Here is a 268,585-nt window from a genome sequence, read left to right on the forward strand (position 1 = left end):
AAAATGGACTAGCCTGACACTTTGATATCAGTGTCTTTGACACCTTGTGAATAAGGGAACAGCCAAAGAGAGCTTTTATTTACTGTTGCTGCTTTAGTTTTTTGCCACTAGAGGCAAACATAGTTTTACTCTGCATATACAGCAGAATTTACTACAGCAAATACACAAGCAAGAGAGAACATAAAAAAGAGAACATAAGACTATACGTATACACGAAGGACTCGTGAGAAGTAGAAGGGAAGGATGAAAATAATTAACGACAGACAAAAAGAATCAAGGAATCAGCGGACTATAGACAGGAAATCAAATTAAACAGAAAGCTACCCTTCAAAGTAAAACAGGAAACAACAAAAGGAATTAATGCAGACAGAAAAGGAAACAAACGGACCAGGGTATAAACACAGAAACGAGACAGAGGTAAGCACAAATGAAAACACTGGCAAAAGATGTCTACTGGTAATAATAATAATATTATTATTATTATTATTATTATTATTATTATTATTATTATTATTATTATTAACACCTAATATAAACTAAGACTCAGATATAATAACTGAGCAGTCAAAACAGGAATCAAAACAGAAAAAAGAGAAAGCCTTGTGAGCTTTTACATTATCTGGCCTATTTGTACTTGAGGACATAATTTATAGTTCCGGGAATTAAAACAGCAGAGGACGTGATTGTCATGATATTCCTGCTAAAGAAACATGATATGATGCTGCCCTCTCCTGTACACTTACAGAGTTTGTGATGAAGCCAAGATGTCATTCATAAATAATTAAAAAAAGAAAACTTTTTTTTCACTTTACCCTGTGTTTAGCTGTAACTATATTTTTTTTTCCCGCCGGTGTCATTCCTCTCTGTCAGCCTGGCTGATCTCCTGTGAGGATAAAGGCGGAGCTTAACCTGCTGTGACTTTGCTTGAAAAAAGTATTTTCAAAGTTGTTGTTTTTTATTTCACTTACTGTGGAAGTCACTCAAAAATAACGCGACAGCTGATGTGATCAGTTCTGAACTGCAGTCAGGCAACGAGATGGACCCGGTTAAATTTATAAGTGCGATTATCACCAGAGCGCTGTTTATCGTGGTTGCTCTCATCGGAGTGTTGAGGGTGATATCTGTGAAGAAAGACAATAATTACTGGTTGCTGACTTTGCTCTTGTTGCCGCTCGTTGTGGAAATGATAATAACACTGAAGAAGCGAAAAGGACAGGATTACAAATGGTAAGATGGGGAACATGCATGTAAGTGATGGTAAAGGTAATATTGTAATTATATTATCCTTAAGTATGCATTGGGTTACTTAACGCCTTAAGCTATTCATATTACTTTAAAACTCATCTCCGCTCTCTGACTTTTTTTTTTTTTTTGGCCTAATAGACAGTATAACAGTTTATGATGATTAAATTATGCATTTGTTATCTTCTCCTAGTCTTTATCTGGCTTTCACTTCCCCTGTGCATCTTATATGCATAAGCAAGTTTCTTGTTTCTCTGCTGCTATTTTTAAGCTGGGAAACTGATTGTTAAGCTGCTGGGGGTGGGGTTACCATTTACATCGGGTACCCTTTACCTCTTATTCCTCTCCAGTCTTCCTGCATGTTTGAAATAACATTGCAAACAATATTTTATATTTAATTTTCTTGGCATGCAAAGCTTTTGTTGGACTTGGCCTTTCATTTAACAAATCAGTGAAATCTAATATAATTTAGTATGTTAGACTCTGCATTTAGACACTCATCCACGCATTAACATCCTTTGTGCTCAGAGATGTGCAAAGCATTTTTATGGTGGATTAAATGGGAGTATTATGATGCATCGAACTGAAAGCAAAGTGATAATGAAATACCTAATTGTAGGGCTGCAACAAATTATCATTTTTTAGGCTGGTAGGACTCCAAAGAACACAGTAAAAAAACAAACAAAAAAAGCATCTCTTATCCAATTCGGGATCGCAGGGGGCTGAGGCAGGGTACACTCTGAACAGATCACCAGTCTGTCGTTGGGCTAACACAGAGAGACAACCATTTACACCCATGGTCAACTTTGAATTACCAGTTAATCTAGCCCCACTAACTGCATGTCTTTGGGCTGTGGGAGAACCCACACAACACTGTGCAAACTCTACACAGACAGGCAACAGTGCTAACCACAGCACCACCCTCTCTTTTAGTCCCATTTATCTTTATTTATCTAGCATATCAGGGTATAGTAATACATTTGCTAATCATTACTAAAAGAAGACTTAAAATTTGTATTACATCTGTTTGAATGCTTCTGGTTGTCTTGCAGGTTTTCCCCTCCTATCTTTTTGTTTCTCATCACTATTATTCCCTCCATCTGGATTCTGGAGTTGCAACACCAGCTGGACAAAGCCAGTGATCTTCAGGTACTCCATAACAGAAACAAAAATGCTTCCTCAGTGTGTAAACTGTTTAAGACAACAGCTGGAAGTTTGCAGATTCACACCTCACTAAAGCTGCAGCTCATTGTACATTTATTGACTGAACGTAAAGGTTTTTAAAAGCTTAACTACAATAAAATAATAAATAAAAAAAATTCAGTCTGTAAAAGCTTCTTTCAACTGTTTTCAGTGCAAAAAGCTTGATTCTTGGGACAGTCTGCAAAAACTGCTGAATCGAAGCACCGTCCAAGGAAATGTCACAAACCAGAATTTCCTGAAGGTAAGAGACTGGGAAAGAAAGAAAAAAAAACAAGCTCACTGCATCATATACAGGATGTGCAATGAGCAAATACGGACTTGTCAAGGAATTCTCAGGAAATCTTTTTATGGATGATCAGGAGGCATGCAGGTATTTTCACTTCCATTCTTACTTCCACTGGTTCTATCAATTTTGTGCTGTCCCCCTTTACTGCATTTGTTTACAGCTATGTCTTTGCTTTGAGACATAACCCACTACAAAAACCTTCAGGTCTTTTGCTAATTAGGCTTAACTTGTACCACTGTAGAAAGCAAGGCTAGCTAATTCTTTATGCTAAGCTACTTCACAACTCACTGTCTGAGCAACTCAAATAACATAAAACCCTTCCAAGTTGTCTTTAAAAATGATTAATAAAGATTTCATTATGTAGACTTTTCCTACAGATTAACTCAGGTACTCTCATTCACAGCAGGGTCTTATGAGCTATTACCTATACTATGACTTGGGTTACTTATGCTTGAATGCTTCTGTAGCACTGCTTTTAATTTTATCTGTGGATGGAGAATTTTATAACTAGAGAAGTTCTGAATGGCTGACATGTCAGTGAGTAATTTCAGAAATCTGGGCAAAAAAGAAAATTTTTCTTGTATTGCAATTTAATATTTGAAAGCTATGAGTAATCCAACAGCCAATGAATAGGCAAGACTTGACATGTCAGCCAGTTTCACAAAGAAAGTTGAATGTAACCAGCATACAAATGTTTGAAGATATATGATAGATGAGGGGGAAGGGATCCAAGAGACACTCTCATTGGGAGCCTTAATAGCCACAGAAGCCCAGTGAAACAACCTGCAAACAATACAGACAAATAGGTTTTATAAAAAGAAAAGCACTTTATCAGATTGCCTGGTGCATCACTTTCATAATGCAGCAATTTCAATCATTATGAAGCTGATGTTTTGCTTTGCAGAATAAATCTATGGCTAATTTAGGAGGTTGTTAAAATTAAAGGGCAAAAACTTCCCCTACAATAAGAACAAATAACTTGATGATAAATAATTTGCAACAGCAGCCTAGCCAAGCTCATTTCCGCCACTTGTGTCTGCAGTCTCATTCTTTCTGTCATTAGCCAAAATTGTGGACACAGGTGAGCATAGAAACATTAATGCTCAGTTTCTCTTCCTCACAACAGATAGTTGCAGAGCCATATCATATCATCTTGATACTTAAACTCCTCCACTTGGACCAGCACTCCACCCCTCTCTGGCTAAGAATTGTAGCTCCAAACTGCCTCAGAGCTGGAGGTCATTGCCTGATGGAGCAAAAAGCTCGTCTGCAAAAAAAAAAAACCCAGTGAGGTGATTCTGAGGCCACCGAAAATGGAGATCCTTCATCACTTGGCCTAGAAGTTCTGACCATAAAAGTTATGAACAGAATTGGTGAAAAAAACAGTGAGTGGAGCTCACACCATGAATGAGTCTTGAGTTACCGCTGGTAATGCAAACCATGCTCTCACTACAGTTTTTTAGGGACTGAATAATCAGGTCAGATGCCCCATACTCCTTCAGCTTGACAGCTCACGTCACCTCCAGTGTTTACCACCTGGGTAGGACGTTAACTTCATAACAGGCACCAACTACCTTAGTGCTGCAGCTCCATACAGCCACACCAGCAAGGGATATACAGAACATGGTCCATTCAGATATGATATCCCCAGCCTCCTCTGGAATCCTGTTGAAGTTCTGCTGGAAATGAGATTTGACTGGGACCTCTGCCAGATGCTCCCAGTATACCCAGTGATATCATGTGAATACCAAGTTTGGATTCTGATGTCAGTGCATAATGCAGCTTAATAGACTGCCACTGTTTTCAAAAAATATTGGAATAAAAAAACATAATTTAGCTAGATCATAGTCTCCATCTGTTTTAGGAAATTATACACTCACCGACCATGTGTGCAGTTTAACTGAATCCATTTCAACAGACATCTCCCACCAATTCTTCTTTTGCAAAGCTTCATCTGTTTTTAGTTTTTGTAATCAGAAAGTTAATAGTTCTATTTTTTATTGAGGCCATTGTTGGTGGGTGGGGGATGAAAAGTGATCCTAATATTTTGCCTGTTCCATTAACATTGTCTGTGCATCCAAATGTCCAATTTCATCAGAATCAGAATCAGAATCAGAAGGTTTTTATTGCCATATGGGTGAACAGGTTCACAGCATTAGGAAATTGCTGCGGTACTTCGTGCTTACAGAAAAAACAAATAAGTATAAAAACTATAAGACAATATACAAGTATACAAATTGCAAATATACAGAAATATTAGTACTATAACTATAACACAATATTACAAAATTACAAAATATACAGTGCAGAGACTAATTAAAAGATAAAAGAATGCAAACTATAGTCCAGTAATATGTACATCAATGCAATCAGACAGGTGCATAAACATAGGGTCATCAGCGTTTGTGGAGGGTGGTGGTAACAGTCTTAGGGTTATTGTTCATGAGTCCAACAGCAGAGGGGAAGAAACTGTTCTTATGGCGGGAGGTTCTGGTTGGACCGTAGCCTCCTGCATGAGGGGAGAGGGTCAAAAAGTCTGTGCCCAGGGTGAGAGTGGTCGGCTGTGATCCGACCTGCACGCCTCAGTGTCCTGGAGGTGTACAGGTCCTGGAGAGATGGGAGGTTACAGCCAATCACCTTCTCAGCAGAGTGCACAACGCGCTGTAGTCTCTGTTTGTCCCTAGTGGTGGCTCCAGCGTACCACACAGTGATGGAGGAGGTAAGGATGGACTCAATGATAGCAGTGTAGAACTGCACCATGGTCCTTGCTGGCAAGTTGAATTTCTTCAACTGCCGCAGGAAGTACATCCTCTGCTGGGCCTTTTTGACGACAGAGGTGATGGTGGGCTCCCACTTGAGGTCCTGGGTGATGGTAGTTCCCAGGAAGCAAAATGAAATCGCTTCCTATACAGTAGGATGCTCAATTTACGGCTTTAGCCCGCCTGCAGTTGTTGCTGCCCCTGCAAACCACTGTGTAAACCCACTCTGTTGCAGATCCTCCTCTTTATGCTGTATTAATCAGTTTCATGTCCCTTGCTTTTAATCTTTCTTTGAGATTTGAGAACTGAGCCATGAGCCAATTATAAATCACCTCAGAGGGATAACCTTCTTTTGACTAAAGAGGTCCTGATTGTTATTGGATAAAGACTAACATTCTTCCACTGTCTACATGCCACACACTTTGATAGTGGTTCTAACTGAAATATAAAAAGCTGAGAGCATCATTACTGGATAAAGACTTAACATTTGATAGACCAAATATTCTAGGGTCCAGCAACTGAGTGGGAGGTAATGTTTAGACAGCAAGCATCATAGGGCTATTTGCTGTTTACTGAAAGGATAGAAGGGAGATTAAATTCAAAACACGCAGATATTTTCCAGAAATCTGGTTTTAGGCAATAACATGATGCTTTCTCAGTGAAGTGATTCAGCCTTCTCAGAAAACCGAGTTGTGAACAAATAAATATCTTGCCATCTCTTGCCATTCCCTTTTCCCAAATATTGGCTAGATGTTGTCTACTGTCTGCGCAAATGACTGGATCCTGGCTCTTCATCAGATCGTGCTCATCCTCCTCATTGTGGGGAAGTGGCTCCTGCCTTTGGGAGGCGGGATCACAAGAGATGAGCTGTCTCAACTTCTTCTAATCTTTGTTGGCACAGCAGCGGACATCCTGGAATTTACTAGTGAGACGCTATCAGATGTAAAGTGAGTGGCTACTTGTGTTCCTTGTTCATTCTGAATGTGCTAAAATCTACATTGTTAAAAAAATAATCTCATGGAAATATTCCGGCAGCTACAGTAGGGTGCCAGAAAAATTCAATTTAAAAAGGAAATTTTCTGTTCGGTATAAAATAAAATGGAAAAAAAAAGAATTAATCCATCAGACTGGTGTTGGTAGGTCTCCCATCCAGTACTCACCAAGCCAAACTCTTTTTAGCTTCTAAGCTCAGATGTCATCAGGCGTGCGCACTCTATAAACTGTTTTGACTGTTGTGTAATCCATCCATCCATTTTCTTCCACTTATCCGGGGGCAGGTCATGGGGGCAGCAGCCTAAATAGAGAAGCCCAGACCTCTCTCTCCCCAGCCACCTCCTTCAGCTCATTTGGGGGGACACAGAAGCGTTCCCAGGCCAAACGAGAGTTTTAACCTCTCCCATCCATGATGGATGAATTGATGGATGACATTTTTTCCCCACACGTTCTCTGGGGAAAACTTCAATGATGGAACAACATATCTGTTATTTAATAAACAAATCCATGTGAAATGACAGACATGTTTTATCATTATGCACTCACTGCATCAGATTTTAGATATGTATTTACATCAATTAACTAGAATTTAACAGTTTTAACTTTTAAATAAACATGAAATAATTGTGAAATTATGTTACCCCAGTGACTGACTTTTTACAGTCTTTTTGTGATGAAAAATAATGGATTTCCAGTAAAAAAAAATCACATTTATTCACAGTCATTTTTTCTTGTTATTTTACGTTAGATATGTTAATTCACTGTTTATTTTTGTGATTTTTTTTACTGATATTTCACATATTTCAAAAGAACAGGAAAGTAGACTAAATTCTGGTAATTTTTTTTACAGTGTAGAGTGAGTCAATACATAAGTTTACATTTAACATACATAAAAATGTATACATTTCCTGACGTTATATCAATGACATAACTAAAAAAACTGAAAAACTGATGTCAAGAGTATTCTGTCCATTTGTTATTTGTAGGGAGAAAAATCCTGCTCTGGTCTACGTTATCTTAGGTGTATGGACCTGGAGTATGTTGCAGTTTCCACTACATCTAGCAGGTCAGTGACTCTTTGAATATCCTAAAAAAACAACCTTTGGTGCTTTTTGATGAGCTACAGAAGTGTAAGAAGGTTATGAAAAATACAAAAAGCCTAAACAGTGTGTTTAGAAATTGACCAAAAATTCAGTCAGTGCTATAAGTAAACAGTGAAGTAGATAAGTGGAGCAAATGAGTTGAAATCACAACCCCTGGTTCTCTAAAATTACAGGGAAGCTTCTTCCTGGCTGTGGCTAAAAGACTTCTTACCTGAGCAGCTAAAAAATGTTTTAGGCTACTTTTTAGACTTCCGGCAGAATCGTCTTTCTCCATTGCCTCGTCCTCCTACCTCAATGAAACTTCGAACCTTTGATTAATCCATCTACTTGGGACTTTAATTTGGGTCCTAACTCTCAACATAGCCTGACATAAATGGGTATTATCATGCTGGAGCAGAGGATTTAAAAAGTGAGATTAAAAGGGAACCTGTTATACTCATTTCCAGCTCCTTATTTTAATTTTTGGACTCTACTGGAATAGTTTCATGTGCTTCACGGTTAAAAAATAACTCTTATTTATTTTGTATTGGGCCTCAGTTTATCTACTTTCTGACAGGCTACAGTAAACCTTATAAAAAGAAGGTTTGAACATCAGATGGATGGGACTAATGTGCTCACAGGCAGAGATGTGTACTAAGATGACCATATTATAGGAATATATGCTCTCAAAAACTATGTGAAATTAAGTATATGGAGTGGTCTAAACCCAGAGCTTTTGACTCAGACCTCATTATTTGAAACTTTGGCCACATTTATAACAGTATTTATAACATAAGTATAATAGTTCAAAATTCAAAAATAGCGGCAGAAGTTGCTCTAAATAACAAAAGTGGCATCTATCAGACTACAGCCTGCTTCATTTTACTGTTAATCTTTTGTTTTTGCATCTCCTTATTTGGAATAGTGGTGAACGCCAAACCTGATGGAGAGGATGGAGGAGAGGATCAGGGTTCCCTGGAGGCCTCCCTCTTGACTAAATACAGCACTGATATTTGGAGTGTCTTAGAGGCCTTTTTTATCCAGGATGGGCCTTTTCTGGTGGTCCGGCTCACTGTTATTACCCACTTCACTGTCTTCCACCAGATGCTTGGTTTCTTTGCCATCAAGAACTCCCTCGTGGTTGCCCTGAACTTGTACAGGTTGGTTGTTATATGGCAGGAATACAGACGCTCGAGCAGCAACACTGCTGGGACCAGCCCCAACCCAGTGAGTCTAATTAGTCAGCCCTGAGAGGAGAGGGGAATCTGGGAGATGGATATGTATTACAATAAACATTTTTAAAGTTAAAATCAAAGGGTAAAAACTGTCGCTGGAGCAGGAGAAAAAGGAAGTCATTACTTTCTGTTTGTTTTCTTCTCACACTTCTATTGTATGAAATCTATAGGTTGTGATTAACTTATGCAGTTCCCACCCATCAGTGCAGAAGAAGCCAGACATGAAGATAGAAGAGTAGATAAGAAGTCTGGTGTCTGGCTGACATGAATTGAGGGCAACAAACCTGGAAAAGAGAACGATGATTGGATACTTGTGTATGATATACTCTGGATGTGTGAGAGAGTGAGATAATAATACACAGAAATGTTCCTGTTTTAACTCAGTCAGAAAGTTGAAACTGATGTATAAAAAAAAACCTCCAGTGGCTGGTAGCTTTTAGGTCCTTTATACCTTTTGGATGCTTATAAGTCAAAAAGTGTATGGGTGATAGGGTGATAATTACATCATTAAATGATAGTGACATCTGTGACTAAAACAGGTGAATCATCTTGCATTTGTACAAAGACTGTAGATAAATAAAACTGCACTCAGGTAATGAGCTCTGTTTGAGTTGTTCTGAATGCCTTTGAAACCTCAATTTATTACAGCTTTAAAATGATTTTATGTGAAGACCTTAATTTAGCTGGTCAAGGAATGAAAATACGTGTAATGTTTTGGTTATGTTAATTTTTGCACATTATTTTACCCAAATTACCACAAAATAACATGACAGCCTGTCAGTGTTATTTTATTTTTTCTGTATTAAGTAAACATCATTAAATGATACTGTGCCTCATTTTACTTTCTCTTTATTTAATTTATCTTGAAACCGCAAGCAGTGGCTTCAAATGGCTGTTCTGTGACACTGCAAGAATTTACAGTGGAATTTTTTTCAGTTGATTTGTGTCATTGCCAATACACACAAACACAAATTCAGTCTTATCATCTGAGCACGTTTCTTTTAATCTCATCTACTTCTATATTTCTAATGCTCACATGACACCTACAGTACAACACAGTCTCAGCCTAAAGAAAGAGTTGAATCAGTATTTAACCTAAAATACATCTTATAAGCATATTTATTTTGTAAATATTGGATCATTTTGTACAGTAAATCTAACCTACATACAGTCGACTGTCTCCCCTCTGTGGACATCAGTGGATTAACACTTTGAAGTTGCCATCTATGGACAGATTTTAATACTGAATCAGGGACTCTTCACTTTTTTTTTGTTTGTGATGCTGCATCAGAATATGTTTTGTGAAATTTGCTGTGGCTGCTGTCAAAGCGTCATGAGAGCTGATTTTTTTATTCACCGTCTATACAGCAGCCACAGACTGCCACAATGCTCAGAGATATCAGAAAATTGAACATAGATGTTTGCACCTGCATCGTGGCTCCACTGTTTGACAGATGTATTGAATTTCTTCTGACTGTACAGAAAGTGTGTTTCCATGGTAACTATAAAACAACAGTAAGACTGTTCCAAAGAGCAGCTTTTTCAGCTCTTCATTTTATCTGTATCATGATTACACTGAATGAAACTCAACAAGGTTGCATAAATCTGTAAATATGGATGCATGCAAAAGGCTGAAACAATGTTTTACTCAAAAAAGAAAAGGTTAGTGTTATTTCATTACAGAGGTCATCTCAGATATATATTTGCCCATTTAAAAGATAGAGGAGTAGGGATGTGTTGCAGAGCTGCATGGAGAAGATAACAGAATATATGACGATGCATAAGACTGCAACAAATAAATGTGATATACAGTACATGCCAGTTCTTCCCCCATTACACTGCAAGCATTTAAATGTGTTAATCTTTATTTTGGTGGCAATTACTTAGCTCTACTTGTAGCAGGTTTACCCAGTAACCACGGGGAGGAAGGTAGTTAGTGCACACAGTTCTTTATTAATCACTGCACAGGAAAATGCTCACCCCAGCAATTGCCAGTGACCCTGTGCTTCAGTCCTTTCCTCTGGCCTCACACCCACAATGAATAATTAGTGGATGCATGCCAAGTGTGGAACTCTCTCCGCTACTGCCGCTCCCTCAGCCAACCTGCCCCACCTCTCCCTCCTAACAGCTGAGCCACAAACCACACTCCTCTGCTACACTGTTCATTGACAAAAAAATAAATAAAATTTAGCATGACACATGTATGGCCCGTTGTGGAAAACATACCTTTAGAGCTCAGAACTTTCAAAAAAGAGTGGAGTGTGGTGGTTAGCATTGCTGCCGCACAACAAAATGGTCCTAGGTTCAAATCCACCATTTATCTGGGGCTTTTCTGTGTGGAGTTTGCTCTTTTCCCCTGTGTCTGCATGGGTTCTCTCCAGGTACTCCAGTTTCCTCCCACAATACAAAGACATGCATATATAGTGGAGTTAAATTAATGGTGATTCTAAATTGCCCGTGAGTGTGAACTTAAAACTTTGTGTATAAATTATCCAGTTATTAATCAGTTTCTGATTTACGCATTTGTAAAATGGTTTCATGTCTGTTGAAATCAATCAGTGTTTTTATGTGGTGCACACATTTGTGAGCACACTCATTGTACACATTTGTAAATCTTACTTTATGCTTGTGAATCATACTTTATGCATTTGCAAACCTTTTTGTTAATTTCACTCCATGGTAGGAGACCACTATGTCAATGTGAGGAAGCACAAGCGGCAAGAATGACAATTGGGAACCGGATACCTTTCAGTTTATGCCACACAGAAAGCATATCTTTGAACACACTGTTTAAAACACTAGAGTGAACAGCAATTCTCAGTCAGGTGGAATGAACTTTGGTGTCCACGAGGATTAACTCTTCTTTTATCACCTCCAGCCTGAGTGCTGCACAAACGTAGTTCAAAGAAAGGAGGTTTCATGCAGGTGGAGTATAATAATCCCTAGCAGCCTCTCCCTAAGGTCTACTTTTCTTCTCCAGCAATGAAAAGCACTCCTTGAAATGCTGTGTAGTGCCTGAGCACATCTACAGAGGTTCACACATTCACTGGTTCCAAGAAGGTAAAAGTTAAACATAAGTATAATACTTTAAGCCTCTACATAGATTATTAGAGAGCTGAATGATATCACTGTCAAGAATAAATGCCCCTACGTCTGATTAGTTTCACTTTCAAGCCACTGCGGGGAGCTACCATCCTTACCAAACTGAATTGGAGGAATGCCTACTATCTGTTTTACATCAGAGGACATAAATGGAAAACAGCATTTTGGACTCTGAGTATATGATCACGCCTTTTGGCACCAGCAAAATGTGAGGAAGGTTCTGCAAAGAGAGGCTCCCACTTCTAGGAAACTCTTGCAGTATTGTATTTATTTTAGGTTTGCAAAGGAGGTTCATATCATTAAAGCTTTAGTAAGATTGTTACACCACTCACCAGACTCACCTCACATATCAACATTTCACTGTACAGGCCTTTTTCTCCCAGTGTCCCAGCCCGGATGGTAAGCTATAGGTACCCATGTGCAAATCTGAGAGAAACTGCTGTTGACTAAAGAGAGCTATCAGCTATTATGCTAAACCTAAAGGAGTGATGACATTGGCTGGACCATAGGGGCATTATGTACATCCAGTGAGCCAAAATACAAAATTCACATCAGGGCAGGTGGTTACTTTTTTTCTTTTTTCTCATTTTTGGGTGGGTGGGGTGGGGTCCAGGTCTTGGAATGTCAAACCCTTTGATCGTTCTCTTCTGAAGAAGGTCTGCTTTTGTTTCGGATAAACTGGTGTGGGGAGGTGCATGCTCCTGTGTATGCTCTGTAGCCATCCACTTTGACCACAAGGGGAGGTAAGTCAGACAGTCTCTCATTAAACAAACGTCCTCGTGTCAAACCCTAGAAAACAATGTCAAGTCTCACATGTCTGCCTGCTCAGTTTGTGTCAGTAATAAGTCTAATTCACAACCACCATCAGGTCTTTTGCTTCCATTACTCACGCTGTGGGGTAACACTGTTGCACTGTCACACTTAGGGAAACACTGTTTTACTAACCATCATATACAGATTGTTTAAAGTCACCCATTTCTTTGCTCTCCCTAAATTGCATTCAGCTTTAGAAACTGGTAACCTTCTTGTATTCAATCTTTTCCTAATGATATAGTTTCTGATAGCGTGCCCCTCTGTCTTTAACGTTCTATATTTCAGATGCCAAGATTAGCTTAATATTTGGTTTCATCTGCAAAGCAATGGACAAACTGGGCAGGCAAACCAGGAACGTGTGTGTCCAGAGCAAGGCTGCTGCTTCTTCAGAAGATCGATGGAAGACACCTGTCCTCGTTCACCGACACCAGGTCAAAATGTTTGGCTCTCATCTAAAAATATCCCTTTAATGACTGACTCTAAGAAATTATCTCCTCATTTATTTGGAAGAAATCATCAACCCATTAGCTGTCTGTCAAAAATGGCCTAAATCTATGATAATTCATTGAGCATGTCATGACTTGCAGCTGAAACTTGTCTCCTCCAGTCGTCTGTTCTCTTACCTTCATGTTTTGTTTTGCTTCCAAGAGCTTAAGCTTTGTTTTCACCTCCTCTTCCAGGAAACCCTTGATGTGTTGCATTGTTGCTTGTGGCTTTTTGTGTGTGTTTTTGAAACTAACTGGATTATTTACCTGTCTGCCCACTCGACTGCTACCAGCACTGCTCCCTCTTCTTTCCATTGCAGAAGACCACCCCCCCCCCCCCCCCCCCCCCTAAATTATTTTTGCTACATTTTGGCTTTGTAAACAAACCTTTTGGACCGTTACTGTGGTCTGCATCTGTGCTTGTGTGCACCTGTTCTGGGTGAACTATGACACTTTGGACTGACCATGGATCAGGTATCAGGATCAGATATGACCAATTCACAGTGGATGCACAATTATGGCCACAAAAATATAAAGATTTTAGAAGAATACCAGTAAAATCTGCAGAAATCTGCCACTGAAATTAAAAAAACAGCAACAGAATGAATTATCTTAACTTTTTAAATTAGGGCTTTACCTGAGGTTGTTTTGTTTATCAAATGCCCACCACAACAACCTCACCATGCCAGAAATTAAACCAAAAATGTTTACACAAAGCACTGGAAAGCAGCTATATGATGTGTACTGATCCAGTTACTGATGGAATCATGGTGCAAAATTCAAAGTTAAGGCATAACATCCCTTACATGGTCTTTTCACTGACAGTGTTTGGGTTTTTAGTTTCTCGTCTCTATCTGATAGTCATCATTCTTTCCAGTTTGTAGGCTGTTATGAATAGCAATACTCCAAACACTGATCCACTGTGGAATCCATTTTATTTTATTCAACATGACTGACATGATTGTTCTTTGTGCCAAGACAGCAAACAGTGCCATTATACATGGAGCCACCCCCCCCCCCCCCCCCCCCCCCCCCCCTTAACCTTGTTATCATCTCTACACATCAAATAGCTGAATCTTGAATTTCACCCTTACATTAAACTGCAGGGTCAAAGCAGGCCTAAGGGGTAAGATGTTGGATGACCTTTGTGTCTGTCCACAGAAGACAGTTTGTTTCCATTTATGAGTGACTGCCTCACACAAAAAAGGCTGCTGTAGTCAAGAAGAAAGGCTGTTGATTGAAATTAGTTTAATTCACTTTCAGTGACACTTATTTTCTCATGGTTGACTCTAGATTTAAGATGACTGGAAAACAGGAAACTGGATTCATGATAAAGGTCATGACTAAATGGTTCTTGAGATACTTAACCCACAGTTTTTTTTTTCTCTTCATCTCTCTTTCTCTGTGCCTGAAATTCCCATTGTGATTTCATGTCATGCATTATCATGTGCCTGTTGTTTACATTTTGGCTCCCATCACTGGAGTGTGTGCATCTTTTGAGCCACAAAGGTAGCTCACTTATTATCAGGCTAAATCGTTATGGTAACTTACGCTGTCAACCTAATTTGCTCCAGAGCAGGTTAGATTAGTGATCACTGAAAATCCCTCCCTACTGACCAATCAGGTCTCCAGAATATAGCATCACCATTCCTAGAAGATTCCTCTGCGGGGAGAGTAGGAGGGTCAAAAGCATCTAAACTCACAGATTTTTTTTTTCTTTCTGTTGGCAGCAAACAATAAAATGAATTTTATAGTTCTGTAGGTGTTCATACATGATCCTGAAACAAGACACCTACACTGTGCATACAGACCTTATATCAAATTTGTACCAAGAATAAGCCTGTGAAATACCCATTTTAGATTGGTTAGATGGGTCCAGGATGGTTAGATGGGCTCACACAAGCACTCAGTACTACTAGCAGCTGGCTGGCTATTTGTTGGGTGTAGAGAAGACAAGGACAGGTTTTAGTTTAGTTTATTAAGATCCCCATTAGCTGCAGCAGTGCAAGAATGTGGCTGTCATCCAACTCCCAACTCAGGAACTTATTCAAACCGGCCAATCAGCAGTCTCCACACACACTAACACGCAAACAAACCAGTGGGAGGAGCCAAACATGTAAACAGGCACGTTGTCACTGATCATGTATGATGACAGACAGTTTGGAACAAAGACAGGAAAAGTCTGAATCTGTTCCAGGGTCACAGACCTTTCTACTGTTTCCTCTCTAATACACTGACCAGCCAGATTAATATGAATAGAAATAAACCAAGCATGCAGCCAAATAGGACAAAATGATGTTTAAACTTAGAAAGCCAGCGCAGGCTTATAGTTTGACAAGCTGTTTACTGCATGGCGAGATAATAAGATGTGTGATTAGATTACATAATTGTGGTCTTCTGTTGGAGAAATTCTAGTGGTACATGAGAAAAACTGAGTGAGCTATATACACTGGAGATCAAAATTAGAGAACACACAATTTCCTAAATGTAAAGGTCATTGTGTAGTCCTATGTGAAATCATCCTAGCAGGAGTGAAATAGCAGTATTTTAAGCTTATTTCATAAATTGTATATATTCTAAATCTAAGCATAAAAAACTTAAATGATATAATTGAAAAAGAGCACTGATCAAAATTAGAGAACACTTTCAGATACCTGCAAGTTATTGGTGTTAATCTGGCACCTGGTGCCATTTTCCTTAATTATCTGACAAAACCCTATTTAACTGGCAGCCCAACTTTCCAGTTTTCACTGACTTTGCAAAAATGGTGAGCCGTTCCAAAGTGACTGAAACCCTCCGGCAGCAGGTTGTCCAGATGAAGGCCAAAGGGGTGACCCTATCAGCCATAGCAAGAGAAGTTGGTCATTCCAAGCCTGTGATTTCTAGAATAGTGCATCTTTACAACATTACAAACTCATTCAAGTCCCCCAAGAAGGCTGGTCGCCTATGAAAGACTAATGCAAAAGAGGACAGGATAATGTGGAGAATCTCCATGGGTAATCGGTTCAACACTGCAGCTGGAATTGCTCGCCAGTTCAGCACTGAACAGGATAAGGATCTGTCTCGTCATACAGTTTCTCGACGTTTAAGAGCATTTGGACTGAAAGTCCACTCTGCAGTGACCAAACCTCTCTTTAGCAGAAAGAATCAAAACGCTAGATTCACCTTTGCTGAGGAGCATGTTGTGTGGACAGAAGAGAAGTGGTCCAGAGTTCATTTTGGTGATGAAAGCGAGTTTAATTTATTTGGGTCTGATGGGAAACATTATGTTCGTTGACAAACTGGGGAAAGACTGAACCCAAAGCGTGTAAAGAAGTCAGTGAAAGGTGGAGGAAGTGTCGAGGTTCGGGGAATGTTTTCGGCAACAGGAGTTGGACCTCTCATGCAGCTACAGGGCAGAGTGAATGCAAGTGTGTATCAGACCCTTCTTCAACAACATGTGGTTCCTTCCCTGCGTTCATCACTCAATCAGCCAGCAATTTTCATGCAGGACAATGCTCCCTGTCACACCACAAAACAGGTAAAGCAGTTCCTTTAAACTGAAAAAATTGAAGCAATGAAATGGCCAGCCCAGAGTCCTGATCTAAACACAATAGAAAACCTCTGGAAAATCCTTGGTGACAAAGTTATGGCAAGAAACCCACAACAGTCACAGAACTGTGGAAGAAGAGTGGACCAAAATCACACCAGAGCAGTGTGAGAGACTACTGATGTCCTGTGGCCACAGATGTGCTGAATTCACTCAAAGCAAAGGCCTGTACAATTCCTACTGATGACTGACTGTTGTAACCTTCAGAAAATGTAGTTGTAATCTTACTGTGTTACAATCATTGCTGTTCTCTAATTATGATCATCACGGTTTTTTTGCAACATAAAGGTTTTATGATGATATACTTTGGTTATTTTGTAAAACACTGCTCTAGTGGCATGGTGTACCCCTTACACAAAATCCTTCAAATGCTGATCAATGTAGATTACATCATTTCTGAAAAAATCAAGTGTTCATACATTGTTCTCTAATTTTGATCTCCAGTGTATATAGAAGCTATTTGATTGAAAATTGAAAAATTAGTTTTTTATTTTACACAGCTTTCATAGTGTTTATATATTTTATTTTGTGACAGAGACATAAAGAACTGTGCTTAGACAAGAAGAATGAAAAGTCAAATTAGGGTTTCATGACAAAACAAAAGACACTGAGACATCCTAAATCCACTAAAAAGCTGTGGCAAGTTCTCCAAGATAAGAAAACAACATTGTTTTGATCTACTTTTTTCTCCTAACTACATATTTTAAACTGATTTTAAAAACTTTATTATTATAGAAAGGATTCCAACTTTGCTTTTATTGCCTAAAATGCTGGATGTATTTAGTTTGTAAGTATAGTTACATAGCATTAAGAAATTACATATACAGTATAGTTATAGAAAGTTTTTTACAGGACTCTGAGCAGTCCTATGTAAAACTAAGTACACCCTTTCTGCTTTTTTAAAAAAAAATTTTATTAGTTTATTTGACAGGGACAGTGTACATTAATTAACATTACAGTAAATGCACCAGAATTAGCCAAAAGGCTATTTTTCATCTGTTGTCCCTGGACAGATCTTAAAATTGTCTACCTAAAAAACAACAATAAGAAGATTACAATGAACAAATATAAAAGAGCAATAAAACAGATTATAATTCTTCAAATCCTGTTGATAAAAACAGAATCCAAGTTAAGTATAATACAGACAAAAAAATTATACTACATAATAACATAAAGACACAAGTGGCAACAGGGTTGGGTTGAGGGGAGACACTGTCCATAATCCTATTAATACTGACATATCTGATGTGTTATGAACCAGTTTTTTAGATGCTTTTTGAACAGAGTGTATGTGGTCAGTTCTCTGATGTTTTGAGGGACACAGTTCCACTCCTGTGCTGCTGTAACTTCCATGGAGATTAAGAGCACAAGTAGCACCCAGGTGCTGATAATCAAATGCAGTTGATAAACTAATCATCAGCAAGCGTGACCCACCCATATAGAAGCAGACATTTTGGCAGTTTACTGGTGTGGCAGTATTCAGGTGTGTGTTACCATAATGCCACAATCTTCCCAGGAGTTGGTGTCAGTTGGTCTCGCCCTCTACATGTCATGACCCTGGGGTTTTGGCCCAGTATTTTGAGGTTATTATTCTTTGCATTTGTTAAGCAACCTTTCTTATTGAGAAGTTCTGTTTTGAAATGTCTGTTAAAGGTTAGCCTTGACAGGTTATGGTTATTATTTGAGTTCTGTTATTTCTATCTCTAGTGTTGGTGTTTTCTTCTTATTTCTGAAGTCTGGGTTATCCCTCCTTTGTAGAGTCGTAGTCCACGTGTGCATGTGCTTCCCCATGTTTTGTCAAGTCTGCGTGTGTGTCATGGTTGGTCACTTCCTGTTTTATTTTGACAGTCCCTTGTCCCGTGTCTTTTAAGTTTTGCTTCCCTTGTGTCATTAGTCTAATCTGGTTCACCTGTTGTCCCCTGCTGTATCCACTCTCCATTATCACCTTGTGTGTGTTCTAACCCTCGCGTCGTTGTCTGTGGTTCCTCGCCGGTGTGTTCATGCATCCATGGGTTTCTAAGTAATCCCAGAGTTTATGTTTTCCTGGCTCCCGGCCAGCCCAGAGTGTTTGTAATATGTATTCGGAGTTTCCCAGCAAATACAGCTGTGAAACTGCTAAGCTACGTCTCACCACACGAGTCCTGTATTGGGGTCCTAACCTGGTCACACAGCGCGCACTCCATGACCTTGACAGTACAATTAGAAAGATGATATAAAGATGAATCTACAAGCTACTAAATCATGACGTGTTCTTGTGTGAAGACTTTCTTTGTATATGTACATGAACACACTTTAGTGTAACTTTACCCAATAGAAAAACAAGTTTTATAAGATGTATAATTCAAAAGATATTATTATTATGCAGTGTACACTTGGAAAATTCTGTAAAGAAATGGTATCTGCATTCGGACATGGGTAATTAGAACTAAATATGCATTTATTTAAATTGTTTTCTTTTTGGTGTGTTGTTGAATGACCTTCTGCCTTGTCTGTGTATGTTTTCCTTTTTACCCCAGGAGAGGGCTAATGAGAATAATCATAAACAGAAACTTAAAGAATTTAAGATGCCATGCAATAATCATAAATAAAAGCTCTGTAAGACCTTGCCTGAGCTTGCATTGTATTTAATTGGAACCAGATTTATTCCGCCTTTTTCCTCTGTTGGCGTATCCGATCCCCTCTCAGTCAAAAGAAAAAAGTGGACATTGACTCTCTGTAGGTGGAGCTTAAAACTTTGGTGACTTAGCTTGAAAACCCATTTTTAGCAGGAGTTTTTCCCCCCTCACTGTTAGAGTGACCATTTCTCTCGGATGTGAACACGTAGAGATAACGGGACAGCTGCGGTGCCAACCAGACAATTACAGCCAACCAGCGACATGGGTCCGATTAAATTTATATGCGCGATCGTCACCAGAGCGCTTTTTATCCTGGTTGCTCTCTGCGGAGTGTTGAGAGTGACTCAAGTGAAAAAAGATCACCTTTGCTGGCTGCTGGCTTTTCTTTTGTTGCCGCTTGTTGTGGAAATGATAATAACCCTGAGGAGGCGAAAAGGACAGGATTACAAATGGTAAGATGTGGAGCATGGATGCAAGTGTTTGCTATAATATTATAATTATATTATCCGCGAGTGTGCATTAGGTTATTTAACGCCTGGAGTTTTTCGCGTTGGACTTTTCTCCTCTCTCCGGTTTGCACAATTTCTTTGCATATATAGATGCACAGTACATGATTCATTTAGATGCTTGCCATCTCCCCCTGAGACTTTACCCACCCCCACCCCCCACCTCCCCTGAGCATCCTACATCCTGCTTGTCCCTCTGCTGCTATTGTTAAACTGTCCTGGGACATTAAGGATGGGGAGGGACCGCTCGTCCCCCAGTTTTCCTGCATGCTGCTTAACAATATTGGTTTTCTGTTTTCTTGGCATGTAAAGCTATTGCTGGATATTACACTTAAATCAACAACTTCCCGAAGTCTAGAATAGTGTGGTAGGCTGTGCAATTAAAGAAGCATCCGGTAACTTCTGAAGAGGTTAATGGATCCTGCAGAGATGTGCTCTCCAGTGCTCAGAGATATGCAAAGCATCCGTTGTTTTAAACATCGTGTTCATATTGGATTGTGTGGGAGTATTTTGAGAAAGTAAACTGGAAACAAAATAAAGTTTAAATAATTTTGTTTTTTGGGTTTTTTTGTTTGTTTTTTACAGGTTTTCCCCCCCTATCTTCCTGTTTCTCATTAGTATCATTCCCTCCATGTGGTTTCTGGAGCTCCACCACCAGCAGAATAAAAACAACATGATTCAGGTAGTCCATGCCAGAAACAAAAAAACAGTTCCTCAGTGTGTAACTTGTTTAAACCAACAGCTGGAAATTTGCAGACTTACAGCTCTTTAAAGCTGCAGTTCATTGTAGATTTATTGACTGAATGGAAAAGGTTTTAAAGCTTTAACTGCAGTAAAATAATAAATAGTCTCTGAAAGCCAGTCCGTAAAAGATTCTTTCAACTATTTTCAGTGTAAAAAGCTTGATTCTTTGGGACTGTTGAATCGAAGCAATGCCCAGGGAAACATCACAATCCAGGATTTCCTGAAGGTAAGAGTCCCTGAATAAACTCATTTTACTTTATTTGCCACTCATAACAGAATATATTCTCCTGTGGTAGCACTGAATAAAAGTGAGAAACATTGCCAAAAAAGAAAAAGAAAAAACATATATATATATATATATATATATATATATATATATATATATATATATATATATATATATATATATATATATAGAGTCATATTATTCTTGTGAAATAGGCAAGAGCTCCAAAATGAAATAAGCAAAGGCAGACCTAAAATTCTCAGGAAACTTGCTTAGACGTGTCTCCTGGTACTCACTTCCTCACTTCCATTGGTTCTATCTATTCTGCATTGCTCCCTTTTCCAGTGTTCACAGCTGTGTCTCTGTCATGTCATCACTTTAAAGCTGCAACACAATCAATCCTGAGAAGGTCGCTGCACCCGGCCAGTAAATAGTCAAGCGCATAACCCACCATAAAACTACAACTTGGTCTTCAAGTTTTTAGTTAATAACCTCAAAGAGGGCTGTTTCTTGATGATAATCTAACTGCTTGCTGGCTGTTTTTCTTTGATAAAGCTTAAAAAGAATCCACGAAGTAGTTATTTTTGTGGTATATAAAAATTTGTCAAGTCTTCTTTAAAATGCTTTAAGATGATTTCATGACGTAGTTTTTGGAAACCAGACACAGCAGTCTGGTTTTAACGCAATAGTGAAACTTTAGGTTCGCTTTTTACGTCCCTGTATAACCAGACACACTGTCTGTGTTGTGTAAGTGTCAAGCCCTTCCCCCCTCCTCATTTTCTTTAAATGATGCATGAAGACAGAACAATTTGATTGGAAATTAGTAAAACAGTCTAACCAATGAATAATAGTCTAAACAATCAATGTATAACTTCCTGTAGGAAAAATTATTTTCTGTCACACCATATTCTCTTTTTAAGCACTAATTCCTTTTAACCACATATACAAATAGCAGCATCCATATCCATATGTCTTCTCTCAGCTCAGAGGTGAACTCATTGCTGCTGAGCTCTTCACAGGCAGCGAATGCAAGATCGTAGTTATCAGGATCCTAAATCTGTAATTATCTGATTACACAATAAAGGATCCCAGAAGAGATTGGGAAACTGGAAAGCTCCCTGCAGACACTGTGGTTGCCAGACGTTCCAAAAAATTTCAACATTGGAGAACGGGAAATCTAGATTTAGCATTAGGGGCTGAAAAATTTGGAAAGTACCTGCTAATAAGAGAAACTGCTTTTAATTTTATCTGTGGACTACAGAAGTTCTGAATAGCTGACATGTTGGTGATCAAGGGCAAAGAAAATATTCACTTTAGTTGTGTTTTAATGTAACAAAGCTATGAGTAATTCAGCAGACAATGAATAGGCAGGACTTGAGATGAAAATCACCAGGATACAAATGCTTATAGGTAGACAGTAAGTTGAGGGAGAAGGGATCCAACATTCAACCTCTGAGGAACATCACTGGTCACAGAATCCCAATCAAGCAACCTGTCAGCAAATACAACAAAGAGCTTTTTTAAGTCAGTACAAAACCACTCACTCTATCTGATTGCTGAGTCCATCACTATCAAAATGATTATCAAGAGCAGCATTTTAATAAATATAAAGTGGATGTGCAAGAATAAACATTTGATAATGGAAGCAATGTTTAATTCAGGAGGTCATTAAATTGAGAGGATGGAAACTTTCTGTGCAATCATGTACTAACGAGTAACGAGTGTTGCGAATGAACTTTGAGGAGCTCATGAATAGAGTCCCAAGAGAGGAACTGTGGCACTACATGAGGAAGTCTGGAGTGACAGAGAAGTATGTGAGGGTGGTGCAAGACATGTATGAGAACAGCGAGACAGTGATGAGGTGTGCGATAGGAATGACAGATGGGTTCAAAGTGGGGCTGGGATTACATCAGAGGTTGACTCTGAGCCCTTTCTTGTTTGCAGTGGTGATGGGCAGGCTGATAGATGAGTTCAGGCGGGAGTCTCCCTGGACTATGATGTTTACGGATGTCACTGCAATCTGTAGTGAGAGTAGGGAGCAGGTGGAAGAGAGACTGGTGTGGTGGACGGATGCTCTGGAGAGAAGAGGTATGAAAGTCAGTAGAAGCAAAGACAGAATACATGTGGGTGAATGAGAGGGAGACAGGAGGAACAGTGAAGCTGCAGAAACATAGCGACAATAGATGAGTTTAAATATGTGGGGTCAACCATCCAAAGCAACGATCAGTGCAGAAGAGAGGTGAAGAAGAGAGTGCAGGCAGGGTGGAGTGGATGGAGATGAGTGACAGAAATGATTTGTGACAGAAAGACAGCAGCAAGAGTGAAAAGGAAGATTTATAGACTGGTTTGGAGACAGTGGCACTGACAAAGAAACAGGTGGCAGAGCTGAAGCTGCTAAGATTTTCATTGGGAGGGACCAGAATGGACAGGATTAGAAATGAATGTGTCAGAGGGACAGCTCAGATTAAGTATTTTGGAGGCAAAGTTAAAGAGGCAAAGCTAAGATGGTTTGGACATGTGCAGAGGAGGGATGGGTGACATACTGGACAAAGGATACAGAATAAGGAACTGCCACGCAGGAGGAAAAAAGGAAAACCACAGAGAAGAGAGGACATGCAGAGGGTTGGTGTAAGAAAGGAGAATACTAGGGGCATGGTGAGATGGAAGAAAATGATCTGCTGTGGGAACCCCTAAAGGGAGCGAAAGAAGAAGAAGGAGCAACAAGATAGAAGACAGCCCTTTGAATACCTGCATATTTGTCTTAATAACAAGCAAAGTCACACTGGTGACTACTATTACAGATTTACAGTATGCATCAAAACCTTGTTCAGTATCTTTCAGTGTAAGCAATTAAGAACATGGACTAAGACAGCTGTATCTTAGACAGAAAGATCCAAATGAAACAGACATTTCTACACTGATTACAAAAACATGAGCCTCAGAACAACCATGACCAATAACAGTAAGACAAGTGATTTAAACTGATTTATATAAACAACTGCTAGACCTCCACCACACCTATTTAGCCCAGGAGACTTAAAAAAACATCCAAAAAATGACAACACGCCCCAGTCCATTACGGTGTTCCACTTATAAAAACAATGTACAATGCTGTGCACAATGATAAAATCACTGAAGTGTAATTCTGGCAATGTTCTCCATTTCTCTTACTGTCAACAAATCCCATTAAAATATCAAAACCTCCAATGATATGTGAATACCAACTTTGTCTCTATCGTCAAAGCATAATGTAGCTTATTCCCGTGAGCCAAGGCTGCCACTGTTGTCCAAATCTAGTAAAAAAAAAAAAATTCAGACATGTTTTTGCACTGAGTGACATATTTTAGTCAATCCCACATTGACCTTTATGTCACACTAAAAAGAAAAAGCTTAAATTATTTACTCCCGTTTTAGGGTTGTTTGCAACTTGGGCACTTTATTAGGAACATCAGTGTAATTTAATTGAATCAGTGTGTTGTACTCAGTTTTTATTGATAGCTACAGAAAAGATAGTTCTGCCAATAGTTTTTTTGTTGCCTCCTGAGAAACAGGGAGACATTTAGGGGTCACTTTTTCATCGTTTGTGTCATATCCTGGGCCGGTGGCCCAGTGTTTTATGTTTTCTTGGTATTGTTTCTGTGTCTCAAGTCATGTTTTGTTGTCTTTTGTATTTTTGCCCTCAGCTATTTCTGGTTCCTCGTGTCTCCTAGTGTTGTGACTAGTCTGCGTCTCTGTCCTAAGTCTGTGTGTCTGTTCCCCGTGTTAAGTCTGCATGTTCCTTGGTTAGTCACTTCCTGTTTATTTTGACAGTCTGGTTCCCCTGTGCTTTGTGTTTAGTTTTGCTTCCTCTGTGTTATTAGTATTATTTGCCTCACCTGCTGTGCCCTGCTGTTTCCTCTTCCCCTGATTACCCATTGTGTATTTAAGCCAGGCCCGGATTAAGGTGGGTCTGGGCCCCGGGGCAAGGAGATTGCAAGGGCCCCCCCTCCCCCCCTCCCGCTCCGAGCCCATACCAACCCCCCCCCGACACACACTCCCCTACAAAAGTCTCTTTCTGCTCTTCCTTCGTGCAAAATCATCTACCAACTCATCAAAGTTCAGCTGTTGCACAAACTGTGATTCAATTGCAAGAAGTGAGAGGGAGTTCAGACGATTTTGGGTCATTTTCATCCTGAGCTCATTTTTTATTCGAGCCATTCTGGAGAATGACCGTTCCCCTTCACAGTTCGTAATTGGCAGAGTCAAGAACAGTCGAAGTGCGATGTAAAGACTTGGAAAAGTGGACTGCAAATCCAAATTTACCACGGTCTTTAGCATTGTATTTGGGCATCTTTGTTCTTTTGGAATGAATGATTTGAATTGAACAAGTTCATCTGCCAGGCTCATGGTTAGATCAGTGGGATATGCTGCAGCAAGTGCTTCGGCCCTTGAAGTGAGCTCACTGATTGACATATTATCAGGCATGATAATCAGGCACGATGGTCAAGACAGGACACAAGCTTGTCAATTAGAACATTGAACGTTTCAATTCGAAACTTTTCTTTTCCACCTAATTTAACATCTGGCTCTGCACTTTCATCAGCCATATGTTTGCGCTTCTTTGTGCGCTGGAGATCATGTCTGTAGTCTTGGGAGACTGAATCAGTAACACTTAAGGCTGATCTTTCAAAATGGGCAAAATTGTCTCTCTGTGCTGCCACAAAATCACAAAGAGAACTGAGAAGCTGTGTTGCCGTATTTATGTTGATGTTAGGCTTCTGTAACTGCAGGCTTGTGGCTTGGAACCGCTGCAGTATTGTATCCCAAAAGTATGCCATGACAGCTATCTCTAGGGTGTCCAGCTTGCCACAAAGTGCAGAGGCCTCACTTCTAGTGTCACGTTTCTCCTGTGGATCTTTGGAAATATTGTTCAGTGAATCTCTCAGTTGTGCATAATATTTCCACAGAGCATTTGTTGATTCAGCTCTTGCACTCCAGCGAGTGCCTGACAAGGACTTCAGTGTGAGTTTCACATTTGTATTTCTGAAAACCTTTCCCCACCTGTGTGTTGAAGAGGCACAAAATGTGTACAAAGATTGCAGGAAGTCAAAGAAACGCCCAGCTTCTGGGCTACTGTCAACAGCATTGACACCAACTAAATTCAATGAATGCGCAGCACAGGGGACATAACAAATCAATGGGTTTATGCGTTTCAGATGAGCTTGAACTCCATTGTACTTTCCTGACATATTACTTGCATTGTCGTAAGACTGGCCACGACAGTTACTTATGTCTAGGCCCAGGTTCTCCACCATTGCAACAACACACTCAGCCAAATTGCTCCCGCTATGATTCTCAATAGGCTCGAAACCCAGAAACCGCTCAACAACGTCTCCCCCAGCTTCAACAAATCGAAAATAAAAGTGAGTTGGTCCACATGTGCAAGATCGGGAGTGGAGTCAACGATAACAGAAAAGTATTTGGCCTCTTTTATCTCACTGATAATCGCTTCCTTTGTTCTTTCTCCCATTAAGTGGATAAATTCCCCACAGATTGTGGATGAGAGATAGGACACAGAGCCTTTGCCCTTGCCTCCAAACCTTTGGAGATGGTCAGCTAGAAAAGGGTCAAATTTAGCCAACAGTTCGATAATGCCTAAGAAATTACCATTGTGAGGTGATCCAAACTGCTCGTCATCTCCCCTGAACGCAAGGCCCCTCTCTCCCAAAAACTGAATTACAGCAACAACTCTTCTCAAAACGTCCCGCCAGTATTGCCTTTCTGCATCAATTTGTTTCATAAGATCAGAATCAATTCTTCCTGTGTCTTTGGAACGACTGTGTAATGCTAACATGCAAGCCCTATGCTCCTCATTCCTCTCATGCTCACCGATACGCTCAGAATGTTTCCAATCAGAAAACCCATTGACAAATGCATTGCACTTACTTGAGAACAGTTTGCAAGCAAAACAATAAATGCAACCCGAGGAAGGTGAGTAAAGGAGCCACTGCCTTTCCACAGACTGACCATTAGGTAGACAGCATTTGACTAAGGAATTTGTGAAACTCCTAGTGCCACCCCCCATGGTCATATCTCTAATTGAGGCAGGGTACTTTTCACTCGATTTTGAAAAGCAACTGCTCCTCTACTAACCAGAATCGACTTAGCCTGTTCAGTAATGGCATTTGGCCACAAAGCAGGGTCATTAACGGTTTCACACCGGGAGTTTGAGGTCCTAGCTGCTAATGGGATACTGGTCTCAGTGTACTCCTCCTGGTCTGACAGTGAGTCTGCTGTTGTAAGAGTACACGAGTCTGGAATGGCTGTGGTATTTGAGCATGAAGCAGAAGATCCATGACTGGAGATGGTGTCCCCAGCTTCTGGGTGGAAACTGAGCTCTGTGTGTGGCCCTGAAGCCTGAGCCTGAGAGGCCAGGTCTACACCGGATTGGATCTGTGTGGGCTCCGGCATGATCAAATCAGTGGTGCTCTCTACACTGCTGCAACTCGGACCACTGATGACATTATCAACATTGGTATCAACATTGGAATCCTTTGGCTTATCAAAAAAGCCAGAAATCGAAGGCACATTTTTAAAGAAGTCAGCCTGTTTTGCCTCTCTGTTTTTTTTGGCTCTTCGCTTTGAAGCGCCACTTTTTTGTTTGCAATCCATAGGCCTACTATTAATGACAGTTGCAAAAAAAAACAAAAAAAAAAACAAGACAAACAAAAAACCAAGTCGCCACTGGCTCTGTGAAAAGTCACTTGATGACAACACGATATATGATTAAGGGCAGAAGCTAGATAAAGGTAATATCTCAACTGTGTAAGACTTCCTAAGACAGAACAGAATATGATGAAATGATTAAAATGGGAAAAAGTCGCTTATCAGCTTTTTAGTTATTAAAGATGGCCAAAAGTTGCAGTGTGAAGCTTAAAGGCAGAAAGTAGCTGTTGTTTACATATTAAAACTAATAGGCAATGTCGCTAAATTCACTAAATGAAGTTGCCAGAGAATGGCCAAATACAATACAACACTCCTTAAAGTTCGGAAGGTGTTATATTTAAACACGAAATACACTAGCCTTTTAAGGTAGGCTTTTAACCTTTAAAGGTGTAATGTGATATGCGTATAATGTGATATAGTATAATGTGATATAGTACACAATAATAAAATATAAATGTATACAAGCCTTTAAAAAGGCTGTTGAATATTAAACTACATATGATGATATAGTATGATATAATATAATACAATATAATATAAATGTATACAAGCCTTTAAAAAGGCTGTTGAATATTAAACTATACGTATAATGATATAGTATAGCTTAATATAATATGATACAAATGAATGCAAGCCTTTAAAAAGGCTGTTGATTATTACAACTAAACAAGTGATGTTGCACAGGTTGAATGCAAAGCAATTTGTCAAGCAGTAAGCCAAGGTCAAGTTCTGAGTGAACAGAAGTGATGCAGGGGGTTATATATATAGAGACAGAGCCAAAGTCTCCGCCCCTTCTTTTAGTCCACTACTTGTGGCCAATTCAGCGACTTTTGATGGTCCCTGGCGACTAAAAATGTCGTGTAGCGCCTTTGGCAACTTTTTGGTCAGCTGATGACTCAACTCATCTTTTCAGTGGCATTGTCCGTTGATTCTCGCTATCCCGACATGCCGCTATTCCGACAACTAATGTAATAAATATTTGCCTTTACTGACGGTTAGGGTTAGGAATAGTTTTAGGGTAAGGTATATGCCTTTATTGATGGTTAAGGTTAGGAATAGTTTTGGGTTAGGCACATTTAATTAAACAGTGTGTCAGTAATAAACAAAACCAAAACATACCGCTATGCCGACAATAAATCAATGGCAATAGCGACATGCACCCGGCATAGTCATTGTTTTTCAGCATAAATGTAACTCTGTGCTGCTATCAGAAGTGTTTCTCATGGTGAAATAGTGCTGCAGATTAGCTCTAATCTTTAAAAATTGCTAGCATTGCCCTTTTGCATTATGAACGCAGCCATGCATGCAGGTTTTCTAGAGATGAGCGTTGTGTATGACGCTTTGCCGTCATATGTCACGTCATGATGTCATCTGGCGATTTTTCAGAGAGCCAATAGTGACTTTCTGTGATTTCCACAGGAAAATCCATATTGGACATCCAAATTTGTTCATATGGACATATGCAAGCGAAATCTGCAAAGTTGAGAGGTACAAAACCTTGTGTTCTTAAGGTGAATATCTAATGGTGTATTACTCTCCCCGAAGAGAACTAATAGGTTATAATGACAAGTGAATCACCATGTCATTTTGTGTGCAAACAATATTGTGCAGGAGCGAAATCACTTCCCACAGAATATAGATACAAGTTCTGCTAGCTCTCTACTGGGGCCAGCGTTAGGCCCAGGATATGCGGTGGTCACAAAGCGACAGTGTTGCTAGGTCTAGTAACTTGTGCGCATCTCTAGCGATAAAAGAAACCATCTATTGACTTTGGCGATTTTATGGCGAATCTGGCTACTTGTCTTTTAAGTGACAAAAGCATTATTTTTCAACACAACTGTAGCCCTGCGCCACTGTCAGAAGCCATTCTAACGGAGAAATAGGGCAGCAGATTAGCTCTGATCTGTAAAAAGCTGCTAGCACTGCCTTGGTTAGCAATACCTATTCCGACATCCCGCTATGTCGACATGTCGCTATTCCGACACTTCTTCACTGATGGTTAAGGTTAGGAATAGTTTTGGGTTAGGCACATATCGCTATGCCGACAATAGACATCAATTGTCGGCATAGCAGCATGTCGCAATAGCGACATGAATCCCACTGCCTTCTTGTAGGATAGTCGTAACCGTGCACCCGTTATAACACTGTGACATTATACATAATGTCATAACTTTATCTGGCGACTTCTAGCGACTTTTGAGAGAGTCAATAACAACTTTCTGTGATTTTCTTAACAATACTGAGTCCACTGGAAAATCGACATTGGAAATCCAAATTTGTTCACTGAAAAAATACAGTTGCTCTTTCAATGACATAAGTCTTTAAGTACAATATAACTTATTCCAATACAGTTATAATATTATGTAAATGTCTATGAGCTTTTAAACAAATTGTTGGTGGCTAAATCTGATATGTGAGATATTAATAAAATAATATTGATAGAAGTTTCGATAAATGGATTTAAGAATATTAGATTCAATTTTCACTTAACTGTGGGACATATGGAAGCGTAATCTACAAAGTGAAGTGGTACAAAACCTGGTGTTCCGAAGGTGAATGTCTACTTGTCTATTACAAGTGAATCACCATCGAAATCACTTCCCACAGAAAATAGATACAAGTTCTACTAGCTCTCTACTGGGGCCAGTGTTAGGCCCAGGATACGTTGTGGTCACGAAGCAGGTGTTGTCAATTGAGAAACTTTGCCGTTAGATTTAGTGACTTGTGGGGGTTACACCTCTCCATTACGAAACCCCGCTACTCCGAAACCCGAAACCGGGGGTGCATATCCCTACCCCCTTACCCTAACCCTAACCCCGTTCGGAGTGGCGGGGTTTTGGAAAGGAAAAACGTCCGCACTTGTGGGCGTCCCTAGCGACAAAAAAACATTTAGCAACTTTCGCAACCTTTTGGTGAATCTGGCTGCTCGTCTTTAAAGTGACAAAAATCATTGTTCTCAACATAACTGTAGCTTTGCGCCGCTGTCAGAAGCATTTCTAACGGTGAATCAGTGCTGCAGATTAGCTCTGATCTGTAAAAATCCGCTAGCACTGTCTTCTTCTACTACAGACATAACCGTCCCCACACGTTTTCTAGAGATTGGCTTTGCGTGCATGGTGCTGTGACATCATACGTAATGTCATGATGTCATCTGGTGACTTTAAGCGACTTTTCAGAGAGCCAATTGCGACTTTCTGTGATTTTTAGCAGGACTGAGTCCACTGGAAAATCCATATTGGTTTTTCTCTTACAATGGCTGCCGTTCCTCATGGCCCAGGGATCCTCTGGTTGTCGTCCCCCATGCCCCAGGGGCCCTCTGGTTGCCATATTCTGTGGCCCAGGGGCCCTCTGGTTTTCGTACTGCATGGCCAGGGATCCTCTGGTTGCCATATCCTGTAGCCCAGGGGCCCTTTGATTGCTGTCCCCCTAGGCGCTCTAGTCGCCGTACCGCATAGCCCAGGGGCCCTTTGATTGCCGTTTCCTGTGGCCCAGGGGCCCTATGGTTGCCATATCCCGTGGCTCAGGGGCCCTTTGATAGCCGTCCCCCGTGGCCCAGGGGCCCTCTGATTGCCGTCCCCCGTGGCCCAGGGGCCCTCTGGTTGCCATATCCCATGGTTCAGGGGCCCTTTGCCATCCCCCGTGGACCAGGGGCCCTCTGATTGCCGTCCTCCGTGGCCTAGGGGCCCTCTGGTTGCTGTACGACATGGCCCAGGGGCCCTCTGGTTCCTATGTCCTGTGGCCGAGGGCCCTCTGACTGCTGTCACTCCCCCCAGCCCATTTCAGTTAACCCTTATAGACTAAAGAAGTACAACTAAAGAAGATCCTAGAATAGAGGGCTCTATCGCAATCAGCATCGACATCGGTATCTGGATTGTTGTTGGGCCCCCCCTGGGCCCCCTGGATCCATGGGCCCCGGGGCGCCAGCCCCACTCGCCCGGTCGGTAATACGGCCCTTATTTAAGCCCTCAGTTTCCATGTGTTCTTTGTCGCGTCGTTGACGTTGTGTGCCTGAATGTTCCTGTGCTCCCTGTGTCTCCCCTCATCTGCCTTCCAAGGGTTTTGTATTTGTTTTCTTTCCCTACCCAAATAAATACCCGTTTAAGTTATGCTGTTCTCGGGAGTCCTTCGTGTTTGCCCTTCCTCGCCCGTTTCCTCCCCGGCCATGACAGAACGACGCGACCATACTATGGACCCCGTGGACACAAGGGGCCCCCCTGAGCAAGAAGAGAAGATCCTGGAGCTCAAGGATTTGGCCAGGAAAATTATTCATGCCACAAACGAGCACCACCGGCTAATGCAGTTAGCTTTTTGCTGTGGACTGATCTCTTCCTCTACTTGGCTCCTCACCCATCCTGACACTGCCTCACTTGCTCATTCAGTAATCATGCTTCGAAAAAACCTGCAATATGACCTGCATAATATTGGCCGCCCAGTCCAGGGCAGGGATTCAAATTTTTTTCTTCAAGCCATCGCCAGTGCACCTCTCCTGCGGCCAGACCTCTCATCCCCATTGTCTCCTCCACTCCCCTGCAGCCCACCGCCACAGGCACTGCCTCGCTCCCAGGACCCGCCTTCGTCCATCCTACTCACCTCTCCCACCTTGTCTTCGTCTTTGTCACCGTTTCGCGCACAGCCCGCTGCCTACCCGGACCTCTCTTGGCTGCCGGCTGATGTGGAAATCGTCGATTCACCTCTGCTGGTCGACATCCTGGATGCCGAGAATCGTGCGTCCCACTCCAACAGAACGCGGAGGAAGCAGCGCACCCGGCATCGTCACGCTCCTCCCCGGTCGCTCTCGCCCCTGTCTGCTGTGATGCCAGCTCTTCTCCAGGAGCCCCCGGTTCCGCCAGCCTCTGTGAAGCTCCCTGCACCTGCTCCTGTTCCGCGGGTGGGGGCAGCCACGGACGGGCTGGTCTCTGCAACCGCTCCTGTTCCGCGGGTGGGGGCAGCCACGGACGGGCTGGCCTCTGCCCCCGTTCCTGTTCCGCAGGTTGGGGCAACCAAGCCCACGCCTTCGCATCCGTCGTCAGCGTCACCTGCAGTGCTTCCTCAGCTGTCTGCTGTGGTTCCAGTCTCTGCTCAGTCTCAGTCAGTCTCCACGCAGTCAGCTCTCCCTAGCTCTCAGTCAGTCTCCACGCAGTCAGCTCTCCCTAGCTCTCAGTCAGTCTCCACGCAGTCAGCTCTCCCTAGCTCTCAGTCAGTCTCCACGCAGTCAGCTCTCCCTAGCTCTCAGTCAGTCTCCACGCAGTCAGCTCTCCCTAGCTCACAGTCAGTCTCCGCGCAGTCAGATTCCACGCAGCCAGATCTCCCTAGCCCTCGGGCTGCTCCCACGCAGCCAGCAGCTCTCCCTCGCCCTCAGCCTTAGCTCCAGTCATTCCCCGGCCTACTTCCACGCAGTCGGTTGTGTCAGCCACACCCAAACTGCCCCCTACGCCGCCCCTGTGGCCCAGGAAGACAGCCACTCAGCCTGCTTTTCATCTGCCTTCATCACCTTCTTCGGACTCTCCCGGTCCATCAGCTGAGCAGCCCCAGTCGTTGGAGGAGACGGCTGTGCGCCCTGCACTGCAGCTGGGGAGTCCTGAACTTCAGTCCGAGCCGATGGGGGTCTCCGCTCAGTCCGAGCGCTCCGCGCCGCCCAAGGGTTCCCCACCAGAGCCCAGGGTCGCCCGTCTCCGCCGCCGCATGCCCCACGGCCGGCCCCACGGCCGTTTCTTCTCCACGTCGCCGCCGCCGCTGGGAGCGCGGTCGGCCTCCCTCGTTGGGACTTTGTTGCCCTTGGCCTCTGCGGCCTCTTGGACTGTGGTCTCTGTTTTTGACCTTCCCCTGAACTCTCCTGAACTGTGGACTGTTTTTTCCCCTTTGCCGGTTGCTGTTTTTGTTTTGTTATAGCTCCTGAGCTGTTCCTTGTGTTTGACCCCTGTATTTGACATTGGAGCTATCCGGCCTTGTGCCGTCGCTTTTTGTTTCGTCCTGTTTTTTCCTTCTCATCCCCGTGTTTTATTCTTGTTTTTGGACTGTTGTTCGGCCTTGTGCCATTGCTTTTGTTAATTCTGTTCCTTTTGCTTATTGTCTTTTTGCCCTCGTGCTCTAGCCTTGCCCCAGTGCTTCTTTGTGTTTTGGTTTTTTGTTCCAGGACTTTGTTGCCCCCTGCTCGGTTTTGTTTTTGTTTCGAGCTCTCCTTCCTGGTCCCCCGCCTCCCGCCCTGGTCTGGTTTTTTTTTTTTTTTTTTTTTTTCTTGTCTTGGCCGTCAGGAGCCGGCCTTTGAGGGGGGGTACTGTCATATCCTGGGCCGGTGGCCCAGTGTTTTATGTTTTCTTGGTATTGTTTCTGTGTCTCAAGTCATGTTTTGTTGTCTTTTGTATTTTTGCCCTCAGCTATTTCTGGTTCCTCGTGTCTCCTAGTGTTGTGACTAGTCTGCGTCTCTGTCCTAAGTCTGTGTGTCTGTTCTCCGTGTTAAGTCTGCATGTTCCTTGGTTAGTCACTTCCTGTTTGTTTTGACAGTCTGGTTCCCCTGTGCTTTGTTTAGTTTTGCTTCCTCTGTGTTATTATTTGCCTCACCTGCTGTGCCCTGCTGTTTCCTCTTCCCCTGATTACCCATTGTGTATTTAAGCCCTCAGTTTCCATGTGTTCTTTGTCGCGTCGTTGACGTTGTGTGCCTGAATGTTCCTGTGCTCCCTGTGTCTCCCCTCATCTGTCTTCCAAGGGTTTTGTATTTGTTTTCTTCCCCTACCCAAATAAATACCCGTTTAAGTTATGCTGTTCTCGGGAGTCCTTCGTGTTTGCCCTTCCTCGCCCGTTTCCTCCCCGGCCATGACAGTTTGTCTATCTGTCACACTTTCAGTAATCGTGCAACATACTGAGTTCAATCTTGGAGGATAGATATGTATTGAAGAGTACAGTACAACTGCAGAGCACAAGAACCATAACCCTGCCTCCTCTCATACAGGTTTAATCACTGTCATCAATCTTTCCATCATTCATAGAAAGCAAGATTTAAACATCAAGCATCATCAGCTCTAATAGAACTAATTCCTGCATCCTTAGAGGATAGAAGTTTAAATCCAAAATGCCAGGATGATATGTTCCAAAATCTGATAGCAGGTGATAAAATAACGCTGGAGTGATTTAGCGTTGCCATAAAATCGAGTTGTCAACAAATAAATATCTCAATCTTTTTTTCTTTTCTCAGAGTATTGATGAGGTGTGGTCTAACGTCTGCTTGAATGACTGGATCCTGGCTCTTCATCAGATCCTGCTCATCCTCCTCATTGTGGGGAAGTGGATTTTGCCCTTGGGAGGTGGGGTCACAAGAGATGAGCTGTCTCAACTTCTTCTAATCTTTGTTGGCACAGCAGCGGACATCCTGGAATTTACTAGTGAGACGCTGTTAGTTATCGAGTGGGTGGCTAATCCTTCCTTGTTCCTTCTGACTATAGTGAACCAACACAGATTTACATTTAATATAGATGAAGCTATAGACATGTGCTGGCATTATATCAATGTAACAACTGAAATAAGCACTGAAGCTCTAATGTAGGACTGACTCTCTCTTTACTGTCCTTGTGTTTTTATTTTTTACAGAAATAAAAATGATGTGCTAGTCTACGTCATCTTAGGTGTATGGACCTGGAGTATGTTGCAGTTTCCACTGCATCTATCAGGTCAGTGTGCATGTTAGTGTGTCAAAAAATACCGTTGGTGCTTATTAAGGACCTACATCACTGTAAAGAAGCTCATTCCCTATTTGCAGAATAGGGAATATAAGCAGTCTAAACAGCACATTTAGAAATTGGCCAAACATCCCAGCCAGTGCTGAAAGTAAACTGTGAAGCAGATAAGTGAAGTAAATATGTGGAAATCTCAGTCCCTGGTGCTGTCACATTATTGACCCAATATTTTTTCTTTTCACTTCCTGTGACAAACCCAAAGGACTTTGCCACAGACATGGAAATGTCACAACTTTCAGGCCTATATTTCTAAGATTGCTACAAAAAGAAGTCAGTGCTGGGTGCCCGGGTGGCTCAGTGGTGAAGCTGGCGACCACATACATATGCTGCGTTGCGGGGTGTGCAGGTTCGAGTCCCGGCCAATTTGCCTGCGTGTCTTCCCCTGTATCTTTCCCCCATTTCCTGTCTCCCTCCACTGCCAATAAAAAATTCTGTGGCCAAAAATGCAAAAAAAAAAAAAAAAAGGAAGTCAGTACTGGGATATGGGATAAATAATGAAAGTTGAATGGGCCAAGTCTCCAGTTCTCATTTTGGATGATAAGAGGAAGCCTTCATCAAGCAAAACCCAACTAGAAGAGTTTTCTTCTGAAACTTATGGAACTGGGGACAGAACAGAATGTATGCCAGCTTGGTGAAGTCCTGCTCTGTTCTTGAAGTGTTCTTGAAATGGCCAAACCCAAATAATGCTCTAAATTCTCCATAACTTTACCTCATAATTTATAAATGACCCTAATGGTGCTGTTATGTGCATCTTTACCATCACAGTGCATTTAAAGCACTTAGTGCTCTGTGTTTGCGCCCACTCGTGTGGGTGTGTCTTTTTTTGTGAGTGTGAGAGTGTTGATAGACAAATGCAATATGTTTACATGTTTGACGTTCAGAGTTGACTTTGGAAACAGTAATAAAAGAAATGCATCTTGTGGTCAATTTAGCAGCTATTCTGGAGTTTTTGATATATCTTACAGTCCTTATCCTGATAAGGACTGTAAGATTTAACAAGAGTATTCACTCTTATTTTTATTTTGTGTTAGAAGAAATTCTTGTCCATATTGTCTTAAAGGCTGAGGTTATTGAAAACAGTGTGTGATGCTAAAGATCATGAAGATCATCATCTACAACCATGTTAGCCCAAAAAAAATCTTGGTCTCATATACAGCTCAGCTGGGTGATATCTAGAAAGGTTTGGGGCATCTGGTTGAAGCAGAGTTACCACTCTACCCTGGGTCAGACTTATTTAAGGGTAAAACAACAGTTCCTGGATAGCCTTTGTTCTTGTTTTTAGGCATTTAAAGGGGACCTATTATGCTTTCTAACTCTAGGTGTTGAAACAAGCTGTTTAGCTAGCTTTAGCTAGCTCCCCTTTAGCTAACTTTCCTCTGATTGGCAACTTTCTTCTGGGTGGGACTTACGTCAAACACAGCCTGATGAGATGACCACAAAACTGTGAAATTAAGCACTTAGAGCAGTCTGAGGCCTGAGCTTTTGGGTCTGACCTCATTATTTGACCCTCTGGTCATGCTTATATGGAGTATATGCATATATACTGCAATTATATGTTATGCATATAAGGAAAAGCATAATAGGTGCCCCTTACATTTTTTTCATTACAGCATTCCTTTATAGCAGAAAGTGACAGGGAAAGCTGATCTAAATAACCAATGTGGCATCTGTCAGACTATACCCGGCTACCTGAATGAAAGCTTCATTTTACTGTCAATCTTTTGCTTTTTGTCTCCTTATTTGATATAGTGGTGAACACCAAACCTGACAGAGAGGCTGATCCAGGCGTGCGGGAGGACTCCCTCTTGACCAAACACAGCACTGACATATGGAACATTGTTCAGGCCTTGTTTATCCAGGATGGGCCTTTTCTGATCGTCAGGCTTTCAGTGATGACCTACTTAAAAGTCTTCCATCAGATGCTCGTCTTTTTCAGCATCAAGAACTTCCTAGTGGTTGTATTGAACTTGTACAGGTTTGTCATTATATGCCAGGACTTCAGAACCTCCATTGGCAATAATGCCAGGGGAATCCCATGAGTTTAATGAGTGAACACAAAACTCTGAGCAGCCTCGCTGGGCAGCAAGGTGATGCAAAGCTCACAGTACACATGTGACTTAACTGCCTAGCATCCAGCTCATTTCATTGATATTTCAGTCTATGAAAGTTTCATTTATGTAGTACTTATATCTGATTATAAATACATGACCAAGCTGATTTAAAATTTAATTTCAGCTATGTACTGTACAAACTGTTTGAATGAATAACTTATGTGGCCACCAGTTTACCAGAGACACAGCAAAACAAGGAAACAGAGCAGAACAGGAAAAATGTGTGAAGGTCACAGAAACAAATATCCCCATTTAGTGACCTGAAAATAGTTTAGATCCACAATACTAAGCCTGTCAGCACTATACAATACATGGCTGTACAGCTCCACTGCCTCTGCTTCTCAGTGCGGCATACAATAACTGAAGCCCGAGGCTGTTACAGTAGGTAAGAATTTAGTGGTGTGTATATGAGAGGGCGTGAGGCCACCAAGAACAGGAAGAGAGAAGGATGGGAGAGATACAATCACACAGAGGCTGTGAGGTGTTGACAGAAGCTGAGATTGAGGGACAGCATTTTTACTATTTTAACCCAGACAGGAAGTTACAGCTGATTAAAACAAACCCTGCGTGGCAGCTGGCAGTTTGAGAAAACAACTTTAGCAACAGTGGATAATTGTGCTGTACTTTGATTGATGGTGTATTGTACCTCTTGGATGGTTGTGATTTAAGGAATTACAGATTTTAAAAAAAGTCTTCATTTTCACCCAACTCATCTGATTGTTGTAACTTAATAACTGAAGTGGATGAATTTACTTGCCTTTTAAATACCTTTAAATTAAGGAGACCAAACACATCCAGGAAAACTGCACTCAGGTAATGAGCTCTGTCTGAGTTTATTCAAGGCCTTTAAAATGTCAACTCAGGGTTAAGATGCTAATAAATCAGTATTAATATTAATTAATACCAATTTATTAGTATTAGTATTAATATTAATTAACTCTGGTATATGTGAAGATGTGAAATTTACCTGGTAAAAGAAAAAACATGTGCATATTCTTTGGTTCTGTTATTTTTAGTGCATTATTTTCCAAACGACACCAAAATAGCATTTTATCATGTTGAGGTCTTATTTTTTCTGCATTGAATCAACATCATTAAATGACGAGGCTCTGCCTCACTTTACTTTCTCGTTATTTGTTCCCTTCAATTATTAGCTTTTAAACAGCCCGTGTCACTGTCAATACACACGAACACAAACCTCTGAGTGTCCTCTGAGTATGTATTTCATCTTACTTCTCATACAAAGAATGGATAATGAGGTTCACTGCTCACCCATACATCATAGCCTCACCTTAAAAAGCAAAAACTGAATCAGTTTCATATAAAATCCATCTTAAAAACGCATTTATGTTGTGTAAATTGTATCATGTTGTACAGTACATCTAACCTGCAAATTGTCTACTGTCTCCCCTTTGTGGACAATCAGTGTATTAACACTTTGATGCCATCTATGGACAGATTCTGATATTGAATCAGTGAATCTTCACACAGTTTTCGTTTGAGATTTTGCATCAGAACTGGTTTTGTTTGAGTTTAGACGGTTTTCAGCTCTCTATGAAATCCCTATGCTGTCAAACTGTCATGAGTTTTTTTTTTTAATTCGCTGTCTGTACAGCAGCCACAGACTGTCACAATGATCTGAAATGTCAGAAAATTGAAAATACACATTTTGCGCCTCCATCATGGCCCCACTGTTTGACAGGTGTGCTGAGGTGTAGTGTTTGCATGCTGAGTAAAACAGTTAAACAACATGTTTAAAGTCTGCTTCAGGATTCCCGCAGGAGTCCAGTTGCAGTTTTTCTCAGTCGTTTTGGTGCGATTCTCACATCAGAAGCACCAATCTCACTGCTTTTAATCTGCTTCAAGGTTGTGCTTTCAATTGCTGACCCATGATTGGCTGATATTTGCATTAATGAGCAGTTGCGCAGGTGTACCTTAAAAAAGTGTCTGCTGAATGAATGTAGCATGACCTTACTGGTCTATACTGTAGTTGGTACTATGCTCTCAGATTGTGCATATTTTCTTTGTCTGTTTTCTGATGCAGTTTCATGTGTATCATTTTACTTTTCTCCATTTCAGCAATTCAAATAAATGCTTGACATTTCATTTTTGTGTCTGAACACTTTTTTTCTCTGCATTACGCCCACATTTTTGCAGTGCTCTTTCCAAAGTCAGTAAGTTTTGATAAAAGTAAAAAAAAAAAAAAAGCCTTTGATGTCTAAATGTTGAAATGGTGGTGAAAGGTTTTTATTCATTCATCACAGAGTTGAAGTGATTGACTGGCTTGACGGTTTTGATTGTTGTAGTGTCTTTTGCACAGGTGAGTCTGTGTTAGGAAAAATGCTTTAACTGATCTGAGAACTGCAGAGTGGTGAGAATGACGTACCTGCTGTGAGAATTGCACCAAAGTGATTGAGAAAACCTGTAAGCTGTCAAGAAAAGTAGTTGTTTTTCATTTAATCTTAAGTCCACGTGTGGGGTTCTACTCAGAGATCTTAACACTGGTCTGGTCACTGATACTGCCTGGTAAGTGATGAAAAGATATTTTTTCTATCAGCAGAAAAGTTTTATTCCAAAAACCATATTAGTGTTGTGCACCATGAAGAAAACAACAGAACAAAAGAAGATGCAAAAGAGTGCACAGGATGGATTTGGGTCACATGTAAGTTCTTCCTCCATTACGCTGCAAGGGAAAGCATCAGGTGTGATGAGAATCTGTTGATAAATGGGGTTCTGTAATATATGTTTGCACATTTTGAGACTGATAGTCTACATATTTTTTTTTTTCTGTGCTGTGCTATGTAAATGTTAATGTTTTTTTTCCCCATGCTGCAGTAGTTCATTGTAATTGTCTAGCAAATGTAAGGGCTCTTTTTCTTTATAAAATACATCGTAAAACCTACGGACATTGAAATCAACTTCCAAAAAATATTCACTTTGATACATAATAGCACACAGTTACTGTGAGAAAACTACTAGCAAAGCAGACATTCAGTGTCACTGAAAACATCTGGGACAAGACTGGAAGGAAATTAGAAGATGAAGAGCACATTTCCACTGCCATTCTGGCAAAATATCTATTTATAGGTTTACTTATTGATCAATACAAAGCTTTCCATGATTTGTTTTCTTTGATAAGTGATAGGTACAGTCATTGTCATTTGACAAAATTACACACACCCTTACTGCTTCCAGTAAGGGTGTGTGAGGGTACGATCCAGTGCATTTGATTAACTGATCATTGGCAAATGTGACCACCTCTGTAAAAGCAGATGTTTTGGCATTTTTCTGGTCTGGAGCATTCAAGTGTATGTTAACACAATCTTCCCTGGAGTGGATGTCCCAGCAAAATCCACTACAGAGAAAGAGAAACTGCAACAAACCCAAGAGCCACATATCAGATTCTAAAGGCTTCATTTAGCATATTAAATGTTAAAGTTCATGACAGTAAAACACGCATGGCTTTTTTGGAAGGGTTGCCAGGAGGCAGCCTCTTCTCTCTAAAAAGAATATGGCAGCTTGGCTTAGGTTTGCAAAGTTGCATCTGAACAACATGCAAATGCACAGCGCCATGTTTGGTGAAAACAAACATTTCATACAAACTGCCAAGAATGGTGGTGGAGGAGTGATAATCTGGGGTTGTTTTGCAGCCATTTGACTTGAACACCTTGCAGTCATAGTGATTACATGAACTCCTCTGTATACCAAAGTATTCTAGAGTCAAATGTGAGGCCATCTATTCAACAGCTAATGCTTGGCCAAAATTGGGTCATGCAAAAGAACAATGATCCCAAGTGCAGCGGCAGATCTACAGCAGAATGGCTAAGAATTGGTTATACATGCCACTGAATCATGGGGTACACTTAGTTTTTCAAAGGAGTGCACAGAGTCCTGAGAAACTTTCTTTTTCGCATGAAGATAGATAGATAGATAGATAGATAGATAGATAGATAGATAGATAGATAGATAGATAGATAGATAGATAGATAGATAGATAGATAGATAGATAGATACCCTTGACTGATAAAATTCATACATACACCTTTAAAGAAATGGTTGCTAAAGTGAGCTGTGCTGCCATCTTATGGCATTGAAAATGTATTCCATCTTCTTGCAGCCTCTCTTCTTTTACTTTTTTGTACTACCTGTTGTAATTCTAATACAGAAACTACATCATGTTGCATTTAGTTCAACGTTATCATCTGTTAAACGAAATCCTTTCTGCGGATCAGGACTTGAGTTAGACAGTGGGTTGTTACAGGACGGTTGTTGGGTGTGTAATATGACACAGTGAGTGGGGCTGGGCTGTACTCTGCCTTTATGCCTAACAGCCCAGCCCTTCACGTCCCTAACCTGGCGGACGGCTGCGTTTCACTCTAGGGTGGGGCTGAGGCTTTTTATGTTGTATCCTCACTTTACTCACTGTCACAGTCTCTGCGCAAAGACGCACAAGACATTTATCGGACAGATTTCTGCTCGCTTGCGCGCTGTTTCCTTTCGTGCACCTCGGTGAACACTCGCTGGTCGTCGGTCATGTTTCGCTGTGGGATCGCCTACCCTCGATGCAGGTGGATCATCCCCCTGCTGCTGGTTTTCGCTATTATTTTTGACCTTATCGCCATCTGCGCACAATCGGGATGGGTAGAGGACGAGAACGCCAAGTCTCACTACGCCAGTATGTGGAAGCACTGCCGCGGCAGGAACGACAATTGGCAGTGTTGGTCGCTACAGGATAACTGTAAGTATCAGTTTACCTCACACGTAGACCATACATAATAGGCTGTTCAAAGATAATCCGGCCAGAGCGAACGCGATGACTTAATACGGGCAATAATACAGCCCGAGTCAGTGTGAAATTCAACATTCACATATTGTAACTTAAGGGAGTCGACCTCTGGAAAAAAAAAAAAAAAAGGTGCAGGCTGAGGGAGGAGGGAGGCCTGCAACAGTCAGGCAGGAAGAATGAACTTTGGTCTTCACGGGCATTAACTCTCCTTTTATCACTTTCAGCCGAACGAAACGCACTCAAAAGAACGGCGGTTTCATACAGGTGGAGTATAAGAAGTCCCACCAAGATTAACTTTTAACTTCTCCAACGGCAGGAGAAACATACTTTGAAAAAGCGTCCTCTTCTTTAGATTGTGTAAAAGATGTCAACATTATTGGTTCCAAGAAACCAAAACAACTCAAATGAATATTTAGATAAACAGCAGCAAAAAGATGAAGAAACCAATTTATAGAAACGACACCCCCCCCCCCCCCCCCCCCCTTACATAACAGGCTGTTCGGTGAGAAACACGGGCAGTGGCGGAGCCGGGGATTTTCCTGTACGGGTGGCCAGGTTGAGAGCGTTATTAAGGGTGGCAAAGAAACTCATGTTTCTTATTTTCAGGCCAAATTTCATGTTTTGGTCTTCTCTTCATCATTTACTTATATAGACATGACTGGCATGTAGAAGCGCACATTTAGGACTCGTAGAATAACCCTTTTGTGCGACATTAATCAGAAAATATGGATTGGGTAAAGTTTTTCTTTATAGGTGGTTGATTCGGATCAAAGCTAACATACTGTATAAGATGACTAATTTAAATAGGTGGGAAATATTGTAAAATAAAAATTAAAAAATTGAATTTTGATTTTCTTGATGAGGCACTATTGCAGTAGTTTTGATGACAGCCCATGTACATGGCTGTTTCTTTGCACAAGAGCAGGAAGCTATGGTCAGTAATATTTATTAGATATTAATGGCATAATGGAAAGCTAAAGGGTTAATCTTGAAAACACATTTCTAGAGTATCAGAAATAGGTAAGAATATCAGGCAGAATACATGACTATAAACCTGTTATTAAGTGTTAGTTGATGATCTGAAATCGGGGCATTTCCTGTGAAAATATCAATACTCTAAACATTAAGATAATTAGTAAATGTGTCTTTCATAACAGCCAGCGCAGAGCTGCTGTTTGACAGTGTTTGTGTAAATCGTGGTATACTTGTCATCAGATAGTCCTTGGTTTTGCCAGGAAATAACAGTGTATGAGGGTGTTATCATATAGAATGAAGTGACGACATAGTACCATCTGTGATAGCATATCAGTGTCTGTGGTAGCAGTTTTATTTTTGACATTTATCATGTAAACCTGGTTTTCCTTTGAATGCCCACTCGCTGGATGTTTTGGTTTTGGAGGCTCATATTTGACTTAATTTTGAAATCTAAGTTCATATTAGAAAACATGGATAGCTTATGTGCATTTTACAGCAAATAGAATGTATAAACCACTCTTTTATTAAAGCGGCGAGGATGCTGCCAAACTCATAGTGCCATCCCCATAGCAACCCATATGTGTAATGAACAAATGTGTCCATGTTGTTCGAACAACCATAGAGAAATGTTTCTCTAAAATAAGTTCTTCAGAAATAGAAGTTTAATTGTGAGAGAATTCGAACTGCCCCCTACGAGTTTTCCATTAGTGATCAGAGGGGTGATTATAGGCAGAAGAAACCAAAAAAAAAAAAAAGGGGGGGGGGGGGGGGGATTTACAGTTTACAAGTGAGATAACTGTAGTCATCATTTAATAGATTAAAAATCTTTTTACTCATCAGAAGGATTCAAATGAGTGCTGTATAAAAAATTAGGAACCAGAAATTCGAACTTCATTCCTGTTCATTTTCTGCCTTTTTTTTTTTAACAACTCCTACAACAACTTACGCATCACCCTGCTAACACACGGCAATTTTCACCAAACCAACTACTTCTAATAGAGCTAACAAATGAAAGCTCTCACCTCTGAGAATTCCTGTAAATGAGTCATTAAAGCAACACAGACGACAAAGTGGCTCCAAGCTTTAAACGAGATCTGTTCCTGTAAATCTGCACAAGTAAAGGAAATCATATCAGGAAAAATAAAAAGAACTTGTCCCAGCAGCCAAAAGGAAGCAGATTTTAATGTTCACACAGACATTGCTATTTTGGGACAAACTGTTAATGAGTTTATTCGTCAGTGAAAACGGCCAACCACAGACACGTAACTCATGAACACACAAGGAGACGCAGCATGTGGAACAATAACTGTGAACAGAACAGGCTTGTGTTCTCGGTCTCTCCTGCTCAGGCTGTATTTGTGTTGCTACAGGCTCGCAGTGGCCAACAGAAACACTATTATTGTTCTTATCAGACTCTTTGAAAGTCACCTAGCTCAGCCTAATGGCATGCAGCTCCAAATTAGGGTCTACAAAGCATACATGTAGCATCACTGATTTAGGTCATCATTCACAGTAGTAATTATTTTAGGAGCTGCTCTTAATAACTGCTAGAAACCTGCACTGTTTAATGATAATTCTACAAAGCTTAACCAGAGACCTAAGCATGAATTCCAACCCCAAGGCAAGGTCTGGTATAATATCATAAGCTTTCTGTGTAATAAATACAGAAAAATGTATCCTTAGTAGTATGTCAGTGGCATAAAATCTTAGAAAAAATTAAACCGGTGATGTAGAAGTCTCAAAAACTCATGCATCAAATATGATACGCTTGGTGTTAAATGGATAATGACCTCACGTCAACATGTTCATTGAGAATATAATTGTTAATGAGAATAATCAATAGCTGCAATGCTAATTAAGATAATAGTTTGATATAAATATGCTTGGCTCTGTGACAGCAGCAGCAGAGTCCTAGCAGGAACAGTGACCACTGTGCACTAAATACTGATTAGACTGAACCATTTCCTTTAGTTCTTGTATCACAGATCTAATTTATTGCCAGTATTTTTCTGGCATTTTTCTGATCTCTTGATGTTTTAGGCTAAGTAGTTTTGTTATTCGTCTGAACTGTGCTCTGCTACCGTTTTGGCTGGGTGTCCTTTAGTCTCAGCAGGACTGAAGCAGTTAAACAAAAAGAGAAGAATAACAAAGCTGCCTAAAGGCTGCTGGCTGGATAAAGGGTACTTTATGGCCCAGCGGTTCCTCTGGCCTAAATACTTGTAGGGATGTTCTGAAAACTAAGGAAACAAATGCGAGCAGCACAGATTGTGTATGTAAGATGTAGGACGTTGTGAATATTGGAAGTGGACCAAACTAATTTCCCCTGAGGATGTTTCGATCTCTGCCTGTAAAGATAAAGACACTGTATTCCCAGAACCTGCAGGGATAAGCAAGTTTCAGTGTTGTATGAGCGTGTGTGTGAGATCAAGTTATTATTTTAGCCCTCGATACAATCCATCACTTGGAGATTTTATCCTTATCACCTGCTCACTGTCACCCCTCGCTAGCAGAGCTCAAACTGTGAAAAACTTTACTGCGTAGATACAAAAAGAAGAAGAAGAACAGAAAAGTGGCGCTATCTTTAGTATGATTTACTGCGTTTCTAACACTACAGCTGCTGGTTGGGAAAGTGTCCCATTAAAATTCTTTCAGGGAAAGCACAGGGTGATCCCCGCTGCCTCTGTGAAAGCCTTATTCTAAGAGCTTGAATGAATGTTATCCTTGACTGTAAGACCACATCTGAAGGCTTAGAAATATCTCCCTAGTTGTAGACCTAAAATGTTTGTCAAATGTGGGAAAGTCAGTGTGTGTTTGCAGGTTGTTGAACTCATAGGAACCTTTTAGTAAATATGCAGTTAGGGACGGTTTCCTGCATGCATGTAGTGATTGTGCAAAAATTTAGAAGGGCTGCCAAATGTCTCTAATTTTGACTGAATGGAGAAAGCAGATGCTGAACAGCTGGGTAGCACTAAGTGTGAGGGATTGTTACAGGCAGGTCTAGTGCTCACTTGTTAAACACAGGCACAACCCTGGATATTTTCACAATGTACATTAAATACTGAACAGTTCCCCAGTGCACATGAAGTGAATCCAAGCTTAAGCTGCAGAGCTCCCTTTTTTTTTTATCGTTTTCTGAATAACGCAGCAGTGCACACACAGTTGCTTGGTTAATGGTCACTAATTTCTAGTTGTGACCATGTAATTCCTCATAAACTCAGTCAAGATACCATGCAAAGTACCTGAAGTGGCAGCATGTTTGTCTTTGACTGTGTCATCTTTGTCTCAGTGGGTGAGAGTTTATTCTATGGATTAGATGCACTCAGCCTTAAAGAGTTAGTTATAGCAGGTTTATCACATTGAATCTCGGGATCAGTGTGAATTCATCAAACTGTTGATGACCAGTCCAGTTTAGGGAAAGAGGAACATTGTGTTGTTGGTGACCTTGAAGCCTTTTTAATGTTGCAGTGAGTATAAAAGACTGAACCAGTTGGACTAGTCTGACGCTAAAGTGCCTGTGGCTGAGGCAGGTAGGGCCTTACCTGAACACATTCACACAAAATGCTGTGAATAATTTAGGGTGTGAACTGATCCAGTATTAGTGAATTGGGTGTAACACTGTGCTGAGCCACATGGTGAGCTTAGATGACGCCACGTTCTTAAAAAGTTTTGATGCCAGCAAAACCTATTCACAACATGAAGAATGAAGACTTGTTTGTGTTTCTCTGCACACAGCAGCAATTTTACATGCTAATTTGTTCAAAGAGTGATAATGCCCTGAGAATTTGTCAAAGAATTCATACCAGTTTTTGTCCAAGCGATCAAAAACCCTGCTGCAAGGTCAGTTCAGAGGCTGTGTCTGCAGATGTTACAGAGTTGCGGAGAATTCCAGTGCTTTTAAGGGTGTGGCGGGTTTGTGGAGTGAGAAAAGAAATTTGTCACAGCTTGAACCTCAGTAACCTTGTAAACTGTGCTCAGGCTGGGGGTGGGAAGCCATTTCTCAGAGAGCTGCAACAATGACTAAACACCGTGTAGGCCTTGAACAATAGATGACTCCTTTATTTCTACAAACAAAGGTGATAAGACCTGCGTGCCTGTATTTACCACTAATCTGCGTCCTGATCGTTCAGAAACCATTGATTTTGGACAAATGTCATAATTCAGTCATTCATAATTTACAGCAGTTACTGCTGTAAATTATAAGCTTCTGCGTTTTTAAGTAAATCAACTTGAAATTGGAAATGGGAGTTGCACCTTCTAAAGATCGAAACCCATGTTTACAAAAGTAGCATCTCTGTGGTGTGTAAGACATACGCTGCATACATGACGTAAGTATTCTTTATACACCATGGTTGAAAAGCTTACAACGGCTTCTTAGGAAAATGAACTTTTCAGGGTTTTGTTTCTGTTTCCCAGAATGTCACTAATCTGTTTGTTTATGTTTGATTTCAGCCTGGGCCCAGGCAGTCGCTGCTCTAATGATCATTGGCCTAATCCTCCTCATCATCGCCTTCATTCTCGCCATTGTGGCTATGTGTAACATCAACACTGGTCTTATGATTGCCGTAGCAGCATTCTTGATCCTTGTTGGTAAGTTTTACACACACACACACACACACACACACACACACACACACACACACACACACACACACACACACACACATACACACAAACAACTAATTTCTGCAGGTATAATTACTTCCACATCTAGATAATAAAAATATTTCAAACAAAGTCAGGTGGGGCTGGCATGATTTATTGAGAAGAAGAAAAAAATCCTCCATTTCCCTTTTTCTTTGTTGTAAAATGAAATTAACTGTAACTACACAAAGAGCAACGCTCAACCACAGATAAGATTTATTGAACTGCCTCCGGTCTTATCGGTGCAGTTCACGATGCTTTAATCTTCAAAGAATATATTAAAGCTTGCAAATATAACTCGGTTTTCAGACAGCAACTTCACAAATAGCAACACAGTATGCAAAAATAGTAAAAAAAAAAATAAGAATCTAAAAATATTATGTTATACTAAGACTACAAAAGAGAATCTGATTGTAAACATTTGATATGTTGAAAATTTTAGTAATTCACAGTAATTTTGTCATCCAAATCTTTATATTTTGATCATAAAATTTAAGTCAGATGAGCAGGAGTGAGGTTTTAATGCCAGCAGAGAGACAAAGGATAACAGTGGGATGACAGTAGATGGTAAAAATTTAAGCTTTCCTTGGAAGGGATGTACGTGGGAGGTACATGAGATCACAGAATGAAATTGGTGACTACGAAGGTGAGTGTGTTTTGACATTAAAGGGATGAGTGTAAGAAAAAGGTACGTTTTCTGCTGGGGCGTGACCCTGCTGTAGCAACAACTGGCATGTTTATCAGACTGACTCACCTCGCAGCAGCTGAGCACAGAGCCTGAAAGAGCTTGTAGTGCTCAAAGTGAGTAGAAAGGAGCTATATAACTACCAGCCCATTTACCATTTACCTGATACAGGCAGGTGCAGTTATAGGTGGTGGGATGTTTACTTTAAAAGTGCCAAAGCAATTTAATTTCTTTCTTTTGTTTTCCAATTTGCTTCACACTGTCGCAATCTCCATGAAGGTATCACAAAGGGTTCATGTACCAGCCAAAGAAAAAAATGGAAAAAGTGGTTTAATTATATCTACAGTAACAAAATCCCCCTTTAGTGGTTGCCTGAATGTCCCTGAATGACTAATCATAGATTGTTCTGCTCTCTCAAAATCTATTTCCTTCATTTTATTTGACGGCATCACAGCCACTGTTTTCTGTGCGGGCCTTTACGCTTCCTCACTGAAGCTACGATCCTAAGATTCAGAATTTATTTTATAGCTGCACTCTTCCATTAATGGTAAATATTGCAGGTAAATGTTATGCATTTTCCAGATTTCTACCCTGGTATAATAGATATGTTTGAAATTTCTGGAATTTTAAAATGAAGTTATGTGTGTTTGAACAAAGTACGTTTGTCACTTGGAAGTTCAGAAGAAGTTCAGCGTCAGTCTGGTAGAGACTTTTACAAAGAGAAGTGGTGGCTAAAAAAAAAAAAGGTGCGTCGAGCGAGTCAGCTTTTGACTTGAACTTTTGACTTAAACTGAAGTAAAAATGTGATTTTTCTGTTTCCATAGTTCATAAAGAGTACATTGATGCAGCCGTACCTTCAAAAAACACTATTTTCACTTGTTAAGTCTTTACTCTCGTGTCTGTATGATGTCAAAGAGAGCGGATATCCCTAATATGGTCGTACCTAATAGGGCTGGCTCTGCCTGTGAGCACAGCAGCCCAACCCACCTGCTGTTCAAAGCTTCTTTTAATGAGGGGAAACGACTCGGTAGAAAGTCGTCTTAACGTGACGGAACGGAAAGCGAGCTAAAACAGATTGTTTCAGTCAGCGGTTGAACTGAGGGAGTCCTCCTCTTTAATATGTTAAAGCAACATTCAGAAATTCAAGCGTACCCTTTTAATTATTGTGAAAGTTCATTTTCACTCCCTGCCCTTCCTGAGCAAAATGTTATTATTATTGTTATGGGAAAGTGCATTAAATCATGAATCAGAGTCACACCTTTCTCATGAATAAACGCCTGGTCTGCAGACACTCCTCTCCAGCTCCTAGATACATGCTGATGAAACTCTCACACATGCTTGTGAAGGTATTTTTCACACCCTGCTTTTACTGTCAGTGCAGTGTTTGTCCAGTTGGCTGCATGACTGACTAAGCATGTTCAGCCTGCTTGTTTTTCTCAAATGGTTTTAAAATGTTGCGTATCTATCTTATAGATTAAATACTTCTTTATTAGTAGATTTTACTTGCATGCTAAAAATGAACCTTTTTTTGAGAATGATTCTCAGCTACTCCCGCTACAGTTCGGTGTATCAACACGTTATCTGACCAATCTCATATATACCGTCTCCCTCTATTTCTTGCAGAATAAAAAAAAGATGTAATACATCATTTATCACTTTTTAAACAAGTTACCCACAAAATTAGATCTTGCATAAATTATGAAATGTAATAATAGCTTATCATTATTGCATTGTTTAATTTTCCGTGTAATTTAATGAACTGAACCTGAAGGCATTTTGCAGTTGTTAACACATATCTTCATATCAATCTTTAAATAAAACCTAAATATGCACTTTTCATAATCATGTGAGTAGAAGAAGCAGTTCTCACATTTAAATTTTAATTTCTGAATTAGCTTCTGACCATTTATTATAAGTTTAGATTTTTTTCTAGTACAGTAAGAACAAGTTTCAGTTGTTTCACAAGAGAAATCTGTCTGAGCTACTGCTGGATTTGGCAGGAAAAAATTATTTATTTATTTTTTTAAACACCAATCATGGTTGGCATTATTAAATTAAAGTTTTGATGTCAGTTGTGAAGTTGATTTATTTGTGTAAATTAGCAGCTCACACTGTAGGGTGTACTGAATCTTGTTTGTCTGACTGTCTTTGCAGTGATTCTCCAAGTCATTGCTCTCATCATCTACCCAGTCAAATTCAATGAGCTTATCTTTGAGGGTACCTATTACTACACCTGGGCCTACGGATTTGCCTGGGGTGCCACCATCATCTGCATCGGCTGTGCCATCATCTTCTGCTGCCTGCCAAATTATGAGGATGAACTCAGTGGCGCCGCAAAGGTCAAATACATCTATTCTTCCCAGTAAGGATAAATCCCGCACAGCCACCCAGTCATAGCCGTTTCCTGTTTTCACTCTGTGCTGCATCCGGACTGGCCACTGAACATTATTACACTGTACCATTTCACCAAAGATTTACACTGGCTCAGTTCAGCTAAATTTGGTCCAGCAATGGGGAAACCACTCCTCTACCATTCATTAGTGAAGTTAGAAGCAAGGAGTGATTCCTACTGGAAGTGGACTGTGATTGGAAACCGCATCTACTTTAATTCACAGATCGCTATTTTCAATTAAGTCAGAATTTTTTTTTATCAATTTACCTGTAATTTTTAGCTGTAAATCTCTAACACAGTCTCATGGCACTTTGTGAAGTAGTTGCAGAAGTGAATCAAAGGACCAAGACACAGAGGACCATCAATTTTACACTTCATTTAGATTTTTTGTTTACACTTTTGTTTTCATTTGCTGTTTGGATTTAGAAAAAGTGTATTGCTTGGGTTAAGCTACTATATTTACCGCATGTTTTTTGTGTGATTTATATATCCCTTCAAAGGACAGTTTTGAAAAGTAAAAAAAAGAAAAAGAAAAATTCATGACCATGTAGTCGACCCAATAGATCACATTTTGTGACTATTTCACAAATAGACTATGAGACTGTGCTGAATTGTCAATGCAAGATCACCCAAGTGCACTCAACTTAAAGGAGGTAAGGATTTGTCTGTATCTCCTAGAATCTTAATAGATAAGCAATCCAGACTCAAATATTTTGCACAGGATGTAAAATCAGTCAGTATCTTTTCTTGGTTTTGTCCAGTGTGCCATGATTAGTTTTTCTGTGACTTTTATTCTGTATGTTGCTGTGCATATACAATAAGAAGGAGGCCTAGCCTCTGGAATGGAATCTAGTTATACAGAAATGTTTATGTAGTTCAACTTTCCTGTTTGTACCTTTTTATGCATTTACATATCTATTTGTTGTTTGTCTTCATAATTGTGTGTTCTAATTTACATATTACCAAAGGGATGTAACTGTGGGAGTTTGCTGTGCTGGTTGTGTTATTAAGTAGAGCCATTGAAGGTAAAAGTAAAAATTAAAAGAAAGTATGTAGGGAAGGGTTTAATATTCTGAGAAATAGCTCAGAATTTCCTGTAGAGTCATAAAAAAAAAACAGCTTATTAAAATTAAAAAAAAAAAAAAAAAAAACCTTGTTTTATGCCTTTAGTCAGAAATCTAATGAAATTATAGCGTAAACTGCAATCACATTTAGCAACAAGAAAAATAATGAACAACAGTGCAGGAAAGACTGATACAGGCTTTTCTGCACTGAGATCATTTTCCCCTGATTTTAAGGACCTTAGTCTTTAAAATGTTGAGGTTTTTCTTAGATTAACCTGTTTGCCTACAACAAACCCTAACACCACTTCCCGAGTAGACCGGCAGTTTGATGATTGCTATGATACCAGGGGAAAGGAGCTGTATTCTTGTTTTCATGACTTGGCTTCTCTCTGTCACGCTAAACTGGAAGACAGAAAAGCCTTACTCATAATTTTTTTTTTTAGTTTTCTCTTATCAAACATAATAAAACAACTGATAATCGTGTTCATATTTTAGTTATTGTAGAACATTAGGGGAATTTTTTTTTTTTAAGATGGTCCAAGCCTCATTCCATAATGATGTCAAAATTTTGGTGTAAAGGGAATCAACACAAAAGAAGATTATTCAGTGTTTTTATTACTGACAGATTGCAGACAGATCACCAAACATGTATTTTAAAAGGCTGTCATAATTTCTCATAATGCCACTTTGGATGACATTTTCTTGTTTGATAAAATACTGAGACAAAGTTGTACAATCATCTGACTTCCTGTGTGGAAAACTTGTGCCTTAGCTTCTTCAGTGTTGTGTTTCTGAATGTTTGATCCAACAGGTAAGTCAGGTTTTACTGACTCATGACAACTCTGTTCATGCTGGGACAAAATTCATGCCCAGACAAAGTTATTCTGCTCGATTAAATAAGAGTTCTAAAGAAGCAATCATCAGTAACTGATCTTCAATTATTGGCCACAATCCAGTTTAAGCTTTTTTGCATATAATGTAGGTTCTTTGAAGATGTTGCTAAATAACAACTATCATTTTATATGCTGGTTGCAGTTCTAACATTTAATCAGGGCTGGTTTCCTCTTCCTAACTCTATTGCAACTGTTAAAAGTGAGCTAAAAACATGCTTTTACTTTAGGCATGAATCTCTGTTTTCAATGCCAGCTTTTAATATCATTAGTAAATGGATGGATGTGTGCTGTTCTATATGGAATGTCTCACTGGAAATCTCCCAGGTGGTTTTCTGCTGTAGTTTCAATTATTTTTCTGTGTATTTTTATGCAATAAAGAGTTTTTTGGAAAGATTTTCAGACTGTTTCTTGAAATGCAGTGACCGTGATTGTATTGCTCATACAGAGAAAATGATAAAGTGAAGTATATGTGCATAATTTATTTATATTTATTCCACTTTGGAGTAAAGTCAAATTAGGGGATATACATTTACTGGCCACTTCATTGGCTACAGAACTGCTAGTCAATGCAAATAAGTTACCAGCCAACCACATGGCAGCAACTCTTTGCATTTGGGTATGTGTCATTGAAAAGTGGACTGAAGTCAGTAAGGAGCGGGTGCAACTGAATTAGCAATGGTGTGACGTGAGTACTGGGAAGACTTAGTCAGAAGCCTCAGTGTGGTGTTCTGAGCAGCCTGCAGATGTTCCAAGGAAGCTTTAAGTCAAGGGAACAATTAATTACTATAATTCAGACACAATGAAATAAAGGCATGAGTAACTATTTCCAATTCAGAATGTGACGTAATGGAACTCAACTTGGCAGTATTTCTTAAAAGCAAGAGCGTAACATAGCTTCCAGAGTGAAAGCTCACACCAAGGGTTCTAGAGTTACCATTACATTAGATTACATTACATTATGTTTTTCCATTATTATTAAGTTGGAGTCATCCAATTTTTAATAGAGTCTAAGCACCTCTGCAAGATCTGTAACTAAGAAACATCTTGGGGCTTAAAAGAAATATACACCTGAGAACTGAATGTCATCTACAACGCAGTGACAACAAACAACCTTACATTTCATTCATAACATTTCTTAAATGCAAACCACGTTAAACCTAGAAGCAGAGGGGCTACAGCACCAGAGGACCACTCATGGTGGCACTTGTGTCAGCTAAAAACGGGAAACCGGGGCTACAATTTGCACAGACTCGCTAAAACTGGACAAAAGAAGAGTGGGAAAATGTTGCTTGGTCAAATGAGTCTCAGTTTCTGTTGTAACATTCATCTGACAGGGTCAGAATCTGGCATAAACAACACGAAAGCATGGATCCATCTTGCCTCGTATCAACAATCAGGCTGCTGGTGGTGGCGTAATGGTCTGGGGGATATTTTCCCCCAGACTTTGGGCACCTTAGTACCAATTATTTAAATGCCACAGTCTACTGGAATATTGCTGCTGACCATGTCCATACCTTTATGACCACAGTGTATTCCTCATCTGATGGCTGCTCCCAACAGGTTAATGCACTATGTCACAAAGCTCAAATTATCTCAAACTGGTTTCTTGAACATGACAGGGAGTTCACTGTACTCACATGGCCTCTGCAGTCACCCAATCTCAACCCAACAGAGCACCTTTGGGATGTGGTAGAACAGAAGATTCACATCGTGACTCACTGACAAATCTGCACTGTCTATACCACAAAGAATTAAGACAGTTCTGCAGGGGGTCCATCTAATAAAGTGGGTGTACCTAATAAAGTGAGTTTACATGACTGTTTCATAACTGTAACTGCAGATAGACATCAAAATAAATGCCTGATATTTACGATCAAAATTAAATGTATACAGTATGAAAACTTTTTTGAGTTAGGCATAACATTAATTTGCCACTTGTATGCAAATGATCCTGTTCAGTGTTTAGACTCATACACACAGTATTTGTCACGACAGACAAAACAAATGGAGACACACATAACTGATAAACAGCTCAGATCCAAACATGTGAGTCATAAATTTCTTATGGACACACCCAGAGAGCCCCTCCCTGACTGAGAATTAGACTTTGCTCAGCATGTTGTAACAGGTCTGGTTTCTCTGTAAAAGGGGTGGAGAGAAAGGAGTGTGGAGGTGGGGGAAGGAAAAGTTAAAAAAGCACTGAAGCAGGCACAGAAAGAAAGTGAAACAAATCTTATCAGACAATATGTGACATTTTAAAATGTATTGGAATTTTTTCCTCCACACCCTCGACCATAATTATTTTCCCTCAGTGTACATGTTTTTGTCATTTTATTTTACATTTAATCACAGTAGAAATTTGTTGCTTTCTGAATAGCCTGCTCCACGTGGCACCGCAGAGCAATGTTTCTATTCTTGAGACATGATTAACAACAAGAAACTAAACAAATGTGCTGCAAAACTAATTCAGTTCATGTAATTGATGATACTTAAACTTGGGTATTTACGGTGTATGTTGCTAGTAAATACATCTAAAATATGAAGAGATTATTGTGCATGCAATAAACAGACAATAAAGAAATAAATGGCTATTAATACTACAGAGTACTTTCATAATTATTCCTTGTGATTTGAAATTAGTGGCGCACATCACGTTCAAATGTTTTGTCATCTCTGACCAACAATACAAAACACTTGACAATTAATACATAGCAAAAACAAAGTATGTTATTATCAGTTGTGACACTGGGACCATTTTTTCTTTTTTCTTTTTTTTTTACAATAAAAAATAAAAGTTCACCCCTAAGAAAGATCAACACATTAAACGCTCCTCTGAGAGCTGAATGCGCTCTATGTTCTGCTGTTGTCTTTATCTGCACTTTGCTGACCCCTGCAGTTCTGAGAAGTTACATAATAAACACGCTGGTGATACGACATTAGCAGGGAACAGAAATAGGAAAGGCATGGTTGATATAAATAGAAAATTGTAACAGTGCCTACTAAAAAATTGCTCATATGCTGGTTTTCTTTCTATAAAGTTAGGTGAACTCAGCTGTGTTTTTTCTTTCTTTATTCAGAACATCATTTAAAATCAAAAGAAAACACATTTAAATGTTTATAATTTCTTTAATTTGAAAACAGATGACACTTTGTCATTTCAAAGATAACTAGACCTGTCAGATAAGTGTAGTAAAGTTAAAAAAATACACAATGAAATCCAAGCATGCCTTCATGCTTCATAGATTTAACAAGGTACTGGAAACATTCCTCAGAGATTTTGGTCCATGTTGATGTGAAATCATCACACAGTTGCTGCAGATTTGTTGGCTACACATCCATGATGTGACTATCCTGTTCTGCTGCATCCCAAAGGTGCTCTGTTGGAACAGGATCTGTCGACTGTGGAGACCATTTGAGTACAGGGGACTCATCGTCATGTTCGGGAAACCAGTCTGAGATGATCTGATGTCTGTGACATCCTGCTGGAAGCAGCCATCAGAAGATGGGTACGCTGTGGTCACAGGGATGGACATGGTTAGCAATATTACTCAGGCAGACTGTGATGTTTAAACTATGCTTAATTGGTACTAAGGGGCCCATACCATTACAAAACCACCACCAGCCTGATTGTTGATACAAGTCGAGATGAATCCATGCTTTCATGTTGTTTCTGCCAAATGTTGGTCCTGCCATCCAAATATTGCCGCAGAAATCGAGACTCATCAGACCAGGCAATGGTTCACCAACCTTCTGACTTGTCACCTGACAGCTCACCACCAGTATATGTATGTTTAGATGCCTAAAAGTTGACAAATCATAATATGTGACTCCCAATGTGTGAAGTAATATAATTATTAAAACAAAACAATAGGGGCAATAGATAGATAGGGAGACCAAAATACAAGATAACTTTCTGCCAGTCATTACCACGTGCTTTGTAATAGACTGAGTTAACCTGTTTTTGGAGATTGGTGGTTTTTCACTTCCTCTATCAATAGATTTTCTAAAGTTTTAGATTAATAATTAGTCCCAGTATGCATTATATCCATTAAACATTACAGACATCAAACATTACACAAATCAATGCTTGATGGATTGTTGAACTGACATGCAGACATCCACACTGTTGTACTATTTGGATAAATTCCTGTTGAGTATTTGAAGACATTGTCAATTTGGTGAGATAAAGAGAACAGATTCAAGCATTTATCCCCCAGTTTGTCATGCAACCTCAGCAGAAGAACCGTTTTGATAGCTTCTTCAGTGTCTCAAAGTATTCAGATATACAAATACCACCATTTGGTTGTTAAGAAAAAGTATTTTATCTTATCTTACTGTAACTTGCTTTTTGTCATATTTAATTCCATGTCTGTATGTTAATTTTATGCTCTGGATCTGCAAAGTAACCAATGTTATCAAGTAGATTTGGTGGAGTGTGTACTTCCCTGCAAAAGCAGATATTATAGGAGCAGTAAAGTAAATAATAAAAATACAAAGTAAAGTAAAAATGTATTGTATTACAAAACTTGAACCATAATGCTCAACACCACTGCTTATCATCACAGCTTTATGAGCTCAGTTTGCCTTTAGTTTGTGTTTCCACACGACTGCCACTGGAGGTCAGGCTTGATCAGCACAAGTGCTTCCATGGCTGTCATCGTTCAGCTGTTCAACACACACTGCTTTCTCTAAACTGGTCAGCTTGAACATTCACAGGTGTCTTATGAGTAGTGGCCAAAAAAGACCGCTATATGACAATTAAACAATGTGAAATTAATGCCTTTAAACCTTTGTCCCTACACAAAGCCTCGTAAACTAATTTTTTAGTGGGTGTTGGTTTCGATCCGCCTCCGAGGTGGTTTCCACTGAAAAGAAGAGTCAGAAGAACATTGAGATGTTCCTCTTCACAGTTCTCCCCAGGGTTCTCCCCGGTCTTCTGCCACCTCATACCAGGATGGGGCTCCGAGGCTTTTGGGGCTCTGATGGAACGACCTGGGTTCAGAAGTCACTCTGAGGGACTGGCCGCACTGTCAGAACACAAGAGATGTTTGACTCTGGAGGACGTATATGGGTAAGAGTAAAGCTGAGAGATTAATGTAAAGTAGATGGATTACCAGCAGAATGTACATGTCCAACATGCCATCACAAGACCCGAATTCCACTTGTATGCTGCCCTTTAACATAGATGAGAAAACTGCACTGTCTGGTATGACATAAAAAAATAATTATTAGGCTTGACTAACATCATGAAAAGCTCATGTTTTTTGTTATTTTGATAAATGTCTCAAGCTGGATTGAAGCATCACACTCACACTCACAAGATCACTGCAGCTTTTTTAATAAAGCACATACAGTATGCAGTATATGCAGTGCAAGTAGGTGCAGTACTATCACTGACTTCCTGCCAGCCAAGATCAAAAGTTGATGTCATATTTTAAAGTAAAGGTTATTTTCAAACTCTCAGTGAGTCAGACGTCTACTTCTCATGTTAGCAACTGTTGCTTCCTTTACTTGAGCATCAACAAAACCCCCTAATGTGCAAGGTTTAGATTCCCACGGACAATAATGCATGGCTGTAATATTCATTATTATTATTTTTATCATTATTATTAACTTGAAGAAAGGATCATGTCTTTGCAGACCTCTTGCTCTGGAGTGCATATTCATGGCTTCTAAAAAGCTGTTTAACTGTTGTGATATTAAATGTGATTTGTGTTTCAAGATGGAAACATTGTGGGACATATTCAAAACCTCAGCAAAAGGAAAAGACCTGCATTGAAAATGATGCTAAAGTAAAAGTATGCAAGCATTATATCTGCAATATGAAGAGCCTAAGCGTGTCATGCTAATATATATTTTGTAAGTGCATTATTATTGCTCATGTATTTATTTGTAAGCTGCATTTTACTGTTTTGGTCATTCAAGGTAGAGCTAACTGCACTGCACACCAGTAGTTTTGTCTTACTTTAATGATGCATCGTATTTAAAGGTCTCTTGCATGTTAGTTGTATGAAGTAAATATTTTCAAGTAAATGCAGAGAAGGAAAAAAAGTACAAAAATGGCATGAAATAGAAATATTTCACAAAATACAGTCCTGTACAGTAGTGTTGAGTCACCCCTCATTTCTCTATATTTAGATTCCAAGGAGCCAGACTTTTTTTTAAAGTGGTCTTCAGCAACAGTTCTCCAGGATTTCTGAATGTCTTTCAAAGATTTTCTTTGGACTTTGGCTGCTTTTTCACTCCTTTTGAGTCCAGTCCTTGTACCTGACAAGCGTCCGAGAAAATGTTTTGTTTGTTAAGCCACTTAACCCTGACCTCTGACTCATTCAACCATTAAAAAAGTCAAACTCAAGGGATGAACCAGTGTTGTGTCTACACATAACGGACAACTTAGCAAAGACCTGATTTTAAATTGTATTTTTAGGCACTTTGTTACTAGCAGCCTAAATCACATAATTTGTTCCCATCAATGAGAACACAGCTTAACAGGCACAAAATAATATTTTTGCACCGACAAGGTGATTCCCAAAGAATTATTAGCCAAAATCTTGTCATATCTCAGCATGGTGTGTAGTGCGTCCTTAAAAACACTGATTAAACTGAACAAGTGGAGGACAAGAGGAAGCGGCAGGCCTAAAAACTCTTCAGTTTTGAGAAAGTTATCATGACAGTATGTACTACTCTGGAATCCTTTGACCTTTCTTATTTGACATAAATCTATACAGACTTTAGACGGAAAGCAGCAGTGCCACAGTCATGTGACTTCAGTATGGTATGTTCTGCTGGTCTTATATAGGTCACTTAATAGAGGGAAAAGTTCACCATTGATATGAGACAATGGTGGTGGTGGGGGCAGCAATTAGAAAAAAGGATTGCTCATACTGAACTACCTGGTGATTTGAAACAGCGGAGTGGGCCAGTTGTCCCTTCTGGGGTTTTCCATGTGCTGATGACTGTGTTGCTTTGCTTTCACCACTTCCACAACCAGCTAGTATTGATTATTGTCTTCCAGCCAATGACTCAGCCAACATGTGACTCGGAACTTTTAAAAAGTTTGGAAATTTAAATCATCAGCTTTATCTGCAATAGCCCCCTCAGCAGCATTCAGCCAAAACAGCCCAGAGTTAAATGGGTTTTTCTTAGGTGCCAACTTCCTCAGTTAAGGACATTTTTGCACTCAGTAAAGGTGACTTTATAGGCGTTCATTTTGACAACCACTGCTGCAAAACATTAACTCAGGGGCAAGAGCTTGGAGCTTCGAAAGGTAAGACTGATTCACGGAGCGCATTCCTTGTGAATGCATGCTGTCAGGTGTTTATTAGACTTTCTTTTCCCAGAGTAAGTAGAAAATTGAAATGTGGTTTCTAGTGTTGCGGCAACACAACACAAAAGTAGCAGTCTTTCCACAGGTAAGAAAAGAAAATAGAAAGTGAGGATCAGCACCGGACAGTGGGAGGATAAGATAATGTTTTCTTTGACAGTGGTAAATTTGGATATTTGTCCACAGTGAAAAAATATCGCACAAAGTTTTACTTCTGATTTAGGCCTACTTTACATTTAAATGAATCCCACCCTTATGCAATACACATATGTTTGTTTGGATACCAGATTCTTGTCAAAGCTACTTTCAGTTTCTTTGATTCTGGCTGGATTAGTCCTAATTTGAAATCTAATGATGTGGAAGTTGCTGTGGTCTGTGTGATGGATCACTAAGCACTGAAAAGATGAGATTATGAGTTAATTAACTATCAGTTACTTGAAAACAAATTTTATTGTAATAATTATTTAATTACTTTATTGGGATATCAGTGTGTGTGAGTTACATTTTCACCCAGTCAGTTTCTTCGTTTTCACTGCAAATTTTGATAGATAGATAGATTTCAGTGCTCTTGCATCACTCAGCAAAAAGCATAAAATGCAAGGCAAGCAGACATATGTGTGCACACGGACACGCACAAATCAGCACAAATCAGCACAAATGTCCACAAATGTTCCTCTTGCATGCAAAATTTTATGACCATAAAGTAAGGTGTCTGACAACTGAGAGATTCACTTTTAGTTGATAATATAAGTTTATTTTGAAAATTTAAATGAATAAAGTACAATCCATAGTTGGTAAACACAATAAACCAAAAATAAAACAAAATACCCAATATATTCATCGATTGCACATATGCAGCTCAAATTTTTTGCTTGAAATGGAGTAAGAAAAAGTGCAATCTCACATGATCCTACCCCTTGTTCCTGTCTAATGACTTAACTTAGTTAACTTTATGTTCACATTATCTTCCTTTACTTGATAAATGCCAGCGCAAGAAGTCCCAAAATTGAGGCTTTGGTATGTTAAACTGGCAAAGGAAATTAGATGGCGCATGCAGGTTTTAATAAAAATATTGGCTCTAGTGTGACATATAGCAAGATGAAGCAAAGCAATATGTTGCCCTGTAGCTATTTGGTCCCATCCATACTGATAGAGATAGACTGATAGAGATACATAGATAGATTGTTTTTAGGAAGTCAGACAAGGTGAAAACATCACTTTGGTTACTTGGAGCATGTGGGCTTTTCCAGCTTTTGCATTTTCACCTCCTAACTCCTGAACTGAAAGTTAACAACTTAATGAGAACTAAAACACACCCATCACACAAAGGCTAAAAATACTTGTCTCTTCATTCCTTTTAAATGTCACGCCCTTCTGTCTCATCTATTATGCTAAAACATGCAACTCCAACAAGTCAAATGTTAGAGTTGGAAATAAAGCTTAAACGCCTTTTCCATTGTAACCGCTCAATGGAAGACCACAGTAACAGTTAAAGTGTGCTCTGCCACATGCTAGAAGCTCAGTCAGATAAAACTTGTCAACCACCACAAACCACAGCTGCACAACAGACTTGTGATTTGACACTTATAATGTTTCAGCCTCTTTGACAGCCACAGACAGGTGGGCTGCTGGGTGATGGATGCTGAGCACTTTTCTTGATACATACAAGCAAAGATGATCTGTTGATATTTAGTATGAAACTAACATGAAAATGTGAGGCAGAATTTAACCAAGTGTCAGTTTACATTTCCATTAGGTGGAGACACATGGGGGGAGGGGGGGGGGGGGGGGGGGGTGTTCAAAGGCTTCCTTTAAGAGAAAAGCTATTTTTGTTTTGTTATTTAGGTGGGAAGAGTGAGAAACCTTTGGCTGAACACTGTAACGTGCGTGGCAAAAGAAACAAAACTTCACTCCAACGTGCATGAACAGTGAATTGACTTACTAAAGCAGTGAATGAACCAGTGGGTCTCACATCTGCTTTTTTTAAATGTCTTTGAGCACAACATAAACCCCAGAGAACCAGAAAGTCTTTCTTTAGATTTACATCATTTCCTAATAGTTAAAACAAAACCACATTATTTTTGCAATAGCCATAGTCATCAAAGCTTAAATACGCATTTAAAGTCAGCTATTCAAATCTACCTCTTATCAGGTGATAAGCTTTTTTCGTTTTCTTTACTCATTTCCTGAGTCTGGCCTTATAGGAGGTTAATTATTTATTTTTTTAAGGCTGTCTCATGAAATAGGGTATGACGCGAACTGTCTGTCTCCCTCAGCGCTGCTCCTTTGTGCTCAGTAGGTGGGATATGCTTTTCAGTATTGAGTCAGACAGATAGAGACCCCCTGGTGGCAAAGAGCTGCAACTACAGTGGTTGTGTGTGTGAGTGTGTGTGTGTATCAGAGAGAGAGAGAGAGAGAGAGAGAGAGAGAGAGAGAGCGAGAGAGAGAGAGGAAAATGGGTGGACGGAAAGTCCCCGTGTGGAAATCCCCTTTGACTTGGACTTTTTCCTTGTTTTAAAAAAACTATCATTATCGTACGTGTGTATTCTTTTGAAAGGCTTCGCAGGCTGCGAGGGCTCCAAAATAGATCTGATACTGAAAGAAAGAGAAGGTTGAATGGCGCCGAGGACCGCTGCGGTGAGGCTGAGTGAAGTGGCTGAGAGAGGACTAGCCTGAGCATCCGGAAGGCTTTGTTATTACCCCGACATATTACACAGGTAAGACACCAGCCTTTCCTCCTTGTGCCTCCCCATGTGGACTAGTATTTCTTACCAGTTGGGTGAGACTTGGTGGGTAGACCACGTTTGGGCCTTGAGTAATGTATGGTCGTGTTTCTGGGGACATGGAGGAAGCTTGAAGCCTGCTCACGACAGTGGCTTTGACAGCCATTGTTTACAAAGACGTCACCCTCAAGCGGATAACCGGACATTTAAACAGCCGAATGTAACGTCTGTGCGGATACACTGTATCGATACCCGCGCTGTTAGACGTGATTGAACGCTACATTGTTCCAAAGGTAGTTGTCATTGGAATTACGTAAGCCTTTAACGTCAGCAAAGTCTCCTGTTATTGTGTTTTTGTGTAGCCAGCCATCCTAAACCGCAGCGCCTACCCGGGTGCTCGTGTCTGTCTGCCTTAAAGTGTGCCCGCTGTGACAGCTCGCCACACTAATGATTCGTGTCAACATGCTCCCTGACATCCAGATGTCTGTTGTCTGGTCCCTCATGTGACTGACTAGCCCTTTAGCATGGCCTAGTCTGTTGTTGCACCTGCTGCTGTTTGGGTAGTAAAGGCACAGAGGCCACTACGAGCTCGGTATTCAGGTGCTTGTGAACTAAAACAGCATCTACTGACTGACTGGCAGCTTGTGAAAGGCTGATAGAAGGATGTTGTTGGAAGTTTAAAAGTCAGCAAAACTCCAGGCCTACTTGCTGACCGACACTTTCTACTTCCTCTAAACTGCCAATGTCCCTTCACTGTGTTGAGCTGTAGGGTAAATATTCCTTTAAAACCTTCACTTTAGCAACCACTCCACTCTCCCACAATACTCCTGCTGTCAGCTTAGATTTGAACCTCAGTGCCTTTATACTTAAAAAGTATTAAAAGTGTTAGTTATTAAAAGAAAGCATCGAAGTTGTGGTCATTTTCGTAGACTTCAGATTCCTGACCCAAATTGGGAAACGTGGCTAAATTTAAGTTGCATTTTATTTAAGAAAAATGATCCTGCAGCTGCTTGCGTTCAAATAACTTCAGGCAGTGATCTAAACCCATGTTTGATTTTTAAAAAAAGAGAACTGTTTGTCTTCTTCCTGTATTGAGTACAGCATTTGTGTCCGTACTGAAAGCCTGCAATTTTTCTAATGATTCCCAGCATTTAATCGGAGACTTTATGCAGGCTGGTGAGGGAGGAGGCCTTGTGACCTTCCCATCAGCCTGGGAAGCCCTGGGTGGCCTTCGGTTAAAGTCTGGAAAGCACCAGTTTATTGTTGGAAGGCTTTGAGCTCAGTGGGACACTGGGAAACCCTGTTGAGGGAAACTCTCAAAACCCATCAAGACAAAAAGGAGAATTAAAAGAACAAACAAGAATACAAAGGGGTCTTTGTGTACTTTATTCAGTTGGTCCCAGCAGAATCTCCAGTAAAAAAGCACCATACAGCCTCCACACTGGAATGATCCTATGTGATGGGTAGTTTCCCAAACAAACTGTAAATTAAGTTGTGCCTTAAGTCTTAATTTATAAGGAAGGGGACTCTCCACTGAAAATTTCCCACCAATCCCTGCTGTGAAATAACATGTCCTCTCCGCTTCTCTCCATCCAGTTTCCACGTTGATCCGGCATCGCTGGTTGGTGCCTCCTCCTCCTCCTCCTCTCCTCCTTGCTCCTCTTCCTCCCCTCCTTCCATCCGCCTGGCCAGCCAGCTGCCATGTCGCAGGGTCAGAACTTCCTCCCCAAATTTCTGTTTGTCTCCAACCTGCTCAAGGCAGTGAAGATCCGACAGCGAGTGCCTAACGATGTGGTGAAGCCTACTGCCAGCAGTGGCCGCATGCACTACTTGCGGGGTATGCACCGTTACACGCTGGAGATGATCGCCATGAACCACTTCCCCCAGGCCTTCAGGGAGGTGGTGCAGGCCGCCATCCTGGACCGAGCCATGCAGGCCTCATTAGAGAAGGAGAAGAAACTCAACTGGTGTGGGGAGTTGAAGAAGATGGTGCCCTTACGCACCAATGGTAAGAACAATTATGCTGATGTTGAGGTACTGGAATCTGAAGACTACAGTAAACTGGATTTCTGTGGTGTTCTTACAAGTGGGTGAAGCTCCATGAAGCTGGGTTCATTTTGTTGAGGTTTAGGGAATGTTTTGGATTATTTGTTGTGTGGTCGTTGTGTATTTCAAGATCAGTAAGATCAGTGACCACAGAGCTGATGTTAAACCATTTCTCCTTAATTTTGGAAGCAAAACTTCTTGCGCTCAACACAGGATGTGTTTTGCTTTTGTTTCATTTTCTATGAGAGAGATAGTGAGCTCTTATGAGTCAAGGCTATTTGATATGCAGATTCTGAGATGTCATTACTCACAAGCAGGGTTACTGTAAATGACAACAATCGAGGGACGTGAGTTCCGCTTTCACATAGACTCATTTAGCAGCCCCCTTGGTCGTACTGTGCTGAGCTAAGTGTTTGACTTTAGACACCCCATTGCTAAGTCATGTTTTCTATTACGTGAATGTTGTAACACGGGAACATCCCAGGGCAGGCAAACATTTAGACAAGGGCCCGATTACTTCTGATCATAGGTCTGTACTGGGAAATTCTGGGTGTTATTTACTGTTGATGATGTTTCAGACCCGACTATTTCCACAGTTTTTCATTTACTGCATTCGGGGTATGTCCCCTCTTTTTCTGTGTAGGTGTGTGTTAGTGAATGTCAGTGGATCTTTAAAAAAACACACACATAGTTTTACCTTAAATTCCCCACCTGCCTGACTGGTGTGACTGGTGCATCTGTATTTGTGACGTTCTCTTACAGCTCATCAGACCTTGTTAAAGCAAATGTGTATGTCTCTGGTGGTCTTTCCATCTATATTGCAGTAGCTAAACACAGCTGCCGTTTATATCACATCTATTTTAAAATTGAGGGGGGGTCATTGAAGGGAATCATCAGCTCTACTGTTCACAACATAAGGAGGAAGCAGAAATCAGTTGCAATTGCAGGTTTATGTTAAACATGTGAGTTTCCAGAGGAAATAGTTTCTTTCTTTCTCATGTGAGAAATTCCTACATTGGTCATATCTCAGAATTGACTTTGAATAGTTACTGGATGGATGAGGAACTTGCTGGATGTATTATATCCTAAAGTACTTTTTTTAAATAGTGAAACTCTTTATGAGGGTCCCTGTCAATTCTGAAGTTAGTAATCACTAAAGGACTTACTGTAATTATCATCAACACATAATTCCCCCTCACAAAGACCCCTTAATTGATGACCAAAATGGATGACTTCTGCTGCCAGTAATCTGGCTGGAATTTCCTGGCTTGCGAAGATGATGTCATAAGGATGAGACAGAATTTAGAGCCGGAGTGTCTAACTCTGAAGGACCCAGACGTGACTTTGAGCAGAGGACGGACAACACACACACACACACACACACACAGAGGGCTGACTGACTGCTGCTGAGTCACTGGAGCTCAGCAGACACACACATACAGAAAGAAAACGTGAGAGAGAAGAAGTCTGTTCACTGACGTCCAGCGCTGTTTCCAGACATCTGTCTCCACATTGTCTCAGACCCAAATTTACCAGTGAACCCAAAATCCTTATCTCATTTTGTCTATGTAAAAGCACTAAAGATCCAAACCCCATAACTAATTTCCCCAAGCCCGACTTAATTACAAAGCAAGACTACAAAATATAACTGACCATCTGAAAAACAAAACAGACTCATAAAACTTCCTTTCCGCTGCAATTAAAATAACGGGGCCACATCCGTTTTCCTGCTCCATCCAACTTTTCCTCCAAGTAAAGAGATGCTTTAATAGAATTCAGTGTGTCTTCTGTCTTGAATGTCTCAGACACATCCGTGGGGTTTTCCCAAACAGCATCCCATGTCTGTCATGTGTCCCCATCAGGCAGGATTTGTTCAGCTACAATACACTAACTCTACATAGTTTAGTTGCTGGGAGGACACATACGCTGCTGCAGTGCTCTGCTTTATAAGTAAAGCTTTCTGGTTTCTTTTGTGGCATCCACATTATTTGTCCAAGTAAGATTACACAAGGAAAAACCTTACGGAGAGGTGAAGCATGAGTAAAGGATGAGCCAGTGAAATTTTTCCATATCACTTTCTTTAAATAGTGAAATGGGGAATTGTCGTCAGTGGATGTTGGGCTCTATGAGTGTTCTTCTAGTTTGGTAATAAATGTTCCAGTTATTTTCAGCGCAGAAGCAATAACTGTTGGGCCAGTCTCTCACAATAAGTTGCAGGTAAAGTGTGGGAAAGTGCAGCCCCGCTGGAAGCCCACTGTCGCAAACTTGTGCTATCACCTGGATGGTAACCAAATCAAGTTAAGTCTGGCTCTGCACTGGTGTGTTTTCAGGAAGTTCCCCAGCTTGCCACAGAGGAAGTATCTATATATAACCTGATGGGAGTAGCTGAATCTTTCATCTTTAGTTGTCAGACACCTCATTCTGTGGTCATAACTTTTTGTGTGCAAGAGGAAAGCGATTATGCATGTGGACATTTGTGCCAATTCATGTGTGCCTGCATGTCTGTTGGTCTCACTAAAAATCCTTGCATTTTATGTTTTTGCTGAGTGATGCAAGAGCCCTGAAATATAACATCTAGCTGGTTTGAAATAGAAAACTATTTCCCCCCACCCCACTTTAAATACAGGGAGATGTTCCTTCAGTTGAAAGAAAACAACTCTAGCTCACATTTCCTTCTTTGAGCCACACCACAAATAATGCTCACATCTTGGCCTATGTAACACTTGCATGAAAACACAACAAAACTTTAGGATCTTCTTTGTTAATAACTTTTCCTTAGCTGTTTCTTAAAATGACTTTTCCTGTGTAGAGAGGAGTTTTTGAAAATTTCAGTTCAACACAGCGATATTGTACAAAGAAAGGTGCAGATGCTTTAGATGTATGAGCTACTGCCAGGTAAATATTTGTGAAGAAAAAAAAAAAAAAAAGGACATACACATTACAGTTCATGTGTATATGCCTGTGCATGTGAGGGCACATGCTATCTCTGCTCATTAATCACAGCATTCATCGGGTGTTGATAGCAGTATTTAAAAAGATAACATTCCATCCGGTCCAAGTCACGCCTCTGTGGAAAGTACAGGACCAGCTGAGTAGCACTGATGAGTTGGGATCATAGGAGGGGAACAGGCACACATGCACACGCATGAAAAACAGAAGTTAGCACAGGGAAATTCCTGTGTTTAGTGTGGCAACAGGGTTTTTCAGAGCTACACACATTGACAAATATGGGCTTTGCTGTTTCACAATGAGAAAAAGACCCAGTGCCGCCAAAGGAGACTAAATAAAATTCCTGGATTTTTTAGCTGCTCACGCATTCACACATTCGCATTTTGAGCAACCAAGTCTTTAGCTCTGTGGGCACTTAGTGGAATATAGGTGAAGCTGCTTCTTTGACATGAAAAAAACAAAGTTCTAATTCTCTGAGTAGATTTAGATAGTAAAGGATTCATTTTATCAAAATGTGTTCAAGGGAAATTACTGGCCATTTTTTTATCAGTTTTGTCTGTAAGTGTGTGTGTGTACTGTTAGATGTATAAGGGTCATATAATAGGCAAAACACCAGATACTGTAACGACCGGCCCAGCGGCGTGGAAATCCCCAGACTTTAGTTACACTTGCGTGTGAGTCTCTGTGTGTGTACACACAGCAGTTGCCTGTTTTGTATGCTGTGTGCACATATCTTTTGTATGTATGTGTGTGCATGTGCCTATTCACAAAAGGAGAACTTTCTGTCCTGTGTACAAAATCAACCAGCCATAGTACCGAAAACCCATGTGTTTTCTTGCCTCCTCTGTGTGTCCCTGTAGGAGACGGGAACTGTTTGCTTCATGCAGCCTCTCAGTACATGCTGGGTGTTCAGGACACAGACCTGGTTCTTCGGAAAGCTCTCCATGGTGTTTTGAAAGAGACTGACACGGGCGTCTTCAAAGCTCGCTTCCAGGCAGAGCTGCTCCAATCCCAGGAGTTCACCCAGACTGGACTCCGATATACCACCATGGTATGAAGTTTCAACTAGACCCATTTTCCACTACTTTGCAGTGAGAAGACTGTGCAAACACATGCAGCCTATTTGCAAGTGACACAGTAATATTCAAATCTTTGTATGTGTCTTTTGATTCCTTACAGGCAACCCACAGATTAATAATCCTATTTTTAGTCTTTATGGCATAGTTCAAGCCAGATATGATAACCTCTCCCTCAATTCCCACCTACAAAATATTTTATGGAAAATTTTTGAACAAACTGAATCCAAAACACACACTTAATCTTAATTGCGTGTGCTTGTGCTGTTCCAGAACTGGGAGGATGAGTGGGAAAAGATCGTGAAGATGGCATCTCCGGTCTCCAGCAGCAATGGCCTCCAGTTTGACTCTTTGGAGGACATCCACATTTTCATCCTCTCCAACATTCTCCGGAGACCCATCATCGTCATTGCAGGTACTCATTTTTTTTATCATCTCAAAGAATGTTTGTTTGGCCTTGTTAGCCTTCGAAGATTCACTCGTTTTGTAAGAGCACGTCTGGTAATTGATAGAGGATATCACCAGCATTCCTCGCCATTTTCTGTGGGTTATTTTCAAATCTTTTTCAATTCTTAGTGCTTGATTATACTGTGCCACTTACTGTCTGTCTTAATGGAGAATATATAGTGGATATAGTGATTCATCAACTTCAAAGTAAATAAATATGCAGAAACATATTTTAAATCATATTTGGACAGGAGATTGTTCTAAAATTTTAAAATGACCACACATTGCTCAGTTTACTTCCACTCAAAATGGGTGCAATTCTATAAAAGTTGTTCATTGTCATATTGTTGGACAGTTATTAACTTATATTTTTGATCTTTCAACAGACCAGGTGGTCAGGAGTATGAAATCTGGCTCCTCTATCTCTCCTCTGAATGTGGGTGGGATTTATCTGCCTCTACACTGGCCGCCCACAGAGTGCTACAAATACCCAATAGTGCTCGGCTACGACTCCCAGCACTTTGCACCCCTCATCACCATCAAAGACAGTGGTCCAGGTACAAATCACAAAGAAACAGGTGTCATGTATTTGGCATGACAAAGGGAGAAAGTAAAACTCCTTCTCATGGTTTTGGTTCTGTGTATATTTAACTGAATTTCCCAGAGATTCGAGCAGTACCGCTGATCAACCCAAGGCGGAATAGCTTTGAGGAACTGAAGGTTCATTTTCTGATGGAGAAGGAGCAGCAGCAGAAGGAGAGGCTACTCAAAGAGTACCTGCACCTTGTGGAGATCCCTTTCAGATTGGGCCATGACATTACGCACATTATGAAAGCCGCAAGGTAATTGGGAGTTTATAAGCTGAACATTACAGCTCGTGATATAATAATGTTTCTGACTGATTATCAAAGTTAATTTAGTCCAAATACTTTTATTAGCTTTGAATTTCAAAGAAAATGTAAAAACAAAATAAAAGTGCAGCTGAGAACCACATGGTGTGTCTCTGTCCTAAGGTTGGATGAGGGCAACCTTCCTGAAGACATGAACCTGATGGAGGACTACTTACAACTTGTCAACCATGAGTACCAGCGCTGGCAAGAGGACAAGGAGCAGGCATGGGCTGCCCAGCCACAGCGCCCACCACCCTTCTCCGTCTCCCAGCTCTCCCTTATTGAGATCCGCTGTGCCACACCACGATGTACCTTCTATGTCTCTGTGGACACGCAGCCTCATTGCCATGAATGCTTTGAGAAGCGACAGGCCACTACTGGTGGAGGAGCAAGGATAGAAGGGGTAGTTCAGACTAAGGGAGGAGGTTTGCAAGGTGGGGTAGGAGTCATAGGGGCATCAGAGACTGAGGTGAGCTCCAGAGGGGCCAGAAGTAGCAGCCCCCCTTGCTCTTCATCTGGGAGAGTAGTGTTATCCAGTCCCCGCTCAGCCCCACCCACCGCTCCCAGCCTCAGCCTATACAGTGAAACCCATGCAATGAAGTGCAAGACACCCGGCTGCCTCTTCACCCTAAGTGTTGAGCATGATGGACTTTGTGAGCGCTGCTTCAACTCCAGGCAAAACCACGGACCCCCTGGAGTTGGAACAGCTGCTACAGGACTCCCGGGGCCCAATGGGCCTGTCGTTCCCCACCCAGCCCAGAGTTCTGGCTGGACCCAGTGGGGGGGCTGTGAGACCGAGACAGAGCGATGCAACATGTGTAGAAAGGAGGTGTTGAGGATATTCAATGGGCTGTGTCCACCCTGTATGCAGAGACAGCAGGATCCAGACAGGGGAGAGCCACAGCAGATCAACCCCAGGACTGAGGCCTCATCTTCAGCTTGGACCCAGGCCAGGGACACTGAGCGGCCATGCCTCACTCTAACCCCAGGGCACAACTCAGCCTGGCAGACCCCCCCGGGCCGGCATTGTAAAAGATCTGGCTGCCAGTTCTTTGGGACACCTGAGAAACTGGGTTTCTGCACTATTTGCTATGTAGACTATCAGACAAATCACCGTAAGTCCTAAAAAAAAAAAAGAAATATCAAAGCCTTATAGCTGTTTTAATAAATCCTCTTGTTTAACTGAATATCTGTTTATTGCTACTCAAATGTCATATGGTACATTGCTTATGTTGGCCACTGTCTCTTCCAGACCTGACTCCTCCTCCTGCGCAGAGCCGCCATGGTTTGGAGACAGGCATCCAGAATGCCTCACGAATTAACCAAGTGGCAAATCGCATGTCCCCACCTCCGGGCGTGGTAGGTTGCCATAGCTTCATAACTCCTTACACCTCACTGTGCTTCACCTTTGTCATCTATTCTTTTTTTTGTCTTATCCTTCTTTGCCAATTGACTTTTCCCTTTGCTTCCTCTCCCTTTCTCTGTACAAAAGCGTGACCGAGCACCCAAACCCAGATCTTCGCAGCAATCCCAGACCCAAACTCAGTGCCGGCGGAGTGGCTGCAGTAATGTGTCCCCGGGTTGCACAGACTTCTGCCCAGAGTGCCACACGCGTGGTCAGGGCAGAGAGGCAGGAAGACGGGTGCAGGCGCCCAAAGAGAAGTCGAAGCAGCGATGCCGGACGCAAGGCTGTGACCACTACGCCAACCAAGAGAAACAGGGCTACTGCAACGAGTGTGACCACTTCAAACAGATTTACCGCGGCTGACCACATTTAGCACCCATGCACATGACAACGATGACACATCGCTAGCACGCTAGAGCCGCCGCCCTGCTGTGGGCTCTCCATGCCAGTCAATGCACCTCTGATACTAACTAACCAACTAACTAACTTGCTAGTGACTAACTAGTTACCTTATGGCCTGAAAATCAAACCCCCCCATGTAGAATGTGAAGAGAGAGTGTGTGTATGTGGGGGGTGGGGGTGGGGGGTGGGGTTGAGTGTGTGTGTTTTCGCAGTAGACATGGCCTCCAGAATACCTCTTTGTGCAATTATTATCATCTGACGTGCTCTGCGCACTTACACGGTGAGAGGTTTGGCTACATGTCAGAGCAACTGACTTAACTCTTGTGTACAAAATGTATTTAGAGGTACGTAGTGAATCGTGCCGGACAAAATGATTGTATGTCGACATAACGAGAAGCATCTGACATTGCTTTCTAGACCACAGCCAAGGATTTATACCCCCCCCTCCTCCCCCCGTCTGTCTGTCTGTCTTAACCCATCTGTGTATCTGTCTGCCTGTCTGTCTAGCATTTGCTCTGATGAATGAGAGATGCAGTAGTTGGGTTTGCCCAACAGCAAATCTCTGAAAATAGCAAGCAGAAGCGAGCAAAACTGGGCCAAAGGAAAGCAAGCAAAGTGCTTGAAATTAAGTTACATGGCGTTTACCATTGTTTTGCTTAATTCTCCCAAACCACTCATTTATGTCCTCACAAACCAGACAAAGATTTTTCAAAAGGATTCTCTTGCAGTCAATATTGTAAAACGGTCAAAGATTGATTTTCTTCCATTAGCCAGACAATAGCAGGGTTAGTTTATATTTTGAGGCTAATTAACCTTATTATTGTTACATATCTGATGTAAATTCCTTGATATGGAAAGTTTAAAAAAAAAAAAAAAAACTAATCATAAACTGTGCAAGACAGACAGGGCTGGCCCCTGCTAGTTTTGGTGCTACATGTACAGAAATATAAGCCTCTCCATTGTAGCCAACATGCTGGTGGTTTCAGCGGACAGAAGGCAGAGAACACAGTAGAGACAGGACTCATTCTCTTTCAAAACCTCCTTTCCTTCCTCTTATTTCCCTTTTCTCTGAAACAAATCTGTTGCCTTGGACGTTGTTTTCCTGTTTACTTACCACTTAAGCACCTAGAAACACATAGACATGCACACACATATCTACACATGTATACACAAAATATTGTCAGTCCTATTAAAAGGGGATTGCCAACTATAAGGATAACTGAGAATATGAAGACAGGTGAAGTCCGGATAATTAGCTTACTACCATAATCACACACACACACACACACACACACACACACACACACACACACACACACACACACACACACACACACACACACACACAAAAACACATAAACATAGCTTTGTGAGATTGTATGCCTCCACCCCAGCCTGAGGTAATGCGTAGGTAAACAAACCTGTAAAGAAAAGCATTCCTCTCTGCTCCACCCTACTGGATGTGCCAAGGCATCAATTCCACAACTTCATAGAGCAATCCTGTTGCCTACTTTGGCTAATCTTGTTTATCTGAATGTGTTTGTGCTGCTTCTACAGCAGCACAGTATTGGGGCTGATCCTCGATAAGTTTTGCCTTTAAATAGTGATTGAAATTTTATGGACCAGAGGGGCCTGATCAGTGATTCTGGATCAGTGCTCCCACTTATAGAAAAATGCTTTTGTGAATATGGATCTTAGTCCATACCGTAGGACCTTCTAACCCGATGCCTCATCTTCAACATACTCACACACACAACACAGATAAATTGCACGCATGTGTGCATCTGGAGTACACAAAACTGACATTCCTCTTTTTTTTTCTTCTTCTTCTTTCTTTTTTTCTTTTTTTCTTTTTTTTTTTGAATTTTAAATGTATTTTGATATCTTTGGTTTTTTTTTCTGCCAAAAGAAAAAGAAAAAAAAAATGTGCCATCAATTGCCAAACAGTTGTTGTTACCTCCTTAAAAACGGCCAGCCTGGATCATTCTGAACTAACCAGAGTGCCACAGATTGACGTCTCCTGTTCTCTGTAATCACACACTTCAGCTAATCGAGATCTCATGCTGAAAACCCCCTAATGGACACCATCGTTCCACGAACATGTCTTTTATTCAGATATGATGAAATGTTTATCTACAGAGATGACCTCAAATGTGGTAGTAACTGGAACCTCATTCCTCTCTTATTTCAGCTGTTGGCCAGATATCAATCTGTGGCTCTAGTTAGAAAAGCATAGACAACCAGGCTCTTGGTCTGCCTTTTCATTCAACTGTATCTAAAGCTGTCGGGCCAGCCCACATGTTGCTGGCCTGGACGTAGATCTCTGTGTGCTTTAATCACCTCTAGACAAACCTTAATCACTTAAAGGCCAATTAGTGCTCAGCTCATCATAACCTCTTAACAAGGGGGACTGACTGAGTTTGACTGGGAGGAGATCACATAAGTTGCACATGACTTGTCTAAGCTGCTGAGGCATTTAGGAATGGTACTCCGACCTGTGTAGGGACATTCCAACAGTAGGAAGAGCATCGACTTAAGAGCAGAAGGTGTAACAAAACATGCAAATGGTGTGGAAGTTTCTTTGTGTGACTTTTTGACAATAGGGTATTGTATGAAAAAAGCCTGGTTTTATTTGTTAAGTATTTATTCATATCAAAATATCTGTATTGTGTGACTCGATAATTATTTATATGTCGTCCTGAAATGAATTATTTTTATTAAGAAATCTGAAATCTGACTAATGTCGTTCTTGGCTCTGTTGTTATTTTGTTTGTCTGTGTGTGTGCATGTATGCACTTGTGTGGCTATATTTTGACATCTTTAGTTTCTCCAATGTCCTATTTGAGGTTGAAATGTAGAATCTGGATTGTATCTGGATTTATTATGCTGGTTGAGATCATATTAAGGGGCTGCCTCATGTCAACAAGTGCAGTCTCCAGTAAGGGAGAAATTAATACAAGTTTTTGAAGCCACAACTTACTGATGTCCCCCAAATGCATCACATTCAGGCAAACATTAATCCTCTGAGGTCTAACCCATCATCAGTGATGACCCCAACCCTATCATTTTTTATACCCAACGTGAAAGTTCCATTGTTCATAGATAGAGAGGAAGCACAAATCCCTGGGCAGGTTTCATCAAGAAGGTCATCTGGTGTAAAAATATGTAGTTCCATCCACTGTGGTGATCCACTGTGAATAAAGGAGCAGCTGAAGGAAGCTACAGGAATGTAAAAGTTAGAGCTTTTTTTTTTTTTTCTTACTCCCTTTTAAAGACTGTTTTAATGTTATAGATTGAGTTAGGGTAAAAGTTTTGGCCAAACATACCTGTGTGTATGTGTGTGTGTGTGTGTGTATGTGTGTGTGTATCCCTCCCCCGACACACACAGAGTGGAGCAGGCGGCCGCTGCTTTAGGGGAAACAGCGGTTGGAGAGTATTTTTAGCGAAAATATGGGAAAAATTCATCCAAACTTGGCATCACACTTACTCAAGCAACACACGCAAAGCTTAAGGCAAAATGGATAAATGGTTGTCAAGATAGGCAAAGAAAAAAGAAAAGACAGACATAATTCTTCTCAACTTGTTATTAGAAACATTACAAATGTGTTTTGTTTTTGTTTTATTCTATTTTTTTTCCTTGTGGCTGGTTAGGAGGGCAGTTAAGAGTTTGCTTTCACTGTTATAGAATACAGTATATGAACACTATCGTGTGTCCTTGCCTGCACGCACTTGCACATGTAATATGCCTGTGTTCTCTGAGACTCAACCTTCTTCTTATTGCCTTTCTTTACTAAGTCGCGTATTGCTTAACACTGTTTCAGCAGAAAAGCACTTGCGCTCTGTTGGTACCAAATCATTCTCCAGTGTAGGAAGTACAGTGGGTGCTGCAAAAACCGGCAGATAAATGATTACTGAGGCCTGATTTAGATGTGGCAGAGTGCACCATTTTCCCATATGTCTAACTGGGTTAGCTGTTTGTTTTTTTTCCCCCTCTCTCCACCTTTGATGTTCTTTTTTCTTTTGTCAGTTATGCAGATTTCCATGCAAAGAAGCACAAATAATAAGGTTTTTTCCTTCTGTGCTTTTCTTTTTTTTTTTTTGGTCACTGTATGCTTATTTCCGGGTTATTTTAAGGCTGATGTGCTAAAAAAAAAAAGAAAGAAAGAAAAGAGAAAGAAAGAAAGGAACCCCTACTTTCATACAAGAAAACGTAGCTTACTCAGGAGGAGTGGGTCATACGGTGGGAGGGGGGAATTTGGAGTGAGGGGTGACATGGTTAATAGTTATATATAATAGGCCAGTGGTGACATTTAACAAACGTAGGACTGCAAGGTTTGTGCGTGGGGAGATTCACAGGCTGATGCGGTTTCCTGGAAATACCCCAACATGCAAACACTCTTGTAAAACAGTTTCTCTGACAAACAGACAAGCATTGTTTCACTTAAGGTGCCTCATGAATGTGGTGCAGCAGACTTTTCTATTCATATACAGAATATATAATTCTATGAGTTGCAGATTACAAGCGGCCTATTTTTATTGCCAGACATCTGTGAATAACTGATACTGACAGAGATGATTTAGGCCATATGAACAAGTTTGCAGTTAGGAAAATGTATGCAAGAGCATACATAAGCCATTCAAACTGTAACGTACCAGAGCCAATAAATTCCTAACTTTATAAAATTAGTATTTAGGACAAGGACTAACATGACTAAACGCTGTATAGCTCCAGGCTGCTAGGCTTGATTAACTTGTCAAGTAACCCAGGGGCAAAAATGTGTTGTTGTGTCCCTTTTAACCCTGCAGCAACAGCAGCTTCTTCAGTTTAATTCAAAATGGCTGCAGAAGCACTCTGTGCTGTAGTGAAAAAGGTGAAGCATTAGCAGAACTTCCTTAAACAGGCAATGAAAGAGGAGCTCTGGTACACTTGGGAGTTTGGTGACCTTCCAGGTTTCCCCGGTTGGTAATCCAGACTTTATTAAGAGGATATCAAACTCTCAAATGTGTAAACACAAGGGTTACACAAGAAAGGTTTTCATCTTGATGTTCTTGGTATTTGTGCATGATGCTCTGGTTTACGCAGGGAAAAAAAGCAGCAGCCCAAACTCTGTGTTTAAGCTGTCATCAGTAAACTGTGAATGAAAAATGTCAAACCAAGATCACGGCACAATGTGCGTTCATGAATGAATCTGGCAAACTGACTCACTGCCTCTTCTTTGAAAACCGAGATGTCGCAAAAATCAAAAGTACAGCCGAAGCTCATTCAGCAGGAAGTTATCTGCTGTTGTGCAATAGGAAGAGGGTGTATCCATGGTTACCTTTGTCTGACCCTTTTGTAAGCAGCGAACAAAAGGCACACCCATCAACCCGTACAGTATCATATAAACACGCACCAACTAAGTGCGTTTTTCTTTTCTTTTTTTTTTTCAAACTCCCAAGTGTTGCGATTTTCCTGGAAACTGAGGCAGGATTTAAGTTTAGGTTATAGAGGGAGTTGAAATACGCAGAATATAGTGTGCTTGATTTGCACTGTCTTGTGAGTCTTTGATTGTTAATGACATTCTCAGGCTCTTCACACAAACCATTAAAATTATAATTTATATAGAATCTAAGGTATAATTTGTACATGCAGCATAAAATATGATTTATCCCTCTTTATCTGGCATTTATAAGCAGAAAAAAAAGAACATGAAATTGTTTGCAACACAGATAAAGGAACACTTAAAGTGTTTGCGCATGTATTTGTTAACTATATACGGTCTTTGAAAGTAAATAAATAATTTACCCTTAAAATATCGCAGCTGTGATTATTATTATTATTACTTTTATTTTACCAGGAAGTGCCATTGAGATCACAATCTCTGCCAGCAGACCTGGTCAAGGTGGCAGCCATGCAAACTCAGAACATCTCAAAAAGGCTACAAATACAACATAAAATATAAAATCCACAAAAACCCCATAACATAAAACATTAGAACATTAAGTGGCTTCTCAAAACATCCACAAGTCTCTTTCACTGCATTCCTTATTAATGCTTTCAAATTCACCAGTAGATAGAGGCGTGTTTAAATTCAGATCTTTCTGTAAATTATTCCATATCCAAGGTGCTCAGTAAGAAAATGCTGTTTCCCCCAGATCTGTCAGAACTGTAGGTACAAAACAAAGCAACCATTTAGAGGAGCATAGCTGGTCACAGAGAAGGGTGCAGAGATCCCAACACCTCTCAGTATATATTGAGAGGTGTCAGGATCTGCTGTTTATCCTGTTTATAAATGTGTTTCATCCTCATAGCTCCCCTAACCTGCCTGGTAAACAGTATCTTAACATAAAAAAATCCTGAGACCTAGATTTGCTCATTTAGATTTCTTCTGTGGCTTTCAGCCACATCTCATAACTTTCATTAGTGAATAGACTTTTAGTTTGCTGTAAACAGTCAAGTAAATTGTGATTATTAACAAAAATATTAAAACCAAATATAATATGTGCTGCATTCATATTTCCTATCTATTAAAATACTTAATATGATTACAAATGCCTCACAGACAAATGCAGTAAAGGACACCTAAAAATGGCCTTATCTTGGTTTACAGTTAAATTAGAGTATCTTATACACTATTTATTTTAATACAGGAGGTAACAGTGTTACAGATTTACATCTGTGAAACGTTCACAATTTCATAACCAGATGTCCTGCTGTTTTATAAACGTAGTTCCAAGTGATCCAACAAGCAATCACACAGTTGTTCCTCGGAATCAGTAATCCTATCATAGTGTACAAGTATGTGTATACTTGTAGGAGTGCTTGACAGTGAGTCACTGGAGTGTCTGATAGGAGGCAATGATAGGAGATGTGAAAGTAACAAGCAGCAGATCACTGCCAAACACCATGCAGAAACTCATTAACACTGTAGTTTCAGGACTCTTAACTTACCTGAAATTGATTTTAGCTGAACATAAAATTCTGCACTAAGCTGTTTTAGTTGTTTATATTTTCATCTACATCACAGTCGGCAGCAGTAATTTTCCCACAGAGATAATTATAATTAAAAGTTTTATTTTGTCAAATCTAACAAAGTTAGATATGTACTTAGTCACATGTATGTATTTTTCTAAAACTGCAGTAAAGGATTTTTTAACTAGTAGACAGCTCTAAATTTTTTGTGTAAACCGAGGCAGCTCAGGAGGTAGAGTGAGTTATCTGTTAATTGGAAGGTCAGTGGTTTGATCCCTGGCCTCTAGTCTGCGTATTAAAGTAACCTGGGCAGCAAGATACTGAACACTAAGTTACCAATGATGCAACGATGGGAGTGTGAGTGTGTAAATGTTGTTTAGGCATAGAAAAAGGTGAATGAGGCTTGTAGTACTAAAGTGCTTTGAGTGCTCAAATAGAGTAGAAAGGTGCTACCAGTCCATTTATTATTTAAAACTGAGAAATGCCCAAATGGACACATGCAAATAACTTAACTTGTACTACTTAAAAATATAGTGTACTACTACTATTTCCTATTTATAAATAATAAGGAAGGTAGCTTAACATTAAATGTTGCCTACTTGCTTTGATTAAAACACATTTCTAATTTTGTGATGTTTTTTGTAACATTGTAAACATGTAAGAGAAATTGTTTTTGTTCACAAATACTGTGGATTATTTATTTAAAACCTAGAATCAAAATCCAGTACTTTTTAAAAAAACTATGTATAATTATGCAACTTAAGGTTTATAACATATTCAGGAGGTTATTTGCAAAAAATATTACTATAATTATTAATATAGTCAATTCATAATGATTAATTAAAAGTCATAAGTTGTTATATTACTTAAACATGTATTAAATGTATTAAAATGAACATTTTTGTAGTCTCCCATCCGCGTAGCATAAAACTGACTACAAAAAACAACTACAATTCCCAGCATCTACTTGTGTTTACGGAAGCGTGACCCATAACCTGATGGCTGCCTCGATTTGGTTTCAGGGTACAAGCTGACTTGATTCTTCGCAGGGGCGGTGACATACAGACTAAGATTCGCTACACCGAAACGGGAACTCTGTTCTCGGGGTATAAAGTAAGCACACCCTCATCGGGATTTGATGACCGTTACGTCGTGCTCGCTATGATGGTTGTTGTTGTGGTTGCTGTGCATAGCCTAGCATGTTTCCTTACTATAACAGTGTGATTTAACGACGGTTATACATCCATGAAACCGACAGACTCGGAAGAAGATGAAGCAGAGCAGCCGTGCACTAGGCAAAAGGAGCTGAGGCGTATGTTAATGTTTTATGGTGCTACATTTGCTAACCTGTTTGAATGAGCAGCTCAAGAGATAGTCGTTAGATGGTTCGCTAGCTCACACAGTAAGATAAAGCTGACTCGGTCTCTGAAAGTTGTACTGTTAGAGCCTATTAGAACATTACATATACATAGAAGTTTACTTACTTGCATTATCTCAAGAGGCATGTTGCGAAAAAATAGCAATTGTTAATGTGGGAATAGGTCAGGTAAAAGGCACATCACCGCCACCTGTTGCTGCTGCAGCAGCAGATGAGGACTCTTCACTAAACACAAGTGCAGTCTTAAGACAAGAGAAAACAAAAGCTGAAAAGAAAATGAAGTCTCAAATTCCGAATCCAGGCCCCTCTATACACACACACACACACACACACACACACAAAAACCTAACGGTGTTTGAACACTAATGAAGTTATATTTCATTTGTGAGTATTAGAATATGACAGTATTAGAAAACTGTTGTGACACAGAAGGATTCATATGTAGAAGATGAGTCTGGCATCAAATTGCAGGAAAAAAAAATGAGACCTTTCATATGCTATAACCTGTCATATGCTATAACCTTGTCACATACAGTAATATGTCCCTTGAAAGTTTGCCACAAATGCACATTTTGAAATCCTCTCCCCTGAATATAATTCAGGAGATTTAATTGGTGCAGATTTGTTCCTGAAACTATGATATGTCGCATATGCTCAAAGTTGGTTATAGAGAAATTTGTGTTGAATAAATCAAGATTTTTTCTTAATTAATTAGTTTTTTAACAGAACCTGAATGTGTTTTTCAGCTATGAACATTTAATCTGGATCTCTCTTGTACTTGTAAATTAAAAAGTGCAATGGAATCTCTAAATCTTTAATTTTAGGACGCTATCCTAGCTAGATTGAGACGAAACTGGAGAAATAACTTTATTTATAAATAACTTTATTTTAGCCACAAATTGGCCGAAGGAAAATGAACTTGAGATTTGTAAACTTTTTTTATGCAAGTGCCACCTACCTTTGTGTACTTGGCCAGAAGTTGTATGCTGTATAGACATGACTTTATTTTAATCTACTTATTTTGTTGTATGCTGTTGAAACACTTTAAAGTGCCTGAACATGCATGAGCTGTGCTGCACAACTAGGGTTTGATTGATTGATTAATTGATTTCATCTGTAGGCTGTTTTCTTGATGACCTGATTAATTTGTGATTTATAAACTGCCTTTAAACAAATCCTAAGGCATTGTTAGCCCAAAAGGTCAAAACCTAAAGATATTCTGTATGCTATCAGAGAAGAAGACTAATCAAACCAGATGATGCACACATTTACACATCTTTTGTTTAAGTAAGTTCAACTGAACTTAGTTCTTATGGATCAAAGAAATTATATACTGTATTACATTGGTGTCTATGTGTATGCTCAATTCAGAGCGGGCCAACCAGAGCATCCAGCAGCTGAGCAGTGCACTGCAGCAGCTGGACCCGGATGAAGAGCAGGCGGAGGAGGTCAGAGGTGGCAGTGAAGACCGCTTCACCACCACCATGGCCGAAGAGGACAAGGCTGCATGGAGCCAAAAGTCACAGAGTGAAGCAGGTGACTCAGTGACTACCCAGAAAGTCAGTTCTGTTCATCTGAATGCAGCGTTTTCAGTGGGAGACACATTTCATCACCGATCAGAGTGACTTCTTCAGTCTCAGTTGACTGCAGGTTTTCCCAACCTTAGAAACAGTACAGTTGCCTAATGATGGAAATTAGCACCATTGCCTAACAATGAGCCACGAGCTCAGTTTCATGATTGTTAATATGCAAACTGTCATTACCATTGATCGATGGCTGTGAGTATTATGCACAGAGCATTGAGGAAAGGCTGCAATCACAGCATTTTAAGATAGTGAAAGATGCACACTTAGGCCCCCTCCTCTGTTTAGAGATGACCTCCTTGACTCCCTGCTCATCATATCCCTCTTTGATTCGATGTTCTTCATCTTTCCTGGCCATTGTTTCTTTGGGGATGGTGTTCGCTTGGAAACTGATCTCATGGCTATCTCATTGTTAGGCAATGGTGCTAAATTATGCAATTCTACTGTTTATCCAGTTGGGAAACCTGCAGTCAGCTGAGACTGAAGGACTTGCTTGGGTGAGTGATGAAATGTTTCTGCATCAAGACTTAATGATTAGTTGTGATGTGGTTGTCTGGCAGAGACTCTTATAGTGAACCACTGGGAGATTTCCTTTCACAGTCTTTTTTAGACAAGTTTTAATGAAGTGTTTATGTGTGCGTGCATACTCATTTTTGTGTCTTTTGGCTTTGTAGTTAATCAGCTGAAGAGCCTTCTGCTTAAGCAGGGCAGAGAAATTCCCACAGCTCTCTCCCCGTCTAAGAAACAGTCTCCATCCAAGGTAGAATGAGCAGTTTTGCATGGTTAAACATTTAAGTGCATTAGAGCTGATAAAGGTCTGCTGCAGAGCTCTCTCTCAGAATAGGATCCATTCTCCATACTTGAATGTAGTAGCAGTATCAAGCTTTTACTAGTTCACTAAAACTAAATTAAAAACTAAAAATAGGATGTGAAAACTAAGTGAAATTATATTGTGTGCTTACGAAACAAATTGAAATAAAAAAAAAAACCTGAAACGTCCTTAGTTTTAGTCTTTAGTCATTTCAGTAAGCACCAGGGAGTCTTGGTGTGTATGTTTATTGAGGCAGAGATGTCTACATGACATGAAGTGTTATGTAATAACTATTGAGAACTTGTTAAAAATCAGTCACTGACAAAAATTGTTTTTTTTTAACTCCCCTGTGAGAGAGTGCAGCAGGAGGGGAAGTCCAGTTTACCTGCCTTTCAGGATTTGGTTCCAGTGTTTCACAAGTCAGAATACATTCAACATCTAGAAGCTGAGGTCAAATTCTGTAAGGTCTGTGCGCACAAATGTACAAGTGTGTGCATCCCTCATTACTAATGTGCCGATCTGAATGAGTGTTAACTGGTTTCTGTGTTTGTGTGACTTCAGGAGGAGCTGGAGGGAATGAAACAGCGGATTAGAGTAGTGGTGGTGGAAAATGAGAAGTTGCATTCAGAACTGAAAGCCAGAGCTGTGGATGAGTCTCTGAAAGATTACACGATCCGAAACTCCATGGTAAGTTTTGCACGTATGAAAATCATTGGTTTGATTTTTGTGTTTGTGAAAATGTGGGTGATGTATGTAAAAGTGAGGGCACATATGGCACACGGCTCAAAAAAATGTAAAGAAAACACATCAGATGTAATGTGTTAGGAATGAAGGGATAACACATTGTTTGATGGTTCAAAGATGCCCAAAAATCAAAGTGAAAAAATGATGCATCAGGCTAGTCAATTTTACTGCAATTTTATTGCAGCAACTCAAAATGGTACTCAGTAGTTTGTATGGCTTCCATGTGCTTGTATGCATCCCAGACAATGTCGGGGCATGCTCCTAATGAGACGACAGCATCTTGTATGATCTCCCAGATCTGGACCAGGGCATCACTGAGCTCCCGGACAGTCTGAGGTGCAACCTGGTGGTGTTGGGTGGAGCAAAACATATTGTCCCAGAATTGTTTTTATTGTCAGATTTCAAAAATTGGATTTATGTCAGGTGAGCTTGGGGGGCAGTCAGGAACTGCATGCGTACTCTCGCCATATGAGGCCCGGGCATTGTCATACACCAGGAGGAACCCAATACCCACAGGGTGCTGTTGCCTAGCCTGTAGAGGTCTGTGTGTCCCTCCATGAACGTGCCTCCACTGACCCACCACCAAACCAGATGTGCTGAATGATGTCACAGGCCGCATAACGTTCTCCACAGTTTCTCCTGACTCTTTCACGTCTGTCACATGTGGTCAGGGTGAACCTGCTCTCATCTGTGAAAAGCACAGGACACCAGTGGTGGACCTGTCAATTCTGGTATTTTATGGCAAATGCCAGTCAGGCTCCACAGTGCTGGGCAGTGAGCATAGGGGACACTAGAGGAAGTCTGTTTCTGATTGTTTGGTCAGAAACATTCACACCAGTGGCATGCTGGAGGTCATTTTGTAGGGCTCTGGTAGTGCTCACCCTGTTCCTCCTTGCACAAAGAAGCAGATACCAGTCCTGCTGATGGGTCAAGGACATTCAGCCCTGTCCAGCTCACTTAAAGTAACTTGCCTGTCTCCTGGAATCTCCTCCATGACTGCACTAAGAGACACAGCAGATTTGGTATGTATTGATGTGCTATCCTGGAGGAGTTGGAGTACCTGTGCAACCTCTGTCGGGTCCAGGTATCACCTCATGCTACCAGCAGTGACACTGATGCTAGCCAAATGTAAAGCTAGCGAAAAAAGGGTCAGGAGACGAGAGAAAAATGTCAGTGGCCTCCAGCTGTAAAACCATTCCTGCTTTGGGGTTGTCTTTGTTCCCCCTCTAGTGCACCAGTTGGTAATTTCATTAACAAGATAAGTTTAATTGTCTTGATGCTATACTCTGATAAAAACGCGTTCCTTTAATTTTTTTGAGCAGCATACAAACATAATAGTGTTTAAATAAAAGATGTTATAAGAAAGACTGACATTGCCTTATTGCTCAGTCACACTGAAGTAAAAATAGGTCAGCAACCTCCTTGCAACTAGATAGTTTGGACATGTGCAGACAAGGGATAATGAATATAGTGGACATAGGATGCTGAATATGGAGCTGCCAGGTAGGAGGAAAAGAGGAAGAGGAAAGATTCATGGATTACTGATGGAGGACATGCACAGGGTTGGTGTGACAGAGGAGGATGCTAGGGATAGAGTGAGATGGTGGCAGATGAGCCGCTGTGGAGCCCCCTAAAGGCAGCAGCTGAAAGAAGGAAGAAATGTGTAAAAAAAAAAAAAAAAAAAAAAAAACTAGGAAAAATCAGTGGTTGCATTGAATTTTTGTGATGTTGGAGACAGATTGCAAGTACAGTGCCTTGCGAAAGTATTCGGCCTCCTTGAACTTTTCAACCTTTTGCCACATTTCAGGCTTCAAACATAAAGATATAAAATTTTAATTTTTTGTGAAGAATCAACAACAAGTGGGACACAATCGTGAAGTGGAATGAAATTTATTGGATGTGTCAAACTTTTTTAACAAATAAAAAACTGAAAAGTGGGGCGTGCAATATTATTCGGCTCCCTTGCTTTAATACTTTGTAGCGCCACCTTTTGCTGCAACTATAGCTGCAAGTGTCTTGGGGTATGTCTCTATCAGTTTTGCACATCGAGAGACTGAAATTCTTGCCGATTCTTCCTCACAAAACAGCTCGAGCTCAGTGAGGTTGGATGGAGAGCGTTTGTGAACAGCAGTCTTCAGCTCTTCCCACAGATTCTCGATTGGATTCAGGTCTGGACTTTGACTTGGCCATTCCAACACCTGGATACGTTTATTTGTGAACCATTCCATTGTAGATTTGGCTTTATGTTTTGGATCATTGTCTTGTTGGAAGATAAATCTCCATCCCAGTCTCAGGTCTCTTGCAGACTCCAACAGGTTTTCTTCCAGAATGGTCCTGTATTTGGCCCCATCCATCTTCCCATCAATTTCGACCATCTTCCCTGTCCCTGCTGACGAAAAGCAGGGACAGGGACAGGTGCTGCCACTACCATGTTTGACAGTGGGGATGGTGTGTTCAGGGTGATGAGCTGTGTTGCTTTTACGCCAAACATATCGTTTTGCATTGTGGCCAAACAGTTTGATTTTGGTTTCATCTGACCAGAGCACCTTCTTCCACATGTTTGGTGTGTCTCCCAGGTGGCTTGTGGCAAACTTTAAACGAGACTTTTTATGGATATCTTTGAGAAATGGCTTTCTTCTTGCCACTCTTCTATAAAGGCCAGATTTGTGCAGTGTATGACTAATTGTTGTCCTATGGACAGACTCTCCCACCTCAGCTGTAGATCTCTGCAGTTCATCCAGAGTGATCATGGGCCTCTTGGCTGCATCTCTGATCAGTCGTCTCCTTGTTTGAGATGAAAGTTTAGAGGGACGGCCGGGTCTTGGTATATTTGCAGTGGTCTGATACTCCTTCCATTTCAATATGATTGCTTGCACAGTGCTCCTTGAGATGTTTAAAGCTTGGGAAATCTTTTTGTATCCAAATCCGGCTTTGAACTTCTCCACAACAGTATCTCGGACCTGCCTGGTGTGTTCCTTGGTCTTCATGATGCTCTCTGCGCTTTGACCAGAACCCTGAGACTATCACAGAGCAGGTGCATTTATACGGAGACTTCATTACACACAGGTGGATTCTATTTATCATCATCAGTCATTTGGGACAACATTGGATCATTCAGAGATCCTCACTGAACTTCTGGAGTGAGTTTGCTACACTGAAAGTAAAGGGGCCGAATAATATTGCACGCCCCACTTTTCAGTTTTTTATTTGTTAAAAAAGTTTGACACATCCAATAAATTTCATTCCACTTCACGATTGTGTCCCACTTGTTGTTGATTCTTCACAAAAAATTAAAATTTCATCTTTATGTTTGAAGCCTGAAATGTGGCAAAAGGTTGAAAAGTTCAAGGGGGCCGAATACTTTCGCAAGGCACTGTAGGTGCAATGACCACTTTCCATCGCAAGGTGATTACACAGGTTGTTTTGTGGGAGGCAACCTGTCTCCCAACAACCACGGCCTGACTCAGACTGACTGCAGCCTCTCTGACAGGTTAGCGAAAGTTTGCAGATAGTTGCTAACATATAAATGCAGACAGACTTAATTTTTTTTGTTAAGTAGTGTAAAGTACCCATATTTTTACTGTTCAACAGATTTAAGTTGAGGATCAAAAGAGCATCTTTCAAATTAAAGATCACGATGAAAAACCTGTTCTGATGTTTTCCTCAGATGAATGAAACTATTGCCAACAGCCACATAGCCTCCATTAGAGACCACAGTGTGCTACAGAAAGAAGAACACAACACATGGAAAAATGAGCTGGTAGGAAAGATGAATCTCTTCTCCTTCGCCTCAGCCGTCATCAGAGAATAATACACAATGGTTCCAGATTATATTATCAATTTGTGTTTTCTGCACTCTTTTGCTAATTTCCCCAAGTGAAACTCTAAAGATGAGAACATGAATGCCTTTATTTAAAAATACATTTATATATGAAAGTGTTGCAAAAATCATAATAGCACCCCATTATGTTTAATTGCATCCAGTTTACTGTTGTGTTCCAAAGTTAGGTTCAAATGTTTGTGCTCACCAGGAAAAACTGAAAGTGATCTACCAGGCCCAGATGGAAAGCTTGGAGGCGCAGGTCATCGCTCTCAGGTTAGTTCTTTGTAACCAGTGACTGTGGCATCAAAAGAGCAATACTCATCTGGGTCATTCATTGAAGAAAAGATCAGTTCCTCCCACCTGACACCCTCAGAGTCTGCAGATTTTTTTGTTTAGTCACTTGAGTGTTTTTAATGACACCCTGGAAAATTTTGCCTTTGTATTTTTTGTTTCTTTTTTCTAAGTTATAAGCCCTCAGACTACAGAGGAGTAGGTCAAAATAAAATGCTCTTTTTATTTATTTATTTTTTTTCCCCCAGCATTTTTGAGGTCGTCATAAAATTTTCAGGGCTGAGAAAGACATTTAAGCTCTATTTAAAACTACAACCAGATCAACTTTACACCCACTCAGTGTCAGACTGCATAACAGAATTTTTTGTTCTGCATGAGTTTTTCAATAACCACCTTTGAGCATCACTATATATATAGTTTCAGTAGCCAAATTGCACCAATTTACTGTCTATGATGCAGTGTAACAGAAACAACCGTTTCCAATCTGATTGTTTTATCTGTCTTCTGATTATTCACTGGAGAAAACTTGAAAAAGTGCATACTGGGTAAACTTTCATGGGTCATGTGGGATAGGTTGGGGTCAAAGCAAGTCATTGCATACCTACATTTTGACACAAGCTCATCTTCTATCACTGAGTCCTTCTGTGGCAAAACTTGAGTCATTTTTAACTCTAGCAAGTGTATTTTATGTCTGTGGAAATCAATAATTTTTAATTGATTAACCATTTTATAACAGTTTTCCCTGTCTTTTGCCTTATCATATCTTCAGGAAGGATCTGTCAGTCAGTCAGAGGGAGTGTGAAGAGGTGAAGCTTCGCCTGAGACACAGAGAGAAGCAGGCCGCAGATGCACTGAGGGCTGATGGAGCTCCTCGTGTAGCAGGATTGTGCCTGAAGTGTGCACAGCATGAAGCTGTGTTGGCTGGGACTCACACAAATTTGCATGTCCAGGCTATTGACAGACTCACAAAGTCAGTGGTAGTACAAATACTTCTGCACTCAGTCACTCAGAATTTAGCAGCCGTGTAAACCACAGCCATTAGTCCAGGATTACTTCATTTACCATTCAGATTCTTCTTCTTCTTTTTTTTTTTTTAAATTCATGTGTTCCATCAACACTGATCATGCATTTTGTTGTTGTTGTTTTGGTCTGATGATCTCTCAGAGAGCGTGATGAGTTACTGGTGGCTCTGCGTACTGTAAGGGCCAGTCAGCAAGAGGCACAACAGAGGGAGTGGTCAGCTTGTCTCCAGGTCAAACAGGCTGTGGAGATGGCAGAGGAAGCAAACCTGCAGAAAGCCAGGGTCAGAGAAACACACACATACACACACACACACACACAGATTCAATAAGGTTATTTTCCAGCTACCATTGCTGCTAACATTGCTTTATGTAATGTTAGCAGCAATGGTAGCTGCTAACATTGCTTTATGTAATGTTAGCTGCTAACATTGTAATTAATATTCAGAATACATCTAATTTTACTTTACATTTTTTAATGCTCAGATTTATATAAATATAGCTACCCACACTGTATACAAGCTTATACGTAAGCTTATGTAAATGTCCACTAGAGGGCATTCCAACATTGCCAATAACTTTGAAGTTGTCAATAGGTTTCTTGCTGAATACTTAAGTTTAGGTAGAAAATGAACAACCTTAACTTATCAGACTGTGTCAGTTTGTCTATAATCGCTATTTGTCTGTAAGCCCTGTGATGAAGAAGACAGCATATGAGAGGTCATTCGTCACTGCTTTAGTTGGTGTGTGCTTGTTTAGTTTTAGTTTGGGTCTAATGACATTTTCCGGAGGTCTGTTTGGCAAAAGAAAGCCAAAAACTTTGAATTTATTCATCTGTGCATGTCAGGCATAGTGATACTGCTCTGAGCACTTTGCTGACTCTCTTCTCATTGAGAAGATATATGCAGGCAGCCAGAGATGAGAAGAATAAGACACTAGCCAGTGCATTTATAAAAGATATAAATAATAATCATTCAAAAATACGTTTCAGCATTGTTTGCTGTATATTCAGTTTTTAAATATTTTTCCTGGCAGCCTCAATATTGACTCACAACACCAGTTTTTATTTGTTTGGGTTATGCACTAAGCTAAACAATTCTTCCTAAGTTATTTTTTTATTTGTTCTAATGCAGCTAGTTATTACTGTTAACCCTTTGGTGACACATGCAGGTGGAGGTGCAATGTGAGCAGTTATCCAGGGAGCTGGCTCGACAGCGGGAACAGCTCGACCGAGAAGCACACGGTTTGCAGAAGAGACTGGCTGAGGCCAGAGAGGAGGGCCGAGCTGAGGCCCGCAGCCAAAAGGAGGATCTGATGAATACAGCGAGTCTTACTTTTTCATATAGAGAGAACTTGTCTGTTCAGTAGTCTGTGAATTACTATAACTCACTATATTGACACACAAATAGAAACATCCCATTGCTATTTGTTTGCATAGTACTAATAGTTGCTGTATTGTGCTTGTCTGTCAGGTGTCTGGCCTTTCTCAGCGCATTGCTGAGTTGGAAGGACAGCTAGACAGAGCTCACAGAGACAAGAGTTCACTGACCAGTCAGCTGGAGGACACGCTGCGCACACTTTCCAGTCAGGAACAAGAAAATACAAAGGTGCAGTATTGCGGTTTGTGCATTTTTTTGTTGATGGCTTGCAGTTTGTTAGCACTGAGTATTTTGAATAAGCATGATCCAGAACAACTGGATTGGTTTGGCTTTAGCAGTATTGGAAAAATTACACTTTTGTTGTTTAAAAAGGCAGAACTGTGTAAAAGAGCACTCCTGAGCACTCCTCTGTCTGCTCGCAATGCTTTTGTAAATCCACTGGATGGCAGCAAAAGATTATCTATTCCATTTTTACATTTTTCAGTTTTTGAACACGTAAATGCAAGAGCATATTTTTCTTTCATTAATATTTGTATTTATTTTGAACAATTCTAGTACACAAACAAAAACGAAAAGAAACCAACTGAATCAAAAGCAAAACGAACAACAATCTGCTCCTCTCATTCAACACATGGCAATTCAGAGGCTGAGAAAGTCTTCAGAAAAAAACCCAAAACAAGCAAACAAGACAAACGCAGCAAACAAAGTGTGTGAGTTCACACAAAATCCAAGCCTCTCATCATTAAAAAATAGGAAAAAGGAAAAAAGTACATGGTCTACAACAAACAGCCAGATCCAAATCTTTCACATAATTCAAAGAGCTTCTCAAAACTTTTCAATTTTTTTTGGTTGTTGTTGTTCAATTCATGTTTTACTCTTATTAAGAGAAGATTAGAGATTAAACATCACTTATCTTATCCAGTGTGTAAAAGTTGGTCACGCACTGTATTTTAGACCCCCCCCCCCCAAAAAAAAAAAAAAAAAATAGTGATCTTAGCTTTGTAGTGTTTGAAAGTTCATTAATGAAATTAGGAGGAGGAGGAGATGTGAAACTCTAAGCAAATAGATAAGTATAAAAACATAAGGTGTTTATATCATTAAGCCTGTAAAAAAAAGAATCAGGAGAATCAGTCTGATGATTTAGATGGTGTTTTCAAAGTAAGGACATGATAAAAAGAAAATCTATAAATGAAAATATTTGAAATAATATTTGTTAATTAAAAGACTAGCTGCATTTATTGAGTGCTTTTCATCTATAGGTATGTGTGGATCTGAGATATCAGCTCAGCCAGGCCGCGCTGAAGAAAGAGGAGGCAGAGAGAGAGCTCAGAGAGCTCAACGCCAAGACCAGCAGGCAGATGGAAAAGGCTGCGCAGGTATGTCTGCATACGATGTGTTGATTAATAAAGATTTATTTGATTAATATGATTTAAATTTAAGTCAACTACTGATCCAGTACTTAGTAGAGTTAATTATTTCATAAGCAGTCTTTTTTTTTTTTTTTTTTTGTATGAGAGGGGGCTGCGGTGAAGCACAGCAAGCAATACTAATTTTAAAGCAAAAATTTTCCAAATTAAGCTCCAGTCATTTGCACAAGCATCAATTAGCCAGACTGTTAAAGGGACATTTCACACCAGAATCAATTTTTCATGCTTTTCATTTGGCCTTTAGTGCTGTTAAGCCATATAAATTGTTTTGTATGAGTTGTCCACTGTAGAAATGTCTGCTCTGGCTTCTAAAAGACAGCCAGCAGCTGCATCACTCTCCATGAAGATGCTATTATAAAAACAATTAGTTCTACATAAAACCGCTCACAACAAGGTTTATGGATTTTTTGGGGGGAAAAAACTTGGTTATGATTTCTAGAAAGAGCTTGATTTTGAGTCTTTCAAATGCATTACACGTGCTCAGAACACCATAAGGCAAGTGCCATTTAGCTCTATTATATTCAGGAAAAGGCAGAAAACTGGGCAACTCATACCAAAGCAGTCTACTTGGATAAATGGCAGTAAAGACCAGAGGTACTGGTTGATTTTTGGGGTGAACTGTCCCTTTAAATTAAAATAATTGCTTGATATTCTGTGTGAGGGAAAATCCTAGTTACACTTTATTTAGAATAAGTGTTGCTCTGATATGTAAAAATACTGCTTGACCAACTGGAAACGATCAAACATGAAATCTTTTTCTTCTCCTAGTCAGCTTTTACATGATGTTGTAAACATGTTTTAATGTTTTGTTTGTCTGAGGGCATGAGGTGGGTTGTTGTGAAAGATTTCCTCACCTCCTCTCTTCTTCCATCTCTGCGGGACAGGAAGTGGAAAGGCTGAGCTCAGAGCTGGTTGGCTGTCGGCAGCATCTGGAGGCGGTCCAAAAGGACGGGAGCCAATGGCAGGCCGAAGCCCTGAGCCTAGCAGAACAGCTGGCAAATGCCCAGCGCCAACTGCACCTCACCAGGTAGTACCTAATCCTATTATACATGCCACCACACTCACACACACACACACAGTGCTCCCCTCTGTCCAGCTCCTGCCCAGCTCAGCCCAATCCAGTCCAGTTCAGACCAGCACACCAACTGTACCGCACCAGGTAACAGCTAATCCTATTATACAAACCACACACACATAAACACACATGCGCACCGCTGTGCCATGGTCCCGGTACCAACTGGACCTCACTAGGTCACCTCTAATCCTGTTAAGCATGCCACAACATAATGCAACACACACACACAAACACACTGCCCGCTCTGTGCCACCAGGCCAGTGCCCAGCCCAGCAACAGCTCCAGCAGAGCCAAAATGGCGCCTGAGCCTTTCTTCTGTCCCTGGCGTGCGCGCACACACACACACGCACACATACACACATATACACAAACACAACAGTGCGGCTGATGGTCACTGGACAGCCTGGCCTTGGTGCCACCTGCCAGTGCCCTGCACCCGTCCTCACAACAGGCACTACCGGCTCCCCTCCATCGTCTTTCTGTCTATTTCTGCATCATTCTATCCTTTTTTTTCCCCTCCCCATCTCTGTATCAAGTCCTCTGCTATTCTTTATCATTGCATCCCACCTATCTGTCCATATATTCATCTTTTCTACCACCTGTTCATTTGTCCTTAGCTGTCTTTCCTCTATCCTCTTCAGTTTAAACTGATCTTATTACGCCACCCACTGTAATCTTATCCTATCATCGTCCTCTCTTTAACATTATTCTTTCTTTCCTTTCTTCCTACATTCTTCTGCTTTTCTTCCCTCTGTCCCTCCTGTCATCCTCTGGCTGCTGTTCCCTTCCACACTATTCACCTCCAAGGCCACGCCAGCCCATGCCAGCCGCTCAGGGCACTCTCTCACCCCCGCTGCCCACAGCCGAGGTGTCTGAGATGGGCACAGATGTGGCGGCGATACCCTGTGGTGCTGGAGGCTGCGGGATGCAAGTTTGTGCAATCTAAGTGTGCATATGTGTGTCTGGCCTGAGTGTGTCTGTCTACTGCTGCTTCTGGCTCTGATCTGTGTTTAAGTGTGTTTGTCTGTCAGCTGGCCAGCATTTACACACTGGCTTCATGACTGGCTGCTGTGTTTTTTTTAAAAGGATGAGGTAATGAGTGTGTGTGCGTGCGTGCACGTGTGTGCGCATTTTGCAGCCAGCTGTGGAGAATGACATGCATATTAATGTGGCTACATGATGACTTTGACCTGTACTAGAGGAGCTGTTGGACTAAAGCATTTTACTGCCATGTGTGTGCCTGTATGTGCATGAGAGAGTTTATAGTTTTATCTGTCCTCAGATGCATACTAGATGTTTGACAGCTGTTGACTTGGCTGAGCATGTAGCCATTCAAATTCAATTTTGGTCATTAGCATTGAAAACCACTTCTCATAGAAATTTAATATGGCTGCTTCTTTTTTCAGTAGTATTTGATGGCCAAAAGTCTTACATCTTTGCACACAGTAACACAAAAGATATAAAAAAGATTTATACTCATAATGACTAAAAATAGCTTTCATTCATCTTTGTGAGGTGACAGAAATAATCTGCCAACCCTTTTCTTGTTTAAGAATATAATATGGTTTTAAGCTTGGCTAGTGCAGTGATTTACACATTTGTATAACAACTGAAAGAGACACAATCAAATATGTTGAGCTACCTGCTATGGCTATATATATATATATATATATATATATATATATATATATATAGAGAGAGAGAGAGAGAGAGAGAGAGAGAGAGAGTTTGAAGCTTGGGCTGTGTTCTGGTTTTGATTTATGAATGCAGTTCAAGATTAAATTACCGTAGTGAGTGTTGAGGTTTAGATTGATTTGGATTAGATTACCAGGCCAGGTCAGTTTTAGAAAATTTCCTTTTTAAATGTCATGAGAACATTTTCAGTAATAAAATCTTTGTTTGTTTTTTTTTTCTGTTTACACTTAAGCTGTAGAATGACAGAAATTGTATTCTGTATTTAAAACAAAAATTAGACACATTAATACAACAGTTCTGTTTCACTGTTAGCCCAAAACTGAAGTGAATCCCCCACATTTGACAAGCATTAACACAATCTCTGTGCTCTGTAATAATGTCTCTGTTTTACTTAATGTTCAACATTTGGGTGCTGGACTCTAAAGAAAGTTATTTTCTTCACATTATGTACAAAGAAATCAGTATACAAACAACCAAGTGATTAAATTCTCTGATGATACAGAGATTCTTAGTTTGTTAAGCAAAGATTCACATATTGCGTTTTACAAAAGACATATAGAAGGGATTGTGCAATGGTGTGAGGGGAACAACCCAATGTTAAATCTAAATAATCCTAAGGAAACGATATTTGATCCAAGATCCATCCGAGACCACAGTTTGGTTTTAATTGGCGTAGAGAAGGTTGAGCAAGTGACAACGTTTAAGTATTGAGATGTTCACTTCAACTGTTAGTTACAGTGGGGTTGTCATGTGGAATATGTGATGTACAAAAGCATCATGCTGTTATTTTATAGGGAAACTACTGAATCCATTATCTGTTATGCCATTGCTCCATGGTTTGGTATCCTGTCTGTTACGCTCAGAACACAAATTCAAAATGTGATCAAAACAAGCTGGAAAGAAAATTGGCACGCTCCCTCTGTCTTCCCTGCAGGAGATATTTGAAGAGAGAGTGATAAAGCAAGGTCTGAAAATCACTAAGGATTTAAACCACGTTCTTCATAAAGAGTATGAGTTGATGCCCTCAGGAAGAAGGTACAGGTACCAAACCCTAAGTCGAATAGGTAGGAATTTTTTTTAGTGCCTCTATCAGTTAAATCACTGAATGGTAATAGGCAAATTGTGAATATGTTATCTGTGTGAATTTAATGTTATGATCTTTATTTTATGTGATGTGTTTTCTTGTTTTCCAAGATAAATTTCTCCTTGTGGAGTCAATAAAGGATCTAAAGGATTAGTTTAGGATTTCAATAGATCCTATGTAGTAATCTAATTTGTGTTAATGGGTGTTTGGTAAAGCATAAGAATAAATTGGATGGCAAATTGGTACAAAACTAATTGTATAACATAGAGTATTGCCATCATAGGCTAGTCACTTAATAAACTGTTCTTAATTAAAGGTAACATAAATAGCATAACAACGTATTAGTTTGATTCTTTGCACTTCTTTCATGTAAAGAGCGATGACTGGTCTGAACAGCTAGATTTGAAGTCCTCCTATCCTATGAAACATTATCATTCTGTTACAGAGATCACAGCTCACAATTTTTGAAAGCCATTTAATTTTATGAGCAGTGACAAATTGCAAGTTTTATAGTGAAGTTCAGCAGAACTTTTTTCCTCACCTATGCACACCTGGCCAGTTTCTGCCTGACAGCTGATTTAGACTTCTGCGTTGAATCTTTCTACAGCTGACAACAAAACCTGTGCAAGTGGCAGTTGACAGTGTTCATGCTTATGCATGGTGTTAGTTAGTTAGTTTGTGGTTTTTGTCTTATATTCCACCCAAAAATCCTGGGTTTTTTTTTTTCTCCCCTGGGTCCATACCCTTTGGTGTGGTCAGTTTTTGTTAGAGGCAAACACGTTTGTGTCAAGGTTTTCCACGTCTTTGTACATTCTGTTATGTCCAATTTGCTGGTATCTGTGAATCCTTATATTAAGGCTATGATTATTATTCCTCATATTGAGGTCATAATTATTGTTCTGTCACTGATCCGTTTAAAAACTGCAGTGAAAAAGTAGCTGGAAAATGCATAGGAGGAATCCATGGTACTGAGCAGGCCAGTCACAATAGCTGCAGGCTGGGTCGATGTGACGTGTAGTTACATTTCCAGGGAGGTGCATGTCTGGTTACGGCGTAGGTTACATCATAGGGTTTCAGCAGTTTCTGTGGTTATGTCATACCTACAGCACAGATTTAACACAGAGGTATAAATCCCCTTATGAGGTAAATGTTGAACACAGTTTAACTGTTCAGACAAAAGGTTCAGAGAGAGAGTACAGATGAGGCTTGACCATCTCAGATGCACTTTAAAGCAGTTACAAGTTATTGCTTTTGATATTTGTTTAATCATTCATCTGAAATCTGAAGCAAAAACATCTGCCAAGGACACACAGAAAGCTGTCCGGGAGGCCTGTTTCTTAGGAGCCTGTAAAGTCTTACCATCCATACATTGATTTGTGGATCTCTGTTGATTCAACAGCTTTAAAGATACTTTTTTTTTATCTTTAAGAAGTATATTAACTTTCAAATCAGGGAAGACTAACATTTTTGGAAGTGAGCAATTAATGTGAAGCATTTGTTTCAACAAGCATGTGTCTTTTTTGACTTTTTAGGGGGACACTCATGGATAAATGCTTTCCTTGTTTGCTGCCCTTCAATCATATCTAAATGCCAACCCCAATTCTTGCCCTAACCTTAAGTCAATTCTAAACTAAACATTAAAACCAAGTCTTAACACTCAAGCAGCCCTTAGAAGTTGAGAGGCTGACCGATGCAGAAATGTCCTCACTGCAGTGGTTCTGGACTAAAATGTGTCCATAAAAAAGATGGATGCATCGAACACACCTGTTGGAGTTTGGTCGCAGCCTTTGTCGCTCCTCGGGACAGCATCGTGTTTCTTTTCTCATTTTTGCCCCCCCCCCCCCCCACACACACACACACACACACACACTTGTCATGTTCCCGTCGCTTTTTTCTTTTGCCATTCCAAAATAAAACAAACCTCAAGCGATTGTGTGTCTCTCTGCTCTTTCTCTAACTCTGTGTCATTCTCTTTCTGTCCATCTGTGGGCCTTCAGGGGTTATGCAGAGCTACATGTATTTCATTCGTAGTCATGCCCTCTGCTGTTGTTCACTACAGAGCCATCCAAGAGTCTTTGTAGCTTTACTGGGTTGGTTTGTGTTGCTGTGTTTGTGTGTGTTGCTGGAGAGTAAGAGGAGACTGTGAGATTCACGGTGGCGAGGCTGGAAGGCATTTATACGGCCAGCCTTCGAAGGCAGCTCTTTGATTTTTCTCTTTGCAACTTGCTTGCTCCTCTCTTTCATTCTGTCCACCTCTCATGGCGCAAATGATCACAGCTCACCTTCAAACAGAGGGGACATGAAGCACACACAGCTTCTGTTTGATTTCCGATTGCCCTACCTTCCCTCCTGATAAACACGTACATATAATATGGACACATACACTCGCATATTTGTTTGTACAACGGCATCTTTGCAAATGTGCACGCTGATATTCACATCAGTCTAACCCACATGCCTGTACACAAAGACGCAAACACACGCACTCACACACAGATGCAAGCACGCATCCGGGGGTCCCATGGCGGCTGGTGCGCTGCGCTGTGCTCCAGGATTGGATCATCAGCCAGCTGTGAGTTGGACAGCCCAGGATCTGTCCTAATCCCTGCCACTCTGTTCACATCGCCTCACATGCGCACACACACTCTCCAGTCCCGGCCCCAGCCCAGCAGAGGGCTTTACTAAGTTTGTTTTGTTTGTTTGCTCCTGCCTTTCTTCACTTTCTTTCTTTTCTTCTTTCCATGTCTCCATCCGGCCTCATCTCTCCCCGTGTTGTGATCACACATCCCAAAGGCCATAGTGAAAACTGCCCAGCATAACTTCTATTTCAACACACGCCAGATAGGAATGAGATGTGTGTTTGCATGCGTTAGCGTATCCATGGCTAGTTGAGACCTGTGGGCCTGCTTTGTGTTTGAGCCGAGATGAATGTCTGAGGCTCCAGATCTTCCACCAGTTTTGTTATCCCCATGAAATCAAGCATCCATGTTCATTAGGGTGCTTGCTTAGAGCTGTAGATGGACCTGGAGTTTAAAACTGCTTCTGTGAATAAGTTTACTTACCCTCAGTTTTTTCACTGAAAACTTCTCAAATGTCTGAACACGTTGGTTCATATAATCTGTGGCTGAATGTGATGAGCACCTGAAGAAGGAGCTTTCAGCTGGAAATGTCCTGGTAGTAAATTTGGTGGAAGCTCTATGAGAAACTCTGCAGTGACGGTTATCTATGAATGTCTGGTTGAAGATCATATGAGCAAAAAAAAAAAAAAGGTTGAGCATTTGGGGTCACATTTCTTCCGGGGGTGGGGGATCGAAGTATTGAGTTGCTCAGAGTTATGACCACGGTGCCTGAGGTGATGGCAACAAGAAATCTCAGTAGTGGACACCGGAGTTGGGGAGAGACTGTGAGATGAGGAAGGCCTTTTGGGTTTGGATCATTGTGTTGTCATTCATTTTTTGGCAGTGGTTCTCAGTGCACCCACTGCCGCAGTATTGCATGCTGAGAGATAAGTCCCATTTGAAAGAGTGGGAGTGAGTCAAATCTTTATGAGACTGTACTTTGCCTCTCGTTTGGACCTTTGTGTTTGGCACTATGTCTCACTTTTTTTTAAACTTGCTGCTTCATTTAGTTTTTACTTGTTTGTGAGGTTAATGTCCTTTAAAAAAACACTAGATTCAGTTTGAGAAAAAAATTTGGTTTGGATTAACACCTGCCCGTTCAAAACAGTAACTTCAAAATGATGATAAAACGATGCCTGTCTTGTGAGTCTAAATGTGACACTAAAGGTGACACATTGGGAATGACGGACTTTGATACACCAGTGGCACTGACAAAACTGCAGTATTCGATACCCTTGAATTGAGAACGGGCTGGTTTGTTTAAACCAGGAGGCTGAAGCTTCTGTTGGCATTTTACACAAAGCCTTAGGTTTGGAAACAATCTTATTATGAGGCCTTGGAGAAGCACTTCCATTAGGCCTAAAAATGTGTGTGGAAACCTGTCAGACAACCCAGGAAATAAGGCATTCTTTATAAAACAGGAGTACTGCTTATCATGACTGATCTAACATCTATCCTTGCTTGTACCCTAAAAATAGTGCCAATTGATTAATATTTTCTGATTGTGTGAAGTTGTTTATTGAAGTCTTTCTTGTATATGTTGTAGCTGCATCATGCATGTCATCACTGCATTGTTTCTTGCAGAAAACAATACTGTTTTGTCTGGGTTTGGTTAGGGCATAAGAGATGACATATTAGAGGTGCAAACATGCTGCTGGTACTGTTCAAAAGAATCAGACATTAAAAGCTTGCGTGCACTTGTGAAACGGTGGAGTACACCAAATTAGCAGTGATAGAACAGTAAGGGAAAGAGACAAGCAAGCAGAGGAGAGAAACATATAGTTTGTGTGTTTTAAGGCCACAGTCTCCTTTCTGTGACCCTGAAAGTAGAAGATAGATGGTAGGAGACACAAAGAGAGGGGTAGGCAGAACTCTGGACCAACCGCTGTGACTCTTATACACAAAGTTCCCCAAACTCTATTAAACACGTCACGCTGCTGCATTCCCTCTGTACCTCTGCCTCGTTCTATTTTTTTTTTCTCCCCTCTGTTGTACATTGTGATAGCAAGGTCTGGAAAGGCGGTGAACAGAACTGTGTGTGTGTGCGAGGGCGGAGAAGTGTAAATGAGGAAGGTGAGGCAGCAGATGCCGCGTCCCGCCAGAGGCTCGCTTTGAGCAGCAAGTGAAATCTGGGCGCGACAAAACTGCTGCAAACCAACTCGGCGGGAGGCCCTTGTCCAATCACGGCCCGGAATAAAAGGGCCGGGGCGCCACGCGGGCTGCAGTCGCTCAGGAGAGGCGGGGGCCATAATGAACCTTCAAGCGCTGCCAGCGAGCACACACGCACACACTTGAGCACAGCATCGCTCTTTCTACCTGGCATTAGCAGCATCTAACCACTGTCGCTGCACACATGCAGCCTCTGTGGCAACTGCGTGCATGTCTTCTTGTGCGTGCTCATGTGTGTGTGCAAGTGCTTGAAGTATTCTTGTTTCATGATATGCGTTGACTTGTTTGTGAGCGTGCAGTTAGATGAGTCTGCGTACACGTCTGTGTGTGAATGTTATGTGTTGATACCTTTGGGCTACACCTGTGTCTGTGAAGTTTGATGTGTGTGTCTCTGTGTGACAGCAGCAGTGCAGTGCCAGGTATGAGGCTTGCTGTGTGTTTGTGTGTGTGTGTGTGCGTGCGTGCTTGTCTGGTCGGCGGCCATGTTGTTGGGTAGCAGATGGCACCATGGTTGGCAGGGGAGGGGCTGCTTAGCACAACTAATCAGACAGTTACGGATAGGGCAGCTGGGAGGGCCGTCGGCCAGCCGTGTGTGCGTGTGTGTTTGTGTGTGTACCACAGAGTGCCATGATGTTGACAGTGGTGGGCCCGTTGGCCCGGTGACGAGACCTTGCCGTGTTCTTCTCTCCTCGCTGTCGGAGTGCCCTCTCTGCCATCGTGCCTCCTCGCCTGTCTCTCTTGCACTCTTCCTGTCTCTCTTGCTCAATCTGTTGAGACCTACTTGTTTGTGTCTTTCTTTGAGCTTCTTTAACTCTGTCTCCTTTTATCTTCCTGTCACTGTTGTATTTCTTTGGTCAACTGTTCAAAGGTTGCATTAATTTGGCTTATGAAGCAGTTATTAAAACACTTGAATTTTTGTTAAGGTGAGTATTAGCAAATACATACTGAAACCATTTTTTGTACAGTTTTAGTGAGATTGACAGTAAACCTACATTAGTACAAGTGGCTGTTGCAGCTACTCCAGTTGATCCTTGGGCATCTTGCCAGGTCCTCCATGATCACTTGAAAATACCAGACTTTAACTTTAACTTTTCAAATTTTCATTTTATGTGCTAGGATTATATTCTGCAGTGATTTTATACAATTAAATTATTATTTCTCTTATGCATATAGGTTTAAGACATTTATTCAGAGAATTGCAAGTATGGGCAGTAGTTCAAGCAAAAATTACAAAATGACCCTGCAGACAACTTTGGTCTTTGTCAGATTGCTTACTACTCTTCACTTATGCAAACCAAGTATTATATGTATTATATATTATGGCTGATCACTGATAATGTGCAGTCATGTTAGCTTGTCTTTCTCACTCTTAACTCAGGAGCTTATTTGTATCTTGAGCAGTTTAAATGTAGATGCTATAAATTCACTGGAGAATATTCACACTCTGTACTGTAAGTATGAAGATTATTAAGCAGAGCTGTAATCTATCCATCCGGCAAGGCTGGGAATGGATAGAAAAGACAGATCGCTGACTGTGAGACCTCAGGCAAGATGGAGGCAAATCTGTCGGCTACAACTGTTGCCACCCCAGCCAAGTGTGCCCTGGGACACTGGCCTACATACACACACTACTGCCTGGAGGACAAAACGAAAGGGAGCACCAGCCCTCTGCCATCCATCCACCATCCACTCTTCACCTCAGTCTGTGCTCATCTCTTTGTAAATGGGTATGGTGAGGGGTTTACCAGTAGTTTTATACATTTTAGAGGATTGTACTGAAGATCCAGTTCAGGTCGATTTTTAAATGTGTTTAAAAGTGTGTGTCGTTTGTGTGTGACTGTGTCATCTGTTCAACTTTGTGCCTTTGCATACCCCTGCTGTGAGGGTGGCAGGATCAGTGGCGCTACCCAGTGCCCACTACCCAGTAGGCACAGCTTTCATCCAACATGACAGAACCTCTCTCTGTTCACACCCCCCCACACACACACACACACCACCACCACCAATTTCTCTTTTACCTCTCATTCTCTTTTACCTGATTTATCTGTCCTTTTAGTCTTTTCATCCACTTTATTTTTATCCTGCATAGCTGCTTTTTGTTCTGTTATTTTTTCATTCCTTTTACCTTCGTTCCATCAGTTTCTCTCTGTTGCCCTTGGTGGACACAGCAGTGCCAACCAGTGCCTCATAGGTAGTGGGCCAGTGCTGCCATCAGCAGATTGTACTGGGAGTTGATTATAAAGAGGAGCAAGAAACAGAAGGATGAAAGATAAGACTGAGAAAGGTAGCAGCTAAGTGGAGATAATCTGGGAGAAACAGAAGGAGGACTACTGAAAGAGAAGATGGTGCTGAAGAGTTCAGATGGCACTGAATAATAATAATTCCATACTCTGCGAAGACAGGAAGGTCTACTCGTACTAACTAGATGTGAGACATCAAATCAAAGCTGCATCTAAAAACTAATGCAAACCTAAGATATAACTATATACAGTTATTATTTTTTGTTTTGGACAACTTCAAGGAGTCCTATCCACTTTGGTGTCTATACATGAAAGAGTTGCTGAGATAGGACCTTGCATCAGGTAGCTTTGACACTGATTTCGATTGGCTCTTTGAAAGTTTGATATCCATCAGTTAAGTTTTGTGAGGTTTTGCCCAATGATCATCTGTACTGTAAATTTTGGAGATTAGAAAAATGTGTGACCTGTGAAACTGACATGAAATTTGGTGGAAAGAATAAAAGGCCTTTCCCCAATATGCATGCCAGATTTGAAAACATACACTGCTAGAGGCTACTGTAGAGTCCAACAGCCGAAGTAAGATGAAGATGGAATATTTCTCTCTTTCCTGAGATCATCTAAATTTGCATTATTTGACAACTCTGGACATTTCTCTGAGCAAAAAAAGCTTTTTTCTATCAGTACTTACAGCCACACTCCTAACACGATCAGATCAACTCACCACAGTAACTGCCAGGCCTCCTCATTGCTGCTTGCAGCTACATTTATAGTTAATTAATGTAATTTCCTTGCAGTGTATGTTGATGTGGTGCTTGTGCCAAACAGAGTGCTGTCTGAGCCTGAAAAAAGATGCATTGACCCGACCCTGACAAGTAAAGCGGTCTAATTGAGACCATGGACTGTTTAAAGCATCAACTGTAACATCACCCATTGTTTTATGATTTCAGCATTTTGAAGCTTTTTAGCTTAAAAAACAGGTGCAATGTACAGATAAACATCTGCTAATTAGTACTAAGTAAGTTTTGACTAATGATGAGGCACTAATAATGCCAGATTTTCACTCACCAAAACTGAAGCACTAACTCCTTGGACAGTCTGTACACAGCTAGCCATATTATTTGTCAGATAATTTCATTAAAATTAGCACCAACAATACACAGTGCAGTGGTCATGTCCAGGGACTCCAGTTAGCAGAGGTGAGGCCTAGCAGATACTGATGTCCTACAGCTACCTGAACAGTCAGTCAAAGCAGCCACACCCTTAACTGCAGTATCCAGATGCATAAGTTACAAACATTCAACCCTTTAAAGTTGTTATGAAAGATGTTGTTGTTTTTGTAGCAGAGGGAAAAAAAAGTCGTAAAAAGGTTGTGAACATATTCTTTAGTACTTACCATTAAGTTGGATATTTTAAGTTTGGGGTGGGGGGGGGGGGGGGGGGTGGGGGGGGGCATTTGATTCACTTTTGGAGGCAGCCTCAAGTGGCCACTAGGGTTTGGTAAAGACGCAGCTGATTATAAATAAATAGCCCAGAGGAGAGGAGAGAGGTTTGCAGAGACATGGGGTATGAAAGTAAGATGATGACTTGGGTGGATAAGGAGAGTAAAGTAAAGTGGTGCATCTTGCTTTGAGACAGTTGCCTCCAAGGGTGACGGGTGTTTTAAATAATATCTTGTATGTCTCAGGTATGAAGTGAATTCCAACACAGGTAGACACCACACCAGGAGAGAAAACTTTGAAGACACCCCCCACCCCTTTTTTTTTTTTTTTATCTTATAGACAGATCTATATGGGCTTGAAATGTTAGCTTTTTTTGTCTGCTTTGCATGTAAGTTAACATTTAACATTAAGAAATGTACAGTTGTAATCACAATTTTTTTTTTCTGTTATTTGCATAATTCACCAGAACCTTTTGTTATTATCTTTGCCCTCTAACATTCATACAATATGTATTATAAATACACTTTACAAGATGCCTAATGAGAAGTAGCCTCGTTGAAATAATTAATTTTAGGCAAGCATTTACCTTTTCAGCTAAAATAGAATTGACCCCGAGCACTGCCACATATGCTACCCACAACTATTTCTGCAGGGCACAGATTTGACACTGACGTTAGGTCCTTGGTTTCTGGATTGGGTCAATATGAGAGCATATTGTACGTATGCTGTGTGTTTATTTTTAAAAATCACAGATGCCTGCGCTGCCAGGCCGCTTTTCTTGTGTTAAGACCATCAGTCATCTGTGCCAATTAAGATTTTTAAACTTCTCTCGCTCTGTTTTGTGAGCAGATAGATGATGACAGAGGCCAATCAGCCGCTAATTGCTTCAATCTAGAGCTGGTTTTTTTTCTCTGAGGGAATGTGTGCTGTAACAGCAAATGTTTGTTTCTGCAAGGGTCGTGTCTATTTGTAGCCGCCTGTGTGTATAGGCATACATTTATTCATATGCATGATAGATTAAACACAGCTTTTCAGATGAGCAAAATTGCACACTTTTTTGTGCATACTTTTGTATGTGTGTGTTAGAGTTGGGGGGAAGGGTATATTCTTTTTGTGTGTGTGTGTGTGTGTGTGTGTGTGTGTGTGTGTGTGTGTGTGTGTGTGTGTGTGTGTGTGTGTGTGTGTGTGTGCGCGCGCTACTTTTAACAGTTGCAGCTTTTTGCTTTTTGGGCACGATTGGCTAACCACTGACCTTGGTGGCGGTGGGGGGGCTATAGTGTTCCTTGAAGAAGAAAAGAGGCTTGGGCCGCCCGCTGTAAACAAAGTTGACTTGCCGACAGATGGATTGAATGACAGAGAGGCTAACTGAGCCAGGAACGGGCCTGGCAGCATCGCACCGAGCGGAGAGAGAGAGGGAGGGAGGGAGAGAGAAAGAGAAAAAGAGAGAGATAAAGGGGGGGGGGGGGGGGGGAGGGGAGAAGAGAGAAGAGGTGGCCAACAGGAGAGGAGGTGTGAACAGGTGCAGGGCCGCTGAAGGAAGAACCAGCAGATGGAGAGAGACACAGCCAGTTTAGTTACAGGAAAAAAAAAGGGTGGGAGGGAAAAGAGGAAGGAGGAGGGAGAGATGGGAACGGCAGAAAAAAGAATCGGAGCAGAGATGAGAATGCTCTGGACGGATAGATGGACAGATATATATGGGCTGGGTGCAGAGTAAACAAGCAGTGAGGCTGCATCAGGCTGCCTCTGTGTTTGATGTGTTTGTTTGATGGAGTTGGACAGCGAGATGAAGGGAGGGGTGTCAGAAGAAGAATGTGGGAGCAGAGTGATTGACTTGCATCACCCCGAGGTTTAATAAAAATGTGCTAAAACACATTGAGGTGCGTGTGACGGGAAATCACGTGACGCTCTGCGTGGTCTGCCACACAGAGCAGTTCAGATGTTTATTGTGTGCAACATCACTGATACGCAGCGCTGCAAATGTTCAATATGTCACTTTATTTTTGCTGTATTGCGCTCATCAATTGTTGGCAGTTACCAGTTAGAGAAGCCTACACAAGGCCTCTTGCGCACCGTCTCTCTGTCGCACATATAAACATCACACTCACACATAAGCAGAAATCATCTTTGTAGTCTTGCGTATCAAACTGTTGAATATTAATATCATCTGATTGATGCAGTCTATCATAAATAACTGTATCTGCTGGAATTCCTCCACGGGAATGAATCATCACGAGTGTCACCATTTTGAGCGGTTGGAGAGCAAATAATTAACAGTTGTCATTTTATAGTATACTATCAGTTCATTTCAGTAAAATCTTACTAACATACAATCTCACTTGATAAATGGAATGGAACTGGATTTTTAATATAGGTATGTTCACACAGGTGGCACATGTTTTGCTGGGGTGATCTGACTCCACTTGTGCCCTTACAGGGGAGGAAACTTGATCAAACATTTCTATCCTGGTGAGTGTTCTCTTCAAAGATGGCAGTGCTCCTAATCCAGGGGTCACTGAACTGCCTCTAAATTAAAAAGTGAGTGTCCTGACCTTCTCTGTCACCAGATCTCAACCCCTTTGAACACCTATGAGAGATTTTGTAATGACTTGTTAGAGCGGGCTCTAAATCAACATCATGAAAAGTTATAGTTATTTGGAGGGATCCAGTAGAGTTCAAGAGACTTGAAGAATCAGAGCCAAGGAGCGCTGCATCTGCTCTGATGTACTCACATCTTACTAAGAAACTTTTTGCTTTAATTTTTAAGGTCTCTTTAAAATCTTATTCAGAAATTAGTCATACAAGTCATATCAGAAATCATTGTTTGCTATTTACCTCTGCAGTAGAAATGGTATTATTTGTCTTCTTCTTTATGCTTCATCTCCCCCCCAACAACTCTTTGCAGGGATCATCAGTACCTGCACCAGTCTTTTTTGTTGCAAACAAAGCCTGTGTTTTCACGTGTTTTTTGCTATAGGCTCAGTTCACAGTCTGTTCACCTGTATGTTAATTTCACACCTGTTATTTTGCACCACATGAATATTGCAGAGCATGAATATGAATATTCATTCATTTGAGGCATTGGTCTTTTTCGTTTAATGCTTGGTTTTATTTAGATAATTAATTTTTTATTTATATATATATATATATATATGAACACTTATTTATCATGCAGTACTTTTAATAATTAGCTCCAGTTTTTGGTTCATCAGTCTTTATATCATTTGTATATTAATTTATATAATTTGTATATAACATGCATACTACTATTTTTTCCCATTATTTCTATATGTATGTGTATTTATATATGTAGGCCTTTAGTATGCTTGTATATGTATGTGAGTTATTATGCGCACTAGAGAGTTAGTTCTGTTTTTACTTTAGTCTAAACAGCGGTCAGTGGTGTCTGGCGTTGGCGAATGTCTCCAATTCCTCCAAGTCCACCGTCTGACTCCAATTTGTGCTCGTTCTCTGATAAACCACGGCATTTGGTGGTTCTGGCGTGGGATGCCGGCTGCACCATGGGGTGCTGCAAACTCCGCGCTTGGTCAGGCCCTGGCACCCCACATCTAATGGGCAACAGCTTGAATAGTGCCCACTTAAGCAGGCAGTGTGGACTGGGCTCCCTCTTCTTCCTCACCACTCCAGCCAGCTAGCCAGCCAGCCACCGCCTCTGCCACCTCCCACTTACCCAGCAGCCACTGTACCTGGACGCAGCCCCAGAGCCATTCCAGCCTACCTTAGGCCCCTGGCCCATGTAGCTCTCGCCATACTTATCAAGCTGTCCTACTGTGCATCAGGCCAGGCATATACAAACAGGCCCAGCTATCTGCTAACTGAACAGTCAGTCTATTGCCTCCTAGGCCCAAACAAGAGTTCCTGCCATAGGCAGCATCCCAGAGCCCATTCACCAATTAACTGGAAGGCAGATTAATGCCCAAGGAGAATTCTACAGCTCCAGCCCCACATATTCAGCCTCTGCTCTACCCGTCACCCCTTATGCTTGCTCCAGGGCTTGGCTTTCTGCTGATATCTCTCCTCTGCTTTCTCTTTTTTATGCTTTAATTTGATAGTGCTCATCAGCAGCCATTTTGTGACAGCATTTTGCAAGTAAACATGTTGCATTGGATTTGAGATGCAAAATGGCGTAGGGAAAACAACCACATAAGTTTGATTTGCCAGCTTCAGTTTGATCTCTGATGAGGCTCTCAGGCCCTTGTCACAAAGATATAAATGCTCAGACCCAACTTATCAAACCAAAACCTAAAGTCAGCACACTTCTTTAGGATTTCTTCACCCAGGAATGAAGGTTTAGAGTCTGTTTGGTCTATTCTCTGTACTTCACTAGGTTGTACTTCTACATATCGGGTCTGCAAATAAGCACGACCAAGCAGATGCCAAATGTGAAGCTCTCGGTCTTTTGATTTCCTATCCTCAGTTTTTATCACCCTCCTCTTCCTCACCATCACTCTATTGCTGACTGCTGGAACTTTCTGGCGATCTGTCTGATGCTAATTGGTGGGTAAACAGGTCTGGTGTGAGCCCCCCCCACCACCACCACCCCCCCATCCCAATCGCGCACAAACGCACACTCATAGAAATACACAAATACACACGGCCCCCTGGAACCTCTTGCAGGACCAAATGGCTGGCAACGCCTGCCCGCCATCTCCCGCTGAGCCCTGGTGTGCGCTTTGGTGGCTCAGGCTGCTGTTCAAGCCCAGCGGGGGTTCATTCACTCACACACACACTCATACGCGTACAGACACACACAGTCTCCTTGTGTCCCCTGCACACCCGCCACCCGCTTTCACACCCCAGACAGCAGGACAGCAGGAGAACACACACACACACGAAGGAACAGACAGACGCGGTCACTTTAGAGATGCAGGCCAAGCGCTGTAGGGGAGAAAAGTTTTCACTTAAACTGGAGAATTCTCTCTTCATTAGCGCCTTTGGACTTCAGGAAGAGTTCTGTTTATTTGTTCGTTTTTTTCCTCTCTTTGTAGTTTTTTTCTTTTCTTTCCTTCTTTGTCTGTCTCTCTGTTGTTTGGGTACGTTTGGACTTAGTTGAGATGGAAAGTTTGGTTCAGACAGGAACAAAATGTGCCGTTGTTCAAAGCCAGAACCACCTTAGTTTGAATCTTACCTGCTTTATTCTGATACTAACACAAATCTGAATGTAGTTTAAAGTTTTTTTTGATTCCTTCTTCATATATATACAAGTATGACAGATCAGCTCACTCACTGTGTGGAGTGTTTTCAGCATTAGTGTAGCATATATAAAAGTGATTTATCTTGGTTCACGTTGTATCAAAATGTGAAGGATGACAACTGGACTGTCTGTGTAAGGAGCGGTTTGAGTTTGTGTGCATGAGACAGCTGCTGTATCACTCAGGGGTCTCTAAGCTGACAGTGGCCTCACACATTTAACCTTCGACTCCCTCCAAGTCTTTTCTGTCATTGTCCGTTCTGCTCGTCCTTTCTTTCTCCTGTTGTACAGTGTGTGCTCTCCTCCTGCTTTCTTTCTCACCTCTGTGTTTAGCACTGACACACACACACACACACACACACACACACCTTTTTCTTTTTATGGAAACAGTGGTTAAACATGTTGAAATGTATGGGTTCAGGTACTACCTGATGTCTTCCCATCAGATAGCTGGTACTAACCTGATAACTGCCCCCGATCACACTGTAAGCCTAGTACTTCTGGGAAATGTGAAACATCAGCAGTAAATGAATATGATCTGACATTTAACATAACTCATAGTTTGCGTGTATCAGTTTAAGAGCAGTTATTTAATGTACTGCTTTAAGAGCAGATTGTGTTCAGTACATATTTTTTTTCTCAGTGTGTCAGCAAACTAATCTTCTTTGTAACCAGAAGCCACTTAAATGCACAAGAGACCAGAAGTTGATCTAAGTGTACAAGTTCTTTCCTGCAGGAGCAAAACAGGCCCATGCTTTTCCTACCAGATTTAAATGGTAAAAATGATTTGATTTTGCATATACAGGGGTATTGGTCTTAACCCTTGAGTTTTGCTTAGAGGTAAGAGTCAAGTAGCCAGGCAGCCCAGTTTTACATCTGTCATCTAGTGTTTCAGGGTCGTACCAGTGGGACGCTGATACCATTAAGTTGAGGATATATTTTCACAGTGCGCTTTAACTTGATGTGCCAGAAGTGATAGAAAATATGTAGAAATGGTGGCCCCCTGATTAATTTGACTTTAACTTCTTGGTTATTTTCCCCCAGACAGGACAGAGAGAGTGCAGACCGGGCTCACGAAGAGGAAATGGCATCTGTGACTGACTCAGCACGGGAAAGGGAGAGAGAGCTGACTGTGATGCTGCAGCAAACAGAATCCGAACACCAGGAGAGAGGTCAGTGCTTCAGTCTGCAGCGGTAACAGCGGGTTTGTCTTCAAGAGGACACAGCTCACTGTGTCCTCTTTTCACTTCTCTGAGTTAATCACACATATTTGACTCCCATCAAGACAGGTCAGTTCTTCAAAAAAAACCCCAAAAAACAACAGTCCCTCCTTTTTACTTCATCTGCCTTTTTGTCACCATGGACCACCTTTCGTTCAGGGCCATGCTATCATATTACTACAGCTCAGTGTTGGAGGTTAAATGTTCATGGTAAGATTTGCACAAACAAAGTGTGTTCAAGAAATCTGATTTTAAATAAACTTTATTTATATAGCTCCAGTTTCCAACAGCAGTCATCTTAAGGTACTTTATATTGTAAGGTAAAGACCTTTTAACGTTATAAAGCTTTTTAATTAAGTACACACTGATAGCGTATGTATGCCAAACATACTTATAAACCCGTTGTGGCTGTGCTATGTGTATGTATCTTTGTTTTTTTAATAACTTGTATTAGCAGAATCTTCAGAGTAGAAGAGACACCAAACAAGAGAAAGTCAGGAACTAATAAAATGCATCATTAAATGTTAAATTTACACTAAGTGACTAAAAAAATATGAGTTTGTGGATGCTGATAGAGGAAGTGGACATTGGGGGTCAGTATTCCCAAAAAGGCTGCATTTAAAAAGTTTTCAATGAAGGGCCACACACACTTGAGAAACTGTACATGGCTACACAGCAGTGTGTTCTCAAATTTGCATTGCCACTAGGTTTACTGTAGTCCCCTGCAGTACACAGGCATGCCACTTCTTACACAGAGGAGAGGTCGGTGTATGTTTGAAATAAACAAGACAACAGAACACAGCAGGACTGAATGGGACAGAGCAATCACAGTCAAATATCCAGAACAACAAGGAGCAAAACAGCAGAGTTGACCAGGGTCAGCTACACATTCACATCCATTGAGCTGGAAGACTTTCAGTCCCCTCCTCAAGGACAGTTCAGCATGGTGGATCTTTGTTCGAACAAGGTCTTGAACCTGCATCATCCAGTTGAAGGATGTCTTTCTTCTTTCTGTGCCCCCTCATCCCCACCATGACAACATAGAGAGGAGAACAATTCATCTGAACTGAACAAAACATGGCTGAAGTGACCTCAGAAGTGCAGAACAGAGTAGAAAGAACCAAACAGAAGCCTTAAGAGGAGAAGAGAGAGAAGAGAAGCAGAGCAGAGGGAAGGTGATGGGAGCAGAGCAGGGAGACCCAGCTCAGAGCTCCCTGTCTGTCTGCACAGCAGAGCTGCTGCTGCTAGCACATCTGTTGCACCATCTGGATAACCCCCCACCACCACCCCCCAATAACCCACCACCCACCCTCAGCTACTCTCCCTCCCTTCGCCTATCTTTTTATTTACCTGTGGTTCCCTTCAACAACCCGGGAGCCTGCTGGTACGCAGAACAAAGATGGAGGGTATAGAGAGAGGATCGGGTGGAGGGAGGGGTGGACGGGGGGTAAACAAAGGGTTTTTTTGCTGGCGCGTGTCGACAGCACACATGTTGTCTAAAGAGAGCTGACATCAGAGCACAGCAGGAAACTGTGGATAGGGAGGGGATAGAGGGGTGGACGTCCTTTAGTAGCTCGCATCACTTCCTCTCCCCGTGCAACCCAACAGACGAGCTGGATAATTAGCTTTCTTGCTCTCCAAATCCCGCCTCTCTGTCCATCCGTTTGTCCTTCCATCCACCCCCCCCCCCCCCCCCCCCCCCCCTCTCTCTCACTTCTTCTCTGCTCCCTCCCACCTTTTTCTTTTTTCTGAAATTTTTTTTTTTCATGTTTCTTTTTTGAGTAAATGTGTACAGAGCAGCCTCTAGATGATATCAGATATTTGTTTCTCTCTGTCCCTCCCTCCCTGCCACGCTTCTTCCCTCCATCCCTCCCTCCCTCATTTTTCCTCTGTTTGTTTCCAGTGCCAGTTCTGCTGTGTTTCTGTGTCCCAGGGTTCTTTTTGGCCTACGCATGGCCAGACGCATTCAAAGCCTGTTCAGCTAATTAGCATTCTTCATACAACTTTTCCAGCACTGACCAAACTTTGTAGAGTGTATGTGTGTGCGCACGGCTGTGAGTTTGTGTAGTTTAGTTTAATAGTTTAATGCTCAGTGGCATCCAATTTCTGCTTGCCGTACATTGTCTGTGGTACTGATTTGAAGGAGAAGGCTTTATACAGTGGAATAAAATAGGTTACTGGTCCCTTTAGAGATAGTCAATGGGTGAGGTGATTATCATCCTCAGCATTACCCTTTAAATTTCTCCCAATCAAAACTTATATCACTTTTTGTTTTAATAGTTAATGTGTAGCACAGAGAGAGTGAAGAAGAGAGAAATGTCTAAAGTAGAGAGTCCAGTTTCTGCCTGCAGAGATCTAACATCATCATATATCTTTATTTTCTCCAATATCTGCTGTATGCAAAGGAAAAAGTCTGAGCTACTTTTCAAAGACTGCGAGTCCTTGGTGTTTTTTGGTTTTGGTCGACTGTAACAGAATGCTGGAGCAGGTGGATCATTCCCTCAATCCAAACGGCAGCCATTGTTATTTTAAAAGAGCAGACATATGTTGGAGAGCTGAACGTGGACCATTTCAAAGGAACGATGAAAGCCCCGTGTTGGATTGTTCAGAAAGAGGCCCCCATGAGTGGATGGGGAGGTGGCAGGAAGGGTGGAAAGGAGAAAGAAAGCGCTTTCAAACAACTACCCGCTCTTTTTCTCCACCTTGTTTTACCCTTTCACACTTTATATTAAATTCTCTCTTCTCTGCACGGCTGCTTTTTCTCTGTACATTTATTTCTGTTGATTGAACAGTTTTTATTTTAATAGGACTGTTGACTAAAGCATTTTTTTGGGGGGGAAAAAAGAATTCAAAGAGACACATGTACCTGTATTTGCCTTTTGCTATAAGTTTCATTGTTCTGTCCATAAGGTAGACGATATCTTCTGACGTGAGGCCACTTGGTCTTCTGTGCATCCACAGAAGTTGGGAAGTTTTCATAGCGACATCATATTTTTTAATTTAATTTAGCCAGTAATGTTCACTGTGTAATTTTTGGTCTACCCAGAAACAAAGCGGTACAGAAAGCCGCCGCAACTAAAAAAAAGTACTTTCTTTTTCTTTATAAGGAGATCCCACATGATGACTCCAGTTTAACAGTCACGATGTGATGAAAAATATCTTTTGGTGTATCGCAGTCCTTTTGTACAGATCGCTTTGGCATGATGTCCTTCTTTTGTTATTTATTTTTTGGTTTGTTCGTGTTATTGGCCCCTAACCCACCAATTTTTTTCAGTACCAGCAGTGTTTAGATCTAATTTTAAATCTTCTTTTTCTTTTTCTTTGTAGTTTTAATGATGTGCATGCATGTATTAGACATACATGCACATGTATTGAGGCCTTTAAAACTGCTGCCTAAACATTTCTTGTCTTCTTAGCTTGGGGGAGAAAAAAAGGAGCAACTGAGGGTTTTTTTTTCCAAAATATTGAGGCCGTTTATTGAGTTCTGTATATGTCTTTAAATCATTTCTCCAGATTTAGAGTCAAATCCCTGTCTGTTAACTGTATGTATAATAAACAGGTGAGTTTGCAGGTTTATCTCAGTTTATTCCACTGAAGGACAATGTTTTACTCTCCTCTTTTTCTCGTGTAGTTGTTTTTATTTTGTTGTTTTTCCTTCTTTTCAGTTTTATGAGCTGTGTTGTTATAGTTACAGTATAAACAAACTCTGATGCTATATAAATGATTAGGCTGTGCTTGTCTCACTCTCACCTGTTGTATTATACTGTCATTTTAAAAAAATCTGATTTAGTTACACAGCTTAAAAATGTAATCATGTCCTTTTTACTGAGATTGTCCTTTTTACATTTAGCAGCAGTTAATTAAAGGGAGTGTAACTGCTGACAGGTAAACAACAGCTGCAACAGTTTCAGATGAAGTTATTAAGCTGTGTTTAAGTATTAGATTGGAAATGGTTTCCTTTGGCTCAGTTTGTTCTGGTCAGACTGGCGATTTATTTTGAAAGGAGCTGAATACACATCTGTAACTATATAATCTCCGTGTAATGCATCATGCATTAAAAGGTGTCTGCTGCTGCTGTATATCAAACTGGTACATACTGTATGCTGATATCGTCGTTAAAAAACTGTCACTGTTTATCAGAACAGCTGCAGATTCACTGATGGTATTAAACTATGTTTGCATTCAAAATAAACAGGGTTTCATTTCGAAACAGAAGGGTAGGTAGATGATCGTAGCCTCCTGTGACGACAGATCCTAGAGGCAGCTCTTTGAGTTAGGAGTGGAACTTTAGTGGTTAAACTAAAAGTGATGGTCAACTTTCCCATCATTGATTACAGTTGGAGAGTTGGATGGTCTCCTGAGTTCCCAGAATTCCCTCCTTGGGAAGCTGAATGAGGAGTGCTGCAACCTGGGGACCAAATTGGAAGAGCTGGCCAAAAAAAGCAGGTCAGTGTTTTCTCCTTTGCTCCCTTGTTTCCTCTGGATTTGAACATTTATTCTCTGTTATGCCTTCATTTTTTTTTTTCTGTTATTGTTTGCTCCCTAGCTCAGTGAACCCCCCCCCCACAAAACAGTTGTTTGTTCTGCCACTCTGTTGTTTATTCCCTCTATCTGTTGGACATCCATGTCATCATTTCACAAAGCATCATCTATCCAGGCTGTTTGAACAGAGCATGTCAACATACTACATACTGCTTTCCAGTCTGACCTGTTTTCTTGTTAACCTGATGCTACAGTAGTCACAGCAGGCCTGCCCAGCTCTCCATCTGGGCTGAATGTGTGTGTGTTTCAGTGTGTGTTTGTCTTCTGGGTGTGTGTGTATGACAGTGACCCTGGGCTCAGTGTCCTGTCAGCTGTTGGAGCTGTGCTGCACATTAGTCACATGACAGCCTCCAATCTGGCCCTGCCAGACCGTACTGGCCTCACCAGCCACAGGACACATGCACACAACACACACACCAAAGTGCACTATGTATTTGGTTTGCAAGGACATGAATACCAGGTACATGTATACAGTATGTGTTTTTATGGGTACAAGTTCACATACTCATGCAGACACACTGGCCTGAAGGCTCGTAGCCTACATCTTCTGGATGTGTGTGTGTTATGTAGTTTAGCAGCAGCGCGATGATGCTGTGTTTTGTGCCTTGGGCTGTTTAAGCTCCTGGAGTCCAAGCCCAGTGTAGCGGTTAAAGTCCTGCTGGACGGCCTCTCTTGGGCTAAGTGAGGTTACAGTGAGACAGTTGCAGGAAGATGAAAAAGAAAAATGATCATCTGTTTTCGGTAATTACTCACGTTGACTGTGCACCTTTTACCAAGTGTGCTGCTCCAGATTGGCCAGTTTAATGTTGTGAAAGTGATACTTGGGTTTAATACCCGATGCTGCATCTGAACATGGAGCTTTGTTGCCTGTTACCTTGCTTTATATGCCTGCATTTCCTGCTCTTACTCCTACTGTTACCTCTACTGTTGATGTTGGGTAGGCAGTGTGGAAAATGGTGATCTTAAGAGGGGTAGGTTTGCTGTCTTGAACCGCAGAGTAACTAAGTAGTATCCGTATGATTTGTTTTAACCTGTATTTAATCAAGAAATACACCTCTTGAGACTTTTATTTCCTGGGCCAAGATGGGCAGCATGAACCAACCGTGTTAATTGTTGGAGTGAGAATTCCACAGTACTCAGAGAAATCCCACACAAGCGCAGGGAAAACATACAAACCACACACAGAAGGCCTCTGAACCCAGGACCCTCTGCTTGCTGTGAGGCAACAGTGCTAACCGCTGAGCTGCCTTGCAGCCATTTATTTGACATCACCTGTCCATTCAGAGACACATTTTAACCTTTTTACCACTTGCACTTATGTTCTCGTAAGATGTGTACAGCACTTATAAAAATTTGCTGCTATCTCTGTTTTGTCAGGGATTGCATGGATGAAGTTACCTAAAAAGTGTTATATTCAATAAAAAAGTGAACAATGAATTTAGTGTGAAGGTTTTGTGGTGCTTTGTACTTTGGTAGTATGAGTCTAGCGTGTGTGTGTGTATGTGTTACTGTGTGCAGACGCGAGCTGGAACAGCTGGCACTGGAGAAACAACACTTGGAGGAAACAGTGAAGAATCTGAGAGCTCGCTGCTGTGATATGGAGGAACAGTGCGTCCAGCACGGTCGCATGCACCAGCGCATGAAGGACAGGTGGGCACATAACACACATAGCTACACACACTGTCCTTGAGCAGAGGGTAAAACATTTTCTGGCACCCTTTTGGGGTGTTTTTTTGTTTGATTTTTGCAAGCTAATAAACACCGATTCTGCCTAAGTATGTCTTGTAAATTCACAATCAGGAAGGTTCAGGAGATTTGCTGAACATTTTATCTGATTGAAAGAGTCCTGTGAATGTCTGACATATCAATCCTGAGATCAGCCTTGGTGCAGTTTGTGCGCTCTGAGGGTTTTAAATTTTCATTTCTTTACATTTTTGCAGTGATAGCAGAAGGCCTTACAAAAAAAAAAAAAAAAAAAAGCAGTTTTCTTCACAGTCTGTCCCCAACCAATGAATCTTCTGCACATCTGATGTTTATTTTTATATAAGAATTGTTTTAATTTTTTGTTGACACAGTGGTTTTTGTGTCAACGGTTTATTCTCCTGCTGTCTGTACTGAGGCTGCACACGCCAAGTGTTCCTGATAAACAACTTTTCTTACATAATGGACTGGAGAAAATAATGTACTTATAGCATTATAACGAGGCGGCTGTGGTCGTTCACCGCGCTCATGTCCAAATATCTAAGAACTCAACATGTATAATGTGCACATGTTAAAGCAAAAAAGTCTTAAAAGTAGGACATTAGGTGCTCATTTATCAGATTGCTCATTTACAGCTGTGTTTATTCACACCTCTGCGGCTTAGAGGAATTATGAAGTTAACAAGTTGGTAATTCACGGGTAGTTGTGTGTTTCAGCGGTGACTAAAACCCATAATAAGCAGCAGTAAGTTTCTCTCAGTAAGTGGGAACTGTCACACAATGCTCCCATGCACTTTTCCCACTCTAATAGAGCCTTAATTACTCTGCAGTGAAGAGTAAAGTGAGATTTTAGGTATTTATGAACCATAAACAGTCTTCAAGTCAAACAAAACACAGTGCACTGTTGCATTTAAAGAACAAAGCTGAACAAAATGAGTTGATGAGTCAGTTAAGAGAAAAGAAATCTGCAACTATTCTCATAGTTGAGTAAAAAATAAAAATACTGAAAATGAGTCACTCAAACTTCTTAAATATGAAGATTTGTTGGTTTTCTTTACTTATAAAAGCTGCAGTTAAAAGTGCTTCCATCTTTGGCTTATGCTACAGTATCTGTACATGTGTATGTGTGATGCGGGGGTCTCTTCCTCCTCAAGTGTGGAGCCCAGTTGGCGTGTGTCTCCACGGGGCGCCTGGCATACAGCCTGGCTCTGCCAATGTGGGCGAGGGTGTGTGGGTGTTGTTGCCCCACTCTGCAGGATCTCTACCCCAGTGCCCCCCACTTTTCCTCTTAACACACATACACACACTCACAATCTCACACACCCTTTTCTCCTGTTCCATCCATGACACTACATATTGTCTACCACCCACCGGTGTTAACCTGTCGATAGTCACACGGTGCCAAAAAAACAAAGTTTACCAAGTCACAGCTGTCTCCTGGTTCTGTGTGACTCTTTGTGTGGTTTAGAGGAAGAAAAACTCTTTAAGTTGACAAGGAGTGTGAAGTATGAATATTCTGTATGTTTCTGTGCACATGTTGCTGTGGTATTTTGTGTGTGTGTGTGCGTGCGTGTATGTGTATTGGTTGCTATTGCATGTTCTCAGGAGGTTTAGCAGAGCAGGAATGTGGCTGCCAAAAGTGGATTGGCTGGGAAGTTGGCACCTAACTTCTCTCTTCTCCCAACTGAACCACGATAATCACTCTTGGCATTTACTGAGTTTTATTTTCTGCTTTGACACTTAGTTTGTTCATGAATCCTCCTGATATTTAAAAATCTCTCGAGTTCAGTTCTACAAGAGGTCACCTCAGGAGCGCCTGTTAAGCCGGCTGACCGCATTTTTGCATTTTATTTTGCAGCCGGTATAAGGTGTGTACACTTGAGTGCATTTATGGGGTTTTGATAAGCAGTTTGGGGCATTTATTTATCTTAGGTGACTTGTTTTAAGAAGGTGCAATATAGAGCTGAGGTAGAGAGGTGTGTCTCACACTTATCACACACAGTGCTGCTAATACTTGTTTTGTTGTGGTTCTATTTCAAGTACTCTGAGGACAACTATTATAGAATATATGGAATAAGCGATTCACAGCATTTATCTGGGAAATAATTTGTTGGCATTTGGAAAGTTTAGTGGCAAGCCTGAACTTTGCGATCTCACATAATAGTGTGTGTGCATGCAGTTTTGTTTGTGTGCGTATAAGCCAGTGCGTCATATAGTTCTTTTCTTGTACTCGCATGCTGTCGTGATCTTCAGTGTGGCTGCGTGTCTATATGTTGGGTGTATGTTTGCTGGTCCCTGCAGGCCCCAAGTGCACGGTGGGTGCCCCGCCGTGCCGCTCCGGGGTTAAGGTGTACGTGTTAACAAGCTGGTGTAAGTGGGTTCAATATCCAGCGCCCCGCCCCTCCCCACAGCCTCTCCATCGGCCTGCAATCTGTGCTGCGAAGAGCGGCAACAGCGCACCACGCACAAAACATTTGGAAAATCAGCTTGATTTATTTTTACATGGGCAAGCTGATTGCCAAACTACACAGGGGTTTTAGCACACAATGTTTTGCTGCACCACTTAATTATTTATTTCACTATTTCTGTGCTGTTGCTTTTTTCCTTTTTTTTTTGTTTGGAAATGAAGGAATAGAGCGGGGGGGGGGGGGGGGGGGGGGGGGTGGAGAGATGGAGCAGGACAGCAGCGAGTTAGAGATGATGCAAAGCCACTTTCAGCAAATGTTTATTTAAAGGTGCCACGATTAGTTTTTATGAGCCTTTTTTGAACATTTTGAATATTAAACATGTAGTTTAAGATTTTAGATTTAAATAGTATTATTTTTTTTTTTCAGGAATATTTTATTTAGACATTTTTAATGTTATTTTAATCTTTTTCAGATGCTTTTTGTATCAGAGAAAATAGAAACAGAAAACCAGCCTTAATTAATATTATAGCCGTTAAAAATGGCAGCTGCTCTTGTGTCAGTGGGCTGTTGATGTTTGTGAGGTAGCCCACTGAAGCAACCTAAATACAGATGAAATGAAAATGTTATTTTACTGTAAGTTCTTGTTGGATTAATGTGTTTTTTAAAAGAAAGATCTTGATAAAACTCTGACAAAAGTGAAAATTTTGCAAATTAATTAGTTAATAGAAACATGTAAGCTCTGAGTGAAAGTCCTACATTTTTTAGTTACTGCAAAATATTTTAAATCACTACATATTTTTAAAAAAGTATTTTTAAAGCAGCCACAGTATTAAAATAGGATGGGATAATAATGCAAAATGCAGACTGAGTTCATGTACAGCTGGCCCTGAAACGTCAGTCCATTTGGCTTTTGGTTGGAAATTTCTTTTAGGATGTAGCATAAATAATTAACAAGAAGCGTAACAAGAATAAATATCTAGAAATTTTATATATATATATATATATATATATATATATATATATATATATATATATATGTGTGTGTGTGTGTGTGTGTGTGTGTGTGTGTGTGTGTGTGTGTGTGTGTGTGTGTGTGCGTGTGTAATTATTTTTCCTGTCAGAGTTATGTTGGTGGGAAAAATGACTTAACTGTAACTTCTCCAGTTTTCTTTCCATACTAATTATTTCTCAGCTGTGGCTCCTCTGCCCTCCGTCTCCTCTTACTTCCCCCTTCTCTTCTTCTTATCGCTTTTCACTTTACTTTCCTTTTCTGCTCCAACTTTTCTCCTCTCCTCTCTTCTCATCCTCCCCTCTGCTTTCCGTACTAAACACCACGCAACCTTTTCTCACCCCACAGCTGTTGGCAGGCTGTTTCACCAATTATCACTACGCATGTACACACTTAGGTCACGCACACAGACTCTCACACACATGTATGACAGACCAACATAACACCAACGCTTGCTTAACCACGCAGAGTGTGTTTGTTAGGGCTCGGTGTGTGAGTGCCGTATAGGTGTGTGTGTGTGTGTGTGTGTGTGTGTGTGTGTGTGTGTGTGTGTGTGCGCGCTTTTGTCAGCACACAACTCACTGTGCAGCCCTTTAAGAGGAGTAGCAACATATACGCAGATGTGTCTGTAGATCCACAGGCTTCACTGGGCCATATGGCCTCCACGGAGAAAGATGGTGCTTGCGTCTGGAGGAGAGCAGAGGAGGGAGGGAGGGATGGAGCGAAGGATGGAGGGCCATGTGTGGCATGAGCTGTGCAAGCAGTTGTTGAAGTATGTATGCCTGTGGATGTGTGTGCATGTGTGTGTGCGCATGTGCATGTGTTTGCACCAGAGGCTCCAGGAGATTGGTTAATGGAACAAATGGTCGCGGCGGGCCAGGGAAGAAGAAACAGGCTTGCTGCTACCGCAGGCGGACAGCGAGCCTCAGGCGAGGGCTGCTTCATCTGGGCTCATGCCACACACATACACACACCCTCTGTCAAACCCTCGTCTCTCCTCATCCCCCCCACCCCACCCCCAAACACACAGTGTGCTGCCATGCCGCCCCAGAAGCAAAAGGACGCTCCTCGCAAAACTTTTCATTTGCAAATGAAGTTGGCAGAGGCTGGGCAGAAGAAAACAGGACAGCTTTCATTTGTCTCATCTGTGTCTGCACACATACACACACGCACAGATATGTGTGTGTGTATCTGTGTGTGATGAGTTGCAACTATGTGTGTGATCTGAGAAGTACAGAGAAACAGAGGGATGATAAAAAGAGTGAGATGTGGAGAAAGTGAGGATAAAGACAAATAAGAAGGCCCAGTGTGAGAGCCAGCGTCGTTAACGCCTCGTATTCATCTTCCACAGAGCGCTAATATTAACATCACCTCCTATATTTCACATACATTTTTTTTTTTACTGATCACATATACTTGTTTTTTCACAGATTTTTAAATGGATTTTTTTTAAGTTTCCACATAACAGCAACCCCTTCTCTATGTCAGGTTTTTGTTATGTAGTCTGTGGTTTTTCAGCAGCTACTGTACAAGTTCAAATATATTAAAAACATTTCATATATTTAACTTTGAATTTCAAATTTGACCAAAAGTAAATGTGAGAGCGTATTAACCATTTAACAGGTCAGACTTCACCTCCTTTTCATTCCACTCTCACGCTTGTGTTCTTACCTCTGGATGGCGCTGATCAGTTGTCCTCCCTCCTCCTGCATCTTCCTCTCCTTCCTTTCTTATCGTTTCTGTCTCCGCATGGCCCAGCTGGCTTCTGTAGCCGGGAGCGACCGCAAGGCGGCCTGCTGAAAGAGCATTGTCAAACGGTGGCTTTACAGCTCTGTCACAAACACACACACTCACACACAGACGCACAGATTTGCAGCTCAGATGTCAGGCTGTAGCCAGAGGCTTGCAAGCTGGAGCGTTAACTGTGCAAAGCGTCACATCTCAAGCCCCAGTCAGTGACTCTAACACTACTTCATAAAACTACAAGTAGAAAACTCGAACAGAAACACCTGCCCCTTCTTTAGAAAAAATGTTAAAAGTAACATCAGCAGAATCACTTTAATGCCAGCGAACCAAATACTCAAACACTCGGCTTAAAAAGAGTCAGGAGGCCTCAAGGCAGCAAACAACTCTTGACATTAAATAGATGATTTCCCAGCCTGCAGCAGCACCGACACCTCTGTTAATACAGAAATGAAAGCAGAGATGACTTCTGTGCCCGTTCGGAGCTGTTTACAGCTTCGTCACATCATGAATATATTTCAAACATCCCTTCCTAAACTCTTTCCAGATTTTATTTTTAATTATAAATACCGGCCAGGAGCGTTTCGTTTTACGCTGTTGAACTGCTGTCTGGGACACTTTACCGAAATGAACGAAGAAGCACCTGAAATGTTGGTGGATGTTTAAAGTCAATATCATTTTGAAGGAGAATAAGTGATATGAGAAATAGGAAATCAAATCATACAGAAGATTAAAAATGCATTTGGCTCTGGAAGATCTTAAGAAAAACAAAACAGATTTGCTGGTTTGTCCAACACGTGCACATCAGTCTGCCTGTTACAGATGTTTTAATGGACACTGCAGCCTATCCTGGCAAATTCCTGGTTTGGAATTTGCAATTAGGATTTTTTGTCTATCTTTATTGCTGTAATAAACTGATAAGAGTCAAGTGATGTGGATATTATTTACATTTTTTTATTGTACGATCAGCATAACAAGCAGATATGATGTTTCTGCTTGCACTGCTGTAACCAAAGACTTTCAACTTAATGTTTACTTCAAAGTGAATTTTCTGTCAAAAACTTATAAGTGCAGCAGCATGCAGTGCAAAATGTAGCAGTAATATCAAGTAAATGGATACAAAATAAACACTGTTACAGTGTTTTTAATGAGTATGTTATATAAAGGATTTTTTTTTTTTTTGCTTTGAAAAGTAATGTCAGTAAAACAAATTTTCTTTGCACCTTTCATAATAAAAGCATTTAAAATGATTGACCAGCATGGCTGGGTAGTAATAAACGCAAGAGAAGCCAAATTAAAAATTCAAGAAATAAAAACCAAATATCTGTAAATAAGTGTGTTTTAATTTGGATGATCAGTTATTGAGAAGCGTCTTTCACTTTATCCCGTGCTCTTAGAAGAAAAAGCTGCCCTGAGAGACTTTAGGTTATTATAATCATGCTGTTATTCTGAAATATGTTCACAGTGTGGTGCCCAAAAAAGTAGAAAGAATAAAATCTGAACAGTTATTAGATTGCTGCCTCATGTGTGTAAAAGTGTTACCTTAATGGAGGGATTCTTTACAGAAAAGTAGAATATTGATGTTCACACATGGCAGGACTATGACAGATGAGTTGCAACTTTCATGTGACTAACATCTGGCACCTTTCTTTTTTTTTCCCCCATCTTCTTCACACTGTGCTCAGCACTGCATCAGAGAAGCTCCGAGTCTGAAACTAATGGAAAAAGAGCAGTTTTAACAGAGGCTGCTTCACAGATGATTTTTAGTTTGATAATTAGATGCCAATTCACCCGACATTTGTTTAATCTGCGTTTGTATTTTCACAATTTCCAGTTTCCTCTTTTAGATGGGCATTTAGTGCACCAAAGCCACTCCAGTTAAAATATACATATTTAAGGATTACTGGATCTTGATCCTTATCTTAGGGGATTTTGCAAATTATTTGATGACTAAGATTTTCTTCAGTTCTAAATCACAGAAAAAAAACAAACCATATTCTGCTTTAGAAATTAACCATAAAGAAAACTGAGAAATATACTCCTTTAATATCCAGTATATGTAATTTTTTTATCTGTTTATTCAGACTCTGGGATGTTGATCTTCTGTGTTGTGGAATCTGGAAATGAACCGAGTTAAGTGTCTCTTTCAAACATGATGCTGACATGTGAAATCTGCCGTGCTTTTACAGAATAAAGTCTCTGGAAATTGCCAGGTGGCCGTAAACAAAAAGCAAAGAAAATCAAATAACAGCGAGGGAATGCATGTTTGTCTCATCCCGATCAAAACCCCGCAGCGTCAGCAATCACGTTCCCATGTCAAATGCACATGTTAGCGAGAGCAACAACTGGCATGACAGGTTGGTGGAGAGGAGAGGGGCATGGCCTTCAGGCATGACACAGACACACACACACATATTCTTGAGCGCAGTTTTGTGCCAGCCAAGATTTAGTTGGAGCGCTGGGGTGTGAGGGTGGTGATGGTGGGCATGCCTGGGGTTGAGTGAAATATGGTTTTGTGTTGTGTGTGTGGCAGCTGTAGCCTTCATGCCCCTGGCAGTGTTGTTGTAACCAGGCAAACCAAGGCCGTCTGCCTGCGTTCTTCACCCCATAGGCCCCCTGTGTGCTATGCACACATTCATATAGGTTCAGAGATCTTTCATTATCTTTACATTTAATTTCTAGCAAAATTCAGTCTGATTCTTCCTCTTTTTTTTTAGTTTGAGCATGTGTTTTTATCGCTCTTGTTTGCAGATCTTGTTACTAGAAAACCGTTCCAATGTACTCTTTAATTACAGTCCATATGTACCATCATTGACAGATTTTTTTTCTTTATTTTGCTCTAAATAAAACAAAATTCCTGCTCGTCATATCTAAACTTACCACCCAGTTTATGCAGGACAGCATCAGTTTACTCTGTGGCTTGTTTACAAGTAATTTTGATAATCTATGCACTGTGCGATAAATATTTTCTTAAAGTGGCATGCTCCACTGGCTGATTTGTTTGGTGATAGGAACACACACATTCATATGGGGCTGCTGAGTGACAGACCTGAACGCCGCTTCCAGATCTTCTGTATCTATTACAGTCTCTCTGTTTTTCTAACATGACGTTAGCACTTTCCCTTTGGACCATGCCTTTAGGACATATGCTCCCACCTGTAAATAAATATGCAAACACAGACAAACACGTACACACACAACAGAGTTTAGACACTAGCTGTGGGCTACGACTGATGTATACCAGAGAGAGGTAGCTGTGTCTGTGTTTGTGTGTTGTAATTAATCTCCTTACTAGCAGCAGTCAATAGAGAGTGCTGTGGTTCGAGGTGCAGATTGTGAGCAGAGTTTGATTATTGGGCTGTCAGGGGAAATTACTGCAAACTGCCTCCCAGCAAAACTTGCTTCTGTCATGTCTGCTGGAGAGCAGAATACACACTTAGTAGCAGGACTGCTCTGGAAGCTGTTTCAGGTGTTTTAGGAGGAATTATTTCAATGTCGGGGTGTGTGTCAGTAAAGCATTGGATCCAGCAGGTGGTGTCCTTTCACCAGGTCAGTGGGGAAGCTTTCCATCCATCTAACCAGCCCGGCCATCAGCAGGCAGCAGGTGTGTGTGTGTGTGTGTCTACATTCCCCCTCCACTCAGTCTGATACCTCACCTGACATCACAGTCTTTTTCACCCGAACTTCCGTATATCAATCCTTCCATTAATCCGTCAATGAATCCACGCTTGCTTCTTTTTCTTACCACTTCCAAGCAGTGTACAGAAGTGAGCCAGCCAGCAGTGTGTGTGTGTAAGTGTGCGCAGGGCAGGGCAGAGGGGGGTTAGTGTAGGGCAGTGCCTGAGCATTAAGCCGTTTTAAGCCCTAATTAATGAGTGTGCCAGTCGATGGAGGCCAGTTATTGGATTTGCTGCTTTAGCTGCTGGAAGGAGCGCTACCTTAATCACACACACACGTATATACACACATCCCCCTAGGAGGCGGGGTTTCGAGGTGAGGTGAAGTGGATTAGAGAAAGTGTGTTGTGTAAGGTCAGAGGTTGGCGTCTCTAAAGCCAGACAAACTGCATCTGTGGTTGTTTGTGTGTGCTGGGGTCAAAGCCTTCACTTACTGCATTACATAAACCTTCAGCTTACAACCTATAGCCCGTTTAAACATCTCGAGCCACGACCTGGCCGACTGATTTACTGGCTGCCTGCTCAGCTCATTTACCGTCATGTCAGTGGGTTGTGTAGAAGCCTGTTGGCATTTCACCTTTTGTACAGCTGTTGCCATTTTGTCCATAATAATTGTGTTTTGGATATATTTAACTCCAGAGTGACCCAGTTACGCTTTGGAAATGGATGATCAGTGTGCTGTAAAAAAAACAGCCACAAAGTTACTCTGTGGAAGTAATTAACATAAAAAAGTTGCGACTTTATAAAATGGCTCATTTTAAAGCCTATTTCTAACTGAAAATAGTAAAAAGACAACATAAATAAATGTTCCTGTAAATGCTCATTTTGAATTCAAGGATAGCAAAAGATTAAAAAAACAAGTTTGGATGGGGGCATGTTGACCACCTCCTGTTTTGCATCACCTCTTGTTTTAGAAACACTTTGCAAGTAACTGAGAACTGAAGTCATTAGTTCCTGTAGTTATAAGTTCAATAGGAGACAGTTTTACTTTGACTTTTACTGCAAAGCCATGCTGCTGCAATACATGTGGTTATCTTGCTGAAATAAGAAAGCTTTCTGGGAAAAGATGTTGCTCCTCCAAAATCTTGTCTGTATCACATTATTGGTGATTTATAGGCCAATCTTCAGCCTTTCGTTTCTCTCAAAAATTCTTGAAAGAGTAGTTATATAACAGCTAACTGATCATCTGCAGAGGAATGGTTTATTTGAGGGTTTCAGTCAGGTTTCAGAATTCATCACAGTACAAAAACAGCATTAGTGAAGGTTAAGAATGATCTTTTTAAGGCATCTGACTGTGGAAACATCTCTGTGCTCGTCCTGTTAGACCTCAGTGCATGTTCGATACTGTTGACCATAATATTTTATTAGAGATTAGAGTATGTCGTAGGTATGCTGCACTGGTTTGAATCATATCTATAGACTCCAAATTGTTCACATAGATGGGGAGTCTTCTTCACACACTAAGGTTAATTATGGAGTTCCACGGAGTCCCATAAACACACTTCTAAACCTTGTGGACATCATATTAATCCCTGTGGACCAATTCTATTTACACAATACGTGCTTCCCTTAGGCAGTATTGTTAGAAGGCATAGCATACATTTTCACTGCTATGCAGATGATACCCAGTTTCATCTGTCCATGAAGCCAGATGACACACATCAATTAAAAGAATGGGATGCAGAGCCTTCAGCTTTCAGGCCCCTCTTCTGTGGAACCAGCTCCCAGTTTGGATTCAGGAGACAGACACCCTCTCTACTGTTAAGATTAGGCTTAAAACTTTCCTTTTTGATCAAGCTTATAGTTGGGGCTGGATCAGGTGACCCTGAACCCTCCCTTAGCTATGCTGCAATAGGCCAAGGCTGCTGGGGGGTTCCCATGATGCTCTGTTTCTTCATTCACCTATTTTCACCATGTGTTTATACACCACTCTGCATTAAATCATTAGTTATTATTAACCTCTGGCTCTCTTCCACAGCATATCTTTTGTCTTGTCTCCCTCACCTCACCCCCAAGTGGTCGTGGCAGATGGCTGCCCCTCCCTGAGCCTGGTTCTTCCAGAGGATTTTTTCCTGTTAAAAGGGAATTTTTTATTCCCACTGTCGCCAAGTGCTTGCTCATAGGGGCTTCTTTAGATTGTTAGTTTTTTTTTCTGTATTATTGTAGGGTGTTTATAAAGTGACTTGAGGCAACTGCTTTTGTGATTTGGTGCTATATAAATAAAACTGAATTGAATTGACTTCACAAATGTTATAATTGAGCATGCCATCTACTGTTATGCCCCATATGCTCAGTTGGTACTAAGGGGTGCAAATGTTGCAGCAGAAATTGAGATTTATCAGACCAGGCAACAGTTTTTCCAATCTTTTATTGTCCAGTTTGAGCCTGTGTGAATTGTAGCCCCAGTTTCCTGATCTTCGCTGACAGGAGTGGCAACTAGTGAGAGCTGCTGCTGTAGCTCATCTGCATCAAGGTTCACATGCAGTGATTTTTCACAACACAGTTCATAACACAGTGCTACCCGAGGGCCTGAATATCTCAGGCATCCTTCTATGCATTCTGCTCTGGAAATCTGAATCTTTTAATATTATATCCCCAAATTCTTTACAATTTTCAGTTTGTGAAAAATTATTTATAAATTTTTCAACCTTTTGCTCTTTCACAAAGTGACGGCTGCCCTCTCCATCTGTAGCTTTTTAAAGACAGAGCCTCCCCAGGTGCGCGTTTTCATGCTACTGACCTGTTTCCTGTTATCCTAATTAGTTTAGAGATGTTCCACCAGGTGTTTTTTTTAATCATTACATGACTTTTCCAGGCTTTTGTCAGTACTGTTTTTCCAAGATTGTAGGCATCAGACTTCCTTTTTTTAAAAGAAAGTCCTGTCATTTCACAGTGTTTATTTAAGTAGATGGTTTATGTGATTTATATTCACATTTCAGCCAATATCCACATTTTGAAGAGGGACAGTTTTGAGATACTGGCTCTTCAGATTTTAGAGAATAATGGGTTCTGTCTGTAAGGAGGTGTAAAAACACATTTTATTCAGTATAACTTCTGAATGCAACAAGCCCCACAAACAGTATACCAAAATAGATTAAAATTAAAACTCTCTGCAGGAGTAAATATCTTTTACAGGAAGTTATTTGGGGTAATCTGACCCTTTAAAGTTGGTATAAAATGAGAGTTTATAGAGATGGCAGGTTTAGTTTTGTTTACCTTTGTAGGATGTCCTCTGTGAGCAAATTGTGGATCATTTTTATGGAAATATCCCCCCAGACTGAATCAATAAGTGAATACATTTTTGCTCCAGTGTCACATTTTTCTCCACAAGCAGACAAAGTGTAAAACTCCTCTTGGATTATAGAGAGGATTTCAGAGCAGGCCAGTCATCGCCACAAAATCTCTTAAGGGGGACTGTTGTAAATTCTTTTTGATTGTTTCGAGGTGGTGCATCTACATGTATCGATATCAGAGGGCATGACTGGATAAGGATTGGCATTTTCTCAGTGTGACTCAGATTAGTTTAGTGGTGTGGAGCTGAAGGCCTTCAGTCGACACATTCTCAACACTTCCCTCATCAAACATTTACAGCTTCAGAACAACAGGCTCTGTTTCTGACCTTTAGGTGCTCCTGTGTCTGTGTGTGTGTGTGTGTGTGTGGCTGATATCTCCACACTGGTTGTGTTTGTATCTTGTGTCTTCGCTCACCACAGCGGGGCTGCTTCTGTGTGTGTTTGTTGTGTTGCTGCGTGACGTGGCAATGTCCTGCTGTGGTGCTGTGTGAAGGCGTAGGAGGTAGAGCAGAGTGGGAGGAGGGAGTGAGGGGGTGGTTGGTCAGGACAGCTTGGCAGCCGGCTGGAGGAACACCAGGCAGGGAGGGGAGTCATCGCCCTCAGCCTCCAGGACTGGACAGTGCGTCCAGGTCTGGGATAAACCACCCAGCGGGCCCTGAGACAGGACGGAGGAGAAGGAGGCTCAAAGAGGGCAGGTAGGGATGATAAAGAGGGACGGGCAAAAGAGAGAAAAAAAGGATTAAACCCTGCTGATCAGAGTTAAGATCATGTGCGCGGGGAGAGCAGGGTGAAGTGTTGGGATGTTTGCCTCCCCCGTCTGTCTCACACAGGCAGCACTACTACTGCCAACATGACCAGCAGGGCAGGGGCATCTGTCTCCCTCCCAGCTACCCCCTCTCTGCCTCTATCTGCCCCGAGCCACTACCCTCTTCATCCTCCTCCTCTTCGTCGCTCTTCCTTGTCTGTATCCCCCACATCGTTGTTTTCTAATGAACTTGTTGAAACAGCGATGATTTTAGCTTATAGTTTATATCCAAGTAATTAATACTCATAGGATGCTTATGAGCTCTCAGCAGAGGTTGATGTTTGTCTCCTAGACGCAGGAAAAAGTAACACATACTGTTTTTTTTTTTTTAACTTTATTAACTGTATTAACCATTTTACAATTCGTCCTGTCTCCTGAAATTTTTAGTAATGAATATATGAACCTTCTACCTTTTTGAATGAACTTGATAGTAAGTAAGAGGACTCAGGCTCCTGCCACACAGAATCGGCCCGTTACTGATCTCAAATCTTACGTAGGGCATTCTTCCATTTTTAATATCTGCATATGTCTCTGCTTCACTCGCCCCTTTTCACTGTTTTTACACCACTTCACATCTAATCTTTAGTTATTATAAATCTCTGCCTCTTCACCACGTCTTTTGTCTATCTCCCTAGTTCTACTATACATACTACATAGTAGAACTACGTATAACTATAGATGGCTGGTTAAATATGCATTCCAGTTCTGAGAGGTCTGTCTCATTATCTGTGTGTGTGTGCGCATTTGTGCGTGTGTGTGTGAGACAGAATGAGTTCACCGCTGCATTTGAGGGGAGCATGACCGACTGGATGGATGAATGAGTGAAATAATGGGCTGCTGGTGGGAAATATTTCAACAGACATTCATCCTCCACCCCCAAACACACATTGCATGCGCACGCACACACACTATTCACATAACCTCACCCCCCAAGCTCCAGCTGGAACACACACACACACACGCACTTTGAGTTTAATCCTAGTGTGCAGTGAAAGAGTTCATTGTCTGCAGGAACGGCTGTGTCAGAGGGGGGACACACTAATTGGGATGTCGTAGTAAAGATCAAAACTTCATAACTGCGTGCACACGCGCACACACACACACACACACACACTCTCACTCAAACAATGTTCTCACCAGACCGAATGTTTTTGAAAGTTGCAGGATGACAGACTAATATAACCAAAGTAAATCAGTAAAAAAGCAAATCTTAAAGAAAATAAATTAATTTTGAATGATCTTGTTTGATCGATCCTATATCCAGACACACTAATGTCCACTGCAGCGATGAAGGCAGTGATTAAAATAACTAAATGTCCAACATGTCTGTTGATCACTTTGTCCCAGTTGCACAGAACTCTAATTCTAACACAGTCTCACTTTACTGCATGAACCGATTATTGGTTAATTTTCTGATTATTAGCATTTAACAGTGAATAAGCTCATTAAATTCAAAAATTAAATCTCTAATAAAAAAGGTGATACTATAACAATCTTGATGCAGAGATACTACAGTACTCACTACATTGACAATTGCCTATGAAAGAAAAATTCCCCCAAAAAAGCACAAAGTAGGAATAATGGATGTAGCTTATGCACTATATTGCCAAAAGTAGTCGCTCGTCTGCATTCACACACACATGCACTTGAGTGACATCCTGTTCTTAATCCATAGGGTATCCATGTGATGTCCACAAGGTTTAGGAGTGTGTTTATGGGAATTTCTGACCATTCTTCCAGAAGCACATTTATGAGGTCGGACGCTGATGTTGGACATGAAGGCCCGGCTCACAGTCTCCACCTTAATTCATCCAGAGGTGTTCTGTCAGGCTGAGATCAGGACCAGTCAAGTTCTTCCACACCAAACTCGCTCATCCATGTCTTTATGGACTTGCTTTGTACACTGGTGTGCAGTCACGTTGGAACAGGAAGGGGCCATCCCCAAACTGTTGGGAGCATGAAATTTTCCAAAATGTTTTGGTATGCTGAAGCATTAAGAGTTCCTCTCACTGGAACTAAGGGGCCGAGCCCAGCTCCTGAAAAACAACCCCACACCATAATCCCCACTCTACCAAACTTTACACTTGGCAAGCACCGTTCTCCTGGTAACTGCCAAACTTCGTGGCTGATTTGCAGTCGTTCCCAATCGCTTCCACTTTGTTATAATACCACTAACAGTTAACTGTGGAATATTTAGTAAGGAGTAAATTTCACCCATTCTTTCACAAATGTTTGTAGAAGCAGTCTGTATGTTTAGGTGCTTGGTTTTATACACCTGTGGCCATGGAAGTGATTGGAACACCTGAATTCAATGATTTGGATGGGTGAGTAAATACTTTTGGGAACATTGTGTAGGTTTGAAAAGAGAAGTCAGTGCATGTTTTTCTTTTTATTGACCAGCAGGGGGCATCTGCTTTGGTAATTCACTTTGTATAGAAGTGTAAAGGAAAATTACTTTTGGCTCTCTTAATCTTTGACCACTAGTCACTAGTTTAAAGTCTTACTGATCACCACAGCTCATATTTTAAAACTCCCATTCCCACTCCCCATTAAATTCAACAAAAACTATGAAGTAGGGTCAGTGGCGCAAAAAGTGGGTATGCACTATATGCAATGCATAGGGGTGCCGCACAAGGGGGGAGGGGAGGGTGATGCGGGGAAATTCTTTCTCTAGTCGGCATTTTCTGTATTTAACAGCTGTGGATATGATATGATCAATAACTGAGGCACGGTGCTGATTAGGCGCCCCTGTGCTCCTTCATCTCCCCTCCTCCTGTCCCCCACCCCCCACACACACAAGGCACTCCAGCACGCGCTTTCAAGAACACATGAATAAGTGAGATCTGCACACATGAACACAGTAAACCTTGAGGTTGTGTTGAGTGTGCGCACGTGGAGGGGCAAAAAATGTGTCCGCATACACCTCAGAAAGTATAAAGCTGCGCCCTTGAGTAGGGTATAAGTTACTGTCCCATGAGTACAGAGTGTCCCTCAGTTTCTCAAGTGGGGATTATACTCAGTTATAGACAAGCACTCGTTCCTGGGGTGCCCGGGTGGCTTAGTGGTGAACCCAGCAACCACATACATTTGCCGTGTTGCGGTGCAGGCGGCGTGGGTTCAAGTCCCGGCCTGTCGCCAATTTGCCTGCGTGTCTTCCCCTGTATCTTTCCCCCATTTCCTGTCTCCCTCCACTGCTGATAAGTCACTGTGGCCAAAAATGCAAATTTAAAAAAAGCACTCGTTTCTGTTATAGTGCTCTAAAGCCCATCTGAGGGTCGCATGCATAGCTGAACTGTAGTGTCTCTGCAAACAGGTCATCAGTTTAAAAAAAAGAGTCTGTCTTTTGTCCTGTCTCCCTCCCCTCACACCTAACCGGTCACGGCAGAAGGTTGCCCCTCCCTGAGCCTGGTTCTGCCAGAGGTTTCTTCCTGTTAAAAGGGAGTTTTTCCTTCCCACTGTCGCCAAGTTCCCACTTGTGGGGGTGGGGTCATCTGATTGTTGGGGGGTTTTTTTTATGTTATTGTAGGGTCTTTACCTTACAAAACACCTTGAGGTGATTTTGCTCTATATAAATAAAACTGAATTGAATCGGTAAGTTGCAGACATCTGCAGTGCAGCATATTCATGAGGTGGAAACTATGGCACGCCCGTCAGTCAGATAAACAGGAAAGCTTTACTAACCAGTAAATGGCATCACAGTGGCCACATTCATTATCATTTTACTCTTATTCTGTTGATCACCACCACCAGGTGGAGTCATGAACTACTAACTCTGGTTACTAGTTAGTTACTCTGTGAGGTTGCAGGGAAAGATAAAGATACTTGGTGCCAGTGTATCACTAATATATCCCAAGGTACTCAAGGTATATGTTAATCAAAACCATCTACATCTACTATTAACTGTTTTCAGTTATATTATCCAGTGTTTCACCAACAGCAAAGATCATGTAGGACAAATATTTTTGTTGAATCTTCCTCATTCATTGTCTCACCACCACACAGATTCATCACGGGGTGCCTGTAGCTCAGTAGGTAGAGCAGGTCACCTACTGATCAGAAGGTCAGCGGTTCGATTCCTGGCTACTCCAGGCTACATGCCAATGTATCCTTGGGCAAGATACTTCACCCCAAGTTGCTCTCCGACCGTCCCGTCGGAGTATGAATGTGTGTGAATGATAGTTAATTAAAAAGCACTTAGCTTAGCAAACATGGAAGTGCTTGTATGAATGGGAGTGCATGGGTGAATGTAAACATGTTGTAATAGCGCTTTGAGTGCTCATACTGAGTAGAAAAGCGCTATATAAGAGCTAGTCCATTTACCATTTACCATCATGTGGCCTACTGGACTAAACTAAGTATGTGTACTGTATATAAAGTATATATAAAGTAGCTCTCAATGCACCAAGCTTATTGATGTCAGCATTTTTTTTAAACTTGCTTCATATTTATAAAAAACTGTTTGGAATAGGAATTTTTAATGTCCATCATTATATAACATCTGGCCAGTATCCAGCCCTTTGATACATTTCAGCTACTGCGTCGTCCTCGTGTGCACTCGCAGTGAAAAACTTCAACTGCAGTCATATCCATGTAAACACTGTTGATTGTTTGATCAAAACAAAGTCCAGTGATATTAAAAGCTCTTTGTGGATCCAGCTCTCTTTCAATATTTACAACATTTGGTTTTATATTAGCCAGGAGGCTACGTTCTTCTCACACTCTTTCAGTCAATATTGTGTGTGTGTGTGTGTGTGTGTTGCAGGCTGCAGCAGTTGGACCGTCACTGTCAGAGCAGCGCCCAGCAGGTGTGTGAGTTGCTGGCCAAACAGAACCAGCTGATGCAGGAGAGAAACACACTGAGTGAGGAGATGCAGAGCCTACGCATCGAGGTACGAACACACAGAGCAGAGTGTGTGTGTGTGTGTGAGAGACTTACTGTTCTGATACTAAATGAATTTGTAGTCGTGTCTTTTCTCTCTGGGAGCACGTTAGGAGTTGTCAGTTTACCAAAAATAAAAATCAGTAAGAAGACATTTGTCCGTTCGTGACTAATGATTCTGTCTGGTTCTGGATTTGCTGAAAAACATGTTGTCTGTATTCTGTGATTCATTATCAGAGGGTGTGTGCGTGTGCGTGTTCACATACAGTTCTCACTCAGTGTTGTGTGTTTGTGTCTTTCTAGCTACCGAACATGAGACGCGCTGAGACTCTGTCCACATGAGTCTGTCTCGACGGTTTCCTTTCATCGCTCTGTGGATAAGGATGTTCTGTTAGTCTGTCAACAAGAAAAACTGTTGTTTACTAAGAGGACATTTATGTGTCAATGTTGTAATTATTATTGATGGGTCGAGTATTTAAACCATGGTCCCCCCCCCCCACTTCAAAATGTATTTTTACATTAATAAATGAAAACCCAGTTCACTAATGAGCTTTCTCAATGGTTAAAATGATGCATTGCTCAATGTCCAATAGGATGTGTCCTGGATTGAGTGGGGAAAAAATAACTGTAGAGATCAGCATCGAAAATGGCTTCCATTACAGGAAATTTGCCAGGAAATTTTGAGCACAAGGTTCTTCCTTAAACCTCTGATAAATTACACCTGATAAATTACAAATAGTAGTAATAGATATGCACTTGATTTATATTAAAGATTTCTGGTGACATGTCCAGAGTTTACCCATCTTTTGCCCCATGTCAGCTGGGATGGACTCCACAAAGATCCCACAGAGCAAACAAAAAATCGACACCATGGCAGCAGATTGACATAGTGCTTTATTGAAGCTGTCTGTAAGAAGGAAAATAATGTGCATCCCTATCATATACATTTTATGTGTAAAAATACTAAGGATGTACAGAGTAAAAAAAAACAGCTTCATGTTGATGGTAATTTGTTGTTTTCACATCGTGACGGGCTCACTGGCCAGCAGCTCTGCATCCTAACATCGTGGAGTACAGAAAAAGGCTGTTTGATCCGCTTTTCTGTGAACCTTTCCGGAGTTTCCCCGACACTGTGTCGGAGTCAACGGCGTCTCTGTGCCTTCGACAGGTCAGAGAGCCGCGCTGACCTTGGTCACGCAGTGCCTCAGGGAAACACGGCCCACTCTGCGAACAGCTGGAAGCTGTCCAGAAATGTCTCACAACTGTAAAACTACAGTACATGGACATGGCATCAAAACCCAGTTATACTGTGTAATATTTGTACATGTTTGCTGTTTTTTGTCTGTGTGTTTGCTGTTTATAAATAAATGTATCTCATGCTTGTTTATGTTAATCATGATGATAGCGGACTAGTACTGGAGAGGAGAGGGGAGGGGAATCTGCCACAGACACGAGGTCAAACACTTTCAGAAAACCTTCCAAACACTCAAACCATTTACTTATAATCTGGCGGAGCGCGGTTTATGATTTTTGGCTGACTGGTTCATTAACAATGAATGAGGTCGATTGTTGAGAGAATTTCATGTATGCCCGAAACACTAGTGGAGCCTGTGATAGATGCACAAACAACAGCAGCTTTAAGAGTGAACGCCGTCAGTGCAGCGTCAGATCTCAAACTGTTGAGGTCACCAGTAAAGCCGTAAGGCGAAAACTGAATTTCTGCATTGAGATTAAGAACCCCTGTTCAGTGCTGAGAACTGAGCCACATGTCCACAACCGATCTGCTGTCCTTACAGGAAAGCCCACACTGATGAAGAGGACTGCAAAGCTTCACCTAGGAGGAAACCCTCCTCTTTTGATCTCTGACCCTAGAATCAGCCTCTGATATTGTTGCTGTCACTACATAAACCTGAATCCGTCGAGGTTCGAGCGGGGAGTGTTGGCGGCTTACTGAAGGAAAAACTTTCCAAATCAGAGCAGGAATCTGGGACATCAGGGGTACGGTTGATCAGTTTTTTTTTATTTATTTATTTTTACAAACACTGACCAATTTACTAAAAATTCCAACTGAGCCCAGTTCACAGCTCTGATTCGTCTCTGCGTGCGGCACACTTCATCCAGGTCTTGCCAGCTCTCGACATCAGAGCGACATCAAAGATAGTGGTTGTACACGGAGGGGGTGATGTGGTTTAAAAATCCTCATTTTCTTAAAAACATTTTCAAAAAAAAAAAAAAAAAGCTAAAAGTCTTCCTTTAAAGCAGAGCTGAACCAGATTCCTCTGAATCACATAAAAAGTGATGGGTGTTGAAAGTGCTGTGGCCAAAGCTACAAAGCGATATTTTATGAACTTTTCTAATGATTTTGGCGTTAAGCGTGCACATGCAGCTAGAACTCCTCAGTCGCTCGCGGACCTGGGTCAAATCAAAGCTGAAATCCTTCCAAATACTTGGGAAGCGTTTGCTTGAGCCTGTTGAGGGTGCCAGCTGGGTGGGATTTGTACTCATTTCGCTTCAGCCATGCCAGACAGGCTCAATCGATCACAGAGCAGTATTTTTCATAAGAGTTCTGAATGCCACTTTGACTCAGGTCTGGTGGAGTGGACAGAGGAGGACTACAGCTTGCAGGCCAGCGCCATCTTTTTATACTTTCTGCCATAAAGCGCCTAGTAGCGGTTTAATGGATGTGCAACAGTAAAGCATATGGAGTTCAGAGCAGCGGAAAAACAGGTAATTTGTTGTATATCTGTAAAGGAAAAAACGAGGACATTTATTTTTAGCACAAAGTGTTGAAGCACAACTACACCCCCTTACTGCTAAATGCCAAAACAAAACGACATTAAATAAATTAAATAGAAAAAAAATTTCAAGTTATCCCTCAATAATGATAAAAACATTCAAATAAATATAGTGGAATACAGTTTTCTATGCCTAGTAAGAGCACATCCCCTGGTACTCTCTTTAATCAGTCATCCAGACACTGAAGGTGAAGTTTCCCACAACATGAACATGTTGCAATTTCAAATTTTTATATATATATATATATATATATATAATTTTATTTTTTTTTGACTCAGAAATGCTGGATGTCAAAGTTTTTGACTTATTCTGAGCTAAACCATAAGGCTTACCGGCCATTTGAAGACAGAGACTTTGAGGGGATTTTAAATTTTGTTGGTCAGACTGGAAGACGTACAACAATGTGACGACTGCAAACAAAGAAAGTCTGGACTGGAGAAATGACGGCGCACGTTAAAGACAGAAAACTGCGGGGATGGTTTAGCGGTAAAGACCTGATCATCTTTAAATAAACTTTATCTCCTAAACATCCAAAGAACTGACAGGAAAACGATGACTGACTTTCAAACCTGCGTTTCTTTTCTCAGTACTAACTCACCTCTGTTCTTGAAACACTTACACCTAAAGCCTTGCGTTCAGCCTTTGTGCTGCACTTTTGTTATCTTTCTGCTCAACTTCTACTTCGTCTTTCTCGCCCAACTGTGCCTCAACCATCACCAACACATACCTGTGGTAAAAATAAATAGGAGCAATATCCACCAGTCTTCATATTAGACATCTCATTGAGATAATTACGCAAATTCCTGGGTGTCTGTCAACCATTCTCCCATACCTTTATGATCTGTCTTTAATGTGTCCTGTCGCCTCTCGGCTGTCACATTTTGGTCACAAAAACACAAAAACATCATTAAAACACAAACAAATGGAGCAGGAAGGCTATCTGCTTTCCCTCCTACATTCTTCAGCCATTTTTGTTTCTTGAGGTGCTTTTTTCCCCCCTCTCAGCCCTAAGAAATAACAATATATTTCTTTCTAGAATAATGTAATAACAATAGAAAAAGGTAAATATAAAACTCATGAGTAGAACAATAAATAGAACATGTATATATATATATTATAACCATTGCTGTGATTCTTGTAAACCCATAACTGTCGATGTGTACCTCGTCACGAACCATACGTATTTTTAAAATCCTTCGTGAGAAACTCTCAGGACACAGATCAAGTGTTACCTCATGGCTTCTTATCAAATTCTAAATGTTTCATATCTTTCCTGATCTTCTCTCATCACTACACTCACCCTGCCATCCCGGACTTTTTGTTCTGTGGTGTATCTGCACCTGCTTGAGTTTCCCTTTCTTGCACACAGACAGAGAGGTACAGCCGTATGGATCCAAAAGCCGCTATAACGACATGTCACAGTAAAGCTTTCCATCGCCGAAACAAAAGTACCGTTTCAGTTTTGTTTTCCCTTTAAGAGATTTAAACTCAGCGGGACTGAGGGAAAAAAAAAAAAAAAAAAACTTTGGCGGGGGGGCAATTCAAAGCTGTTTTTTTTTTTTCTTGTTTTCACCTCTGCAGTAATGGATGCATCATCAACGTCTTGCACTGCATTGTGTGGGTTATGTAGTAAAGCTCATGGTTTGGGAGGCACATCCTTCTGAACTGCTGTGCTTTGAGATGCGATCTTTAAACACAAACCCATAACTGGACCTTAAACATGCACACAAACACACACGACACGCGTTTGATTTACAGAGCTCATGTGTAAGAGCCGTGCATCAGGAGTAGCAGCTGTATAAGCATTGGTGTGGTTGATATTTTGCTGGCACATATATAATGATCAGCAGCATTTAGCCAGTATTGTAGCACCGGGTTTTAGTAGTAGCAGTAGTAGTATAATAGCAGTAGGAACAGCGGTACCTGTAATAGTTGTTGTAGTAGTTGAAATAGCAGCAACGATGATAATGACTTGCACTGAGCAAAACCTGAGTCAAATCCTGCTCGACAGCATGAGGTGTGCAGGATTCTGCTCACTTTAACAACTGTTTCCTCAATGCCAGGCAGCCTCAATAAATCCCAGAATTATGTAACTGAGGATTTCAAATCAGACCTGAATGTCTGTCTGTCTGTCTATCTGCAAAAGCCTGAGATACAACCGGTAATGGCAGTTTGGGTTTTGAATGACTCAAAATGCTGTGTTTCAGTCCGTCATACGGATAAAGAAGCCACAAAAACGTCTCCTTAAAAATGCATCAGCTGTTGTCTAACTGCATCAGAGGTGTTCGTTTTTAGAGTTTGGCAGGACCGACATGTCAAAGCACAGCAGGCCACCGGAGGTGCTCCCGTCATTAAAGGGTCATTACATAACAACTGATCACATCACAGTTCGGATCACCTGGGGCTGCAGTGCAGGATTAGACCGTAATTTCACCTGAAGGTTTTCTCTAAGGAGGGACTGGGTGGGGGGGAGGGCAAAAAGAGAGAAGCACACTGGAGAGGTGAAAAACAGAGAATGAGGAAGAGGAGAAGGGCAAAAATCCTTCAAGTCATGGTTCTTCTGGGTTGGTCCAAAGCTGTGGGTCTCTTCTTCCCACAGTGACCAGCTGTGATGATGTCACTGTGATGGACAGTTCATTCCCGACCGCTGGCAGAGTACGAGAACTGCGGGAAGTGTGGTCGTCTCTCGTTGTCCAGACAGTCCATCCCATCCTCATCAACTAAGAAAAAGTATGGATTCAGAGGCAATTATTTAAATATTTATTATATAACACAGTTCATTTGCATGAATGCATGATGTCAATCAGGAAATACACAACTTGTCTCACTGATTAGATCATCTTCTGTGTTACTGTAGAGTACAATAACCTAATAACACTCAAATATTAATAAGTCTGTTTCTGATGTGCCAATCTCTTGTTACTAACATGTGACCTACAAAACGAGTGGAACCTCACATTTGCACGGAGAAACACATCAGTTCTCCTTGTGCATAATACAGCACTGACTGTTTTTAAAAGCAGGATCTGTATCTCAGAAGCCTGTGAAGAGCTGCATGTGACCACAGGACTAACACAGAGACACTCAAATAAACAGACAAAAGGTGTTTGGTGCTCCAGTCAAATGTTTCAGAGTGAAAGTCATCTGTGTGAGGAAACATCAGAATGTCACCGCTAACATTTTACCAAAACCTTTAACTCCGTGATGCTCACTAAACACCCAACACCAGAGAATGGTGCATTTATTTATTTGGCCATTATCTCTAATGATAATATCTGCAGCTATGTAAAAAATCTACACAAGATTAAGTCAGATTTTATTCTTATTTGTTCAAACACGTGAGCGGAAAAGAAAGGCAGGAGACACTCACATTTCTCTGGTGGGGTGATTGTGATGGTCTGAGCTGTGAACTCCTCATCAAAGTACCTGGTGTCTGTCTCCGATGTCACCTGAGGCTTGAATGGAGGAACGAGCTGGGACAGAGATGTGAAGAGATCAGATCAGATTGTAAATAACAGAAGCACTGGTTGCTGCTCTTCCAGACTACAGAGCAGCTGACTGACGGGTTTAAAACTTCATGGCACTGAAAATCAGAAAAAAAGGCCAAGAAGAAACACGTCTGTGGCATTTGGAGGGTTAGAACCAGTCGAATCCTTTAAAAGAGGTCTTTTATACTTTGTTCCATACTTTTTACAGAAATTTTAAATCACTGGACTCTAGCCTCTGTCCAGTCCAGCGATTCAAATCCTAAATTCAAAGATCAAAAATAATCCTTATTTATCTTATAGTCAGCCTTGGTACAGCCCCTCAGGTCACCTACTGTAATGCAACTCAGTGTTTAAGTGCCATTTTTTCTTACTGATTAGCATTCTGATTGGCTAAACCTCACAAACAAACAAAAAAAACCTTAAATGGCAGGTAAGTGGGGGTTTCATTGCTAATTAGCCACAGCCAAGAGCAGTAAAACTGCACTAAAAGCAAGCATTTAGACCAATGTGAAGCTGGAGCTTTTGGCTCGCAGGGATTAGGTGTACATACAGTGATCTCTTTATAATAAACTTTGGCCATGAAAATAAGCAAACGCATAATGGCTGCCCTTAAAAAAAAAAAAATGCAGCAGCCAATAAGGTGAAGAATACAAGGAGTGGTAGAGATCCAGGAAGGAACACAGGAATACAACAAATGAAAAAAAGTCAAACGAGGAGGCTCGGCGCCTGCATAACATGCTCAAGTGTTGCCACCTGATTCTCACTTGGTGGTGTTATATGAGCAAACACATGCACAGGATACAAAGTCACACCTCTTCGTAACACCCTGTGCTCTATACAGCTGCCTGTCTTCTTAAGTTAAATAAATTAGGTACATATCTGTACTGTGAGGTAGTTTCCACAGCCATATTTTATTAAATTTTACCATCATTTTGCTCCATACCTTTTTATCGTAGACATCCTGCCAGTCAATACCAGAGAAAAAACTGTGTCTCATTATTTCTTTAGCATCATCTGGTCCTCCTCCAAGCCTAGGGCAGAGGACAGGTGAGGACAGGAATGTTAGAAGCAAAAGTGAAAAAAGTAGAACATTTGATTCCAAACAGCTTAAACAGAACATTAAGTTTTCTCAAGTAAAGAGAAACTTAGAAGAAAAAAAAAAACTACTCATGTATATGGTGTCTCTTACTTCTGGTATAAACACAAATGATGGTGAAATAATACAATCAGTGACCTACTGAAATTTGGTCAGTTGGTGAATGAAAACACTGCCATTTCAACATCAGTAAGATCAGAACATCTCTATGTTTGTATGAATAGTTGCTGTGATGTTTGTTGATATTGCTAATGAATCTATAACTTTTATTGACCAAAAAACATTCCAAATTAACAAAACCAGCAATAAAGTGACAATGTGCAGGAATATATATAGTGTTTTTATTTGTTTATATAGCAAAATAACTTAAGTCAATTTCCTGTGTGTAAAAGTAAAAAAAAAAAGGGGGGGGGGGGTTGAAGGGTCAAGCCTCGGCCCACACCGTTTGTTGGGGTCCTTGAAGAGCAGGCCAGACAGCAGGGACTTTGCATCAGCTGACAGAGTGCGCGGGAACTTGATGTCCTCCATGAGGATAAGCTCAAACAGCTTCTCGTGGTCTTGGTTGTAGAACGGCAGCCGACCACACATCATCTCGTACGTCACAACACCCAAACCCCACCAGTCCACCGCTCGACCGTAGTCATTGTCCTCGAGGACCTGAGGAGCGTAAACACACAGATACAAAATTTCAGCTTTTTAAAATGGGACCATTAGTTTTATTAGGCATCTGCTTTTTCCCCTGCATGTCTGCATTTATTTTATTGGACAACTTTGACTGCTCAGGGTATCCAGTGAATAAACAGATGAGCGAGGAACGGCAGCAAAGGACAGTCAATATGCCATTAGGCTTGAGGGATAAATAAAACTAAAAGTTGTCTGAGATGAACAGAAGTTGCTGCACAGTTATCAAGGGCTAAGGTGCACATAGTAGCCCCCACTTCTCTCAATACACAGCCACATACAGAGGCAAATATTAGGGGATGGCAGGTCTTCAGAGGCCCCTGTTACAGTAGGAAAGTCAGCGCGTTGGCGCGGCCTACCAGACCCCCCCCCCCACTCACCCCCCGCTTACTGCCAGCTCTCCCTGGCACACTGAAGCTCTCCTGGCAGTGATAGACAAGAATGTCCCTGGATGGAAAAGGCAGGAACAGCCTGCAGTCCGAATCAGGGCCAGACCGACCTCCAAGCTGGGTGGCACAGGTACTACACCGTGAACTGCTTTGTTGTGTGTGTGTTGTGTGTGTGTGTGTGTGTGTGTGTGTGTGTGTGTGTGTGTGTGTGTGTGTGTGTGAGAGAGAGAGAGAGAGAACGAAAAATGTACTGTTTAGTAAGTCACTTTTATATCAAAATCTTGTGTTTGGACTGCCTTCATTCTCCTCATCCCTGCCTGCTCTCCTTGCACTGTCCTCTCCATCCTGTCTCATCCTGCCTTCTCCATCCTCTAATCATGCCTTCTCTTACTCGCTCTCTTCTCTTTCATCCTCTCATGTGCCAGTCTGCACACCTCTGGAAGAGAGAAGAAGAGAAGGAGGAAAAAGGGAGGCAGAAACAAGAAGAGAGGTATTTCAGGTGCTGTTGAGGCCCTTATTAACATAATAAGCTTATTAACATGATGAGTGCAAGTGTGTGCATGCATGCCTGTGTTGCACGTTTGTGTGTGTGTGTGTGTGTCTGTCAAACAGACAGGGCTGGAGAGCAGCCAGAACAGCATATGTTGTACATCTCGCCAATAATAATAACATCTCACTCACTGTTAATAATGGACCAGTCAGGGTGGACATGAGCACGCACTAACAGACACTAAAACAAGACAAACATTCACAAAAAGCCTGTTTGTATTGCCGATATTCAAAATGACGTGAAACAATTACACAGCAAATTAAATCATAATATTTAAAAACATATACTCCACACTGAACTAATACCAGAAATGATCAGTAGCTGAAGGCAGATGCAGAGAGGACAGGTGTCACTAGGGGCACTTTAACATACAAAATCTAGTTTTATTTAGTATCACTTGGACACTGTACACCTGGATTTCTGCATGTTAAACGCTAAACAGAGCTGCTGTCATCTAAAGTCACCACAGTCTAAAGATACTGTGAAGGCAGTCAGAAAATATGCTTATTACAATTTACTTACAGCAGTTTCTTTCCAGCTCTACAACTAGATAAGACTGTAGAATTTAAATGTCACCCTGCACCAAGCAGCGAAGGGAAAAAACACCCAACAGCTGCCTGTGAGTTTCCACAGCAGTTCAATACCACGGAAAGCTGGTCATTAACTGACTGAGCTCATGCACTTGACACTAAACTGCTAATGATGCAGGCGGAATGCTTCAATGTGTGCAAGTCAACATGTACAGTATGTGGAAGTGAATAAGAGACTTATGAGTGCTATTTTATGTGTGAATGTGTGTTTGGGTGAGAATTAAGCTGGTCACCCAGTTGGCAGCTGCAGAGAAGAGCTGGGGGAATGAAGCACGCCGCCAGCTCCAGATATATTACTGACTGGTACGGCTGGAGGGATAACACTGGCTTAGACTGCTGGGAAACTGCAAGATACACACATACACACACACAGCAGATGGAATATTTATCCATCCTCATCAAATTCATAAAGTTTTGAGTGTGAGGCAAACTAGGAGATGTTTGGTGTTGTTTCAGTTCCTGCAGCTTGAGGAGGGACACACACACACACACACACACACACACACACACACACACACACACACACACACACACACACACACACACTTTATGAAATTCAGAGCAGCTTACGAGGCCGATTTTGCATCTTTGTATAAAAAAGGTACAGAAATGTATACTAATCAAGCTGTATGGTTACGCATGTATATGTATGTGCATGTCAGCTTCTCTAACAGTGTGTGTAACTGTGTGTGTGTCCTGGGACTAAAGAAAGTGGTGGCAGCTCGGTTGCAGGCAGGGAGCAGATTAATCCACACAGAGCCAGAATGATGCCCCACAGCCTGAGGCATGGAGGCACTGGAGTGTGCATGTGTGTGTGTTTACGGTATGTGTGGTTATGTGTATAATTTAAAAAGAGGCAGGGCAAATAAATAGGACATGACAGAGGAAGAAACAAACAGGGGGAAGAAAAAAAAAATCCGTCGAGAGGAGAGGAGAGGTATTTAAAGCAGCAGTAATGGAGAAGGTCTTGTCCTGTCCTGGTCCCTATTGTGGCAGCCATGTGGCAGCTAGTTGCTGATCACGGGATGAGGGCTTTGGCAGCCTGGACAGGGCTAGATGGGACGGGATGGGCACACACAGCCTGAGGCTGTACCAGCCCAGAGACCCAGCAGGAAAACACAAACACACATGCATATGCACAGCTCATATACTGTGAACATACTATCCCATATTGTGGGGCTCAAACAGAGATGTTCCGTCCCCAAAGTGTCATCATTTTGAAGTGAATTTATGCTGTCAGTGTGCTAACGTTTTCAAATACGCTGACTGTGCTGTTATGATTGTGAACCATTTACAATAAAAAAAAGAAGACACAATAATACCCAACATATACAACATACAAACAAAATAAAAACAAACACATACAAATAAATGGAAAAGGCCCAAATCCATTCCCTTTAACACTTTCAAAACTGCCACAAAGAAATGTGTCAAACACACACACACACACACACAAAAACTGAAAAAAACACTCTCCATGTGTTTTCTCTGATCCTGTTCCATCCCTTTGCAAGGATCTTACACTGCTTATTTTTCATTAATCTTAGATTAATCTTTTTTTTTAATTGTTGACTTTCCTTGAAACAAACAATAACACTTCAATCTAATTCTTTACAAGTTGGGTTGAAGAATTATTCAGTGTTGCGTAGCTGCAGTATCTGTTTGTGTGTTCTTCAGGCACGCAGCAGACAGAAACCCTCTTTATTCACTTCTCATCTGCCCTTTTCACTGACGGCAAACACGGGAACTGTCTGAATTTCACTCCTGTAACCCTGAAATATTTTCTCTCCCTTCTCATCTTCCTCTGTCTTCAACCCCCATCCCCCCTTTCTCTTTTTTATCCCGGCTACTTTGCATCTCTGTAACTTGGCTCCGAGCAAACTGTGTTATTTTTACACGCGGGCGGGCGAGCAGAGCGTGCGGGCGGGCGAGTGGCGGCGGCGGTGGTGTAGATTTCCAGGTTTTTTCCGAGCACCTTCCTCCAACCTCGCCCATCTGCCGCCATCTGCCTCGCTTTAGCCTGCACTTTCTACTGCAATCACACACACAGCGCACACGCGCACACACACACACACACACACACACACACACACACACACACACACACAAATACACACAGACGCACATCCTGTGAAAAATAACCAACAGCCTCCAATCAGCTTTTGGCACCCAAAGGAAGGGACTAAAGAAAAAAGAAAAAAAAAAAAAGAAAAAAAAAACACAAAATGCTGCGCCAAATTGTCCTCCATACTTTTTTGAGTGGGATATATACTATGCCTCTCCCCTCCTGCCTTCATCTCCACATCACCATCGATCTGTTTCCACCACCCACAGTCGTGCAACACTCTCCGCAGTTGATCTGCTGGCCTTCGAGTGAGGCAGCGCTGATGACTGGACAGCGGATGGTTGCAAAAAAACGATTACAACATTGTAGTTGTGCGTGTTTGTCTGTGTGTGTGTGAGAACTGTGCTTTGCCCTTTTCCAATTCAACCAACACCCTCATTCGCACGCAAAAACTGCATATTTACTGTTCACCCTGATATTATGGAAATTGTTTGCTTGTGAAATCTGCAAGTGAAACAGTACATACATAAATTCCACTGTAAGAAGATTCCTAACACTGTTATGAAACAGTGTATTATGGGTAACAGGTCAGGAGAGAGTCTCTGGATCATCACTTTGTGATTCAAAGGTACTGAGTACATTAGCGCCATCTCAAGCAGATAGAAAAATTAAAATAAAGCAATAACAATTTATGACAATATGACACAGAATGAAATCTTTCAATATAAAGTGAGCCATTCAATTTAATACATTTACTTTTTATGCTTAAAAGTATATTTTTATAATAATAATAATAATAATAATGTATTTTTGTAGTGCAGTAAAATATACTGTATGTGTGGTTCCTGCAGGTCCTTCATGAACCTACCCCACACCCATTTATCAAAGCTCAGTAATAATCACGGTAGTTAAACTAATCAGCCGGGGCTGTTGTTAGATAAACAGAAACTGGGCCTCACGGTTCACAGGGGCCTTCCTGGTGGAACCCTGAGAAGTGCAGAAAAGCTGCCTAATGGATAGGCCGCCTGTGGATGACACAGATGCTTTTCTGCACTACGAGGCCTCAGTCAATCTGCTCAGTTTACATAACATACAGTACATTAAGGCATTGAGATTTCTGTAGTTGATCAATTGTATAAATAAATCTATAAAGTGGACATTGCTTTGTGGATGTGGTCGTAAAATCCTTCACCTTTTGTGTAAACAAGGTGAAACAAGCTGATGTACATCCTGTACATCTGAAAATATCTTAGCCGTCTTATTGACCTGATAAAGTGTATAGTTATACATGTACATGGTGCCTAGGACAACTGCACTGTACAAACTCAGTGACAATACCGTGAAGTCGCTCAGAAAATGCAGATTCTGTGACATTACACACCATGTTATGTATTAGTGGTCAATTAGTGAAGATCAAAGCAAAAAGCAAAACAGACTCCTTTTCTGTAGATGTGCACGCACCCAGCTTGGACCAGCTTGGAATCCATCTGAAAGATGTGTGCTTATTTGGTGCATTGTAGTGCAATGCAGGCACAGGCACGGACCTCACATTTACCTTCTGATGACAAAATTGACACCTGGAATTCCGCAGGTGCAGACATCCCCCTCCATCGATGAACAGCCAGGGAACACATATTGAGAGAGTATAAAATACCCAGGTGTTCACATAAATAACAAACTGGACTGGACTGACAATACTGTGACAATACTGTGGCACTGTCTTGTGTTGTCACTTAGACCCTGTGCAGGTGGTGGGATACAGGAGGATGCAAGTAAAACTGGCATCCATACTGGGGAATGACTCCCACCCCACGCATGGGCACACAGTGGCAGCACTGGGCAGGTCCTTCAGTGAGCGACTGCTTCATCCAAAGTGTGTAAGAGAGCGTTATCGTATGTCCTTCCTTCCTGCTGCTGTCAGACTCTACAACCAGCATGACCCACAGCAGACTATTTACTATTTTACTCTTTCACCTAAACTAACAAGTGCAATAATGGTCATTTGCAATTAACAACAAATGCAATAAATGTGCAATAATCATTCATCTTTACTAAATGTATATAAATGTTTAGAGATTTTTGTAGTATTTTAGTATTTTCCTATCAGATTTTATATATTATTTATTCTTTTTTTTTGTACTGAGTGTTCTAATGTCCCCTTGCTGTTTGCAACACTATAAATTTCCCACAATGTGGGACAAATAAAGGATAATTTTATATCTTATCACATAGACCGCCACATATCAGCAGTCACAAAAACAGATGTTTGAGGGAGAATGAAAGGTTCAGCAGCAACTATCAGAAATCACTTCTACATTAAAGAAAAGGAACAGAAAAAGAGCTCTAGAAACAAAAACATTTTTTTAAGTGTTACCTCAGGTGCAAGGTACTCTGGTGTGCCACAGAAGGTCTTCATGGTAGCAGCATCAGTGATGCCCTCCTTGCAGAGCCCAAAATCTGTGATCTTGATATGACCATCTTTATCCAGCATCAGGTTTTCCAACTGGAATGTAAGCAAAATCTCACTGTCATCATATGTGACTGAAAAATCAACACTTTAGTAACTGACTGAACACTTTTCGTGCACTGTGGAGTCAAAGTTTTTGAAGTGGAAAGCAGAGAGGAATGGGTAAAGAAAGCTGTATTGTATTACTCCACACTGTAGCAATACACACACTCAGACACACAAACACCAAGTTGAAAAGGGAAATAAACTTCAGGCATGTAGTGGAGCCACTCAACCTTTTAATTTTAATGGCTGAAGTGTTTTTCTCACTCTCTGCTTTTTCTCCTTTCTGTTTTCTTGGCTGCTGTGAGTGGGGCTGGGGCCAAGGCTGCCAGGCAGGCACTCAGACGAAGCCATCTACCTCTCTACCTCTGTGGCATCAGCACCCCTCTCCTTCCCTCTCTCCCTGCCTCCTGCTATTCTTTACTGCTTTATGTCTGTGTGAGCTTGTCCCTGTCCGTCTCTTTAATTACTGCACATCCTGAGCCATTCGTCTCCTTCTGGATGAAAAAAAAAAAAAAAGAAATACAAGAGGTGGGGGGTGGGGGGCAAAAACAAAAGAAGATTTCCCTAAAATATCTGATCACTCTCATTCATGCCCCCCAGCCTGCCTTTCCTCCCTCTTTCTGTTTACCTTGAGGTCCCGGTACACAATCTTGGCTGAATGCAGGTAGTCGAGAGCTGAGACAATCTCAGCGCCGTAGAAGCGCGTGCGCTCCTCTGAGAACACCCGTTCTCTGGACAAATGGAAAAACAGCTGCGGGAAAAGGAGGAAGGACGAGAAGGGAAGAGTGGGTGAGAGGGAGAGTAACAGAGAGAGGGCGGGGGAGAGAGAAGGGGGAGAGACAGCAGGGACGGCACAGCAATAATTACTGATTTATTGGAGGAAATTAGCACAACACAAACTGGCTGCCCGCACCATATTGAGATGATAGATAGCGAAGGGGAGGGTGAGTGGAGTGTGTGTGTGTGTGTGTGTGAGTGAGAGAGAGGGGTGCATGTTGGGTGGGGGGGGTGGGGGTCCTCAGAGGACGGCGGATGGAGGCGCTCGGCAGCTGGCGCCTCATCTAGTGCCCCACTCCCCCCTCACTACACATACACAGACACACATACCTCTTCCACGTTACCCTCTGGGCTAGGTTGGCACGATGCTGGCGTGGAGTTCGGTGACGGGGGCCAAATCAAGGGTTTAATCAATACACCAGTCTAGTTAAAGACAGGCCGACTGCCGCTACCGCCGCAGCCAACAGCCCCCCAATTGCCTACGGTGCAGTACTCATTAGTGGCCTAACTGGCCTTGCCCCCTGAGTCTCCGTCTTCATTTGCTCCATTCTCATATCCACCATTCTCTGTTTTTGGCGCAAGGCTTATTTTCATACTTTAAAGAGTACACAACTCTTTTCTCCCACCCGCCGCCTGTGGCTTGACCTCCCATCTCTCCTCTGTCTTGCTTTTTAAGTGGCTCACCTCACATTCCCTTCCTCTTGCTCTCTCCCTTGCTGTCAGTTGTCAAGTTGTCACTGTCACACAGCTACACATGTGGCACCAAACTGACACCAGCCTGCTGCGCCCCACTAGTCAAGTTGTACAAATTACCCATGAGGCCAAGGGGCACATATCTCCCCATTAATTGTTCAGGGAGGTTTGCATAATGGCCACTGGAGTGATGCTCACAGACCACCTTGCTGAAATGGTGTTTGTGTGTGCGTGTGTTTATGTATGTGTGTTGAAGCTGCGGTGAGAGGGGGTAACACGACAGGTGGGCCTTCATCAGTGTACTGGCAGCTGTGACTGTGGCAGGTTTGTAATGGGTTCTGTGTGTGTGTGTGTGTGTGTGTGTGTGTGTGTATGAGAGTTTGTGTGGTATGTGTGGTCACAATTTGTCCGTTGAGGTAAAAATTTGCTGCGTGTGTTTGTCTAAGTACGTGTGTGTGTTTGCTGGTATTCTCAGCGTGAGTGTGTGTGAGTTTTGCTCAGGCCTGGCGCTGGCTGAACTGCTTAACTAGCTGGGAGGGGAGCAGGTGACAGTTACACTAAGGGAATGAACCAAGATTGCAAAAACGGCCCGATTAAAAATCTGAGAAATGGAAAAGTGGGGGAATCCAAACTCATTTCATCTCCGACTGTCAGTCTGGCTGTATCTGCCCCATAGGTGTGTTCATAAATAGACGCACGCAGGAGAGGGAGTGAACAGTAAAGCGAGGCGAGAAGGCAACTGAGAGGCCAGTTGGTTGGAAAATTAACCACGTTACAAAGCAATCCAAAAGTGAAACTTTAGCCGCTTCTTCTGTGTTTGCATGTTCAAATGTTCACTGCTGCTGCAGCTTCGCACATACCATTACAATATATGCTGTATTCATCTATGAGACATTCATGAACCTTGAAAACTGTTTAGGAGATTGTCTTGGAAATAATAATAATCACAAAAACAACTAATTTACAATTTAAATCCAACCCATTGTCATTTGGTTGAACACTGGCATCTGGAGAGTGATTAAATATGATTTAAAACACTTGTAACAGCCCTGACATATAAAAACTGAAATGAAAATTAAGAAAACAGATCCAAGAATGTATCTGTTTATATACTATAAGACAGTTACTGTGAGACAGTGCCTATTCGCCGTCAGTTATTGTGGTGGAGTTGTGGTTTAACCGGCTCTTTAAAGCAGTAACACAGAGATGAGAAACCACACAGCGCATCCATCATGAACGTGTGTCTGTGTGTGTCTGTCTTACCTCTCCTCCATTCACATACTCCATGACAAAACAGAGGCGGTCTTTAGTCTGGAATGAGTATTTCAGTGACTGAAACAAAAACCACACACAAACAATTTATATAACAGAAACCATCCACGTGTCCCAAACAGAAATTCTTTCAGTGAGCCACTGAATTAATTTCATCAGCCCTGCATTAATGAATAAAATCTGAGAACGTGTTTTTTTATATATTATATATATAAACATCACAGGCCTCAGTGGCTGTACAGGGGGTGTAACATGAAATGCTGCTTTTTTATTTGACTTTTAAAAAACAACAACAACAACAACAATCTTCTTGTTTTCTCATGCACTCCCCGTACTGTGAACAGTGAGGTGGGTGAGTGAATTTTATACACAGCAGGAAGTCTCGTCATTCTAGCTAGAACAGCAGGAGCAGTACAACGTGATCAGCCTAAGCTTTAAACTGTTTATGCCTGTATTTGTTTATTCAAAGCAAGTAGGTGTGTGTGTGTGTGTGTGTTCTTTTGAGGAATCTGCTAAACAAAAGAACAGTTGGTTGAAGCTTCTTTGTGGCTGCAGGTGTGACAAGGCTAAATTCAGATGTGAACTGTAATTGCTCTTTCAATAATGTGTGTGTGTGTGTGTGTGTGTGTGTGTGTGTGTGTGTGTGTGTGTGTGTGTGTGTGTGTGTCTGAACATACATATATGTGCGCGGTGGCTAATGTGTGTACATCAAAGCTAACAGATGCAGCCGTTAAAGTACAACAATGCAGTGTCTAACTCATAATTGGCCTCAAGAGACTCGAGTATGTGGAGGATCAATAGGTGTCTGTGTACAGATGTCAGGACACTGTCCATATGTACGGATGTATGAACTTAAAACATTTATAAGGTACTTACAGTTAGAAAGGGGTGCCTGGTGTTTTTTAGTACTCTACTCTCTGTGAGTGTGTGAGCCACTTCATCCTGTTCAGACAAGATGCAATAAAAAACATTTTCAGTCCACTTAAGCTACTAAAAAAGAGAGCAGCTGAAGAGCACAGCAGCAATGCAATAAAAACAACAGATACTGACATTTGACACTACTCAGAATCAAAAATGCAGTAAAAGATAAAATATTTAATTTAATGGACTCAATTGAAGATACATTCTGTCTAAAGTTTAGCCTGATGCTGGATGCCAGACTCACCTTGGCTATGATGACTTCTTTTTTAAGGATCTTCATGGCATAGTATTTCCCGCTGGCCTTTTCCCGGACAAGAATCACTTTACCAAAGGTTCCCTTTCCCAGCAGCTTCAGGTAGTCGAAGTCGCTCATTGTCTGTTGGAGGAAAATAAAGAAGTCCAATATCATGAGTTCCTCAAGTTGAATAATTGATACAGTATCTAATGGCATTTAGAAGTTTTGAAATCCCAGTGGAGGTGTAGGGCTGTAAATATTTTGAAATGTGAGTTCAAGTATCTTTTTCTGCTTTGAGCAATACAACGAGCATTTTCTATAAAACCCTTTTTCATGTAACAAAAAAAACAATGCCAATCTTCCTGAATGTAAATGATATCTAAATACAAGCAGCCAAAAACAACATTTATTGACTGCTACTGGGCTAAATGCCATGAAATCCATGAACGATGTTAATAGTACCCATGGGATGCCTCCCAGTCATCTTCATGACCATGTCTAGTACGACTGTCAGGTCAAAATAAGCCCTTTAGTCTACGGTAGACACTGAAAACAGATTTTTTTATTGAGCCATAACATTATTACATAAAACCTTTACAGAGTGGGGTATAATAAACAGCAGAGCTGGAGGAGGCAGGTACTGGTTAAGTTTATGGGATACATGCACTAGTAAATGTACCCAAATATCACCTCTGCCTTCATAGAAGATATTTTACATAACTGCTTTTACTTGCTGGAGCATTCTAACTTATTTACCTCACAACTTTTTTTGTTAGTCTACACACTGCCTGTGACTATATAAAGGGGAAGCCAAAGGTAAATAATCCATTACAATGTAATGAACAGCAACACTACAGCTGGAATATTTTCTGTATCTTGAGTATAAAATATGTGAATATGCAAGTGTAGGTCTTACCTTTCGTTTGTGGTGCGTAGTGGAGATGTCCATCTCCTCCTCCACCATGTTGTCAATGTTGGAGGTGGGGCTGCACTGGATCCTTTCCTCCTCTTGCCTCTGCAGTTTGTCGGCCACCATCTGAATGGCCTCTGTCCACTCATCTCTAAATTTAGAGTATGTAAAAGGTAAAGTTATCATTTGCAGCCCTACTGTCTTCCTTAATTCACTGACTTTCCACAATACTGTCACTGTCGCTTGGCTCAACTTACTACGTTTAACTGACTGAATAGCGTAACACAAACATAAACCCATAACTGAAAGCCACACATGTATCAATAGATTACATTGGTGTAAAGTTGGTTCTAATATGAAAAAGAAATTTGAGTGCACTTATTTAACTGGGTTTTTAAAGGCGCTAAAGTGATTTCAATTAACATAAACACCTATTTGTTCAACAGAGTGGAAACATGGTCAACTAGAGAATCAACCAAATGAGCAATGATCATAGAGCAGAACTAATGCCTACCAGTCTGTGCGTGTGTATGCGTGCGATGACTGACTGTGCAAATACACATCAGTGCATTAGAGAGAACAATGCTTTGTTGTTTGCTAACACTGTTCCTCCCCATTGACTTTCCATTAGCAGTGATGTTCAACATCTGTTGAAAGAAGGTGTGTGTGTGTGTGTGTGTGTGTGTGTGTGTGTGTGTGTGTGTGTGTGTGTGTGTGTGTGTGTGTGTGTGTGTGTGTGTTAATAATCTGTAGCAGCAAGGTCGGCCATGCATCAGGATGTTCAGGGGCATTAACTATTTAACAATGATGAATATAATGGTTAGAACAGAGGGCCTAGCTTCCCTCTCCGCTGATACAGAAGAGAGGAGAAGAGAAGAGAAAACTTATTTCTATGATTTTATTAATATCCTAAAATTGTAAATTAGTTTCATTTCATAGAAAAAAAAACAGAATTTTGAAAAGTAAAAAAAAAAATAAATAAAAATGTTGATTCCACAAGCTTAAGCTTTTTGCCACTGATCTTCACTCAAACAGTGTTAATCCAGTGCCACATGCAGGGGTTACATGTTAGCAAAAAACACTAGAGAGACTGAACTGAGGTGAACTAAAAATGATATTCAAATATTCAGAAATCCTCAGGACTCAGGAGAAGCAAATCTGGATTTACGAGGGTGCACTTTGAAAATACACTTACCCAGAGTAAACTGTGAGGAGATCATAGTAATGAAACCTGTTTGACTCATAAACGATAACCTCTGTGTGCTTTGTTTTGTTTTGAGTTAGATGCCCATATGTTTTCTTGAGGGATCTGGAGGAACATTCATCTGAACCTAAACAGAGCAGTGTGTTTTTAAGATCTGAATCTCTTTCTTCTGCAAAGACTTCTTAGCGTACCCTACACACTCCAAAACAAGGGCAAACTCAACAACAGCGGAGCACTCAATTTGTTGCACCTACTGTATACTGTGTGCGCACACGCCAGTTGCTGCGTGAAAAGCAACGGGAACTCTCTCAAGGTCAGACAGCAGATAAATGCTCTCTCATTTTGTGTGTTTTTTTGTGTAATGAGGAGGGGTTTTTTTGCTAATGAGAGATAATGGGCCTGCCTACAGTTGGGCACCATGCCAACACGTGCCACCCTCTCTGGGTTGGTGCTGTGGTAGCTGGAGCTCTGCCAGCCCGGGTACAGTACAACAGATACAGTAACACACACCAGCACAGACACCCAGTTGTCCCACATGCAGACTTTTTTTTCCAACCCACTTCAATAATGTAAAACTCTTGTGCATACACACTTCTACAACAAAGCATAGGCACATCTGGCACACAGTCATCTACTTCCTCCATCAATATAAAGTTATTAGTTTTATGTTAACTCTCAAACATTTATTTGATTATCTAGAGACTAAACTACTACAAAAGCAACATATAACGCCAAGTTAGACAGACAGCTGCAGCCCACACAGACACACCAAAAAAAAAAAAAAAAAAACACACACAAACTCAAAGGATGCACAGAAGCATCTGTGGTCTTCTGGGCAAAGCTGTTCATTTTCTGGAGATAAACACCTCAGCTCCTCAGAAAGGAACTGAGCAGCTGGAGAATTTATGCCAACGCAACTTGAAAGGTCTCCTTTCCACTCTCTCTCTCACCCTCTCCTTTCTCTCTCACACCACCAAAAGCAGTATAGTACAGACCTCTTCATACATACTGCATCTCTGCCCTTGATGATTCTTTTAGCCATGTACATTCTATTTATTTACTTGAACACAAATACTCATTTGGGTATTTTTGCTCCACTTAAAAAAAAAAAAAAGCCTCCTCAAGACAACCCTCATTTCTTCCTAGAAGCCAGACTCTGTTGTAATATTTAAAAAGTGGTCTGGAGCAATACTTTACTTGAGCAATACCAAGGCTTTCAAAGTGTTTCTTTGGACATTGGCTGCTTTTTCAGTCATTTTCAGTCCATGTTTTTTTTTTTCACAGCATGGTGTGCAGTGTCGTTAAAATGTAAGGAAACTGGACAAGTAGAGGACAAAAGCAATAGTAGTAGGCCGAATAACTATCTACAGCAGATTAACAGTATCTGAAAGTAATGTTCTTAAGAAATAGGAAAAATCCAGCAAAGACCTGACACAGGATGGAGCATCTGGACCTTCAACTGCTCCAACTACTGTTCATTGAAGTTTCATCAGAAAATGTCCCAGTGGAAGGGTGGCTGTCAAGAAGCCATTCTCAAGGAAGGGAAATGTGGAGAAAAGGCTGAGGTATGCCAAATTACAGAAGAACTGTACTGAAAAACAGTGGCAACGGGTCTCATAGAGTGACAAATCCAAATGTGAAATTTTTGGTTCACATTGTAGTCAGTGTGGAGGTCAGGAGAGAGATATAACAGTGCGTCTAAAAACATCTGTAAAACATGGTAGAGGCTCTGTCATGGTTTGGGGCTTCATTTCAGCCAGTGGTGTTGGGGATCTTATCAAAATTGAAAGAATTATTAAAGCAGAAAAGTACCATCAGAGTTTGAGCTACCATGTAATACCATGTGGAAAGCATCTGATTGGCAAGAGCTTCTTTTTTCAGCATGACACTGATCCCAAATAAAAATTCTATTTTTGCCTTTGTTACATTTGAATTTTTGCTTGAAGGGTGGCTTGAGACTTTTGCACAGTACAAATTACATAGGTCCAATTTCCTAAATAATTAATAATAAATAATTCAATAGCACATAGGTTCTAATTATAAAATACCATTAGACAGTTCTGACTATTAGGTCTTAATTGGATTATACATTTTCCATTCAGCCTGCTGCTGCACTCATTGATCAGCAAGACATAGATACTCATTGATCTGACACTCACAGGGCAAACCCCGATTGGTGAACACTTTAGGAATTGTCGCCTAAAGGGAACTGACCTCTCGTCAGGGGAATCTACATGAAACGTCCTCTCGATCACAGTGGTCCACTGGAGGCAGCGTATGATGAAGGTGTTTGGCTTTGGCCTCTCTGTCTTCATCAGCTGACATTCTAAAAAAAAAAAAAAAACACTCACACAGGTACCCAGAGGGACAGCGTTGTCTTTACTGTACAACTGTTTGTTGTTTGTTTCTGACTAACTAAAACTTATAACAAGTTTAAAATGTGCATGTATGAGAAGTTGGCCATTGGATTTTCCAGGGGGTTTTGTACTTATTCTATCATTAACTGCATGCAATAAAGATTTTGGTTAATGCTCCCTAAGCCAAGGCTATTGTTATTAGCAATTATCTGTGTTTTTTCCCCTACGTAATTCTACCTGCTGTTAAAAAGGCCTAATCATTACTACAGTAAGACTTGAATTCATTTAGTTGGAAAACTAACACACGTAACAAAATTACTTTTAACATTATCATTTAGAAAACACACCATTTATATTTTTATTTGTTAGTTCAAAAACAGGCAACTTCAGCAACCAATAACTGTGCCAAGGGATATTATGTGGTGCACCGCATACGCATCTGGTGACTATCAGAACAGACACATTTCTATGAAAATAGGCAATACAGCAGTCCATTATTGCACAAATGCATACTACAGTACACAAACACAGAGACGTACACACACACACAGCCAGATGGGGCTGTGAGCTCACTGTGGGAAAGAATGCATCTTCACTGCCCCTTCGCGGTCTCTTTTTTTGGGGGGGACGAGAGCTGATGTTAAAGAGCCTAATGAGGTATCTTTCATCCTCTCATCTCTCCCACTTACTCTCTCTATGTATATATGACCCTCCATCTTGCTCCCCTGTTTTCTTCTCCCCTCTGACCTCCTTTTGTCTCCTGTCAGTCTCCACTCTCCTTCGCCCATCTCTCCTTTCCCCTCTTTATAATGCTATCTGTTTAACTGTGGCACAGCACAGCATGTCATGGCTCTGCCTAAATATAGACAGGAAGGTTAATGACAACACCACAGTGCTTCAACGTAAACTCACAAAACAACACACAAACATACACACGCACACACACACACAAAGAAGTTACAACCTGACTCGTGAACACAGCCTACTGTGTTGCATGAAAACAATGTTATGCTATGGTTGATGCCAAAAAAACACACGCTCACACAAACACACACAGACACACGTAAAAGTGAAGTTTGAATGAAATTGGGTTGTTTGCCACAGCAGGCAATTGTGAAATCTGTGTAGCAGTTTAGTGTGTGTGTGTGTGTGTGTGTGTGTGTGTGTGTGTGTGTGTGTGTGTGTGTGTGTGTGTGTGTGTGTGACAGGCTTGTATGTATGAGTCCCTCTGCAGGGAACAGGCCTGTACCATCTCTGTTCCATCTGACCACTTCTGTTGTTCACGCACGCAAACACACACGCACAAGCATGCACAAACAAACAAACACACATACACATGCACGCACACACATACACATACACACACACCACCTGGCCTCCCAGCTTTGGGCAACAGATGTGGCAATGCCAGCGCTGTGCCAAGCAGCCAGGGCCGGATGTATGGCCTGGCTTGTCCTCCTCGCAAACTCTTTTCTCTCCCTTTTTTCCTCATTCTCCAGTCCTGTCTTCGTCTCCTCCTCCCTGTCTGTTCATTGCTGATGATCCTCCTCTCCTCACTCACCCTCCAATCCCTCCATCCTTCGCTTCCTCCACTCTAATCATCCTTCCATCTCTGCCCTTCTCTCTTCTTCCTCTCTCCTCTACCACCTCTGATCAACTACCATCGCTCATTCCCTGTACTTGTCCTCCCTTCCGGACGCCTATCTTTCATTCTCCACCTCCACTGTTCGATGTACCATTCTTTATAATTTTCTCTGAGGTATCAGCTTGTATTCTACCATACATCATATTTTCTCTTTTGGCCCTAATCTCGCACCTCTTCTCCACTGCTCTGCAGATAGTTCCCATGCCCTTCACGTGCCATTTGATTTAAAAGAATAGTAACCTAACTGAAGTGAATCGGTTTTTGAAATCTAAGATACAGTAATACATTGTTAATTGGGAATACATGCTAATAAATTTGGTGGCATCTGCATCAGGTCCTGTGCCAAGAGGGCAAACCTCATCTTAGTAACAATCAGATTATGTATAAACATGAACTAGAGAAAACAACTAGATAATGTGGACCCATTTATTCACTGACAGACAGATGCTGTGTGGTACACTGTATTTTTTTTTTTTTTTTATGAAACAAGATAATCTGGTTAATTTTCTCAAATTAAGCAAGGTTATCCTTTTATTTATCTAATTTCAAGTTGAATGGTAGGCCTTGCGGTACGCCCAAAAAACAAACACAAAAAGTTTACTGCCTCCACAAGTACCCTGAAGCATTTCAAAACATACTTCTCCAAGGACTTTTATTATACCCATTTCTTCATACTGACAGAGGTATGACTATCTTCTTGCCTCCCTAATTGTTAGGCTGATGTTCACATGCACAGATGGAATTACAGTTGCTAATGATTTTGTTTTCTTGATTTTCAGTCTTTATCTGCTATAAGGCACTTTCTAACATTATCTATACTATGATTTGACTGATATTTTTTAATCAACTCTACATGAAAAAGCATTTTATTGCATTTCTACTAACCCCAGCCAAGTCCACTGTTATTCTCATTTCCCTGCCTTAATGTCTTTAATCAATGTGTAATATAAAGTAACATTAACTTGAGAAACTCTGATGTCTTAAAAATAGAAAGGTGTATTGTTGGTCAATAGAAAGTCAGTTCTGTCTTATGTGAGACTACTGGCCTGAAAGCACTTTTAGTGAATCTATATTTATTGTATGAACAATGACAGATGATGATGGCAATTAGACTGAGAGAAAATAAAATTAATAATGTTAACTCATTTACCGGTTAACGACATATGTCAACAGTGTTGTTGCACATGTGAACCAGGTGCAGACAGCTGATATACTGATAATCAGTTAATTAGAGTCCTTAGTGAACTCTGTAAGACTTATAAGCAATGACTGTGTTGTACCATCTCTATAAATGACAGAGGTGAGGTTAACATGAAAGTACAAGCGGTCGGAGGCAATACTGTTGGTTATTAAAAGTTTGTCAAGTGCTGAGGTGTCCTAGACCAAGACAATGATTCAATACCACCTGCAGAGAATCTTCATTGAACTGAAATGTTCCCCTCTGGGGTTAATTACAGGAGGTGTTGCCATATCATCATCATCACTTAATTACGAGCCTACAGCGAACAATGCAGGGCACTTTGGTAATATATGTAGAGAAAAGATGCAGGTTCACGGATATTATTCTTTCTGTATACACTTCAGGAAAGCACCTATAGTTTGACATGTGTCTAATGTCCTGACCTGATCTATCAACTGAACTATGAAAGTAAAACAAAAAGATGCTCCATCAGTATGTTTTAATCTGTATGTTGCATCCTTCTGACAGGAATCTGTGGACCATCATTTCTCATTTGCCTTTGATGTTCCTGTATGTATACAATGTAAAGGTATATGTACATTAAGGTTTAGAGCAGAGTGTCAACAGTCTATTTTGGCATATGTTGTAGGTAACATACTTGCTACTGAGAAGTTATTTAGGGGGTAGGGCAGGTCAGCATCCTGAGGTTTCTCTTTGTAGCCGATGAAAGAGCCGTCTGTCTTCAGCAGGAAGTAGCGTGGTCGCCAGTTCTTTATGTATTCACCTGGAAGGAAAGACGAACACAATCAGAAAAAACTAATTAGGAGTTCCTTAATAAAATACTTGGTGCACACACAACTTAATTTAGATCAGACTCAGAGGAAACAGTGATGCTGATGCAATAGTGCAGTCAGGGGTTGTGATGATTACTTTAATCATCATGATATATGGATAGTCGCATTAACAACAACAACAATTATGATGCTAAGGATTTTAAATACAGATTTTATTCCCTGGACAGTTAAGAGCCTGTCCGCTCAACTCTCATCTGTCCAAGGGATGTCACACACATACACGCTGCAGTGTTACACAAACACATATACACACAGCATCTCTACGGCTCCCACAGCGCTTGCCAGATTCAGATCGGATTATCATGTAAAAAATGACAAAAACATGTTTACCAGTGCAGAACTCAAACTATCCATGCCAGAAACATCATCTGGCTGATACATGGGCAGGTGTTGAGGTGATGACCCTTCTACCAAATACTCACATGCACACACACACACACTGTGCACACAAATCTACACAAACCACTGGTCACTAGAAGAGAAGGAAGAAGAGACAGATAAGATGAGATAAGATGAGATGAGATGAGGGGACATGAGATAAGATTGCGCATAGAAAATAACCCTTCTTAGACAGCCATCGCTGTCTAAGCAACAAATAAAAACATCTGCTGAGCAGCTGGTGACAGAGTTTTACCCAACTGGCTGGCACAGACTGATGCAAAGGTGGCACCACAGCTTTATCAGATGACCCGCTGCAGGATTACAGGAGTGTCAAGCACTTCCACACTACAGAGGCGGATAACGCTTACTGGAAAACAGCATGGATACACACATGGATTAAAGTGCACATGTGCAGATTTACACAAAGTTGGACAAGCACAAAGAGTGCAAAGACAGGACGAGATGGGAGCTGTGTCTCAGTTTGTAATTTTAAGAAGCAGAAACCTCAACGCCTTTAAATTAACTAGCCAATATGTTTACACTTTTACACAGCCTGTGCAGATAACAATAAAGATGCATATGCGTAGAAACACTCATAGCTGACAAACAAAGCTCAGTAACAGTTCCGATCACCTTGCTTCAGCTAATTCACTAGGAGAGGAGAACAGACAGAGCTTATATATGTGTGTGTGTTCTATTTGCGACATCCATTTAAAGCGGAAATGACAGCAGGCCGTGCTCGTTAACACATCGCGGAAAAACACCTGCTCCGCTGAAGGAACCATGCGACTGCGGGCCCTGCCGGTACCTCTGGGCGCTGATGGTGGTAGAGGTGCATGTGTGTATTTGTGTGTGTGTGTGTGTCTGTGTGTGTGTGTGTGTGTCACACAGGGGAGCAGTCGCGACTGATCTGAACCACCACAAAGACAGACAGACACATAAAATGTTGGTGGGTGCCAGTGCGTCATCAGGGCTACCAAATCACACCTCTCCTCTCCTCTCCCAGTCTCTATTTTTCTCTTTTTCACAAATCCACCCACTCACTCCTCCTTTCCTATTGCCTTCTCCTGTTCTTTCAGAAACAAAGCATATTCTTTGAATCACTTGCTACTGATAAACAGAGTGCTGTGAGAGGGGCTGAATGGGAGGGGTGGAGAGAGGCATACGGAAGATGAAGGAAAAATTAATAAAGAAAGCAAGGCAAAAAAAAAAAATGGTGGTGGGGGGAGAGTAGATTATAAGCAAGCAAAAAGAGAATATCTCATTATTCTGGCCAAACAATAACAGATAATCAGGCATAGAAGAAGATAATAAATATTTAATGAGGTTCGTGGTTAATCAATTCAGCATTTTGTTGTACTTTGAGGGTTTCGCTTCCCTGGAGCAGGAATGAATGTTTCTTTCATTACTACTTTGTGAATAAATGTAAGTGAAAAATCACTAGACTTTATAAACAACACATGGTTTAAAAAGTCCAGAAAATATTATCTAAGACAATAAAGTCCTGCGATAAATACTGAAGGTTATAATGTTTAATGCCTGTAGAGACTGTGTCTGGAAAACTTTATGATGAAGTTTTCTCTTCTGTAACTGTGCTTAGCAGTGACAATACAGTGACTCTGATTTGTATCAGAGTCACTGTATTGAAAGATTAATTCAGAGGTTCTGATCTATCTAATGAATGAAAGAAACTTAAAGTGAAACTCTAGTTAACTTCAAACTGGATTAAGAAAGAGCTGGATTGACTTTCAAAAGACAAAGATACAGTAAAAATTGAATTAAATACAGATGTTATAATGTTCATTGTTTGTAATGATTGGACATATCATGAGTCATCTTTATGGAAGACTTCTAAACCTGGGCTGTCGAACTGGCACAGGGGCAGAATCAGCCCACCAAAGAGTCCAGTCCCCCTGATTAGATGGCTTTGCAAAGTGTAAAAATTGCAGGGAAGTTGATTAATTTTTTTTCAGTAAAATGTACTATTATTCCAGGAGCAGTGATGACAGAATTACTAAACTGAAGTGAAAATGTAATAATAAAGATTAAAATACTATCGCTGGTTAGGTCCATAATCTATTGACATGATGGTTTTGTGCTTTTGCAGCTTCATTGTGACTTGCTCTGCACATGCCATGAGATATCTCAGGGTGTTTATCCAAGTTATTGTAGGTACCAAGTGTTCTAGTCTATTCTTGCATGCTGCAGAAGAAGAATAAGGATGCCCACAAGCACAGGAAGACTACACATGGCACAGCAAAAATTACACATGGAAGATGGTGATTAGCGTGGCTGCTGCAACAGCTCCACCCCGACTCAGATGGGGTCGGGGTGGAGCTTACTAAGCTTTCTTTTGTTGACAAGAGTTGGGTATGGAAATACTTTGCACTGTTATCCTGAAATACACATCATCATTTTGTCTGAAGCAGCTGGCATTGCTGTTTTGTAATCAACTTTGTTACACAGAATAAAATGTTTGCAATAAAAACTAAACTGTACAGTCCAACTGAAGATATTTAAGCGATCCTTCTCGCCAGGCCTAGACAGCATATAACATTATGCAAATGCTGACACTAATGTAATGGAACCTTGTAGTAATTTTACTACAATACTCAGCAACCATTCCAAGAATTCAGTCTTGGGATGTTTACAGTTTAAACAAACCATCATGCCGGTGATTTAAAAAGACTTTTTATTAAAGTAGTTTATGTTTAAGTACATGGGGTAATCATTTTGGTTTTTATACCATGGTAGCAAATTGGGTATTAAGAATTAAATATTTCTACTGGTACTGGTATCATGACACACAAAATGAGTTTGGCACTGCGGATCTAAACCATCTTTGTAAAGATGCTTGTGTAACTGTATTCAACTCTTATAGATATACAGTACCAGTCAAAAGTTTGGACACACTCACCCATTCATATGAATAGGTGAGTGTGTCCAAACTTTTGACTGGTACTGTATGTGAGCAGTTCAGAGGTTTATCTGTTTCAGCTGTGAGCTTAAAAGGGAATGGAAGTGGAAACTGATCATCTGGAAAAAAGAAACTCTACTTAACTTCAAAATGGATTGAAAAAGAGATGGATTAACTGTCAAAATGGATGAAGATAAAGAGAAAGTTATACTGATAAAACTATTATAAACTGGCAGCGATGGCTGGCCTGCCGGTCCAAATCCAGTCATTTCTATGAGTCAGTTTCTAGATGAGGTGTCCAACCAATGGAAGCCTGTGGTTGGCCACTTCATCCCTCAGCTGTCCAGTACAACTGAAAACATTTAAGCGATCCTTCTGGCCAGGCCTAGACAGCGTGTACGTGAGTGTGTGTGAGTCTGTGAGTGTGTTTTTCTGTGTGTACATGTCCACTGGGGGGCGGGGGAGGGGGCAGCCAGGGGTGGCACAGACGGCGAGAGAGGAGATGGACAGTTGTCCACACACGCTGTTCCAAACAAACACAGGCAGGCGCATGCATGCATGCGCGCGCGCGCGCACACACACACACACACACACACACACACACACACACACACACACACACACACACACACGCAGACTAAAACAATTCTGCTCTGACCGATCCAATTCACTGTATGATCCAATGCTGTTCTGTCAAGCTATCCCGTCTTGGCCCTGCCTGTAATGAGTCCAGCGAGCTCTCCCACTCTGGACAGCTTGTCTGGGGAGCCACATGTCTCTAGCTTGGACTGCTGGAGAAAACAGAACAGCCGGTCTCCTTCCCACACCATCTCCCTCGAACTCCTCACTTCAGTTTCATTTAGTTTTCTGCACAACTTTACTTTTCCCTTAAGGCCAATTAGTAAATACTACACTACACAGTGCTTAAAACAACAGGAGTCTCTTGTTTCTTGTTAGAACGACAGGGTATCAGTAAAAAAGGAGAACGTGGGAGATCTGAAGGATCTAAGGAACAGAGGATGTTTAGGAGAATAGGATAAACCATTCTGAAGTATATTCAAATTGCTTCAAAAAGCTGACAAAATATAGACTTCCGCATGAGTTCTAAAGTGCTCTTTTCCATATAATTACAAATAAGCGGTTGCATATTCATACATTTATTCCTGTTCCCTTTACTTTTACTTTACTGCTAGGAAAATATTAAATAAAAGTGTAACACTGACTCCGAACAGTCTACAATAAACATAAAAATCAAACTAGACTCTTTAAAAGTAATTTTGGAATTTCTAGGAGAAATAAACCTCGTTGGCACCTCCTCCAGTTGCAGCTTGTGGATTTAGCAGAAAGAGGCAGAGATGAATCAGCTGTGACTGTGTCCGTTCCAAGCTTTCTGATTGGACAATTACAACAATGCACTCGCTAACTGTCACTCAATTAGCGGACTGATTAACTATTCATTTCAGGGAGGAGGGAAGAAGGGGAGAGAATCAGTGAGAGAAACGTAGAGAGGATAAAATGGGGAGACAGGTACAAATGACAAAGCTGAAATTCAGCCAGCAAAACAGAAATGAGACACACAAACTTGCACAAACTTCTTTACATCTCTCTCCATCTCTCCGTTTCACACTGGCTCCTTAAGGACATCAGTACACCTCTGCTCCCCTGATTTAACCACATTTTAGCTGAGAACACGACAGACGAAAAATCAGGAAAAGCTTTGATGACAATTAAATAAATAAGTCCATAACTATGTGAGCTCACCAGCCATTTGTTAATCAACCCAAACAGGGATTTAATTTAATGCTTTGGCCGAGGCTAGAGCTGATATGCAGATGGTGCAGAGACGGGGCTGTGTGACTGGCACTCTGGGAGCTGGAGAGGTGGTGGGTGGTGGTGTATAGAGGTAGGGAGAGGCGGGGAAGAGGATGGAGGGAAATTTCTGTCACGTTCCAGCACATACACAGCAGCTCACCAGCAGAAAAAGGAACGTCTGGCCACATAACACCAACCACGCTCACTTGCATATAACAGGGTTTGACTGTAGTCAGATTTATTACAGTTTTTTTTTTTAATTAATTAGTTTTTATTTCTATTTTGCCTTGAATTTTTGCTTTTAATGCAGGTTAGTTTCAATTCGTTTCCAGATCAGGTTTCCTTGTTCCAGTTTAGGCTTTTTGTCTGAAAATGTATAGTTTTAGTTAAGCATTTATTAGTCTTTTTAATTATTATTACACATTCCAGTCTTACTAAACATCTGCACCAATACATCCTCATACATTATAGGTTGAGAAATGTGACAAGACTAAAAGTAAAGAATTTTTTCCTGTATTTTTATTTTTTTTTTTTTTTGTTTGTTTGTTTGGTTTTTTTTTGTTTAGTAAATCTATTTTTTTTTTTTTCAGCTTAAAATGTTTTTTTAGTGTTTGGTTTGGTGTTTAGTTAACTAGAATAACCCTGGCTGTAACAGGAAAAAATAAAATAGCCAAGACGGTTGGAAAGCAGTTCTTTTCTTTTCTTTTATTAATCAGACTATGAATTCATTTACTGAAAATAAAAAATATGCATAAAAACAAAAAAATTTATCTTACTTGCAGTGTTTAACATTTAAAAAGCATTAAATGCAAAAATGTTATTCGCAGTTAAGTTATAGTAGTATTTAAGTTAGTTAAGTTATAGTAGGTGGACAGGGAAGTATTGGCTGTCAGGAGTTCAATGAAGCACCATGAAATAACAGAGTCAAACTGACAGGTGGACTTTGAGCTTACCTCTTTACAGACAAAGTAAACATACTTTAGAAGGCAGTGTTTGGAGGAGTTTATCATGTCTATGTGAGTGTGGAGAAGGAAGAATAATAGGAATTAGCTAAACATCAGGCACCAAACTTGTGCAAAGTAAATGAAAAGGGGGGAAAGTAACTGTGTGGTGACCACACAGAGAGAACTGGGGTATAAGAAAACTGGGAACTGTGCCGCAAGACACTTGAAGAAGACATGTCACAGTATGTCCAATACATGCAGGACGTTTACTGTTATTCTCTCTGGTTCAAAACAGCACAAAATTTTAGAATTATCTGAAGAGTCTACTCCATCATCCATGTGTGCATTTACTAGGAAATGCCTGTATGCATGACCTCGACCCCAGCAATTCTAACTCTAGTCTGCTCAGACATCTTAAGGCGAATCCAGGCTCTTCAAAGCCAATCCACTTAGCATGCATTAGTCTCATTACCACATTGGGCTGGACTGGTGTTAGTGTGTGAGTATGTGCGTGAATGCTTTAAAAGTTATGCTGCATGCTCCCTGTAAAAGTAAGAAGGCATATAAGAACGGGGATGGGGGGTGGGTTCAGTTTGAAGCTGCAGCTGTATTTAAAGGTTTAGTGCTGGAGTAACTGTAGAAGCTTATAGCTCTGTCCGTGGGGCGAGACTTCATGGAGGTTGCAACAGTGTAAGGATGAAAAGGATGTCATGGTGAAGGGTGAGGGGAAATGTTGAGCAAGATACTGAGTGAGAGAAGGCTCTGTCTGTGTGTGTGTGTGTGTGTGTGTGTGTGTGTGTGTGTGTGTGTGTGTGTGTGTGTGTGTGTGTGTGTGTGTGTGTGTGTGATGGCAGTGATGGAAAGCTGGGACAGGGCAGGGCAGCCACAGGGTGACCAGATTGAGTGTAAACCCATGGGAGTATGTCCATCCCTTGGGGGCCAAGGAGATTTCACCCAGCCAGCTGCACACAGCCAGAGCCTCCTGGTAAGCTGTGCTGGGTGCACTTAGACACACACTCACACATGCATGCAGCCTGCCCTGGTGCCCCTCTGCTCCCCCAGCTGGTACAAAAGGAGGTACAGGCACATGCACTCTCTCTCTCTCTCACACACACACACACACACACACACACACACACACACACACACACACACACACACACACACACACACACACACACACACACACGCACGCAGAGGCAACATACTGCAAATTCACAATATAGGAATACACCATTTCTTTTGGAATACATTGCCACTGCACTACAGAATTTGTACTGAAAACCCTTTATGTTTTTTTCTGACTTATTTTTCTCATGTAGTCCTTGTGAACTCTTGTTACCTTCTCCTGCAGTACCACTACAATCCAGCAGATGGTGGTGGCTCCCTGGAGCATGGTGGCCACTGCTGAGATGCTGACACAGAACTGGAGAGTGACTGACAGACACAGTGCAGCCAAGGCGCTGCTCATTCTAATCCCCCTCACTGCACTGCTGTGGGAGTGTGTGTGTATGAGAGAATGGTATATATAAAATGGTAGCTCTGTGTTTGTGTGTCAGTTGATGTCAGTTTGAAGCTGACTGAATGTCTACCTGCAGAAATAGACAATCTATGTGTGTGTTTTTTATACACAAGAAGTTATCCCTGTGCATTCTTGGAGATGAGGGTCTGTTGCTTCCTAAGGCACCATAGGATTACTGCAGTGTTAGCATATTAGCATCTTAGCTGGAGGGCTCCTGCTCAACACCACCTGTGCCAGACAGGAGGCTTTTACTACCCAGCTACCCCCCCCCCCCAACACGCGCGTGCACAAACACACACACACACACGCACACTATGGACCACTGAAGGTCACTTCCATCAGGAAACTCAAGTCTTCACATCTTAATTCACTGCTCTAACCACTTTATCTGCATCTTTACTGTACATGCCATCTATCACAATTCTTTCTTCATTTTGGTTTCTGTTTCATCAAAATATTGTGCAATTGACTTAACCCCATTTTTAACACATTAAATTCAAAATCAAAGTCTAGACAGTTGGTGTTTTTTGTGGCATTACCTAGTGAAGTTATGGGCAACAAACTACATTATCTATCATATCTATCTGCCAATACAAAGTTAATTGGAAGGGTAACAAACTTGAATTGAAGGCAGACATAATCAGTAGGAGGCAAGTATCAGTTAAGACCTACTAAATATATTAAGATGAGTTTTACAACTAGATAACAGAATTATGCCATCTTATTTTAGGATTGACACATGATGTGGTCTTGTTGCACTAATAAAATTATTCAACAGATAGTATTTGATGTTTAATACCAACACATGGAAGGTCTGTTCTGAAATTATGAAACAAAGAAATGCCAGAAACCAAAATATTTCAGATGCCACATCACCTTTTAGAACCACAGATTCATGCAGACTGGGGTCCAGTTTTTACGTGATAAAAAAGGGTCATATTATGATTGATTTGCTATAGCAACGCCATGCGTTTATGTTCCCTAAATGAACACAACAATGAGACAAGCCCAGATGTGTCTAACAGCCAGAGCCATGTGTTCACCTCTGATGAAAGCGGTAAAGGTGGAAACAACAAACTTGTTTCACCACTTGAGGCAAAAAACACACCACGGAGAGAAACCAGGCTAGGAAGGCACCCCAGGAGGAGATACAAACAGCAGGTGATGTACGGCCTAAAAGTAATGAAATGGCTCAACCAAGCATTGTTGGAGCATTCGCTAGTTAGACTCCATATGACAGGAAGAGTAGAAGGTGGATGGAAATTACTGATGCAGTTACATACTGTGTGGCCAAATATATGAAGCCAATCCTAATGGTGGAAAAGGAAGGCTTTAACCAACTGGTTAAAAAGCTCAAACCTAGGTTACAACATCCCAGACAGAAAATATTTTTCAATTTTAGTTTTATTATGTGACTGTTTTGTGCAGGGCCTGTCACACACACCGCATCAAACCTTTTCTTTGTATCTCTGAAAGAGAACAGCTATGTAACACACACACACACACACACACACACACGCACGCACGCGTGCACACACACACACACACACACACACACACACACACACACACAAATACCCACAGAGGCTGCTGAACTATAAAAGTGTGAGGAGTTTTCTGATTTAATGATGTAATTCAAAGGGTTTTGAGATGCCCCATCTGCCCAGCTTGCCAGATTTTTGTTCTGTGCTCTTCTGTTTGCAGAAATCAGTCCTGTGAAGAAGTACCATTAGTGGCAGGAGACACACCTGGGCCCAGAATGGCCTCCTGTACAGTAAATGAGGACTGGTTCAGTACAAATTCTTCTCCTTACACATTAAAAGTCTTCTGTTTTCAGTTTCAGCAATGAATAAGTACATCTCTACTTGAAACCGACTGGTGCTGAACTTTTGAGACTGAATACAAGAAAAATTCACTCATTTGTAATCTGCATTATCCTACCAATGAGATTTAGTTGCTCATTAACTGAAGCTGCCAGAACACTGTTTCAGATCGTGCCAGCCCACTTTAACCCCTGCTCTTGAGATATTTTCACTTTTTAATTCATAGCTTGTTTGTTACTATCTAAGATGCTACAGTTTAAGTAGTTAAGCACATACTGAAGCTCAAATGATAGCATCATTAACGAGACAATCCAGGTTTAAATCCGTAAATTATGTCAATATTCAAAACAGCTCAGTTAGATGGTCTGTTTCCCCTACATACATTTATATATATATCCACCCCCACACTGACAACTACCCAGGCAGCATGTCACTGAAAACAGGAAGACTGATCTGTTTGTATGTCTTCTAGCATATCAAGAAGGTAAAATACAATCTGAGCTAACCAGAACAAAAATCCTTTGCATTCAAACACCCGATAACATTAGGAATGACATGCTGCGTGTGCTCAGAAAGCAGTGGATCCAATGAGATTAGGAAAGGCACACAGAGCCAATAAGCAGGCTAATCATATTGTACTGATTGCTGGTATATTGCTGGTATATTGCTTCTCTGTGTTTTCTCCTTGTGTGTTAGCACCATTCATTTCTTTATTTTTACATGACTGGCATCTACATTTAATGCAGATGTCAGTAATTAAATGCTGTGTACACATTTCTGTATGACTTTTAATAGAAATAAAATTTAAATCTTAAAAAATACATTAATAGGTGCTAAAGAGTTTCAAATGAAGCATTTACTTTTCTCGATTATTAATGTCACCTATTTTCAGTTAGTTCATGTTTGAAGGTGCTGTTTACAAATGAAAATCATCATATTAACACCAAAGATAGCAGAATTTGACTAGCCATTACAGTAGGAAACTACTGATTTCAGCTGAATATCAGTATCAGCCCAGACTTGCTCCTGTATCACCATTCACCAATGTCTTTGGCTTTTTATCTGGGGTAAATGTTCAAATGATGAAGAAGTTAAAGATTTTAAAAGAGGTGAATTTTAAATACGATTTTATTTGTTAGCCTGGAACAAAAAGAGGAACAAAAGCAAACTCAAAACAGTGGAGAAAAAAAAAAAAAAACCAATGGCAATTTTACAGTGGGTTAAATTTTTCCCCCCATTCAATATTTGCTGTATTCATACTGTGCATTAACACTTAGAATTGCATTTCTTTGAGGTTCCCCATTTAAATCTGACATTCATATTCATATCAAATTCTTATCCTGCTCCTTTGCCTCATTGGATGTAAAACCATCCAATCAGGGGAACAGAGTAACACAGCTGGACCAATCAGTCAGTGAGAATAGCTGCCATCAGAAATAGTTGGGAGGGTCAGGAGACAGACACAGCTGTCTAAGTATTGCCCACAACAGACACAAGGGGGGTATGCGTGCGTGTGTGTGTGGTGGTGAAGCCCAATCCTGTCCAGTTAAGCAGTGGGAACAGGTGCAAAGCTTTGTGCATGGATGTGTGTGTGTGTAAATCACCATTATTCCAGAGTGGTTGGCCCTGTATTATAATTCAGAAATGCTGGGCTGAGGCTGTGGGCGGCAGCTGGCATTATGTGTGCGTGTGAGTGTTTGTGTGGCCAACACAAGACACACCCCCCCCCCCCCCCCCCCCGCTGCCAAAATCATTTGTAAAGCCCCCATACTCTTCTAGATCAACAGAGAAACACTGTGCCATTTATCTCCTTGAATGCCTGTAAACTTTATAGAGCCACACACACACACACACAAAAAACTCTAACCACAAATACACACTCATGCACGCACACACCAGAGCACAATTACCCAGCCCCGCGGGCAAGAGTAAACAATCAAGTACTATACCCCAAGTATTGTCAAGAGCACCACCCCCCTGCCCATACTCTCCCCTGACACACACCAGCCCAGCCGCGCCTCATTCAAAGGCTCCATTCATGTGCTGCACTGAAGGGCCGACAGTAAGTGCTCTCCACCTCACTAACTGCTGCTCTCTGCTCGCCTCTCTGTCCTGCCTGTTTACCTGTCTGTCTCTCCACCTGCCTCCATGTGTGCCCATCTGTCCATTATGGTGAATTCACTGTGGGCATATTTAAAGCAGTTCATTCACACACTTTTATTATTTTCTCTCTAAAGTTTGTTCTTGCAGCTCAGAGATTGTGATGTCAACAAATAACCAGAAATATGACTCTCTCTCTTATTTACTTTCTTATACGATGAAGTACATCACACGGTTGGATACAGTTGAATTTTAGTTAATGTATATAAGGATATGTGATAGGCTGCGGTTAATCAAGCTTATAAAATACAACACAGCCTTAATCAGTTCCCTCACAATTAGTCATGTTTCATTGTTGGTATGAAAATCACATTTGTTTTGGTTCACCTGCAACTAAAACTTCCTGATGTCTCAAAAAGACAGTTAGCCATGACTCTGTCCAATGAAAGAGTTGCGTGTAAGCCCATTTAAATTATTGTTACAAGATACTGTTAATCTATAATCTCAGGGTCCTGTTCATAAGTATGGGAAGAGTGCAGCTGGAGATTTGACAGATAGAGTCGCTCGGCAGCTGCAGAGATGAGGATGTTGTGGCCATTGATTGTGGTAAAGAGAGATAAGAGTGAAAGCAAAGCCATTTACATTCCTGCTCCTAGGGCCATGAGCTGTGGGTAGTAACCTAAAGAACAAAACTACAGCTATAAGAATGAGCTTACACTGGTAGGGGCTCACACTTAAAAGCATAAGTTCCATATCTGCAAGTCTGCAAGGAAACTCTTGGGTACAAGTGATGTAAATTTTGTCATTCATGTGGACATCTGCATGCCTGTCAATTTTTTATGACTGTATGGACTTCTCCAAGGAAAAACTCCTCCACAAGGTACCAATTACATGGTGTCAGGCAGACTTAAAAAACAGGAATGGCTGTGGTGTCTATAGCTGTTTGTGTACGCAACAGAATACAATCCCCACCTTAAGCCTTATTTATGGTCACCACATTGGTTGTGTCGCACACCAACTGTGACTTCACCACAGCCCCTTCAGTGTCTACACTTGAGCATGAGGCGCACAGGACTCGCTGCAGTTTTCTCCTGAACAACAGAAGAAAAAGAAAAAACTTTGCTACAGCGCTGGTATAGGAGTAGAAGAAGTCAAAACAGGAAGCTGAGCTGTTTTTCTTTTCTTTATTTGAATGTTTTCTTCAGAAGTCTTGTCTTTGCAAGTTGTTGCAACATCTTCCTCTCTGCAATCTGAGAATCTCTAAGTTCCTGTACTGTACTATCATTGAAACAGCAGTAAAAACCAACATGGTCATATACTGTACGTGTGTCTTCAACCACTCAGTCATTTGGCTCAGAGTAAACAGTGAAAGGCTCAGAAGAGTCAGCTAAGGTGGTTTGGGCATGCCCGACCAGGAGGAGACCCCTAAGCATACCAAGGATGCTAGAGATATTCTGTCACTCCAGCATCCTGGGTATCTCAGGGAGGTCTGGGCATTTCTATTTAAACTGCTGCCTCCATGACCCAACCTGGGTAAGTAATGAACTGACAGCTGAATGAATGGCAGGATGGATGGACAATTTATTTAAAATCTGGTAGTGTAACTGCAGGAAGTATTGTAGAATTTGGACAAACAAATCACAGTGTGACTGCAATTAGTGACTGCTTGCCTGTCTGTCACACTCTGAGGTGGCAGACAGTTCTGTATATCAGTTTAACTCCAACAGACTCTTCTCTCTGGGAGCTGGTGCTTGTCATGTTGTAATGCCTTTCTGTCTAAGAGGCTGTTTTTGACAACCTGTCCACCTCAGCTGACCAGGATCAGACACTGAGGGCTCCCAGACACTTAAAAACAACCAAATGTATGTGTTATCTATGCTGTGATCAGTTTTAGCCAAATACTAATGGAAAAATAATCCTTCAATATCCTTCAAAGCCTAAAACATACACTGAGTATGGCCAGACTAAAAATCAAGCCGAACTTTTAACACCAACTGCAGTGATATAAAAAATTCATTCACCAGAATGGGGAAATTCAGATGAACCATATGAGCTTTTGTGGCCTCTGTGCACTTGCTTGATAATTTCAAGGAAATCAACTCGGTTCTGATTTACAGTTCCCACTTTTGGGAACAGTTATGAAGCAAAGTGAAGAAAAGATGAGTGAAATGAAGTTAACGTTGCTTGAGCCGATGACAGCTCATTACTGAAAGTGGGGAAAAAAAAAAAAAAAAAACATCCAAACAAGTGTTAATCAATCTAAAAGTGAAGGCAGACAAATTATTAAATATGCCACTTCCCTAAATCAGTCAAGAGGAAATGGTAGATGACTGAACTACAGAGAAACTCTACTGTTGAGAGAGAGAGAAAAAGTCACTGAGGAAGTTTATTTTTCCACTTTCCACTCCAACATAAAGAGAAAGAACACCAGCTACACAAACAGCACCTGACTTTTAAAGTTCTCTTTAGGCTTATAGTTGCACCTCCTTGCTCAGTGGTTTTGTTCTCTGTGTAAAATGGCTCACCTGTTTCCTGTTTCTCACCTGCTTCACCAACAAAGACACATGCCCGGTGAAACAAAAAGTTGGGGAAAGGAGATAAAAATCACGTTATTGGTTAAATACTGAAGAATATTTATGAACTTGACTGTCTAGTCCTGCAAGATATTTAATGAGCAGGCCATTTCCCAGGCCTATTCTAGCTCAAAATATTGTGTAGAAACACTCAAACCACGGAGCAATATCTGAATATGGCAGATGTTCGTCATCTTTTCTTCTCAGCTCTCCCCCTCCACCTCCTCTCATGCAGCAGTCTGCTGTTGAACCTCATGTTCCAGCCGCTATGCTGTGAGACATCTGCACCTCACTCACTGTTTCTTTCTTTCCTTTCTGTCTCATCTTTCCTCTCTATATACGCACGCACACACACACATACACACAAAGACAGAATTCTTTGCTTGATGACAGATGGCAAGTCAACAATTGTACAGCGTCAGTCTCTCAAAACACAGACACACACACCACATGTACACACAAACACAGAAACAAACACCACCTCCTTGTCCTCCTGTCCCTTTGTGTCCAATCCCTTGTCAGATGCCTTGATTTGTTTCTTACAGCTGAGAGTATGCATTACTGAGTGTGTGTATGTGTGTGTGTGTCCCTCTTTACCTTGGTATATTAAGCACTAGTTTAATAAGAGCATGGTGCGAGCAGGCTCCAGCCAGTGGACCATATGGGGGCCATTTAGCCCCCTCAGAACATTGAGCCAAGCCTCACTGACATGATTATCACTGCTGTCCGCTGTTCTACACTAGTGTCAGATTGGGAATGGGGAATTTTTTTCACGGACAGCTAATTAATAACTGGAGATTGGTGTTTTCTTCCTCTCCATTTTTAATCAAGTAAACTAACCAAGATTATGTGAAACATGTGTAACCCCCACCCCAAAAAAAGGCATGTAAATATACATGTACACAAATGAAAAAAAATATGCTGCATGGGCACATTTATTCATTTGTGTGTTTTGCACTGCACACACACTGTTCTCCCTTTACGTCTTTATAAATGCATGTATTTATTCATGTCTCACATTTTCAGTGTGTCTGTGTGGCATAGCAGGCTGAAGCTAGTGGCTCTGTTAATCCCGTCAGGGACAGATTACAGGTGGGAAGTTATAAATAGACTGACTGACCCTTTAACTATGATCGCTGTAACATGCAGCTCAACTACTAAGTCAGGCATAACAGGAGCAAACTCAAATCAAACCCACTAAAGGCAGTTCAAAAAATGTTTCATGCAGTAATCTATCATTCTTCACCATGAGCTTTTAAGACAACCTCAAATGTGATTGTATGTCTCAGCTTCACGTACAAGCAGACTTAAGGTTTTCACATGTGCACTACAGCCCTCTTTTTTTAGACATTACCCAACAGAGGTGTATGCGAGAACCCAAATCCACACATTTGGATTGGAGAATTAAAAACTCTTTGATCTGCCAGCTCACTAGTACTGTACATGCTGTGTGATGTCTGATTGTACAGTGTGAAAAGAGCAAAGATATTCATCAGACTATTACCTTTGCTCTTCAAGACAAATGACTGTGGATCCCATGTGCTGATTCCGCATACTCTATCCCATAACCCACTCCTAACCTGATCAGATTTACGACATCTGTCTAACGTTCATGTGCTAAATTGCTTTAGTAATGTAGTTCAGGGATTCCTTAATCTTTATTCACCTTTGCTCAGTTCAGCAAGGTGAGTCACTAGAAATGGTTACACCTTGTCTAACAGCCATCAGGCGCATTCAGAAACACTGTATAAAAACTTTAAAAAGGGGCTGCAATACGCCAAGAATCTGTTCCTTCCTAGCTTCTGTAACAGCGAATGCCCTATAGAACTCATGCTCATGCTTTAAAATGAAGCAACAAGGAGCTTTGTGATACAGATTGAAGAGAATTCCATCAAGGATGAAAATAATGTTCATAAGTAAGGATACTGTCCAGTTGCTTTAAGCAAAAACATTATACCACTGTCTATCATTATAGTACTGTTTGAAAACACCCTTTTTGTGCTACAATAAAAGACAAAAAACCCACTCCTACACCCAACTAAGTCTTGCTGCACCAACATCAAACCGCAACATCCATATTTCCCAAATATTGGATGAAGCATTTCTTATCTTTATCTTACACAAAAGTTCAACAAGTGAAAATAAGAGTGTAATTAAAAAAAAAAAAATCATACAAGAATAAAATAATCAGTTACATAGGTTTGTAGGGAAATCACATTTGCAACATGAACATAACAAATAATACAATTTTGTCAGCTGTGGTAAGCAACAGCCTGGCAAATGTTAACCTGTTGTCAGCCTGAAAGGCTTACCCTAACAAGGTTTAGGAGTGTGTATATGGGAATTTTTGACTATTCTTCCAGAAGCACATTTGTGAGGTCAGACACTGATGCTGGACGAGAAGGCCTGGACCCTGCTTTGTGCACTGGTGCACAGGCAAGTAGGAACAGGAAGGGGCCATCATCATTGTCTATCCATCTGTACTCTCCAGTTCAGTAACCTTCTCTCCACAAGCAAACATAAGGGTTCTTCCATTCAGTTCAGGTGCATACATCCCTTTCCTCCATTCACTAAGGATGAACATGTGAAGTTTGTTGTGTTTTCTTCACATGACAGGAACCCTTTCCAGTCCTTAGGCACCTTGAACAAAGGACCTCTTACCAAATGTGCCTTTGAATATTAAAGGCTATTAAAGCCTCTCTATGCCTTTAATAGCCTGCTCAGAGCAGGAGTCTGTAACACAGTCAACCCATGATGTTTCTGGGCGCTGCTGAAATAGACTTTCAACAAGTTCTCCAAAGGTGGCTGGGACTGCAACCTGTGCTTGGTACAAAGCATTTCCATCCACTGTGGTCCTGGCTGGATCTGATGGTGTTCTGTCGGTCTCCTTCCAAGATTTGCATCATCTAAGATATTTAAATATAATAGATAGATTTAAATTTAAATATTTTTAATATTAAAATAATTAAAAGGAGACTATAGTTTACTTGTAGGCGGGCGATTAGCATTCTTTAGAATGCTACGGTCTACTTGTTATAAATCACTTTAATGAAACCAATCCCTGAGAGTCCTGTAAACAATACAGGGATTCCTCATGAAGGAGAGTTAACACTTTAGACACTGACTGGGCTCTGTTATGCTTATAACATTTAAAATTTAAAAATTAGTTCAAAAATTCTAATACTAACATGTATTTATTGATTCTACCATTCCCCCAAATAAGCATGTGTCCTCTCAAAACAACTTGTTTGATACACCATGCTCCTAAATAAACTGCACTAAAAAGATATTATCATATGATCAAATTGCAAAAAGATGAAAACTATAATACATTTCCCTCTGTACTATTTAGTTATCTTTTGACATCAACTCTATACCACTAGGTACCATTTACTTAAATACAAAGTACTAGAAACCTTTAATGTAAGCAATACATGAATAACAGCAAATTTTCAAGGGGTACTGACCTTTGTGAGCCTGCCACGGATTCACCCGGAGGCTTTATGAAGGCTAACAAGCAGATCTGATTTCTCAAAGGTTTGAATATCTCAAAGATTGTAGTTTTTGAAAGTATGTGTCACCAAACATTCCCTTGGAGGTGGGGCTGGGGGTGGGGGTCTTACTGTAAGGGCCCACGGGCTGTCTATAGTACTTGATATTGCAAAGAAACAGAAGTTTGGAACAGAGCTCTACAAGATCTGATGACAGCATTTCAGTACATACAATACACTATATTAATTTCTTTAGTTTTTGAAATGAGAAAGAAGTTGCAATAATAAATTGATAATATCATATTATGGATCAAAATTTTATAGAACTGGAAAAATAAAGGCCAAAACTGTCTCTATGGGGTCAGTCTCCTGCCAGCTAACACTTACACTAGCTGGTAGCCACTAGGCACTAATCTGTTGACCCAAATGAGCCAAACCAACCCCCACTATAACCTGCCTTCTCTAATCAACCCAAAGCCTACTCCCACCAGCTCACAATAACCTCAAGATGTTAAACCACACACTACCCAATTAGTCTAATCTGTGTTAGCACATTTAAACATAGATTCTGGTTTCCACTTAAACTCAAATTGCTTTGTCAAGTGAGGACAGAGCTGCTGTCAATCGATCCTATTAAACTAAAGACGCATCTACAGGATGCCTGTGGAATACTGGAAAATGGCTATGGAGGAATCTCAGGTGTGTGGGAAATCTAGGATTCATAAAAGTTTTCCCTTAAAAAAAAAAAAAAAACCCTCCCTGAAATATTCTTTAACTGGGCTGAATTTGAGATGTGAAGTGAAATATGAAAATTCAACAAGTAGCCTTACTGGTGCAAGTGACATAATACATGTTAAAGAAATCCATCATATAACATCTGCTAGTTATTGAATTTGGGTTGTCTGACCATGAAAATGGCTTACAAGCTTGAGTCACTTTCATATATATACACAGTAGTAGCCTAAGCTAAATGAATTAATTTATAAATGTATTAAATTCCAACATTTATATAACAAACTGTTTACTTATTAGCTGCTGATGACAGGCAATATGTTTAACTGCTTCTGATCACAATTATTACTAATCAAGTGACAGAAGTGATGATGTACAGTACAGCATGTGAGCATGTTGCATTAAGTAAAATTTTGAATTTGACACTGATTTACAGGCTTATGATAAAAGATATAATTAAATAATATTTAATAATAACCTTATATTCACATATATGCACTTCACATGTGCATCCACTCAATGTGATCAAATGTTTGAGGTCAGCATTTTGATGATCCTGAGCTGCAAACTAATCCCATTACTCAACCTCTCCTGCTTTACTCCCCGCTCGCTTCCTCTGTCCAAGCTGTTCATCTGCAGTGATCAGCACTCCATTCATTGATTCACTCATTCATTTATCTAAGACTGCCTAACTCTACATTAGTTCATTCACACACCCATCCATTACTCCAAGAGCATCCTTGTGCATGTTTTTTAGAGGGATGCTTCAGTGCTGATCTTACTGAGTTGACAGTTATATTGCTTCAGGCCACTTAGTTCACAACTAACCAAATTTATGCATGGTAATGCTGAGGCAATATAATGCCAATGCAGTCATAATGCAGTGTTTACTTTCATGTTTATTTTCTGCTCAACTTGAAATACAAATACAGTATATTCCCTGTATATGTTATCCATCTAAATTTTTGTGTTCACACTTGCTAGAAGCAGGTCTTTTTAGATGACAAGTTGCCTGCCTCTGTTCCATGGTGACTGTATCTGCCACAAACTGTCTCTCTGCTGTTCGTCTGTAGGCTCTGCAGACTAGTCTGTCTACACCGTGCTGTCAGTCTGTCTGGCTGTCTGCCATTCTATGCAGCACAGAGTGAGTCATTCTTAGGACAATGGAGACAGTTTGTAAAGCCACACTGGAGCGTATACTTCCTCCGGATGTGCAAGAGGATGCGATTCATAACAAAGCCTTCACTGTCTGCCTGTCTACTACTGGCCTGTAGTGTAAGTTTGAGAAAAAGAGGGAATGAACAAGGGTACACAGAAGAGAAGAGAAGAGAAGATAAGAGAAGAGAAGAGAAGAGAAGAGAAGAGAAGAGAAGATAATAGATAAAGAGATAGAGAAGAGAAGAGCAGAGAGAGAAGAGAGAGAGAAGAGAAGAGAAGAGAAGAGAAGAGAAAGAAGAGAAGAGAAGAGAAGAGAAGAGAAGAGAAGAGAAGAGAAGAGAAGAGAAGAGAACACAGCAGACAGTAGCGGAGGCAGCAGCGGCTGGTGATTGATATCAGAGATCTGGCACTGCCACCTGATCCAGCCAGCCAGCCTCCAGCATCACTGAACTCACTGAACTCACTGAGCCAAGATGGCTGCCTCACTGCACTGCACCCAATGAACCCCACAGCAGTCCAATGTATACAGTATACCACGCATAGTTAGCAGAGAGATTAATTTTAAGAGAGAGTACAGGAGGAAAGAGTGTAGAAAGGACAGGTGTGCTGCTCCTTATTTCAGCTCAGTGTCTCATAAGATAGCGGCAAGAGTGGTTGCATGAAAAATCTGGATGTGAAACAACTCCACAAGGAAGAGTATGTATAACATCCGCTTGATGTTATCAACAAAGAACTGCTGATCTTGACCACTTCAAAGCACGTCTGTAACAAGACACACTCCACTTTGACAACAGTTTAGAGATTAGTAGCTTTGAGGAAAGCCACTTCACAGGGGACACATAATGGATTTTCATAAAGAGAGACATTGAATATCTAATGGGAGCCCCTTCCTGAGTTCTGTATTATGTCTTTCCAAATAAACCACTGAAAGATCCAGGCAACATGAGCAACACACATCTAAAGGATGCAGCAGGGGTAATTTAATTCCTTTTATAATATCATATCCAATCGAGACCATATGCACAAGTCTGTAGCCCTGTGTGACCCTTGATTTTTTCTCCTCCATTATGCAGTCGAGAAATCAATATTTCCCACTACAAAATTATTGAACTGCAAGAGGAAGAACAAAGACAATTGCTCTTCCTTCCTGTGCTGATGATTCATATATTATTAAGATGACTGTGTTTGAAAAAATATCAATGTGAATGTGTATTTGTAGTAGAATTTGTAGTTTCTTACTGCTTTTAGGAATAGAAGTGATATGTAAAGAGGTATTTGAACTGAACTAGTCAGATCCACTTTGATATATTTAATTCCTGTATTTAAAAAAAGTTTTATACTATTTAAATAAAGTCAAATTTAAAGAAGGGAACACGTCTGTTTTATTAACATTTACTGCAGGATATATTTGCAGTATACTGTGCACACAGTATACTGCAGGATATATTTGCAGTATACTGTGTGCACCTTCTGACTTAACCATACAGGTTTCCTAAAATTTCTTTAACTAATTTTCTAAATGCTTACCTTCTTTAAGATTAATGAAATAAATATTTCGAACAACTGTCCATCCATTCTCTTCCACATATCCTTTCCAGGGTTGCAGGGGTTGGGTGGGGGCTGGAACCTATCCCAGCTGTCATAGGGCGAGGGGCAGGATACACCCTGGACAGGTCGCCAGCCTGCCACAGGGCTAACACAGAGAGACAGACAACCACTCACATTCACACCTATCGGCAATTTAGAATCACCAATTAACCTAACCCCACTAACTGCATGTGTTTGGACTGTGGGAGGAAACTGGAGTACCTGGAGAAAACCCACGCAAACACGGGGAGAGCATGCAAACTCCACACAGAAAGGTCCCGACTAAGGTGGATTCAAACCTAGACCTTTTAGCTGTGAGGCAACAGTGCTAACCACCGCACCACCATGCTGTAGAAGGATAAATATGTCTAAACATTCTCCTGATGCTGTCTTAGCTCTTGGGAGATAAAGAATGATCAAATGAGCCTGTAAGAAGCCGAACTCCACTTTGAAATAGTTTAGAGATTAGTAGCTTTGCAGAAGAGCACTTCATGTGGGACAAAGTGTCAAAGAAAAGATGATGCTTTTCACCCTGTCCTCTCTCCTTCAGTGTTTCTCCTCCTTCCTGGCCATCTGTTGTGCTGACTGCTGTGTGGGCTGATGCTGATGGAGGTAACATTATCCACAACTACTCTGACCTCTGTGGCCTCACATGGATTGTCAGGAGGTAACATCCCAGTGTTGGAAATAAAGAGGGTCATACTTCACATACAGATCTTAAAGGTGAAATAAAATAGCTTTGTAAGCCTTTTAAATGCTGATTTTTACCCCCAAACAATCAACACAATACTGAGTCCTTCCAAGGCTACACTTGCATCCATTTTCCAGATCAAATCTTTCTTTTTTTCCAATCTTTTTGAAATCATTGTATTTTTTATGATATTCTATTATTATTTTGGTTTACTTCTACATCTGCTGCTTTTATGCCGCACTGTGTGGCAGCTTACAGGATTTATCCACTGTTTTTTTACTTCCATTGATAAAGACATAATACAGCCAAATGCACTCCCTACTTTGATTCAATGAAAGGAGGAAGGAAATCATCACTGTGGTAGTGAGCGAGTGCGCACTGAAAGGCTCGGTCATCTAAGGACATGCTGCACCGTGTTTTAGCAGAGGTAAAACTCTTGATGCTTATCTCTGTGTTACAAGGTTACAAAGATAATTAAGCTTAACTTTGCTTTTATATACAATAAATAAATAAGTTTACCTTTGTGCTTTCACTACATTTATGCATTTTATGGCTTTATTTTACTACTGTATGTGATCTGTTACGCATTTGTGTTTTGTCTTATGGTTCCTTTATAGCATGTTTATAAAACACTTTGTATTTTAAACTTGTCTCACTTCTTGAAGTAAAAAAGAACAAGGAAAGTAAGGAAGGAATAAAAATTTGATATAGTTATAGTACAAGTTAAAAAGTAGCCAAAGTGAGGAAGTGACTGTCATCTGAAGTTGGTGCAGTTGGACAAACATATACACAAACACACTAAACATCATGTGATCAGCCACTGATGGTGTAATTTGTGAAGCACGCGTATACATATATTATATATTATTCAACATGTCAAACAAACTCACAGAGACACACGGTCCCTTCATAAAATCTGAAGAGAGGTAAACATCCCTATGACAGTCCATGAGCAAGAAGTCATGATTGTCAATGAGGACAATCATGACATGAAGAGGAAACACTAACTTTTAATCAGTTGTTTCTTTTCTCGTTTATTACCAGATCCATTAACTAAAAACAGAACAAAGACTAAAATAAATAAATAAAACAGACATTTCTTATCATTGTTATCTTTCACCTTATCTGGTTAAATTAAAAGAAGACTGAACTGTACTTTATTTATCCAATAGACATCCATATTTACAACTTTACAACAGTGATGTCATGTGCAAAAAATACAAAAAAGGTGCCTATATAAAGCTGTTTTATACTTGAACCAATCCTAAGCTGTACACAGTAAACCAAAAAATCAGACCAAATAAAACAACGATCAACTTTCATTAAAGGAAAACTCAAAAGCAGAGTTGTTCCATCTAATTAACATTAAGTTGTTTTTGATAGCAAGATTGCACCATATAGGAAGCATATACTTAACAGCTGCTGTAGACCTGGACTGCAGGAAAAAACTGCAATAAAATTATCAACTATCAATTACGAGATTACCAAAAATATAGCCTGAATTACCAAGAATGTACAAACAAGACTGAACAGTAGTAGTCGTAACAAGAAGAGACACACATCAGTCTTCATCTAAGTAGCAACTGGTAAACTATACACACAAACTGTCATGTCCTGGGCCGTTGGCCCAGCGTTTTGTGTTAGTTTATTTCCTGAGTGTGTCCTCCCAGTAGGTTGATGTCTTGTGTTTCCTAGTGTTGTGATATGTCTGCGTCTCTGTCCTGAGTCTGTGCCTGTTGTTTAGTCAGTATGTTCCTTGGTTTGTCACTTCCTGTTTATTTTGACAGTCTGGTTTTCCTGTGCTTTGTGTTCAGCTTTGCTTCCCCTGTGTAATTAGTTTCATTTGCCTCACCTGTTGTTCCCTGCTGTTTCCTCTTGCCCTGATTACCCAGTGTGTATTTAAGCCCTCAGTTTCCATGTGTTCCTTGTCGCGTCGTTGATGTTGTGTGCCCGTGTGTTCCCTGTGTTTGACCGTCGTCTCCCTTCCAAGATTTTTGTATTTGTTTTTCCCCTGCTTAAATAAATCCCTTTTAAGTTACGCTGACTTCTGGAGTCCTTCGTGTCAGCCATTCCTCGCCTGTTTCCTCCCCGGCCATGACAGAACGACGCGACCAGACTATGGACCCCGCGGATACCAGGAGCCCCTCCGAGCAAGAGGAAGTGATTTTGGAGCTCATAGATCTCTCCAGGAACATCATTCATGCCACTGATGAACCCCGTCAGATTATTCAGGCAATTTTCTGCTGCAGACTTTTTTCTTCCTCCACTTGGCTCCTCACCCATCCTGACACTGCCTCCCTTGCCCATTCCATAATCATGCTCCGGAAAAACTTACAAGCTAAACTGTATAATATTGGTCGCCCTGTCCAGGGCAAAGACACAACCTTTTTCCTCCAAGCCATCACTAATTCACCTCTCCTGCAGCCGGTCATCTCACCTCCGTCGTCTCCTCCGCACCACTGCAGCTCAGCACCACAGGCGCTGCCTCGCTTTCCGGATCCGCCGTCATCCCTTCAACTCACCTCTCCCACCTCGTCATTTTCATCCTTTCACCCACAGCCCACCGCCTCCCCAGACCTCTCTTGGCTGCCAGATGATGTGGAGATTATTGATTCACCTCTGCTGGTGGACATCCTGGATGCTGAGAATCGTGCTTCCCACTCCAACAGAACGCGAAGGAAGCAGCGCTCCCGGCGTCGCCGTGCTCCTCCCCAGCCACTCTCGCCTCAGTCAGCTGTAGCGCCTGCTCAGTCGCAGTCTTCCCAGTCAGCTGTAGCTCCAGCTCCTGCTCAGTCGCAGTCTTCCCAGTCAGCTGTAGCTCCAGCTCCCCCTCAGTCGCAGTCTTCCCAGTCAGCTGTAGCTCCAGCTCCCCCTCAGTCGCAGTCTTCCCAGTCAGCTGTAGCTCCAGCTCCCCCTCAGTCGCAGTGTTCCAAGTCAGCTGTAGCTCCAGCTCCCCCTCAGTCGCAGTGTTCCAAGTCAGCTGTAGCTCCAGCTCCCCCTCAGTCGCAGTGTTCCAAGTCAGCTGTAGCTCCAGCTCCCCCTCAGTCGCAGTCTTCCAAGTCAGCTGTAGCTCCAGCTCCCCCTCAGTCGCAGTGTTCCAAGTCAGCTGTAGCTCCAGCTTCCCCTCAGTCGCAGTGTTCCAAGTCAGCTGTAGCTCCAGCTCCCCCTCAGTCGCAGTGTTCCATGTCAGCTGTAGCTCCAGCTCCCCCTCAGTCGCAGTGTTCCATGTCAGCTGTAGCTCCAGCTCCCCCTCAGTCACAGTGTTCCATGTCAGCTGTAGCTCCAGCTCCCCCTCAGTCGCAGTGTTCCATGTCAGCTGTAGCTCCAGCTCCTCCTCAGTCGCAGTCCCAGACCCCTCAGTTAGCTCCAGCTCCCTCTGTTCACCCTGCTCCAGCTCCCTTAGCTCCAGCTTCCCCTGCACCTGTACCTGTTCGGCGGGTGGGGGCAGCCACGGACGGGCTGACCTCGGCACTCGCACCTGTTCCGCGGGTGGGGGCGGCCACGGACGGGCTGACCTCGGCACTCGCACCTGTTCCGCGGGTGGGGGCGGCCACGGACGGGCTGACCTCGGCACTCGCACCTGTTCCGCGGGTGGGGGCGGCCACGGACGGGCTGACCTCGGCACTCGCACCTGTTCCGCGGGTGGGGGCGGCCACGGACGGGCTGACCTCGGCACTCGCACCTGTTCCGCGGGTGGGGGCGGCTACGGACGGGCTGACCTCGGCACTCGCACCTGTTCCGCGGGTGGGGGCGGCCACGGACGGGCTGACCTCGGCACTCGCACCTGTTCCGCGGGTGGGGGCAGCCAGGTCCAAGCCTTCGCATCGGTTTTCTGTGTTAGCTGCAGCAGCAGGGTCTCAGTCAGCTCTAGCTCCAGTCGCTCTCCCTCGCCTTCAGTCAGCTCCAGTAACTCTTCCTCGGTCCCCAGTGTCAGCTGTTTCAGTGCCCTCTCAGTCAGTTCCCTCAGCCCCTGTCTTAGTTCCTTCGGTTTTGGTCCCAGTTCCCTCAGCTCCTGCTCCTTCTGTAGCTCCAGTAGTGTCAGCTCCCACTCAGGCCCCAGTGTCAGCTAGCTCTCGGTCTGTTTCCACGCAGCCAGATCTCCCTAGCTCTCGGTCTGTTTCCACGCAGCCAGATCTCCCTAGCTCTCGGTCTGTTTCCACGCAGCCAGATCTCCCTAGCTCTCGGTCTGTTTCCACGCAGCCAGATCTCCCTAGCTCTCGGTCTGTTTCCACGCAGCCAGATCTCCCTAGCTCGCGGTCTGTTTCCACGCAGCCAGATCTCCCTAGCTCGCGGTCTGTTTCCACGCAGCCAGATCTCCCTAGCTCGCGGTCTGTTTCCACGCAGCCAGATCTCCCTAGCTCGCGGTCTGTTTCCACGCAGCCAGATCTCCCTAGCTCGCGGTCTGTTTCCACGCAGCCAGATCTCCCTAGCTCGCGGCCTGCTTCCACGCAGCCAGTCGTCTCCCGGCCTGCTTCCACGCAGCCCGTCGTCTCCCGGCCTGCTTCCACGCAGCCAGTCGTCTCCCGGCCTGCTTCCACGCAGCCAGTCGTCTCCCGGCCTGCTTCCACGCAGCCAGTCGTCTCCCGGCCTGCTTCCACGCAGCCAGTCGTCTCCCGGCCTGCTTCCACGCAGCCAGTCGTCTCCCGGCCTGCTTTCCACGCAGCCAGTCGTCTCCCGGCCTGCTTCCACGCAGCCAGTCGTCTCCCGGCCTGCTTCCACGCAGCCAGTCGTCTCCCGGCCTGCTTCCACGCAGCCAGTCGTCTCCCGGCCTGCTTCCACGCAGCCAGTCGTCTCCCGGCCTGCTTCCACGCAGCCAGTCGTCTCCCGGCCTGCTTCCACGCAGTCCCCTGCACCTCGGCTATTCCCCGAGCAGCCCCTGCTGCTCAATAAAGCAGCAGTGTGCCCTGTTCCGCGGTCCCAGCCTACGCATCCGGTGCCTCACTATGTAGGCCCCGTTCAGCCCATGGGCTCAGCTCAGTCCGAGCCGATGGGGGTCTCCGCTCAGTCCGAGCGCTCCGCGCCAGAGGGTCCCGCTCAGTCCGAGCCGATGGGGGTCTCCGCTCAGTCCCGAGCGCTCCGCGCCAGAGGGTCCCGCTCAGTCCGAGCCGATGGGGGTCTCCGCTCAGTCCGAGCCAGGGGGTCCCGCTCAGTCCGAGCCGATGGGGGTCTCCGCTCAGTCCGAGCCAGGGGGTCCCGCTCAGTCCGAGCACTCCGCGCCAGAGGGTCCCGCTCAGTCCGAGCGCTCCGAGCCAGGGGGTCCCGCTCAGTCCGAGCCGGTGGGGGTCTCTGCTCAGTCCGAGCGCTCCACGTCACCCGAGGGTTCCCCACCAGAGCCCGGGGTCGCCCTTCTCCGCCGCCGCATGCCCCGCGGTCGGCCTCCAGTGTCTGCTCCCCGTCGCCGCCGCCGCTGGGAGCGCGGTCGGCCTCCAGTGACCCCTCCTCGTCGCCGCCGCCACTGGGAGCGCGGTCGGCCTCCAGTGACCCCTCCTCGTCGCCGCCGCATGCCGCGCGGTCGGCCTCCAGTGTCTTCTCCTCGTCTCCGCCGCCGCCGCTGGAAGCACGGTCAGCCTCCGGTGCCTGCTCCTCGTCGCCGCCGCCGCTGGGAGCGCGGTCGGCCTCCAGTGACTCCTCCTCGTCGTCGCCGCCGCCGCTGGGAGCGCGGTCGGCCTCCAGTGACTCCTCCTCGTCGTCGCCGCCGCCGCTGGGAGCGCGGTCGGCCTCCAGTGACTCCTCCTCGTCGTCGCCGCCGCCGCTGGGAGCGCGGTCGGCCTCCAGTGACTCCTCCTCGTCGTCGCCGCCGCCGCTGGGAGCGCGGTCGGCCTCCAGTGACTCCTTCTCGTCCTCGCCGCCGCCGCCGCTGGGAGCGCGGTCGGCCTCCCTCGTTGGGACTTTGCTTTGTGGCCCCTTGGCCTCTGCGGCCTCCTGAACTGTGTGTTTTTTGTTTTGGATTTCCCACTGACTCCCCTGGACTGTGGACTGTTTTTTCCCCTGCTGTTTTTGTTTTGTCATAGCTCCTGGACTGTTCCTTGTTTCGACCCCCTGTTTTGGACATTGGAGCTCTCCGGCCTTGTGCCGTCGCTTTTTGTTTCATCCGGTTGTTTTTTTTTGTTTTCTCATCCCCGTGTTTTTGCTCTGGTTTTTGGACTGTTATTCAGCTTGTGCCATTGCTTTTCTTTGTTCGGTTCCTTGTGCTTATTGTTTTTTGCCCTTGTGCTCTACCCTTGCTCTAGTGCTTCCTTGTGTTTTTGGGTTTGTTCCTGACTTTGTTTGCTCCCTGTCTGTTTTTGTTTCGGGCCCACCTTCCTGGTCCCCCGCCTCCCGCCCTGGTCTGGTTTTGTTTCTTGTTTTGGCCGTCGGGAGCCGGCCTTTGAGGGGGGGGTACTGTCATGTCCTGGGCCGTTGGCCCAGCGTTTTGTGTTAGTTTATTTCCTGAGTGTGTCCTCCCAGTAGGTTGATGTCTTGTGTTTCCTAGTGTTGTGATATGTCTGCGTCTCTGTCCTGAGTCTGTGCCTGTTGTTTAGTCAGTATGTTCCTTGGTTTGTCACTTCCTGTTTATTTTGACAGTCTGGTTTTCCTGTGCTTTGTGTTCAGCTTTGCTTCCCCTGTGTAATTAGTTTCATTTGCCTCACCTGTTGTTCCCTGCTGTTTCCTCTTGCCCTGATTACCCAGTGTGTATTTAAGCCCTCAGTTTCCATGTGTTCCTTGTCGCGTCGTTGATGTTGTGTGCCCGTGTGTTCCCTGTGTTTGACCGTCGTCTCCCTTCCAAGATTTTTGTATTTGTTTTTCCCCTGCTTAAATAAATCCCTTTTAAGTTACGCTGACTTCTGGAGTCCTTCGTGTCAGCCATTCCTCGCCTGTTTCCTCCCCGGCCATGACACAAACCCAGCAGTTATTTAGGTATTCCTCTCATACGTAATATAACATAAACAGGAAAAAAAGGTTTTACAATTGTTTTAACTAAGGGTTTTTAAAGGCACTTATGAACATCATTCTTTTATACAGAGGGATTCTAAACCTCCACGGGTTCAGTGTTTTAGTCTGTGTGTCCACTGTCCAGACAAAAGAGAGGGTAACGCAACAAAAAAGAAGATAGAGGTAGAAGAGAAAAAGTACAGGGCCTTCCACATAGTGAGAACACAACTGAATACAATCGTATTAGCACAAAAGCTTTTTATCTGTGGAAGTTTCACTGTCTGTCTCAGTATGTCTTGCTATTTTATTTCAGTAAAAAGCTGTCTAATGACTAAGACTGCAGTGCCTGCTGTATCACGACCTGGACAGTGAGTCAGCACCCTGACCCTGCTTTGCACCACACACACAAACACAGGGAAAGATTTAGCATATGATGCAGACAAACATTCATATTCCTGACACAAACAAACACCCCTCCTTCCCTTCCTAACCTCTATCTCCTTCTCTCTTTCTCACACGCTGCAAGCACTGGTATAGTTGTGTCGTGACTGGGGGCGATGCGTTCCCCTTAATATGCACAGACGACTGTCTGAAGATCACACTGGCATGCTGGCAGACACTGACAAAGCTTTGCCCCTCTTTTTTACCAATACAGACACAGTAGCCACTCAATGTAGTAAGGAGTAGCAAATTCTCCTGCTCTGCCATAAGCTGAGCCTACATTACCCAGAAACCTGCTGTCTGTTATGTATCCATGTCACTTCCTGTTCAACAGTTTCTGTTACACATTCCTAAACAACATCACAGTCTAGAGGATGCTGCTCATTGGCCTAAAAGTCTGGAAATCCCCCTTGTTCTATCCTTGTGAAGCTCTCCCTCTAAAGCAGATTCACATACACTTAATCTTCCCCCTCGAGCAGACACACGACCCCGTGAAATTGTGGTTTAGTAGAACACAATACAAAGTCCTGAAGTGTCTACACTACAGAACTTTCTTGCTCATTTCTGTTTCAGCTTGGCCTTGCTACAAATAACTTATGTGTTGCAGCTGCCACTCACTGAGCAGGCTGTGAATGTCTGAGTACAGGGAAATACTATTTTTGCCACAAGTTCTACAACTATTACAAAATTTTCCAATTTCTCATTAATTTTGCTGTAAACAGGATGTGCTGTCAGTGTCCCCCCCCACCCTAACTCCACCCCAACTATCCCCTCAACCCCATGTCATATGACTCTCAGTGACACCACTCTATGAACTTAAGACACTTCTGTATTCAATAACACCTCAGAGACACAGAACTAACTGAATTTCCACAGACAAGCAGAGACACTGGCATGAAAAACAAACAAACAAATAAACAAACAAACTAGACACCAGCCCAGTAGATGTTATTAACTGCACATACACATACACACACTTGTACATACAAATACAAGCACATAAAAATGAACAGTTTTTTGGTCACAACCTGAGTGAAGCACATAGTGGCTTAGCAAACACAGCTAGCCAAGCTTATAATAAACACACACACATTCATGTACAATGTCATACTACATAATCAGACATTCATGTTTTCATTCATATACACACACACACACACACACGCACATACACACACACACACACACACACACACACATACACTCACATCCTCCCACCAGCACATGTGGACAGGCACGGCCAGGCCCTCAGTCTAGACAAGAGGCAGAGGAGAAGAAGAAGAGGAGAGGAGACGGAGGTACAGAAGAGGGGTGTAGAGAGGTACAGGATGTACTTACCCCGTTTCTGGAGCCATCCCTCTCTAACGATGGTGACATCGCTCATGGTTCCTTCACGCCGAGTCTGATGCCGCTACACGCCTGCTCCACTGAGAGAGAGAGAGGGAGGAGGAGAGGAGAGGAGAGGGGGGCCGGCTCTCCCAGCCTCCGCGTTACTCTCCCTCCCTTCCTTTCCCGTTCACCCTCTCGTTCGCGCAGCCTCTCTCTCAGACACACACGCACACAAACACAAGGTGTGTGTGTGTGTCGGTTTGCTTCCTGTTGTGGCTTATCTCCCTGGCTCCCTCCCTGCTACTTCTTCTTCCTCTTCTTCTTCTTCTTCTTCTCCCCCTCCTCCTCCACCTCCTCCTCTCTCGTTCCCTCTCCAGACCTTCCTCCTCACCAGTGGTGACTCAGCCTGGAAGGAAGTGAAAGGAGAAAAAAAAAGTAATACAGAAAAAAGTAGAGATGGGTTTATTTTTCCTGCTCTCTTGCTGGTCCCCTCTTCCCCTCATAAGCCCTTTCACAATATCTGACAAGACAAACAACTAGTTATTGGGAGGACTGCTTCCTGTGCTCTATCCCCACCCAATCATACACCCAGTTCCTCTTTTTTTTTTTTAAATCACCAACACACTCTCTGATAAACAGGATGAATTATTACAGAGCTCTCGATGAAGCAAAAAACTGACACTGACTGCCAAACCAAAATCTCTGAGCTGTAGATCTCATTCATTCACAGATATTTCTGTTCTGGTTAGCAGGTTGTGCTCCATACAAAAGCCGGTCTATCATTCTGCTTTCCATCTCTGCATGTCAAATTATTTTGTCAACGTGTATATGCATGTGGGCTGATTTGTCCGTATGTCGGAGGTGGGAGAGCGTCTCAGGACTGTGGAGTAGGGCTTGGATATAAATAGCAACAACGGCAGTTAGGGATGCTCTCACGCTCTCTTTCTCTCTGCAAATCTCTGCACCTCTCTGTCGTCTCACTCCCACTTTCCCTCCCCTCTCGCTGTCTCTGCATAGCTGCCGTGTTCACCTCAGATGCACTCTACTACACTCTATTACAAAACCCGCAACAACACTACGCCGCTCAGCTTGAATGAAAATCAGCACCACGGGGGCTAGGCTAGTAGTCAAGGCTATATAGCTGGAAATCAGTATTCAGATCAGCTACTGTCTGCAATGCTGCAGACACTTGTGGGGTCTGCGGCGTCAGAGCTAAAGCTAGAAAAGACCCACAGACGCACACCCTAGTAGGTGACACAGAGCTTTTTTTTTTTTGTTAATTTTTGAGGCAGCAGAGTCGTGACTGGTCAGGCACCAAATGAACAAATGCAGACTAGTTTATCACATTTAAGGTTGTGGTTGCTTCAAAGCTCAGCTTCGAGATTCACTTAATCAACAGGATATCTACTATCACGTTTCAAAATTTCACCCCCTCTCATATGGCTAAATATCAAATGATTACTGTGGAAAGGTTTCTACTATGACTCTCACCTTGGTACAAACTTTTTGAGCCCAGACTGAGGAGAGGTTGATCCACTCCAGCAATTTGTCCGTGAAAAGAAAAAAATTTTGTTTGTTTGTTTTATATGATTGAAAATTGAGTATTTTTGGACTAGTGATTATACAGAATTTTGGTTTTGGGACCTTTGGATTTAGGAAATTATAACTGCTGTTTTTCAATGGTATTTCTGCACTAAATGTTTAATCACAAAAATTAAAACATGAAAGCAATCAAAATATACATATATATATTTTTAACTTTTGGTAGCACCTAAAAATGGATTTATATAGGTTTTCATTTTTTAACATCTAATCACAATGGTTATAATCAGGTATGCGAGCAATTTATCAACTACACGATTAAACATTGTTGCACTTGCTAGTCAGCAACAGAAATACTAATAATTAAAAAACAAATTATTCATATCTTATGAATGTACAACATCAGCTAACTGGTTTTAAGGTTTCAGGCAATCACCCACCACAGCTACTGCCCTGCCCTGAAGTTGTAAACGAGCAAGGCCGAAAGTAAAACAGTCACATGAAGCACTGTGAGCTAAAAAAATGAGCAGCTGTGCCAGAGTAAACTGACATATGACCACTTACCCACATTCAGCACAGGTGGATGGACGTTAACCTGCAAGAAAGCAAGCTTCTTGTGCTAACACTGCAAACATCCCTCAACTGTTGAAATGCCATACATTTCAGCAGCATTTGAAATACTATCTGACTATAAAGAATATTTTGTTTTCCAAACTCAAATACTATAGATCATGTGTGCACTCTTATTTTAGACAAGCCAACAAGTATGATTTTTTTTCCGCTCAGGTCTAACCTATTAGTTCTGTTGGATACTAAATTAGGGCACGTCCTATTGGGAGGAGGCCCCAGGACAGACCCAGGGCTCGCTGGAGAGATGGAAGAAGTGGTCAGGGTTCTCTGCTTAGACTGCTGACCCTGCGACCTGAAAGCAAATATAGAAAATGGAACTATGGATCAATTTTTAATTTTGTTCTGAAATGCCTACAAATTAAAAGCTACGCACAGTTTGATAACATAAAATAAATTATACCAATTTTAAACTGTTGATTCTAGAGAACAAGGCAATTTAAGACCACTGTTAAGCTTTTAAATACTCTTATTTTTTGTTCAATAAAAAGAGTGAGTTCTTCAGTTCAGACTGAAACTGACGTATAAAGACTATTATAATAGCACTACTTTAGAAAGAAAAAAAAAAAAAGACTTTCAGCCCTAGTAATTACATCCAAGGGGATAATATTCTTTTTATAGACACTATACAATTCAGGATTAAGCTTTAACACTGTGGTGTTATTCAGTAAAGCTTTGTTAGCTTCAACCTTAATCTGTATGAGCATAGCCCAGATTGAGTTGAGTTGAGGAGAGTTTAGCTGAGGAGAGGAGAGGAGAGGAGAGGAATGTCCAGACAGTGGCAACCCCTTGTCACCAGGGCGGCTGTTGCTATGGTGACATGTACTGCCACGATGAACCAACCATGCCAGGGGAAAGCACCTGCCAGACGACATTTATTTCATGCCATTTCATTTCAGAGGCAACAAGGACAAAAAAATGATAAGGAAAAGAGGCACTAAGAAAAGAAACAGACTCAGAGGAGGCAAAGACATGGAGAGGCGCAGTATTTAAAGAATATGTATTATGTAACAGCAGACTCCTGTGTTGATTATTTAAAGTTGTTTCATAGAAATGATGTTCCGACTATAATTTTGGCATTGTGTATCCGAGAGCCTTAGTTGCCACTCCTATAGAAAATAGTATGTGTTCAAAATTACAAAACTTACTATTTAGTATGCTAAAACAGTACGTGAGATTTCTCAATACTATGCCAACTATTACCAGGAGAATATTACATTATGTACGCACAGGACACTACATTAGTATGCATGCCCCACGATGCAATGCAGTACTGACACTGCTTGACACAGTAAATGAGATCTAAAGTCCATAACTGTTTAAGGATAAAAGTTTGTGATTTATTTTTTTTAATTTGTTTATCCATACTTTAGGTAGGGTTACCATGGAAAAACATTTCTGAGAAAATGACTGAACTAAGACAACCTAAGAAGTGCATCTGAAAAGATAACACTGAAATTCACTCAAAAGTATGCTGAACCATGGCACACATATAGAGTACATAGTGCAAAGTATGGGTTTTTGAACTCAATGGTACAGTAACAGAAAAACTTCTATAAGTTTTTCTGTTACTGTGAAATTCTTCTATAAGGAAGTCTCATCAATTAGCAGCTACTTGGTAACACTTCCCAGCACATATTCGAGCAGTTATTTTAAAGCATTATCTAAATGAACTTTATTGTCAATTTTCACAGGGACACATAAACTGCATTTTTAGAATCACCAGTAAGATCTGCCCCAAAATAAGGCTTTGAAAACTTTTTTGCCCCCAGAATTACACCTCTTAAAGAGATATTGTATTAACAATTGTTTGAGACCTCTGTGTTTCTCTGTTAGAACTGAGAACTACAGAATAATTGATAAATTCCCACACAATTTACAAGGAATTTATGATTAAATTGGAGTGATTTCAGCATTTTATAAACTCCATCTGCTTTAGTTTTTAACTGGGACACTTTCATGCTGATTCAAGCCATAGAAGTAATCAAAGTGTGAGTCACTAACACTGTTTATGGGATCCATGAATGAGAATTTTGTTTGTAGAACTAGGGAGGACACAAACATTCCTCCCAACACTCTAAAAATAATAATAATTAAAAAAAAACTCCAAAAGAAACTGGAAAAACAGTAATACAAGCAAAGACAGTTACATCTACATCTACACTGCTCAAATCATCACTCATGTCTGCTAATATTACAGATGTAAAAAACAGAGGCAACACCAATCCTCATTCACTAGTCTGACTCAAACTATTTGCTCTTTTCCATATTTTACAAAGAGACCACATCAGAGGTTCAGATTTTAGACACCAGCAATTTCCAACCACTAACAAATGACTTTGGGTAACATATTTACAAGCTGCCAACAGATTTTTCCCAGGTTCCCAATAAGACTCTCCTCACAACCTACCATAATTTAAATGACCCTCAAACTTTATTCAGAAAAACTAGAATAGATGCACCAGTAGGTTTTGTGCATTTGGCTTATATTAACCCAAGTTGCCAGACTGTCTATAAAAACATAGTCTTCATGCACACATCACAAAACCTGGCAACACGTATTCCAACTCAAGGGGGTTGTGCAGCTAGCCTCTGCACAGACAGACTGGGTGGTTGCTAAATGAATTAGCTGCCATCTTAGCTGCCGTTTCATCACTCATTGCTTCTGATTTTGAACATACTGTAAAGCACAAGGCTTTAAAAATACACAAAAATAAATAATGGCGAGTCAAGGCATATATACTACTCTTCAAGTATGTGTAACTGGGACTGGTTGACTTCAATACAGTTGGAAAAAATAATTCCATAATCAGTAACTCATAATGAAAACATAAAAACACAAGTAACACCTCTTTCCAAATATAGATGACAATCATTATTAAAATCATACAAGCTAGCCAAACAGTACTGGTCTCTCTCTGAAACCAACAGGACCAGATCATTCGCAAACAGCAGAGATGAGATTCTGAGGCCACCAGAATGCATTCTCCAGGTCCACAAAACACATGTAGACTGGATTAGACTGGATGGGCAAACCCCCACACACATACAAATATTGTTGAGAGAATAAAGAGCTGGTCCAGTGTTCTGTGACTAAGATTTCGCATTGTTCCTCTTGAATCTGAGGTTTGATTAACGGATTAACTCTCCTTTCCTGCACCCTGACAGACGTTCCCAGGGAGGCTGAGGTAATAGTTCGGGCACACCCTCCGGTCCCCCTGCTTGGAGATGGGAACCGCCACCCCAGTATGCCAATCCAGAGACATCGCGACAAATCTCCACGCAATGTTGCACAGACCGGGTCTCTGTCAGGCAGTCCCAGCACACTATACATTTAGGTGTGGCCGGTCTGTCCAGCATCCTCCCCTGCCACCTGATCCAACTCACCACCAGGTGGTGATCACTTGACAGCTCAGCTCTTCTCTTCACCCAAGGGTCCAGAATATTCGGTCTTTAAGTCCGACGTCACTTCTGGGTCCAGATGCCCATAAATGGACAGCAATGGCAGCCCAGTGACTGTTCACTATTACATTTGGGACACAGCATTGCTGAGTATTGAACACAGGAGAGTTTGGACCCGGAAATGGAATTCTACGTCATCACTTAAAGACCGGATACAGCCGCGGATCTGATGATATGATTATAAAATTGATCACTGAACTGCGACCTAAGGGGTCCTGGTGCCACATGCACCATCCTTATGTTTGAACAAGGTGTTTGTTATGTACAAACTGCAATTTGCATAATTCCAATAACATAACACCACTCGGGCTCAGATTAGGTAGGCCATTCCTCCCAATTACGCCCCTTCAAGCCTGGCACCAAGGGCAATTCCAGACTGAAACAGCACAGCCTTTTTCCAGGAGACTGCTTCTAGAACCCAGGTCGTGCACTGAGGTGAGCCCGACTATATCTACCTGGTATCTCTCAACTCCACACACTAACTCAGCCTACTTCCTTGCCAGAAAGGTGAAGTTCCGTGTCCCAATAGTCAGCCTTGATAGCCGGTGATCGGTCCACCAGGGCCAGCCACCAGGCACTCTACTTCAAGCACTCTCCCCATGCCTGGCTCCAGGTTCGGGCCCCGATAACCCAATCCCGGGCAGGGTAAACTGTTCCCTTGATCTTCTTCTCACAAGGGTCGTTGGAATTGCTCTTTGTCTGGCCACTCACCCAGGACCAATTTGCCTTGGGAGACCTCACCACAGGGCAAAAGACCCCAGACAACATAGCCCCTAGGATCACTGGGACACAAAAAAAATCCTCCACCACAATAAGATAGCAAAAGTCACAGAGAGGTGTTGTCAACTTGTTTAACATTATTTTACCTTATCTGCCTCTTCTCAAAAAGTTATATCTCCAATTAATATTTCTAATGTATAAGACTTGGAAAAAAATACTAATAAAGAAGAATCAGTATCCAGTACAGTGCATTATCTTTTATAAATGTCTGAAAGTTTTATGGAGTACTAACAAATGCACTGAAGCCTAGAAGGCAGAGAATCTACTGTACACCATGAAAAGTGTCAAGATACACTATACAAGGGGCACCGGGGTGGCTAGTGGTTGAGCAGGTGACCATATTCATATGCCGCGTAGCGGTGCAGGTGGCACAGGTTCGAGTCCTGACCCATTGCCTATTTCCCGTGTGTCTTCCCCTGTTTCTCTCCTCCCAATTTCCTGTCACACTCTACTGCTAATAAAGCCGCTGTGGCCAAAAAAAAAAGATACACTATACAAATCAGCTCAAATATGCACCAATACTAGTGTAGCTACAAAAGGAGATATACACTGATGTTGTAAGCTACTACTATTCTATAGCTAATCGGCTCTAAATGAAAGAACATTCCTACCAAACAGGACAGGGTCAGGACAGTACACCTCACCTCATCTCACCTTCGACACCCTTCCTCACCAGCTGACCTCATGCAAACTCTGGCTGACATCCACAGCAGCAAGCCCACAATCTAAATTCCTAAATGAAAGCCAGCCTTTGGCAGGAGTTCAAGTGTTAACTGTGCTAACAAAAAATGTGCTTTAGCCATGTTTTTTGATGCTCCATTTAATGCAGATCTGATAAAAGAAATTTGCTTCACTTTTAATCAATAAAGCTGTTTCACAGGCTGCTTAGGATTCAAGTCTATTTTCTTCTATTTATAAGCAGTTAATGAGGTGAGGGCATATTGGATGGTGAACACTGACCAAACACAGGTAAGCACACTGTACTTAAGCCTCTGTATGGAGAGTGCTGCTTTCACTACACATGAAGTGATAGAAAATAAAAGTAGAAATAAAATGATTAGTCATTTTCATATTGTATAAGTTATCAATCCTATGAGTCAAGCAAACATACTGAAGATGTGTATACAAGTTTCTAAAATGCAAGTTTTTCCTGACTTTCTCAGCTTTAAATCTTTACAATATGAATGAAAAGTCTGAGATGTAGTATGGAGTGTAAATGTTAGTTATTATAATTTTATTAAAATGTAATTAACTAGAAAGTGAAGTTATGAGATTAAAGTTCTGTGTCCACATCTCTGCTCTATTTTCCATACAAATCCTGTGACGCTGAGTGTTAGTAGTTCTCAGCTCTAAATCAGCCTTAGTACACAGTGTTTTTTCTCCTGCACTCTCAGTTGCAAAGAGTTCAACTTTTGGAATACTGCCACACTCGTCAAGGTCAATTCTCTCCCACTAACCAACTGAAATCAAGAAGGGATGAGACTTAGAATATCAACAGAAAACTCTGAAGGATATGCCTTTTGTAACCTAGCAACAAAAAGTGCTGGACGGAGGCACTCTGAAAATCAAGTCATACGCATTTCATGCACTACAAATGTCCTCAACAGAGGTACTTTTTGACTCTTGTACACTTCACTTTGGCAACTGGTGAGAAAACTGAAACTAGGTTTTTACTTTAGAATCAAGTCCTATCTGACATTTGAAGAAACAATTGTAGGACAAACATGTTTCAGTCAGCCAAGAGAAACCAAAAACTTTAACCTGGCCGGCATGTTTCTACTACTGTTTGTATATTTTTGTACTAGGGATGTGCGCGACTAGTCGACTAATCATCGCTGTTGTCACTAGTTGATACCAGACGTACTAGTCAGTTAGCCTAATTGTTAAGATTTTAATTGATACCCAGTGCAGGTAAATGTTTGTTCTAAATGTTATGCAGCCATCTGCCACCAGATGGAGGGATGTGCGCGACTAGTTGACTAGACGACTAATCGTCGCTATTGTCACTAGTCGGTACCAGATGTACTAGTCAGTTAGCCTACTTGTTAAGATTTTAATTGATACCCAATGCAGGTAAATGTTTGTTCTAAATGTTATGCAATCATCTGCCACCAGATGGAGCTGAAGTGCTGACATCGTTATAGAAAAATACCATAACTCTGTTAATCCTGGTCTGATATTTTTATTAGGTCTAATATTGTTAGTTATTTTTGAAGTTTTACAATGTAACCTGAACCGAGAAGCACCCCTCCTTCCCTGCATTTCCGGCTACTTCCCCACTAGTTTGTACAAAGAAGCTAAAAAACTAGAGGGACAAATGTGTTTGCACCTTAAAAAAAATGACCACAGCAAAGAGTAGGACCCAGAAGGGAAGAAAGTCCCAGCATTTTATGTTTCTGTCGGCCGGCACCGCATGTAAAACACCAGGACACGACCGAAAGGTAATTAACACATGCAATGCACCTGCACAAGCACAAACGCCACTTACATAAGTTACATCATAGCTCCACAAAGACCCAGCCGTTCATCTGTAGTTTGTATAGGCTGTTAGTCCACTGTTTACCTCAGCTGTAAATATGCCAGGTGTCCATGAGTCAGTGAAGCTCATTTCTATCCAATGACAGTGATACTGTGGTGATGAAATCCTGAACTTTTCTGTTGTTAAGTGCTGCTGTTTTGCTACTGTTAACCGCTGTTAGCTGGCATTACTGAAACTTTCCTTGAAGTGGATCTAACACTGTTGGACTTGGACACTTCACAATGTGAAAATGAGATCAAACTGTTTATAAAAGGGAAAGTGTGAGTTTTAGGACACACAAGCCTAATGTTAGCTGGCATAATGTTAGCTTATAACCAGTTGTTATTTAGATGGCTCGCTGTCAGCTGTCTGGAGACGGGAGGGTCGCAGGTCTAATCTGCTGACAATAAGTAACTCCGACAACATCAGGAATAAATAAGTTTGTTTATGCATGTGTTCTTGCTTTAGAACCCTGGCTTCAGTTCAGGAAATGAGGCTTGAGGTGAGGGGGAAGAAGATGAGGTGGAGATGACAGAGGAGAGAGAGCAGTGGTGGAGGAGGCAGATGAAGAGGAGGAGGAGAAAGACACAATGAAAAAGAGAAATGAAAATATATATGCACAAGTACTCTAGCTACATACAGAAAACGTGATTAGCTGGAACAGCAATGTCCATCTCGACCACTGTATTCAAAATGGCAGAGGAACATGGCAGCTTCCACAAGCTGGTGCCTGCTCCTATGTATTTTTAGTAGATTAATTCTAAGTTTACAAGAATGCTTTGACTTGTTGGGAGATGTAATTACATACTAATCAATGCGAATTTATGAGTAAAATATACTTTTTTCTATTAAATATCCTGACTGACTGTACCTTTAAAGGTTTTACCCACCATTGTATGTTGTATCAAAAAAGTGTGGAAAGTTATAGTCTTAGTTCCCAAGACTCATTCTTTCTACCTGTCCCAAAAGTTCACACTGAATTTTAAAGATCTGAGCAAGATCTGGAGCATTCAAACTTGATTCTCCATCCTCCTGGAATCAGCTGTAAAATCAACTAAAACTAAAGGAACTGGTGTCACTAAATGAATTTAAAGGCAATTTTAAATGTAGTTACTTCAGGCTGCAAATGTTTTGCCTTAATATTATTACCCTTGTTTCTGTCATTACACAATGACTTGTTGATCTTGTATGCTTTATTGATGCTGAAATTTTGGTTGTTTTTGTATTTGAATTAATTTTCACTTTAGTATACGTAATTTATGTATTTTTTGCTCTGTGTGTTACTAGTCTATTCAACTACCATTGATTGTACTGCTGTTCTTCTTGGACAGGACACACATTTCTAAAAGAGATTTTTAATCTCAAGTCTTAAAGGTTATATAAAAATAAATATTTAAAATTTAAAAAGTCTTTTAAAGACTAGAGTCTTTTAAAAAGACTCTAAGAGTCTTTTTGGTGCATCCCTAGTTTGAACCTCTGGTCGCTTGCTGCCTTTCTGTGCTGATTTTGTTTGTCCTTCCACAGTCGAACATATATGCTTGTTAGGTTAATTGGTGATTCCTAATTGGCTGTAGTTGTGGATGCAATGTAGATAAAGTGCTTAAGTGGATAGAGTAAGGTGCTTGTAGTGTAAAGCGCTCTGAGCAGTCAGTAAGATTAGAAAAACGCTACATAAATGTAGTTCATGCAATTCTTCCTTCACTGGCCAATTAACAAAGGCTACGTACCATTACAAAGTATTTATTACTCAACTTTATTATTATTTTATTATTTTTTTCTTCAACCCATTTTTCACATTTTATGTCAAGAAAGTATCAAATCAAAGAAAGAATGAAAAATATTTTAAAAAGTGGGCTGATATTTAATGTTCAGTGTTGCAACAGATACTAAACAGTGTTTGCTGTTATGTTCAAAAATGTGTGTTATTCTGACTGAAACCTTCCATGGGAAGATTTCTGGTTAACTGGTTACACAGATAATGTGCATGTGCATACACAAAAGTAATGAATATGCTTAATCGGCTACCTTTGGTATGCATTTAATCAGATATGTGTTCTGTTGCTCTAGGCTTCTTAAGACTCTGCATTAAAAACAAACCCTTTCCAGGGTCCGACTTCAGGTTGTAAACTGTCATTTTTGGAAAAAGGAAAACCATACATTAAGGAGGAGGACATGGAAAGAAATAAGGCACAGGATCATGTTAAATTGATTCAACTGAACAAATTTAATCAGTTTGGGAATGTTTAATCTACCTGAGTTGTTTAAATTAAACATTTTTATTAGAGATGCACCAATTGACCGGCCAGGGGACCAGACTCCGACCATTTGCAGTGTTCTCGGCCCAGACCAGTGACCAGCCAGTCAACCTCCCATGTCACTGATTAGGGGCTGGCCCATTTCATGCACATGCAACTTGTGGAGGCAAATAGTCCCGTGCACACTCACAGCCACACTCTATGCTGTTAGTGTGGAAGCAAGTGATGACACAAAATTAGCTTAAGTAGACTGTGAGGGGGAAACTTAAACAATAAACCCAATGAGACACTTAAACATGGACATTTTTAAAAAGTTAATAAAAGTATCCAAAGCAACCAACAGCCTCGGTATGAGCAAAGTTTCAAAGCACTTAAAAAAGAGAAAAGGGTTGATTTCCTATTATCTGTAAGTTATATACATACAAAATGATGTAAGTACCTGACATTTGTTTTTTTACATAAATTTCTTGTACTTGCTTTTGTTTGGTGAGGTAAAACGTGTCAGGTAAAGATGGGTGCACAGCAACTCATTTTCAATTAATTGTCTTTCCAGTAACAGAGCCCTTATGTTCAGTTGTTTAAGTGATAGAAGATCCTGTACCTGACTGCAGTTTGGGGGGAAACTGGCAAGTATGATAATCTCTTTAATATGAACATAATATTTTGTCAGCTATAGTACTTAGAAAGCAAACTGGAATCGGTTAAAGTCGGTATTGGAAGGTCAAATCCAAATATTAGGCTCAAAATGTAGCAGTTTTCCCACACATATTCTATACTATGTACACAGTTAATGCGACGGCCAGCATTATTACCAACAGGATTATCTACTGTGAGTGTGGCACACCCTCTTAATTACTTGCGGTAATTTGTGTAGTCAAATCAAATATAGCATACAGACATGCAAATGACCACGGTAAACCGCTGCCTCAAACATGTACCGAGTCTATCCAGCAGGTATGTATATGACCGATTAAGAAACACAGGTACCACCACTGCATTACCTACGTCACAGTGATAAAAAAAATAAATAAATAACAAGCGCATGTACGCAGCAAGAAAACTGCATGCACGCAACATAAACATTTAAAACACTACTTTTTACAGGTATTCCCATGCGAGCCGTCAAACACCTCGCTAATGTTATCATGACGCATTATCTCACTGGCTTTAGCGTGGATTGTGCCATGTTTACTCTCACAACAGTGTGGCTAGCTAACAGTATTACCTGTAGCCGCAGGTGCGGTGGTGATGCGCGGTATCCCCCGTGCAGTGCACCTGCCGTTGACAGGACCGCTGGGGTTATTTATTATTATTTTTTCCACGTTTCCTGAGTGAGCAACGTTAAGCTATGCTGAGACTGCAAGCTAAGCTATGCAACCGTCGTTGGTTAACGTTACGAGCCGGTGCAGAAATAATCGTTTGGAGACACGTCAAACGGATTTCCAAGGTTTCGTTTACCGCAGCCAACGGTTGTTTTGACTGAGGAAAACCGGTGACGTCACCCAGGGAAACGGCAACCCCATTTCTGTTATGCCCCCATCCCCCCACCTACATTCACTCTTTTGCGCTCTCTCTCTCTCTCTCTCACCCCCCCCCCCCCCCCCCCCCCCCCTCACACACACACACACACACATCCTACCGTCTCGTCTCGTCCTCTCGTTTTCGGTTTTAACGGTTTCACCTCAGTGTCTGCTTTTCCTTCACTGTGGAGCTCTCTCATCATCTCATTCCAACATCCCGTGCGTCTCTGCCGGCTAATAAGCCAACTATCGCGAGAATTAGGTGTTTAGGTGGTTTATCTGCGAGATAACTGGATCCCATGTCATCAGCGATAAGATATAAGATAGACTTTACTGATCCCAGAGGTTTGTAAATTATTATGCCACAAGAGTCGAGGTATTAAACAACACAACCTAGGGCAATAGCTTGAATAAAATAGAATAATATGGCAAGACCAAAAAAAAGCACAATTTAAAAAAAATTGAAAAAAGTAAAGTAAAATTCAAGAGCTCAGTCAATGAAAATCTAGATATAATACAACAAGAAGCTTAACAAGTAACCATCTAAACAAATAGGCTATACATGCAGGTGATGTGGCAGGTAGGAAAGACTATATCTGTGCTTTTGGCAGGAGAGCTCAGCAGAGGTGCAGCCCATCATAAACCATTCATCTGAGCCACAGTTACTTGGATCGCCACAGGTGTAATCATTTTTCAGTTCTTGTGCCTTACTGTATTGGGAGAAATGCTTTTTTGTTTGTTTGTTTGTTTTTGTTAAGCCACTTCACACTGACTTAAGAGTCATTCAAACATAAAAAATGCACATACCCTAAGGCTTGAACCAGTGTTGTTTCTACACATAAACTGTGTTATACTTGGTATTTTTTGTAGATTAAAAAAGAAACACAAACAACTGATTTGTTTTTCTGACAGGCTGCTAGTAACAAATTGCAAGAAGCTATTATTTAAAATTGGATCTTTGCTAAGATATCTGTTGACAGGCATAAAATCGTATTTTTGCACAAGCAAGATAATTCCCAAAGAACTATTAGCCAAAAACTTGCCATATCTCAGCATGGTGTGCAGTGTGTCCAGAAAGAAGAAATGGCAGGCCTAAAAATAAACTATCTACAGCAGATGATGAGTATCTGAAACCCGTATCCTTGAGAACTAGAAAAAAATCCAGCAAAGACCTGACGCAGGACCGGAGAGATGCATCTGGACCATCAGCTGATCCATGTCCTCTTCACCAAAGCCTCAAAAGAAATTGATGCAGTGGACAGGTGGCTGTCAAGAAGCCATTCTTAAGGGAAACAAGGAGAAAAGGCTGAGGTATGCCATGATGTGTGAGTGATAAATCCAAATTTCAAATTTTTGGTTCAAATTGTCATCAGTATGCAGCCAACATCCAAAGAATAATTTCCATTTATTTATTTTATTTATTTACATTTGTACCTTTCCCTTCATTGTCATACAGAAAACACGGTATTTCCCATGCATAGTGTGTTAATGTGGTACAAATGACAACCTGAACACTACAAAGAGAAAGAGTTAAAATAGTTTTTTAACAGTTTTCTGTACAATAGGGTTGCTTTACCTGAGTTGTCATCAGGGTTACAGCTAAAAAAAATACTTATTTATAATTAATCTAGGGTAGCTGGGTGTCCCACTTTGTGTGTGACTGCACAGCATTTTTATCCCTTGTCCCTTGTCTCACATTTCGATCAGTCCTAGTTTACAAAACGGGACAAATCTCACAAGAAACCTGTGGCTCAAAAAGAAGTGATTTGTGTATGCATCTTTGCTGAAACCCAAAGATGATTACCACACAGAAGGGCAACTGAAATAACAGTCAAAAGTTTCAACAGTTATTACAACAGAAACAGGGAATTCACAACTGTACAAATGCTATATAGACCATAAAACAATATTTATCCTACATTTAGCCTCATAAGAAAGTATGAATTCAAGTAAAAAACCTATTTATTAATCACATGACTGATACAAAATCTTATCTTAGGTGTAGTTATGTCAGAGTTTCATATTGACATAAGTGAGAATAAGTGATTTGTGCCTTTCCTGGTTGGTTCTATTTTAGTTCTATTTTAGTTCAGTTACCCTGCCTTCCCTGTCTTGTTGTCAAGTCTCTGTCTCTGTGTTTGGTATTTTTCCTGTTTTATTTTGCTAGTCTCGTGTGCTTTGGTTTAGTTTTGCTTCCCCTTGTCTCGTTAGCTTGATTTGGTTCACCTGTGTCTTGCTTTCCCCAGCTGTGTACTTTCTCCCCAATTACCTCATGTGTATATTTAAGCCCTCAGTTTTCCTTAGCTTTTTTTTCTTTCAAACATATTTTTATTGAAGTGTTTTGTTCTTTATACACAAACATAACAACATACAAAAAAAAAGAGATGCTTAAAACGTTCAGTTGGGAATGATAGTGGTGTTTTAACAGTGATCCAAAAAATAATTCATTCATTCATTCATTTAAAAAAAACGGGGGGAGGGGGATAAGAACTTCACGCCTCCTAGTACGGCTAGAGTAATATATTGTTAGACATCTGCTCATTGTTGCAAAATCCTAAGCTGAAAAGAGCAATCATGTTGACACTTCTGACACTTCTGACCTTCTGAACAGCAAGAGATAAATTAATTAATTAATTTTAAAAAAAAGAAAAAAAGAAGGAAAGACAAAAAAAATTTTTTTTTAATTAGGAGGGGGACTCAGCTCTTAATGGTCATCATTTTCCCAGCCCTCTATATCAATATTATTGTCTCCAAGAAAGTTGTAGAAGATATTCCAGATCTTCCAAAATTTGTCTAACTTGTTTTTAGTTGTATAACTTATCCTCTCCAAGGCCAAATGTAAACATATTCCTTTCAATCATTGTGCTATGGTACAGGTTGTTTCAGTTTTGCTTAGTTCTTTGTTTGGCAATTTGAGGATGGTGAGGCGATAGAGTGCTAAAACACTGTGAAATAGATCTCTCTTAATATCTATTAAATGTTTAATGGGCTCTTATGAGAGCAAGACTAGATTATGGAGCTACTGTATTGCTCATGTCTGCAGCAGATGTTGAACTAGCACAGACCCTCCGAAATCCAACTTTGTCGATGTCAGCCATTCCTCCCTGGAGATTTGTTATGTCGTCTGTTGATAAAATCCTACAGGAGAAGATGAAAGAGAAATAAAAACAAAAATATCAGACAGCATAATGGTACAGGACTATATAGATCAACACCAGTGCAAAGTATTCATATTCAGATAGGTCATGGGCTTGTTTTTACATCCTACAGTAATAGTGGTACTGAAAAGACTCTTTTCAGTATGCCTGGTGTAATTAATGGGAATAATGTCTGCACTACAATGGGTGAAAGAAAATAATCAAAATCAAAGTTTCATCATAGCTTTTGATAGCTTATCAGCACCATGTAGACAGTTATCACACATTAAACATACTTTTGGATTTCCATAATAGGGGTTTATAGACGTCATTCCTTTGGGTTCCTACACATGAAGGGGTTGAAGGGAACAAAAAGGTGTTGGCAAAAACGGCATTAATTACAGGAAATTAATACGGAAGTATATTCATATGCAGAATATTTGGCAGGAATATTAGGACACAGCTGACACAAGAAGACATTTACACAGGATCCAAAAGTATGTAGGTTTGAACAGAATGCAGGGCAGGAACCCAAAAGAACTGTTTGCTCAATTAAGAATAGTACATACAGGATTAAACCATACACTCCCATAGAATAGGAAAATACCCAACAGGTCCTTGTGGTTACTGTAATGCAGCAGAAGCTGTTAAACATGTACTGATCCACTGTAACAAACACAAGAGCTGAATAACTTTCCAGTTTTTTTTTAATCATTCCAGTTATATTCAAGTGTCTGAAAACAGGACTTGGATTAATAACGCTGTTGCTTAGTCATAGAAACTGCTGTTTCTACAACTAACCTAGTGATTGCTAACAATACTGCTGATATTTTTCACAATTAGTTTCACCAAGTGGTCACAAAAGATCCTCTAAGAAAGGCTAGGACGGTACTAATGACACAGTAAGCAACGGCTCTGTCTCTGTTCTGTTACGTGCATGCACAGTGCAAGGATCCTAAAATCCTCAATCCATTTTCTTCTCTTTATCCAATTCAAGTTCACGGTTGGGCTGGAGCCTATCCCAGTTGTCATAGGGCAAGAGATAGCATACACCCTAGTTACCAGTCTATCCCAGGCCTGCCACAGAGAGAGACAACCATCTACATCTTTGGCCAATTTAGAGTCACTACCGTATTTTTCGGACTATACGTCGCTCCGGAGTATAGGTCGCACCAGCCAAAAAATGCATAATAAAGAAGAAAAAAACATATATAGGTCGCACTGGACTATAAGTCGCACTTTTTTGGGGGGGGGGGGGGGGGGTTGATAGAATCCGAGACTCAGAGCACAAATTCCATCTTGAACGGCAATTTAAAATAATAATGGATTAAAGAACAGGACGAACACGGTTACACCTACGTTATGCTAACGTAGCACATTCAGCTACATGATGCACAACGAACACGTGTTCGGTATTGTTACGTTGTAAACACACTTCCAAAGTCGGCGATATTCACAACAAAGGTCGTCTTTATTAACAGAAAAACGGCTGCTGTAGGCCACAGCCACGCCAACCACAACTACAACAGCGGAACAGCAACACACACACAGGCAAGCTCTCGGTCTTTTTCTCTCTCTCCATGCTGCCTTCACGAACCTCCCGAACAGTCCGAAATCCCACAACATCAACACGCTCTCTAACTAAGAGAATCGCTACAGTATGTTAACGTAACATTAAGTTATTCAGATAACCATAGCATAAAGAACATACTAACAAGTTAACCAAACCATCAATCCATTGAATTCTTCATCCTCGGTGTCACTTCTAAACAATTCCGTACACTCCGTAGACGAAGCGCCGCTTCCTCTTCTGTGTCGCGTTAGTCAGACTCGTCGTCAGCTGCAGTTCCAATTATTCCAGCCTTTCTGAATCCCAACAGGATGGTTTGTCACTGAAGCCCATGTTTTCTTGATCCATCCAATGACTTCCAGGAAAGTTGGGTGGCGCATTCTCCCAGTTGCCGTTAAGCTGTGCTCTCCATCCACTGCGCCCACAGGTTACGCAAGACTGCCTTAAAGCTGCAGTTCACGGAGATGTCAAGTGGCTGGAGTATTTTGGTTCATGTGTTATAAATGTCACATATACGTCGCTCCGGAGTATAGGTCGCACCCCCAGCCAAACTATGAAAAAAAGTGCGACTTATACTCCGGAAAATACGGTAATTGACCTAATGTGCATGTCTTTGGAGTGTGGGAGGAAGCCAGAGTACCCAGAGAGAACGCCTCATTGAAAGGTGTGAGGTGACAGTAGTGCTAATCACCACTGCCGGTCCTAAAATCAGTGGAGCTCAGTATTACTGATATGGCAACCATTACTGGTTTGTTATTTACTCCTGTGCTCCTATATTTAGTTTGCAAGCTTTCCCTGCACCTGCATAAGTTCTGTCTTGGCTTCCTCCCACACTCCAAAGACATGAATGTTTGCTTAACTGGTGAGCCTAAATTGGCTGTGTGAATAGATTGGCAACCTGTTCCCAACAAACCTGGAGTGGATTAAGTGGATGGACAGACAGGTGGACAATATTCCTACTGTTGCTTGAAGAAGGCCTATGATATCTTTAAAACTTGAAAGGTAAAGCTAAAAAAAAAAACCTTAATCTGTATGTATAAACAAAGAGAATCATTTACTCCTAGTAGGCAGTTTGTATTTCTGTTAAAATTTGTCATTTTAATGATCAATCATGAAATAAAGAAAAACCATGAGGATTCACTGGGGGGTTGTGGTACTGTGAAATATAATAATAATTTTTTTAATGAATTTTTCTTTAAAGAAACAGTGATGTTTCTGAACAGTGAGCCAACCTGTGAGCCTGTAAGGGCAACAATCCCTGCAGCATCTTCACATAGCCATTTTCCAAATGCTGTTTACAAAGGATCAGACAGCTGCATAGCATATGACTGATATCTCTACACAACAGTTGATCAGTCTAGTGTAAACCAGAATGTTCAGTGGACATATAAGGCTCAGATTGTTTATGCAACACATTTTTTGAATTCCAGTGCAGTTTGCTTTAAGCCAGCAGGGTCAGCTGTAATTTTGTTACAGCCAATATTGAATTAGGGCATCCTAGCATAAGTTTGGTCATTCACGTGTTGGTACCTGTGAGTAAATCCTATGTTTTTGATATACTAATAGTAATTTTAGAAGATTTATTGTTAAATTACAAACAGAATTGGAATTTGTTGGCTTCCTGGCCTCCATCATCATCTGTACTCTTTTCCTCTGTTTCCTTCAACGGTCTGGGGCATGGAGCTGAGCTTCAGCAGCAGAGGGTATAGATATGGGACCATGGCTGGGTACAGAGTGCAGACACAGGTGGACCTAGCGTGTCAGATAATGTGTGTACTGTTCTGGCCTCCCTTAACACGCATACACATATTGCCATCAGCTGGCCTTTTGCTCACATCCCTGTGTGCACAGGAGGGAGTATGGGCAGAAACCAGCAGCAAAAGGAAGGTGTGTGTATGTGCAGTCGTGTGTGTGTGTGGGGAGGTCGGATAACGGAGGTGGGGGTAAAGAGACAGCTTGAAAAGGAAAAAGGCAACACGGGGGAGCCCTTCTGTTACCATTGCTGTGGCCAGACGTGCCCCGGTGACACACACAAAAACACACACACACACACACACACACTTATAAGCAACTTAGTCAGTTAGCAACTTTGGCTTACAAATAAAACATTAGCCTTCCAATGTTACAAAGACATGGATTTAAACACTATATATTTTAAATAAACACAACAAATTTCAAGTAAACTATCAAGTGCAAAGTGTATGTAAAATTCCTCCACTTGCCCTGCGGGCAGTCTTTTTCCTTCAAGTTCGGGTCCTCTACCAGAGGCCTAGGAGCTTGAGGGTCCTGCACAGTGTCTTAGGTGTTCATAGGACTGTGCTCTTCTGGACAGAGATCTCAAATGACATTCCTTGAATCTGCTGGAGCTATTCTCCCAGTTTGGGGGTCACTGCCCCGAGTGTTCCGATTACTACGGGAACCACTGTTGCCTTCACCTTCCACATCCTCTGTAGCGCTTCTCTCAGCCCTTGATATTTCTCGAGCTTCTCGTGTTCCTTCCTCTTGATGTTACGGTCACTTGCTGCATATTGCTACATCTATCACTATGGCTTTCTTCCTCTATGTCCACCACTATGTACGGTTGGTTAGCCATCACCAATTTGTCCATCTGTATCTGGACGTCCCACAGGATCTTAGCTCGACCATTCTCAACTACCCTTGGGGGCATATCTCATTTTGATCTCTGGACTTCCAGGCCATACTTGGCACAGGTGTTTCTGTACACCATGCCAGCCACTTGGTTAAGGCATTCCAGGTAGCATCTTGCCATCACCCTGCTGCTATATGCTGGATTGTCTCAGAGGCATTTCTGCATAGCCTGCACCTGGTGTCGTGACTGGTGTGGTAGACCCCAGCCTTTATCAATCTTGTGCTTAGAGTTTGTTCCCATGCTGCCATGAGTAGTGCCTTTGTGGTGTCCTTCAGTCCAACTTTATCCAGGCATTGGTAGACTATTTTTGATATCAGCCACTTACCTGTCCTTCCATGATGGTTCTTGTTCTTGCTTCTCTTGCTTCTGTTCTTTCTTTGGTTTCTGCTGCCTGAGGTACTCACTAAGCACATGATCAGCTGTGGCTATCTTCCTTCTTCATTTTTGATAGTGGTTCTGCGTTGCATCCTTCTCTCATATACTCTTCCAGTATTGCTCTGTCTCCAGCCTTGGTGGGGCTGTTCTCATATTCTTGCACCTGCCACTGAGAATATACCTTGGATAGTTCAGTGTAGAACATCTGGTTTGTTCTCCTGGCTTCTATGTCTCTGGTATATCTCTTCAAGCGGTTAGCCAAGCTGTCTGTGCCTGGGAGTTTTTAAAGCCTCAGGTATGAATAGCTTGTTGTATCTTAGGTAATGCTGAATTCACATCTTCTAGTTGACTTTCAAAGGGTACTTCATGTAGTCTTGGTAACTGGCAAGAGGGTCCAGGTTTCCAGCTTAGCCATGGTGTTCTCTTTCAGGTCAGCTGCTCTGGTATTCAAAGTACCAGTTGTTCTTAACACCGTATCTCCATATAGCCATATACCATGACCGAAAAAAGCCAGCCCAGAGAAAGAGCCAGGGCCTAAAAGTTGGCCCAGAGAAATTATTGGGCCAAAAAATGAAAAGATCGACAGCTTTTGTGATTACCTTGCCCACTGATAGGTGGAGGAGGTTATGTTTTTACCCTGTTTGTTTTTGTCTTTCTGTCTGTCAGCAATGTAACTCAGTTTTGAACCAAAACTGAAACTTTTTTAAAATATTCACTGAAGTCCAAGAACATATGATTTCATTTTCAAGGTAACCAAAAAAATTTTTAAAAATCCCTTTTTTTAAATAGTGATTTTTTCATCTATTGTGATGAAATTTGGTACTCAGGTATAAACAATTACTCTTGATAATTAATTTTCATTTTCTATTTTAAATTAAAAAAAAGTCACAATAATACAAAGTGAACTACAAACTCTACACAAATCACATACACGTACAATTAATTACAATTCATATCTAATTTCTTTTTTTTTTTTTTTTTTTTTTAGTGGCTGCTTATGGGGTACATAAACCACATAAAAATTTTCCAGACTACATATGCTATTATCCATTCATGTGGATCTCATTTTAAATAAAATGATTAAATATTAGTTTTTAAAAGCCAATAAAAATTCTAGTCTTTGTGATCTAGTAATTTTTTATGGAGTATGACAACATTGGGTGGTATCTTTTGCAGTATAGCATTGGCACATAGAAAATTTGGGATGAGCAAGGTATGCACTCTACTGAGTGCCCTTCTAATTCTTCTTAGTATTCACTCTGGGGTGGGTGAATTTCTTAATATAGTTACTGAGACGTTTTACTCAAAACAACACATGCTAAGCTCCTGGCACTACAGGAAAAATGCCAGGGATAATTAAGATACGTTACCATGGGAAATGTGAATATCTGTACAAAATATTGTCCGTCCCTTGAGTGAATTGAGATGTTTTACAGCAAAAGTGAAAATGTTGACCTGCTGGTGGTGCTTCAGGAGAGTGTCTGTACAGCATTTCATGGTAATCCATCCAGTGTTTGTTCGACTGGATGAAACTGGTGTACCAACAGATAAATTGACAATGGCTGTCCTATAGTCCCTTAAAATCACTCCACTATAACTGCCTCACAGTCAACATTTATCCATGAAATTTATCCCAGCTGACATTGAGCAGGAGATGGGCTAACACAGGGCTGACACAGAGACAATCAGTCTCACTTCCAACTACACCTACGGCCAATTTAGACTCATCAACTTCATATGCAAGTCTTTGGACTGTAGGAGGACACTGGAGCACCCAGAGTAAACCCCCACAGGCACAGGGAGAACTTTCATAACATAATAGCATTTCAAGTTGGGCAGATTCTTACCAAGATAGTGGAGTGAATCTCTTATCCTTAGCAGCTTTTATTTGACCAGGCCATCCAGCTGCTTAAGTGTTCCTATCATGTTAAGGTCACCCTTTTTAAAGATTCCTAAAAGTGTATCTTAAGGCATAACATGAGGTCGGTTGTATTTGATGTGCTACAATCCAGTCACATTTGAATTTTTTTTTTCTTGCATAAATGATGATCTGGAGAAAGATAGCCACTGAAGTAATCTACTGCACAAAGTCAATGAAAACACATAAACACCACAATTTTCCCTGAACAAAATTCCTTTTTGATCTGACTGGACCCATATGTGCTGATGCGTATCCATGTATGCAAAATGATTGTTTTTCACTTTTAAAGAGTTGATTTCATGGCTCACACAGTTTGAGTATTATATGTGACAGATTTTTACACTTCATTAATGTTTTAATGCCTTACGCATACATAAATAACGTGTATGTGTGTAATACAAACTGTACAAAGAATACATAAAGATACAACCCATCAAAAAGTTGTTTTGCAGTGCATCAAAGTGGTGGTCCTTCTAGAAGTAAGTCTCACCAGTTGGCAGACCCCAAATGTAATGGGGGGGCCCCCAGGTCCACTGCCATCACTTCTTACCAGTCTGAACCTATGCTTCCCTGCGGGTGAGGGATGTGCTGCTGAGTGAATAACACACATGTGCACATATTCCTATAGGTGACACCGGAGCACAGAAGGTCTGCCCGAGTCAAACAGCAAACAAACACAAAGCTAAACTTCCAGCTTTTGACCATCATAACATCCCTAATCCCATTCCCTTACCTCCTGTCTCTGCCCGCCTGCCACTGTGACTCCCTTCACCTTCTGCAACACCCCCTCCTACCTTAACTCCAGCCCCAGCTCCCAAAGCCCAGGGAAGCAGCAGCCGTGCTGGCCGGCCCAGCACCCTGTGCACCTTCAGCCCATCCCTGGTCTCTTTGAAGTGGCTTCAGGAGAGAGGTCAGCCTTGCCCCGGAGACCCGCATAGAGGTAGGGACAGCTGAGGTCAATGTGCAGGGGATATGTACATACACATATGCACATAAACGTATGCACACATGAGACAGGACAGAGCAGCTGCAGCCACAGTGTTGAAGGTGTGCTGTGCAGCAGGACAGCTTGGGAGCCAGTATGGTCCAGCATGGCTCTGCTGTGCTCTGTTCTGTTCTAGGTCACCTATTCTGCACTCAGGTGTGAAATGTAGTCTGCGAATTACCAGATGACCAGATATAAACTTTAGCACATGAACAATTTTTTTTTTGTTTATGGGCTGTTGTATGTTGCTGCTGCTTCATAAAATCTATCATAACGTGAATATTTGGCTGTTATGTATTCGCTGATGTATCTCTCAGTGATATAATGACTTCACTCTATCAATATTTTCATCAATTCACTCATTTAGATGGTCCACTACGCTGAAATCTTAGTGTGACTCCAGTTCATACTGATGTTAAAAGCAATGAGTGAGTAAAATAAATGGAGATCAATGCAACTGCACAAACTATTCAATTTCCAGTCACATTTAATCTCCACCCTCATGACACAGAGTCAACAAACTGAACATTACAGCCACATTACCCCACAGCTGTAGCTGGTAAAGGGTTTCATTTATTGCAGGGATATTGCATTTGATTGCACCACATGGTAAAATGTTCCTATTAATTTGTCCATCCCCAGTATGTGATCAAAACAGTTCATTTCACTTCTGCAGACTGAGTATCCAACTTGCATCCTGTGAGCAAATGAGAAGCCGGGATAGGTTTTGTGAGTATTTGTTGGTTTGTATCTGTGTGTACTTGCCTATATGTGCTTGTTTGCTTGTTTGTTTATGTACTTGTATCCATGTGTATGTTCACACACTCAGATATTTATACGTGTGTGTTTGTGAATACCTTCTGCTCACGTGCAGACAGGTTGAACGCCCCCTAAAAACACCCTGTCCCCCAGCCCTCCATCATGCGCACACACACGCGTGCACAGATTGTCCTCTACCCCCACTCCGCCTTGCACACATGCACCCCCCCCCCGGATGGAGCAGCCTGGTTTCTCAGGTTGCGCAGCAGTGTGCAGCTGCTCTACTCTAAAATGAAAAGCTTAGGGCCAGAGGAGTGGAAACAGATTTTGATTAATGTTACAAGCGCAGTAATAACACTGCAATAACTTCTTCATTAAAGTTTAATCTGCAACTTACGATCAATGATTACTACCAAAACTCAAGGCTTTTGGATATTGCCAAGAGGCGTTAACACAAATTTCACACATTATTGATATCATCTGCATCTGTATCATCTTATCTGTTCAGCTGTGTACCAAAACCAAAGCTTATATTTTACTGTTAGCTCTGTCTCAGCATACAGTATATATACACAATGTAGGCTACAGCTGAAGATTATCCACCTTAAAGAGTCAGATTTGCATCTTATTTCATTCCTTTTTGAAGTATTTTTTATTTTTTCACTATTACATGAGTGCACAGTACTTGTTCATATGCTGTAAGGCAGTAGCATATCTGAAACCGAGACTGAAACCACAATATCGTTTTGCAGTTCCATCCTTTCATATTGTCATTCTAAAGTGGAGGTGTTGGCTGCAACAGTGTCTGATGGAAGCTGTAATGTTTTAAGTCTGCTAAAGAGTGACCTGGAACTACATCAGATTACTGGAGGTTTTTTTGCCCATGACCCAGTGATCAAGTGATCAAGCCAAAATTGGGATACGATATTGATTTGGAGAACTGTTATAAATTTCATTCATAGTTATACATGTTACGGCCTTTTAAATGTGAAAACATGTCAACGATAGAAAGATTTCCCAGTTCAAACTCCTGAACCAAATTATTTGTGAACCTCCCACTGTGATGAGATTCATGAGCAGCTTCTGCGTCAGCAAGTTGTAATTCCTGTATCTCTGACAGCATGCGACAGCAGATTATTTATGAGTGAAGGTAAAAATAATTATGTGATTGACCACTGCTTAGCAGCAGCTGCTTTCAGTAATGCGGGAATCATTTTTGCGCCATGGTGATAAAGAGAGAGCTGAGCCACAAAGCAAAGTCTCTTGATATAAATGCTTAGGTTTGCTCTGACGCTCGCCGCTCACGTCATAAGCTCTTAGAAGTGACTCTAGGAATGAGACTGCACATTTTAAGAAGAGGCTGTTTATTTTGCAGGACAGCTGGACAAGCTGACAGGACTTAGCTGTGGGTGTTTGCTCACTTTACATGTCTTTTATTATTTGCTGTTATGAGGAATGTATTGAGTGAACAGAATGTGTTTCTAGACAGATGTTATCCGCATGCGACAGTGAGGGCAGCCAGAAACACCATCCTACCATCAGAGGCACAAACATCTCCAAGCTCTGGACTGCGTGACATGAACATACATGTGAAATCGCTGTCACACACACACACACACACACACACACACACACACACACACACACACACACACACACACACACACACACACACACACACACACACACACACACCTCTCGTTGCTCTTCCAGCTGCATGCTGGAGCTTCACTGGGTGCCATCACAATAGATTTTGCTCATGTTGAAGTAATGAAGCAGCGGGAGGATGACAAAGGATCACTGCCATTGCTGAGGTGTGACCTCGACATATGGCCAAACATACATACTCGCATAAAGAATTAGAAATAAAATGCTCCCAGCTGTATTGGCATTATAAAATACGATATATAGAATCTAAAAAAAAATTTTTTTTGGTACTTTGTAAACAGTTTATTATACTTAATTACATAGATGCTTCAATGTTCTTTAGACCGTTTTCTAAATGACTGACTTGCTTTTATAAAAACACAGTGTAGATTCTTTTAAATACAAGATATTTCTGTGTTTGAAGGTTTTTGTCAAATGCTTTCATACACTAATTATGATTTAGCAACATTTAGCTTGAAAGACATTTGCTCAAACAGCATCAACAGTCGTGATGAAGCAGGTCACCTGAATTTATGACTTTTAAGATAAATAAGTGAATAACTTGGCCAACTTACAGTCAAAAATATTTAATGCTGTATTAAGATATGGGAGTTATAGAATTGGTTCAATTTGTTTATTTGTTTGTTTGGATGATTTCTTTAAAAATATAGTGACAGATTTCCTAAAGGTGGGGCTTGGCTCAGTCTTTAGTTTCTGAAGAAAATATCCCAAAATAATCCAGATGTGTAGGGAATCGTGCATGTTCATGTTCATGCATGGTGTGGAAGGAATTTTCAGCCTTGACATCTTGTTTCAGTAGTGCATTTATAGGCAATAACAAATGGCCTATTTTCAATTCTGACAGTCCAATATAAGCAAATGTGTTTACAGTGTGTGTGTGTGTGTGTGTGTGTGTGTGAATGTGATTTAATCTACTTTAATGACTTTCTCTTTACACTTTTGAGCCTCTGAAAATGGGAGACTGTGTAAAAAAAAATTGCTGTAATTCATGAACAGTTAATGCAGTTCTTTTGTTAAGCTCCTTGAGTTAAAGCTGAAATTCTGCACTTCAATCATATCCTAATTGTTAAGATTTGAAATCCGCTGTGGTGGTGTTTAGAGGCAAAACTCTAAAAAATTGTGTCTTTGTCCAGAAAAATTATACACCTAATTGTGTTGTGTTTGAAAATATGATAACTACTGTAAAAACAAAAAATACCATTTTCAATACAATTAGCAAGTCTGTAAAGGATATTTGACAAATAGGATAGAAAAGGTCAGGATGTGACACAATAAATAGGATCAGACGGGTCGGGGAGTAATAGGACTGGCTGGAAAACAACAGCTGAAACCCTAATACATCGCTACCCAACCTAGCCCAGCCTATGAGAGATGACAGCTAAATGTCCCCACCATTCCAAACCATCCCAGTCAGTCTCCCACATCCTCTCTGCATGTGCACAGCTGCATGTGTGCAGGAGCCGCCCCAGACCACTAGGGAGAGCTGCATTAGCTTAGGCTATTTGCCTGTCTCCTTGCCTCTCCTTGAGATTGCAGACTATGATGTAAACACATCTGTATGAGACAAATTCGGTGTGTTTTAGTTTGTCATAGAACATCTGGAACAGCAGAGTGGACGCTGGTCCCTCAAGAGCACAGCAGCACACCACTGGAGCCAAGGTTGGTTTTAGGAAATATTGCAGTGTTTGCTGAATATCTCATGAAAGCCAGGAGGACTGTCTCTAATGGGCCTACAGGAAGGATATGGGTTACTGTCTCTCCTGTGTGTGTATGCGTGTGTGTCACTGTGCATGCGAGTTTCAGAGGATGTTAGGCTGTGCACGGCACATCTGTCAACATCTGGGTGCACAGACTGTGTTTGGCTTTCCAACCAACTGGGTGAGATCAACATCAAAAACACACACAGTTTGAGCACAGCCAGAGGATAGAGCACACACACGTTTCCAAAGCTTCTGATGGCCCCCAAGGGCCCCAGTTTCCAATCCTGCCACTTCCTATTTTTGGTCTCTGCCTCCATTATTTCCTTTGTAAGACACATTCTTTCTCTCTTTCTTCTTTTCTCTTTAGTCTCCTCCTCGTCACACTTGCTCACAGACACGCATGAATACTTTATGTGTAAATGTAATTTTCCCCAGGCTATACACTCCTTGGGGAAGCACAGGAGGAATCATCTTCTCCTTCTCTGAACAAACTGCTGCGTAACATCTGTGTGGAGGAAGAGGGAGACAGATGTGAGAAGGATATCTGTCAAGGGAGGAGATGTCTCTCAGTCATATTTTTCTCTCAACAATTTGCATTTCCCAAATGTGTCATAAGCTGTGCTTGATAAGAAGGTGCATATGAATATGGGGCAGATATGAACAGTTCAATTTACTTTCTTTTATTTTCTAATAAGGTTAACAGAAAATGCATTACATTTTTATCATTGTGAATCCATTTCACACCAGCTCAGCCGCATCAGTAACATCTGACAGCCGTTACTCATAAACGCTTCTGTGAAATGTGTTAGAATTTGTTGACAAAAACAATGTTTTTCAAAAAGGATAAACAGATTTTAGGATATCACTTCAGTATAAATACTGACATGTGACCAAGGTAATTCACTCTCATGACAGATTTAGGAGATAATATCCTATCCAAAAATATGCCAATAAATACAAAATCATAACTCCATGTCCAGTTGTTGTTTACTCGGTCAGTGTGATGGCTGGCTGGAGGTCGCACACAGAGGAGGGCTGCATCCTGTTGCCACAGTGTGTGCTCACCATATGGGGGGGCCTTTTCTCTAAGCCCTCTGGAAGTCGACACACACACACAGATCTCACAAACAAAGCTAAAGCAGCCTCATGGATGCCACCTCTGTGATGACAGTAGCGCACACACACAAATCTGCCTCAGCATCACAGTTACATCCCTCCAGATGATGAAGCTAATTGTTTCCCACTGTTTGATGGAACATGTTTTTATTTCCAAAACTGCTTTCTTGTTTATGGAGGGATTTTGGCTTTGGGTTGTTTGGAAAACACTGGATTTGGTGATCAGAAAGGACAGAGGGTGACCTCAGAGTAACCCAATCAAAAGTCAACAAGCTGGAGTGGGTCATGCCATTCTTTTTCATGGTAATTTATATGGTTATACCAATATCCTTAATGAAATTAAATGACTGTGCAATGTGAAAAAACAGACTCAACAAAGAATCCTGGCACTTTTCTAAGATTTTAGTGTATCTCATTTATTGTTTTGTTTTATCTACAATAGGTTACAGATCACTATCTGCACACTACCTGTTCAACACCAATCTGTAAGTGGTGAAAAAAATAAAGCATTTATTGGACAAAAAGGCAGATATTTCCCTTAGTGGTTGGTTACACCTAAAACTAGGATGAAAGAAAATGAAAAAAGATTTTTAAAAAAAAGTGCCCTAAAACAAATGAATAACACAGACAACCCTTTTTCCCCCCTCATTTGTTTTCTTCTTTGTTTTTTTAAAGATTGATGTGCTACCCCCAAGAAGTGAACTGAATGCTGCAGGTTTAAAAGATGTTTTTCAGAAAAATGTGTATTTACTTCAAGAATGATTTTGACATATTACCTCTGGTAAGGAGGTTTTGAATGATTTGAGTCGCCTGTTTGTTTGGTAGCAGAATTACTCAAAAAAAAATTTTCGAAGGATTTGCTTGAAAATGTGATCAGAAGCAGGACTCGATACAACTTTGTCAAGGTTCTATACTATTCCTATATGAAGGAAAATTGGACATCTCATATTGAAAATTAATAAATATACTCACAGGCCACTTTGTTAGGTACACCTTATTAGTACCAGGTTGGACCTCCTTTTGCCTTCAGAACTGTGTCAGTTCTTTGTGGCATAAATTCAAGATAAGGTGCTAGAAACATTCCTCAGAGATTTTGATTCATATTAACGTGACAGCATCATGCAGTTAGCTGTGTATCCATGATTCAAATCTCCTGTTCTTTCACATCCCAAATGTGTTCTACTACTCATTGCCATAAGCCAAATTCTGACCCCGCCATTAAATATTGCAGCAGAAATCAAGACCAGGTAATGTTTTTCCAATCTTCTCGTCCAATTTTGGTGAGCCTGTGCAAACTGTAGCCTCTATTTCTTTTTCTTAGCTCACAGGAGTGGCACCTGGTGTTGTTTTCTGATGCTGTAGCCCATCTGCATCGAGGATCAATGTGTATTCAGAGATGCTCTTCTTCATACCTTGGTTGTAACAAATGCTTACTTGAATTACTGTTGCCTTCTTAACAGCTAAAAGCAGTTTGGTCATTCTTCTCTAACCTCTGGCATCACAAAATACATTTTTGTCTAGAGAGCTGCTACACACTGGATATTTGCTCTTTTCCAGACCATTCTCTGTAAACACTAAATATAGTTGTGAAAATCCAAGAATCTCATTGGTTTCTGAAATACTGTGGCACCAACAACCATGGGACATTCAAAGTCATTTAAATCACCTTCCTTCTCTATTCTGATGGTCAGTTTGAACTTCAGCAGGTCATCTTCACCATGTCTATGTGGCTAAATGCATTGAGTTTCTGCCATGTGACTGGCTGATGAATTATTTGTATTAATGAACAGCAGCTGAACAGGTTTACCTAATGAAGTGGGTACTAAAATAAGAACAACTAATGTTAATGTCAATTTCCTGCCTTTTTGGAGCCACTGGTTTCAGTTTAAACCCACACTGACCCAAAATACATCAAAGTGACACAGTCTGATTTATTTATGTTTAAATTATTGTGTGGGAAAGGTGAACAGGCATATCATATCAAATGATATTACTTTCATCTGATTCCTCTTCCAGTTTTTTTTATCCTTTCATGTGGTTTCTCTTTCTCTGCAATTTACTTGTCCTGAATAATGAGAGTGTGGCTCCCTCCATTTAGCCCAAGGCTTACAGAACTAACATCTGGGCTGTTTGGCAGGCTGGCTGCCATTGGCCTTGTTGGAAAGCCTCTTCAATGCTGCTCCAGATGCAGGCAAGGGAGGCCCAGCACACACAGATGGAGGCACACACACACACACACACACACACACACACACACACACACACACACACACACACACACACACACACACACACACACACACACCTCTCGTTGCTGGTATGCTCGCAGTGCACACAACATCAGCAACATCCCTCCTTATACACATTGGCACAGTGCGCACTACACACGAGAAAGGCTTTGAATTCATCCACACAGCTGGAAATGCAAATACAGATGTGGAGAGTTAAAGGCACAGTAAGCCGCTGACAAACAATACACACACAAATCCAATCTCGCGCCCAGATGGAGACAGAATGGCAGGTGATGTGGTGGGCAGAGCTGGCGCATTGTTGGCACAGGTAACATGTTCTCAACAGCTGGCGCAGGTTAGGCATTCCTGGGAATTGGAGCCACAAGGCAAATGTTCCCGCTGGCTCGGGGGCTGGCGCTGTGGCAGGCAGGCTGGCAGGCTGGCACGCCATCACCCATATCCACACACGCTTTACGCAAAACTGATGAATACTGGAGAAAAATGAAAGACACATGAATAGTTTCACAGACACAATCCTGAACTGTTTATAGTGGTCATACACATGTGCAGCAACACGGAGCTCAGGTTCAACTCAATCCACATGCAAAGAAAGTGACATGTAAACTTTAAGCATCATCCCCTGCAAGGTATTTGTCACCCACTGATTTTTTTCTGGGCTCATCTTTGTGTGTGTGTGTGTGTGTGTGTGCATGTATGTGTGTGTGTGCGCGCGCACATGTTTTGTTTTGGTCTCTCTACACCGTGTGGAAATGTATTAGCCTTTTCACTGCCTGGGGGCTCATTTCCTGCCGCAGCTGTTGGCTCGTTCTTCTGACATCTGGACTGAAGAGAGACAGACAGGCAGGCGAGCAGACAGGAAAACGGAGGCTACAGTAACTCGTTTCATTTCAACATGATCTCTTAAATCTTAGAATAAAGATTTGAGGAGCTCACACTGCTGCTCTTGCACTCTTGGCCTGGACTCGGCTGCATCTGCTGTGTCTGTATTTATTTAAAGCTCTGTCCATGTTAGTGTTTCTCCCTCTCCCTCACTGTGTTTGTATGTGAATTCTGCCTGGACAGATAGCAGCTGCAGCAAGTCTGACCAACTCCATACCTGGCTTATAGAAACTCCCTTTAAAGCTTTAAAAGTAATTAAATATAAGCTACAAAATTCATCTGCTGTTCATTATTAATTATGCATTACAAAATATTTTTATAGCCTATTGTCCATTCAGCACTGAAATGCCAGCAGCACTTAATCCCAAGACACTCTACAGTGATTATCAGTGCTTTACTAAACCTGTTAAGTACACTTTCCTGGGCCTTAATGTAAAGAAGGGTGGCTGATGTGGGTCCTTGGTCGTATTTTCATTACTACTAATCATCGTGAGTCCACCTCACAGCCTTCTTCTGTTATTTTACCCTCTTCAACTCCATCGAGACCTGCGACTGGCTTGTATTTCTGATTACTATAGGATGAACTGCATTTATAGAGCGATTTTCTAGCCTTATTGAATACTCATGACATGCTCAGTTATTCATGTGCACATTTGTAGAGTTCATAAAAGGGGTTATCATGCAGCACTGATGGAGGGATAAAAAATCTCACTCAGACTGGCATTCTTTTTTTTTTTCCAGAATGAATATTTCAGCAATAATTGGATTGACATGAGAATTTGTTCATTCCCTCCCCCCACATTTTAAGTGAAATAATATGATTTTACTTGTGATAAAATTTGGCACATGAATGAATGAATGCTCTCCCCAGAATGAACTGAAATAAGAGTTACAAATAATATATCACATGAATTTTTTTTCACAGGCTTCTACGGAGTCCTGTGAAAAGCTAAATAAACCCCATGGATCAATAGATTGTAGAACCACCTTTAGCAGCAGTAACTTGAAGTAATCATTTTCTTTATGACTTTATCAGTCTTTTTCATTGTTGAATTTTGGCACATTCTTCTTTACCTTTCCTCAGTTTGTTGAGATTTACAGGCATTTGTTTATTCTCTTAAAGTCGCCCCACAGCATTTCAGTGATGTTGAGGTCTGAACTTTGATTGGGCCATCGCGATACATTGACTCTTTTCTTTTTCAGTCATTCTGTTATAGATTTGCTGCTATGCTTGGGATCACTGTCATGTTGCATGACTCAGTTTCAGCCAAGCTTTACCCATTGGACAGATGGCCTCACATTTTCCTCTAGAATACATTGGTAAACAGAGGAGTTCATGGTTGACTCAATGACTGCAAGGTGCCCAGGTCCTGTGGCTGCAAAACAGGCCCAAATTATCACCTCTCCACCACTCTGCTGACAGTTGGTATGAGGTGTTTGTGCTGATATGCTGTGTTCAGTTTTTTCTAAACATGGTGCTGTGCTTTATGGCCAAACATCTCCACTTTGGTCTAGTCTGTACAAAGGGCATTGCTCCAGAACTCTTGTGGTTTGTTCAGATGCAACTTTGCAAACCAAAGCTGTGCTGCCATGTTCTTTTCTTGGGAGAAGAAGTTTTTTCCTGACAACCCTTCCAGGTTGGAGTCTGTTGCTTACATAGCAGTAGACTCTAACCAGCTCGTCACATGGGAAACAGGTGGGAAGGGGATCTAAATGCATAGGTTTGCGGGTGGGTGCAGTACAACAGATAAAATGTATATTTGAAAAAGCAGCAATGGGATTTATAGATTTATAGAGAAGGTATCCCTAAAAGAATACAGTGGCAGCAGTCCTGAACTACCAACTATCCGAAAAGAAAAAAAAGAGGAAGATGGGACTATAAATCATGGACCAATTAGTGAGGAAACACAGGAGGGGAACACGACACAGTTGAAACTAATAAACAACAGCCAAAACGTACGTACCAAACGTACGACTGGGGGTGGGGTCCCCTCTCGGTACCAACTGAATGTACCAAACAACTGCTTGCTAATGTTAATGGCCTCAGCACTAGCTAACTGTTACAATAGTGATCTGTTCTGGTAGCTAACTGCTGAAATTCTCAGCCCGGCATGACGGCACCTCAGCAAGGCGCAGTGCCGGGTGATCAACCGCTGGCTAGAAGCCTGGCTCTTAAATCTTTGGAACTATTAACCTTCAAATCACCATAACCAATCAACCAATCCACTTAGAATATCAAGAATAGTCAATAAACACACTGGTTTAGAGAAAAATATATTAGGTATGTGCCAATCCTCACTAAGACCGATGATGGCAATGTGCTACCTTGCATGCACTCAGCGTTCCCCAAGGCTGCCGTATGCTCCTTCAATTACCGGATGTAAAGTGGTTCATTCTTGGTGTTTTCGGTGATTCCTTGCAAGAACAGCAGCGAAAAATGATGAGAAAAGGACATTCATGTGGATGGAGAGGATTCATGCAGCAGACCTGACGATGGTACATGGACTAGTTATTATACAGCGCTTTTCTACTCTAGCTGAGCACTCAAAGCGCTTTGTACAGCACGTTTGCATTTACCCATTCACAAACACATTCATACAAGCACTATTTTTCTATTTCAAAGTGCTTTCTATCTAACATTCACACACATTCAAACTCCGACGGTTGCACCGGAGAGCAACTTGGGGTTCAGTATCTTGCCCAAGGATACTTTGGCATTCAGACTGGAGCGGCAAGAAATCAAACCACCAACCTTCTGATTAGTAGATGACCTGCTCTACCTCCTGAGACACACCCACCCAATGCAGGTACAGTTTGGCTCTCTGTCCTTTGCTAGTTGAGTTTGTGGGTTGCTAGCTTTTTAGCAAGGCACACGTGAAAGCACCAGCCACTGTATTAGCAGCTAACTCAGCTAAACTTAGTCTTCTGTCAAGTTGTCCACTCAAACTCACAAACCCCACCACCATTTAAGTTTCTAAAAGAGTCCTTGTCAAGCACTTTCACCAAAATGATGGTAGAAGTCACTTTAAAATCTGTGTAACTCCACCTTTCTCTCCCGTATCTCCCTTGCTCTTTCCTCTCTAACTTCCCTCTCTCTCCCAATCATATTCCACAGGTCCTCAATCACCGCTCACTTCCTGTCCTTTAACCTGGGATGTGACTGGTTCTTTCACAAATTTCACAGGTTATAAAAATAAATACACAAAACTTTTATATATCTTTTTTTTTCAAACATCAAATATCAAACTTCATTGCTGGTCAATTAATTTTAATTTTCAACTTAAATGCTATTTATTAAACTATGAATTTATTTATTCCATATATTCCTATGAACAAATTTTAACAGGGCTGCATGGAGATGAACCTAAACATGATAACACAAAACACAAGAACATGAACAAGACAGTGTGAACATGGGTAGGGAGACCCTGCGGATACTAGAATAATGAATCAAAACAGAAACCAGAACTAATTAATTTCACAAGAACACAAGTAAAAGGTTAATTACATCTCAGTTCATCAAATTACAAAATAGAAACTTGACCACTGACATCACAAACTTGTCTGAAAAGAAAAAAAATCTTGTGAAAATATACTTCTTAATAGGAATAACGTGAAATTTCAGTTCTCTGCTGTCATTAGTTTTCTCAAAACAAACAAAAAAAGAAAATGTGAATTCAAAAATTCATATTGAGAACACCATGACAAGTTTTGGATGTAATATTAACAGATTAATATTTGGATACAATATTGCTCTTTCTAAATGGGTCAAAATGAATTTGTAACACAGTGTCACGCTTGGGGAATATAACACTGAAATGTAATGGATGTGGAAAGCATGGAAAGGAATGAATGTGTTCTCTTCTGTATTCAAAATATCTGTGAACCCATGCCTAATTTGGAGTGTTTTAAAGAATATTATGTGCCTTGTGTTTGAGAAACTATAAATAAAAGATCAGTCCCCTACCTGCAAAACTGTGGTTTCTACAAGCCTCCATATCTGCATTCAAACATCGGACCTCATGCATACATCACTCTGTGTTAACATAAGCTATATACTCCTGAGAGTCCATAATCATAGTGTAATATTCAGCTCTGTGGAAATTTTACAGACCCAATAGCATGACACACGAGACAGAAGTCAAACACAAAGTGAGCATATAATGCAGAAAGAGTCACAATTTCCAAAAATGCACAAAGAGCAAAGCCAGGGAATGCAAAATATCAAAAATCACTAGTTGCAATTTTGATGCAGTTAAACTACTTCCAAAGTAATAGGTAATTTACTGAACTACCCATTCAAAGTAGCTCTCCAAACACTACATTATTTAATTCTATAAACATATAATGAAAATGAACCAGGTGGTGGTATCACAGGTGATACAATTTCATCACAAGGTGCTCCCTAGTTATTTCTAATTTCTGTCACTTAATTACAAGAATAATCAAATAAATAAAGAGTTCATTTGTTCTTGTGATGGTCAACCTGCTTCTCCAAAAACACGAGATATTAAAGAAGCAACACTAGAATCAGTAATATGCAGCTGTATATAAGAGAGAGTGGAGAGTGGTGTGGCGATCAGAGCCAAATGCGATGCTCCTTTATGGTCTCAAACGCAGCAGTTTGCCTGAGTGAACAAAATTAATTTGATTTCGTTTGCAGTATGAATTTGGAAGGCAAAAGCCCTTAAATGTCCAGCAGGGGTTTTTGTCTGTGGTAAGGCAGCTGGCCAGATGTAGAGTCCCCCACCACTGAAAACTAGCCCACCCCCACCCCCGCTACACACACACACACACACACACACACACACACACACACACACACACACACACACACACACACACCTCTCTTAGCTCAGCAAGGGGACGGCCGGCTGGCGGTTGGCTTGGAGGCGCCATTAACCAATTTAGCTTCCAGATGTCCATCATACAGCCTCAGCCAAAGCTGCACAGTTCTCTGTGAGCTTCGCGCAAATGGGTGAGAATCTTGCGCATGCACACACACACATACACACACACACACACACACACACACACACACACACACACACACACACACACATTGCATAGCTGTGATATGCTGATGTTTGCTAAGATATGTATAGAATGGCACAGACATCAGATGTACAAAATTCCCTTTAACACATCGTGCGCACAGACACACACACACACACACACACACACACACACACACACACACACACACACACACACACACACACACACAGATGACTGCACCAGCGCTGCTCTCCTTGTGCATATATGAGAGTGATACTTGATTGACAAGTACAGATCCTGATAAAACTGAGGCTCAGTTTTTGATCATTTCTAATGATCCTCCACCATCTGGAGATGAGCAAGTTAAATACACAGTTGTTTCTCCTGATGTCTGGTCCCACTAAGGCACACATGCACACACGCACGCACGCGCGTGCACACACACACACACACACACACACACATCCATCAGAAAATGTGCTCTTGAACACACATGCATGTCTAGGAACACACATGTAAACGTGAGAATCCACTCACGCAAACACAAATTCACTTTCCTTAAATGGACAGATGCTGCACCTCTAGAGGCACAGAGACCCAGCAGCTGTTCCCCAGCCAGTCAGATGGGCTACCATTGATAGTTCATGAATATTTTACACTCAGTCAAAATGGCTGCATTCCAAACCGCCTACAACAGCAGCCACGTTGAACCAGATGATCAAATCATTAAACTATATGGATGGATTTCCTCCCACTGTCAGCTGAAACAAAGTTTGTTCTTCGTGGAGGTTTTGACACAGACAGAAAGTTTGTGTTGGCCTTTTAGCTTGAGTTCAGGTGTTTTGGAAAGTATGTTCCCATTTATGCTTTGTAATGTCATGCATTTGTGTAAAATGCAGGTACAGCTGAAAAAATCCTGCATAAATCTTAAGCCACATTGCTGCTGTATTCCCCGTAATTATGTGAGCTGAACAGGAGGTATAAGGTGTATGTGAGATGCCTCTTATTTCACCAGTAATAGGCTTTCTTTTTTTCAAATAGTTCAGTAATATAGAATGGGTGTGCTGCATACTTCTGTGAGAAAAAAAAAAGGTGAATCAAGATGTCTGGGATGCAGGGAGGAAAGAGGGCAACCAATTGAACTAATAGAAATTGCTTCCATCACATTCTCTATTTCTCTTTTGCTGTCTCTGCCTTGGAGGATGGATTAATCTCATCTGCCCCAGGGCTGGGATTCAAACATCTGTCTGCACCCGCTTTCCTTCCCTTCCCTTTCCTTTCCTTCATCTTCCTCTGACAGCCAGCCAGTGTCTCCCAGAGTGTCTCCCCTCTTGCATACCTCCATTATGGGCATAATTAAGGAAGCTGTGGGACATACTGTGGAGGGCTGCTGCCTGCTGCAGGTTTGGGATGCTCAAGAACTGATGGATAAGGAATGTCTTTCACACAGGCTGAGACTTTACTAGAAGATACAGGTGGTACATTAATTTATGCTCTTTGTTTATGTCAGTAAAAATGCCTAAGCAATTGTCACAGGAAATGAGATGATGATCCTGGTTGTTGCATACCCTGCTGTCCTTGTGTGCTGCTTTTAATGGTTTTATTTCATTATTTCAGCCCCCTGCTTCTTTGAAACCAAGCTGAACAATCCACCAGACAGGATATCTCTGCAAATTAACAATGATTTTTGCTTAGAACATTTAGTTCATATTCATTCAAGGCAGCTTATAACAAGTGCAAATAAGCTTTAAGATCTTCATCTGCAAACTCATTCAATTTTAACTTAAAGGTCAGATTCACAGCAAATTGATTAGAGAAGGAACAATGTTGTGTTTACAGAAAGCAGCGTAAGTCATGGTGCAGAATACATAAATTATTACAGAGACTGGATTTAGACCTCAGATCTCAGAGTAGAGCCGCTACTCCTCCACACCAAAAGGAGCCAATTGAGGTTGTTGGGGTATCCGATGCCACCTGGACACCTTCTAGGTGAGGTGTTTTGTCCAACTGGGAGAAGACCCAGGGACAGACCCAGGACATGCTGGAGAAATGTCTCTCAGCTGGCTTGGGAACACGTCAGTGTCCCCCTGGAAGAGCTGGAGGAGGTAGCCAGAGAGGGAGGTCTGGGCATGTCTGCATTGCTGCTGCCCCAGCAACCCAGATGCAGATAAGTGGCAGAAAAGTGGCAGGATGGATGGACAGATGAATTTAAGCCTGTTAATAAGTATATCTTCAGTTATGCACCCAGAAAATGTGAAGCACACTGTTACAACTGCAAGTCGGGGAAGCATAAACAAATTATGTCTAAATCTGAAGGAGATTTAAAACATTGTTCTTTGTTTCCAACCTTTCTTTGCAGTGATTCTGAATATTCTCACTTTATTTAAGAGCTCAAACAAACAGCTGTTTCACTCCTTGTGCTGATATGTAGCCTAGTATTTCCTTTCCTATATGCATATGCTTCAGCTGTGTATTTTTTTTTTTCATCAAAACATAAAACAAGCAAAGATTAACTGAACTGTTCTGAACAGAGAGAGAAGTGGAGTGTGAAACATGGGATCTACAGCGCCCTCCAGAGGCAGAAAGTATAAAACTTATTCAGGACCATGCATTTGATCTGAAACGGCACACATGCTCCAATTAGTCCGGCTCTATATGTTTCCCTGAAAACATTGTGTATAATTCATATTTAAAGGAAACAACTCTTAGCACTGTTATCATCAGTGTGACAGAGAACAGAGCTGTGAGAAAGGTGTGACTGATTCGGTCTAAATATACGAGAGTATTTGCGGATGGTTTTTAATTTCCTCTGAGTTTTCAGTGGAAAAAGGGAAGTAAACCTAAACAAAAACTTCTGCTGCAGATAATAAGCTCTGCTCTGCATATTGGTCTTTGCATGTCTCTCCCTCCTGCCTGCTGTCTGCTTTGTCTTTCAGCTGGAAGGAGGATGAAACAGTAGTACAGATAATTTCAAACATCAGTCTAGCTCTGCTTTTTGACTCACATGCTCACCCACACTGACAGACGCAAAGACACACTTGGCTGTATTCTGGCATCTGTCAGTGGCAAAACAATATGTGGATCAGAGGAGGGAACACGGGAAAGGTGAAAGAAGTTTAGAAAATTGCACAGGAGTCTCTTGAGGTATTCACACACACAAAACAGATTTCAGTGCATCCAAGGCTATCTTTTTCTTTACAGTATTCGTATACAGAAGCTACAAAAGAGGCTGCCAGTGAGGTGAGCCTTCCATACATCACGCCTTCCTCCACACTGAGAATAGAAACTCTAAACAGGAGCCTATATTCACTGTAATTAGATCTAAAATGGTTTGACTGTCATACGTTTATTGCACAAATTATCTAACAGTTTTGAAACTTCTGCCCTTCAGTCCAATTTCCTGCACAGGCCCCTTGTTGAACTGTGGACCGAGTTGTATTTTCGCGCACGAACAAGGGGCTCATTGTAATGCGCTGGTAACATGGATCCCTAAATTGATAGACACATAACAGGGTCATCATTCATTTGCATTTTAACAAGTCCTTCAGCTATGACACCAGATCGTGTGAATTCATTACCATACAGGGCTGCGGTTCATCCTGCCATCTATTAGTGACGCCAATTAGTTTACTGGGACAGGTTTAGGAGATGCAAATAGGCCCGCAGACTCACCAACCAGAGCTGCCCAAACTTTTTCATGTCAAGACTCCCATGACAGACGCACATTCAATAAAGGTTTTTGTCCCAGTGACCCACATTTGTGAGAACTTGAAAAATATGTTGTAAACACATAATCTGCGGTAACTGCAGTAATAAATCAATTTTATCTTGTGTCACTCTGAGCTTTAAATCTCTCGACATCCTTATTTTGAAATCTGTGAAATGGTGTCTTTTTTATCTGGACAGGAAGATGCATCGCTGCTGATGTTGCTCCATGTCCTAGATTTGGTGCTGTCTTCTCTCGGATGTCACATAGGAAACGTGCAACCTCAATATCTGCGACGCATTTCCCACTACAAAAGACATCCATGATAAAAAAAAGAAAAAAGAAAAAGAAATCATCCACATGATTTCTGCTTGCCTGTTAGTGGAGGAACAGACCAGTCCGGTGTAAAAATGTGCAACAGCCTGTTTATTGTAAACTGTCACTTACAGGTTAGACAGGCCCTGCCACCCAAAGCCTTGATGTTACTTCAGCGGGACACAGTAAGTCACAGGTCTCCCGTGAAAGAGAAGTCCAAGACAAGTCATTTGTCTTCCAGGAGAGATACCTGTAGTTAAAACCAGTCAGCCAGTACGGGAACCTGTTACTTTTGCTCACCCTTTTGTATCCAAGGCCACTGCTTGTCCTGCATTAGTCATTTAAAAAAAAAGTTTCCTTCTTCCTCCTTTCATTTTAGACTCACATCAACTCCTGTAACAGTTATTTATGGTGAAGACAAAACAAACCTTTTAACTACACCTTACAGACATTTAGGATTTGTTCTTCTGACTCACAGAGCTTAGGCAGCCCTACTTTATTACAGGTCTTAACATTACTACAAACATGAACATCAACAGAGGTGCATTCATTTTTCTCATTCTAAAAATCATCATAGCCTCTGTTAAGGAGACAGTCTCCAAATATGATGATGCAGATTGTCTTTAACTATAGAGATTGAGGAATGGGAACCAAACAATTATTTTATAAATGATTATTTTTTTGATTGTGTTTAGACACTAGATAAATTAGTTTCCTCTATAAGATTTCAAAGAAGTGAAGAAAAAAAAACCCACTTTACTCTTTACTGTAGCTCTTAAAGCCATTTATTTACTCACTCACTTAATTGATAATGAAAGACGTTAAATGAAAAAGCTTTTAATTGCTTCTGTAACAGTGTACTGCAGATAAAAAGTTAATCAGTTTTACAGTTTCAGTCATGAAGCATTGCTGTAGTTATAAACTGTAATTTTGTTATTCTTTTGGAAAAAAGCAAAACCAACAGTGGATTATTCCTTCTAATGAAGAATGTCAGGCCTGATCATATTTCTTTGAGACATTAAGATGAACATGAGCTCTGAAAGATTTGCCTGAAATATGGTCAGTAACAAATGCAATGTTTACGCCTGTTTAAAAGTTTTGAGGATTTGTGTCCCTTGTCACAGCAGACACACTGAAGGGCGATAACAGGTGTATTAGTAACAGTTGTATTCTGGTCTACTCTCATGGCATTCTGGGGGCACCTGACGGAACCGAGCCATTATCAGTACACTTGTTCTTTTCCTTTTCCAGGGTTAACTGTCTGCTTCAAAGTTTGTTTTGTGAACACAACAAGAGGGGGAAAAAGTCAGGCAGTTGAAAACGTTGGTAAATGGAGTGATTTACTACTCTAAGTGAGCATTCAAAGCAGTTTTTACTTCAAGCTGCATTTATCCATTTACACGTACATTCATACAGTGCTTTCTAATCATCATTTGTGGTGCACTATCTTGCTTGAGGACACTTATCTGATCAGTACACAAACTATTCTGCCTCCCTTCACTGGGCAAGGAGAATTGCAAGCTTCCCAGAAGCTGGAAATGGTTCAGGTATTTCCTGTCTATTTTTTCACTGGCTAAACAAAAAAGAAAAATAAACTTTGAACTGGATGGACAAGACACACATTTAGGTGAGCAACTTGGCATGAAAATGGTCCATAATAAGGTAGGTTAGTTTACGTCTTCCTAATTACTCATTTGTTTGTAACAGTTAAAAGTGTTTATTAGCAGTATGTTAACAAACACATTAATATAAATGCTTGGAGCGTCTTACAACTACTATGTGTTATAAATCATTTATCACATCTTCATCTGGTCATCATACATAATAAATGTCCACCTCTAGAAGTGGTGCAGCTGTTTTATGCCTGTGTCTTAAGCACCAGTGGAAAACCAACCACAGGTTTTACTTCCTGTCAAGGTGGTGCACCTGCACACATCAGCTCCGCCCCCCTACCCCTCCTCCCCCCTCCCCCTAACACCTCTTGCTCCAGGTTTGACTACAGTACCCAGAGCGCACCGCGCCGCTCTCCACTCTCCCTCGCTCACCGCTGCGCCAGTCCGCCTCACTGACTCGCAGAACCAGTTGGTTTGGCCCAGCTTCTTCTTTCCTGCCTTCTCACTGTGTGTGTGCTGCTGCTGTTGTTGTTGCCTGGTGTCAACCTACGCCGACGGGAGAAGAAGACATATCCCTCCCTCTCCTCTGTCAGAGGGCCGCTTCCAATTTGCCTTCACTTTCCTCCTCGCCGGCACCATTGGCTTCCGTGCCGTGCCAGTCAACTCGCCTCCTTCCCCAGCCCGAGTTGAGCAGCAACAGCTCGGAAACATCTGGCCGCCGCAGAGTGCTAGACTCCCCGTCCCTGCGCCTGCTCGCCTCGGCAGCCTGTTATGGAAATTAGTCCAAAGTCAATCTAGTTTTGTCTGCGAAGGAAGAAAAAAGGAGGAGGATTTGACGGAGGAAGCGGGGAAGACGGTGGACCTTCTTGTCTGTAAGTGCTGCCTCTAATACCGGAGTCCGATTAAAGGAGGCTCAAGAGAGAGAGAGAGGGTGGGTTACGGAGGGGAAAAAGTAGCTAAACCTTCCTTAGCATGACTGTGTTGTCTCCACGCACTAATAGTTGCTATGTTAGCCGTCCCTCGGCGGTGTTTTAGGGGCTGTTGTCATAGCACCTGGGCCTCCCGAACAACTGTAAATAGCTCAATATCGCAGCCCGTCCGCCTTACTTTTGTTAGCCGCGATCGGGCTATAGCTAGCTGCGTGGGTCAGTGTGTCTCCGTGTGTGTGTCTCCCTGTTTTTCTGTTTGTTGTGTCTTCTGGTAAGAAATTAATTACAGTCCTCTTCTTCTCGCTCAGTGACTTGTCTCTAACAGCCTGTCAGCGGTAGCAGGAGTTGGACTTTTATGCTAATTTTCTTCTCGGACCGTCGTGGGCAGGCAGCTTGAAAAATTGAGTCTAATTTAAAACAAACTCCAGCGGACTTTCTCCTAAATCTGATAGCACTTTAAAGCTGATAAAAACGCGTCAAAGTGAAGTGAATTAGATTTTTTTTTAAAAAATACGCGACTTTTAAATGCATGTAATTAAAGATGCTAAGGGATAAACTCCGGTGGTGAAGTTAATTACAAGTTTAAGTTGGCTAATGTGACGCTTCCCACTTTATTTCTGTTTTATTGAAGGGGGAAATGTTTAATTATAGGTATTACACGGACATATTTCTAATTAACTCAGAATGTTGCAATGCATGATTTTAAAACAAACAAAAATAATCCTAATGTAATTTATCTCTACATTTATGTGCAGCTGTGATCTCATTTATTGTGGAAACCCAACGGGCGGCGTTATTATTTTATTTTTTAAAAAACTTTATTAAATGTGTTCAGGCACCCAAAATAAAATAGAAAATAAAAGTAGCTGAGTTGTAAACGCTCCTGAAAGTTTCCCCAAAACGAAAGCGAAATAAATCGGTTGTAATAAGTGTAATAAGTTTCTCCCCGGCTTTATTAAGCAGCTTGTACGCCTTTTGTTTAGCATTTTGCCCTCATCGGGCTCCTTCATTTCATTTTTGTTCCCCTGTGACTTATCCGAAGGGTCCGAGCAGGATTGGGGGGGGGGGGGGGTGGCTGGATACATGGATAGATGGATGAATGAATGAGTGGATGAATGAGTGAATACAAGACGAGGCAGCGGCGCTGAACCGTAAAGAAGCAGAAAACAATATCAGCTGCGTGCGTCTGTCAGTTGCAAATGTGCCGTGTTGGCTTTTGTTTATGGTTACTGGAAGGAGAAAAAGACAGAGTGAAGGACAGAGGTGCATTTAAAATCAGTTAAAACACCAGGGGGGGGGGAAAAAGTTATTTTGTGTGTGTGTGTGTGTGTAAACTTTGCATTTCCTCAATAGTTTTGGTGGCAGTTGCAGGTTAATGATTTGATGAGTTAACTCCAAACACCAAATCCCAATGTATTTTAGCCGGCTTGTATTTTATTTCCCAGAGAGAGCGAAAAAAGGGGGAGAAAGAGAGACAAAGTTGTGCGGTGTTGGTAGAATGAAAGAGGAGTCTGGTGGCAGGAGTGTAGAGGAGGCAGCATATGGCTGTAGAAAGAGCACAGCTGGAGGTAGCATCTCCATCTGAGGATGATGTCAGAGCAGCTGACAGGCTGCCATCCACCCCACCTCCTCCTCCATCCCTCCACCGCCTCCACCCCTCCCCAGTCCTTTATTGTGAGTCTCAGCGGCAGCCTGGGAGAGTCAGTGCTCTGTGTATGTGTGTGTGTGCGCGTGTGTGTGTGTGTGCGGTGTGCGCATGTTGTGTATGTGTTTGTGGCTGTTGATCAGCGCCAGTTAGGAGGAGGAGGAGGAAGAGGAGGAGGAGGGAGGTGGTATCTCGTTCCCCCTCCAACATCTCCTCCACTTTGCATCTGTCCCTCGCAGTTTGAACAGCGTGTTTTTTTGTTTTTTTTTTTGCCTGCCTGCCTGCCTGCCTCCCTCTTCTTCTTCTCTCCTCTTCTACCCACTCATTGATTCAGAGAGAGCGAGTGAGAAAGAGAAAGAAAGAAAGAGGGAGAGAGAGAAAAAAAGAGAGAGAGAGAGAGATACACAGCCATTCCCAGCCAGAGAGCCCGGCTATTCTGCTACAGTGGAGTTAATCAAGTTGATGCATACTGCTGCAGGTATCGTTTTGTGTGTGTGTGTGTGTGTGTGTGTGTGTGTGTGTGTGTGTGTGTGTGTGTGTGTGTGTGTGTGTGTGCCTGTGCATCTGTGTGTGTGTGTGTATACAGTAGAAGAGTCCGGGATGGTGGAGTTTTGTTTTGTTGTGGGGGATCTCCGGTGTGTCAAACCAGTGTGAAAACTGCGTGAAACTGCTGGCGAGTGCTTCAGAAGTAAACGGCAAAGGTAGCCGGTGCTGGCTGTCTGAGGGGTAATTGCAGTCCGGGAACAGTTTGCTGTGTTTTTAGTTTGCAGTCGAGAGGGGTGCATTTAAAACTTAAGCTGCTGCTTCCTGTTTGAGCTGTCAGGCGTTTTGTCGGGACACTTGTTAATTGAAAGGGGAAGTGTAGTTTTTCGCAGTATAGTCATTAATTAAAGTTAGTCGTTTTTCAAATGTAGTAATTAGGAATTGGTTACATTTTAAGAGAAGAAAATAAACACATATTTATCTTAGAAAATAAGCTGAAAAAAATCCTCTTGAATAAAATGAGCAGTTATTTAATCCGTATTATCTACTCTGCTTTTTTTTTTTTTTTTTTTGGGTAATTCTATCTCGTTGTAAAAAATTATTTGAAAGCATGTGCGGTCCCTTCTACCCACTTTTCCCCCTCCTGTCGGCTGGAGGAGAGGAGACTAATTTAGAAGTTGCAGATTTGAGCTGCCTGAATTGGCTAGACAGCTGTAATCGCACTCCCTCCTAGTCTTAATCTCTTTATCTGGCTAGCAGCTGCCATATGGCCCCCGTCAGCTGGATCAGATGTGGGTAAGCCTCCCTCCCCAGCCGTCCCAGCCTCTCCCTCACCCTCTCCCTCCTTGCCTGCCCCTCTGTGTGTGTATCTCTCAGACCCCTGCCTGAGCCGGCTGGCCGGGGCCGGGTGGGCTGGGTGACTGGGCTGCTGTCCTCCTGACCCTCCACCGGCGGCTCCCTCCCCACCGCCGCCACCGTCGTCTTTATTTTTAGCCATCTTTAAGGATTAGGATTGATGCTGTGACGAGCAGGGCACTTACAGTGATTGTATTGTAAATCTTCTCTTCTGGGTGGTGGTGGTGGGTGGAGGGGTTGAGGAAGAGGGCAGTTTCTACTATGGGGCGGATGTGCCGGGTTTTTCTTGTAAGATTCAGATGGGAAGGAGTGTGTCAGTGACAGATAGTGTATGTGTATGTGTGTGTGTGTGTGTGTGTGTGTGTGTCGAAGGAGGAGGCGGCAGAGGGGTTTGGCTGGACGGGGTGCGGTGGGGGGGTGGGAGGTGGTACACCCTTGTCCCTGTAAGTCCCCCTCATTAAAAGAAGTCTGAACGAGCCGGAGGGCGAGCACACACACACATGCACATCAAGCAGACGCACACACAGTCTAACACACTGACATTCTTGGTTTAGCTTCATTCAAATGAGGTGATTTAGCTGCTTTGGTTAACACAGTGCAGAGCGGGACCAATGTATTTTCTCAGGCAGGACAAATCGACTTGGCTAACAGGTGGGGCTTTTTACACATTTCATTTTTCTTTTTGTCTTCTAACTTTGAAGGTTTTACACAACTAGTTGGTTATTTTATTAATTCAGTAATTTCTCACAAATTCTCTGTAAGAACACCTACAGAGCCTCAATGCAAATTTCGTCCTTTTTTTTTTTTTTTCCTCCGCGTCTAATCTCACACCTAAAGCCGAAGCTCACAGGTTAAACAAGGGACAAGCTGTTTTGTTTTTGACAGTGCTATTTCAATTGGCCAGTTTTGCTGCTCGACTTAGCCTGTGGAGGTGGTTGGTAGGTAGGCTGGTACTAAGTGTGTGTGTTGTGTTTTATATGTGAGGACAGTGTGTGCAGCTGAAAGCCGGTTACCTAAAAGGGCTGTGCCAGGCCAGGCCAAAGTGGGTTAATAAAAATAACCAGCGTAGGAGCAGCGACAATCCAGGAGTGCAGGCAGAGGAGTTGGAGAGATACAGAGTGAGAGCGGAGAGACTGAGTAGAAGAATCGGTTGCTGGTGGTTTACCTGAGATTAAGTCTCTGTCTTGGTAGAAACTGAGTTTGTGATTTTTCTTAAATTAAACTTTAAATTGTAGTTTTTGTCTATTTTTCTTATTTTCTTTTTGTTTCTTTTAAATTAAGCAAATAAATTTGAGAAAAAAATGAACATTTGGCATCGCTGCACGAAGGAATGTGTGTATGACTGTACAAGAATTGTGTCTGTCGATGTTGGGATGAGAAGTAAAAAATGCTGGTTATGCATCCTTATTTTAGTTAACTTTTTGTGTGTTTAAAATTATTATTTCATGGGTGGCTCTTGCTGTTTGTGTTTCTTGTGTGTGCTCGTCTTCTTTCTTTTTTTTTTTTAGCATCTTCGTATCAAGACATGTTTTTACTGTTTCTCTCTTCCATCATGTTTGTCAGTTTTTAATTTAATTTTTTTTTTACCTGATTATGCATTTTTAAAAGAAAAGCCTTAGTAGTGCTAAAAACTAAATCATGATCTTTTTGCTTATCTTACATTTTCACCTTGTCTTCCATGTTTTTAGATTCTTTCTGTTGATTCTCATTTTTTATGATCTTTGGTCGCTTACACTTCTTGTTTACTTTGCTTGCAGTGCCTAAATGAAGAAATAAATAAAAATTTAAAAAATACAAGAAAAACTATAGGTTTAAATTTAAAGTTGACATATTTGATACTTTATGAGATGTACTTAACTTTGACTCTGTGTCTGTGTGTTGCTTCAGGTTATGAGGACGGCAGGATGGAGTTCCCAGACCACAGCAGACATTTACTCCAGTGTCTGAGCGAACAGCGGCACCAGGGCTTCCTGTGTGACTCCACGGTGCTGGTGGGTGATGCCCAGTTCCGTGCCCACCGGGCTGTGTTGGCCTCCTGCAGCATGTACTTTCACCTTTTCTACAAGGACCAGCTGGACAAAAGAGACGTGGTGCACCTCAACAGTGACATTGTCACAGCCCCGGCCTTTTCTCTGCTCCTGGAGTTCATGTATGAGGGAAAGCTGCAGTTCCAGGACCTTCCCGTGGAGGATGTGCTGGCAGCGGCCAGCTACTTGCACATGTATGACATTGTCAAGGTGTGTAAGAAACGTTTGAAGCAGAAGGCCACGGCAGAAGCAGACAGCACGCGCAGAGAGGATGACGGTGGGTCCAGCTGCTCTGATAAAGCCGATAGTCTTTCAGATGGTTCTACAGGCCGGCCTGCTACTGCTGACCTGCTGCACAGTGATGAAGAGGAGGAGGGGAAGACGGAGGGAGGACCGCTGTGGCTAAGGCTGCCATCTGCAGACAGGCCAGGGACACCAGCTATAGCTACAACCAGCCCAGGGCAGGGCGAAGCAGAGACACAAGCAGGGGAAGGCCTGGGAGAGGGAGGAAAGCTCCTCTCCCCGGCCGGCAGCCCCACCAGCTCCACTGGATCTCTCTCCCAGAGGTCCCACCGCTCTGTGAGCTCTCGTGGAGGTCACAGGGGCAGGAGGGTGTCAAATGATGCAGCTGACTGTGTCCTGGACCTGTCAGTCAAGCCGATTGGAGGTAGCAACCACACTAACCACCACCAATCGTTTTTCAGCGGGGCAGCTACACCAGACAGCCTCCAAAGCCCATTGGCTGTTAGGGTGAAGGTGGAAAGGGGTGTGGCTTCAGATGAGGAAGAGGAACTGGGAGGTGGGGACTATGACATGGAGCACAGCGGCCTCGCCAAAGCCACGGTTCCCAACACCAACGGGGGTCTGACCCACCACGGGGTCGGAGGGCCCCTGTCAGCTCAGCGGAGGCTCGGCCTGGAAGCGCACCTGTCCGCGCTGCGAGAGGCCTCCCTGGCCTCAGAGCTGGAGCGGGAGGAGAAGCCTCCGGCCACAGCAGACGATGAGGACATACTGGGGGGTGAAAATGAGCGTGCTCAGGCTGAGGCGGCCAGCATGGATAGCTCGCTGCTGCCTTACGTCTCCAACATGCTGTCGGCTCAACACACACAGATCTTCATGTGCCCGCTGTGTAACAAGGTTTTCCCCTCACCCCACATCCTCCAGCTTCACCTCAGCTCCCACTTCAGAGAGCAGGAGGGCATCCGCGCCAAGCCCACCGGAGACGTCAACGTGCCCACCTGCACCATCTGCAGCAAGACCTTCTCCTGCATGTACACGCTGAAGCGCCACGAGCGGACACACTCCGGTGAAAAACCCTACACCTGCACCACCTGCGGCAAGAGCTTCCAATACTCACACAACCTCAGCCGCCACGCAGTGGTGCACACGCGCGAGAAGCCGCACGCTTGCAAGTGGTGCGAGCGGCGCTTCACGCAATCCGGGGACCTCTACCGACACATCCGCAAGTTCCATTGCGAACTGGTCAACTCGCTGTCAGTGAAGAGTGAGCCTCTGGCGCTCCCAAATGTCAGGGATTGGGCGATTGAGGACAGCTCCCAGGAACTGTGGAAGTAGATACAGACTACTGGGTTTGGTAAAGGGAAAGAGATGGAGAGTGAAAGAAAGGCAGAGAGGCGTGGGGAGGTGAGAGGGAGGCGGCAGAGTTTGATATTCGGGGTTTAAGTGAGTCATGTTCTTGTTTGTTGCAACATCTCATTCAATAGCACTTTAATAGCACATGAAAATGTTACTACTGAGTTGTTTTTTTGTTGTTGCGATTTGGGGTAATTTTTTTTTTTTGTTTTATTCTATTTTATTCTGAATCCTTATTTTTATTTAGCGCAAGTTCTCTCCTGTTGGTGGTTTTGAATTGCATCTATGGACATGGGTCCCAGTGAGAAAGTCTCGCCTTTTTGAAGAGTTTTCACTCTGTTTGTGTTTCATCCCAGACACAACACTCCGATGCTGGCCAACATATCGGTCCCAGTTCCACAGACAGCAAAACACCACTGCAGGAGTTCAGGTCGAACACACTGAAGTGAAAAAGCATTACAATACACTAAACGGGTACTGTGATCACCACAAGTCGATGCCACCACGCACACAGTTTGAATTAGCGTGTGCGCGCGTGCGTGCATGTGTGTGTGTTACTGCACTACTCTGGCAAAAATTTCACCTAACGTGCGTGAGTGTGTATGAGTGTGTTTTGTGTGTATTGATTTTATTTTCTACTGGCACGGAGGTGTCGTTGGCGAAGCGCTCCCCGCTTCTCTTGTTAAGCTCTTTGGTGTTGTGTGTTCAGGGGAAAGCTGACTGACTGACAGATAAACTGATGGCACTCATGCAATGCACAGCCTCCTTTTTTCACTTCCAGTCAATTTGAAGTATTTTCTAAAAATGAAAAGACCTTTACAAATAATTATTATTAATTATTAATGTTATTGATAGAATTTTTTCTTAAATCTAGCTGGCAGTCTTTAAAACATCTCCTGTTGAAAAGGTATTTAATTTAAGGTTGTTGTATATTGTTCTGATATAGTTTAAAAACTTTAATTCTTTACATTTTTTTTAATTAAGGATTATTATTTTGTTACTTTTTTTTGTAATGGGACCTGCTGTTGTTGCATGACGTCCAAACATGTATATTTTAAAATAAAAATGTGAATTTGCTGTATTACTGTACACATTGTAATTGATCAAATATTTGACAACGGGCTTTCCTTTTTTCTTTTCTTTGTGAATACTACTCCAGGGTGCGGTCTGTTGAAAAACCTGAATATTATTCTCACGACTGTGGAAAAAAAATGCATGAAATTTTGATTTTGTCTTAAAAATCTTTAAGTTGTGGTTTTTTGCATCGGGGAGGGGAAATGTTTGAACAGTACAGTTTTGACAGTGAAAAGTCGGATATTTTGTACTCGCTGGGCTCCTAGAAGAACGTTACCGAATGTGTTTCCGTCGGATGTTGAAGCGATATGATGAAGCATTTTAAGCCTGTGTCTATATGCACTGATCTCTCTGCTGCACGCGCGTGCGTGTGTGTTAGTGTGTGCGTGCGTGTGCGTGTGTTGACGAGCGTGTGACTCGGATAGCACCAGTCAATTTAACCTACTGAAGATCTACGTCCACCCAGCACTTCCTCCTCTTGCTCCTCCTCAGGCGTTAAACGTGCACGTCCTCTCCGGTTCTAAATGCGGTCGAGCCATTTCTTAATTTTTATCCGCAGATTTGGGCTCTTGTTTCAGGTCTGTTGAGTGCAGTTTTTTTTATTATTATTTTTTTTGTATTGCAGCTTGGCTGAAGTGTGAAGCATTCGGAGAGAGGAAGTAAAGAAGGAGCGAGGCTGAACTTGAGCTCTCCTGCTGAAAGTTGAAGGGTCAGATATCTTTGCCACACTGTTGCTTCATGCTGAGCCGAGCTGTGCTGAGCTGAGCGAGGCCGATAAACTCACCCAGCTCAGTGCAGTGTGCATTTCACATTGGGTGCAGCGAATGTCATGTCTCTGTGTGTGTGTGTATTTGTGTGTTTCCTTTAAAAACATAATCCTTACTTTGAGATAGATGGGAGAGAATTGGCATGCCTGAATGCACCTTTTTAAGCTGAAAGACATGAAATCAGATTTTTGCTGAAAAGATGCCTTTATTAAAAAAAAAGAAAAAAAATTACATTTCTGATGCTATGAAGTATTTGATACTGTAAAGCATTAAGAAATGGCTGTTGAAAATCTTGTGTAAATTCATCGAATTTATTGAATTTATATATTTTGATCATGTGACTAGAAAACTCTTGTATGTGAATGTTGTGTTTGGGTCGGGGCTACATCAGTTTCATTTTTTTTTTTAATTTTAAAATAATGGTCAAGCGTTTATACAATCCAAAAACATTTTTCAGACAGATACTGACACTCCACATTCCCCCCCCCCTCTCTCACTCAAATGTGTGTATATATGTGTGTGTGTGTGTGTGTGTGTCTCCCCGCAGATGTGCATGTGGTGGGTGGGGTGGTTGTACGTGCCGCCCTGTCATCTGGTGGCACCTACAGGCTCTGCCAATGCAACAGTGTGGGTGACATTGCGGCAGTTTGCACCACATCGTCTCATTTTTGTCTCGAAATGTTATTTTTTCACTGGCAGCGTCTCTGCATATGGGCTCCTTCCATCCTGCTGTTGTTTTCATCATTACTGCTGTTTTTTTTTTGTTGTTTTTTTTCTTTTTCCTCCCTGTTCTGTTCCTCTGGTTGTACTTGACCGCCTTAAACTGCTGTAGTCCGGGCTGTTATCTTATTTTATTTTTAAAAGTGTGAGTGTGTGGGGTGGAGTGGCGGGAGTGATGTTAAACACTCAAGATGCTGTGAAGTAACCACCCCGACTGGACATCTCCATCTTTTGCTGTGCTTACTTGAAAAACAAAAGGGGGTAGATTTTTTTTTTTTTTTTAAAGCAAGGTTTAAAAATAAATAAAAAAAAAAAAAAGTCAAATGTCGTAGACAGTTTATGGAAAGGCAGATGAAGGGTTGGCGGGTGGGGAGAGGGCATGAAATGACTGAGTCTGTTTTGAAAAAGGACAATCACTGTCTGGGGAAAAAAACAAGCAGATTTCAATTGAGATATATTTGCTCCCTGTTGAGATTACAATTTTTTTTTCTTTGCTTTTCTTTTATGTTCCTTTTTTCAGATTTAGTCATTTTAGCTTTGACAATCATAGTTGGGTTGATTTTTTTTTTTTTTTGTCTCAAGGGGAGTAAATTCTTATTGTGTTTAGTTTTGTAATTTTTTGGTGTGCTGTTGTTGACATTTTTAAATTGTGTGCAAACTGCAATAAATTATAAGAATCTTGAAATTCAACCCATGTGCTTGAAGCTTTTTTTTTTTTTGTCCGTGTAACTTTACTTACAGCAAATAGAAGACACAACTTCCTTCCTGTCATTAAAATGACAAAGATTACAACATTTAAATGTGTGTATATGGACTCAGAGTTACAGGTTGCAGGAGAGCCAGTTGGTAGGTCTTGGCATCCTGCTCTGCAGTGACTTGTTATTTGGGTGGAAGCTATGTGTGTGTGTGTGTGTGTGTGTGTGCGCTTGAGTGAGAAGCTCTACAGTGAGCTGTGCCTGGACACAGCGTGGTGGCCTGTATGCTCACTGTGTACTCACACAGCTCCTGATATATATCTGCAGCGCTGGCTGAAGTGTAGGCTGCATTTGAGAAGAAAATGCGCAGCAGCTTGTTGAGATCCAATCCCCTGCACCACACGCACACGCTCAGCCTCCTTCCAAAGGTTCTCAAGCACAGGTTTCCAGTAAAGAAATCAGCTTTAGCTAATGTCTTGCTGCTCAGTAAACCGGCTCTTACAGATGCATTAAAAGCCCCTGCACTCGGACGCCAAGGAGCAGCGTTCATTAGGCCACAGATGGCCACTTCGGTAAGCCCCCAGTGCACACTCACGCAATAAGCTCACTCCTAATCTTTATGACATTGTCCCCAGTCTGACGAATGCCTAATACCAGTTTAAGAAACTTAGAAGTGATAAAAAGATTTCTCCTGTTTAGTTAAATATTTTAAAACTACACGTATTTCACTGGATGAGGTTACACACAGTGGCAGGCAATTATTTGAAATGTATTATAAAACAGCTAAAAGTTGCGGGAGACATTTAAAAAAAACAGCCAACTTTTTCTCAATTGAGACGTCCAGACAATTTAAAAAGTCTGTCTTTGAAGTACCTGCTTTAAATCTTCAGAGGCACAAAATACATTAACCCTCTCTTTTGCTCCTGTGCTACTTGGTGATCATTAATTGCAATCTGCAGTGTTGTAAGTGAACATCTGCTTGTGGACAACTGCGCTCTCTCTCTCTCTCTCTCTCTCTATGAGGAGGCCGTGCGAGGTTTGCTGTGAATGTAGGTCATTAATTTGTTTCTGTCCTTTGTTTACTTAAGGAAGGGGGGACAAAGGGGCAGCTGCAGAACCATTTGGCTGTGCCCAAGGCGGGCCAGCTCAACATGTTGGGAGGCTGAGACCAGCTTGGGCTCCTGTCTGGGGCCCGGGCCCCTGCACTCTGCTGGTTCGCGTGAGGGAGCGGACTCTGCCAAGCTGCCAGGGAGGACTCCCGTACGAAGAGATAAAGAGAAGAGTGTCATGTGGACATGTGGAAGGATACTGATGTTTGCTTGTTTTGTCACAGTTTGTCTCTTAAATGACATCTGCAGGTTTAACTTAGAAAAAAATGATTTAACTTCTAAAAATCAGCTCCAGACAGATGTTTACAGCTTAAACCTCAGTGATTAAAAAAAATACCAGTGTTATTTATGATTTGTTTAATGGTGTAAAAAGAATAATTTATGTATTTATGCTCCATCCACCAATATGTTTTTTTTTTTTTTTTGTCTGCTTAAAATATGGATGTTCCTGTGCATACAAATGAAGCAGTTTAAATGTCCAGTAAAAAGAAAGCTCCATAACAAACAGGATTCGACTTTTTAGCCTCGACAAGACAGCAACACCATTCACACAATCATTCAAAGCTTATAGGCACTAAAAGGGAGAAAAGGCCTCGTGCATCCTTTTCATACCGGAGACTTGTTGATTTGCCATGAAAAAGGAAATTCACAGGCCAGGTTGAACCACGGAAGAACTGACGGTAAGGGAGCGAAAGAGAAAAGCAGGGACAAATCTGTGTGTGTGTGTGTGTGTGTGTGTGTGTGTGTGTGTGTGTGTGTGTGTGTGTGTGTGTGTGTGTGTGTGTGTGTGCGCGTGTGCGTGTGCGCAAGTGATCAAGGATTGTCTACATATTTAAAAGAGCGCCTTTGTCAGGCACTCAGCGCAGCAGGACAGAAGGCAAGCAACAAGCGGCCCGCCTGGAGCAGACAATACAGTGGCACTACACTGGCTGGGGTGGGGTGGCTGAAATAGGGGAGGTAGTGGAGGCGAGGAGGGAGGGGGATTTTTGGGAAAATCAGGGGGCACAGTGTCCCAGCAAGCCATCCATCCATCCAGCCACCCACCGCACCCTCGTCCCCCTCCTCTGCCTTCCTGAAAACAAAAGGCGATGCAACTCGAACTTGAATATCTGTGTCTCTGTGAGAGGGGGGCCCCAAATGCCACTTACACATAACCCCCCTCCCCATATGCAACCCCCATGCACATCCTCCACACACACACACATGCTCACATATAGCTAGTTCACATAAGAGACTTATTGAGCAATTTTCACAAATTTGCAAAAAGCACACACGTTAATAACACAGGTTTATATAACCTGTCATCTAGCACACACACACACATACGCACACACACATGCACACAAACACAAAGGCCTCCAGCTGGTATGTCTTCAGGGCTGGGCTACGATGGGATTAAACAGTACTTGTCCTTTGTGTAATTCTTGTACGGAAGGAGAGCAGCCATGAACTCTCAAAAGAGGCAGAATGAGAATGAAAAAAGAGAGAAAGAGAAAGAAGGAGATGGAGAGACAAATCTTTGAATCACAAGGACTTATTTGAAGACGAGGCGTTTGCGATAAAGAGCCAGATTAATTGGATTTAAGGTTAAAGCAACAATGAAGCCCCACAGGCAGAAATGAAAGCTCCTCTTTCATTCCTCGCCCTCCACACTTCTGCCATCCTCTCCCAGCTGTGCGTGCATGTGTGTGTGTGCCAGATAAGGGGCATTAACAGGGTGTGTTCAGGGCGTTGTTTCAAACTGCTGGCGCCATTACACATGTGCACAACTCAGCACTTTATCACCGCCATGGTGACCTGATGGGGTCACGCAGGAGAGGTCCTTTAGCGTCACTAACTCAACCTGTCGGGCTGCTGCTGTCTTCTGTGTTAACGCTGTTATTTTGCCGTGTGTGTGCGTGTGCATGTGTGTGTGTGTCTGTGTGTCTGTGTGTGTTTGTGGACATCTGCTGCACTTACCTGCTGAGTTGTACACATGTATAAACACACACATACACACACAGGCGATGAGCGAGCAGCAGTTAGCCAGCTGTGGCAGTGTTGTGGAAGAGTCAAGTTCACTCTCTCTGACGTTTCTTTCCTCCTGCTGAAACGCAATGGAGACGTGATAAAAGAGACACAAACTGCAGTCTGGATAATAGCTTATATCCCTGCAGTTGTTTGCTGTATCTTATCTAGCAGATCCCAAAATTCACAGTCCAGTTTGATGTGTCTCGGTACTGTCAGGATGTGGTACATTTTCAAATCAGTGGGAATAAAGCACAGTGTGTGTCTCACATCCAACTGTCAGTTTATAATAATAGATAAATGTTTAGGATTTGAAGCTACAGAGATGTGCTGTCAAAAAGAAGGCATCAGCCCATCTCAGCTCTGTGTTTTGTGGTTCAATAGAATCTGAAAAAAAATGTGCAGTGACTAAGTTGATTTAGTTCTGTTATAAGCGGCGTACACAACGCACCTGTCCAAATATTCACATAAGAGGAGACAGCAAAACAAAGCACAGGTTCAGTCTGAAATCTAGCCTAACAAAGAAGACGGTAGGCGGTAGCACTTTACGTGGATGCATCAGTTACAGGTAATAAGTCGCACTTGTTAAAAAGACTATTTAAGTGTAACTAATGCAACGGTATTGTTCATTCATCAGCCCCTATAAGAAGATTGTTAATAGTTTATTGACTCATTAGCTGCAAAAAAAACATAGATTAAATGTTAATAAGTGCTCACTTAGCTGCCGCTAAATGCTAAATGGCTCCAAAACTCTGGGATAAGTCGCCCTCATCCCTTCTTCATGTTTAGAGGTAACTTTAAATAAGACATTCCTATATTGACAGGCATTCGGGTAATTATGTGTCTGACCTTCTGCTGTTCATATATATGTTTTATTGTTTAGTTTTATTTATCTTTTCTTTTGGTGTCAGGGACTTTGTGACCTTGTCACAATACAAAGTAGTAAGATTTACGGCTGCAGAAGCCTAAGACCTCATCCTAAGTGGTTTTGCATAAAAACGATATAAATGATTTAAACATCTCTTTCATCAATCATTGAGACGGTACAGGCATGTTAAAGACAAATACAGTCATTAAAAAAAAAAGTATTCCTCTATAGAATGAACTTGGTTACAAGTTACAAAGTTGCACAGGGTAAAAATAATGCAATTACACTTCTACCACTGAGGTTTTGTTGCACTACAGATGTAATATCACATATGAGTAAGTTTCTGAGCACTTATTAAGATAATACATTGTGCAGTGTGCAGATTCTTCTTTCTGATGTCTTCTGATGTGGAGCACATACCGTCTAATACAATACAGTGCATTGGGATTTTCAGATTATTCTTGACTCCACACAAAAGAGGGACAGACACACTGAGACATATTGACTGCTTGCTACTCAAATAAAGATCACTGGAGTTTTCTTAACATACTTTATCCACTTAAATCAATCATTAAAAAAACCCAGTTTGGTTTAAGGTATAAAAGAGCACATATGTGTTGGGGTTGTACTTTCAGCAACTTAAATATGTAATATGTTGCTCCTACTGCCTTATGATAATCTTGATTTCATGGGCAACTTTGGGCAATTCTGATGTGAAAGCATAAATTAGACTCAACATATTGAACTATTATCTCAGCCTGCCAACGGGGAAATTGATTGCAGGAGCAGAAAATAAATTTATGCAAGCAATATGTCGAAACATGTCCGCTGCGTCATTTATTTGTCTATTTATCATATGGCCGACGTTTTCTTGACACAAGGAAAGACATTGAAAACACTCCTGACAGCAGAGAACGTGCGTGAGATGAGTTAAGCGGCGCATGAGCGTGTATGCGTGCAGTTAGTGTGTGTATCATGTGTGTTTGTGTGTGTTCTCTCACCCTGTGATGCCAACCTCTCCGCACCCTCCCAGCTCTGGCCAGGCACGACCCATCTGTCACATTCCTCCTTCCATCCCTTCTTCCATCCCTCCCCCATTCTCCACACTCTGTCCATCCCTCCCTCTGCGTATCCATCCTCCTTTTCCATCCCTCCTGTTTCTTTATTTACCTCCATCCCTCCATCACCATCGCTCTTCTCCTACTTTGTCAATCCTTTCTGGAAACTCTTTTTTTCTCCTCAAAAGTTCCTTTTAAGTGTTTGCTCATCTCTCCTTCACTGCTTTTCTTCCACCACTCTGTCTTTATTGTCTTCATCAGCTCTCGAGTGCCTGCACAGGCTTAAACCGATTAAAAAAAAACAAAAAAAACATGTGGCCACTCCAGCTTGTGTAGCAATAATAATAGTAATCATCAAAAGATAACACAACCAAGCCTCAGAGCTTTTTTCCATTGCAGCCCCAGCTACTTGGGGCCAACGTGGGGCCCTGCAGGCCCATGTAGAGCCCTAAGGCCCAGTGTTACTGCTCCATGCTGAACCAAGTGATCCAATCTGGGCCAGAGAGACAGGGGTCCTGCCTAGGGAACTGGCACTGTCTGTGTATGTGTGTGTGAGTAGTGTAGCATCAGGGGTGTAGCCTGGGGTGTACTGGCATGGCTGTGCATTGGATTATTGAAGGCAGCTTGGGACCATCTGTATGGTGGTGGGGAAGAAGTAGAAAAGGATGAGAGGGGAACAGAAAGGAGTGAAAAGAAGCTATAAAAGAGATGTTTTCCTTCTTTGTTTTTGCATCTTTGATTTCCTCTTACACTGCTTCTGTGCAAACAAATCCAACAGAAGCGAATTCACCCATCTCAGCTTCATAATCATGATTACAGAATTTATTGTTAGGTTGGCTCGTTGCACCAAGGAAAGTAGTTTCCAAATAGGAAATCATCGTTTTTGGGCAAAGCAGCAAACTTTACTGTTGAAATGGCACTGTGGTGGTGGCGGCTGAAAAAACTAGTGAAACACAGACCAAAAGTGAAACAAAAAAAGGATCCAAAAATCAAGAGGACACAAGTGGAACACATGGTGCACAAAGAGACGAACTGACAAAAACAAAGACGAATACAGGTGGAAATAATCAAACACATCTGAGACGAATGAGGGCAGGGCAGACAATCACAAAGGTTGGAAAGAAACAAAAGCAGTAAGTCAAACCAAGCATGACACAACAGAAAATTAACCTTCAAAGTAAAACAGGAAGTATCCAAAGAACACTGAAACCTGAAGACTAACACTGAATATAATTATGGAGACAAACCAACAAATAAAACAGGGACCCAAACCCAACAAATACATGCAACAGAACAAACATCTCTTTGAGTCACAAAAACTACTAATTGAGGCCATTTTGCACATTTGTGCTTTCCCTGATTGGAGCTGCTTCTGGCAGTTTTCAGTGTCAGGTCTCTCATTTGGTGTGTAGTAAGTTAAGTGAACAAATCACTGGACATCTACCTTTCCCTCGCAATGAATCACAGCTGCAGCAACACCAGTCAGTCTCAACAACCACCTTTGTTTATAACAAAAGCCTTTGTCTTCGGCCATCACTAGAACAGTTTCCAGTGGCACCCTGTTGGCCAAGTCGGTCATTGTTAACCCGGGCCCTGATTGATCCGGTATGGCTATCACATTCCTGATGATCCACATGTTTGATTTAGCAAAAATTTGAGCCAGATACAATTTTTCACCCAATGCCCTTCCTGTAAAAAAAAGCCTAATTGTATAAGAAAGAACATGACCCCACAGGTCACTTGATTTGTGTCCTTGGTAAAGGTTTTACTGCTGAGTTTATAGTCTCAACTGCTGGTTTCAAGTACATTTAATACAATGGGATTTTAGTAAATTACAGCCCAATTAATAGTAAACTAGATGATTAAACAGAATTAGCTTTAGGTTGTTGCCATTGCTATGTGAGCAAGAAAGTTTCCACAGGACTCTATGCAATCCTGGAGGAAACCTAAGAAGGTAAGTAGGTAAGTAAGAGTGAGTAGCAGCCAGGCGCTGCTAATCAAATGCACTTGATTAACTCATCATCAGCAAGTGTGGCCACCTCTATAAAAAGCAGAAGTTTCTGCAATTCGCTGGTCTAGAGCATTCAACTTTGTCTTCCCAGGAGTGGATGTCCTAGCAAATTCACCCCAAGGTCCGAGCATGCAATACTCAGAAAAGCTGTCAAAAAACAAGCGCTACATCTCAGACTTGACGGGCCTCAGTTAGCATTTTAATGTTAACTTTCATGACAGCACAATTAGAAAAAGACTCAACAAGTTTGTCCTGTTTGGAAGGGGTGCCAGGAGAAAGCCTCTTCTCTCTAACAAAAACATGGCAGCTTAGGTTTGCAGAGTGGCATCTGAACAAACAACCAAGACTTCCGGAGCAATGTCCTTTGGACCGAGTGGAGATTTTTGGCTATGGTGCACAGCGTCACATTTGCCAAAAACCAAACACAGCATATTAGCACAAACACTTCATGCTCACTGCCAGCACAGTGGTGGATGAGTCATGATTTGGGCTTATTCTGCAGCCACAGGACCTGGGCACCTTGCAGTCAATGACTCAACCAAGAACTCCTCTGTTTACCAAAGTGTTCTAGAGTCAAATGTGAGATCATCTGTTCTACAGCTAAAACTTGGTCAAAACTGAGCATGAATATGCAGTGTGCTTTTTTTTTCAGTCAGATCCACCTCTTGCTTAGTATGTCTGGATTAAAAAAAGCAGGAAGGCAATGGCCATCATGTTACATATTGGCACTTGTCTTGACCCATACATATCATGTTGTGATGCACTGGGTACACCTTTCATTTTTCAATGTGCAGGTTAGTCAAAACTAAAACAGCACCCCCTGCATTAAAATATGGCAAGGAGGGATGCAAGACTAAGCGCTGAATATTACAAAGCCTCAATCATTTGTATAATTTACTGTATAGTGTAGCAACATGAGAAATTAAGCCACTGATTAACTTGTGTATCTCTGCAAACTAATCAGAAACTGGTTCACACAGATGATGGGTGATGGGAACAACCATGCACAGAAATGTCCCCACCAGCCTGAGGACTAGATTTCCAGTAGGACTGCACTACTCCAGCTTTTACATTCCCAGTTTAAATTCCAGTGTCTTCTTTGAAAAGCAGCACAAGATCAGTGAGTGCTGCACCACTAAAAATTAAGTTGGTAGCCCTTCATGACTTGTTGTAATAAACCCAAGTGGCAGCTCAATGAGAGATCAGTAGTATTAAAGAATATTTTTGAGGTTACAGCAGAGAAGGATTTTGGCAGTTTGATGTGTGATGCATCTTCATAAGATCCCCTGGAGTCCAGATGCTGGTTGTAGTGGCATAAAGCCAGCATGTGGTTGATGGAAACCTTTCTTTTGGGACTTCTGGAGACTGACAGAATTGCAATCATATCCAAAGAAAATCATCCAAAGACTGATTGGCTCGAGGAAAGGGGCTGAAAAGATCATCAATCCAGTATGGTGATGTCAAAATTGTGAATATAGACACTTTGAAACTGTGGTAAAAATGGAAATTTGAGGAAAAGTAGAACATGAGAAAATAGCAAAAATTCAGCCTTACAGAAATAAAGATAGGAAATATGTTCTTTATATTAATTAATCATGGCTGAATCTTGTATCAGCATGAATGCCATCATGTTTTCTGTGAGTGGACAAAGCAAACTGGTCCCACGCTGCTCAAAAAGTCCAAAAATAAACTCTCCGTTACTTTGGAAAGATTTTGTTTCTATAAAACACCTCAAAGCACGAGCTCTGTAATGTTGTGCACAGAAAACACTTTGGATGAGAAAATGTGCAGATCAACATTAAAGAACCAAACAGCTGTGTGCGTGTGTGCTCAGCGTGACATGTAAGGTTGTGTGTGTTCATATACTGGGCCTTCCAGAAGGTCTTCACAAGAAGGCAGACAGGCTGGCAAGCAGCTGTGGTTGTAACTCTCTTTTCCCTCACAGACACACACACACACACACACACACACACACACACACACACACACACACACACACACACACACACACACACACACAAACCACAAGCTGTTGTTGCTTAACGACTGGGCTGCTCCGGAGCACATCTGCACTCTGCATTATCATTAGCTCTCTCCCGCATCCCCAGGATCGCTGACAAAGTGAACAATACCGACAATCACCCCCATCAGCTGTGGCCATATGGGCGCCATCCATAGCCGTAGTGCCCCCCCCCCCCCCCCCCCCCCCCCCCCCCCCCCCCCCCACCCCCCTGACTGGCTAGGTGGATGAAGGGGATGAGGAGCAGAGTTGGTGGTGGTTGTAGGGAGTGGGAGGCATGGCAGCAATTGTACCAGCATCTGTTTGGCACCCTCTTGCTCACTCTGCCACTTTTGAAGATGAGTCGGCTGAGCGTGCGATGAAGAAAGTTTCTTTTTTCTGCAGTCCTGATGTGTGTGCGTTGTCCTCTTTTTCCCTAATTATCTCCCTTTCCCCCCACCCATCTCATTTGTTCCTCCTCCTTTGCAGCTTTCCTTGCTTTCTTTCCTCTCTCACCTTCTCATTTTCCTCCTCTGGACAGTTAAATGTATTGCCAGGTACGCTCCTGTCGGCTGCATCTTGTAATTTCCACCACCTTAATCCTCCATCCTAATGGGCTGGGAGGCGGAGGAGGAGAAGGGAAACGAGATATATGTGTGTGTGTTTGTAGTGGGGGAGTCGGCCCAGATGGCACAACAAGGTGCGCTCCACCACTCTTCTGCTAGATCCCCAAATCTCTCCCTTCCTGTGGCCTTCTCGCTGTCTTCCCTCCTTCTTGTCTTTTCTCCCTCCTGGACTTTGAACCCAGCTGGCGGAGGTGTTTTTTCTGGGATCAGCAGCAGAATCCTTCACTGCTGTTCTAATTATCTTTCAACTCCAAGCCCCAACTGTATATCATTCTTTTATATCCACATTCCTCTCTAACTCCTCTTTCTCTCTCTCTCTGGGATCACAAGCAGAAGCTTCAGTCAGTGTTTGGAGATTTTTGGAAAAGCACAACATTTCGCCGCCCATGTGTCACCTTGTGATTAGCATTTGTTGATGTAGAGTTTTACTCCATCACTTTATCTGCCTTTGTTTCTGTATAAAACATGAAAAAGGTTGAGCACAAGTGATTCCTCTTTTCTGAACGTCTGCTCTGCAGTTCCTTATAGGAGGAGGAATTATTTGGCTACCGTGCAGGATCAGAGAGAATCATAAATTCTCTTTGAATGGATGCAGAAAAGGTGAAAATGTGCCCAAAAGCTGGCATATTATTTCACTCTTTATACAGTGAAATAAGGGAATTTATTATTAATCTGAAGCTCAATGTTTGATTACAACTAACCAGCTCAATTCAGTAATATCAGACTAATTAGTTGCAGTTGAAAGCAACTGGAAAAATAAGTGGACTTTATTTGACTAATTTGAAAGGTAAAAAAGGAAATATTAATGTTTTTGCTGTAAGTGGTGAGATGAATAATTTATTTTAACTGTAAAATGGACACTGATAGAAAGGTACTTTATGAACTTGATCTGACAGTCATTTAATCAAACATTAAACTTTATTTGGAGACATATTTTAGGGACTTTATTAGTGCAGTCGCCAAAACCGAACATTTCTCAGGACTCTATGCAGTCCTGTGAAAAAATAAGTACACCCCATGATTCAATAGTTGTAGCAGAGCAGCAATAACTTGAAGTAATGGTTTTCTATATGACTTTATTAGTCTCTCAGATCACCATGGAGAAATTTTGGCCCATTCATCTTTACAACGTTGCTTCAGTTCATTGCTGGCATTCAATTATGCACAGGTCTCTTAAGGCCCACCACAGCATTTCAGTCAGATTGAGGTCTGGACTTTGACTGGGCCATTGCTACACCTTGATTCTGTTGTAGATCTGCTGATCATTGTCCCGTTGCATGACCCAATTTGGGCCAAGCTTCAGCTGTTGGACAGGTAATCTCACATATTACTCTAGAATACTTTGGTAAACAGAGGAGTTCATGGTCAACTTAATGACCGTAAAGTGCAGAGATCCTGTAGCTGCAGAATAAGCCCAAAGCATCACCTCTCCACCACTGTGCTGACAGTGAGCATGAAGTGTTTGTGCTGATATGTTGTGTTTGGTTTTTGCCAAATGTGACACTGTGCATCATGGTCAAAAATCTCTACTCTGATATTGTCTGTCCAAAGGACATTGCTCCGGAGGTCTTGTTGTTTGTTCAGATGTAATTCTGCAAACCTAAGCTGTGCTGCCATGTTTTTGCTAGAGAGAAGAGGCTTGCCCCTGTTACCCCTTCCAAACACACCATAGTTGTTAAGTCTTTTTGTAATTGTGCTGTCATGAACTTTAACATTAACGGTCTGAAATGTAGTCTTGGGTTTGTTGCAGTTTCTCTGAGGATTGCATGGTCTGATCTTGGGAAGAATTTGCTCAGACGTCCACTCCTGGGAAGACTGTAGCAGTGTGTTAACACACACCTGAATACTCCAGACCAGCAATCTCCAGACTTGCTGATGATCAGTGAATCAAGTGCATTTGATTAGCAGCACCTGGCTGGTGCTTACACTGCACGCTGCATGCGCTTAACCCCTTAACTGGCAGCAAAAAAATCACCTGACAAAAACTACATAACACCCTCTGGTTATTATTGGCTCTGAACAACCCATTTCATAGCCTATTAACTGGCTGCGTCTGGTCCGCCGGCCGAATGAAGTGCATTTATATGGCAGGCTAGACCCGCCCATTTTGACTGACACCTCATTCGGCCAATCATGTTAAGAAATGGGTTTCCCAGAGCCAATAATACTCAGAGGGCGTCACGTAGCTTTGTCAGGTGATTTGGTGCAGCCAGTTACATGATTGGCCGAATGACGTGTCAATAAAAATGGGAGGGTCTAGCCTGCCATATAAAAGGGACTACAAACGGCCCGTCACCGGGCCCTTGCCAGTTAAGGGGTTAATGTTGTAATGCTTTATATTCACACACACCCTCCTAAATATGTTTCTATTGCAGGTCTAGTTTTAGTCACTAATCAAGGATTAAAGCATAAAAAATACTTTAACGGGGCGGGGGGGGTTCCCTTCCCTTTGTAGCGAACGATCGCTAATGCTAATAGCTGTGCCAGCAAACTGTGGCGATAGCAATCCCTTCCGCACCGCTTACATGGTGACATACCAAATTTGTGTCGAGTATTTTTTATAATCGAATCATTCGAGTTACTTGATGAATCGTTGCAGCCCTACTATTAACTTACCAGACCTCTCATACTTTCTACAGTTGTCTTTTCACACATATAGCATGTAGCAGGAATTAGTTTGCTTCAGACACCTTTGTACTCCTGGAAATACTCTGTTTGGTTGAGATTTGGGACCTATCTGTATCCAGTCTGATTGCTTCTCACATTTTTGTTCTCATATGTACCTCTGTCAGGTAGGAAAGTTCAGCGCTGTATTGCATGTGTAAAAACAGCACAGGTAAGATGAAAGCAGACCAAGAAAAGTCTTATAAATAAAAATAAACTGAAGAACAAGGAAGACCATCTAACCTGTGCATACCACATGCAGTGGTGGGCGAGGACTTTGAGGTTTGCCATGAATCTCACTGATCATGATATATAGTAACCACGCAGTAAAGATGCATATATATGATACTACCATAATCCAGCACAGACATAAGGGTGGTAGCAGTGCATTTGTCTATTTAGTTTTAATGCATGTGTGTGTGTGTCTGTGTTTGCAGTGCACATGTTGTCATATCGATTAATTTAATTTGCTTGTGTTTGGACAAAAAAAAAAAAAAAAAAATAACAATTGTTTGCTTGGCAGTATTGGCCCCACCATGATGAGAACCTGGATGATAATTTGGCATTACAAAATATTTGTAATAATTTGTGGTTTCTACAAATGATGTTTCTTTAAAGTCCTCTTAAAATCTGTCTGCGATCAGCTGTGAACTTTTAATGGTTTTTCCAGATGCCAGCTGATCTTTGCAGGGGCACACATCACTGGATGAACTGTTTTATTTGCCGTATGGTTCTTCTACCTGGTTTTTATTCTGCTGAGTCAAAACCAGAAAAATCAGGCCCCAGCCTCTGCCCATACAGGTGTGTATACATGAAAAGGAGGGGCTCACATTCATGCACAGTGCACAATGAGTGTGTTTGTGTGAGCACACTCTCAGAATATAAAGTACCTTATTGTACTTGTAGGGGCTCAATGACTTTTGACTAGGACTATGAGTACCCTAGACAAAGGGTACTTATTTGGGCCTTTATGGTTTGCATCACGCAGAGACCAGTCTTTAACCTCTAAGATAATGGTGCAAAAACTGACCTTAAAAAAAAGGTGCAAGGTATTAATTCATTTTATTAATTCACACACTTGGAAATGGACTGGCATTTGTAAAACACTTTTCTAGTCTTACTGACCACTCAAAGTTTTATCTATCTCACATCACACATGCACCTACAGCCAGCTTTGAATCGATTAAACTGGGGGGGCCGCAGTTGCAGCATGAAGGATGAGGGTAAAATTATTAAGGTTAACAAAACTGAATTAATAGTTTGGGTGTTTAATTATCTAAAATTCAGCTCTGATCCCTTTTTATTCTTATTCTTAAACTTGTTTTGGTTTCTGGGGTGGGGCATGCCAGAAAAGGTTTTAAAGCCACTGAATTAACCTAACATCCACGTCTTTGGAGGGTGGGAGGAAACCCACCAAGCAAAGGGCGAACAAAGCCCCCAGTGAAGGTTGAACCAATGCACCACTGTGCTGCCGATATGAATGAGAGATACAGAATGAAGCTTTTCAGATTGTATTAAAGGCTTTTACTTAAATAAATAAATAAGGAAAGAGCAAAACTTTATAATTTAAGAATAAAATGAACATACATCCTGAAATTGCACCTTAAAATCTAGAAGAAATGGTGCAAATATGCACTTTTTTTTTACCATACACATAGCTGCCTTGATGGTATACTTGTGTAGATTGTACCTGTAGGGGCAGAAATGGACTTTTACTGTACCCCTGTTTATTAGAGCGTGTGTCATTTCATGAGCATACCTCATTCTTCTTCATGTCCTCTTTGCCCAAAGAGAACAAGCGCCTCCTGGGCAAATATTTAAAGTCAAAACAGGCTGGGCCCATAAAAAGCTGAGAGGTGGTGGTGGTGTGGCTACATCTGTCGGTGATTTGGGGGGGGCTGGGTGGAGAAAAGGGGTGGCAGCAGCTGCCGAAACGAGTCTGGACACTGCTGACGCCAACACCTGTCCATACTGGGGACACACAGCTAGCAAATGTCCAGCCACAGCCCCTCATGCACACACAGAGAAAATGTGTGAATTTATCACTAACTGTGGAATAAACTATTGGACATACACACACACACACACACACACACACACACACACACACACACACACACACACACATAAAAGAGACACACACACACACAGACCAGGACGCACAAAAACACACACCTAATCCAACCCTTTGTAGCTCACCACAACCCTTTCCTCTGGCTGACCCCCATCTGCTGCATCCCGAGGGAGTGTGTGTGTGGATCTCTCTGTGCATGCATATGTGTGTATGTGTGTAAGGGTAGGAGGTCAGGGGAGGGGACAGGCAGGCGTTGGCCCCGGCTGCCCATTGATCAACAGCTGCTAGGCTTCTCATGCTGGGCCGGACGGCTGGGAAGGCGTCAGCAGCTGGGCTGGAAAGAAGGTAAAAGCTCAGGGCCAGAAGCTGAGACCCTGAGGTTGGAGTTGAGGTCGGGGCTAAGGGGTTGAAGCTTACAGGCTGGGACTGGGAACAGGGTTGAAGCTGGGACCACATTAAAGGCTAGACAGGAGTGAGTTTTCAGCTGAGGGGAGGGGATCTGTGGGGGTAACAGGCTAGGGACAGAGCTGCCAGAGATGAGCAGCGAGCCCCTTGGACAGCAGCCAGATGCTGAGCACGGGATGGATGCCAGAAAGAAACAATGAGGTTAGATCAAGTAGAATTTGAGCCGGGATGTGCTTAAAACAAACTATGTAGTGTGAAGTCCACATCTAAATCTAAAAGAAAAACTGTTGGCCTGCCCAAAATCCTGCCGTCACAGAAAGAGATGAGACATAATCAATCACAAACACTGCAAGGGTTTCTGACAGTCACTCCTCAGATTTATTTATGGTTTTTTGAATTCAAAGCTAAAATCCAGCCTACCTTCACACCTCCACACACCTGACCAATCAGTGAGTGAGGCAGGTAGATTGTCTGGCTTTCTGAAAGCTAGGCAAACTGTTGGCTGCAGCCGAGTAGCACTGGGGAGGGGTATTCAGACCATAGGTGATAATCTCTCAAGCATAAGACAACAAAACTAAAGCAATAACCTATATGTCATGGTACAAATGAAACAGGACCTTTATGTGAGTTACATGTCCAAGAATAAAGTATAAAGTCTGTAATAAGTGTGTGTGCTTTTTGACTGTCACTGTCAAAAGGTGAATGAAAGTTCGGAGATTTTGCTCCTGTTTTTAACTAAAAACATACAGTTGTTTATGTGTGGTCAAGCTTTGCCAAGTGAATCTTACAGATATGTAAGAGACATAAAGAAAAAGTCAAGATCTGGATTTCATCCATTGAAGTTTGCATTGCAACTGCTGGTGATTGTTGTTTGGAGACCATAAACTGCAGGCTGGTGTGTGTTGGGGGGGGGGGGGGGGGGTGAACAGGAGCTGATATAAGAGCTGACAGCTGTTAACAGTGTCGGCCGTCACACATCTGCTGTGTTCGGGCTGTTTTACAGAGCGGCCACAGTTCAGGAGCTGAGAGGGGAGGGAGGGGCTGGAAAACAGGAGGAGAGAAAAACCGAAGCAGGTGAAGGAGGGTCAAAGAAGCTGGTGAATAAAAACAACTTTACAGGCTTTTTACAGCCGCACATTCCACAGAGAGGTCAGAGTCACGGGTGGAGGGTCATTGGGTTGCTCAAGCGCGGCGCAGAAGTGGTGCACAGTTATCAAATAAATATTGCTTGATAAAAAAAGGCAAATAAAAGATTGTGTGCTGGATTTATTAGATAAATAAATAACCTACAAACTTCAGATATAAGACCTGACATTAGCATGACTTTACTCATGTGTGGCTGACTTTATATTCTCAAAAATAAAGCTCCCAGAAAAGGAACTATTTTTTTTTTAATTTATCTTAAATTTTGGGGTGAATGTCCCTTTTAAATGTGGGAATGCAGTAAAATGGGATCAGCTCGGCCTGAACAAAAGCACACATGTGACCTAAATGCCACTGTAGCTGTTGACCTTTGCACTCAAGTCAGACCACCTTAAGAGAGAGAGCATGAGCACATTTCCACCTTCCACCTTAGAAATATATAGTCTCGGCTACTTAAAGGAATAGTTTGAGATTTGAGGAATCTTTTTGAGTTAGAAGATCACATCTGTACAGCAAAAGAGAGGAGACTTTAGTTTGTCAAAGCATAAAGGCTGCAAACATAGACTGTATATAAAAGATGTACATAGCTTCCAGCTTTGAAAATCAAAGCCAACTCAGAAGTGTCTTAAACTTGTATTCTTTTTAACTGCCTCTAGGGGGACAATTAACCTGAAAAGAAGTACTGTTAAACACTTTCCTGATGAGTTTATGGTCTTAAAACATGAAGAACACAAAGTTTATTTGGTTTTTAGTCACATTGAGAACCCAAAAGGAGGCTAAAGCAGCAAGTTTTAAGTTTCTCAGTCAGATCTGCACCTCGTTTATCACCTCCAGTTCCAAAACAGCAGCTTAGCAATGGCAGAAATGCTTGAGGCATGACAACTGTACTTCATTAACAAATGGGTGATGTCAATGGCTGTGCACTTTTAGATGTCAGCAAACAGGGGGACAATCATCTATTGCAGCCTGCCTCTGTACAAATATACCAAACCAGCACATTTTAAGTTAATTAACACATTTATTTTTACCTTAACAGGGCCTGAAGTGTAAAAATGACAAATTTTTTTGCAAGGTTTTTTGGAGGCAGGTGCCAGTGCAGGCCAGCTGTTTCTTCTGTTTCAAGCCTTTCATGGAAAGCCTAAGCTCACTTTCTCCATATCCAGAGTTGAATATATTTTTAACAAACTGCTGCACCTATAGGAGACTTTGCAAATAGAAATTATTTATTTTCTCGTCTGTTTGCTAGGTGTTAAAAAGAAGTCACTGTTTACTTATCTTTGCCAGTTAATGTCAGTTCCTGGTTTATGAAATCATATATATATATATATATATATATATATATATATATATATATATATATATATATATATATATATATATATATATATATATATATATATATATATATATATATATATATATATATATATATATATATGTATATGTATATGTTTTAGATCACTATATATGTTTTAGATCACTCTTTGAGGATTTACTGGTGCAGCATTAACCTGAAACAAAACAATGTGTGCAATGTGAAGCAAGTTGCTTGTAGTGACGAACCCAGATCTGCTATGTGGAGTATTTTACCATCTTTCAGCTCCATGTTTTGGTCTCACAGCCCACAATTTCCTGTTTTGGTTTGCTCTCATTCTGCTCTTGTTACTTTTCCAGCTGCAGCAGGCAGCTGTTTTCAATAAAAAAAGAGCTAACACACTACCTGCCAGGAGCCAAATGGCTGACAGAAGAAGTTGGCGACTACAAGTTGCAGCATTTCACAGAGAAAATAAGATTTAAGCAAATGTTCAGTGATAAACATTCAAATCTCAAAGATGGAGAGTATGATGAACATGACGATATGTGTACTCCCCACTGTCCTCCCTTTCTTACACAGGCCTTTGTTTCCAGGTCAAAGAATAGAGGTAAACAGCAGTCAGATATTCAGCCCAATAAGACACTGAAAGCTTCCTGAATGGGTGATTTGCTTGTATGTTTGTGCACATGAAGCTGAGCGTGTGTCCAAACACCACAGTCGGCTGAAAACTCATTTGCTTGTCCATTTACTGTGCTTCCCTTCACAGCACAATGCAGCTACTGGACAAAGAGGCCTCACTGTGGGATTCAAATGAAGGGGAGGAGGGGACAGGGAGGTTAAAGGGGCTATTGGTGGGGTATGGAGGTTGAGTTTGGTAGACAGGACTGAATGAGCTGTGCATGAAGAGGAGAGGTGATAGATGTTGAGGGGGGAAGAAGTGGGGTGGGGGCTGGGGCTTGTGCAGCTCCAGACCAAACCGTGGGGCAGTGGAGCCTTCCAGCCTGCTGTGATGCCGCCCAGCCTCTCATCAACATAGTCACACAATATGTAAAAAGGCCAGGCTTCATGCCAGATGCCCCTGCGTGTGTTTCTGTACACTTCAAGGTGACACACTTTATTCAACAGGATGGCCTCATTCTGGGTAGCCAAGGAGTTTGGTGAGCTCCTTGATGAATAAATATACAGGCAAGGTGTTTTTGTACTTGTCATGAAAGCAAGGCGCACCTGGACAATTTATGTGTGCGTCTGCGAGTTTTTAGAGGTTGTTGGTGCATTCAGATGCAGTCAAATAAGGAGAGGAAGCTTGGCAAAAGCAGGGAAATGAGCTGCAGGTGAGGCTGTGGTTAAAGCCAACCTGTGGTCACAGCAATAGTAAACACAAATGGGGAGAAGAAAGACGGATGCAAAGACCTTTAAAAAAACAAAACAATCTAAGTTTAGTTTTGTGTGGTTTATTTGGTTTACTGTGGAATAATTAATTGCATCTGCACAGGAAAAACAAAAATCCTGTGGAGAGAAAACCGACCTCGCTGGTCATTTGTTATCAGTCATTTGCAGTCAAATGGTTCCCTCTAGTGCTCATGTAGAAAACTGTTGTTTACATTTGGCAAAAATTAAAAGAGCAGATTCAAAAAGAACCATTTGGGTCATTACTTTATAACGATTAATATAAAAGCTGCATTTAACAGCTACACATTCATTCTCTGCTAATTTTAAAAACATGTTTCTGAAAGGTTGATTTATTTTTTTGAGATGTTTTATTTCTGATAGCCAAACTAGAGTAAAAGCAGCACATTATATTGTGTAGTAATACATCAAGTTTACAGAGTGAGTGTGCTTATTTTTTACATTTACAAATTTTCATTTTAGCTTATTTTTTCCCATTATTTTCATTCTATATATTATTTTCCTTTCTATCTATTTCATTAGTATTATTATTGATTATATGATGACATTTTCTTGTCTGTCTTTTTAAGTTGTGTAAGTACACAAAATGACTTCAAGTCTAGTTTTATTTGTATTTGACTAAAATGTTTTGTCAGAGCTAGCTTCTGTTTTTCCTTTAGTTGTAGTTAACTGGTAAATGTGTGGAAACTGTGGTGATTTATTTGTCATGGTAACAAAAGGATATACAACTTGTAGGCTGTATTTTTTTAATACATACACAGTGTAGGCAAATGACCAGTTACAGTCACAGCAAAAGGAAAGTGTACCCTGTGTCACTTGTAAGGTTTTATATATCAAAACAAACTAAAAATGATCTGGTTCTAAGCAGGCTATAAAATTAGCTAAATAAAACCTCAGACAGGGTAGCATGGTGGCGTGGTGGTCAGCATTATTCCCTCACAGTTAGAAGGTCTGGGTTTGAATCCACCTTGGCCTGGGACTTTCTATGTGGAGTCTGCATGTTCTCCTCGTGTCAGCGTGGGTTTTCTCTGGGTACTCTGGTTTCCTCCCACAGTCCAAAGACATGCAGTTCCTGGGTTAGGTTACTTGGTGATTCTAAATTGCCCATAGGTGTGGATGGTTGTCTGTCTCTGTGTTAGCCCTGTGACAGGCTGGCAACCTGTACAGGGTGTACCCTGCCTCTCGCCCTATGACAGCTGGGATAGGCTCCAGCCCCCCCTGCAATCCTGAACAGGATAAGTAGACGAGAACAGATGTTTGGAAACCTCAGACAAACAACAAAACATGCCACACTATTTTTTTTTTCATTTACATTTTTTTTTCTTTTATGGAGGGGCAGAATGGGCTTGATTAGAAAAGAGGAAGACCACAGAGAAGATTCATGGATGAAGGAGGATGTGCAGAAGGATGGAGGAAGATGATTCCCCAGTGGGGACCACTAAAGGGAGGCGGAGGAAGAAGAAGTCTACCAACATCTGGATACCATCCAACAACTTCCATACATTATTAACAGATATTAATATTTTTAGGAGGTTCATCCATGATTACGTTGATGCTGTGTGGGCAACAGCTGCCTTCTAGTGCTTGCTTTTAACAAGTGTGTGATTTTGCTGTCTGGACTTCACAGACTAGGATCATAAAAAATGGACAGGAAAGTCAAATTTAAAGAAGCAAAATAAAATAAAAATATATATATTCCCCAAATTTTTTATAGCCCAAAAAGTGTTTGGAGTTTCATTAGTTAATTTGCACCACAAAGTGGAAAAGAATTAACTTGAAGCACTACTGTACACAAATATGTATCCAACTGAACTGCCCAACAGCTACTGCAAAAAGTACTACTACTGCTGGTTCAAACAGATGTGGTTCACACCTCCCCAAATATGCAAATTACACATCTGTGCAAACTTTATATTTCTGCCTGTTCCACACAGGCAGAAATATGGTTTCTTTTTTAGAAACCAAAGATTTATTTCTACAACTTCAGGGGGAAAAAATTGATGCAGCCGAGTCCTAGTGTATTTGCATGTAAGTCTTTTTTTTATATATGTAAATGAATGTTGATGTTCAACATCCTCTAACATTTGTTTGCAGTAAACTCAGGTAGACAAGTTTATTTATTAAACTGCCACCAGGTGGTGCATGAGTGCATAAAAATGCTGCCAATGCTGAAAAAGAGCAAATGTGGCCAAAGCTTTGTGTACTAACAGTATTATCCTTAAGAATCAACATTTCAGTGCATTAACAAATTATAAAGATGATAATGCTTCATGTTGAGTTTGATGATACTTCTATGTGCCAGCAGACAGAAATAACCATATTTGATGAAAAACAAAACAAACAAAAATCAGAATACCACATTATTATACTTTCATCAAGCATTACTGTTTTTTGTTGTTTGTTTTTTCTAAGAATTTTCTTCTTCCATGACAAATGTACTTGATGAGGCTTTAGAGAATCATTAATATTGGATCTTCCTGCTGTGACAGTCCAACACGTGTGCTGTGAAGCTGTTGTGTTGTCAGTAATGAGCAGCAGATATGTTTATGAATCAAGAACAACAAGCAACACTGCACACTCAAGGTAAGGTAGCCTGTATTATGTGCTCAGGTAGGTCAATATGGGTTTCGTGCCAAAGCCCATATTTTCAATAAACATAGTGAAATTAAAGTCTTAGTCTTGCCATTAAGGTTTCTCCATGATGAGAACTTTATTGTGCTTTTTTGGAGATGAAGCCAATTATTGTTGCAGAAACAACAGGGTAAAAGAGAAGAGAGTTCATTTGGATTTGGCCTGCAGTAAATTGTTGGCAACAAACTGCAAAACTATGGAGCCCCATAGAGAAAATGAACTGGTTAAAATGCTATTGTATGTGCACAGATACACCGAATTACAGTTCAGATAATCCGTGCACATAAGACAATGTATACGAGAAGAACCAGAGTCAAGAGTTCCTCATTATGGAAGCTTGTTTCTGTCACAGAAAAATCCATCCATATCTCTAAATTTTAAGTCAGGTATCTCAAAATTTCAATTTACTAACTCAGAAAAGAACTCAAAAATGAGAAGTCAAAATTTTGGGATAATAACATTAAATTTTGACTTATAAATAGCAACATTTTTTATTTTCAGTAGCACAAACAAGCTTCCATATCTCAAACTTGGAATGTGTGAGTGAAATGCTCACACAGTGGAGCCCTGCTACAGTGAAAGTTACATTAACTTTTTCAAGTCCCTTCAGGCCTCCCATACTAACATGCCTACAAGGATGAACATGATCTTGCAGACTGGTAGATCTCGGAGGAACGCCAATCTTGGAGCCATTTTTCTTGACAACTGCAGATTCCAAGATCATCAGTTCAAACAATTCTACCTAAGGACAAGTTATTTGGATCAACCTGGAACAACCCAGGAACCACTGAGGCTTGAGACTGCCATGAAATGGAAACTGCTGGAACACCAGCGTCACTGTGCACAGTGAAGTGAGTCTTACGTCACCGTGGATTTAGACGGTGTTGACCGAAAAAGAAACCCCTCCTCCAAAATCAACACCTTCAAGCTCGACTGAAATTTGCAGCTGCCCACATGGACAAGCCACATGCCTTCTGGAGAAAGGTTTTATGATCAGACGAGATGAAGACCGAGCTATCTGGCCACAACGACAAGAGGTATGTTAGCAAGCGTAAAGGTCAGGCTTTCAAACCTAAGGACACTGTACAAACTGTCAAGCATGGTGGTGGTAGCATCATGCTCTGGGCTGTTTTCCTGTTTCCTGAACTGGTACACTACACAACATGGATGGAATAATCAAAAAGGAGGACTACCTCCAAATTCTTCATCTTCACCTCAAGTCAACAGCTAGATGGTTGAAACTTGGACAAAACTCAATGATCCCAAACACACAAAATCAGGTTTTGAAATGGATAAAGCAGGTTAACATTAAGCTTCTGGAATGGCCTTCCCAAAACCCCAGCCTCAACCTCACTTAGAATTTATGGTAAAAGCTGGGTCTGTGCCAGGAAAGTGTATGAAAAGCTTCAAATGTGGTCATGAATTGTTGGAAGAATTAATGTAGACACGTCCACACCTAAATGCTACATAGGATCTCACGCACACAAAACACATGTAAAGGGACTTATCTGCACATCAACCCTAAAAAGTCACATGAGGGCATACAAAGGTCGGGAACAAAATGCAAGAATTCATCCGAGTTAAAAGAAAAACTTCCAGATTTAAAATGTATCAGATCACACTGGGAGACAGATGTGATATAATCTGGTTTTTATCTGTCAGACATTCCTCAGACCTGAACAAACATCCTGCAGACAAACACTGTTTAAACCCAAAGAACTTTATTTTGAATTCTACTTCAGATCCCAAAGACACAAAATACACCAGGACAAATACAGGAGAAATATCAAGATGTGGAGACCCCCCCCCCCCCCCCCCCCCCCCCCCCCCCACTCCGCCCCCACCTTACCGACCTGAAAAGGAAAACTGTTTAAAAGAGTTAAGGACAAAAAGAGGCAGTGCAACCTGTGTGTAAGGTTGTGTGTACATTGTGCGCATGCAGCTATTTAGTGTGTTTATGATCGAGGCAGTTTGGACGAGTAAAGGGATAAAAGTTCATTCAAAACAGCACCTCAAAACAAGAACAACCCCCCCGCCCCCCAAAGAGATAAATAAATCACTGCTGCTGTTAAGAGAAAGGAAATGAAGGCTCACAGAGTTCAGGAGAGTTGTGTTAGCCTCTGCGGTCAGACAGAAGCAAAAGTGAATCAGAAAATCTGTTTATAAGAGTATGTGAAGAAACACTTCAACTTTTGTTGAGCCAGTCCCAGTGATTTCAGTAGTGACAACCCAACAACAGAAGAAACACCAAAAATACAATAAAAAAAAAATCCTCTGATCAGCGTCCCGACTGCAGAAGTGTCACGTTTAAGACACCAGACAAGAGACAGATTATATACAGTTTCAAATAAGTTACTTACACAGTGTTCTGTACAGAGTGTTCCGTATGATTATGAATTTTGTGTGTGTGAAATTTCTAACATTCACTTTTGATCAGACCAGCTGCCTGCAGCTCATTAAAGGGATACTGAACTCATTTTTACTCATAAAGTTCTGTTTACTTGTCATGTAAACACAGTTCATATTTTCTCTGTGAGCTTTCTGAGCTCTGGTCTGATGCTACATTCATGTCGTATCAAAGTGTGTTGTCCAGCTTGGAAATGACGTCAAAACCCGACCGGGGAAGCTTTAAAACTACTGAGTGCTTTTGAATAGTGTCTGAAAACAAAGTCATAAAGTTGTTGCTGCTGTTTAAACAGTTAAACTCATTTTGCTTTTGCATTTTCCCATCTGTACCGCCCTTCCATGAATGAATGCTACATGATGGAAAATGCAGGATCCAGCATTTTAAGGAGTCTGACACCATATTAGGACTAAAATTCAGGATAATTTGGACCTCTGCTTCTTCAATTTATTTTCGTCTCTGCGCCAAAGAAGTTATGCAATGGGTTCAGTTGGTTTGTTTATGAACATGAAACATGCATCAGAGGTGGGGCCTGGCCCGAGATAAAAGTGATTAACTTCTGGAGTAGGTCCAGACCTGGATATATTTTACTATTGCAAGACTGGGCAAGCTTTTCCATATCTTCACAGATACATAAAAATTGAATTATGAAGAACTGGCAGACAATGCCATGATGTTCTCAAGAAAATATCAAATCAGTATCCTGATATCCTTTTACATCCAGAGACCCGATTTATGCATGATGCGGAGGGAGGTACAAGGTGTCA

At 41.5% G+C, this 268,585-nt stretch overlaps 7 protein-coding genes across 15 annotated transcripts; 6 read left to right on the forward strand and 1 right to left on the reverse strand.

Annotated features, from left to right (window-relative positions):
• Positions 1 to 946: 946 nt before the first annotated feature.
• Positions 947 to 9,541, forward strand: LOC115793532 (transmembrane protein 26-like). Its single transcript, XM_030748574.1, has 6 exons — positions 947 to 1,227; positions 2,295 to 2,391; positions 2,597 to 2,686; positions 6,241 to 6,437; positions 7,470 to 7,549; positions 8,491 to 9,541. The coding sequence occupies exons 1-6, from the start codon at positions 1,037 to 1,039 to the stop codon at positions 8,814 to 8,816; spliced, it is 981 nt and encodes a 326-aa protein (XP_030604434.1). The 5' UTR covers positions 947 to 1,036; the 3' UTR covers positions 8,817 to 9,541.
• A 10,021-nt stretch (positions 9,542 to 19,562) lies between these two features.
• On the forward strand, positions 19,563 to 39,489 carry LOC115793276 (transmembrane protein 26-like). The gene is made up of 6 exons (XM_030748176.1): positions 19,563 to 19,856; positions 20,496 to 20,592; positions 20,803 to 20,880; positions 34,775 to 34,983; positions 35,167 to 35,246; positions 37,062 to 39,489. The coding sequence occupies exons 1-6, from the start codon at positions 19,666 to 19,668 to the stop codon at positions 37,349 to 37,351; spliced, it is 945 nt and encodes a 314-aa protein (XP_030604036.1). The 5' UTR covers positions 19,563 to 19,665; the 3' UTR covers positions 37,352 to 39,489.
• Positions 39,490 to 41,740: 2,251 nt separating this feature from the next.
• Positions 41,741 to 53,252, forward strand: perp (p53 apoptosis effector related to pmp22). Its single transcript, XM_030747789.1, has 3 exons — positions 41,741 to 42,161; positions 47,634 to 47,771; positions 50,665 to 53,252. Exons 1-3 carry the CDS (start codon positions 41,957 to 41,959, stop codon positions 50,874 to 50,876), a joined length of 555 nt encoding a protein of 184 aa, XP_030603649.1. The 5' UTR covers positions 41,741 to 41,956; the 3' UTR covers positions 50,877 to 53,252.
• A 9,387-nt stretch (positions 53,253 to 62,639) lies between these two features.
• tnfaip3 (tumor necrosis factor, alpha-induced protein 3) lies at positions 62,640 to 74,482 on the forward strand. Its single transcript, XM_030748609.1, has 9 exons — positions 62,640 to 62,900; positions 64,503 to 64,914; positions 68,762 to 68,952; positions 69,251 to 69,392; positions 69,811 to 69,981; positions 70,089 to 70,266; positions 70,438 to 71,429; positions 71,567 to 71,673; positions 71,807 to 74,482. The coding sequence occupies exons 2-9, from the start codon at positions 64,608 to 64,610 to the stop codon at positions 72,080 to 72,082; spliced, it is 2,364 nt and encodes a 787-aa protein (XP_030604469.1). The 5' UTR covers positions 62,640 to 62,900; positions 64,503 to 64,607; the 3' UTR covers positions 72,083 to 74,482.
• A 5,567-nt stretch (positions 74,483 to 80,049) lies between these two features.
• On the forward strand, positions 80,050 to 135,233 carry sdccag8 (SHH signaling and ciliogenesis regulator sdccag8). Of its 3 annotated transcripts, none has more exons than XM_030748549.1 (18): positions 80,050 to 80,186; positions 81,823 to 81,987; positions 82,709 to 82,794; positions 83,200 to 83,310; positions 83,407 to 83,532; positions 87,257 to 87,349; positions 87,621 to 87,685; positions 88,473 to 88,673; positions 88,868 to 89,006; positions 89,893 to 90,045; positions 90,195 to 90,329; positions 91,361 to 91,477; positions 92,413 to 92,555; positions 110,102 to 110,229; positions 114,615 to 114,723; positions 116,338 to 116,469; positions 134,217 to 134,343; positions 134,637 to 135,233. In XM_030748549.1, exons 2-18 carry the CDS (start codon positions 81,936 to 81,938, stop codon positions 134,673 to 134,675), a joined length of 1,956 nt encoding a protein of 651 aa, XP_030604409.1. In that variant the 5' UTR covers positions 80,050 to 80,186; positions 81,823 to 81,935; the 3' UTR covers positions 134,676 to 135,233. The 3 variants fall into 3 exon arrangements, with proteins under 3 accessions (XP_030604409.1, XP_030604406.1, XP_030604408.1); XM_030748546.1 differs by lacking the exon at positions 80,050 to 80,186 and adding an exon at positions 80,203 to 80,385; XM_030748548.1 differs by lacking the exon at positions 80,050 to 80,186 and adding an exon at positions 80,203 to 80,385 and having other exon boundaries at positions 83,209 to 83,310.
• Positions 135,234 to 135,701: 468 nt separating this feature from the next.
• Positions 135,702 to 203,907, reverse strand: akt3a (v-akt murine thymoma viral oncogene homolog 3a). Of its 5 annotated transcripts, XR_004021111.1 has the most exons (16): positions 203,785 to 203,907; positions 190,971 to 191,367; positions 160,353 to 160,478; positions 156,727 to 156,838; positions 153,315 to 153,459; positions 152,408 to 152,539; positions 152,119 to 152,184; positions 151,234 to 151,302; positions 149,129 to 149,251; positions 148,363 to 148,491; positions 142,156 to 142,370; positions 141,561 to 141,648; positions 140,500 to 140,602; positions 138,430 to 139,849; positions 137,962 to 138,000; positions 135,702 to 137,856 (listed from the first exon to the last, which is right to left on the reverse strand). XR_004021111.1 is itself a non-coding variant. In XM_030748550.1 (14 exons), exons 2-14 carry the CDS (start codon positions 191,014 to 191,016, stop codon positions 139,764 to 139,766), a joined length of 1,440 nt encoding a protein of 479 aa, XP_030604410.1. In that variant the 5' UTR covers positions 191,017 to 191,367; positions 203,785 to 203,907; the 3' UTR covers positions 135,702 to 139,763. The 5 variants fall into 5 exon arrangements, 3 of the variants coding, with proteins under 3 accessions (XP_030604410.1, XP_030604411.1, XP_030604412.1); XR_004021110.1 differs by having other exon boundaries at positions 137,962 to 139,849; XM_030748550.1 differs by having other exon boundaries at positions 135,702 to 139,849.
• A 29,812-nt stretch (positions 203,908 to 233,719) lies between these two features.
• On the forward strand, positions 233,720 to 243,983 carry zbtb18 (zinc finger and BTB domain containing 18). Of its 3 annotated transcripts, none has more exons than XM_030748164.1 (2): positions 233,720 to 234,181; positions 239,109 to 243,983. In XM_030748164.1, the coding sequence occupies exon 2, from the start codon at positions 239,126 to 239,128 to the stop codon at positions 240,821 to 240,823; it is 1,698 nt and encodes a 565-aa protein (XP_030604024.1). In that variant the 5' UTR covers positions 233,720 to 234,181; positions 239,109 to 239,125; the 3' UTR covers positions 240,824 to 243,983. The 3 variants fall into 3 exon arrangements, with proteins under 3 accessions (XP_030604024.1, XP_030604023.1, XP_030604022.1); XM_030748163.1 differs by lacking the exon at positions 233,720 to 234,181 and adding an exon at positions 236,141 to 236,361; XM_030748162.1 differs by lacking the exon at positions 233,720 to 234,181 and adding an exon at positions 237,702 to 237,872.
• The last annotated feature ends 24,602 nt before the right edge of the window (positions 243,984 to 268,585 follow it).

Source organism: Archocentrus centrarchus, chromosome 15 (assembly GCF_007364275.1).
Source record: "Archocentrus centrarchus isolate MPI-CPG fArcCen1 chromosome 15, fArcCen1, whole genome shotgun sequence".
In the NCBI taxonomy this organism is placed as follows: domain Eukaryota; kingdom Metazoa; phylum Chordata; class Actinopteri; order Cichliformes; family Cichlidae; genus Archocentrus; species Archocentrus centrarchus.

Coding starts and splice junctions, on each gene's coding strand:
- LOC115793532 (XM_030748574.1), top strand. CDS start 1,037: ATGGACCCGGTTAAATTTATAAGTGCGATTATCACCAGAGCGCTGTTT. Junction 1,228..2,294: donor AAAGGACAGGATTACAAATG/GTAAGATGGGGA, acceptor GTTGTCTTGCAG/GTTTTCCCCTCCTATCTTTT. Junction 2,687..6,240: donor CAAACCAGAATTTCCTGAAG/GTAAGAGACTGG, acceptor AATATTGGCTAG/ATGTTGTCTACTGTCTGCGC.
- LOC115793276 (XM_030748176.1), top strand. CDS start 19,666: ATGGGTCCGATTAAATTTATATGCGCGATCGTCACCAGAGCGCTTTTT. Junction 20,881..34,774: donor CAATCCAGGATTTCCTGAAG/GTAAGAGTCCCT, acceptor TTCTTTTCTCAG/AGTATTGATGAGGTGTGGTC. Junction 34,984..35,166: donor GAGACGCTGTTAGTTATCGA/GTGGGTGGCTAA, acceptor TATTTTTTACAG/AAATAAAAATGATGTGCTAG.
- perp (XM_030747789.1), top strand. CDS start 41,957: ATGTTTCGCTGTGGGATCGCCTACCCTCGATGCAGGTGGATCATCCCC. Junction 42,162..47,633: donor TTGGTCGCTACAGGATAACT/GTAAGTATCAGT, acceptor GTTTGATTTCAG/CCTGGGCCCAGGCAGTCGCT. Junction 47,772..50,664: donor AGCATTCTTGATCCTTGTTG/GTAAGTTTTACA, acceptor CTGTCTTTGCAG/TGATTCTCCAAGTCATTGCT.
- tnfaip3 (XM_030748609.1), top strand. CDS start 64,608: ATGTCGCAGGGTCAGAACTTCCTCCCCAAATTTCTGTTTGTCTCCAAC. Junction 68,953..69,250: donor GACTCCGATATACCACCATG/GTATGAAGTTTC, acceptor GTGCTGTTCCAG/AACTGGGAGGATGAGTGGGA. Junction 71,674..71,806: donor TGTCCCCACCTCCGGGCGTG/GTAGGTTGCCAT, acceptor TCTGTACAAAAG/CGTGACCGAGCACCCAAACC.
- sdccag8 (XM_030748546.1), top strand. CDS start 80,319: ATGAAACCGACAGACTCGGAAGAAGATGAAGCAGAGCAGCCGTGCACT. Junction 90,046..90,194: donor AGGAGGATCTGATGAATACA/GCGAGTCTTACT, acceptor CTTGTCTGTCAG/GTGTCTGGCCTTTCTCAGCG. Junction 92,556..110,101: donor CGCCAACTGCACCTCACCAG/GTAGTACCTAAT, acceptor ATTTTCCCCCAG/ACAGGACAGAGAGAGTGCAG.
- akt3a (XM_030748550.1), bottom strand. CDS start 191,016: ATGAGCGATGTCACCATCGTTAGAGAGGGATGGCTCCAGAAACGGG. Junction 160,479..190,970: donor GGGATGGCTCCAGAAACGGG/GTAAGTACATCC, acceptor CTTTCCTTCCAG/GTGAATACATAAAGAACTGG. Junction 149,252..151,233: donor AGTATGTGAATGGAGGAGAG/GTAAGACAGACA, acceptor CTTTTCCCGCAG/CTGTTTTTCCATTTGTCCAG.
- zbtb18 (XM_030748162.1), top strand. CDS start 237,833: ATGTATTTTCTCAGGCAGGACAAATCGACTTGGCTAACAG. Junction 237,873..239,108: donor CAAATCGACTTGGCTAACAG/GTGGGGCTTTTT, acceptor GTGTTGCTTCAG/GTTATGAGGACGGCAGGATG.